This window comes from Bos indicus x Bos taurus, chromosome 25 (genome assembly GCF_003369695.1).
Source record: "Bos indicus x Bos taurus breed Angus x Brahman F1 hybrid chromosome 25, Bos_hybrid_MaternalHap_v2.0, whole genome shotgun sequence".
NCBI classification, from domain to species: Eukaryota; Metazoa; Chordata; class Mammalia; order Artiodactyla; family Bovidae; genus Bos; species Bos indicus x Bos taurus.
Window position 1 is genome coordinate 38901202 of NC_040100.1, and position 272964 is coordinate 39174165.

The window sequence follows — 272964 nt, forward strand, 5'->3', positions numbered from 1 at the left end:
CTGAACCCTGGCTTGGAGAATTTTGAGCATTACTTTACTAGCGTGTGAGATGAGTGCAATTGTGTGGTAGTTTGAGCATTCTTTGGCATTGCCTTTCTTTGGGATTGGAATGAAAACTGACCTTTTCCAGTCCTGTGGCCACTGCTGAGTTTTCCAATAGTGCTGGCATATTGAGTGCAGCACTTTCACAGCATCATCTTTCAGGATTTGAAATAGCTCAACTGGAATTCTGTCACCTCCAATAGCTTTGTTCATAGTGATGCTTCCTAAGGCCCACTTGACTTCACATTCCAGGATGTCTGGCTCTAGGTGAGTGATCACATCATCATGATTATCTGGGTCATGAAGATCTTTTTTGTACAGTTCTGTGTATTCTTGCCAGCTCTTCTTAATATCTTCTGCTTCTGTTAGGTCCATACCATTTCTGTCCTTTATTGAGCCCATCTTTGCATGAAATGTTCCCTTGGTATCTCTAATTTTCTTGAAGAGATCTCTAGTCTTTCCCATTCTGTTGTTTTCCTCTATTTCTTTGCACTGATCGCTGAGGAAGGCTTTCTTATCTCTTCTTGGTATTCTTTGGAACTCTGCCTTCAGATGCTTATATCTTTCCTTTTCTCCTCTGCTTTTCACTTCTCTTCTTTTCACAGCTATTTGTAAGGCCTCCCCAGACAGCCATTTTGCTTTTTTGCATTTCTTTTCCATAGGGATGGTCTTGATCCCTGTCTCCTGTACAATGTCACAAACCTCTGTCCATAGTTAATCAGGCACTCTATCTATCGGATCTAGTCCCTTAAATCTATTTCTCACTTCCACTGTATAATCATAAGGGATTTGATTTAGGTCATACCTGAATGGTCTAGTGGTTTTCCCTACTTTCTTCAATTTAAGTCTGAATTTGGCAATAAGGAGCTCATGAGCTGAGCCACAGTCAGCTCCCGGTATTATTTTTGTTGACTGTAAAGAGCTTCTCCATCTTTGGCTGCAAAGAATATAATCAATCTGATTTCGGTGTTGACCATCTCATGATGTCCATGTGTAGAGTCTTCTCTTGTGTTGTTGGAAGACGGTGTTTGCTATGACCAGTGTGTTCTCTTGGCAAAACTCTATTAGCCTTTGCCCTGCTTCATTCTGTATTCCAAGGCCAAATTTGCCTGTTACTCCAGGTGTTTCTTGACTTCCTACTTTTGCATTCCAGTCCCCTATAATGAAAAGGACATCTTTTTTGGGTGTTAGTTCTAAAAGGTCTTGTAGGTCTTCATAGAACCATTCAACTTCAGCTTCTTCAGGTTATTGGTTGGGGATTAGACTTGGATTACTGTGATATTGAATGGTTTGCCTTGGAAATGAACAGAGATCATTCTGTCATTTTTGAGATTGCATCCAAGTACTGCATTTCAGACTCTTTTGTTGACCATGATGGCTACTCCATTTCTTCTAAGGGATTCCTGCCTGCAGTAGTAGATATAATAGTCATCTGAGTTAAACTCACCCATTCCAGTCCATTTTAGTTCGCTGATTCCTAGAATGTCAACGTTCACTCTTGCCATCTCCTACTTGACCACTTCCAATTTGCCTTGATTCATGGACCTGACATTCCAGGTTCCTATGCAATATTGCTCTTTACAGCATCGGACCTTGCTTCTATCACCAGTCACATCCACAACTGGGTATTGTTTTTGCTGTGGCTCCATCCCTTCATTCTTTCTGGAGTTATTTCTCCACTGATCTCCAGTAGCATATTGGGCAGCTACCAACTTGGGGAATTCCTCTTTCAGTATCCTATCATTTTGCCTTTTCATACTGTTCATGGGGTTCTCAAGGCAAGAATACTGAAGTGGTTTGCCATTCCCTTCTCCAGTGGACCACATTCTGTCAGACCTCTCCAACATGACCCTCCCGTCTTGGGTGGCCCCACAGGGCATGGCTTAGTTTCATTGATTAGACAAGGCTGTGGTCCTAGTGTGATTAGATTGCCTAGTTGTCTGTGAGTATGGTTTCATTGTGTCTGCCCTCTGATGCCCTCTTGCAACACTTACTGTCTTACTTGGGTTTCTCTTACCTTGGACGTGGGGTATCTCCCTGATAAGAGTGGCCAAAGGTCCATATAGTCGAGGCTATGGTCTTCCCAGTGGTCACATGCAGTTGTGCACGCTGGACTGTAAAGAAGGCAGAGCACTAAAGAATTGATGCCTTCAAACTGTGGTGCTGTAGAAGACTCCTAAGAGTCCCTTGGACAGCAAGGAGATCAAACTAGTTAATCTTAAGGGAAATCAACCCTGAATACTCATTGGAAGGACTGATGCCAAAGCTGAAGTTCCAGAATTTTAGTCACTTGATTCGAACAGCCAGCTCATTGGAAAAGTCCCTGAAATTAGGAAAGATTGAGGACAGAAGGAGAAGAGGGCGTGTAAGGATGAGATGGTTGGATGGCATCACCGATGCAATGGACATGAACTTGGGCAAACTTTGGGAGATGGTGAAGGACTGGGAGGACTAGTGTGCTACGATCCGTGGGGTCACAAAGAGTTGGACACAACCTGGCAAATAAACAACACCAACAGGGCCTAGTCCAGTAATAGCTCATTGAATGGCCTATCAACGAAATTCTGACCTGAGAATGAGCATTCCTAGTACCAGGGGACAAACTATTCATGAAATGCCTCCTGAACTTTGGTTGAAGTTGAAATCAAAAGGGAAGGAATTGTAAAATAAAGAATGTTGCCCACCATCCAGTTCTACAGGAATTGAGTCATTAGTCACAATAGTCACTGACCTACAACACACCCTGAAATGGTGAAGATTGGGAGGAGGCACTTTGTGCTCTAGGAACACTGGCAGAAATGGCCCTCAGGTAGATATTTTCAGGAGAAATTTTTATGAACCCAGTTTCTTGTATCTTCCCGTACTTGGAAATGCACTAAAACCATTAACTAAGATATCCGTTCCTCAGGAAGAGCAGTAACTTTCTCCCAAGATGTGTGCTTGGTTGCCTGGGCGTGTGTGCTAAGTCTCTTCAGTTGTGTCTGACCCTTTGTGACCCCATGGACTGCAGCCCATTAGGCTCCTCTGTCCATGGGATTCTCCAGGCAAGAATACTGGAGTGGGTTGCCATGCCCTCCTCCAGGGGATGCCAACCCAGGGATTGAACCTACTTCTCTTATGTCTCCTGCATTGGCAGGTGGGTTCTTTACCACTAGGGCTGTGTAGGAAGCCTGTAACCTGCAACCTTTTCTCAAAATCACACCCTCATCTCTTCACAACAGTTCTCAGAGCTCAGGTTGACTGGAATAAAATTTTCCATTTCTTTCTTAGATTGGCCATTGTTTAATTTTTTTAGTCAATAATCCCTTTTTTTTTAATATATTTAACATTTTTTCTGTTTTATTTTTTCAACTACAAAACATTATCTTTGGGGCTTCTTGGTGATCCAATGGCTAAGACTCCACCCTCCCAATGCAGAGGGCCCAGGTTAGATCCCTAATCAGGGAACTAGATCCTACATGCTAAGACCCTGTGCAGCTAAATAACGTTCTTTAAAAACAAACAAACAAATGTTATCTTTCTACACATTTGTGTTTAGGTGTGTAAATGCATCCAAAAGAGGGAAGGTTTACACACTAGAATGACACAGGGATGGGAAAGCTCATTTGTGCTATGTATCTGTACCATTTAAATTTTTTATGAGAATGAATAATTGAGTCATGCAAAATCAAATTTAAAAGGATGAATCTTGAGACTTCACTGGTAGTCCAGTGATTGAGACTCTGAGCTTCCACTGCAGGGGATGTGGGTTCAATCCCTGGTTGGGGAACCAAGATCCCACATGCAGTGGAGCAACTAAGCCTGCATACGCAACTCCTGAACCTGCATGCCGCAACTAGAGAGTCCTTGCGAAAGATCCTATATGCTGCAACTAAGACCTGACACAGCCAAACAACTATTTTTAAATAGATAAGTAAAAGAATGAATTTTAAGGCTGCCTTCTGTCTGAAACACGCATACATAAAATTGAACTAAATCAAGTGGCAGTGATTGGACGAGGGGTTGCCTCAAGGTTCCAGTGAGATAACGAGGTCCTAAGTCTGTGTCTGACACATAGGAGAACCCCAGAGAAGAGTTCTCACTGTTATCATCATTAGTACATGGGCTGGCTGGACTGATAAGTGCTTTGCAGGAAGTCCCTTGTCGGATATAAGGTCCCACAGGAGGTGCTGAGTCATGGCTGAGCTAATGCCAAGCAGTTGCCAAATCTTTTCCCTTAGGCCTAGGGAACCTCCTGAGGTGGGTAGCTGGGGCTTCAAGAAACAAGAACTTTGTCCAGGCTGCCTGTCTGCCCACCCACTTCGGGACAGCTCCCTAGTACCAGCACCATTGACCAGAAGCCGAGGGCAAAGATGCTCTTCTCTGCCACTCACTATCTGCACTGATTTCCAAGCTTTGGGTTCAATGATGCCAAAGGGCATTGGAGTTACTCAAGTCCCAGTGTGGGAGGCTCCTCTCAAACCCAGTGACCAGGGCTGATCAGCTTCATGGGCTTGTAACTACAGCAGTTATACTGGGTCCCCAGGCTCAGAAGGATCTTGGGCTTGGTTTAGGTTCTGCTACCACAGTCTTGAAATTCTCGGTAATTTCTAAAAAATGGGTCCTGCATCTTCTTTTTGCACTGTGCCTTACACAATATGCATCTGGTTCTGAGACTTTCCTGATGGTACAGTGATTAAGACACACCCTTCCACTGCATGTGAAATGGGTTTGATCCCTGGTCTGGGAAATTAAGATTCCAGATACTGTGGGGTGAAGCTGAAAAAAAAAAAAAAGATTTCTGCAGTTGGTCCCATTGAGGATCTTCTTGTTTGGATTTATTTCCTTAAAGTGGAGACCTCAGAATATCGAGTTTTGTGGCTTAACCCACACAGTTGTGGAATAGAGATGGGAATGAAATAGTAGCTATCTTAGCCTAGGAGTCAGAGAGGGCTTCCTGGAGGAAGTGATGGTTATATGATGCATTATGGAATGAGTAGGAGTTAGCCCTATAAATTGAAGAAAGTAGGGAAAACCACTAGATCATTCAGGTATGACCTAAATCACATCCCTTATGATTATACAGTAGAAGTGAGAAATAGATTTAAGGGACTAGATCTGATAGACTAGTGCCTGATGAACTATGGACAGAGGTTCGTGACACTGTATAGGAGACAGGGATCAAGACCATCCCTATGGAAAAGAAATGCAAAAAAGCAAAATGGCTGTCTGGGGAGGCTTTACAAATAGCTGTGAAAAGAAGAGAAGTGAAAAGCAGAGGAGAAAAGGAAAGATATAAGCATCTGAAGGCAGAGTTCCAAAGAATACCAAGAAGAGATAAGAAAGCCTTCCTCAGCGATCAATGCAAAGAAATAGAGGAAAACAACAGAATGGGAAAGACTAGAGATCTCTTCAAGAAAATCAGAGATACCAAGGGAACATTTTGTACAAAGATGGGCTCGATAAAGGACAGAAATGGTATGGACCTAACAGAAGCAGAAGATATTAAGAAGAGCTGGCAAGAATACATGGAAGAACTGTACAAAAAAGATGTTCACGACCCAGATAATCACAATGGTGTGATCATTCACCTAGAGCCAGACATCCTGGAATGTGAAGTCAAGTGGGCCTTAGAAAGCATCACTACAAACAAAGCTAGAGGAGGTGAAGGAATTCCAGTTGAGCTATTTCAAATCCTGAAAGATGATGCTGTGAAAGTGCTGCACTCAATATGCCAGCACATTTGGAAAACTCAGCAGTGGCCACAGGACTGGAAAAGGTCAGTTTTCATTTCAATTCCAAAGAAAGGCAATGCCAAAGAATGCTCAAATTACCGCACAATTGCACTCATCTCACACGCTAGTAAAGTAATGCTCAAAATTCTCCAAGCCAGGCTTCAGAAATATGTGAACCGTGAACTTCCTGATGTTCAAGCTGGTTTTAGAAAAGGCAGAGGAACCAGAGATCAAATTGCCAACATCCGCTGGATCATGGAAAAAGCAAGAGAGTTCCAGAAAAACATCTATTTCTGCATTATTGACTATGCCAAAGCCTTTGACTGTGTGGATCACAATAAACTGTGGAAAATTCTGAAAGAGATGGGAATACCAGACCACCTGATCTGCCTCTTGAGAAATCTGTATGCAGGTCAGGAAGCAACAGTTAGAACTGGACATGGAACAACAGACTGGTTCCAAATCTGGAAAGGAGTATGTCAGGGCTGTATATATATTGTCACCCTGTTTATTTACCTTATATGCAGAGTACATCATGAGAAATGCTGGACTGGAAGAAACACAAGCTGGAATCAAGATTGCTGGGAGAAATATCAATAACCTCAGATACACAGATGACACCACCCTTATGGCAGAAAGTGAAGAGGAACTAAAAAGCCTCTTGGTGAAAGTAAAAGAGGAGAGTGAAAAAGTTGACTTAAAGCTCAACATTCAGAAAAGGAATATCATGGCATCTGGTCCCATCACTTCATGGGAAATAGATGGGGAAACAGTGTCAGACTTTATTTTTCTGGGCTCCAAAATCACTGCAGATGGTGATTGCAGCCATGAAATTAAAAGACACTTACTCCTTGGAAGTAAAGTTATGACCAACCTAGACAGCATATTTAAAAGCAGAAACATTACTTTGCCAACAAAGGCCCGTCTAGTCAAGGCTATGGTTTTTCCAGTGGTCACATATGGATGTGAGAGTTGGACTGTGAAGAAAGCTGAGCGCCAAAGAATTGATGCTTTCGAACTGTGGTGTTGGAGAAGACTCTTGAGAGTCCCCCTTGGACTGCAAGGAGATCCAACCAGTCCATTCTGAAGGAGATCAGCCCTGGGATTTCTTTGGAAGGACTGATGCTAAAGCTGAAACTCCAGTACTTTGGCCACCTCATGTGAAGAGTTGACTCATTGGAAAAGACTCTGATGCTGGGAGGGATTGGGGGCAGGAGGAGAAGGGGATGACAGAGGATGAGATGGCTGGATGGCATCACTGACTCGATGGACATGAGTTTGAGTGAACTCCGGGAGTTGGTGATGGACAGGGAGGCCTGGCATGCTGTGATTCGTGGGGTCGAAGAGAGTCAGACACGACTGAGTGACTGAACTGAACTGAAGGTGGTGGGAGGTAGGTATACAATCTGAGCTCTGAGAATAACATAATAGCCTGTTGAGGAGGCAATGCAAGGTTTATGCAAGATCAACATTCTATTTAGATGACACCTTCACTTATAGACACAAAGGTGTATTTATTAAAATAAATACATACATCTTACAATACATAATGACCACTATTTTACATATATAAAATACACATTACTTCGTGGGTTATTTCCTCCAATGAATTCGGGAAAATAACACCAGTTTTAGTTTGATTTCCCTGTAACTCCAGTGCCTAGTAAATGTTTAGACAACCAGTCAATCAGCAAATATTTATTCAGTGACTACTTGTGCCAGGTACTATTTTAGGTGCTGGGAAATTCAGCCATGAATGGAGACAAGTGCCTACCATCATGAAACTGACATTCCAGAGCGGTTAGTACACATTTTGGAATTAAGGGAGGGGGGAATAATGCTTTTATCTGAGTCAGCAATACAATTTCAGAAGAGGAGTGAGAGGGTCATTTTTGAGTTTTAGTTGAACAACAAAGAAATATATATATATATATATATATATATATATATATATATATATAATTTGCAGAATTCCCTGGTTGTCCAGTAGTTAGGACTCCTTGCTTCCACTGCAGGGGGACACCTGTTCCATTCTTGGTCGGGGAACTATCCCACATGCCTTGGGGCATGGCCAAAAAAAAAAAAATAGAGAGGAGAGAGAGAGAGATCTTTTCTGTTGAAAAGCATTCAAGCTCAGGCAAGGAGTAGCAGCAACCTCAAGTATGAATCAGGCATACAAGAACTGAGACAGAGCCTTGGGTGTTAAGAGCACTGCTGGAGAGGGTGTGGAGAAAAGGGAACCCTCTTACACTGCTGGTGGGAATGCAAACTAGTACAGCCACTATGGAGAACAGTGTGGAGATTCCTTAAAAAACTGGAAATAGAACTGCCTTATGATCCAGCAATCCCACTGCTGGGCATACACACTGAGGAAACCAGAAGGGAAAGAGACACGTGTACCCCAATGTTCATCGCAGCACTGTTTATAATAGCCAGGACATGGAAGCAACCTAGATGTCCATCAGCAGATGAATGGATAAGAAAGCTGTGGTACATATACACAATGGAGTATTACTCAGCCATTAAAAAGAATACATTTGAACCAGTTCTAATGAGGTGGATGAAACTGGAGCCTATTATACAGAGTGAAGTAAGCCAGAAAGAAAAACACCAATACAGTATACTAACGCATATATATGAAATTTAGAAAGATGCTAACAAAGAGACAGCAAAAGAGACACTGATGTATAGAACAGTCTTATGGACTCTGTTGCAGAGGGAGAGGGTGGGAAAATTTGGGAGAATGGCATTGAAACATGTATAATATCATGTATGAAACGAGTTGCCAGTCCAGGTTCGATGCACGATATTGGATGCTTGGGGCTAGTGCACTGGGACGACCCAGAGGGATGGTAAGGGGAGGGGGGAGGGAGGAGGGTTCAGGATGGGGAACACATGTATACCTGTGGCGGATTCATTTTGATATTTGGCAAAACTAATACAATTTGTAAAGTTTAAAAATAAAATTAAAAAAAAAAGAGTCACGAATATAGATTTGTCTTTGGGCGACACCCATATCTCAAAGATCAGATGTTCATGCAAAATAAAAATTATTTAGTTACTCATTTTTGCTTGGCGCAGCCGTCACCACCAGCATTCGCCTATGCAGTGCATTTCGGTCAGACCTGATTGACGCAAATTCGGTTTACGTAGGCTTCGGGCCGGCGGCTCCAGACCTTCGGCCGAGTTCGCCCGAGTCGGGACGAACCATCTGTGCCTGCGGAGGGGGGTGGCGTGTCCGCTTCGCGCAGTGAGGGCCCGGACGGCGAGGATTCGGAAGCAACCGAGCCTGGGGTCCCTTCATGCAGGGTGTCTGGGAAAGCATGGCTTTGCCAGGTTGCCACTGGAGCTGAGGGCGAGGGTCGGCGCCACATGTAGGGTTGCATCCCCCCTCTGCCGTGGACTCGGCTGCAGCCTCACGGGTCCCCAGTTCCCGGAGCGTTTCACACCTAGGCCTCCACTGGGAGGTACGGCTGGTCTGGAGGGCCCGGGAAAGGGTTGCGGGTAGGACCCGGAGCCAGTCCTAAGGGAAGGGGGTGGCGGAGTCCCTCTATTTCCCGGCCGAACCGCCCCCTGGGGCCTACGCGACGCGCGCGCCCTTTCGCCCACTCTGCGCCTCTCACTGCCCCTAGACTTCTCGGGACCACACCTTCCGCTCCCGCTCACATGGCGGACAAGAAGCTGGTGGTGGTGTTTGGAGCCACAGGTAAGCGAAACCCCAAAAGGAGGCGCTGGACCCCTTACCCAGGACAGCCCGGGGGTCCGGCCGGCCCCGCCCCCCAGCGCTAGGGGCGCCACCCTGCGCAGGCCTCCCATGCAGGTTCCACCCTGCAGGTCTTTCTGATTCTCCGCAGGTGCCCAGGGAGGCTCAGTGGCCCGGACACTCCTGGAAGATGGGACATTTAGGGTCCGAGTGGTGACTCGGGACCCTGGGCAGAGGGCAGCGAAGCAGCTGAGGCTGCAAGGTGCAGAGGTAGTGCAGGGAGACCAGGATGACGAGGCCAGCATGGAGCTGGCCCTGAGCGGGGCTCACGCCACCTTCATTGTGACCAACTACTGGGAGAACTGCAGCGAGGAGCAGGAGGTCAAGCAGGTGAGGCCAGGCCGCTGGGCGTCAGGAGGCCAGGGCAGGAGCCAGGCATCTTCGAAGAGCTCCCAGGTCTCTCTGCTGGCCCTTGCAGGGCAGCTCTGACTTGTCAGAGAGGGGCTGCCCCCTGCCTGTGACGACTGCAGCCTTTCCCCTCTTCCATGCAGCCCTCCTAGACTTTGATAAGGGCAGGAGGTGGCTTCTTCATCCAATGACGTAAGATATCACCATACTGTTCACCCTTTTGAAGTGAACAGTTCAGTGTTTTTTCACACGTTTGTAAAGTTGTGCCGCCATCACCACTACTAATTCCAGAACATTTAATCACCCCCAAAGGAAAACACCATAGCTGGTGGCAGCCCCTCCCCATTCTCCCCTCCCCAGGCCGAGGCAACCCCAATCTGCTTTATGTCATCCAGTGACTTCACATTTTTCTCAACAACTGTGCTGACCCATAATTTTCTTAAAAGGTACACATTTTAATTGTACAGTTTGATGAAATTTGAAGATAAATATACCCATATAACTGACTTCCCGGGTGGCGCTAGTGGTAGAGAACCCACCTGCCAGTGCAGGACACATAAGAGACATGGGTTCAGTCCCTGAGTTAGGAAGATCCTCTGGAGGAGGGCATGGCAACCCACTCCAGTATTCTTGCCTGGAGAATCCCACGGACAGAAGAGACTGGAGGGCTACAGTCTACAGGGTCGCAAAGAGTGGGACCCAGTTGAAGCCACTTAGCACACACACAGCACACATACGCATGGAACTAACGTTCTAATCAAAATATGGTGAGGGACAGGGAAGCCTGGCGTGCTGCAGTTCATGGGGTCGCAAGAGTCCGACACAGCTTGGCGACTGAACAACAACAATCAAAGCATAATACGTCACCGTCATTCCCCAAATCTGCCAGGTCCCTTTTAGATGTTTCACGTTTCTCTTTATTCTCTTTTCCACCCAGCTTCTCTTTGGTCGGTGGCGTTGAGCCCAGGTTGCTGTGGGAGGGATGTGAGACAAACATGCATCTTTTTAAAATCCCCTGGAAGGTGGAGACACTTGCAGCGGGCCTGTCACATAGCAGGCGCTTGGGTGTTTGTAGAAGGTATGACTGGTGCAGCCAGGGTTCCAGGGCTGAGACCCCTGGCCATCGGCTTTCAGTCCTGCCTCGTCCACAGCTCCCACCGCCTTGGCTGTGGGCGTGACTTCCCTGAGCTGGTCTGTGTTTCCTCCCATGGAGAGGGGAGCTTGATTGGACCACTTTGGTCCATAAAGGGAAGCTGGACTGGACCCCTGGTCTCTGTTTTTAACCTTGAGCCTTCAGTTGCTGTCGTACCTGGAAGCCCATCTCAGAGAGTGGACAAAGACAGCTTTTCTGGTTCATGCAGATCCCGTCAACCTGACCGCCTGCACCATGACAAATGACCACAAGCCAGGTGGCTTAAAACAACAGGAATTCATTCTCTCCCAGCTCTGAAGTCCAGGAGTCCAACAGCAAGGTGTTGGCCCTGCCCTGTCTGGAGGCTTGCCTCTTCCAGTCTGGTGGTGGTGGCTCTCCACGTGGTCACGTCACTCTGGGCTCTGCCTCTGTCTTCACGCAGCCTTTCCTCTTCTCCCTGTCTCCTCTTCCATCTCTCATAAGGACAACTTGTCATTGGGTTGAGGGCCCACCAGGGTAATCCAGGATGATCTCAAGTTTTTTAACTTAAAAAATATCTTTGGAGACCCTTTCCCAAACGATGTGACATTCCCAGGTTCTGGCGGATGGGAGGTGGACATATCTCTTGGGAGGCCACCATCCAGCGCCCTACACAGCCTTATGCACCAGGTGGTCTGTCCCCATTTAACCGAGGAGGCAGAGCAGTTAGACCCTTTGTCCTGGAAGGCACAGCCAGGGCGCTGCAGAGCCAGTCCGGATCCCAGGTGGCGTGTTTTGTGTGCTCGACAGCTGAGCCATAGCGCTTCCCGAGGGGACGGCTGGGGCTCTCCAAGGAAGACAACACAGCATGGGGACAAGATGCTGTCTGAGCACAGGCAGAGACGGGAAGCCTCTGTGCGCCCCCTCCCGGGTGGCACACGGTGGACTTCGGCCCAGTACCCTGGAAGGTGGGACAACCTGGATGATCTGGAGAAGGGGTGCTAAGGCTGTTGGCTGGTGGGAGGCTTATAATCCTGGGGTAGAGGATGTGATGCTGTGGGAGCTGCACAGGAAAGGGGGAACCTTATCAGAGGGGTTAGTGGCCTGTGGCTCTTGGCACAGTGGCCTCTGGGGGGAGAGCCAGGGCCACGATGGGGACACACGCCCTTCCTCTGAGCTTTGTGGTTTCTCCTTTCCTGCCCACTCGCCCGCCAGGGAAAGCTGCTGGCTGATCTGGCCAAGCGCCTGGGCCTGCGCTACGTGGTCTACAGTGGCCTGGAGAACATCAAGAAGCTAACGGCGGGGAGACTGACAGTGGGACACTTTGACGGCAAAGGGGAGGTGGAAGAGTATTTCCGGGACATCGGCGTCCCCATGACCAGTGTGCGGCTGCCCTGCTATTTTGAGAACCTCCTTTCCTACTTCCTGCCCCAGAAAGCCCCGGATGGAAGGAGCTACTTGCTGAGTGAGTGTGTTCCCTCGGGCGTCTGCTGGCACCATGCAGAGCCACGGTGGCCCAGAGAGCGGGCTTGTCCTCCGAGGGCTCCAGGTCTGAGCCCCAGCCCTCTCACAATAGACCCATGACCCTGTTGGGCGTCCGTGTCCTGTCCCATGAGACGGGCATGGCCCAGACTTCCCCAGGGAAGATCTGCCCAGTGTGGGGATACTGTGCTGTGTCTTTCGGAGAGCTTTGCAGAAACAAGCGTGGTTCTTGTTTCTGCTTCATCAGTGAGGAGAGGGTTTGGAGGGCTAGGTCCAGTTGTAGATTTCCCAGGGGTAGGAAAGCACTTTCTTCTCAGTGCCTGTCTCCAAATCTCTAAGCAGCTTGGAGGGCACCATGTCCGACCTGTGTCCTGCCGCCGGCGGGGCAGTGCAGGAGGCTCGGCAGGCAGAGCAGGAGGGGTCAGCACCCTCCCCTGGCTCCTCACCTCTGCATGATCCCTGCTCACCCTCCCTGGGCCTGGCACCCCAACACCACCCTTTACAGTTTGCAGAGCCATCGTCGTCACCTGTGTTCCATCACTGAGCTGGAGTTCATCCCCACAGGCTCCTGGGTGGTCTGAATGGGCAGCCGTGGAAACTTTACAGGCAGGGCCTGAGAGCTCTAGGTGCCTCATCTAGACAGAGCTCTGCTTCTCCCTCCTGAAAGCCACACTGCGGCCGGTAGAGTCACTCATTAACACGTTTATCAGCACCCACCCACCATGTTGCTCTGGGCTCGGCCCCGGCCTTGGCCACCCGAGCTTTCTTGCTGGCATTTACATCCTCCGTGGGCGTCCACGTCAGGAACTGGGGTTTGCACCCATTCTTGGGCAGAGCGCCTTTCAAAGCCCCTTGCTCTCCTTCTGCTTGTTCCTGTCCCAGGCCTGACGGGTGGCAGGCCTGGAGTTCTCCCCGGCCGGGCTCCCAGGATTTGAACAGCCTGCCAGTGGCAGAGCTCCGTCATGTCCTGTTTCCTGACTCAGTTCTGCTGCTGACCCTGAGGTGTCTGAGTTAGGCCAGGTGCTGACCTGTGCGCCAACCAGCTGGTGGAGACGGACCCCTCAAGAGACACAGGCCAGCACATCCCTCTCCCCCTCCCAGGCTTGCCCATGGGTGACGTGCCCATAGACGGCATGTCCGTGGCCGACCTGGGTCCCGTGGTGCTCAGCTTGCTAAAGACACCAGAGGAGTACGTCGGCAGGAACATCGGGCTCAGCACCTGCAGGCACACGGTGGAGGAGTACGCCGCCCTGCTCACCAAGCACACTGGCAAGGCGGTGCGCGACGCCAAGGTGAGAGGCCTGGCGGGAATGCGGTAGCCCCATCCGAGGGGCTTTGCGGGTAGCAGGGGAGTGGCATCCTGGGCTGCCCCACGCTCTGAGCATCACAAAGCCAAGTTCATCCTCAGAGAATGCTGACGTTGTGCTGTCCTCAGGAGTGAAGTGTGGCTGCCGAGTGAGATGTCTGGCTCTGGCAGAGGGCCAAGTGGCAAGAAAGGGCTCCAGGAAGAGGGCCCAGCAGGGGCCAAAGCAAGGAGGGAGAGCACGGGGTGTCTTGGACTGCTTGGCGGAGGGGATGGAGGCTGCAGTAGGCCCCATCCGGCCCCTTCCCTCACCTGCCCTGTCCTGTCCAGACCCCTGGGTTTGTTGTTTCTAATCATTTTGAGAGTCTGGGATACTCAGTCATTAAATGACAGAAACCTCCCACAGAGCCCCCCAGACGCAAGCAGAGCAGTAAAGAGGGGAGAGACCAGGGCAGGACACGTTTTGGGCTCACATTTTGCTCCCAGCCCTTAACACCCACCTGTGTATGACCAGAGGCCCAGCCCCTGGCCCCTCTCTGCCTCGGTTTCTTCATCTGTAAAGTGGGTGTACGGAGGGTATCCTGTCCTCAGGCTACTGTGAAGAATGAACGGAATAATGATGTAGACGCTCCCTTGGCACAATGAACGTTCTACAAAACGTGCACTAAAGGGCTGTGTATTACTATCTAAACAACGAAAGCCTGAGGCAGCCATGGAGGGTTTGGGAGCCAAGGAGTTAAGGTTCAGTTTGGTCAAGAAAGGGGAACAACAGCTTTGGTGTTTTGAGCAACAAAGTGACAAAAGCAGAGTCCTGATATGGAAGGGACTGAGATGTCTGCACCTCGTGATCTTGGAAGAACTGGATATAAATTGCCCTGCAACAGTGGTTTTTGAAGTTTCATCTTTTTAGCATCAACAGTCTTCAGATGAATTCAAGGGGACAGAGTAGGGACTGAGGTACTGACGCCCCTCTGCTTGCAGACAAGCCCTGAGGACTACGAGAAGCTTGGCTTCCCTGGTGCCCAGGATCTGGCCAACATGTTCCGTTTCTATGCCCTGAAACCCGACCGCAACATCGAACTGACCCTGAAGCTCAACCCCAAGGCCAGGAGGCTGGACCAGTGGCTAGAGCAGCACAAAGAGGACTTCGCAGGGCTGTGACCCTGCCCACCTCTCAACCCCGTCTCGGGGGGCTGGGGGTGCGGTCACAGTGACCCTCTCTCGTGTTACAAGAAAGTTTATTTTTTAAATAAAGGCCATTGTTCTCACAGATGGCTTCCAAAAGAAAAGCGCTTTGTTTCATGGTTTGGGGTTGGGGTGGCAGATGCTAGGGCACCAAGGCCATGAAAATTCCAATAGGAAGCGTCAAGTGCCCAGCCAAGTGTGGGGGGCCAAGAGCACCCCCTGCCCCCGGCCCTGCAGCCAGGGACGTCTGACACCCCTGTACGCACACTCTTCCACCCCAGAACATCCGGTCATCTCCGTGTTCCTTCTGAGTTTCAGGGTGGGAAGACCAGCCCCTTCTTCCTCTCCCTTCACCTGCCTCCTGGGCCCCTGGGTGCAGCAGCCTCGAGATGTGGTGATCTCAAAACATGCTGGTAAGAAAGAAACCCCTGAAGGGACGTGAGAGAGCTGTGGACCCCAGGGCACGAGAACTTAGCCCTATGGAGAAGAGGTGATGCTGTCCACAGCACAGGCAGGGAGGGGAAACCAGGGACGTGACCACCCAGCCCTGCTCGGTGGGCAGAGCCCCCCAGGCATTTGGACGGCTTCCCTCTCCTGCTCACTATAGAGAAGAGAAGCGAAGGCCCGGAGGACACAGCCGGCGGGGAGACTGGTGTCTCTGTGGGCTTGCAGGACGTCCCCTGCGGTCTCTACCCTGCTCTGGCCTTGGGACCTGCAGAGGCACTGAAAGGATAGCAGGGCTGCCAAATTCATTCGACCTGTTGATTCATAAGCACTTCTTCAACAACTTATCCAGCGTGCTGGACCCTAAATACAGTGTTAACCAGGAAAGTTATGCACCGTGTCTTGAGTCTGGTTTAGCAGGAGAGCCAGATATCAGTGTGCAGGACGACTGCAGACCGACATCAGGCTGCAGAGAGCAGGGGGTGATGAACACTGGAGGGCCCACTTTAGGGGCACAGGGACAGCCTGAGGGAGCAGCCTCCCAGGAGGGTAGGAGGGAGCAGACGTGATGACATGGGCTTCCAAGCCCACCCGTTATCAGCAGGAGAACCCAACAAGTCATCCGTGTCCAGCCCTGTGATGCCCAAGTACCCCAGGCCCTCTGGAGGGGAGACTCACCTGCTGGAACCCTGACTCATGATATCGGGATCCAGGAGTGGCCCTTGGTCGGCACGAAGCCTGGGGAGAGCCCACCACGCCGGCTCCAGGGTGAGCTGCAGGGAGCTGAGGGCAGGCTCCGGCTGGTGCTGGCCGTTTTACCAGGCCTCTTGGGGTGGGTTGCTCACTTGGTGCCCCCTGGCTGGGCTGCTGTGAAGACTACATGGGGGAACTGGGGAGAAGCAGCGTCTAACTCCCCGGGCCCCTTGTGGTCAGGCCTCGCAAGCCTCCAGTGCCTTCCCCTGTCCGCCCTCCTCCCAGCACTTCAGCAAGTGCTCACCTCCCAGCCACAAAGGCCCAGCGGCCTAGGGACACTCTCTTGTGTTTCTAAATGGCTCAGCTCATGCTCCAGCCCCACCTCAGGCTGCAGAGGGGTCGGGAGACAGATCTCAGGAGCCAGCTGTGGGAATGAGCCAAACCCAGTCCAGCCAGGCCTCGAGGGGGACCCGAACCTACAAATGCTGCCCCGCCACCTTCTGACCATCGGAGGGAAGAATGCCTTGGCACAGCCGTGAAGATGTCTCACTGGAAAGAAAATCCACTTTCCCCTTTCCAAGTCTAGACTGCTAGTTTCAAAAAACATGGCTTTGGTTGACTTCTCTAGGAAGAAGACCTGAGCTGCCAAGAGAGACGTGATCGAGCCCTCCACCACCGTACCCTGGGGTCTCAGATCCTGTCCAGCCCACACTGAGTCCACAGCAGGTGCTTGGCAAACTTCTGTTCAACGGAGGAAGAGACTAGAGACTGGCAGGAAGTCGCTGAGCCTCCTTCTTGCCCACCAAGTCTTCCCAGCCTCTTCACCCAATCCAGCAAGTGCCCAACCCCGCCTCCACTACAGCCTGCTCAGCCCAGAACCCTGGGGCAGGGCAGAGTCATGTGCTTGGGGCCCACTCAAGCCACCATAGCCCAGACGAAGACTGCAATACACACAAAATACCTTAATATTCCTCTGAAAACAACGGAGAAAACAAAAGTATCTAGTGATGGCAGTGGTGACGCTCAGGGACCTAAGGAGGCCACACCGCAGGTGTTTTGAGGAGTGGGCTCCCAGAGTAAAAGCGACACGCTGGATCCTAGAACGTTCGTTCAGATCAGCACATCACTGCAGGATAAGCTCCCTGCTCCAGGTTAGGAGGGTCGGTGCCTGTCAGAGCGACACCTGTCCCTCGGTGGGGTTGATGCTGAGGAAAGCCACCTCCAGCCACCCCCAGGAAGGCCAGTAGACGTGGGGTGGCCTGACAGGCAGGTGAGCACCCGCTGCTGGGCCACCTGCAGAGAGCTGTCCAAACTCTTTCAAAGAAGAGATGACCACAATTCAGGTTTTAAATATCTCTTTGCAGTAGATAATCTTATTTACATTGATACAGAATCATTTTACATTCTTAGAGCAGACACTAGCAGATGCTTTATTTTAGTAAATTATGGGGGGGAAACAGAAAGCACACTAATCAGAAGGATTCTCCATTAGCCTGTCTTGCCACAGCGGGGGGATTTGGAAACACAGGGGAACCTGCACGTCCCAGGAGCCAAGGCTGGGAAATGGTGCTTGGTCTGATTGGATGCTGGAGAACCTTCGATTGCCGAGACCACGCTCTCCTCTGAACAAACACTCGTACGGGAAAAGACAATGATTCTCAGCATTGAATAATTTAAACACACGTCTGAAAACAAGTCAGTAGTGAGTGGTGAGACCCAAGGCCCTGATGGCAGCGGGGCAGGGCTGGGGTTGAGAGGCCCTCAGTCAGCCCCAGGCCACGCCAGCTGTGGTCCAGCAGAAGGGCAGGAGCCCCCCTTACGCATGCCTTAGAACAACACAACTCCACTGTCGGGGGGCAGGGCCACCCTGTCCGTCCTGACGGAGATCACAGCCCATGTGATCAAGAGTGGCCTCTGCAGGGACTGTCCTCTAGGCGTCACCCCAGGCCCCAGGCCCCCAGGTTCCAGCTGCTCAGTACCTTTGGGAATTAAAACCAACTCCAGCTGAAGGGTGGGTGACACCAGTGGGGCGTGTGCCCCAGGTTCCCGGAAAGGACAACCTGTCAGGAAAGACTCATTCTGGAACGTCCCGGAGGTTTGCTGAGAGGGAAATCAATCACGTCACAACTTGGTGCAGCTTAAGGCTTCATTTTCAAGCTGTAAGCATGGCCTTTAATTCTTTAACCACATTCAGTTCCAAATTAAGAGTTTCAGCTCTGCAGGAAGTGTCCAGCCGTCTGACTTTGCCAGAGCCTGAAGAGGCCAAGTTACCTACCCACAGACAGGAAACTACCAGCCCTGAGGCCGGCCATGCCTGACTGCCCAGGGTCTGTCCCGTCCGCAGTGACCTTCCATGAAGAGCTGCGTGGTCACGTGAGTTTGCTGTTGCCAAGGCGGTCCGGAGGCCTCTGCAGGCAGGGGCTCAGTGCTGCCGTGGGGAATCCTCCTGCGTCCAAGGTGCCTGGCCACGAGGAGGTGCTGCTGCTCCCTGCCTAGTTCCCAGTGGACCGTTTTCCTGAGCCAAGACACAAACGGGTACAGTTCACTGGCCTCGCAGGAAGGACACGCCCTGCTGGTGAACTTCCGTGGTCCCCAGGAAGGAGCCCCAACATCCGGGACCAGCACAAGTGAAAGGTGAGCCCCGAGACACCGTGCTGAGCAAGCAGGACTCCCGCCCCGCCCCGCCCCGCCCACACTAAAGCTGACACTCCCTAGACGTCCCAGGCAGGACGGGGCGGGGCTGGAGAGATCTGAGTTCTAGGCCTGGCTCTGCTGTGACCTGCCCTCTGTGACTATGGGCAACCTGGTTCCCACCACGGCGGGATGCAGTGCCCCCGGGAGCTGGTGGAAGGAGGGCTGGGGGGCTCCAGGAGTGGTTCAGCCCTGCACTACCGGCTAGCTCCCCTTGGGCTGAGGCTGGGCTCACACCATGCCTGAGATGGGAACCTCTTCACCTCTGGGGGTGGGGGGATGATACTGGCTAAAATGAGGGAAAACAGGGATTCATTAGTTCAGAGGGGCATGAAGGGGAGGAACCTCAGGGATTTTCCTACCTCGGCTGGGATATCAGGAGGTAAACATTCTCTTAAGTTTGGAAAGGAATCCCTCCTTGTCCTCCCCAGCCTCAGGCCTAGCCTTGCCTCCCGCGGAGCTATCCATGGTGCTGCCACCTGGGCATAAACAGCAGAGAGAACTGGGGTCAAGGGTGCAGATCTCCTCGCAGCCCACCCCAGGCCCCGTCTGGCCACCCAGGGCTTGCACTCCAAGAGCCACCAAGCGCCACCCCGAGAGGAGAGGTGGCCGTATCAGGCTGTCCAGGGTTGTCCCATTCATCAGATGACTCAGCACTTAGAGCATCCCAACTGCTCCCCAAGTCACTGGCCCTCGAGAGGAAAACAAGGAACAGAAAAGGACAACAGGCAGCTGTCCCACCTTAAGAACCATAACAGAAAAACAGCCAGTGCCAATGCCTTCCAGGCCAGGCTACATGGCGTCCATACCTCATTCAATCCTTACGATAACCTTACAGGTAAATTCCAGATAAAAGAAACAAAAACCAGAGGCACAAAGGGGTTAGGTGGCATGACTAAGGTCACAGAGCAAATAAACGAGCAGGAGGTCTGAGTTCAGACCCAAGCAGTCAGACACCAAAGCCCAGGCTCTGAAAAGGTGAAGAGCATGTGCCGAGAGCCACCAACCAGCTTCCACACCCGGCCAGTGCACACGGACCATCTCCAGGGCACCCGGGACCCCAGGACATGTGCACTGCTCATCTGGGACGGGGCAGCCAAGGGCCCCGCGTGTCACCGGTCAAACACCTGGCTCCAAATGCCCCAAGATGGGGTGGCCGCCCTTCAGTTTCCAGAGGGGCCGTGAGAGCCCCTCTGCACAAACACGTCACAAGGCAAGAGGACCAAGGGAATTAGTGCACGTCGACGTGCAGGGGGATGTATGTCAAGGACAGTGTGTAGAGGGGACAAAATGCCCATGTCCCCAGGATCTCAGTCTCAGACGTCTTTGTCGGTGAGAGGCCCACAGCTTTGGGCAGCAGGCCTCCGGAAGAGGTGGGGAAGGTAATCCATGGCTCTTTACAAGGTGATGAATAGCCAGGTAACGCTCATTCCACGAATCTGCACCACCTTTTCCTCCACAGGTACAAGCTCCTAGTGTCATAAGCAAGTCTGGCACTTACTTGGGGGTTCAGTGCCTGCTGGCCTCCCCGCTCACACTGTAAGCTGGGCAGGGCAGGGACCCCGTCTCTCTGGTCATCGCTTCTGAGCACATGGCAAATGCTTGGTGACCATCAGTGCGAGAAACAGAAGCCAACAGGACTCCAGGGTGACATCTGAGGACCGGACCCACCCTACAGGCAGAGGTGCGGGGTCTACACGCACAGTCTGACTACCTGAGCTGACTACACGCTCAGAGCCAGCAGAGCGCCTCTTGTTCCACTAAAATGTCTTTTTCCTCATCTTCCTCTTGCCTCCACCCCGCCTAAATAAAGGGGCTCAACAGTCAATGGCGTCAGCTCATCAGAGAAGAGACCGCAGGTGGATCCAAGCTCTGGAAGAGGTTCCTGCACGACAGCTAAATGGACGTACAGGGGTCGTCGCAGGAGTTAACGACGGCCCACAAGCACAAACAACGAGCCATGCTGTCTCTACACCCAAAAGGTCACTTGGTAACCTCAGAGTGCCCCAGGCCCCCGGCTCGCTGCGGTGTTTCTGCTTCTCAGGCTGGGAACAAAGCCAGGGTCAGCCATTATTAAGGTTTTCAGCAGGGGCTACAGAGAACAAAAATAAACAAGCGATACTAAACCCACCAAAAACGTTTAGGTTGTTTTCCTACATAGTGGTAACTTTTCCAAATGCCTTCCCGATACCTTTCCCGTGGTGAAAGCAAAGACACCCAGGAATCAGTCTGCATCTGCAGTGACTATCTCCACGGGCACTTGGGGACTATTAAGCGATACGCTAGCCCAAGAACCACTGATGACTGCAGGCAACTGCTTCCAGTGTAACTTTAACAGCAGAGATTCAGGCTCTACTGAGTAAGCAGGATGCACCTTAGTACAGACGTCGGGAAAGGTCGTTGTGTGCACCGGTGTGTCCTCACACATGGACGGCAAAAGGAACTTTCTTCACAGTAACAAGAGGCTTAACCACACCCAGGCTGCGGACTGACCGACATTGCATTCCAGTGCTAAGATTCTTAAAAGCCATTTAAAGAATTATATCTGGGAGCCAAATTTCCCACTGAATACAATTCTGAAATGACAATGGAAGTGAGTGGAAAAAAAAAATAATTCAGGACACTCATTTCACTTTATGAACTCTTCACAAACACATGCAACACATATGTTAACATTATGATATATTCAGCAAAATTATGTCAATAGAAATTTAAAACAAAGAACTGGCAAAGTGTCTGGCACATAAGAGCCTCCCAATAAATCTCAGCTGAACGCGGGGAGAGGGAATGAGCTAACAGGATAAGAACCATGGACATTACTCAGAAGCCGATTGCAGGATCAACTCCCAATCTGAGCTCTCAGGAAGGGGCTTGATAACAACTGGTGGATAATACCCGACATGCAAACAGTGAACAAGGCCCAGGGTCTCACTCAGAGCTCAGTCAGGAAGACCTTGAGTTCCCCTGGGGGAGGGGCACATGGCTGAAAGCTGGTTGCAGAGCAAATCTCGCATGCTCTGTGACTGTGGGAATGTTTGGGACCCAGGAAAAAAACCTAGAGGTGCATAAGTAGAGTTATGTGGAAGAATCATCCCCACTTCTTTTTAGTCCATGGGATAGTAATAAGAAAATATGAAAAAGTCTATGAACCAAACCACTACAGTAAGTGCTCACTTTATGCCCAGTTGGCCACAGATAGAATCTGTGGCAGCTGTTTTTTCACAGAGGACTTGGTCCCCTGGATTTAGGGGAGCTTGGCCAACTCCAAGCAAAGGCTGTTGCCACTAGGACCCCCAGCCCTGTCCCAGGGCTCCCAGACCAAGACCCCACCCTCAGCTCTGATCACCTGCTCTGACTGTACACTAATCTAATACCATTCAAGTTCCAAGAAGGTGAGAGAAAATTCAGGACCCAGACAAAAACAAAGTGATGCAACCAGGAGCCAACACGTTGGGCAACAGAAGCCAACTCACCCTCAGCATGGCCTGTCCCAGCCCAGGAGGAGGCCCAACCGACAGGGAACAGCGTTTCCTCGGCATAACACCCCATCCCAGCAGAGCACCCCATCCTAGCAGAGCACCCCATCCCAGCAGAGCACCTCATCTGGGCAAAGCACCCCCATCCTGAGGGACGAGGGCTATAGTCACAGTGCCTGTAGCTAAAGCTTCTGCCTGTGGTCAGAGTTGGGGGAACATGGCTACTCACCAATCACCAATATTTAACTGCACTCTATAGATGTTTAAGCTCAGAGTAAACAAGGCATTTTGTTTGTTCACGGCCCTAGACGCTCAGAGTTTAGACCTGCTGCACACAGGCAGATCTGGGGTTGTTAAGCCTGTAGCAGCTGCTGTTTACAGGACACTCTGAAATCCAGGGAAAGCCACCTGGGTGAGGAAGACATGCATCTTCTCCTTTAGTGGCTACAAGCTAGAGCTGGAAGAATCTAGCTGGTGAAAGATCTCATGCAGGAATGAGATGGAAGAATCTAGCTGGTGGAAGATCTCATGCAGGAATGAGCCCAAGGTCACAGGGCAAGTGGCAGAACCAAGGCTAGAACTCAGGAGAGCAGTCCTGAGACACAGAGATGCTCCCTGGAGGGAAGCGTCACAGAACTCACTGACCTCGGCCAGCAGCACGTGCACAGAGGATGAGGGCCAGAGCGGGGGCCAGCTCTCCCCAGAGCGTGGTGGCCCCGCGCCACTCTGCCCCACACTCAGCCCCTCTTACTACTGGGCCCTCTGGAGACTCCAGGAGGATTCCCCAGTGGAAACCCCAACATGTTTCCAAACCATCTGCCCTCCCAGGTACTGAGGGGCTCCCACGGGCCGCAGGGCTGTCTCACCAGTGCTTGTGTTGGTGACGCCGTTCACCGTCCCCTCCACGTCGGTCTCGTCCTCGGCGTAGCTCAGGATCAGGCTCTGCTGCCGGCTTGTCAGTCTCCTGTGGACCGAGCGCAGTCAGTATCCAAGCGGCTCCTCTGGGCAGCTCTTCAAAAGGATGTGGACGTGGCCGGTCCCCATGCAGCATGTGGGAAAGGCAGGACCCTCGACCCAGGCACTGGGCACACCCTGAACCCAAGAGCCCACACCCTTAAAGCTTCTGTAAAGTAAACCTCTTCAACTACCCTGAGTTGTTCTAAACAACTGCCACTGTGGCCATGGTGAACAGTTTACCAGAGGGATGAAAACCTGTTACAAGTGTGTGTGTCAGAAATTATCTAATTAAAGAGAGTGCTGGAAATCCAGCCCACTGAGAGGAGTTGGCAAGCCCTGCTCCAGATGTCTACAGCTCCCCCTAGGACTTTTCTCCTGAAGGCCAGACACGATACCTGCCGCCAGCTGGTTCTAGATCATCTCTCAGATGGAGGGCGACCCGAGAGTGATAATAATAAAACCAACAGCAGCAATAATAGCTAACTGCTCCCTATGGGTTATTCATTTCATCTCCCAGCAACTCAGCGAGGTCGAACTTTTTTATCATGTCCGCTTTCAGAAGGAGCACCTGGGCAGGACAGACTTAGTGGGAGAAGTAACCTGCCTAAGCCTCAGTGCTTACAGCAGAAGTGCCACACAGGCCGGGCGGTCGGGCTCAGCACCTGCCTGGCATGTGAGAAGTCCTTGACCGGCTCCTGCTGGTGCTGGAAGCTGCAGAGAGTGGGTGGACCTCATCACACCAGGAGGCACTTACTTTGGAACTCTGATCTTGATGTGAATGTAGTGGTCTCCATAGCCATAACTGTTAATCCGCGGGATGCCCTTCCCACTCATCCGAATCTTCTGATCTGACTGAGTCCCAGGGGGGATCTATAAAGAAAGGAACCTCAGGTTTTCCTCCACCTCCACCCAAATGAAAACATCTCACGACATGAAGACAATCTTACTCCCGAAAAGAACTCCATTCAGGTTTCTAGATAAAACCCACCAAACACCACACAGAAACTGGCTAGGCTGGGTCCACCCTGAGCAGAGCCTGTGATGGGCTTGGGGGCCAGGAGTCTGGGGTGGCGAGCCCACAGCAGGAGGAAAGGAGCTCAGGGAGCAGGACCTGGGAGGAAGCAGAGCCAACCTGGGGCGCCACTGAAGCTGCTGCCAAGCCCGCCAGGATGGACACGGCCCAGGAGCTGCTTCCCGGCCAAGTCACACCCAAGGCGTGGCCCACACTCCTCCTGCCTTCCGCCAGGTTGTTCCCAGGTTTCAGCCATTTCCCGTTTTAGAAAGAAAAGAGCAGTGAGAATGTGCTTGCACTCTTACCGTCACATTGATGGTCTCGTACAGGCCCTGCGTTCTGGCGGTGCCCCCGAGGATGGCCTGAGCTATGGAGATAAAGAGGTCCGAGTGGATGTCTGCGCCGTCCCTCCGGAACACAGGGCTTTTCTGCACCTACGGCCAAGCACGGGAGGGTTACCAACGCTCAGAGAAGTCCTTCTGGAGAGCAGACCACAGCCGCGGCTCAGCGTGCAGCATCCAGGGAGACAGGGTACTTTCACCAAAGCGCCCACCTCCCCCAGGCTCCGGGAGTTACAGGGCAGCTTCTTCCTTCACTGCAATGCCACAGTGTCCTCTCAGATGAAGCTATTCAAGTCTTGAGGGAAATAAAACTAAATTTTGAAAATTAAAAAAAATATAAAAATCTTACTTTACTAGAGACACAGATTAATACAGTCTACAAAGGAAGAAAGGGTTTACTTTCCAGAGTCTTTTGGTACAAGCTACCTTCAAGTCAGACTAGCAGCACTGGAATGATTCTGATTTTATAAGCACTGTTTTTTTTTATCTCAAAGACATTCTTTGTCTTCCAGTAATTTCTTCTTTTCTTCTCTACTATCAGCTGGGAACAATCTGAATTCTCTATCAAACCTTCTTCATAGACTGGCTTCCAGACTGAGACCTTTCTCTTCAATTTCTCAGTCTTAAAGATTCACCCTTTACATTATTTTTGTCTTTGTTTTAAACTATGAAATATTTCACACATATGTAAATCAGCACAAGTAATTAGCACACGCTGTACACACAACCCTGCTTAGGTCACAGAAGACCAGGACACAGGTGACTTCTCCCCCTCCTGCTCACCCCTCCACAGCAGCTGCTACATTTAGTCTTTATCTTTCCTAGGAGCGTCTGTTTACCTTTTCTACATGTCCCTAAACAATACATGACACCACCTTGCGTGGTTTGAAACTACACAGATGACCTCATTCCTCGGCCTGCAGCCCGCTCACTCCCTGTCCGTAACCGAGAGCTACCAGGGCGTCTCACGCCAACATGTGTGTCTCCAGCTTCTGCTCCTAGGTGCCCACAGTGCAGCCCCCTCGCCATCTCCTCCCGAAGGCAGCAGGCCACTGGCAGTGCTCACAGTTGTAGACGAGGCTGGCACACACCTTGCCTCCGCCTGCCGCACCGCCTCAGGGACATGCCTGGTGGAATCAGTGGCAGAGGTGCCACTTCCTCTGTTACCCTTGCCTCAGAAAACTTTGCCTGCACGTCACATGTAAATCTGTAGCTCTGGCACCTACTGTCCCCATGAACAATTCAATACATCAATAAAAAATAAAAGATGTTTTCTGTATTTTTATGAGTGCTTTGTTGCCAACTTGTAAACACCTTGGGGTAACTTTGTTCTCTCCACATTTAGCACAAAAGCTTGATGTAACACATGTTTGATCACCCTGCTGAGGTGGCCACCACTTGCCTTAGAAACTTGAACAGCCAGGCGTATTCCATGAAGCTCCCATCTCACCCATAAAAAGCCTGGTCTGCACCCTCTCCACGAGAGCAAGGGCCCAAAAGAGGCCGTGCAAACAGAGCACCTACCCTGAATGTGATGAAAATTTCTCGTTTTCCTACAGGCATCCTCACAGTCTGGCCATCCTCAACTCCTGTAAGCAAGAGAACAATTATTTTGGGATGTGTGAAGGCATTTTCTATACTGGATCTATTTACAACCCACCCACTTACTCATTCCTGTTTCCTGTTAACAAGGAACAACACAGTCACCCAATACGGCAACAAGTAAAACAAGTGTCACTTTTCAAAGGTGCGGCATATAGTACTCAATAACCAAATGACACTTATTCAAGTTTACCAGCAGGTCCACCTAGTACCCCAGTGAGTTTAGAGTCTAGTGGGGCACAGCACTAAAGAATCCGCCTGCCAGTGCAGGAGATGCAGGAGAAGCAGGTTCACTCCCTGGGTTGGGAAGGTCCCTTGGAGAAGGAAATGGCAACCCACTGCAGTATTCTTGCCTGGAGAGCCTACGGACAGAGGAGCCTGGCGGGCTACGGTCCCTGCAATGAGTTGGATGACACTGAGCACACCCACAGGGGAGACAGTTATTAGCTGAATAACAACACCACGTATCACTACAAACAGAGATAAGTGCTTAGAAGGAAAAGATCACAGCTCCAAAGGAACATCTAAGGAAATGCTTCCAGAAGGCTCCCCTGGGGATGAGGAAGCTGCAGGCAGCAAGGCAACAAGGGGGAGCCTAAGAAGATAGGAGGCTGAGACCAGGAGGGGCTAGAAGAGGAGGCCAGTGTTTGGCCCCTGAGAATCGCCACAGAGTCTTCAACAGTGTGAGACGTGATCATACCACCCTGTGCAAAGACCACTCCAGGAACAGGATTGGTTTGGGGTGGGGGGTGGGGGTCATAGGCTGGCCCTGGGCGCAGAGAGGGTGGCTTGGCCAGCTGGGCGGGCAGTGGGTACAACGTTGGCCTTGGGACAGAAAGAGGTGGAGGAGCTGCTTCTCGCAGGAGCAGGACAGGCACGCGAGGTGCCGTTTCCCTATGACACGCGCAGATCTTAAGGGTAACTGGTGCAGACGAAAACGCAGGAGACTGTGGTTTCTCCTCGAGTTTCAGCTCCAGAAACAAGGGCAGGTGGCCTCGGCTCCCAGCCCCCGTGCGTGGAGGAGCCCAGACCCACCGGCAGGCACGGGGATCACCACCTTCTTCTTCTGCTTAGCCTGTCCTGCTCCTCTGCACACCACACAGGGAGACGTGATGATGGAGCCCCGGCCACCACACCTCCGACACGTGGAGCGCATCACAAAAGGGCCTGTGTTTATGGTTTCCTACAAAGACAAAAAAAATGGGACCCTTAGATACCAGTGCACCCTGACAGCAAGGCCCTAGGACCACAATGAGCATGAGAAACGTCTCACCGAAGACCCGTATGTGTGGTGTGAGCCTGTGCTACAACACACTGCCTGAGGACAAGCTGCAGGAGCTCAAACTGACCTAGAGCACACTGCCTCCTGAATTCCGAACCAAACCTGATTATATGAGACAGAAAAATGAGACAGTGCCTCTCTACAGAAGGTCCCCAAGCCCCCAGAGCTGAGCAAATCACTTTAAAGAGAACCCTCTCTTCCTTTACAAAAGGGACAGCTGGGAAAGAAAGAGGGAAGTGACAACTGGAAGCAACTCCCACCCAGAGCTGCCCCTGCCTGCCCCAAGGGAGGAGCAGCACAGGCCTCTGTCCCCCACAGCCCCCAATAGCCCCACCTCATCACAGATGCCCATAAGCAAGGAGGCAAGTGGCTCCTCTTGCAGCCACCCTCACCCCAGTCCTCCAGGAGCCTCCTCGGCTCCCAGCCCCTTGCACAAGTGGGGCCTTATGGTCTGTGGCCACTCTCATCAGCTCTTCACTGGACAATGGAACTCAGTTACCATTTTCTTTAACTCAACATCCTTGGGATTTTTTAGGGGGTGAGGGTAAATTATCAACACGCTGTTGTAGCAAATCAGATACAGAGATATATAAAAAAATTAATCTCCCCCTCACCTTGACTCCCAGGGTGACCTGCTCATAAGAGCTCAGTTTTGAGGTGTTCTTCCCATGACTCACTCACTCTCCTTCTCACCATAAAGAAGTTTTTAAGTAAAAATTTTACAAGAGTGTATTGCATTCTCACTCTGCAACATGCCTTTCCCTCTCACCTTCATGATGCATCATGACCAATGGACACAGACCTCAATTTCCATTTTAATATTTTTGTTTCAATGCTAAAGAAAAAATATCTCTGCACATAGACACCCTTCAGTTTTACCGTATTATTTCAATGTTCACCAAAGAAATATGAAAAAAGAAAGTCACAACAATTCAGGACCTTGGAGAAAGGACCTCAGATGTGAGAGGAACTGGGATCAATAAAAAGTATCTGTAACAAGAGGCAGTGACTCCGATGGTAAAATGGTAGCCACAACAATCTTCATCCTCTCCAAGCGCGCCCTCTAGAGGAAAGCAGGCACAATTTTACTTTTTCAGACTAAGCTATAAGATTGTGTACAGGTACTGCGGACTCCCATCAGCGGATTATTTTTTTTTTTTTTTAAAAAAACTTATTTTTATTTATTTATTTGGCTGCTCCCAGTCTTAGTTGCAGCACGTGGGATTTTTAGTGGATGCATGTGGGATCTAGTTCCCTGACCAGGGATCGAACCCAGGCCCCCCGCATTGGGAGCTCTGAGTCGCAATCACTGGACCACCAGGGAAGCCCCCATCAGTGGACTATTATTCAGCCAACAAAGAGAATGTTTAAAAGTACTCAAAGACACGGAAAAATGCCTTCATTATAATAAATGAAAAATAGGAAAAATTTCCCTATGATTCTCAACTGATGAAATCTACATACAAATAGGCGAAAACACATCCAAAGTCAAAAGACAAATACAACTAAAATCAATGACAAACACTGGTGATCCAGTGGTTAGGGCTCTGCTCTCACTGCCAAGGGTTCGGGTTCAATCCCTGATCTGGGAACTAAGATCCTGCAAGCTGTTAAGCTTAGCCAAAAAAACGAAAAGATGAGAACCCAGGCATCCAGCAACAGGGGTCTGGCTGAACAAAAGGGGATGTATCTGTATGGAGGAATACCATGGCCACACGTAGACTATTTCCCAAACACAGTGAGAACTAGAAACAAAACAAAACCACCAAGGTACAGATGGGGCTAACAGTTGTATTCTATCTTTGGTATGAAAACAAGGCACACACAGACATACATGTCTACACAGGCTTGCATCTAGAAAGACAGACAGGATGTTTTTGGAGAGTAGAATTCAATGGGTAAAAGTCAAGAATGAAAGGGAGATTCATCGTACACAGTTTTCAATTTGTACCCACTGAATTTCAATGATTAGCATATACAACCTGTTCAAAAACTAGTTAATATAAGACAAAAATGATATTCCTCATCAACAACTGGCAGGAGACACATCAAAACACTAACAGTTGTGGGATTATCAAGGACTTGTTTCCTTTTTTATGCTTTTCTTCTATGCACTCAAAGACAACTTCTGTGCCCCCTACACACTTGGCGGTGGTTTAGTCACTTGGTAGTATCCAACTCTTGTGACCCCATGGACTGTAGCCTGCCAGGCTCCTCTGTCCATGAGATTCTACAGGCAAGAATACTGGAGCGGGTTGCCATTTCCTTCTCCAGAGGATCTTCCTGACCCAGGAATTGAACCCAGGTCTCCTGCATTGCAGGTAGACAAGGATTTTATTTTAAAGGTGGGCAGTAGAGAATCTCCCAACCCCCTTAAAAAAGAAACCATATAAATGGAATACAAACATAGTCAGTGGAAACCTACCTGCATTTGAAGCAGATAATATAATCACAGTGAAAGGGGAGAAAAAGAAGTGATCTGAGTAAGCTGAGCACAGTACTTTGGCCATATACCCAAATGCCAGTAAAGCAGGATTGCTTTTTGCAGTGGTATGAATGACAGTTCTCAAATTACTTTTTGTATGTTATAGGACTGAGCAAATGAGTAAATATACAGGGTAACTGAGCCAGATTTCTCTTTGTTAGAAATTAATAATCTCTCTTTATTATTTAGTTTCAAATATGGACAGGCAGAAGACTAGACAAGCCTTGCGGTGTTGGGCTGAAAGTGGAACTATCAGTTTGAACTCACTGGTTTGTTAAATGGATGGATCAGTGTACACATATATGTATATATATACTCTATCACATGAAAAACACAGAAAGACAGATAGGTATCGAACATATGTCTATAAGTGCACATGTGTGCATGTGCTAAGTCGCTTCAGTCATGTCTGATTCGGCAACCCTATGGACTGTAGCCTGCCAGGCTCCTCTGTCCATGGGGATTCTCCAGGCAAGAATACTGGAGCAGGTTGCCATGCCCTCCTCCAGGGGATCTTCCTGACCCAGGAATGTGCGCTCACACACACACACATACACACTTATTTCCTGTCTCAGTCAGCTGAGAGGACTTGGAAGCAGTGACACTCCAGATACAATGAGTACACCGAGAGCACAGATCTTGGTTCCTAAATCCTACTAGACAGTTAAAAGGAATCAGGACTCCCTGGAGAAATGGCTGGTTCCAGGATTTGGCTAGGAAAGTGTATGCAAGCTGGGACACAAAGTAAAGAAGTGCTGAAAGAATGATGGGACACACCGAAAGAATACAGGAGCCAGCCAGAAGAGACTTCTACAGGCACAGTCAGGGACAGCTTATGCATCAAAGTAATAGTGATGATGGTTCAGTGAATGAAATAGGAATCCGTGAGTTCATACTGATACAAATGAAAGAATACATAAATGGAGAAGAAAAGAAAGCTCTTCCTTTTAGTAGAATGCCAACTAATAAACGGAGAAAGGGGATTTCTCTAGTGGTCCAGTGGCTAAGACTCTGTGCTCCCAATGGAGGGGCATGGGATCAATCCCTGCCAGGGAACTAGATTCCACATGTTGCAACTAAAACTCAGCACAGCCAAATAAATAAATAAATTAGAAAAAAAAAACAAAAACAAAAACAGAGAAGGGACATTAGAATCAGAAAAATCACCATTTTGCAAGTAACAGTAATAACTGATTTAAGCAAGACTGATTAACGGATGCTGTAAGTACTGGGATAAGTTTGATGGGACAGGACACTTACATAGTGTCAAAGAAGAATGTGAAAGTGAAGTCACTCAGTCATTTCGGACTCTTTGGACTGTAGCCTACCAGGTTCCACCATCCAGGGGATTTTACAGACCCCATGGACTGTAGCCTACCAGGTTCCACCATCCATGGGATTTTCCAGGCAAGAATACTGGAGTGGGTTGCCATTTCCTTCTCCAGGAGATCCTCCCGACCCAGGGACTGAACCCGGGTCTCCCACATGGTAGGCATTGTAGGCAGACGCTTTACCATCTGAGCCACCAGGGAAGATCCATATAGTGTCAAGGTAAGTCACAAATTCCTTGTTAATTTCAAAGGGAAAAATAATAACTTTATAATGAAGAAACCCGGTGGACAGTTCCTTAACTAACTGACTGGGTTCAAATGTAATTATCATCGCTAATGGGACAAACTGACACCTCATGACTCCTGACATGATCCACGCAAAGGGCACTATATGTCTGTGCTGTTTCTGCCAAAAATGCATAATCTGAATCTTATCATGAGGAAATATCAGATGACCCAACTGAGGGACATCCTACAAAGCAGTTAGTCTGCAATCCTAAAAAAGGTCAAGGTCATAAAAGAAAGACTGAGAAATCGTTACTGATTAAAGGAGACTAAAGATATGACAACCAAACATGACGCAAGGTCCTAGACCAGCATCCTGAGTCTGGGGTAAAAAGAACATTATAAGGACAAATGAAAAACTCTGAGTAAGTACAGATAACAATATTGTTTGGACATTAAATTTCCTGATCTTGAGAACATACTGTGGTTACATAAAAGAATGTTCTTGCTCTTAGAAAATATACACTATAAATGACAAACCAAATGGGGCAAAATGTTAACAACTGCTGAGGCTTGGTAAAAGGAATAAGGGAGTGGTTATTCATACTAGTCTTACAAGTGTGAATTACATCTAAAAGTTACCAAAAAGAAAAAGGAAAAAAGATTACACTTCAAGCAAAATTTAAGTTCCCCTCCCCCAATTTTAAATTACCAACATACCCCGAAATGTATTTTCAGAGAAGACAGCAGAATTTCCTTGCTCCTTCTGTACAGAGCTCTCCTGGGACAATGTGGAAGGTTCTAGATCACAGAGTCCCACCCACTAAAGAGCTCTCAAAGCCCCATGTACACTGGCACACAGAGGAGAGGAGAGGTGGGGAAGCACAGGCAGGCGGCAGAGGCAGGAGCCCGGGGAAGGCAGGGCGCACCAGGCTCACCGTGCCAGAGCCACCGCAGTAGTGGAGGTGGGGAAGCACAGGCAGGTGGCAGAGGCAGGAGCCCAGGGGAGGCAGGGCACACCAGGCTCACCGGGCCGGAGCCGCCGCAGTAGTAGAGGTGGGGAAGCACAGGCAGGCGGCAGAGGCAGGAGCCCGGGGGAGGCAGGGTGCACCAGGCTCACCATGCCGGAGCCGCCGCAGTAGTGGCAGTGCTGAACCTTGGTGCCGGGCTCGTTCCCTTTGCCATCACACCGCTCACAGGTGTCAGTGATGTTCACGGTGAACTCCTTGTTGACGCCCTTGGCAGCTTGATTGAACGTCAAGTCCATGATGTACTAGAGAAATCAAGGGACCACTGTTACCGCTCTGAAAGTAAGGGAGAGCGCTGGCTAGGAGTTCACAATTACTGTTTCTTTTAAAGACTCTATTTTTTAAAGCAGTTTTAAGTTGAAAAAACAGTGAGGGAGGTAGAGATTTCTCTCATACCTTTGCCTCCACAGGTGCACAGCCTGCCTACCCTGTCATCAACATCACTCACCAGAATGATACATTTTTTTTTTATCAAGGATGAACCTACATTGACACAGCATGACCATCCAAAGCCCACAGTTTACATTAGGGTTCACTCTTGGTGCTGGATATTCTATGGGTCTGAACAAGTGTATAACAACACACATCCTCCTCATAGAATCATGCAAAGTATTTTCACTGTCCTAAAAATCCTATTCATGGCTCCACCAATTCATCTGTTCCCCTAGTCACTTTTTACTTTCTAACTTGTACTCTGTCAAGTTAAGAACAGATGGGACTCAACTGATTCTGCTCTACTCCTCACGATTTTCAACAGATAATACCTGTTGTGTAAATGAAAATGTGCTTTTCAACAAACTGAAAATGTTCACAGATAATATTTGTACATGGTCCTAACAGTTCAAACGATCCATAGTCATAACTTACATCGTAAAACACTTTCCCCGACCCTTGGGTTCTCTTCTGATAATGCCTGAAACAAGACATAAACACGGAAGAGGCAGGACTGGCAGTGCCTCCCTATGGACTACGCCTCCCAGAATAACGAGACAGGCTTTACATAAAATAATCACTCTAACTACGGACTCTCAGAGCCACGGGCCTGCTCTGATTAAGCAACTAAGAATACAGTAGAACTGAATGTACACATTATTAATGGTTTTTCAAATACTGGAACCACTTCCTACAAAGATGGCTGCCTCCCAATCACTCCATTTAAGCTGCTTTATCTTTTTCTTTGAGAAACAGAAACTGCTAAAAAATCTGTTTGCATCACACTTAGCAGCTGAAATTTGAACAATTCTTCAAAATGAGGGGCTTACCTCCTGAGGCTGATTGAACACACTCTGGAAATCGCCAAAAGAGGAGGATGAGAACTCCCCAAAGATCTTCCTGAAGAGCTCCTCTGGGTCAACCGTGGGACCTCCTTTCCAGTAGCTCTGCCCAGAGCTGCCGGCCCCAGGATCGAAGCCAGCGGAGCCATAGGTGTCATACTGCTTCCTCTTCACTTCATCACTCAGGACCTGCCGAGAAAAGCCCAGCAGTCAGTGCCCCCGAGGCTCCCGGGGCCCAGGGCACGGACACCAAGTACAGACGGTGGTGGCGGCCTATCAACATTAAACGTCCTGATCCTGTCAACTGTACTGAGGCTATGCAAATAGCCTGCCCTTAGAGAACACACAAAGAAGCACTCAGGAACAGAGAGAGAACACATCTGTGACTCACCCTCCAATGGTCGGAGGCAGGGCGGGGGATGCACACGCATGCGTGCACACACACAGACACACATACACAGCTGATATACGACACCCTACATATCCCCAACCCCTTCAGCACGGCCGAGTCTGAGAAGCAGGTCCGCTCTCATTTAACTCTGCACTTGTTCAGCAACTGTTTCACACCCTCTTCGCTCTCAGATGACATTTTACACTCCTCCAGGGCAGTGGTGGTTTCTTCTTTTACAACATCCACCATCCCTACAAGGGGGAAGTCACCAAACAGGCATGGAACTGTTTAATCTGACAAGAAGGTCCCAGACCCAGCTAAAGTCCCAGTGACTGGGACTGGGAAAACAGATTATTGGGTTCTGTTCTTTGTTGAGATTCCTAGTGAGAGCTCACGTGAGCATTTTGGAATTTCGAAGTTTGTTTTTTTTTTCCCCTTCAACAAGGTGATCTGGAGGGGGACATGGCCTTCCCACTGAACCTTCTCACGCATCAGGTTGCCAGTGCAACACGCTCTGACCCACGCACACAGCTGAAAGACAGGGACTGCACACACTGGTGGGCCGTGTTACCTCATAGGCCTCTGCCAGCTGGGAGAACTTCTCCTTGGCTTTGGGATCATCCTTATTCGTGTCTGGGTGATATTTCTTGGCAAGCTAAGGGAGGAAATGGTCAATTAGTATGGACACAAGATGATCACTGAAACTGAACCCCAGACACCAGTCACACCTCACCTCCTTTGTAGCAGTTGTCAGACTTCACAACAGCAATTCTTAAGACAAGATTTAAGACTAAATCATCCCTAACTAGACTTATTATGATGATCATGTCATAGTGTATACGAATGTTGAATCATTATGTTGTACACCTGATACTAATATATCAACTATACCTCAATAAAAACACACTAAAAGCAAAACACACACAGCCAGGACTAAGAACATACACTCCATGAACTGTGCTCAGTTTTCAATTCTGATCAAAAGTTTATTACAAAATGGCAAACTGAGTTTTGGGAAAGGGAAAGAAAGAAAACTATCTCTTCAACTCTGAGATGTGTATATGTTTTTCAACTGCAACAAATCTCTCAACAGAAATAACAACTAATTCTTTAGAACTTGGGGTCCTTTGTGAGAGATGCCAAAGAGTAAATCTGATTAGACTATCATCTATGTAAAAAGAGGGAAATAACTGGATAAATAAGTAGATATATCTGCTGTATAAATTAGTTTTGGAAGAGCAGACACTAAGCTGGAAAGGCTGACTGCTACAGCGGGGAGGGGATGGATGGGAAAGAGAGGTCTTCTCACTGCACGCTCCTCTGTACTATCTGAACTCAGAACAAGGGGAATGCATTACCTATTCAAAACACAGATTTAAATATTAAAAATTCAAACACTATCCTCACTTGGCTGTCCCGCGTACACAGGAGACCTGAGCAGCTCTAACACAAAGGTTTCCTCCTGGCCACGCTGAGCAGTGCTGTGCAACACCTTTGTAGGTGCTGACTGTCTGCTGCAGCTTACTGATGCCTTCCCAGTCTGGGTTTCCCTGGTGTGAGGGCAAGGAGGGCTCAGAGTCCTGAAGCTGAAAGGAACTGTGGGGACGGCCGGCCCCATCTCTGCCCGCAGCTGGCTGCTCACTCTGCACCAGAGACACTGATCCTCACACCAGCATGTGATGGAAGCACGGCAGAGGCTCGGCCGGAAGGGAGCTCTCAAGGCAAGAAAGTAGATCACGGTGGGTCGCAAGGTTGGTTCCAGGCCAAGGTAAGAAATGCCGATGCACTTGTGAGATCAAAGAAAGGCCCTTTGCACTCAGAAAGACCTGCATTTTAGTCTCCTAAATGCCACTGATCGGCTGTGTGGCCTCGGCAGCACATCATAACCTAACCAAGTCTTCTGCCTGGAGGATTAAATGATGTAAACGTGAAAAGTTTTCATCAAGGTCCAACCCCAGCAATTGCTCCGTAAAGCCTACTTTCTAAATTTTCAGTTTCAAATTACACTTTACCCAATTTTTTTATTTTCACACCTAAAAACTTGGATGGTTTCTACTCTCTCTTAAATGAAATCTCTAGTACGTGCTAAGGGCCTCACATGCCCCAATAAGTTGGTCCCAGTCTCCATCTCGCCAATCTTCACCTGCCTTTGCCGCCAGGTACCTGACCTTCCAGCTCAAAAGGAGAGACAAGCTATTTACTCTCCCAAGACGGACAAGCTAATCAAAACCACAGTGAGATATCACTTCACACCTGCTAAGGTGGCTTGGATCAAAAAGACAGGCTCTTTGAGGAAGATGCAGTTGCCTCTGCAGTGGAGCTCGATGCCACCTTCTCCTGCTCCTGACTCACTGCTGTTCGCTCTGGCCGAGGAACAAGGCAGTCAGGAAGCCGCGCCGCACCATGGCCTTTAAAGATACCGGCAAGACTCCCGTGGAGCCAGTGGTGGCCATTCACCAGATTAGGATCACCCTCACCAGCTGCAACGTGAAGTCTCTGGAGAAGGTTGTGTGCTGATCTGATCAGAGGCACGAAGGAAAAGAATCTCTAAGTGAAAGGACCTGTTCGGATGCCTACCAAGACTCTGAGAATAACTACAAGGAAAACTCCTTGCAGTGAAGGTTCTAAGACTTGGGATAGATTCCAGATGAGGATCCACAAGCGACTCATTGACCTGCACAGCCCTTCTGAAATTGTCAAGCAGATCATTTTCATCAGCATTGAGCCAGGAGTCAAGGTGGAAATCACCACTGCCGATGCCTATTACAACCTTTTTAATAAACTGATAATCAGTTGTTTAAAAAAAAAAAAAAGATAAGTATTGGCGAGGATGCAGAAAAATCAGAACCCTCACACACTATGGTGAAAATCCAGAATGGTGCAGCCAGTCTAAAACAGTCTGGCACCAGAAACAAGTCCATACATCAATGGTCAATTAACCTACAACAAAGGAGGCAAGACTATACAATGGAGAAAAGACAGCCTCTTCAATAAGTGGTGCTGGGAAAACTGGACAACTATATATAAAAGAATAAAATTAGAACACTTTCTAACACCATGAGTGATAGTCCCTCCGTCATGTCCGACTCTTTGAAACCTCATCAACTACAGCCCGCCAGGCTCCCCTGTCCGTGGAATTCTCCAGGCAAGAACACTGGAGTGGGTTGCCATTTCCTTCTCCCTCTAACACCATATATAAAAATAAACTCAAAATAGATTAAAGACCTAAATATAAGACTGGATACTATAAAACTCCTAGAGGAAAACATAAGCAGAACACTTTTGACATTAATCACAGCAGTATCATATTGGATCCATATCCCAGAGTAATGGAAATAAGAACAAAATACATTAATGGGACCAAATTATACTTAAAAGGTTTTGCACAGTAAAGGAAGCTAAACAAAATGAAAAGACAACCTACAGAATGGGGGAAAGAGATTAATTTCCAAAATATACAAACAGCTTATATAGCTAGCTCAATATTAGCAAGAAAAAAAAATCCAATAAAAAAAATGGGCAAAAGACCCAAATAAACATTTCTCCAAAGAAGACAAACAGATGGCCAAAGGGCACATGAAAAGATGCTCAACACGGCTAATTATTACAGAAATGCAAATCAAAACTACAGTAAGGGCTTTGGTCTCGGCAGCAGAAGCAAGATGACAAAGGGAACATCATCGTTTGGAAAGCGACGGAGTAAGACGCACAGGCTGTGCCACCGCTGTGGCTCCAAGGCCTACCACCTTCAGAAGTCACTTGTGGCAAGTGTGGCTACCCTGCCAAGCAAAGAGAAAGTATAATTGCAGTGCTAAAGCTAAAAGACCAAATACCACCAGGACTGGTCGAATGAGGCACCTAAAACTTGTATACCCCAGATTCAGGCATGGATTCCGTGACAGAACTGCACCTAAACCCAAGGGAGCAGCTGTTCAGCATCCAGTTCATCTTAAGGATTTCAACGATTAGTCATGCAATAAATGTTCTGGCTTTAAAATAAAAACAACAAAAAAACTATAGTAAGGTATGACACACTGGTCAGCATGGCCATCATCAAAAATTTTACAAATAAATGTTTGAGAGGGTATGAAAAATCAATATCCATCAACTGATGAACAGATAAATAAAATGTAGTATACCCATGCAACAGAATATTTGACCACTAAAAGGAATGAAGTACTACTATCTGTTACAACGTGGAGGAACCTGGTAAATATTATTCTAAAGTTAAAAAAAAAAGTCACAAAAGTCTACATATTACATGATTTCATTTCTATGAAGTGTCCAGAATAGGCAAATCCCTAGAGACAGGAAGTAGGTTAGCGATTTCAAAGGCAGAAGAGAGAGGAGAACGGGGAATAAGGGCTTATGGCGTGAGGTTTCTTTTCGAGGTGCTGAAAGTGTTCTCAAATTGATTGCAGTGCTGCTTATACAACTCTTCGAATAAACTAAAGACCAGTGAGTTCTACCCATTAAAAAAAGAGAAAGAGGGAGAGAGAGAGTGGAGAGAACAGCTACTCAAGCCATAAGCTGTTAGGTTTGGTCTTGATCAGTACTGGTTCACAAATATTAGGCTTAGCCAAAGTTTTTATTTCCCCACCAAAAAAAATTTAAAAAGAAAGAAAAAAAAAAAATCAAGACTCATAGCAAATTTGCACAAAAATAATTTTAAAAACTTCTCTTCTTTCTGGCCACACTGTGCACAGCTTGTGGAATCTCAGATCCCCAAGCAGGGATTGAACCCAGGCCACGGCAGTGAAAGCTTGGAATCCCAACCACCAGACCACCAGGAACTCCAAGTAACTTTTAAAATTTAAATTGTATTTATTAACCTTATTAAACTAATCTTCTTTATTCTGACATTATGGCTTCCCTAGGTTTTATGGTATTAAGGTGCTTTCTTCCATCAAATGATATTAACAGATTGTACCTAATTATTTTTAACATCTATATTAGGCAAAATACAAAAGATAGCATTCCTACATTGGCACCCTTGCTCTTTAGTTTTTTTAAATTTTTATTGTGTTGTGTTTTATTGTGTTGTGTTTTATTGTGTTTATTGATCAGAGCAAAAGTCTGGAAACCACAGATTGAGATAACTCACAGGCCACTTCACCAATCAGTCCAACACATTCTGGGATATGATGATGGGAGTTTCACATTTATTGAGTTAAAAAAATAATAATAATTCTAAATTCATAAACTTGTATTTGAATGCAAAGAATGAGTATCTAAAACTTAAGACCACCACATCTACCGATTCAGAAGACACAGAATAGACTTAAATACAAAAACAGCCATGGAAAAAGATTAAAAGAAAATCTCTGGTTGAGTCTCCATTTCCTGAAGCATTAACCAGCATGGCCACAGGCACTGAGAAACATGGTCTAGCAAAGCCAGCTTTATCAGCCAGCGCACAACCTACATGTATGGGCGCATGCACTGCACGGCTCAAGGTCACCTAGATCCACACCATCGTTTCCACAGTCTCGGCTCTAAAATCTGGCTTCTACACAGACCTGGTAATAGGCTTTCTTGATCTCCTTCTGGCTGGCATTCCGGGGCACTCCTAGTATCTGGTAATAATCTTCTTTAGCCAAATGGGTGCTCGTGTGGAAGGAGGCAGTACAAACAAAAGGGTACCGTTTTACTCCTGAAAAAGAAAAAAGGAAAGAAAATCACTCTGGGAATGTACTCAACAAATGGAAATTGCGAGTAAGCAACCAGCCAGGCCACACCTATGAAGGAGCTGAGGTAGGTCACAGCTTTTGGAGGCTGTTCTCCTCCAAGCCTTCTGGAGACCAAACTCACTGCACCTCAGAAACAGCTAAAGGGACTTCCCTGGTGGTCCAGTGGGTAAGAATCTGCCTGCCAATGCAGGGGACACAGGTTTGATACCTGGTCCAGGAAGATCCCACATGCCGTGGGGCAACTAAGCCCGTGAGCCACAGCTACTGAGCCCACGTGCTCTAGGGTCTGTGCTCCATAACAAGAAGCCACTGCAAGGAGAAGCCTGAGTGCAGCAACAGAGAGCCGGCGCAGCCAAAAACAAAACCAAAAACAGCTAAATCCAGAGTATACGGAAAATACAAAAATCAGAGTGTGGGGTGTGGCTAGTCCTCCTGGACTACACAAGGGCTGCAGCCTCATTACCTCTCCAGAGATGGGGCTGCACCTGGCGATGACTGAAAATCGACTTCACTCTCCTGTTACACAGCTGGCAGAGCACTTGCCACATCCCAGGTGCTGGCAGAGACTCACCTCACTTAAAGCTCAACAGCTCCCCAGGTTCTCTCCCGCCACCATGCGACCCTGAACATCTGCTTACGGGGTGGTTTTCAGAGTGTGGTCCCTGAACTAGCAGCATCATCGGCCTCCTGATGTACATTTTTCAGGTGCCACCCAAACCTGAATCCAAAACTCTGGAGGTAGGGTCCAACAAGCCGTGTCTAACAAGCCCTCCAGGGGACGATTCTGCTGCACACTGTTTGAGAACTGCTGGGCTAAAGAAATGATTGTTGGTCTTCAGCGTCACAGATCTCTTTAGGAGCATGTGATAAAAGCACTGACCCCTCCCCTACAAACAATCAATACATATATACAGACGCACAAGCTTAAACAACCTTGTGCCAGAACCTCTGTTGACCCCAGAGCACACCAGAGCATATGGCAGCCCCGCCTCCACGCCCTGCCTTCCTTTCAGGCCTCTTGCATCAGCAGCAGGGAGGAGGCTGATGGGACACAGCTACTCAACCTCCCTCTACTCTACCGACCTGTCACCAAGTGAAGGTGGGGGAGCCGCTCTACAACCTGCCTCCTAACCCCCAACCCATCCTGTGACAACTGAAGATGGGGAAGGCGGGGCTGGGGTGGTGCAGAACAGGCCAAGTTAAAGCAGAGGGGAGGGCCAAGAAAGAGAACGAGGACCAGGAGGCAGCTCCAGGTTTTTAAGTCAAAGGTTTCCCTGCCAGAGATTCAGCACTCATTCAGCAAACATGCCTGCCAGGCACTGGGCTCCTTGCAAGCAGAAAGCAGCAAATCACGCCAAAGGCCCTGCCCTCTGGGAGCTTGCATTCATTCATGATCTCAACACTGGACTAGGCATTGAGGACACAGACTGAGTGAAAGACTCAAAGCCAGTGCCCTTAAGGAGCTTCCAACCCAGCAGGGGCATGTGGGAAGCAGTGTGAGAAGGGATGTTAGTGCACAGGGACGCAGAGTGAGAACTCACAACAGTATCCCCTAACCAGGGCCTCTCAACCTCCACACTGTTGAAGATGGGAGGATCAGATTCCTTGCTGGGGGGTGGGGGTGCTGTTAAGGGCTGAATTCTGTCCCCCGCCCAAATTTATAGGCTGAAGTCCTAACCCTCAGCACTTCAGAAAGTGACTGTATTTGGAAACGGGGATCTTTAAAGAGGACCCTAACAAAAATCTCGAACTACAGCCTTCAGAACTGTGAAAAAAGTAACCTTTCTCAGCCACTTATTCTCTGGTACTTTCTTATTGCTGCTCTGTGTATTTACTTTTATCCTAACATACCTATGTGCTTATTGGAAGATGTGTTAGCAGGATCCTCAGCTACCTAGTTACCAGGAGCACCTCCCAGTCTCAAACAGGTAACTAAAACTCCAGACACTGCCAGTTGCCCCCTGGAGGGCAGAATCACCCGCAGCTGAAAACCAGCACAACCCAGTCTCAGAAGTTTCAATGAAGGTATTCTAAGGCAGCTGCTGTTAAGCTGCAGAAATTAATTTGGCTAAGGAGGGCCTGAATCCGTCCAGATTTATGCCTGCAGCCCTGGCGTTGTTTGCAATAGCATTCTCATTCGCTTTCAAAAGTTCTCCCTTTGGTTTGGAGGGAGAAAGTCGTTGTGCAACTGCAGGTGCTACGACATGACTAGAGACTCAAGTAAGTGTGTGTGGAGGTGGGGTAGGGTAGAGGGGTGGTTAGAGATATAATGATAGGTGCTGGGAATAAACAGAAGGGCCTCTGAGCATGTTAGTTGTTGCTGTTGTTCAACGGCTAAATCGTGTCTGACTTTTTGTGACCCCGTGGACTGCAGTACACCAGTCTTCCCTATCCTTCACTATCTCTCCAAATTTGCTCAAACTCACATCCATCGAGTCAGTGATGCTAAAGTTTGGATTTTATCCTGAGGACAACAGGGAGCTACTCCAAGTCTTAAACAGAGACTTGATCAGATTTGCATGAAAAAGAACTCTCAAACCATTAACAACAAGGACTGGGAAACTACTTAAAATCTGTGTAGGCACAAAAGACAGCCAAGGGTATTGAGCATATCCAGGAAGGGTGCCAAGATTAAGGATAATCAGACAAGAGAACGAGTAGGAAACGGTCAGTTCAGTCGCTCAGTCATGTCTGACTCTTTGCGACCCCATGGACTGCAGCACACCAGGCCTTCCTGTGCATCACCAACTCCCAGAGTTTCCTCAAACTCATGTCCATTGAGTTGGTGATGTCATCCAACTATCTTATCCTCTGTCATCCCCTTCTCCTCCCGCCTTATCTTTCCCAGCATCAGGGTCTTTTCCAATGAGTCAGCTCTTTGCATCAGGTGGCCAAAGTATTGGAGTTTCAGCATCAGTCCTTCCAATGAATATTCAGGACCAATTTCCTTTAGGATGGACTGGCTGGAATTTCTTGCAGTCCAGGGACTCTCAAGAGTCTTCTCCAACACCACAGTTCAAAAGCATCAATTCTTTGGTGCTCAGCTTTCTTTATAGTCCAACTCTCACATCCATACATGACCACTGGAAAAACCATAGTTTTGACTAGACGGATCTCTGTTGGCACAGTAATGTTTCTGCTTTTTAATATGCTGTCTAGGTTGGTCATAACTTTTCTTCCAAGGAGCAAGCATCTTTTAATTTCATGGCTGCAGTCACCATTGACAGTGATTTTGGAGCCCAAGAAAATAAAGTCTGTCACTGTTTCCACTGTTTCCCCATCTATTTGCCATGAAGTAATGGGACCAGATGCCATGATCTTCGTTTTCTGAATGTTGAGTTTCAAGCCAACTTTTTCACCCTCCTGTTTCACTTTCATCAAGAGGCTCTTTAGTTATTCTTCACATTCTGCCACAAGGGTGGTGTCATCTGCATATCTGATGTTATTGCTATTTCTCCCAGCAATCCTGATTACAGCTAGTGCTTCATCCAGTCCAGCATTTCTCATGACGTACTCTGCATATAAGTTAAATAAGCAGGTGACAATATACAGCCTTGACATACTCCTTTCCAGATTTGGAACCAGTCTGTTGTTCCATGTCCAGTTCTAACTGTTGCTTCCTGACCTGCATACAGATCTCTCAGGAGGCAGGTCAGGTGGTCTGGTATTCCCATCTCTTTTAAGAATTTTCCAGTTTGCTGTGATCCACACAGTCAAAGGCTTTGGCATAGTCAATAAAGCAGATGTTTCTCTGGAACTCTCTCACTTTTTCAATGATCCAACGGATGTTGGCAATTTGACCCCTGGTTCCTCTGCCTTTTCTAAATCCAGCTTGAACATCTGGAAGTTCATGGTTCACATACTGTCGAAGCCTGGCTTGGAGAATTTTGAGCATTACTTTGCTAGTGTGTGAGATGAGTGCAATTGTGTGGTAGTTTGAGCATTCTTTGGCATTGCCCTTCTTAGAGATTGGAATGAAAACTGACCTTTCCGGTCCTATGGCCACTGCGGAGTTTTCCACATTTGCTGGCATATTGAGTGCAGCACTTTCACAGCATCATCTTTTAGGACTTGAAATAGCCCAACTGGAATTCCATCACCTACACTAGCTTTGTTCGTAGTGATGCTTCCTAAGGCCCACTTGACTTCACATTCCAGGATGTCTGGCTCTAGGTGAGTGATCACACCATCATGATTATCTGGGTCATGAAGATCTTTTTTGTATAGTTACGTGTATTCTTGCCACCTCTTCTTAGTATCTTCTGCTTCTATTAGGTCCATACAATTTCTGTCCTTTATTAAGCCCATCTTTGCATGAAATGTTCCCTTGGTATCTCTAATTTTCTTGAAGAAATCTCTAGTCTTTCCCATTCTACTGTTTTCCTCTATTTCTTTGCATTGATCACTGAAGAAGGCTTTCTTAAATATCTCCTTGCTATTCTTTGGAACTCTGCATTCAAATGGATGTATCTTCCCTTTACTCCTTTGCCTTTCACTTCTCTTCTTTTCACAGCTATTTGTAAGGCCTCCTCAGACAACCATTTTGTCTTCTTGCATTTCTTTTTCTTGGGGATGGTCTTGATCCCTGCCTCCTGTACAACGTCATGGACCTCCGTCCATAGTTCTTCAGGCACTCTATCAGATCTGATCCCTTGAATCTATTTCTTATTTCCATTGTATAGTCATAAGGGATTTGACTTAGGTCATACCTGAAAGGTCTAATGGTTTTCTCTACTTTCTTCAATTTAAGTCTGAATTTGGCAATGAGTTCATGATCTGAGCCACACTCAGCTCCTGGTCTTGTTTTTGCTGACTGTATAGAGCCTCTCCAACTTTGGCTGCAAAGAATATAATCAATCTGATTTCGGTGTTGACCATCTGGTGATGTCCATGTGTTGAGTCATCTCTCGTGTGGTTGGAAGAGGGTGTCTGCTATGACCAGTCCGTTCTCTTGGCAAAACTCCACTAGCCTTTGCCCTGCTTCATTCTGTACTCCAAGGCCAAATTTGCCCGTTACTCCAGGTATTTCTTGACTTCCTACTTTTGCATTCTAGTCCTCTATAATGAAAAGGACATCTTTTTTGGGGTGTTAGTTCTAGAAGGTCTTGTAGGTCTTCATAGAACTGTTCAACTTCAGCTTCTTCAGCATTACTGGTTGGGGCATAGACTTGGATTACTGTGATACTGAATGGTTTTCCTTGGAAACAAACAGAGATCATTCTATTGTTTTTGAGATTGCATCCAAGTACTGCATTTCAGACTCTTTTTTTTGACCGTGATGGCTACTCCATTTCTTCTAAGGGATTCTTGCCCACAGTAGTAGATATAATGGTCATCTGAGTTAAATTCACTATTTCAGTTCATTTTAGTTTGCTGACTCCTAAAATATTGATGTTCCATCTCCTGTTTGACCATTTCCAATTCGCCTTGATTTATGGAGAAGGCAATGGCAACCCACTCCAGTACTCTTGCCTGGAGAATCCCAGGGATGGAGGAGCCTGGTGGGCTGCGGTCTATGGGGTCACACAGAGTCAGACACAACTGAATCGACTTAGCAGCAGCAGCAGCAGCAGCAGCGTGGACCTAACATTCCGGGTTCCTATGCAACATTGCTCTTTACAGCATTGGACTTTACTTCCATCACCAGTCACAACCACAACTGGTGTTGCTTTGGCTCCATCTCATTCTTTCTGAAGTTAGTTCTCCACTGATCTCCAGTAGCATATTGGGCACCTACTGACCTGGGGAGTTCATCTTTCAGTGTCCTACCTTTTTGCCTTTTCATACTGTTCATGGGGTTCTTAAGGCAAGAATACTGGTTTGCCATTACAAATCAGAAGCAGGAAGCAGATCCATATTTTCTGGATCCCCATCCCCCGACTCACCCTAGATTTCCTAAAATATGAAAAGCAGACAGTGAGGGAGCAGCAGGTACCACTTTCTTTGGTCATATTTGAGAAAAAACAGCAGAGCTAGTGTCTGAGCGCTTCGCTTCACTGCAGGGGTGAGGGGTTACCTTGACCCACCCTGCCTCTTCCCCCCATCCCCCTTTAATCCAGAAGGCAGAGGTCGGTAGTGGCAAAGGTTCTGGAAGCTGCAGGTTCAACATCATGAGGAGACCACTTGGGCTTGGGTTAAGAACAGGAAGACAGTAATGTGTAAAACTGAATATAAAGACAAGTCACACTGAACTAGAAGTTTGATGGCTTCTGACACCATCCCCAAAGCATCAAAGATTAGCAATGATACAGCAAGAGTTCACTTAATAGATACATTCCCCACCACCCAAGATATGACCAATAAATGTCTGGACAATTTCAGAACAAGCCAGAACAGGATAAGCCTCCAAAGTCATTCCAAGAATAGCCAACCTTCCACTCTGGGAGAAGGTGTGAGGAAACTACCTTCCACTCTGGGAGAACAAGTCAGATATAAAGTGTTGTTTTAACATCATCTAATTGTACTACTGGATTTGCGATGAGATCGCAGACCAACGTTTGGGAGCTGAGTTGATGCCCTAAGATGTGATAGGTAACAGAGCACCATGAAGGACACTACCTCTCACACATGTTCAACACCTGATACAAAACATGCCCACTGTGGGCACTGGGCTCACTTGAGGAAAAGGACAGCTGACCGCATAGCTCCTCAGTAATGACCCCATGCCAGGCTCCCATTTAGTGCTTGTCTGTCTCCTTTCACACATACACAATCACCAAAAAATGTTCTCCAAATGTGTACATATGTGATATGAACAAATTTACCTTCACAGATATCTAAGGAATTATATTTCAGCATAAAGATGCAGGCAAATGCTATTCACAACAACCCTGATATTAGAAACTGTTGGCAAAACCTAAAAATGACCACTTTTGCTCATACTGAGAAATACAGCATGACATCACTTCCAAATCCTGAGGAAACCAGGGCAGACTACTGTGAGGAAATATAGGTAGCAGGAACAGAATAAACAAATGGGATCACCTGACCAAAATCACATCCCATCTCTTTGTTCTCTGCTGTATCTCCAGTACCTAGAACAGAACCTGGCATATGACAAGTCCTCAATAAATACCTGTAAACTAAAATATTTTCAATTAAGGAATGAGCAGCACAAAAGGATTCAAATAATCCACCCAGGTTTCTCTCTGTCTCTCTCTCACACACACACACACACAACTGGAACCAGTGTTCACTGTACAAGGCAATCACAATTACTGATACATAATGACTGGCTTTTATGTAAGCATTATAAAACTGGATCTTATTAGGACATTATCTTAAGTAAATTACCTTGTCAGGCCCCTTTAATTAATCATCTCTGTAAGTTTATAGATAAATAGCATTTGCACAAATTCTAGGGGACACAAACATCAAGCACAATTCAGGCACATAATTAGTGGTTCAGTTTCCTCCTTCCTTATCTCACTATAAAGGACATTGCCCAAACACACAGCATAAGAAACCACCATGGCTAAGCTAAAAAGCTTAATATATGCTAATTCAAGATCACCCCCATCAATTACAGAAGCAGCAGGCAAGGAGCAATCCCTTTCTAGTTTTGTGACATTCTAAGGTTAACATCTAAGACTCGGTTTCTTAACCTATAAAACAGAGTAACAGTAGGAATTCCCTGGCAGTCCAGTGGTTAGGAGTTCTCACTTTCACTGCAGGGGCCCAGCTCCACTCCTGGTTGGGGGACTAATATCCCACAAGACCACCAGCTTGGCCAAATAATAGTAAGTGTTTACCTCATGGAAGCAATCCATGCCTCATACATAGAAAGTGCTTAGTAAATATTAGTTTGCATTTTTATTGTAATAAGCAACACACTGTGCTCAGTCCCTAAAGTGTCCGACTCTTCCCGACTCCAAGGACTGTAGCCCGCAAGGCTCTGCCCATGGAATTTCCCAGGTACCAATAATGGAGTGGGGTGCCATTTCCTTCTCCATGGGATCTCCCCGACCCAGGGATAGAACCTGCATCTTCTGCACTGGCAGGCCAGATTCTCTTCCGCACTGAGCCACCAGGGAAGCCCAATAACCAACATAAAGACCTCTAAAAAACAGTGTGCCCTTCGATCTACACCATGTGGCAGAAGAGACTAAGCTCTGAAAGAACAATTCTAGGTTCGAGACAACTCTCCTTATCTAACTTTATGACCTTGGGCGGGTCAACTCTGCTAGAACCTCAGTTTCCCATTCTTTAAAATGGGGATGATTATCCCCACCTTGTAGGGCTGTTACCATCAAGAGAGACCAGGTACACAGTGCCCACGGAGCCAAAGAGCCGGTGCTCACCGAATGGCAGTTACCTCTGCCCCGCCGCTACAGGCTAGGAAGTAGAGGGATGAGAAAGGAATTGGGCAGGGGAGCACTAGATGGCGGGAAAGAGGCCTCCAGAAATATTGCCAGAGAGGTGAAGGTTCACGGCCTCGGAGCGTTTCGTCCCCTCCGCTCGAGGCTCCACGCAGCTCTTCCTCCTTCGCCGCTTCTGAGCAGCCATTTGGGCCTCTCTGCCTCCTGCCGGCCCACCTCCCCAAAGCGGTTCCGCAAGTAGGTCAGAAGACACACTCCATCCCGCTACCCTCGTGGCTGGAGCGAAGAGAGTCACTCCTTTACAGGCCTTGGGCGCTAGAGCCTACCCTCACCTGTGAAGCTGACACCGGGTCTCAATGTCAGCAGCGCCCCGGGACCGCGACCTCCCAGGGAAGGCGGGAAGGCGGTGACGCTCAAATTGCGGCCCAGCGACGCCCCCACCACGCCCCCCATGGGCGGCCGGGCCCCTCTCCCCGCTGCAGCCGGCAGCCGCGGGGTCCCCACAGCCACCAGCAACCAGCGTGTGGAGTGCCGCGCCGCCATCTTGGCCCGGGGACACTGCGCCTGCGCCACCCGGCTCAAGGCGGCCTCACGAGGACGACGCACGCGCGCGGAGCCGGCGCTCCCGGGGGCGGGGCCTGCTGCGGGCACTCTAGCGGGGAGGGGGAGGGAAAAAAAAAAAAACTACTAGCGTTGCGCGTGCGCTTCCGCACCCAGTGCGCTTTCTCGGTTGCCGACGCCGAAAAGGTATTTACTCTAAAACGTGCTAATTGGTAACTTGGCTTAAGAAGACCCTTCATTCTGTGCTGGACGATCAATACTTCACCTTATCTGTGTAAAGACGTGGTTGAATGTAGCCGAATGTAACGGGTCTGAGGGGCCTGGCCGGGGCGCGTGGCCGGGGCGGGGGGGGGGGGGGGGGGGGGGGGGGGGGGGGGGGGCAACCGGACTACAAGTCCCGGCGTGCAATGCGGCCTTACATCCCACAGATCCCAGCATGCCGTGCGGCTTCCTTTTTCTTGACCCTGAGTCTCAGGTTTTCTAGCTGAGGCTTATTCACTCGTGTGCGCAAGCGGTTACCTTGGTTAACCTATTTCCCAGAGCCAGGCTCCACGCTCACTCTTCCTCTGGCTGATTCACCACGAAAAGGACAGATAGCTCGGCTTTCTGCTAAGCGTTATTTGTCTTCTCCAAACCTGTAGTAAACTTGCCGATCGCGGACTGTGAGCCGAGCTACCCAAAAACGAGTTTAATAAACGTTGTGGGTACCTACACGGTGCCACGCGCGTTCTAGAACGTCGAGGATACAGTGATGACTGACACACCATCCCTGCTTTGGAGGAGCACACAGTGAGGCGAGAGGCATCTTAACCACTGAGATAACGTGGTCGGTGCTATCGAAGGTATAAACAGTGTTACAGGCACACAGGCGAGGGGGTTTCTCCGACAGATTGGTGTCAGGGAAGGCATCTAAGAGGCAACATTTGAGTTGGACTTTGGTGAAAACTGCGCCAGGTTGGAGTGGAGGGGAAGAGTGTTCTAAGTAGCAAGAACTTCAAAAGCAGATGCGAAAGTACTTGCCCTGTACGCGCTAGGTAAACTTGGGATATATGACTGGAGATGAGTCTAGAAAGAAGAACCTGGCCTGGTTAGTCCTGCAGAGGGGTTTCCGCTTTCACACTCCCACCACCACCACCCCTAACAATAGAAAGGAACCTGAGGACTCCTGGATGGATCTAAGGTGATGTGTGCTCCTTGCCCCTCTCCCATTACACATGATTTTTGTGTATGTGGTTATTAATCTGGGGAAATATCCATAGCTTTCATCAGTCAAATTCTCCACAGGCTCTAAGATTGAAAGAAGGTTAAAAACCACTGGTCCAGTGAAGAACGGTTAGGAGGCTGCTGTAAACTGCAAGGAATACTTGAGAGTTTGGGCTAGGGAATTCAGAGAACTGAGGTGAGCAAGGGATATCATAGAGAAACAGGAAAAGATTGACATGGGATGGGAAGTGGGTATAAGTTTGTTTGATATATTCAACAAATATTTAAATGTCTCCAGCATAGTGCTTTTGGGCTTCCCTGGTGGCCCAGGTGATAAAGAATGCGTCTGCAATTGGGGAGACCTGGGTTCAATCCCTTGGTTGGGACGATCCCCTGGAGAATGGTGCGGCAACCCATTCTAGTATTCTCGTCTGGAGAATTCCCATGGGCAGAGAAGCCTGGCAGGCTACAGTCCTTGGGGTTGCAAAGAGTCAGACACGACTGAGCGACTAAGCACAGCACAGCATAGTGCTTTAAGAGTGTGGGCTCTGGAGTCAGACTGCCTGGGACCGAATCCCAGCTCTGCCAGTTAACAGTTGTGTATCCTTGACAATTTACTTTACCTCTCTGTGCCCGTTTCCTTTTTCTTAAAATGGGCATAGTAGTACCAGGGCGTAGTGATACCTCAAGGGATCATCTGAGGAGAGAGTGAGATAATCCGTGTGAAGCCTTCATACTGTATTTGGCATGTAGTAGGTGCTCAGTATGTGCTGAGGCTCTGTGCTAAGCACTGGGACACCAGAGAAAACGCTGATAGTTACTTGCCCACAGGGATTCCAAAACCTAAGGGGAGGCGGGAGGGTGCTGGTTGAGAGAAGTACAGCTTTGAGGAATAAAAGTTGAGAACAAGAGCCAAAGAGATTTTCATTTACCACCTCAGAGTAAGTTAGGAATGAGGGCTCACTAGTATGGAAACTTTGTCAGCCTTGTAACCCTCATTTTTTGGTATTTTAGTCCCCCTCCTCCATCTATTTCCCCGTAGTGATTAACAGCGAAGATCCTCCATACAGAAAGTGGGTACGTATTCTTGTTTTAGTGGGTAGTTGGAAGGCTATTTGTCAGAGAGCCTATATCTCCTCTTATGAAGCAGAGAGCCCCAGGGTAGTGGAGTGGGTGAGGGTGGATACTAAAGGAGGGAAGAAAGGCCCTCAACACAACACAGAAAGCCTCTGGCAAAATTCCCTGGTGAGGGGACTTCCCTGTGGTCCAGTGGTTAAGACTCCACCTTCCAATGCAGGGGACATGGGTTCAATCCCTGGTCGGGAACTAAGATCCCAGACGCCACGGGGCAGCTATACCCGCATGCCTCAACTAGGGGCAACTATACCTGCATGCCTCAACTAGAGGCACAGCTGGAAAAAAAAAAAAAAGACTCCCTGGAGAGAATAGCCTAGGCCTGCTCCTGGTTTCTCTCACTGCTGATCACCATAGAAAAATAGGAGATGATACAATTACTAAATGTGAGTATGGTACAAAGCTTGGGAAGTCTCCACAGAAGTGGTCCTTGGTTTGTGCTTCCTGAATCAGCCTGAGTCATGGTTGTTTGGAGACAATGAATATGCTCTTTTTATGTTCTTTAAGCAGTGGTCATGCCAAACTAAAAATCCTGGGAAAGGAGCGGTTTGGGGGAAAAAGATAATGAAGTGGTTTTTGTTTTTTTTTTTCTTTTGGCTACGCTGGGTCTTCACTGCAGTGCTTGGGTTTTGTTGGTGCAGAGCACAGGCGTTAGGCACGTGAGCTCAGTGGTTTTGGCTTGCTGGCTGTAGGGTGTGCGGGCTTCAGTAGTTGCGGCACAAGGGCTCATTAGTTGTGGCTCTTGGGCCCTGGAGCATACAGGCTTCAGTAGTTGTGATGCACTGGCTTAGTGGCTCCGCAGCAGGTGGAATCTTCCCGGACCAGGGATCAAACCCCTGTCTCCTGCATTGGCAGGCAGGTTCCCATCCCCTGTGCCACCAGCAAAGTCTGATAATGAATTATCTTTATTTGGACGTAACCACCTTGAGATATCTACGGGACCAACTTCAGGCAATCTCTTTCCGGTTCACAAAGAACTTCCTCATGTTTTCCCTCCTGATACAATCACAGCCCTCTAGGTTAAGTAGGGCAGAGGCTAGCCCCATTTTTACGAATGGACCCTCTCCCCAGCGTCCTGCAAAACACCACCAAGCTAAGCCCTGAAAAGTGGAAAGACTTCTCCAACGACACACAGCTTGTGGGTCAGTGAACCAAGATCTTCTAACAGTCAAACCAGAGCTCTTTCCTTTAAACCATGTGCCTTCATAGATTATGATCAATAGTTCCCAGTCATACAGCTCTGGATGGCTTACAGAGCACTTCCTCATGCAGAATTTCATTTGCTTTTCACAGCGAAAGGAAGCAGGGCTAATATTTACTACCACCCTCACCTACAGACTATTTCAGTGCCATACAAGTCTTTCAGCTGTGATGAAACGCAAACAGATCCTCCCCAGGCTTGTGATTAAAAAACTGGGATGAGCACACAGGACACAGCTACCCACACTGTCGGGCAGAATATGTCCTGGGTCTGCTTCCTCCACCACCTCCCCCCAACTCCCGCTGCCCCCCTTTCCAGTCTAAAGCCAAAAACTTGAGCTTTAAGGAGAAACAAACGTTTTGCAAGAGGCAGACAAGTTGCGCAAGCCTCTCCCCATCTTCACTTCTCATTTTACTATCCCACTGGGCCCTCTCCGGCTCCCCCAAGTTGAGGAGGTCTGTGAGCGCTAGCAGGGAATTGAAGCATGGTCCACCAGGACATGCCGGACTGAAGGCCAAGGGAGACCAGAGGGTCTGCCCTATGATTTCCAGTGGACACTGGCCACCTGAGGTACAAGGGACCTCCCAAGTCCTTGGCTCTGTGATGGAGTGGCTGGTCCTTCTCCACTGTGAGTGAGGAGCCCTTCCAGGGAGGGCAGAAGGGCCTAAGCCTTCAAGGGCAATACAAGCCAGCTCACCGTTTCTCTAGTAGTGTTTTCTTTCCTCCCCAAGAGTGTGTGTGTGTTAGTTGCTCTGTCATGTCTGACTTTATGATCCCGTGGACTGTAGCCCGCCAGGTTCCTCTGTCCGTGAGGATTCTCCAGGCAAGCATACTGGAATGGGGTACCAATCCCTTCTCCAGGGTATCTTCCAGACCCAGAAATTGAACCCAGGTCTCCTGCATTGCAGGCAGATTCTTTAACCATCTAAGCTACCAGGGGAGCCCAAGAGAGTCTGGGACAATTCCAAGGAAGTGTGGAGTGTCGGGCCCAGATGTTCCCAGGCCTGACCTCTGCAATGGGTGCTGTTCCCTGCAGCAGGAGATGAACTGTGTCCTTGCCTGGCTCACCCAGGTACTTCCAATGGGACTTTCGTGGTAATGATTTCCTTAAAAGCCCTTTAAACCACAAGTGACTCCAGCTCCCAGCTGAATACCCTTCTGCCCAAACTAGGCTTAAACTTCAGCAGTGTTTTACAAACCTGAAAAATGAAAGGAACTTTTTTTTTTTTAATACTTATTTAATTTGGCTCTGTGGGGTCTTAGCTGCAGCACCAGGGATCTTCTTCATGTCACGGAGCTTCTTTCGTTGTGGCTCATGGACTCTCTAGTTGTGACCTGTGGGCTTAGTTGTCCCGTGGTATGTGGGATCTTCGTTCCCCAACCAGGATTGATCCCATGTCCCCCTGCATTGCAAGGTGGATTTTTATTTATCATTTTCTTTTAATTATAGGGGGGTGGTTCCCTATGCCGTGTAGCCCGCCGTGCTCCTCTCTCAATGGAACTCTCCAGGCAAGAATACTGGAGTGGGTTGCCATTCCCTTCTCCAGGGGATCTTCTCAACCAAGAGATTGAACCTGGGTCTCCCACATTGTGGCCACATTCTTTATGGTCTGAGCCACCAGGGAAGCCCTGCAAGGTGGATTTTTAACCATTGGACCACCAGGGAAGTCCCTGAAAGGAACTCTTAAATGGAATAAAAAGGTGAGGTGGGGGGGATCACAGATGCTGAGAACTCTGGATCCCCCAGTGATTAGCAGACTCCAAAGTGCAAAACATCACCTTAGAACATGACAGACTTTTCTATGGAAATGTCCTTTAGTTGTGAATTATCACCACAAAAGTTAAAGTGTGTGTTTCTATTAAAATATTCGGGGACTTCCCTGGTGGTCCAGTGGTTAAGACTGTGGGCTTCCATTGCAGGGGGCATGGTTTCGATCCCTGGTCATGGAACTAAGATTCCCCCATGCTGCATGGTGTGGCCAAAAATAAATATACATAACTTGCAAAAAATCAGAACAAATCACTAGATGTAGTAAGACTCCTGAACCCCAAGACTACGTGGGTACACCTCCATAAACAAGAAAATAACAACACAAGCTGCACTGTCATGTTTTTCTCCATTTTTGAAATGTATTTTCTTGCTTAATAGTTCTTTTCCTGTGTTGACATAACTACACATGCCTTTCTATGCCAGCTCCTGAAATGAACATGGCTTATGCATAAAAAAATGTTTTCAATGTATATTTTAATAAACAGTCATTTCAGGGGCAGATAACTAGATCTAAATAATTTGCTGTTGGCACTGCAGCTGGCCTCATCTCTCCCTCTCTCGCAAAAATTCTACTTTACGGAAACCATTGACCTTGCTGAAGATTAAGGGAACACCATGTCAGATACTTCTTTTCTTTAGCATCATAGTATAAAATAAAGATGCATCCTAAGGCTCTTTAATGCTTTTGTGTGTGTGTGTGGTTTATTTTTGCTTGTCCCTTTTCTTTCTGCTGAAGTCTCTTCCTGTGGTTACATGAAGCACTTCTGATTTTTCCAGAATGAGGACTTCACTACAACTGGACTCCCAAATTCTTGTTCATTATTACTCTTGGAAATAGGACCTGTGAAATCGACATCATCTTGCCATGCACCTAGCTAACCAGACATCCTCCCTTTGTTGAAATTTGATCCATATTTTGATAGACTGCCTTTGAGGGTGGAGAGGTGTCTTCCAGTGTCCTTATAAGCAAACAGAGAGGTTGGGATTCTAGGATTGCAGAGACAAAGCTAGTAATTCTAGCCCTAGGGGGCTAGAAAGAATCCTGCAGGCTGTGAGTTGAGTTTTGCAATCCATGAAGAAATGTATTCTGCTCAAGTCTGCAGCAGTCTTCCAGGTCTGAACTCTCTACTAGAATCACTCTCTCCAGCCAGAATGGACCTGGCTACATGTGGGATGGTCACTCTCTGGGCCTTGATGATGTCCCTCTGGCCCTTCCCTCTCCCCTGCTATGGCACTCAAGTTGGTCACTATGGCAATCGAAAAGTTGACATTCTTCTAGTTTTTTTCCACCAGCCCCTAGTTTGTAGCAAGAGTTACATGACCCAGCACAGCCAGGGTCAGAACTTTAACCCCTAGAGGTAACAAATGGACATGATTAGTCACTCTGCTGTGTCTGACTCTTTGCCACCCCATGGACTGCAGCACACCAAGGTTCCCTGTCCTTTACTATTTCCTGAAGTTGCTCAAACTCATATCCATTGAGTCGGTGATGCCATCCAACCATCTCATCCTCTTTTGCCCTCTTCTCCTCCTGTCCTCAATCTCTCCCAGCATCAGGGTCTTTTCCAGTGAGTTGGCTCTTTGCATCAGGTGGCCAGAGTATTGGAGTGTCAGCTTCAGCATCAGTCCTTCCAATGAATATTCAGGATTGATTTCCTTTAGGATTGACTGGTTAGATCTCCTTGCTGTCCAGTGGGCTCTCAAGAGTCTTCCCTAGCATCACAGTTTGAAAGCATCAAATGGACATTCCATGGGCTAAATTTGGTCTGCAGATATGGGGACCTTACACCAAAGGAAATAAGCCAGTCACAGAAGGATAAATGGTGTAGTATTCACTTAGATTTGGTATCTAAAGTAGTCAAATTCATAGAAACAGGAAGCAGAATGATGGTTACTAGGGGCTGGGGAGAAGGGGAAATGGGGAGCTGTTGTCTAATGGCTATAGTTCCAGTGTTGCATGAAAAAGTTTAACACTCCTGAACTGTATAGGTAAAAATGTTATATTTTTTTTTTGCCACAATTTTTTATAAAAAGCACAAGCGATGTCTGCAATAATTGAACACCACAACCAACCAACTGAAGATTGCACTAATGGTTCCTTTTGCAAAGCTGCTGGAATTCCACTGTCTGAAGAGTATGTCGTGGGAAAGCTACACTTCAGTGGCTGCCAGCCTGCTCAAAATTCAAAATCCCAGCTCAGTCAACTTAACCTGACAGTCTATGGAGATCAAAGTTCCCTCGTAACTCAGTAATGGCCTCTGAGTGGTCACAGTTTACCTGTGAGAACTGAAAAAAAGAACTTGCATTTTAGGGATCCATGCATGCTCGTCGCCAGGCCGAGCTTTCAGAATGACCCTCTAGGCATTCTGCCTCAGCTGAAGCTGTTGTCTGCAGCCGGCTGCGGAAAGCGAGTTTTCACAGCAGCTGGCCACTGCGACTGATCATTCGTCTTCCTCAGATCAAAGTCCCCTTTCCAGACACGCCTGAGCAGGTGTTCTGTCTGGTATCAAGCAGAAAGCCTATTCTGGAATTACAGAGTCAATTTTCAAAGCGAAGAGAAAGGCTTGTGGAATGAATGACCCCAGGTTTGTTCGGTAACTAAACAAGAAGCGCTGGTTGGGCAAATTGGCCATTCAAGGGATTCTCCATAGCTCTTATCTACTGCCGTTTCAGCTTATCTGTAATTGATTGATTGCCTACCAGGAGTCTTGGCCCACAGCGCCCAAGGCCTGCTGCCAAGACTTGCCCTTATAAGGGACGCTGAAGGCTCCATTACCCCCTCCTACGGAGCCCACCTGACCTAAGCAGGGTGGGTGAGAAGCGGAGCCTTTAGGTCCCACCGGCAGGGATTTGCATCAGATACGGGCTCTCCTCTGCTGCCATTCATTATCCCTGTGACTCGGTGCCAGCGGCGCCTGAGAGCGTTCCCTGTCTCCGAAATGGAGCTAGTTCATTTCTGCTTTCCCTCCTCCCGGAGAAGGGCGTGCCCCGAACCCTGGAAAGCCTCCCGGGGACAAACCCTGCCCACGAAATCGCAGCCGTGGTCCAGGGTCCTGCACGCCCAACCCGGCCGGGGGCGGACAGCTCGCCGCACGTGACCTCTCGGTCCGCGACTCCAACCCTCCGGCATTGGGGCGTGGCCTCGAGGGGCGGTCGAGCGGCGATTGGCCGGGAGGTGGGGCCTGCGCCGTGCGCTCGGAGGGAGAGGGGGATGGGGGTGTGGCCCGACAGGCCGGAGAGGGCTGCGATTGGCTTGGGGGAGTGGCCACGGGCGGCAGGCGGCGGGTGGGGCCGGAGGCGGCGGGAGTCCCGGCTGCGAGCCGTGCACCTGAGAGCCGACGCCCGTGTCCCCGAAGCTGCACCCGCCGCTGTCCCCGCCGCCATGAACCGCTTCAAGGTGTCCAAGTTCCGGCACACGGAGGCTCGGCAGCCCCGCCGCGAGGTAAGCCCGGCTTCCGTAGCCCCTTGCCCGGCGGCAACCCTTCCCCCGCCCCTGGCCCAGCGCGGGGACCCCCCCACCCCGAGCCCGCCTGCCCCAGGGGCGCCCCCTTAAGGCCCGGGTCAGGCGTCCAGGCCGCCCTGTGGCCGCGCGGCGGTCAGAGCCTGGAGCTCCTGGGACACTGGGCTCTCGTTGATCACCGAGGTCCTGCCTCGCAACGGGACCCCCGAGGCGGCGCCGCCCGCCTGGTGGGGCCGAGGCCTGAGGCCTACGAGGCTGCCTGCCTTCCCGGCTTCCGGTCGGCCTCGCCTGGGAGCCACAGCGCCTCCTCCCCGCCTCCTCGATCGCCCCTGCCCGGGGCTGGGGTGCGAGAGAGATGCTCCTCTCTGTCCTGGCCTTGGAGAGTCCGGGTGTGTCACTGGAGAGGGGGAACTCCTCGACCAGAGACGCGCGCCTCCCTTGGGTTTCCGCCGGCATTTCCTCTCGCGGCTGGCTTGAGCTCTTCCCCTACTCAGGGTGATGCTGCCAAAGCCTGGGTGGGGCGTGGGAAGCCAAAGCAGGTGGAGGCCAGAGAAAGAGCTGAATCAGGTGGCGGGGGCGTCCCCAGGGCCCCCCGGAAAGGCAGAAGGCCTGATGAGGGATGTGCTTCAGAGTCGATGCCAGCCCCGGTCTGCAGTGAAACATTATTTGGAAGGCCTGGGAGTGTCTTCCAATAATGAAGAGGAGAAACTGACCTCTGGTGACCCCATCAGAGGCCATCTCACCTCAGGACAACCTGAAGCAGAAGCCTGGTTCTGATCTTAAGGACAGTGTTTCCGGGGCACGTCCCACGTGCCGTGTGCAGCTGCTGGAACCACAGTGGTGAACACAACAGCAATTTCCTCCCTCTCTGGTGCTTACAGGCTCAGGAGAGAAACAGACAGCAAGCATGCAGGCAGGCAAGGGCAGTGCAAGTTTTAATAAGTGCACTGGAGAACACACACGGTGGCGCTGGGATTAAGATGGAGATGGACCTAGAGGTGGAATTAACCTCAGTAGGGTAGTCCAGGACGTCAGCTGGGAGGAGGTGACATTTAAGCTAAGGCAGGAAGGGTGAGAAGCAGCTGGGCACTCGGGAAGAGTGGGGTGAGAAGGAGCCAGGTGGAGGAAGGAAAGTGGGGCAGGGTGGTTGGAGGGCAGTGAGAGGGAAGCATGATGTCAGATTAGTGCAGAGTGGGCCTGCAGAGCCCGAGAGCCCCAGGAAGAAGCTGGGTTTTCTTTTGAGTGCAGTGGGAGCCATCGAAGGGTTGAAGGGGTGGTGGCGGAGAGGTTCTCACATTTGCACTTAAGACCGTCGCTCGGTGTAGTCAGTATGCTTGGAGAGTCTAGAGTGGACTTGAGGGACTCAGGTGGACTTGTTCCTGGTGGACTTCAATCCAGAAAGGCAAGCAGGCAGGTGTGGAACTAGAGATAGCAGAGAGAGCTTAACACGGTTTACATGTTAGGGAGATGGGAAGACAGGTGGTCTGTTCTCTTTGTCAGAACTATTGTATTTCCTGTCACTGTATTTGTACAGTAAACACGAGTCCAGAGGGAAGAATAATAGTGGATGATAACATCCTACCCCAGCAGGTGAACATTGAAATAGAAACTAGGGTGGTGGAGGTGGTTTCCGGGACACTGTCAGTGGGTGGGCTGGGACATGTGGGTGCTCGATGATCGTCAGGGATCCTGTGAGGTGCTGATAGAAGAAACATTGGGACCTTGCTGAGCTCAGTCTTAGAAAAAGAGTTGCTCTGTTCTTCTCCTGGGGGTGTTAACATTATTGTCTATTCGTGGGGGTGCATCGTTCACCTGACTATAGGACTTCGTGGAAAGGCCTTGACTGTCCCCTTTCTGAGCTTGTGTATTTTCTCCCTCCGGGGCTTGGAGGAGACTCGTACTTGGTGGAGACCTTCAGTAATGCCATTGAGGAAGTTGAGTCCGTCTATCTTAGATGCTCACTTCTCCTTTCTCTTCTCTCTCCCTTTTAACAGAGTCAGTCCCCACCCCCAGCCAACACACACACTGCCCAGTTAGCCCCTTAACTTCGTTCAGCCTGAGCTTCCTTCTGACATTTTCCTGCCCCTTATTAGAGAACTTACTTAATACTCAAAATTGACCCCCTTATGACAGGTTGTTGTTTCAAGGACATTTTTTGTATTTTCTAAGGGACTGTGCGTGGGGACAGGGTTTGATCCAAAAGCTGCATCTCTAATGGTGCAGCTTTAAGGTAGAGTCTCCCTCCAGTATGCCCTACTCCCTGCTTTAGGCAGAGCCCTAGCCAACCCTTTTTTTCTGTTGTTCTCTATTTTCAGGCCTGGATCGGTGACATTCGAGCAGGCACTGCCCCCTCATGTGGGAACCATATCAAAGCCAGCTGCAGCTTAATTGCATTCAACTCTGACCATCCAGGTAGGGAGGTGAACGTGGATGTGGAGACTCAGACGTTGTCACCCTACCAAGGGCAGAAGGACAGCCTCATTGTAGGCCAGAGGCTTGGAGGGACCTCTCGGGGTTCAGAAGTCAGCACCATGAAGGGCCTTAGACGCCTGCAAAGCGGTCAATGTGCAGTAAGCAGATGGACTTCAGTTGGGTGTTTGACAGCACACGTTATATAAACGTGTTGGCTGTGGTCTGGGGTGGGGGTGGGGGCTGTTGCTTTTGTTTCCAGCAGTCCCAATATGCAGCCCACTCCTCATGTCGGGGCAGCTGAGATCAATAGGGAGGTAAAAGCTCTCTGTGTTAGTTGGGACTCTGAAGGTTGCTAGTGATGACTCAGACCTCAAATTGACTTAAGCAAGAAACGGATAAAACAGATACAATTTGGTTTATATAACTAAATTTCAGGGGGTTCAGGCAAAGCTGTATCTCACTGTATCCTGTCCCTCAGCTCTGCTGCTCTTGGGTGACGGCTTCTTTCTCAAGTAGAATTGGGAAGGTGGCAGCTGGTGGCCCCGAGCCGACTACTAAGGCCAAACAGCGCCGTAAAGAGACAACTGTGTCTTTGCATAGTCGATGTCACAGAAGAGTCTTGTGTGGGGCAGGAACCGAACCCGGGCCAACCACTCCATCCAGAAGGACGTGGTCTTACTGTTGGTGGAGGCTCCGGGAAGGTCCGAGGCCAAGCTTTTGGGTCTCGTGTCCTCTGGGAGCCCTGGGCAGTAGATCCCCCATTAGGCCTGAAGTCAGAGCTCCTGTGTTTGTTTGATAGGTGTACTGGGCATCGTGCCTCTGGAAAGCCAGGGAGAGGACAAGAGACAGGTGACCCACCTGGGCTGCCATTCAGGTGAGTAGAGACTGGACCCAGGAAGCCTGCAACTCACCCCTCCTGCCCTAGGGCCAGGGATTCCTGCTCACCTGTTCCTGCACCCCCGTGGTTGGCTGGGCCCCTCCTGTCATCCTCTCTGTGGGAGAGCTGTTGCTGGTTGAGAACTCCAGCCTGGGCAGAGAGGAGGGAAGCTGGTGCTCCAGGTGGTCAGGCTGGAAGGAGGAGGGGTATGCACTGGCCTGTGGTCCAGGCTGATGATGGCTCCCTGTCACCGTGGAAGACTCAAGCCCGTGTGGTTCTTAGCCCTGTGTGCTCGTCTAGAGCCCAGCAGATCACCTCTCACAGCAGGCATCCTCCCAGTCAGGCAGGCTGCTGAGGGCCCTCCAAGGAGGGGGCGGGTTGGGCTGCAGAGCCAGAGATGGGCCCTCACAAAGAGAGCTTTTGTCCACCCCTGCAGCTGCTCTGGGGGCGCCCAGCAGTCCGCCTGGCAGTCTGCCCGCATCGAGGGAACAGTTTGGTCTTCTCAGGCTGCAGCAGCGCCTCTTCTTTCCCCGTCCAGCTGCAGTGGCCACGGGCCCAGACCCTCTGGCCTGTGTTCCTGGCCGCCTGTTGGGTGGCCTGGGGTGAGAGAAGGGCGCTGATCCTTCATCCCCAGTCTGGGTGTGCAGCTCAGTGTCTCGGTCCTGATGCAGAGGGTGGCGGTTAATAAGATGATGGTAGTGAAGAATGATGGAGCTTTCCGTGGGCACTCAGTGCTGTCTTCATTTTCTTACCCCATCCTTGTTTAAAACTTAAAACTTTGTCAAGGTATTGTTTACACACTTATAAACATTGCTTGTTTTATATGACGCATTTGATGACTTTTGTTAAAGTAACAAGGTCGGGTATCCCACCATTGAGTTTTAGAGCATTTCCATTATCCTGGAAAGACCCCCCTCATGTCCCTTGGCAGTTAATGTGTTTGCCTCGGGCGCTGAAGCCTCAGGCATTCATGGACCTTTCTGCCTCTGCAGGAGGGGCTGTGAGCTACTGTGTGGCCAGAACTGGCCCGCTGCCTGTCTTTGTAAATAGTTTTATTGGAACACGGCCACGCCTCTTCATTGACTTACGGTCTGTGGCTGCTTTTCCCAACAACTGCAGAGCTAAGGAGATGGGTACCGTATGTCCCTCGAAGTCTGAAATGTTTTCTGTCCCGGCCTTCACAGAAAACGTTGGTTGATTTCTGCTCTGTGGACTGGCCTTCTCTGGATGTTTCACATAAATGGATTCACGTTATATGTAGCCTTTCAAATCTGGTCTGTTTCATTCGGCGTTATGTCTTTGCGATCCATCTAATGTGGCCCATAGACGAGTTCTGCTTTCTCATACTTTTCTGAAGTAGGTTTCTATTTTTATTTTTTATCTGACTGCGCCATACAGTTTGCAGAATCTTAGTTCCCCGACCAGGGATTGAACCTGGAACCATGGCAATGAAAACACCAGGTCCTAACCACTGGACCACCAGTGAATTCCCAAGAAGTAGGTTTTTAAATAACCGATTTTTCAGCTAAGAAAACCAAGGCTCAAAGGGATTATTAGGAACTTAGCGATTTTGGCATTGCTGCTGGCAGAGCCAGAGCCAGAACCCAGATATTTTAGGTACACTGCTGTTGGCTTTGTGACTCTTCTTCACAGGGAAGCAGCCCCAAGTTGGAGCTGCATGTAGGGTGGTGAGGGCCCTGTTACTGGAAGCCGGACTGGGCTTTGTTGGTGGATCATAGCATCTCTGTGGCTCCAGCTTTTCAGCACCTCTGCCCAAGGGAGCAGCCTTGCCTGGAAACTGCTCCTGGGGGCGCTTCACTCCAGCTCCTCAGAATCTACCCTCGGGGCACAGGCACTCCTCTCCCCTTTGGGTGCTGGTTGAGGGTAGGGGGGGACTGCAGTGACAGGGGTTTTGGCTGTTTCTCTGACTTTGGGGTGCCCTGCCTTCTGGGACACCTTCTGCCTCTCAGCTCTCAGGTGGCGCTTTGGTCCGGGGAGCAGAAGGCTGGGCAGTATCTGGAGACCGTTTCTGCAGGACTGGGCTGGGAAGCAGTGGCCAGCAGCCTGCTCTGATGTGGGAAAGGCCGCAAGCTGTTGTGTTGAGGTTGTAGGTTCTGAAGCTGGGCTGACTGCCTGACCCTCAGCCTGGCCCCTTCTTAGCTGTGCAGCTCTGGGCAAGTTACTTAACCTCTCTGTCCTCGTGTTTTCATCCTCCACTTGGGGATGAGGTCACACTGCCATCCTGAGGGTCGTTGTGAGGATTTGGTGAGATGGTGAGGATTTGGTGAGATGTAGGACCATGGTCAGGCCACGGTCCTACAGCCTAGCACAGCTGGGTGCCCAGATTGACTGCTGCTCATTCCCTTGGGGAGGCCAGAGTCTACACCCAGCCTGGGCCCTGCCCCGTCCTGTCAGGAGCCCACAGGGTTGGGTGGCAGGGATTCTGTGATCAGGAGTCCAGATTGGGGTTGTCCCAGAAGTGCCTGTCCCTGTCCACCCCTTCTCTTCCTTGTCTCCAGGGTCCGCTGGCCTGGGACGACAGTGTATCTGCTTGGCCCTGCCAGGGAGGCTGACAGGAGGGTGGTCGCTGTGCTCCTTGCCTTGGTGACTCGGGCCTGGCTGTCCTGCTCACATCTCAACCAGCTCTACCCCGCTGAAGCCCCCAGTCTCACTTCCCTTCTGGGCTCTGGCTCATTCCGTGTGCTCCATCCCCCCTCCTCATCCCCCTAGAGCTCAGCAGTTCAGGTTTTTTCAGTTGCAAGGATCTGAGACCAACTCCAGCTTTCATAAGCCACAGAGGGGTTTATTGGGAGACTCTTGGGAAGCTTCCAGAACTGAAGGAGCAACTGGACACACAGGCCTTGGGAGGGTCCTGCTCAGAGCTGACCGCTGCCTCCCGGCTGGCTGCTCTCCACCCGGGCCAGTCCCTAAGGTGCCCTGCCATTCGGCCTCCTGTTCCCGGTCTTGTTCCCTTCAGAGAGAAGCTGGCACCTGGGCTTGGGGCGAGTGAGCTCCTAGCACCCCAGCCCCCTCCTGCCCGGTGCCCTGACCTGTGCCACCCTCAGTGTTCTCCCGGGCCCACTGTGCCCCTCCAGGAAGCCCCCCTCCATGCTCAGCCCTCTTCTGGCTGCATCCGCAGAGAAGTGCATGTCCCTGTGGAGGTGGGGAGGGTCCATGAGCGCTGAGTGGCCTGTGGTCTGTCCTGTTTGTGATTCCCTTGGGGGCTGACACTTGTGTCCGTTCACCTGAACTGGGCTCTGGATTTCGGGCGAATGCAGGTGCCTGGTGACGTGGGGAGCTTCCTACCCATCCTACCAGTCTCCTGCTGCTGGGCCCTTGGCCACTGGGGGCAACAGGGCTCTGGGCCTGTGTCTGGCAGGTGGGTACTGTGGCGTTCGCCCACCATCTCTAGAGTGCACTCCCCTTGAGGATTTCCAGCCTGCCATCGTGTGGGCAGAGGGGTCAGCCCGGAGGCCCTGGGCTGTGGTTCGGCCTTGGGAGAGGGCACAGTGGATTGGAACAGGACATTCGTCCTCGTCTGGCCATGTCAGCTGTTTCTCTCCCACAGACCTGGTCACGGACTTGGACTTCTCCCCCTTCGATGACTTCCTCCTGGCCACGGCCTCAGCCGACAGGACGGTGAGTAGAGCGGCTGGAAGACCTGTTTGAGGCCTTATGAGGCCCAGGGCCCTGCTGGTTCCCAGTCCAACCCCTCCTGCTAAGTCCCGCCCCCGCCCAACATCAGCTTTCGTGTGCCTCCGGGAACTTGCTCTGAGCCAGGGCCGTGACCCATGCCCTGCTGCTCGGCTCCTGCAGACAGGAGGGCCCAGGTGGTGGGAGGCCTGAAGGGAACAGAGCAGAGCACCTGGCTCCCCCACTCCCACATCTTCCCCTCGGCCCCTGAGCCCTCCCCCTCCCTTACCCTGGGGTGGGGGCACCCAGGACAAGGCTGGATGGAGGCAGCGAGACCCCCTCCTGCCCCACGCCAGCCCTGGGCTTAGAGACTCACTCTTTTCTGCAGGTGAAACTGTGGCGACTGCCGTTGTCTGGCCAGGCACTGCCCTCGGGGCCCGGGCTGCTGCTGGGCCCCGAGGACGCCCAGGTGGAGGTGCTGCAGTTCCACCCCACCGCCGACGGCGTCCTGCTGAGCGCGGCGGGCAGGGCCGTGAAGGTCTGGGACGCCACCAAGCAGCAGCCCCTCACAGGTAGGGCCACCGCAACGGCCCCTCCCCGGGCAGCCCCGTCTGGCAGCATTTTCTGTATGTTTGCAATTTTGGTAACGTGAGTTTCAAGACATGTGTTGGGTTTCACACGTGTGTGATATATATGTATATGTAGCTACGTGTATATGTGTGTGTATGTATCTGTGTATTTGTTCACCTGTGTACGTATATATAATTTACAAGACTTGTTAACAAGCACCCTGACCCTCCCCACTTTCCATAGACGTCTGTTTTCACCTCATTTGGCTGTTTTTTCTGCTCTTTCTTTCATATGTCTAAATAACTTCCTTATACTGTTATTTCTTGAATTGTGTGTCATTTCAGTTTTGAAAGCCGACTGCTAATTTCTCCTGTAGGAGATAAGAATTTTGCTGTCTCCACTACTTGCCCCTCCCCCCTACAGAGCTGCTTCTTCATTTCCCCCAGTGTAGTGTCCTGGTTCATTGGACTGCTACAACAGAATCCCACAGACTGGGATTATAACTGGGTTGTAAACAACATTGATTTCTCAGTTTCGGAGTCTGCAGGTCTGAGATCCAGGCACTGGAGAGGACCTGGTTCCTGGTTCGCAGGTGGCCGTCTCTTCACACGGAGGCAGGAGTGAGGGAGCTCTCGGGGGTCTCTCTTCTAAGAGCACTGAGCCCTTTCATGAGTGTGACCTCATCATCTCCCAGAGGCCCTGCTTCCAGATTCCATCCCAGTGGGAGTTAGGTTTCAACCTGTGAATTTGGGGGCACACCAACATTTAGACCACGAATAAGTAGCGACAGCTGTGGGTCAGATTCTTTAATGTTTGAGTGGTTTTGACCCATCAGCATGACCCACCACGGAGCCTAGGCGTTTTCTGTGACAGCATCACCAAATCCTTTCTGTGGAGTCCTCCTGGACAAGCTCATCCCCTTTTTAGGGGAAAGACGTGAAGCTCAGAGAACTGAAGGACAGACTTGCCCTGCAGGGCTGTGCAGACTGTCCAGGGTTGTGCAGGGTCACCATGGTGGTGTCCCCTCCTCTGGGGCAGGGACAAAGGGCCAACAGCATAATGGGGTGTCTGAGGGACCTGCCTTCTGACAGCATCAGTTCCTGAGAAGTCACTCAGTGTTCACCATGGAGCTGTCTTGTGCCCCAAGGGACCTGAAATTCAAGGTGCTCCTCGCCCCCAGCATGCTCCTGGTGCAGTTGAGACCAGCCCGACCTTGCAGTGGAGGTGAAGGCCGCCAGGCGGTGTGTCATCAGGGAGTCACCGCAGCTGTAACTTCCATCTCAGGTCCTTCTCGTCTGCCCAGCACTGTGCCGATGGCTTCACACAGGGGGCTGTTGCCATTCCCGTGTAGTAGCTATGGTTAAATAACGTGACTGAGGCCGCAGTGCAAGCGGGTGACAGGGCTAGGATTAACTTGGGGATAGACCTTGGCATGGTAGTTACCTTGGGCTGCAGAAAGAGTTACCCCCAAACCCAGAGGCTTAAGAGAACTGAAAACATTTATCAGCGCCAGGGATTTGGGAGCAGCTTAGCTGGGTGGCTCTGGCTCAGGGTTTCTCATGAGGTCAGGGGTCCCACTGTCAGCCGGGGCTGCCGTCACCTGAAGGCTGGACTGGGCCAGGAGGATCCGTGTTTTAGGTGGTTCACTCTCGCGGTGCAGGCTATGGGTAGGAGGCCTCAGTTCTCCCCTGTCGGCCTCCCCGTGGGCTGCTTGATCACCCTCACCACATGGCAGCTGCTTCTCCAGGGGACAGTCCCAGAGAAGCAGCAAGGAGGAGGCCACGGTGCGGTTTATGCTGCAGCTTTGGGAGATGCATGCCCTCTGCAAAAAGCCAGTCACCAAGTCCTGCTCACACTCAAGAGGAAAGGACTTGGGCTGCACATTTTGTTCATGTATATTTTACATTTGTTTGGCTGCACCAGGGCTTAGTTGTGGCATGTGGGATCTAGTTCCTTGACCAGGGATCGAACCCAGGCCCCCTGCATTAGGAGTGCCCAGTTTTAGTCACTGGACCACCATGGAAGTCGCTGGGCTGCACATTTTGAAAGGAGAAGGTGTTAGTTTCCTAGGGTTGCCATAATAGAATACCACAAATTGAGGAACCTAAACATAACATTTATTATCTCGCAACTCTGGAGACCAGAGTCTGGAATCAAAGTGTTGGTAAGGTTAATTCCTTCTGAGGCTGCACAGGAGACTCTGGACCAGGTTCCCTGCCCAGTGCTCCCATGGCTCCCATGCTCCGCGGCTTCTAGTGCTCCCATGGCTCCCGTGCTCCATGGCTTCTGGTGCTCCCATGGCCCCAGGCTCCATGGCTTCTGGTGCTCCCATGGCCCCAGGCTCCATGGCTTCCGGTGCCCCGTGGCTCCCAGGCTCTGTGGCTTCTGGCGCTCCTGTAGCTCCTGAGCTTCTCAGCTTCCAGTGCTCCCATGGCTCCCGTGCTCTGTGGCTTCTGGTGCCCTGTGGCTCCCGGGCTCTGTGGCTTCTGGTACTCCCGTGGCTCCTGAGCTTCACAGCTTCCGGTGCTCCCACGGCTCCCGTGCTCCGTGGCTTCCGGTGCTCCCATGGTCCCTGTGCTCCGTGGCCTGTGGATGGCCGTCTTCCTCTGTTCACGTCTTCTCTCTGTGCATGTTTGTCTCTCGGTCTGATTTCACAAGGGCACCATTCATACTGGATCAGAGTCCGTCCTAGCATTATCAGCTTAACTTGATCATCTGCGAAGACCCTATTCCCAAATAAAGTCGCATTCATCGGTGCTGAGGATTGGGACTTTCACATCTTTTGGGGGGAGACACGATTCAGCCTGTAACTGGAGGGGTGTCAAAGAATTTGTGGACACATTTTAAAACTGTCATGCTATTCGGGGAGAGAGTGAGGAGGGCCCAAGCAGGTGCCCAGGGCAGGGGTGTGTGTGACACTTCCATGGGCTGTGTGGCCCACTGCAAGGGAATGGGGAGGCATGTTGGTGGCGGAGTGAGCGAGGTGACCCAGGATCAGGGAGCTGGCTGGGGATGTGGCCTGAGAAGGGTGGGGCTGAATGAAGCCTCACCCTCAACCTGGAGGCCCTGCTGCCCTGGCTCCTGCACAGAAGGCACCCTCCCAGCGGCTGCCCCTTCCCCAGAGATACCCCCAAGCCAGGCCCACCTGCACCCGCTTCCCTGAGACCTTCACTGCCCGGGACAGAGTCGGGGGGACCCTGGACCCCTCCTGACCTTGGCTGCTTCTCTGCAGAGCTGGCGACCCACGGGGACCTGGTGCAGGGTGCCGCCTGGAGCCGGGACGGAGCCCTGCTGGGCACGACATGCAAGGTAAGGGTGGGCGGTGAGACGCGAGAATGTGCCTGCCAGGGCCTGAGGCATGCCCGGCTCTGCCAGGGCCGTCACGTCGCAGAGCCTAGGACCCCAGCAGTACCTGTGAGGCTCCGCGGTACTTGGGGGTCAGCAGAGAACTCAAGCCAGGATGGCTGTTCCTCTCTGCTACCCTCACTCCTCGGGCTCATACTTGTCTCTCGAAGCCCCCGACCCACTAAGGAAAGCCCTGCACTGGCCCTTGGGGGCTCCCGTCATCACCCTCAGCCAGCGCCTCCTGGCTGCTGGCTACTTTGTGACCGTGGCGGAGGGTTGTGTCAGGCAGCATCCACAGCGGGGCACTGTGCCTGCCCCCCTCCCCCAGGCAGTCAGCAGGCCTCAGGATCCTCTGTGACATCAGGTCCTGTGCTGGTGGGGGCGGCCGATGTAGGTCCGGGGATCATAGATGAAAAGACAGTCGTGACCCCTGACGGTGACCCAGGCTGTTTAAAGAGGGATCAGAGGTGCTTTGAGTGGTTGGAGAGGCCAGGGAGGCCTGGCCTCCGACTGGGGGCTGGGAGGGGAGGGCTCCTGGTGCGGGGCCGGGGGAGCAGGCTGTGGCGGAGGGCAGAACCGTGAGCACACCGTCACGCTTGTCACTGTAGAAGCAGCTGGAAAGCAGCGGAGTGTTTAAAGCCAGACAGGGTGGGGTGTGAGGGGAGCAGGTCTGCACCGTGAGGCTCCCCGGCCACAGTGTGGACAGGGGAAGGAAGGAGGGGTGTCCAAAGCAGAGGTGGAACGACCTTCGAGGGAGGGAAGGAGGAGCCTTCTGGGCGGGGGGCGATGCAGGCAAGACAGAATACCCGTGAGGGCTGGGAGGGTCACGAGGCTGGCTCCCCGGTTGCAGGCTGGAGGAGGGCCTGCCCCCAAGACTGGGGTTGGAGGCCCCTGGGACGTCCCAGTGATGTCCGTTGAGTCCAGGGACTGGGCTTTGGGCAGCGGTCTGAGCTGAAGGTGGGGGCCTGTGTTCATGTGGCACCCGCAGAGGGACTGGAGCCCCGAGTGGGAGGGAAGGGGTGAGAGGAGGGAGAGGGAGCGAGGAGGGACAGAACCCCCGAGGAGACAGGGAGCCCCTGGTTGGGGGAGGACGCATCCGGGGCGGAGTCTGCATGGAAGCAGCTGACAGCGTACCCGGGACTCGAGTCTTGCAGGAGCCTGTGGGGTGTCTTCTGCCTGAAGCCGCCCGTGAAGGAAGGAGCCTACACAGGCTCTTATGGGAAGTGTGGCTCAGGCTTCCCAGGGACAGAGGTCGGGGCTACCCAGCTGAGGAGGGGACAGGTGTCCCAGGCAGAGGGACTGACCTAGACACAGTCCTCACAGACACCGAAAGAGACAGGGAGGGAGGAGACATGGAGACAGGGAGGGAAGGGGATTGTCACCAAGTGTTTCCTTTGGATCACCCAAGTACAGTATTTTGCTGTCACTTCAGTCGTGTCTGACTCTTTATGACCCCATGGACTGTAGGCCGCCAGGATCCTCTGTCCATGGGATTCTGCAGGCAACAATGCTGGAGTGGGTTGCCATTCCCTTCTCCAGGGGATCTTCCTGACCCAGGCAGGGATCAAACCTGCATTGGCAGGCAGGTTCTTTACCACTAGCACCACCCGGGAAGCCCAAGTATAGTGTTGGGTTGACCGAAACGTTATATCTGGGTTTTTCCATAGCATCTGTTCTCTTTTTTTTTTCCCCTTAATATTTATTTATTTATTTGGCTGGGCTGGGTCTTAGTTGTGGCATGTGGGATTTTTAGTTGGGGGCTGTGGAATCTAGTTCCCTGACCAGGGATCGAACCCAGGCCCCCTGCCTTGGGAGTGCAGTCTTAGCCACCGGACCACCAGCAAAGTCCCTCTGTACATAGTATCCACATTACTCTACCCTGTACTTTTTTTTGTCCAGCATAATAATCATTTTTTCTTTCAGCTTATCAAAAATTTAAGGCATGTCACAGGAAACATTTTATCGCATAGATTCAGTTTGCTTAGTGGAGCGCCTGCTCTCAGAAGTGTGGATCGCTTCTACTTGGCCCCACCGTGTTACAGGACTATAACATTTGGATGTATCTCTATAAAGGGTTGTTTCCCTGTGTTCTGTGACTTCCTTAGCTTGGAGCAGGGGCAGACTTTTTCTGTGAAGAGCCTGGTGGTAGAGACTCCAGGTTCTGCAGGCCAGACTGTCTCCCTCAGTGCCGCCTGGTAATAACGCGGCAGCCGTGGACAGTACATGTGTGACGTGACAGCTGCAGCCTCGTGGCCAGTCCAGCCTGTGGCCTCTGCCCCACGTCCCCTCGGCTCCAGGCCCCCACCCCAGCCCCAGGCAGGATGTCTGGGGAGCAGGTGTCCAGGGGCTGGACATGGGTCATTTCCTGTGGAGCAGCCAGAGGTGCCAGCCCTCCCCGGAGCTCATGGCCCAGCTGGGCCTGGTGTGAACCGGACCGCAGTGTGGTTGGAGCCCCCAGAGGGGTCACAAATGAGGCTGCAGAGGGATTAATCGGGAGGCAGGTGTGTCTCCCGGGGGTCCTGCCGTGTTCAGAGGCCGCCAGTGAAGGCGTGCGGCCACGGGGAGGGGAGGGTGGGCTGAGGGCAAGTGAGGATGTGTTTTGAAAGGCATTAGGCACCCTGGCTGGGGGCCTAGCATACGGGGTGACCTGATCAGATGGCGCTGTGGGGGTGGGATGATGGCGAGGAGCACGGCGGCCTGCGAGAGGGCAGGACAGTGAGGAGTGACTCCCTTGGGAGGGACTGCCAGAGCCCAGGAGAACCTAGAGAACCCCAGGCGGAATGAGAGCCTCCGGTCTGGGGCTTGTGTATGGAGGGCTTGGGGCTGCATGGGAACTGTCCCTATTGAGACAAGGGGCTCACACTGTCCCCACGCTGACCGTGTGTGTGGCTGTGGGTGGCGATGCGGGAGGGGTGACCGCTGTGGGCCCTCAGCATCCAGGGCTGAAGGCTCTCACTACCCAGCCTGCGGCCAGGCTACCCCCGAGGTACCACCCCCAGGGGCTCCCAAGCTCCAGACTGGCCTCCTGCTTTGCCAGGGTGGAGGTAGGGGGGTGTTGTCCAGCCCCTTCTCCCCAGCGGTCTGAGCTCCATTTAGCATCAAAATTGGGTGCGAACTGGGGCAAGTGGAGAGAGAAGATCCATCTAGTCATAGAGCCCCACTTCCCCATCGGGTCCCAAGGCGGTGACTCAGATCCTTGCCTACTTGGTGTCTTCATGGGGAGGATTGGTGGGGCCATCCAGCTCCGAGTCTGGTGGAACTCTGGCCCTCTGCACCCGGAGCCCAAAGGCGCAGGGACAAGAAGCAGAGATTGCCCAAGGGCATCGCTGGGGTGGTGCCCGGTGGAGGCCCCCCCGCCCCCTCAGTTGCTCTGCCTGTGGTTGCTCAGTCCAGCTCTGCGGGCTGGACCCCGCAAGCCCCTTCCTGCTCTCCTCCCAGCTGCTGCCACTGTGGGAAAGAAAAAGTGGCCGCTAGGGGGCACACTGCCCCCACAGATGGTGGACGTGTCCAGCTAGGCCCCCTCGGCAGGGTGGGCTGAGCCCGTGAGCCCAGTGCTGTGCTGACCCCGCTGCCCAGCCCTGCAGCCCCCATCAGCGCTGCGCCAGCCCCCAGTGCCCTGTCTGAACCCTGGTCTGGACCTGACACTGGGATTCTAAACTCCATGGCCCAGCTCCCCAGGTGCCTCTGACCTCTGAGAATTGCTGCTGTCACACCCAGCCCACCCTGGCTTTTCCCAGGTCATGGAGCACGTGAGTGGTGGAGCTGGAGTCCTAACCCTGGCCCTTTGGTTGCCACGGTGGGGGGAGTGCCCTTTGCTGCCAGGAGGCCTTCTCTCTTGCCTGTCACCTCGAGATCCAGTCCCTGCCACTGCTTGACCCGCCCTCCGTCTGGCTCCTGCTGCTGTCTCTGTCCTCAACCTCCGGTGGTTCTTTCCTGGCCCCCGCTGTCTTTTCTGAGTCTATTGCTGTCTCTCTCTGTGTCTCTGTTTTTCCCTATTCTCTCTGTCTCTCACTGTTCTTTCTGCCTCTGTCCTGTGTCCCTCACTGGCCCCATCTGTCTGATCTCTGTCTCTAAGCAAACTCGTCCCGAACCTGAGATTGTGGAGTGGACAGTGCCTCAGGGTTAATCCCTGGACTGTGCCTGGTGCCCACCTGGCACATAGCAAGGGCTCAGTAAACTACAGCCGCAAGGCCGTGCTGGGCGAGACCCAAGAACCCTGGGACCCTGCCGGGTGTCAGGAAGACGTGGCTTTCAAGGACTTTCCAGGCTGGACCCCTGCCTTGTCCATCTGTGTGCTTGCCCAGTCCCCCTCATTTATGCCATGCCCTCCCCACATGACTTTGTCTTCCCTACACATCATGTGCCAGCAGACTCCCGTCTCCTCATGTTCGATCATGCTCTGTCCTCTTCCTTGAATGCCTTTCCCTTTCCAGCCCAAGCTCCACTTGTCCTTTGGGCTCAAGTCAGGTCTGGTTCCTCCCTAGAGTTACCTGTGACCACCTCTGAGTGGCAGACACCAGCACTGTCTGCATCCCAGGCACCCGGGAGGGACCAGGCAGTCAGGGCCGGGAGTCGTATATCCCCTTCCATCCCCGCTCCATCTTGCATCAGTGAGGTACTGTTGTTACAGTTAAACCAGTGTTGCTACAGTAACTAAAGCCCACAGTTTACATTAGGGTTCACTCCACGTACTTCCTGTGGGTTCCCACAAGTGCACGACATCATGTGTCCCTCATCACAGCATCACACAGGATAGTTCTGCTCCTCTAAGAAAGTGGCCCGTGCTTAACCCGTTCAGGCCTGCCTGCCTCTTCCCAGACCCCCAGCAACCACTGATCTTGGATGTTGAGTGTCACATAGGTGGAATCATGGAATGTGTAGCCTTTCCAGATTGAATTCTTTCATTTACTTAGTAATACGCATTTATGTATGGGTCTTCCCTACCTTTTTGTGGACTGATAGCTATTTTATAAATTTTGGCGTAAAAACATATAAAGTTTACTACTGTAACCATTCTAAGTGTACAGTTATCATATTAAGTATTTTACATTGTTCTGAAGTTGGAACTCTGCACCCATTGAACAACTTCTCTTTGCCCCCTTTTCCAGGCCCTTGTAATCATTTTACTTTCCACACCTAGGAATTTGACTACTTTAAACACCTCATATAAGTAGAATCATACACTGTTTGTCTTCCTGTAACTGACTGACTTTATTTAGCATAATGTCCCTCAGTAGTGTTAGTCGCTGTCGTGTCTGACTCTTTGTGACCCCATGGACTGTAAGAATACTGGAGTGGGTTGCCATTTCCTTCTCCAGGGGATCTTCCTGACCCAGGGATTGAACCCAGGTCTCCTGCATTGCAGATAGATTCTTACTCTGAGCCACCAGGGAAGCCCGTAATGTCCTTAAGCTTCCTCTGTATTATAGCATGTGACGTAATTTCCTTTTTCATTCTGAATAATGTTTCACTGAATGCGTTTTGTTTATCCATTCATCAGTCAGTGGACCCTTGGATTGCCTCTGGATCTTGGATTTTGTGAATAATGCTGCTATGAACATGGGTGTGCAAGTATTTCTTTGTGACCTTGTTCCCAGTTCTTTTGGGTTTATACACAGAAGTGGAATTGCTGGATCATATGGTAATTCTATTTTTAATTTTTTGAGGAACTGCTTGACTGTTTTCCGTATCATCTGTACCGTTTTATATTCCCACAAACAGCGCATAAGGGTTCCAACTTTCCACATCCTCACCAACACTTGTTATATTCTGTTTTTTTTTTTTTTTTTAATTAATTCATTTATTTTTGGTCACACCCAATGGCATGTGGAACTGGCCCAACTAGGAGTCAAACCCATGCTCCCTGTATCGGAAGGGTAGAGTCTTAAACTCCCGACCACAAGGGAAGTCCTATTCTGGGGTTTTTTGACAGCAGCCATTCCGTTGATGTGAGATGCAAAATCTTAACCATGATTTTAATTTCTGTTTCTCTGGGGATTAATCGTTCAACATCTTTTCACATGCTTGTTGGCCATTTGTGTATCTTTGAAGAAATGTCTATTGAAGTCCTGTGCCCATTTTTAATTGGATTATTTGGGTTTTTTTTGTTGTTGTATGAGTTCTTTATATTGTCAAACGCAAGGTCACCGAGGTTTTCTCATATGCTGTTTTCTAGAGGTTTTCTAATAAAGGTTTGCGTGTTAACGTTTAAGTCTATGACCCAGTCTTAGTTGATGTCTGTGAATGACGTAAAGTCCGTGCCTAGATTGACACCCAGTCCCACACCTGTGCCTGTGGACACCCAGTTCCAGTGCCATTTGTTGCAAAGACTGTCTTTTTGCTCCTGTGTTGAAGACCAGCTGGCTGTGGCTAAGGGGGTCTCTCTCTGTGCTATGTTCTGTTCCGTTGGTCTGTTTGTCTGTCTTGTGTGGACCCACACTGTCCTGACTCCCAGAGCTCTAGGATATACTCCAGAGCAGCCATCCTCCACCATTGTTCTCCTCCTTTTCTGCTGTGTCGACATTCTGAGTCTCTTCCCTGTCCACATAAAGTTCAGAATCAGTGGGTTGATATTCACAAAGTAACTTGTCAGGATTTTCATTGGGATCGTATTGAATCTGTGTGTCAAGTTGGGAAGAACTGATATCTTGACAATACTGAGTGTTCCTGACTGTGAACACGGATTAGCTCTCTGTTTAATTCTGTGATTTCTTTCATCAGAGTTTGATAGTGTTCCTTGTGTACATCTTATACATATTTTGTTAGATGTGTAGCTAAATATTTCTGGGTTTTTTTGGGGGGGGTGCTGATACAAGCAGTATTGTTTTTCATTTCGAATTCCAATTGTTCATTGCTGGTTGATTGTTGTTTGAAGTAAGAAAATATGAACTATGCTGATTGAAACAAAGGGGAGCCATGCTAAGATGTAAAAAGGAAAAGCTGACCGCCCCTCACCTGCCTCAGCCCTGGTTCCCAGTGTTAACACACGTCCCGTGCCTGTCAAGACCTTTCTCCTTACTCAGCACTCTTGCAAAACATACAGGAATGTGGTCAGGCAAATGGAGGTTTTGTTTATTTTTAACCACAGTAGAATGACACCACCACGAATTACTGGGCATCTTCCCTTTTGCATTTAACAATTCATCACGGCCAAGCCTGTAAACAGTCAGTGGATATAGATTCTGTCCCCCTCCCCCAGTTCTTTATGCATGTGTGTTTGTGTACACGTTCACACACACACACACGCAGAGAGATTGTTCCACAGAAATAAAGCTGTTTAAAGCATGGGCATTTTATTTTGTTTTTTTTTTTTTTTTCTTTTTCTATCTGTTCCCATCCCCACCCTTGGGTATTCTGAACCAGTAACTGCATGCTGAGTGGACAGATGTGTAAGCTTGCCGTCCTGGTTAGACGCCAGGTTCAGTGTAGAAGTGATGTTGTCCCATGAGCCCCTCTAGCCTGGACAGTCCCAGACACGGGTGGCAGCTGGGAACCTCGAGTTGGGTTCTGGGCTTTGGTTTCTCTGTCTGTGACAGGGTCGTGGAATAGCACAGCTTCGCAAGGTGGTTAGAAGATGGGGTGAGGTCATATGCATAGGAGGTGCTCGGGGGTGAGGTCGTATGCATAGGAGGTGCTCGGGGGTGAGGTCGTATGCATAGGAGGTGCTCGGGGGTGAGGTCGTATGCATAGGAGGTGCTCGGGGGTGAGGTCGTATGCATAGGAGGTGCTGGGGGTGAGGTCGTATGCATAGGAGGTGCTCGGGGGTGAGGTCGTATGCATAGGAGGTGCTCGGGAAATGTGAACCCTTGTCACTGGGTTCTCTGTCTGGCAAGGGGGCCTGCCCCTTGCTGTGAGGAGGAGGAACCCGGGCTGGAGAGGGGTTGTCTGCTGGGTAATGCCTCACCCTGTGTACTACGGGAGGACCATCAGAGCCTGGGGTTGGGGGAGGCTGGCCTACCTGCCCCCAGAGACCCTCCCTGCCCTAACTGTGCTGTTTTCTCTTCTCGGCTTTTCCAGGACAAGCAGCTGCGTATCTTCGACCCCAGAGCAAAGCCCGAGGCCGCCCAGGTGAGTCGTGTGGGCAGCAGGGCTGGGTTGAGGCTGCAGCAGTGTGGGCAGGGCAGCCGGCCTCTGGCACACAGGTTCTGCCATGCCCATGCCCTGGCCCTGGCCCGGCGGGCACATGAGGGTCACCTGGGTGGTGGTTCCTGCTGCTCAGGCTGTTTCTGGGAAGCGTGTTGGACCTTGGGAAGGGAAGGTCCAGCTTTGACCACAGGGTGGGGCGCAGCCAGGCTGCCCACAGGCCTTCCGTGGAGCCATCCTGTGGCTTCAGGAAGCTAATTTGAGAGGCCAAGTTCCTCTTCTTTGAGACCCTCATCCCCACCCAGCTTTCCTGGTACTGTCAGCGGAGGTTGGCCACAGAGGAGCAAAGAGACCCAGCCCCTGCTCTCTGCACCCCTCCAGGTCCCGGGCCCTGAGTGTGTTTGGTCCAGTGTCCCAGCCAGTGCTGGGGGGCCTGCCCAACCCATAGGCTGTGGGCCCTGAGCATGTTTGGTCTGTGTCTGGCTGTGCACAGGTGCGTGTGGCCCCTCAAGTTCCAAGAGGGAGGCCGGGCTGCGGGTTCATGCTGCAGGCACCGAGCCACTGGGGACTTGTTCAGTCATTCGAGGGCAGCCCGCTGCCAAGCACGGAATGTTCTGCAGTGAATAACACAGGGCAGTTGCTGGGGGCTTCTCTTGTGGGAGTGCTTTGACGCTTCCCTGGGGAGCTGGCTCGGGGCAGAGGCTGGGGTGATGCTGCGGACAGCCTGGGGCAGGACAGGCTGGCCCAGGAGCCCGAGCGAGGGGCCTGTCACCTGTATTGGGGGAGCCGTTGGGGTTATAAGGCAGCAGTGAGGTGGATGGGTTTACATTTTTCAAAGTTTTTCTAGAAGCTGAGGTGCTATCTTTCCCAAGGAAGGTGCAGTGCAGTTCAGGGTCCTGGCACCAGCTGGTGGGAAGAGCTCCCCAGCGAGGCCCCAGGCCCAGCACAGATGCCTCAGATCCGTATCTAGGGCCTGTTCCCCGCCCGAGGTCAAGGCTGAACCACCAGTCTAACTCCAAGCAGCAGTAGCCAGGGGGCTGTATTCCCTGAAACACACACACACAACACACAGACACACACACACACATCCACCAGTCTAAACCCAAGCAGCAGTAGCCAGGGGGTACATGCCCCCGACCCAGTACGCACACACACACACACACACACACACACACACAGTTCCCCAAGGCGCACACGCACACATACCCCTTCACACAGCCAGCTGCAGCTCTTTGCCTAGGACAGGGCGGTCAGCTCCACCTCCAACTGGACAGCCACCTAAAGGAGGCCCCGTCCTGGCAGGTAAGCCAGGCCCAGCAGAAGTGGCTTTGGCCCCACCCTGGCCGTGCTTCCACCCACAAGGCTGGCCCCTAGTCCTTTGGCCTCATCGCCCTGTGACCAGTGGGCCAGCCGTTTGAGCCTCAGGGCAGCCTGAGCAGCTAGCCTCCCTGCAGCTTTCTGCGGCACACCTCCAGTGTTTGCCCGAAGAGAAGGACCCGGCTCGGCTCGAGGAGAGAGACAGGACACTGTCCGCTCAGCTTTCTCCAGTCACCCTCTCCTCGCCAGGGTCTGTGCAGGCCCCGGCGCAGGGCACCTCCATCCCAGCCCCAGCCAGGCAGCGCCCCTGGCCCATCCCCCAGCTGAGCGCTTTCCTCCCCTCCGTCCCCCCCAGTGAGGGGGAGGCGGCAACCGGCACTGAGGTGGAGATGCAGTGGCCGCCGTCCAAGGGCTGCAAGTTCAGTGAGGCGGGGGGAGCCCCCCTGAAGGGGGTTTCTGGGCCGAGGAGACCTGGGAAGAGCGTGGGTGGCTGCCACCCCCTCGCCGCTCCTGAGCCGGTGCCTGTGCTCGGCCCCTCAGCCTGCGGGCGTGGGGGCAGCGGGGCCTGGAATGCCGCCCTCTGCCCAGCCCTGCCCCCCGCTTCCGCCGGGGCATCTGGCCCGCACCTGGCTTCCATTAGGAAAACCGCTGCTGGCGGCCGGGTTGGCGTGAGCCGAGGGGCCAGCTTGGGGGAGAAGCCTTCTGGGAGCACCTCCTCCCGGGACCCTCCTCGCCCACCAGAGTGGGCACTGCCCTCCCTCCGGCCTCTGCCCCTCCTGCCCCCCGGGCCATCCCTGTGGGCTGGGACCTGGGGGCTCCTCCCCCTACTGTCTTTTCTGGGCCTGGCCCCTGGCAACCGGAGCTTGGAGCAGGAGATGCTTGGGCGGCTCCCTCCTGCTCACGCCCCCTGCTTTGTGTTTTGGGTCCATTGATGACGGATTACTGTGTCCCAGGCCCTTGGTGTGCACAACCTCCTTCCACTCTCCTGAACATCCTGTCAAGTCAGCCCTTTGGTCACTTTTGTCCCCAGGGTTACAACAGCTCACGGCAGAGGCAGGTTCGGTCCATCTGACTCTGGAGCCCCGGGGCTTCAGAGCCCCTTCACTGTGCCAGGGCCCCAGGGGCTGGGGAGAGGGGGTGGCTGAGGCCCTGAAGCCACGGCCATGCCAGGGAAGGTAGCTGCTGTGGTGAGGGGGTGCCCAGGGATGGGGAGGCTTGGGCTGGCCGGTCTGGGCAGGAGCAACCAGAGGACCCCTGGTACAGACAGAGGCAGGTCTGGGGGCTGGCATCGTGACTGAGGAGGGGCACGGGTGGGTGATGGGGGGGTCTTACCACTGGAGGAGGTCCCCTCACCCCAGACCAGCTCAGGGCTGCTCCTCCAGCCGCCCTGCCCCTCACAGGAAGCGTTGCCGTGGCGACAGAGAGGGGGTTTGGCGGCACTGCAGCAGCTGGAATGCCGGGTATGCGCCGGAGCTGGGCAGGCACTGCCTGGCCGCAGCCCTCCTGTTCTCTCCTTGGGGCCAGGTGTGGGGGAGACATGGACGGAGGAGGGGGGACTCCTCCGACTGCAGGACACCCAGCCATCTGTGAGAGGGGAACCCCAGGGCCTGGCCCGCAGGCTTGGCTCACCGTCAGGGGCTCCGTGTGACGAGGCTGGGTCCATGCTGCCGCCTGCCCTCTGCCCCAGGAGTAGGAGAACCTGGGGATCCCTAGGGGAGGCTCCTCCTCCCAAGTCCCGCTGAGGTCAGCAGAGAGCTTGCCAGGTTTGAAAACGAAAGTCACTTCAGACCTCTGGGACAGAGGCCTCTCCTAGTTGCTGGGGCTTCTCGTGGTCCCTGGGCAGACTGAGTTGAGTGTACCCACAGCAGGCGCGCTGGGCCCAGGCTAAGCTCCGACCTGGCCTCTGCTTCCTGAGTGCTGTGCTCTCTGAGGCCCGAGGCGGGGATAGAGAGCCGCGGGGCGAGCTGGATGGGCCTGTCCACACCGCCCTGCCTGTCGCCGCCTGCTTCCCCAGGGTGACAGCTGGACACCCGAGCTGCCTGGTGGGGGTAGCCGGCTTGCCGGGCAGCTCCTGGTCTGGGTGCTGTTGCCTTTGGTCGAGCCTGTCCCCTCGCCGGTCCTCCGTCAGCTCCGTCTACTGAGAACAGGAAAGGTGGTGGGCGGGCGACTGCCCTGCTGGGTCACTGGGGGCAGATGGCTTCCCCTCTCTGTGCCTTTGGTTTCTCCAGGCCTGGAATAGGAAGGTGGGAGACACAGGCCAAGGAACGTTCTGTCCAAACCTGTGCCTCTAGAGGGAAAGGCTCCCCCACTGCCCACAACCTCTGCAGACCCTGGGTGCCACCGCCTCCCCTGAGACCCCCTCCCCTGAGACCCCCGTGCCGGCCTCCTGAGTCTCCGAGGCCCCATCCTTCGCAGATGCCGGTCCCCACACTGGCTCGCGCCCGTCGATCTTTCACGTCTTTCAAACCCTAGCCCTTTCCTCAACTGTACTTCGTGTGCCCCATGACCATGCTTCTGAAAGCGCACATTGCCGTGTGCTGGACTCACCCCCAAACACTTCTGCAGTAGCAAGTCCGTTACGGTGCTCAGGTCAGAAAACTGACCTGACGCAGTCAGGTGAGACACCCCCATCACCCACCCGCGCCTCCTCCGTCACGATGCGCCTGTCAGGCACACGCTGTTGGCAGCAGGGCTTTCCCCTAGCCAGTCTGACCCGAAGCTTGTGCCCTAACCTGCTGACGTCGTTGCTTCTCTTTGGTTCACGTGGGCCCTTCAGCCTGCGTGTTCCGAGTGTGGGGACCCTTTTCTGTTTCACTGTGTCCCCAGTGCCCAGTGTCACGTGCAGCTTGGATATTCACATTACAAAAGAGCAGATGAGTGTGCAGTCCTGCCTCACCCAGGACGTGACCGTCCATCTGAGAAGTGTCCAGCCCCACCGCCAGCACCCAGCGCGGTGCCTGGCCAGGGAGAGGGCTGTGGAATGAACGAAGGGTGTGTGAAAGCTGTGCGAGCCGTCTGGCACTCCTTACACGGGATGTTTGCACACTGATGAGAGGGCGAGAGAGCCCAAGTGACGCTGATGACTGACCCTGGGTGCCGGTTCCGGAACTGACCCTCGCCCCGACCCCTCAGCCCATCTTGCGTGAAGCGAGGGATGTCGGGCCCCAGTTCTCAGGCTCCAGCCTGACTTCCTGTGCCGACTCCAGCCGGGTGGGAAGGGAGCAGTGAGAAAAGCTACTCGAACGACACGGAGCCATTTCCGACGGGCTCCCACGCCGGGGTCGGCCTCCGCAGGCTGAGGAGGGGGCGCTGGGCCAGCTCTCCTCAGCCGCCTCCCTCCCTCATTCATTCCCAAGGAGATCGTGGGAAGCCTGGAGGAAGCTGGCCACGGTTTGGGGTGAGCTATTTTTGGTAACAGGGTCTTTCGTCTCAGGCTCCAGGGGCCAGGGTGACTGGGAGGGAGCTGTTTGCATTTCCTCTGGCCCCCTTGGCTCCCCCCCCACCGCCTGGGCCCCAGGGACAGGGCCGCCCGCGGTGTGAACTCGCCTCCCCTCCCTGGGCCCGGGAAGCCTTCCTACTGGCAGCCCCAGCACCACAGGAGGGCCGTGCTCTGCCCCCTCCAGTGACTGTTCCCTGCGCTGGGCACCAGGCCCTCTCCCCGGCCCCCTGGCAGTGTCAGGAGGCAGCAGTAATTCTCGTAATCCCCCGATTTGCACGCCGCTTTGTGGCAGGCCTGTTCCTATCACATGTGGTCTCAGTTGATCCTCGCGACAGCTCTGGGAAGCAGGCGGCTTGGGCCATGAGCCGGGAAAATGAAGTTCTAGGAGGGCACTGGGTCCCAGAGCCTGAGGACGGTGACCGGCAGAGGTCGGTGACCAGCAACCAAGCGCCCCCTCTGGGTCACCCACAGGGGCAGGGATGTGCCACCATCCCGAGCCCCATGGCCGCGTCAAGAGGGCCCTTGGCAGTGCACAGAGCAGCCGGACAGAGACTAAGCCCAAGCTTGGTGGCCAGGTCGGCCCTCTGGGTGCAGAGCTGGCCCCAGCTGGCCGCTCCTGCCCTCCAAGGGGCCCTCGGGCGAGTGGACCCCTGAGGAGGGCCCTGGAACTCAGTGCCATCTTTCTTCTCCCAGAGCACACCAGCCCATGAGAACAGCAGGGACGGCCGGCTGGTGTGGACGGGCACCCAGGAGTACCTTGTGTCCACTGGCTTCAACCAGGTAGGGCTCCTCGTGGCCAAACTGGACATACACACCACGAGGGCGGGACAAGCCCCTCTGGAAGGCAGGGGCCGCAGCCGGCTCCAGGCCTGTCCATATACGGCCCTGCCCCGTGTGCAGCTGGGTCTCAGAGCCCCAGGGGACCGACGGCCGCTGAGAACTGGCAGATTCCATTTGCAATAGCTAAGCCTGACCCTGGGAACTGTGGTGGACACCCCCAGGGACCAGAGTCCACGGAGGGCCCCGCCCCCTTGTCACCTATGGGTTCTTAAAGGGGCAGGACATGAAAATCCAAATCCTCCCTCCCTGGCATGCCTCACCACCTCCCCGCCCCCAACTCTCGTGACTGCCCTCCAAGCTCTGCTCTGGGGCAAGTGCCCCCGTGCCAGCCCGTGTCCTTGGCCCCGGGGTTCCTGCACGGGCCCTTCTGAGCCCCTCTCTGCCCCTCCTTGCAGATGCGAGAGCGTGAAGTCAAGCTCTGGGACACCCGGCTCTTCTCCGCTGCCCTCACCTCGCTCACCCTGGACACCTCTCCCAGGTAGGAGTGGCCGGAGCGTCGGGTCGGCTGGCGGTTGTCGAGGGCCCTGTGATGTGTATAAATGCGCGCCGCTGGTCAGGGGCAGGCTTCTGCACGGGGGCTTGTGCCAGTGTGTTTTGGCCTTTGGGAAGAAGACTGTGATTTGGCAGGTGGGGGACAAGGTACGTGGGGATGCGCTTGATTTTCTGTGAGTGCTCTGGTGGGGCTGAGGACTGGGACACCGAGGCTCCGATCGAGAGGTGGACGTGGGGTGACGTGGGGTAACGTGGGGTCTGGAGGCAGGCCTTGGACCCGCAGGCTCAGTGAGACCCCAGCCCAGGCCCCAGGCTGTCACTGGTAGTCCTGGCCGGGTCGAGGGTGCAGGCAGTCACTTCATCCTCCCACCCTCCTGAAGGTGCATACAGGAGGGTTCACAGTGGCATCCACGGGGTCCTGGCCAAGCCAGCTCGGTGCCGAGACTGCCCGGGCCTGAGGAGGCCGGCTCGGGATCAGGTACAGGGGGCTGGGGGAGGAGGAGGCGGAACCTGGTCCCCGAGCTCTGACTCGGGGTGGCTTGCTGAACCCCCTGCCCAGGCAGGGACCCGCAGAGGTCAGAGCCAGGACAGGGCCTTGGTCCTTGGATGTCCATCCAGCCCCTTCCTCTCCCATTTTACACCTGGGGAAACTGAGTCACAGGTGGCGCGGCACTCCGCCCAAGCTCCAGGAGCAGGGCGGACCGTGAGGGGGCAGGCTGAGTGCCCAAGGAGCTCCTGCCAGGGTGGCCCCGCTGAGAGCCCCAGGGAAGGGGAAACGGTTGCGGGGCAGAGACCCTCCACTCACGTCCTCTCTCACGACACAGGGAGAGGACGGGGAGCTGGAAAGCCCTGTTTTGCAGATGAGGGGGGTGAGGGTGAGTGAGGCCCCCCCACCTTCCTTTTAAGTGCACAGTGGGCATGAGGCCTCTGCCTGCTCTTGGCCATGGGGATCCCAGGGGGTACTACCAGGACCTCCTCCCTGCACGAGAGGACTTAGGGCTCTCAGGCCTCCTGGCTTCGTGTCCAGCAGCCCCTCCCCCAGCCCTGATGCTGCACTGGTATCTCATCCCCCAGGCCTCCCCAGGCCAGACACCCCCTTCTCTGTGGGCCCCCCAGCAGAGGGAGGGGACTGGCCCAGCCTGGACAAGGGAGTCCGTGCTAACCATCAAGGGCTCATCACCCCACCACTTCCTGCCTTCTAGACTCTGCCCCTGATCTCTGCTGGTTACCCACCCCCACCCCGTAGGAGCGGCCCCCGCCCAGCCCCAGCGTGGCCCCTGGGGGAGTTAACGATGCCCAGACCCCATGGTGCCACTGGCCAAGGCTGACCCTGTAATTATAGCAGTTAAGAATAGCCTCGCAGGGCCAGCGAGGCCTGGAATTTCTCAAATCACTCCCAGATGGGCGGCCAGGCCAGTGTCCCGCCCCTTTCATCCCCCAGTCCTGGCCGCTGCCCCACTGGGCCCACGCCCTTGGCAGAGGAGCTGGGACTCTCCAGCTCTCTGCAAAGCTGGTGGACGCCAAGGCTGCATGCCAGCCTCCAGGCCGGCCTGAGAGCTGGTGGGCCCCCTACCCCCAGGCTCCCCAGAAGCCAGAACCCCACAGGGACCCCCTGGGACATCGGGGGCTACTGACTGGGCTGAAGGTGGGAATCGTGCAGGGTGTCAGCTGCGGGCATCACCTAGGCCTCCACCACACCCGCTCGTTTTCTTTATCTTACAGATTTTCCACCTTCATTTGGGTAGAACAGTAAGAGCCACAGGAGGCCAGGGAGGGGTCAGGCACATGCCCCTGCCTGCCCCCCTCCCAGGGAGGACCCAGGGCCCCACCCTCCCAGGGGTCTCTGTCTCTGCTCCCACCTGTGCCCTTCCCCGGGGGCGGCAGGTCCTATCCCTAAGGCTGGGCCCAGGCAGACGGCCACCCCACACTTCCTGTGCAGGGTGGAGGCGGGGGTTACCGTTGGGGCTGACCTAGCAGCTCACACTCCGGCCCTGGAGAGGCAGAAACACCACCTGTCCCGGGTGCCCTGCCCCTAGGCTGGGTGAACAGTCAGCAGTTACCGGCCCCGGCTGAAGACTAATGGAGGTTTTTCTCCAGATGTTACCAGTGCATAAAAGCTGAAGCCAGAGAAATCAATTCTCTGTTGAGGTCACCCCGGGAGCCAGCATAAGGGTGGAGGCTGGGAGCATGCTCTGGCCAGAGGCACCCACCCCACATCCCAGCGTGTTCCCTGGAGGCCCGGAGCTTCTGCGGCCCCTCCCAGCTCCTGGAGGCAGGAGGCTGACCGCCCCTTGAGGGCCAGGAAGCAGGTGTCGGCTCTGCGGTGGGCAGCCCGGGAGCCCCTCCTTAGAAGGATTGAAGGGCACGCATAGCCCCGGGGTCTCGAGGACCCGGTCGGGGGCTGGTGTTTCCCCACCCAGGGTCACCCTGGGTCGCGGCTGCCTCCTGGCTGCGTACCCTACTCGGTCCCCAGTCCCCCCTTCCTTTCCCAGCCCCTCCTCTGATGGGAGGCCCAAAAACCTTTTCTCGGGGGGCTGGCATGAGTGCCCCGCCTGCCTCCTGCAGGCCCTGCCACCCACCCCCCTTGCCTCCCCACTCGCCAGGTTTAGCTTTGCAGCGAAAACATTCCCTCAGCAGCCACTGCGCTGAGCAGCACCCCACAGGCCCACAATGGCCCCTTTGACGGGGCCGCCAGAGGGGAGGGCCGGCCTCGCCAGAGCCGTTCCGCTAATGGGACCCAGGCCTACAGGAAACCCACCTGGGCCGCCGCCGCCGCCGCCACCTCAGGGGGAGGGCCCCACCCCAGTCCCTCTGCCCACCGCGGCCCCCCGCCTGCCTCCGCCTTGCTCACGCCAGAACCCTCTGCAGCCGATAATTGAATCCAGAGCCTCGCGTGGCCGGCGCTGACATCAACGCCCAGAGCCACAGGGCCTGCTCCGCAGGCCTGGCCGGGCCGCCTCCTTCCCGCCAGGGTGAGCCGAGGGGCCAGGGGGCCACAACCTGTGTAGGGCGGTGGGCAGGGGCCTGGGGGAAGCTCGCGCGGGCCTCTGCAGGACCTCCGTGGCCCCAGGGCCACCTCCCTTCTCGCCAGAGGGTGACCGGAAAAGGTGGCGGCGTGTGTCTGTGTCTGTGTTGGTTCCTCTCCCCAAGCTCCTAGTGCCTGGTCCAGCCAGGGCTGTGCACAGCCTCCCTGGTCCTGCCCCGCCTCGGCCGGTGGCTTCCAGGAAAACATTCAAAGTCCAGGGTTTCTGGGAAACCTGGGTACCCCCCCAGTGCAGAGAGTAGAGGGGAGTCTCGGGTCAGCAGACCTCCTGCCTGTGGGTGCCGCCCCTCGCAGCCCTGGCTGGGACCCCACCTGCTTGCCCACGGGGTTCCTGCCACTCAGGACCTCGCTCTCTCCACCACGGCCTCGTCTCTGTGGCTGGAGCAGAAAGCTGGGCTGGGGTCTCCCTGCCTGAGCCCACGTGGAGGGGCCAGGGGGCCATAGGCAGGGCTGACCCCACCTGGTCCAGGGCCGTCGTGGGCCTGGGGGACATAGCTCAAGGCACCCCTCCCCAGAGGAGGGCAGGCGGTGCACTGCTGGTCACACCAGTCCCTGAGGAGGGACCCCTGGGGGTCTGTGTCTGCTGCGAGCCTCTCCCAGGAGCCTGGCAGCTCCTGCTGGGAGAAAACTGGGCCTGGGGAGGGGAAGGCTGCCTTCAGCGTTCCCCTGCCCCGAGGCTGAAGTGGCCCCTCTCCCTTCCCTGCTCCCACCTGGTCCCGTCTCCCTGGGAGGCTAGACAGGGCACCTCAGATGAGCTGGACAGCCCAGGGCATGCCGACTGGGGCCCTGCACCTGCTGGGAAGCGGGGTCCCGGCTCCCAGCTCCCCGCTTTAGGCCGACCCTACAAGCCCTCACCCCGCCTCCGCGCAGGTACCCTGGGGCCGTGCCGAGAAACACACGTGCTGCTTCTTTTCATCTTTTATTTTTCTTACAAAAGGCCTTCATATCATCATTTGTCTTTAAAAAAAAACCAAAGTCCTTGTCTCTGAGTTTGAAAAACATTTTCCCAGAATAAATGGGAAAAGATCTTTATAAATACATTAAAAAAAAAAACAAAAGTGAAACTTGTTCCTAAAGCATCTTTCTTTCCAGTTTCTTTTGCTCCTTCGCTCTCCAGGGCCGAGGCAGGATCACCCGCCCCCATCCCCAGTCCCATTCTCCCTCTGCTCTCTTTTCCGGGGGCTTTCTTCACGGGCCCCCAGAGTCTCCTTGGGGTGTGGGGCTTGGCAGCCCCAGGCCTGTGTTACCAGCACACAGCCGGGCCGGCCCCACCCCAGGGGCTGCACATTGCAGAGGACGAGGTGACACCATTCTCCGGACACTCGGGCAGGGGGACCCTTAGAGGGTCATCCCCTGGGTTCCAGGTCTCACAGAAGAGGAGACCAAGGTCCAGAGACGGACGGGATGTGCTGTGGTCACCCAGCCCGGGTCCTGACGTGTCCTCATGGTCTGGATCTGAGAGGCTCCTTGATGTGGCAGCAGGAACCAGACCCCCTGGCTGGTCCCAGCGGGGCCGAGGGCCCGGCCCTGGCGGTCCGTCCCTCCCAGGCTTAGATGTAGGGCTTGGCTGGGAGGGGCCCCTGTGGGCCAGGCCCCGAGTAGCCCATGAGCGGCACCTCACACTCCAGCCCGCCAGTTGGGGCCTCCCCACCACCCTCCAATGCCTTGGGGTCTGGCTCCAGGGGGGCCTTGACCCCCTCCAGCTCCAGGGGGCCAGCCCCGGGTCCCACTTGCCCTTTGCCCTGCACCACAGCTGCAGCGGCCCGCCCCCGTCGCACACAGAAGGCTGCCCCGACGGCAGCCAGCACGGCCAGGAGCACAGCGGCCAGGGCGGGCGCGATCAGGAGCGGCAGGTTGCCCTCGCGGGCCTGGGTGACCGGGGCATGGTTGGAACGGACGGCCGGTGGTGTGCGGGCCTCCCCGCAGGCCTCCTCGCCCTCAGGCACCCTCCCAGCCCCCAGGGCCCGGACGCAGATGGAGTAGGTGGCGTTGGGCCGCAGCTGGGTGACAGTGTACTCGGCGAGCGAGGCGGGCAGCCGCAGCGTCACCGGCCGCTTGTCAGGGCCCGAGAGGTTGCGATAGGTGAGGCGGAGGCTCTTCAGCTGCACGGCGCTGCCCTGCTGGAAGCGCTGGAGCCCCACCCGCAGGGACGTGGGGCTGGCGGGCTCAATGCCCAGGGGCAGGGGCCGCGGTGTGGCCGGGGCGGGGCTGGGCCTGGGTCCTGGCCTCACCCGGCCCTCGCAGTACAGCCCCGTGAAGCCCTGAGGACACAGGCACTCCAGGTGGCCCCGCGCCCCCAGGTGGCAGGTGCCCCCATTGAGGCAGATGGACGCCGGGCAGTCCCGGGGCGGGGGCACAGGCCCCGCAGTGGGGGGCGCGGGAGGTGGCTGGCTCGGGGCCTCAGTGGCCAGCTCCGTGGGGCGGAGCTGGGTGGGAGCCAGGCTGGAAGGCGGGAGCGTGGGCTCCTGCACAGGGGCTCTCGTGGTGGGTGCTGTGGCCGTGGTGGTGGTGGCCGGGCAGCCAAAGTCTGAGTAGTCGAGGTCCAGGAGCAGCCGGCCGGCATTCTTGGGCGGGAAGTGGCAGCGCGTCTCCTCAGGGCTGGCCAGGGTCAGGCGGCTCTCCCGGACCCAGGGGCCGAACCAGCTGAGGGGGCACACGCAGTTGAAGGGGTTGCGGGCAGCCTCCAGGAGCCTCAGGCGGGGGAAGAGGGTGGAGAGCTCGTGCGGCAGGGCCTGCAGGCTCAGGTTGCTCAGGTCCAGCTCCTGCAGGGCCGCCAGGCCGGCCAGGTCCTCCAGCCACAGCTGGGCGATGCGGGTGTTGCCAGCCAGCCGCAGGCGTGTCAGGCCCCGTAGGCCCCGGACGGCAGGGGGCACGCGCTCCAGCTGGTTGTCGGCCACGTCCAGGTTGTGGAGGTTGCGCAGGCGGCCAAAGAGCCCCTCATCCAGGTGGCGCAGCCCCAGGCCGGCCAGCCGCAGTGTCTCCACGTTGGCAGTGTCCAGGACACCGGGCTCCAGGGCCGAGAGGCCGTTGTGGCTGAGGTCCAGCAGCAGCAGGCGGGGCAGGCGCAGCGGGGGCAGTGCCCGCAACTCGTTATCCTGCAGCTTGAGCTCCAGGAGGCGGTCGAACACATCAAAGGCACCAGGCTGGATGTGGCGGATGCGGTTCTTGCCCAGGTAGAGGCGCTCAAGGCGGCGCAGGCCGCGGAAGGTCTCGTTGGTGATTTCCCGGAGCCTGTTGGCAGTCAGGTCCAGGTTGCTGAGGTTGGCCAGTGGCTGGAAGACCCCCCCAGGCAGGCTGGCGATCTGGTTTTGCGACAGGTCCAGGAGCTGCAGCCCCGGCAGGCCAGCAAAGCTGCCCGCGTCAAGCGTGGTGATGCCGTTCTCAAAGACGTACAGGCCCACGGTGTCGGGCGGCACGTCCAGAGGCACGGTGGTCCCCCGGCGGGCGGTGCAGAAGACGGTCCGTGGCTGGTTGCACTGGCAGCCAGATGGGCAGCCTTGCACCCCAGGCCCCAGGGCCGGCAGAAGCAGCAGCAGCGGCAGCAGCAGGCGCAGGGGGGCCCTGGAGTGCATCTCTGGTCCCTGGGAGCAGAGAGGGAAGCGGGAGACCGTGAGTCAGGGGCCACAGGGGACAGCCACTCCAGGAAGGGTCAGGAGGGGAATTCCCAGCCCCCGTCCTCTCCCCACCCTCAGACCCGACAGCACACAGGAGCTGTGAGTCAGGTCCCCTGAGCCGGGGCCGGGCTCCTGGCGCTGCCCCGTCACTCCCTTGCTATGTGACTCTGAGTGGTCACGTGGCCTCATCATGGTATCAGTTGCCATTTCCTGCGCTGACACCAGGGTTCGGTGGGCTGACTGACGCACACAGAGGGGGCCCAGCCCCCAAACGCTCAGAGACCACGAACAGCTGCCCCCCTTCCCCTTAGCTCCAGCCCTCCAGCCTCTCTGCGGCTCAGAGAGAATACGTGTTGGTCAAAAAGCATCAGGCCCTGTGCCCTCCCCCGAAACACCCCCCCAACAAAAATCTCTGCGGAGGCAGACGGGAAAGGAGGGAGAATGCAGGTCCTGGAGCGGCAGCCCCTCCCGCAGCATCCGGGAGAGACGGGCGGGCAGGCGGCCGAGCGCGTAAGTAGAGAAGCTGGCTGCCCCCGGCCGCCGCCGCCACGCTCCGTGTCCTGCAAGTGAGGAGAGACCACAGCAGGAAGACCTCATGTGGAAACTATGGGATCGGTGTTTTTCCACTTGCGAAGTCAGACCTGCCCAGGACGCAGCCAGCAGGAGAGTTCCTGGGGAGGGGGAGGCAGGGAACCTCGGCCTCCAGGCCCCCCATCTCTGAGCCGTGATGACAGAACTAAAGGTGGGGGGCTCTGGCCTCCCTGGAGTGGCCCAGGGTGCAGGCTGGGGGATAAGGTTTGCGTGGTGTCCCCAGAGAGAACACCAAGCCTGGAGATGCTCCAGAGTGGATCCCCCGCCATTTCTCAGGATGCACTCTGGGCCAAGTGTGGCACGGGAGCAGCAGCCGCCGTCCCCACGCACCAGCGGCACCGAGCGTCGCCCAGCAGCTCCTCCAGGTGGGAGCTGTTCTCCGTGATCCCAGATGACAGAAGAGGGGCTCCTGGAGGCACAGGCACTTGCTGCCTTCACGCCGCCAGGAAATCTGAGCTGGAGCCCAGCTCCTTAACCACGTCCAGGTGCGGCTGGGCCTGCCCTCCTGACGCGGGGCCCAGTCCTGCCCTTGGGGTAGCTCTCCTAGCGGCTCCAGCTGCCACTCGTAGCCGGAACTGCCTGAGACAGGATGGGGCCACAGCATGGGCCCCCTTCATTTAGGCTTCTGCGGGGAGCCGGGGGCCACCCTAGCAGCAGTCCCCCCGCCCTGTGGGCCCCTAGACCCCCTGAGAGGCCGGCACACGTCCCCTCCAGGTGTCTCCAGCTCACACAAGGGCCTTTTGTGCTGAGGCTCAGCCTCCCCTCCCGCACACTGGCCAGCCTTCCAGCCACGCAGGTAACAGGGCCCCCCCGGCCGGCATGCTGCCCACTGCCATGCATCAGGCTGCCTTCTCTGGGGTCGTGGGATCCTGGACCTGAGTCCAGGAGGGGCAGGTTGTCCCCCAGAGGCCGCGATGGTGTCGGGCCAGCTCTGGGTAAAAGCCCGTAACCAGGTTGGGCCTGCCTAGAGCCGCCCACCTGCGGGGTCCCCTCTGCCCCTCGGTCGTTAACGCTGATGACCACCCTCCGGAGGCCTGACCCTGGCCTGTGCCCTGGTCTGTGCTCTCTAGGTCCTGCAGTCCTCTCCCAGAGGGGTGGCCGCGTCGGCTTTTGCTTCCCCGCATCCCAGAGAGTATCTCTGCTGAGTGAACTGGGGGAAGCTCGGCCAGAACCCAGAGGCCCGGCGCGCCGGGGCCCCGCTGGCGCCGTCCCCAGGGGGCTCTGGGCCGCACCCAGCCTCCTCCCCCGCCTGGGCCCGCTCCACCCGTACTGACTCAGAGGGGCGGGTACGGCCTGGCCACCAGATGTGCTGGGAGCGACCCCCGCCCCCTCACCCGCGTCTGGGGTGAGCCACCTCCCCTTGAAGTCGCCCTCCTGGCAGGGGGCAAGCAGGGTCAGGACGGGAGTAGGCAGGCTCGGGGACAGGGGGCTCCCTACCCACAGCCAGCCCGGCCACCCCTACAGCTTCAGCTCCCCCTGGGCCTTACACAAGGTCACAGCTAAAAGCCCCACACTCCAGTCTGGCAGCCCTGGGTCAGGGGCATTCGAGGTGTGAGGTCACAAACAGCAGGCTCCTCTCAGCACCCCAGTTTCCCCGTCTGTCCACCCGGGCATTTCAGAAAGGACACCTCCCAGGGCTGGGGTGCTTGGCACCGAGAGGCCAGGCACAGTCTCTGGGGGCCTGAGATGCATATTGGGTGTGTTTCCCGTTCTGCATTGAGGAGAGGTCCGGCATAGACTCAGCTTCCCTCTATAGTCTGCTGGCCCTTTAATCATTGAAGTCCTCCTGGGCGGGGGGAGGCAGGGATGCTGGGGGTCTGTCTGGCCGAGCTGGCGGAGGGTAGGGGGTGGCATTCTCTGCTGGGGAGACCCCACAGGCAGCAGCCACCCTGCCTCCCAGCCCTGAGGTGCAGGGCTTAGTGTTTTCACCTGAACCCCACTTCCCCCATCCAGAGAGCAGCTGGCACTGAGGCTTGGGAAGGTGACATCTCAGGGCAGTCAGCTCTGGGGGCTCTGCCACCAGGAACCAATGAGAGGGCCCCAGAGGGTAAAGGCTGACCATGGAGGGGCGGTGGTGGGGCAGCCTAAGGCCAGTTCCGCCCCTACACACGTTCTGAGCTCCCTCCTCACCTGTGGACTGTGTCTCCCCAGCCCTGCTTCACCTGGACTTGGCTCTGAGCACCCGGGGTTGTGGTTCCATGTCCTCCTGTTTGTTTGAAATGGGGAAGTTCCTTTAACAAGTTCTGGGAGCGATTCCGCCTGTCTGGGCGCGTGCTGGTGTGTGTGTGTGTGCGTTGGGGGCGGGAGCGTCTCCCCGGGGTCACGGCTGCCCTGGCCCTTGCAATTTCAGCAGCTCTGAAGGACCAGGGGCCTGGGCTTTGATATCTGATCTGCTGACTCCAACAGGGCGGTGGGACCTCGCCCTCTGCAGAGGGTGTGTGGGGGTGCTGGCGACAGCCCTGGGGTTGGGGGCAGAGTGTCCAGGGCCTGCCCACTCCTCATGGACTTGCCTTGGCCTGGCCCCACTACGGGGCCCACCAGGGGACCGAGCCGGGGTGGGGCTTTGGGGTCCAACTGCCTGTACTGGCCGCCTGGCCCCAGCCCTTCGCCTCAGTTCCCATCTGTAAAGCAGGGGGTGTGGGGTGGGTACAGCCCCTGTGTCTCAGGGCTGTTTAGTTTGTATTTGGAGAACATTCTGAGTGGTTTCTAAATAAGTGGGTCGGTAAACATTACCTACTGAGGGTGTCACCCGTGAAACCTCTGCACGCGTGGGGTGGGGGAGCCATGATGCATACATTTCAGCACAGACAAGGCTCCTGTGGGCCCAGGGTGGGGCCTCCACACACGGGCTGCCCACCGTGCTTGGGCATGGAAAAGTGGGAGAAGCTGGAGCAAGCAGGCTGGGGCGGTGCTGGGGGCGTCTTTCGTTCTACAGAGGGGTGGGGGGAAGTGAGCTGTCCTTTGGCTGGCACTTCAGCATGTGATGGGGGGTGGGGAGCAGGAGGAGGGACTCTGTGAGTAAGAATGTGGTCATCTCAGCTCTCAGGGACCCAGAGTGTCCCCACCCACCCCTTAGCATGGGACACACCTGCGGGCACCTACTCACACAACAGGCCCTGGGTCAGGCAGGACTGGCGAGTGGGCGGACCCAGGCTCCAGACCTGAGGCTGGAGCATCTTCCGTGCCTATTCAGTGGGCAGGGGTGGGTACAGGCAGACAGCAGTGGGCACACGCCCTTCCTGCACCCGACGCTTCAGAGTGGGTACCCAGGGTCTGGGCTGTGGCTCTGACCCCGCAGCTCCCAACGCCGGCCGGCCGGGCCTGGCAGTAGCCCAGCCCGGGAGTCTGCCAACCCCCCAGGCAGGCGAGACTGTGCCGGCAGCCAGGACGGCTGGCTCCGGTTTCGCTGACGTGTCTGAGGAGGCTCCAGGTCCGGGTTGGGTCCACCCGCCTCCCCATCCCTAGCGGGCAGCAGCCCCTGGCCCAGCAGGCAGGGGTCTCGATCCTGGGCCCTGGTGGATGGGGCCAAGGGGACTGAGCCTCAGGTTCCCCAGAGATAGCCCTTGGGGTGAGGGTGGGGGGGTCCTCGCCCTGCCCTGTGATTAAGCCAGTGGGGGGGTGGGCCCACCACTCTTGGTGTTACCACCTCCAGCCGGTTCTATTCTTGCTGTGGATAGGGCCCGACACACCACACCACGACTTCATCCGGGTGCTTTCCCTTCCTTTCCCTTCCATCTCCCACCTGTAGGGCTTCTCAATTCCAGCTGCATATTGAAAATCACCAGGAAGCTTTAGAAAAGTTCTAGTGCTCAGACCCAGCCCTCCCACAGGCAATTTAGTAAGATTTTCTGGGGTGAACACCGGGCAGAGTTGTGTTTCAGAGAAGCTCTTTGGGTGGGTGGGTCTCCTTGCCTAGCCTGGCCTGGCCTCACAGATCCTCGGGCAGAGGGTCGCCGAGGCAGGCAGTCTGTATGGCAGCCTGTCTCCCTGTCCCCGGAAGCCTTGATCCCTGAGCTGGCAGCACTGGAAGAGCCGGGCCGGGCCCCCTCCCCGCCCCACTCCACGGCAGGAGCTGCTGGCTCTGGGTGGGTGCCGTCTGGGGCACTGTGGGTGACTTGGCAGCCACCGGACCTGTCAGCCCAGGGGAGGGAAACCAGTGACTAAGGCCAGTTGCCAGCTCCAGGGAGCCCTCGGGGCAGCAGGACGCGCCTTCTTGGTCAGTGCAGGTGCCACCCTGCAGGACACCTGCGGCCCAACTCAGAATGGGCTGGTCCAGATGCCACCATCGGCACGTGCCAGTATGATGCCACCGGGGCTGGGCTCAGAGACGGGGCCTCCTCACCGCCCTGTCACCACCCAGGGCCAAGACACCCATCAGGTAGGGCCCTAACCCTGCAATTAACCCTGAATTTGCCAGGGGAAGACAGACCTTAGTCACCAAGGGAGGCCACCAGCCCCAAGTGAGCTGGGCCCAGGCTGTGTGCAGCCTAGACGGGGTGTGAGAAGGAGGTAGAAGCCCCTCCCCCAGAGGGACGCTTGCTCTTCTGATGCCCTCATGCCTGGGGCTCTTGGTCACCCTGCCGCAGAGGTGGCCCTCTGCAGGGTCTGTGAGCTGATCGGTGGGCAGGTGGCGTCGGTCGAGGGGCGGGCCACGACCCTGCCTCTCACCTCTCACTGCTGCCCATGTGGGCCCCAGGGCCACCGCAGCCTCTTCTCAGCGCAGGCCAGCTCCCTCCTTCCTTCTTAATTAAATCTCTCAGGCAGCCTCCAAGGAATGTCAGAGCCTTATTGCGTTCCCCGGGAGGAGACTGGTGGGGGCTGTCTCCCACCTTAGGAAAAAACTGGCCCCTCGCCTGCCCCCACTTCCAGTCCTAAGGTGGCCTGGTGCCTGTGTGGGGTACCCGCTCCAGCCTCCTCATACCCGGGGAGGCTGGAATGAGGAAACGCGGGGGAGGCCCACGGGCCTGGCCGGCCAGGCGGCCCAGCCAGCTGAGAGAAAGCAGTCCGGCTGCCTCTGGAATGTGGAAACCGATAAAAGGAAGGAGGCCGAGCCCCCGCCCCCCCTCAGGGCACCCCTGCCTGCCCCTAAACACAGCCGTGCTCCGGTCACGCGCGCGCGCAGACACATGCCCACACCAGACACACACCCACTGGGCTGTGCTTTGAGACACACATACACACACGCCCTCCCCCTTCTCCAAGAACTCTCAAATTCCACAGCAGTGAGGGGAGCTGGTTTTCTTGGCAGTGCAGAGCCTTGGGCTCCCTGGCCCAGGGAGGGGACTTGAGGGGGGCTCCAGGAGGGATCATTAACCCCGTAAAGTGGCACTGCTGTCCCTCCCATGAGCTCAGGGCCTGCCAGTGTCAGGGTTGCTTCTGTGGGCAGAGGGCTCACCCAGCCTTCCCTCCGGTCACTTAGAAGAACTGGCTGGCTGGCCTGCTGAGGTGGGAGCTGCCTCCAGGGCCCAGCTGAGACCCTGCCCCCCTGATCTCAGGAGCTGCCTGGCCCAGGGGTGGCGTCCACTTAAAAGTCCCCACAAGGACTCAGCTCTCTTTACCTGGGACTTGACCTAGCTCCCCAACCAGTGGAGGTGGTCAGGACCCCTCTCCTGCCCAGGGCATCTCCCTGGGGACATCTGCCTGGGGCAAGCACAGGTGTGGGCACTGTCTGAGGGACTTTATCATGTCGAACCCCTCCTCCTCCACGTCCAGGGTCTGGAGAACGTGGTGCCATACCAGCTATTGCCCTGGGCCACCCACCCAAGCTGACTCTCTGGACCCTCAGGTCCCAGTCTGCAGCTGCAGGAGGCCAGAGGAGGTAGGGACAGTCAGTGCCCGGGCCCCCAGCCTGGCACGCGTGTGCTCATCCTCCCTGGACCGGGGGGTGGAGGGGCAGATAATGGTCTGGAGGGAATCCAGCTGGGCTGCTCATTACCAGAGCCCTCTTCCTGCCTCTGACACTCTGTTTACAGAAGCTCTGGGGGCTGATTCCCTTGGGAGAAGACCGCAAACTCAGGAGACTGCTCTCCCATCCCCCTGCGCCTGCCTGCCTCAGCCCTCTTGGGCCTTGCCAACAGCTGGGCCCGTACTGGACATCATGGCCCGCTGAACCTGCTGACCCCACTCGGAGGTCACCTGCCCAGCCACCCCTCTGTGTCCCCAATGCCCAAAGTCTAGCCTAGTGGGATGGGACCTCGAGATTTAGCTGAGTCCCCCCCCGCCCCCGGCCCTGGAGGCTCTTGGCCTGGAGAGGGGGGGCTCTGGGTCTTGGTGCCACACTCCGTCCGGAGCCTCACCTGCCCTTGGTGCAGAAGTTGAGCAGAGTGACCCTCAGGGCCACTTCCTCCTTCCCACCTTTCACACTCCACCCCTCAACCCCAACGGGAGGGGTAGTCAGCGACCCTGGTGTGGTAATCGTTAACGAATGAGGGTGAGGCAGAATGCTTGGCACCAATCAGCTGGCCTGCCAGTGACCACAGGGGACCTCGCAGCCTTCAGGCCCCAGGGCTGCCAGCCCAGGGACACAATAGATTAGGCTGGTTCCAGGCCACTGGGTTCTCAGCCTGAGCAAAGCCCCTTCCCTGGAAGAGGCAGAGATGGGCCAGCCTAATACCTGGAGTACGACCCCGGCCGGCCAGGTAAGGTCCATACCCGGCTCCAATGGGGCTGCATGCCTGTGGCCCCCATGCTCTGCCCTGAGTGACAGGGGCCCTCAGCGCCGAGCCCAGGCCGTGGATCTGCACAGGGGGGCGGGGATCGGGGTTGGGGGTTATCTGTGACCAGAACCAGACTGTGTCACTCCAGGAGGTAGAAGTAACCTAAGACTGTCCTAGCCAGCCCCTCAAAGGGGTTTGATTCATAAAACTGGTCATGCCGGAGGGCCCAGCCGTGGGAGGAGGAAGCGAGGGAGGGGGTGTTTATTTCGTCTGCTCGCAGCCCCGCAGGCCGGTGAGCCGCGTACGCGCGCGCGCGCGCCCGCGCCCTCACCCCGGGCTGTGGAGCTGTCGGCGCCCGAGGACTACCAGATAGGGGGACGGGCTGGGGCGCACGGCGAGTTGGCCCAGGTGATCTTGCAAGGACTTGGGGGCCCGCGTGCCCGCCCTGGGTGCGTGTGCGCGCAGCGGACGGGGGTGGTGGTGGGGGGAGGCGGTGGCGGGAGGTCCGCGCGCGTGATCGGCGCGTGTGCACAGCCCGCCCGGGGCGCCCTGCGTTCCCACCCCGCAGCCCCCAAGCCCAGCAAACACTCACCGGGCGGCGGCGGCGGCGGGAGCCGGGCGGGACGTGCCGCGGCCTCAGTGCTTCCCAGCCCGGCTACCGGGGTCCCGAATCGCGAGATCCTGAGGCAGTCGGCGTCCGTCTCTCCCTGCCCCGGGCTCGGGCTGCGGAGTCGCCTGGCCCGAGGCGGGTCCCGCCTTAAGAGCCGGGGGGCGGGGCCGCCGCTGCCGGGGGCGGGGCCGCCCCCCAATTGGCCGGGGCGGAGCCGGCGGAGACCCGCCTCCTCTCCTGGCCGAAAGGGTCTTCAGGCCCGGCAGGCTGGTCCTCACCCGGCCGCCCTCCCGACCAGGCGACCGGGAGAGAGTCATAGGAGTCCCGCGGTCCAGCCCGGTCCAGTTTGCAAACCCCTGTGTTTTGTGGAAAAAAAAAAAAAAAAGAGCGAATATCGACTGAGACCAAGCGTTCCAAACCTAGATGGGGTAGGACACACCAGGCAGGTGATTTAAACTCAAGGAATGCCCCCCAACCTGCCCAGAGCCTCTCGAGACCTAGGGAGGGCAGCCCCGATGACCTGTCCCAGCCTGCCAGAACTTGCGATTTTTCAGGGAAAACTGGAAATCTGCATTTTTAGGTGAAATCTCTTTAAGTGTGCTGTTGTTGGTTGCTAATCCCAATTTCAAGAACTTCTGGGAGGCCACACACACACAGCCCTTCTCCGAGCCTCATAGGCACAACCTTGATATGCCAAATCTGAGTCCTGGGGTCCTTTTGCCCGACCTTTGCTCTGGACCGCTTTCCCTGTGTCTTAGATGGAGGGGCTGAGACACAGGAAGGGAATGTGACACACCAGCCACAGATACTGGCAGCGTAAAGGCCAGATGTGCTGGGGGATGCCGGATTGAAGCGCCAGGTTGGGCCTCACTGTCAGTAGGTGGGGCCTGAGTGCCGCTGACAGTGGCCCTTTGATGGGGCAGAAGGGGAGGGTGCCAGGGGCTGGACTAGTCCAGAAAAATCCCCTGCCTTGGAGGCTTCCAGGAAAACACTCTGCTCTGCCCTCCCCCCCACCCCACCCCCTCGGCACTTGTGGTCAGAATTGTGCCTTGGAGCCTTTGGGGACCAGCTCAGCTCCTGACTTGCAGCCAGGCTCCAGGACACCCACCACCCCATCCAGCCCAGCCTGCAGCCAGCGCCTTTGGCTGGGCCAGCTCAAATCTCGGGGGGCCTGATGGCTTATCCCAGCAGACGGCCACACCAGTTCGGGAGGGGGGGCGGTTTGAGTGGCTTTTGAAGAACTTGATGGCCCCCAGAAGGCAGGACGGCCTCCGTGTCTAGTCTCTAGCAGGGCTAAGCGGGATTCAGCCACAACAGTGACCTCCCAGACTTTCCTTGTCAGCTCTGCTCCTCCTCAGGACCTCTCCCCCCACAGGGCCGCCTTCCAGGATGGACAGAGGTCTGCACCCCTCGTTTTTGTTGTTTTATATGGATGTGGGGTGTGCCTTGCAAACCCCTGAATGTCCGCTCCTAGGTCAGTGTGCAGGCCCTCAAGTGTATTTCATTTGACTCACACGGGACTTTTTCAAAGTTGGAAGCTACTGGCAACGCTGAAAAGTCCAATGCTTTCACATTAGAATGGAACTTCCCGACTTGCCTTGAGCGGAAACTGTCAGCTGAGGCTGGGTGGCTGCTGCTCCCTGTGACCAAGGCCCAGACTCACAGGTCACCCCCGTCCCCACTGTGCCCAGTCACCCCAGCCCAGACTGCTGCACTCCCCCCGCTCCCTTCAGGGTTTGAGTCTGCGGTCGGTACCGTGTGGCTCTGCTCAGACTGTCCCTATGCCTCTGCCCTTGGGCCCTGTGTCCCCCCTAAGGCTCTCAGGGAAGTCCAGCCCGACGCTCCTAAAGGAACAGGACTAGCTGACAGGTCCGGGGCATCTCGCCTCTGTGACCTGTTCTTGCTGGTAATGAGATACCCCCTGCTTAAAGCATCCAGACCCCGCCCTGATCCCAAGCCTAGGCTCACACTGGCCATGCTCCCGTCCACCCAGAAATTGAAGGAGGTTCCAGGAGACACCACCCCCCAGTTTCTCTATCCTGTCCTCTTTTGGTGTCAAGGCACTACCCTGTCTTAGGCCCTCGTTCTAAGGGAGCAAGGGAGTGGGGGTGGGGGTCAGGGCTTGATTCGGGCAGACCCCAGTGGCCAGCCTGGGTGATAAGAACAGAACCAAGGGAGCTGGACTGCTTTGGACCAGTGGCAGTGCCCGGATGTCTAGGTGGTGGGTCTGAGTAGAGTGATGGGCTAGCGGAGAGAACTAGGGGAGGGTTCTTAAAGCTGCTTTTCCTGGCAGGCTCCCTGCAGTCCTTCCTGTGTTATTTGCAGCAGCGTTGGGAAAGCTGGTGGGATTATCAAAGGCTGACCCCTCCCGACTCAATGGACGTTGGAGCAAGTTCCGGGAGATGGTGAAGGACAGGGAAGCCTGGAGTGCTGCAGTCCATGGGGTCACAAAGACTGGGACACGACTTTGCGAGTGAACAACAAGCCCTCCCCCACAGGACCCACTTGACACCACCCTTGTTCTCCCATCTTCTGGGACCTGGGCTCAGAGGTCGGGGGCAGATCCAGGCTTTAGACTTTCCATGGCTTTGAGTCCAGAGCAGACCCCCAGACCCAGGTCAAACCCATTCCTAGTGGCAGGCCCAGATGCCAGCCCTTCCCCCAGTGCCATGGCAGCAGGAGAGATGCCCTCGCCAGCTTTCATGCCCTCTGGCCCCGTGCCAGGCTGGGGCTTGGTTCTGCATTCCAGATCCAGACCTGGCTTGGCTGTCTTTACAAGGCCTGGGGTCAGGCCCGTGCCAGCTGTTGGCCAACCCTCGGGGCCGGGTGCCATGACCCCGTTTCATGGCCTGTGCGACAGCAGAGGCAGGATGCTCCTGCCTGGCGGAGCTGCTCAGGTAGCTCCGCCCGAGGTGAGGAAGACTGGCCTGACCTGTCAGAGAAGCCAGCCCTGCCCTCCATGACTTCCTGCCCCCGCGCCCCTAGCACCTGAGTCAGTGGGCCAGCCAGCCAGGGCCGACGGGGCCGGGGTGGGGGGGTGGGGTGCCAGGTCACGCCTCTACAGGAGGTTCGTTTAGAGCACCAGTGAGCCACCGATGCCAGGGTGGAACCGGCAAGCCGCTCCCCCATTTCTCGCCATGACAGCAGCAGGATGGCAAGACTCCCTGCCCAGCCCACTTGCTCTCAGACTCTTGTTTTCATTCCTCCTGCCCGTCTCTACACTGTGATCTCTGCTCTGCACAAATCTAATCCTACCTTTCTCGAGATGTGTCATTTGCTCTTTGTTGCTCACCTGATGGGAGGAGGCTGAACTCCCTTCCTGATGCCCCAGGCCTTGCTCTGGGTGGCCTCTGCCACCCTACCCTTGGCCTCAGACCCTCCCTCACTGCCCAGGCCACCAGCCAGGTTGTCCTACTTCCTGTTCCTCAAACAAGGCCGTGCACCTGCCTGCCACAGGGCCTTCGCACGTGCGAAGTTCCCTTCCTGCCTGCTCCCTCCTTAACCTTTGGGTCATACGAAACACCCCCTCCTCTGTAGCCAGCCAGAGTCAGGCCCTTGTGCCCTCTTGCCATGTGTCCTCAGAAAACCCTTCCTTCATGTGTTTGCCTGTGGAATTGTATCTGCCTATCACCCAGGCTGTGAGCTTTTGAGGACAGAGGTGGGGGCCTGTTACACTCACCTTTGGTCACAGCTGACAGCCCAGCTAAGGTCTGGGCACCAACCAGCTCAACCAGGAATGAATGACGTGAGTGAAAGTCCAGTTAGAGCCGCCAAAGGGACCTGCCTCTGCCCCCACTGGAGCTGGTGTTAGGGCCAGAGACGTCGGAGATCACACGACCACTTTGTTCCCCTGCTCCCCCTCCCCCCTAACAGCGGGCAGTGGTCAGATCAGGCCAGGAATGGCAGTTCTGAGCCCAGTTCACCCTGCAGAGCCCGAGGTAATTAGAGGCTGTGTCGCTCACAGGTGACCGGCCCCAGGCGCTCAAGGAAGCTGTTGGAGACACCCAGGGCCCCACCCAGCTTCCCAGTCCTCCCTGGCTCCCTTCCAGTGAGGGCGGGGGCGGGTGGGCAGCTGGCTGGCAGGGGACCGGGTAGGCTGGGCCCTTTGTTGCCTGGGTGAGGGCCGAAGGCAGCTGCCACAGCTGGGCGACCTCTGACCGCTGGGACCACCACGAGGGCGGCGGGGTTGCATCTGAGGATGAGTGTGTCCGTGTCGAGGTGGGGGCCCGGGCCCGGGGGTCCCCAGGGATGTGACACCAGACCAGGAGCAGGAAACAGATGAAGCCGCCTGTCCGAGTGCTCCTGGGTGTCTCCCCGCCTTCCTCCCCCCAACTCAGGGCCTGGAAGGCAGCACTCACAGGGCTGGTGGGCTGCCGGGGGCCCTGCAGGGCCCAGGGGAGAAAGGGGAGTAAACCCCTGGGCGGTGACAGGCCATTGGCCGAGAGCGGCAGGGACGCCAGGGGCTTCCAGCCTGGCCCCTCTGACCCCAGCCTCTGCCCTGCCCCAGGGCCCACCTGGGGAATGGGGGGATGGAGAGCACAGAGGCCGGGAAGCAGGGCAGGAAGGAGCCCTTGCCCTCGGCCCCTGGCTCAGGCTCGAGCACAGGGGCTCAGAAGTGCTGCTGAGGCGGGTGCTGGGCCTCTACGAGGCCATCGAGGCCCAGGAGCCGGGTGACCAAGGCTACAGCCCCAAGCCCTAGTGCGGTCCGGGCTGTGCTGGGTAGGGATGGAGGGATGGAGGCAGTCCTCGGTTCCAACCACCCCCCACCTTCCCTGGACTGGTGTCTAGGCTGTTGGAGTGAGACTACAGACAAAACCTACATTGGGGGTTGGTGGGGGGTGGGGTGGTTTCCTGGCACTACTGAGCTTGGGAGGAGATCAGGGCTGAGGTACAGAAACGGGGGGGAGCAGCTCCCTTGTGCCAGGGCCTGGCACAGTCCTGGGAGGAAGCAGCTGGGCAGATGGAAATGGTGTTAGTCACTCAGTAGGGTCCGACTCCGTGACCCCGTGGACTGCAACACACCAGGCTCATCTGCCCATGGGCTTCTCCAGCCAAGAATACTGAAGTGGGTTGCCATTTCCTTCCTACCCAGGGGTCGAACTCTGGTCTCCTGCCTTACAGATGGGTTCTTTACTGAGCCACTAGGGAAGCCCTGGGCAGATGGACCCCAGAAAAGAAAGGCTGGGAAGCGGGGGCATGTCGGGAGCACGGGGAGAGTGGGTGGGTGGAGGGTCCCCGGACACCAGCGTGGACACCACTGCACCCCTCTGGGCCACGGTTGAGTTTGGCCTGAGCCCCTGTGTAGTGCTGTGACACTCAGCCCTGCTGCCGCCCCTTGGTCATGGGGACTTGGCTGCATCCCCACAACCTGCTGTCTCCCTCCCCCAGGTCTCTGGTGCCCCTGCTGGACCCAGACTCGGGGCTGCTGGTCCTGGCAGGAAAGGTGAGGAGAACCCACCCACGTCAGGCCAGAGCTGGTCCTGACTGGCAAAGTAGAGATGTAGGATGCTCACCACCCCCACACAGAGGGGGAGCTGGGACAGTGCTGCCTGGGCTCCAGCCTCTGCCAGGGGCTGCGGGCACACAGTCAGGGTCACAGCCTAGAGTGTGAGCTGCCCGAGGACGAGGCTGGGAATGGAGCAGACGAATACCCAGCAGGCACTTGTGATACTGATCGCCGGGGGGTGGCACCCCGGCTTGGCTTGGCGCTTAGTAGGCGTCTGCCATGGTGGTGCTGTGACTCAGTCCTCAGGGAGGGATGGGGCGGCCAGAGTGGAGCCAGGCAGCCCGGACCGCCAGCACGGTCAGCATGGCACGTGGGTGGGCTTCGTTACAGGGAGAGAACCAGCTCTACTGCTATGAGGCGGCCCCCCAGCAGCCAGCACTGAGCCCGGGTAAGCTCTGCTTGCCTCCCCCACCCTGCACCATCACCCCCTTCCCCGGCCTGCCCTGACAGTCCTCCGCCCGCCATGTCCCCACCAGTGACCCAGTGCCTCCTGGAGAGTGCGCTGCGGGGGGCAGCCCTCGTGCCCCGGCGGGCGCTGGCCGTCATGGGCTGCGAGGTGCTGCGAGTCCTGCAGCTGAGCGACACGGCCATCGTGCCCATCAGCTACCACGTACCCCGCAAGGTGAGGGGTCCTGCGGGAGGGGCTGGGAGGGCCTGGGGTGGGGGACCTCGAGCTCACCAGCCTGCCCCTGTCTGCCGCCAGACCGTGGAGTTCCACGAAGACCTGTTCCCGGACACCGCAGGCTGTGTGCCCGCCTCTGACCCCCATGCCTGGTGGGCGGGGAGCGACCAGCAGGTAAGGCCGGGGCCTGGCTGACAGCCCCTCCAGCCGTGACTGGCATTCAGCGGCCCAGTGTCCCCCCACTCCCTGGGGCCCCGCCTCTTCTGCCTCCACTGTGGACCTCTCCCCACAGGTGCAGAGGGTCAGCCTGCACCCCGCCCGCCGGGCCCACCCCAGCTTCACTTCCTGCCTGGCACCCCCTGCAGAGCTCACCCCTGCCACGGCCCAGCCCGCGGGGACGCCTGTAGGTGACGCAGACCCCAGCGTGAGTATCAGCAGGGGGCAGGGGGCAGGGGTCCAGGCGGGCCGCAGCGTGTGGCCTGCCCCACAGGTGTGAGAAACTCGAGAAGCAGAAGTGAAGAACCCCAGCGTTTTCAAAATCGTGCAAAACGCCTAGGAAGTGAGACTTTCACACACACAAAAAAAATCTAAATTTCTAGCCTCTCTTGAACAATCCTGACCACTCCGGGCCCGCTTTTCCACAAAGTCAGGAGCTGGCAGCTGCCACCCGCTGCCCCGTGCGCTAAAGCTCGGCTCACCCCCGTGTTACCCCCTGCCCCACCAGTGATTGCGTCCCCAACCCCACATCCTGCAGTGGGGATTCCCGCCCACCCCAGTGTCCCAGGGTGATGACCCCAGACCCTGGCCGACCACCCACCCACAGGGGGCCCGCTGGCTGACCGGATGCTTCTCCCCTAGGAGGGCTTCTCCTCCACACCCAGCTCTCTGACCTCGCCCTCCACGCCCTCCAGCCTGGGGCCCTCGCTCACCAGCACCAGCGGCATCAGCACCAGCCCCAGCCAGCGGTCCCTGCAGAGCCTGCTGGGTGAGCGTGAGCCCCTAGCACGGGCGCCCTGGGCTATCCCCCACCCCAGCCACCCTCCTCTGCACCCCAGTCCTGATTCCCTTCCAGTACCAGTTACTTCCTTGTGGGGTGAAGTGAGTCTCGATGGCCTGTACTTTCTGAGATCTGGGCAGTTGTGTTGGCCAGACCAGCAGAGGCTGGGGTCCTTTGCCGAGGGGAGCAGGAGGCCCAGATTCAGGGCTCGCCCAGGCGCCCCTGCAGGACTTCCCAGGGTGGGCAGGCCGGGGACCCTCACCTCACGTGGCTCCATGTCCCTGCTGCCCCCTGCACCCAGGCCCCAGTTCCAAGTTCCGGCACGCTCAGGGCAGCGTCCTGCACCGAGACAGCCACATCACCAACCTCAAGGGGCTCAACCTCACGACGCCCGGCGAGAGCGACGGCTTCTGCGCCAACCAGCTGCGTGTGGCTGTGCCCCTGCTCAGCAGCGGGGGGCAGGTGGCCGTGCTGGAGGTGAGGGCCAGCCCCACCACTCAGTCCCCATGTCCCCCTGCAGGATGCTGAAGGCGTTGAGTGCCCACGCCAGCTCACCTTCTCTAGGCTCAAACCGTGTGCCAGGCACCCCGCCCAGTATCCCATGCTGGGGGTGCCATTCTTATCCTCGTCTTACAGATGAGAGTGATGAGGCACAGAGAAGATAAGTGACCCATGGGGTCACATGCCGTGTAAGTGTGGAGCTGGGAATCAAACCCAGGCCCCCTGAGCCCCGAGCCTGAGCTCCTCCCACCACTCCAGCCGCCCCCTCACTTCCTGGGGGCCTCACGGTCTGCACTTGGGGCTCAGAGCACAAGGTGGCTGAGCAGAGAGCTTGGGCATCACCCTGGGGGGTCGTCGGCTGCAGACAGTAAGGCCCAGACGTGCCACTTGCCCTGCAGCCACTGGGACTGGGCTCTCCTGCCTGTTACTGATGGGCCTCGGGGTGGGGGCACCTCCCACAGCTGCGGAAGCCTGGCCGTCTGCCCGACACTGCACTGCCCACGCTGCAGAATGGGGTGGCTGTGACCGATCTGGCCTGGGACCCCTTTGACCCCCACCGCCTCGCCGTGGGTAAAGAGGCTGGGCTGGGTGCTGGGCTTGAGGGAGGGTCCCGGGGCCCCAGATGGGCTCAAGGGAAGCCTGGGGGCCTTGGGCCAGCAGTGACGAGCCTGCTCACCCCGCAGCCGGGGAGGACGCCAGGATCCGGCTGTGGCGGGTGCCCCCTGATGGCCTGCAGGAGGTGCTCACTATGCCTGAGGCTGTACTCACAGGTGAGGGGGGCCTGGGTGGGGGCTGGGGGGTGGGTAGAGGCTCCCGGGGGGCTCAGTGTCACCCCACACCTCAACCCCAGGCCACACGGAGAAGATCTATTCTCTGCGCTTCCACCCTCTGGCGGCCGACGTACTGGCCTCCTCCTCCTACGACCTCACTGTTCGGATTTGGGACCTCAAGGTTGGAGCCGAGCGGCTGAGGCTACAGGGCCACCGGGATCAGGTAGGATAGTTCTGGAGGGCAGGTGCCCAGCCATGGGGCAAGAGGCTGCTTCTCAACCTTTCCACCTGCCCCCAGATCTTTGGCCTGGCCTGGAGCCCCGATGGGCAGCAGCTGGCCACTGTCTGCAAAGACGGGCGCTTGCGGATCTACGAGCCCCGGGGTAGCCCTGAGCCCCTGCAGGTGAGCAGGATGGGCTGGGGGCAGCCCTCAGACCCCGTGGGGGTCCCGGCTGGGCCTCATATGCTGTATCCTAACAGGAAGGCCCAGGGCCCGAGGGGGCCCGTGGAGCCCGCGTTGTGTGGGTGTGTGACGGTCACTATCTCTTGGTGTCAGGCTTTGACAGGTGAGGACTCTGGGATCACCATTCCCATCCCCAGACCTCAGCATCCACCGTGCCCCGTCCCCAAGATACACATACACCTGTTAGGTGTGCAGAAGCTGTCCCCACCCTCACTTACTGGATGGATAGTTGGGTGGATGGATGGATGGATGGATGGATGGATGGATGGATGGATAGATGGATGGGTGAATGGATGGTTGGGAGGATGAATAGATGGTTGGGTGGATGGATGGATAGATGGGTGGTTGGGTGGATAGATAGATGGATGGTTGGATGGATAGGTAGGTCAGTGGATGGATGGTGGGGTAGATAGATGGTTGGGTGGATGGATGAATGGATGGGTGGGTGGGTGGGTGGGTGGATGGATGGATGGATGGGTAGGTGGATGGATGGATGGTTGAGTGGATGGATGGGTAGATGGATAGATGGATGGGTAGATGGATAGATGGATGGTTGGATGGATGGTGGGGTGGATGGATGGGTGAATGGACGTGTGGATGAGAGGGAGAGAGATGGGGAGGAATCAACTGGGGGCCCAGAAGGATGAGATCTGTCCCAGGTGCGAGGAGCCCATTCCTGGTGGGGACCACAAAACAGAAACAAGCCTCCTGGAGAGGTCCAGGGGAGGGGCATTTTGTGCTCTGGGGGGAGGATCGGCGGGTGGGGGCCCTCCTAAGAGAGGTATCTCTGACCTGGGTCACAAAGGAACCGGTAACCACAGATCCGGAGGAGAGGGCAGTGGACTCTGGCTGGAACGGCCCAGAGGGTGTCAGCCTGGCTGGAGCAAGGGCCCTAGAGCAGGATGTTGGGGAAAAAAGCCCAGACATGCTGTGGAGTCCTTATCATGCCTGCCCCAGGCCCCTCCTGCTCTGAGGACCTGCTTCTGTTCTCTTGCAGCCGAAGCGAGCGCCAGCTCCTCCTGTACTCAGCCAAGGCCCTGGCTGGTGGCCCCTCCGCAGTGCTCGGGCTGGACGTGGCTCCCTCAACCCTGCTGCCCAGCTATGACCCAGACACCGGCCTGGTGCTGCTCACCGGCAAGGTGGGCCGGGGCGCACAGGCAGGGGCTTTGGGCAGGTATGGGGGGAAAGGCACCTGAAGCTAGCCGCTTCACTGCTGCCATACCCCTAGGGCGATACCCGTGTGTTCCTGTACGAGCTGCTCCCCGAGGCCCCCTTCTTCCTGGAGTGCAACAGCTTCACATCGCCCGATCCCCACAAGGTGAGCCGGCGCGCGGACTCCGGGTCGTCCCCAGGTAGGACCGCGGGCTCTCCGCCCCCTAGTGGCCTTGTGGGCAAACTGCACAGGCCCATGGGACCCGCGGGTCGCCGGGCACCGGCTGGCAGGGTGTGCCCGGCAGCCTCAGGACCTGGTTGTTAAACTCACCCATTACTGAAAATTAAACTACGTAAAGTTAAGTTTTATGAACCCACAAATAAGTTGCATTAAAGACCAAGGCAGGGACTTCCCTGGTAGTCAGGTGGTTAAAGCTCGGTGCTCCCAACGCAGAGAGCACAAGTTCAATCCCTGGTCAGGGGACTAAGATCTCACATGCCAAGACAATAAAAATTTTAAAAAAAATAAAAAAATAAAAAAAAATAAAGACCAAGGCAATAGATACTTAATTTATCACTTTGCAGTTATTTTATTTGACTTCACTGTTATTTGTGCTGTTGAGGTTACTTAATCTGTGGGCCCTTGTCTGCCAGGGATCTACCACGAGCTGTTACAGCACTTCTCTTCCTGTATCTGCATTCCCCCAGTCACATTGTCGGCGTGAAGTTGGCCAGGCGGGCAGTTTTTACACCATAGAACTAGGCAAATGCTACAAACCAGGACATTGTTCCTCCCAAGAGCTAGTTTTTAAACATTACACCACCATCCAGGGCTAGGCCTTCTCCTGGAGGTCCTAAGTGAGGGGTACTGGGGGTCCGGGTGTCAGCGAACTCTGGACTCTAGCGTCAGCTGTGGCTCAGCTGGTAATCAATCTGCCTGCAGTGTGGGAGACCTGGGTTCAATCCCTGGGTTGGAAAGATCCCCTGGAGACGGAAAGGCTACCCACTCCAGTATTCTGGACTGGAGAATTCCATGAACTCTACAGTCCATGGGGTCGCAAAGAGTCGGACACGACTGAGTGACTTTCTCACACTCCCCTGCCACCCCAGGGATTCATCCTCCTGCCTAAGACAGAGTGTGACGTGCGGGAGGTGGAGTTCGCCCGATGCCTGCGACTTCGCCAGACCTCCCTGGAGCCTGTCGCCTTCCGGCTGCCCCGAGTCAGGGTGAGTTGGGGATGCAGCATGGTAACGCCCAGCCCTCCCCGGCCCCTGTTAGGGGCTTTGGGGCCTGGCTGGTCTTGTCACCAGACTGCCCCACCCACTGCTCTGTGGGGCATCTGCGCGCCTTACTCTGCTGACATTCTGAGCCCCGTAGAAACCTCAGATTGGGGTCCTGGGTCTCGCCATGCCCGCCTGCCCAGTGGAGGCCTGTGTGCTCTGGGCCTCTGCTCAGTGCCTCAGAGCATCCCCTTCCTCCGTCGCTGCAGAAAGAATTCTTCCAGGACGACGTGTTCCCCGACACCACCGTGAGCTGGGAGCCGGCACTCAGTGCTGAGGCCTGGCTGGGAGGTGCTAATGGGACGCCTCGGCTTCTCAGCCTGCAGCCCCCCGGCATGACCCCAGGTAGGAAGAGGGCCTGGGCGATGGGGGAGGGGAGGACGAAGGGAAGCAGGTGGGGGTTGGAGAAAGGGGCAGAAGGTCCAAGTCTGACCCTCCACCCCTGCTGGCACTCAGGAAGCTCTAGCGTTCCTGGGGACAGGTGGTTATACTTTGGACTTGGTCTCTGAGCCCCTAGAGGGTAGGGCCCAGGGTCTGTGTTTCTGTCAGAAGCCCCCCACCCCACATATGCATGAGCACATGCACACAGCCTGGTGCCGAGGGCAGGCCACGTGAACCGAGGGTTGAGTAGCTGTAAGTGCCACCTCTGGATTCTGTGCCACGGAATCCTACGGGCTGGAACCCAGGGGTTGAACCAGGAAGCCTGGTCCCAAGGGGCCTCTCTCCTGCCTGATGCTTGTCCTTGGTCCCGCCCCAGTGAGCCAGGCCCCCCGTGAAGCCCCTGCCCGGCGGGCCCCCTCCTCAGTCTACCTGGAGGAGAAGTCAGACCAGCAGAAGAAAGAAGAGGTAGGCAGGGAGAGGGCTGGCTGCAGGGGGGGAAGAGGTCCTGGCTGCACATGGCGCAGCCTTTCAGCTCTCTAGTCCAACCCCGAGTGGGCCAGGAGCTGGTGTCGCCCATCTGTTAGTTGGACAGCTTGATGGGGAGGTCTTCCAAAATTCTGAAACTGACCGTCGTAGCGGGGTGGGGCTCAGGAAGCCAGGGAAGGGCAGGGAGAGGCCCTACCCTGGCCTGGCCTGGCCCGGCCCAACCCAACCAGACCCAAGTGCACTTGGGACCTCCGTATGCAGAGACCATCATTCACTTCCCACCTCCACCCCATCCCCAGCTGCTGAGTGCCATGGTGGCGAAGCTGGGGAACCGGGAGGACCCGCTCCCACAGGACTCCTTCGAAGGCGTGGACGAGGACGAGTGGGTGAGTGGACCGGTTGGGGGCCAGCATCCTCTCCCATCCCTCCCCGACTCACGCCTGCAGCCTGCTCGCCCACCCCCGCCTCCCGGGCCCTCCCAACTCCACCCTGCTTCTTGGTTCATTTCCCCAGGACTAGCCTGCGCACCAGCCTGCACACCAGCCGCCTCTAGCCTCGCCCTCCACTGCCGCCTCCAGGAAAGCCTGGTGCCCCCGCGCACCTCACGTCTCTCCCTCAAACTGGAAGCCACCTCCTGGCCCTGGCACACCTCATTCCAGAAGCCCCATCTGTCAGTTGACTCAAACTTCCTTTGAGTGTTGGGCATTTCCACAGCCTCTGGGCCCTGCTGCAGTCTCCATGGATTGTCCGCATCTCTGCTCTTTCTGGGACTGGGCGCTTCTCCTCACTGCCTGCTAGCATGCGGAGCCAGGGGCATAGGGGTGGGGTGGAGTGAGGGCTCAGGGGCATGTCCCTGGGCAGGCGCTAGGCTCCCTGTCCCCCCTTCCTCTGACCTGGGCTGGTCCCAGCTTGGGCTGGCTTCGCTCAGCACCTTCAGTTATCACATGCCATCCCATCTTGCCTGCTGCCCCAGTTCCGGTCAAGGGTCTAGGGGGCTGGCCCCCACCTGGCCATTTGGAGCAGCTCCAGCCTCAGGGGCCTGGGATCAGTCACCCTGCTCCCCAAACTTGAAGCCAGGAGAAATGGGTGTCACAGAGCTAATAGCCCAATTAAAGGGGGTGTGAGCCCCGCAGGGACTGGCCTGCACGTGTCCTGGATGTTTTCAACAATTAAACTTTTCTAAGCTGGCCACCCTGGTGCCACTGTGGTCTCTGAGCCGGCTGGAAGGGGGAGGGGACAGCGGTAAGGGTGACGGTAGTCTGGCCCTGGGCTCCACCTGGTCCCAGGCCTCATTCTGCTCCTGCTGGGAGTTCATTCATTCATCTGATACACGGGTACCTGGCCAGGTTCTCTCTGGATGGCAGCTCCGGTCATGAACCGGAGAGACAAGGCTTTTCAAGGCACTTGGCACAGTTTTAGTAGGCAGAGGGGAGCCAGACTATGCTCGAGTTTGCAGATAGACAGTGTGCAGAGAACTGTGAAGTAGATAAACTTCATGAAAGGGAGCCCCTGGGATGCAGGGGGAGACCGTGGTCAGGGTCTGAGAAGTGATGAAGCTAAGAGATAAGACCTAAGGGTCACAGAGCCCTGGAGAGAGCCCTGAGAAGAACGTTTCAGATGAAAGGAAGGGCGCTGAGAAAAGACTGCATTTGGAGACACAGAGGAAAAGAAAGAAGGGTGGTGGTCCAGAACACGGTAGGAGGCAGCCGGACTCTTGTTCATTCAACAGGGAATGAAGGACTTCCCTGCTGGCCCAGTGGTTAGAAATCCATCTGTCAATGCAGGGGACATGGGTTCCATCCCTGGTTGAGAAGATTCCACGTGCCGTGGAGCAACTAAGCCCATGCATCACAACTGCTGAGCCCACGCTCCAGAGCCCATGCTCTGCAGCAGGAGAGTAGCTCTGCTCACCCAAACTAGAGAAAACCTGCGTGCGGCACGAAAGACCCAGTACAGTCGAAAATAAAATTTTTTTTAAAAAGCCACTCTTCCAGGTGTTGATGTCCAAGAGTAGAGAAAAGGAGAAAAGAGGTCTTGCCCACCAGGAATCCACATTCTAGTGGGAGGGAACAGATAAATGGTATAATTTGATAGAATGTGATAGGAGTTTCAGGGAAAAAAAAAAATAGGGATCAAGAACGGAGGTTTAAACCAGACACATGCGTGCATGTTGAGTCGCTTCAGTCGTGTCCAACTCTTTGCAACCCTATAGACTGTAGCCCACCAGACTCCTCTGTCCATGGGATTCTCCAGGTAAGAATACTAGAGCAGGTTACTATTTCCTTCTCCAGAGGATATTCCCACCCAGGGATCAAAGCCACCTTGCTTACATCTCCTGCATTGGCAGGTGGGTCCTTTACCACTAGCACCACCTGGGAAACCCATATAGTATGATTCCATTTCTGTAAAACACCCAGAAGAGACCTTCATAGACAGAGGAGGCAGTGAGTGGTTACCAGGGACTAGGGGAGGGGGAAATAGGTAGTGACTGCTCATGAGTGTGGAGTTTTAAGCAGGGAATGAAAATGTTCTGGAACTAGTGGAGATGGTTGCAAACTGTGAGTATACTAAAAAGCATTGAATTGTGAATTTCGAAGGGGCGAATTGTGTGGGATGTGAATTATCTCCCAATAAAGCTGGTAGTAGAAAAACAAAGAGGAACTTTCACTCCACCGTTTACACTGCCAAGGCCATGGGTTCAATCCCTGGTGGGGAACTAAGGTCCCCTAGGCTGTGTGATGCAACCGAAAATTTTTGAAAAAGCAAAGGAATGGAGTACAAGTTGCAGCCCTCGTAGGGGGTCAAGGTGGCCTCGCTGAGAAGGTGACATTGGAACAGACTTGGAGGAGTGAGAAGAGCCCTCCTTCCTAGACAGAAGGAACCTGGAATGAAACCAATTTTTCTTTTTTTTTAACTACTATTTTTTTTTATAATTTATTAATTTATTTATTTGGCTGTGTTGGGTCTTAGTTGCAGCACGTGGGATCTTTGTTGTCATGAGGGTTCAGCAGTTGTTGCCTGGGCCTAGTTGCCCCTGTGGCATGTGGGATCTTAGGTCCTGGACTGGGGGATCAAACCCGTGTCCACTGTGCTGCAAGGTGGATTCCTAACCATTGGACCACCAGGGATGTCCCTGAAGCCTTTTTTGAAGTTTTCCTGTCTTAAATATTGGTGAGAATTTAGCATCTTACTCCTTATCACGTTTGTGAAATGTATGTTTATTCTATGTCTTTAAGTCCCAAATACTTTGGCAAAATGTAGGGAAGAAGTATCTGCCCCTCCGCCCCGGATAGAACAGGCGTTATTCTTTGTTCCTAGAACCCCAGGGTAGTCACGGGGCCTACGGTGTCCGGTGTCCTGTGTCCTAAGCCTCAGGAGGTTTCCCCAGCGTCTGAGGCTGAGGCAGGCCCCGCCCACGGCCCCACCTACAGGCCTTAGGTCTCCGCCCACAGACCTTAGGTCTCCGCCTACGCCCCGCGCGCCTATGGAGCAACGCGCATGCCCGGCGCATGCGCTCTTCTCAGGCTCCCTTGACCTTTGACCTGCCGGCCGCCCTTGAGCCGGGGCCGCGGGGCCAGGAAGTCGGACCCCCGAACCTGAGTGGTCGCCATGGTGAGCCCGGAGGAGGGGGCAAGAGGCCGTTTCGAGTCCGGGGGCGGGGGCCGGGTCTAGGAGCTCCGGCCGGGCTGCGGGCGCCGCTCGCCCCGCTGCATGCCCGGGGGGAAGCCGGGACTAGGCGGGGGTCGCCACCGGGCGCCCTGCTGCGGGCGCTGGCGACCTCGGGGCCCGAGGAAGAGCCATCTGTCTGGAGAGCGCGGCGGGCCAGGGAATACCAAGCAGATGCGGTCGCCGCGTGCACCAGCCTTGTGTAGGGGTCCTTGCTCGATTCCCGAGCTAGTTGATGGTGTTGCCCCATTATTCCCATTTGAAAGCTGGTTAATCGGGCTCCGGGACTTTTCACGAGCAAGTGGCAGAAGTGGGACTTGACCCTGCGACACCGATAATTGAGCGTATCTGCGGTATCATCCCGAGCCAGCCCACAGATCTGGGCCACCCTAGCAGAGTCAGGTCACCTGGGGACCTTTAACAGTGCAGAGTCCTGAGATCTGTCCCCTGTTAGAGAATTGCTCCCCAAGTTATTGAGGCAGTGGGTTTGAGGAAGCACTTATTAATTGATCGTGAGAGATTTCTAGTGCCAGGCCCGGAGCCCTGGGGCTTATGTAGATTCTCATTTAATTCTTAAGCATATGCCCTCATTGTCCCCGTCTTCCAGGTAAACAACCTGGAGCTCAGAGAGTCTGACTTCTCCAGGGTCTCTCGTCCTGGTTTTAACTGATACTACACACTTAGTGGTTGTTCTTGTCTTGTAATAGTCACTGCCATTTTCTGAGGACCACTCCCCACTACCCCCCCAACTGGGTCCCTCACAGATGTTCCTGCACGTGACTCAGTCAGCCTTGAGGGACCGAGTAAAACGTGGCCCCCAAGGAGTTTGTACCTTAAAAGAGAAAGCCAGCGAATCCATAAAATAGGACAATATATTAATGGGAAAAGAAAGACAGTGCAGGATGGGTTGGTAGAAATGGGGGGAGCCTGGGAAGGTTTCACTCCAGGAAATGGGGGTGATGTGAGTTTTGTCTTTATTTTTGGTGGTGGCACGTGGGATCTCAGTTCCCTGACCAGGGATTGAACCTGTAACCCCCTGCATTGGAAGCATGGTGTCTTAACCACTGGACAACCAGCTGTGTCCAAGCCAAATCTTGAAGGATGTTGGGGTTTGACAATATTGGCATAGGAAGGAGGGTATTCAGTGGGTTAGTAGGTATGGAGTTTGTTGGGGGTAGGATAATGAAAATGCTATGTGCAGCTCAGTGAATATCCTAAAAAGTGCTGAACTGTGCACTTGAGAACAGTGACCCGAGGTGTATGAATTCAGAGTTACCGAGACTGTGGAGTAAGGAAGTAGGGGAACTGATCTTGGAGTCAGGGAGTAAAGGGCGTGGCTGTAGTGTGTGGGGTGGAGAGTGGTCAGGGAAGATAAAACCAGAAAAGTCCTTTGTAACCAGATGGAGCTGGGGAGTGGACTGTATTGGCTGCAGCAGCAACAGAAGTGGGGAATTGTGTGTGTGTGTGTGTCTGTTGTGGGAAGGCCAGAGCCCTCCTTCAGCAGAGGGAGGCATTGGGAAGCCCTGTCAAGGGTCGCATTCATTCAAATATGTATTGGGCACCCACTGGTGCCCACCATAGCCCAGACCCTGGATGTGCCCTGGAAGATGTGATGGTCTTGGTCCTGACCTCCTCCTGCCTGGTTGTGATGCCCGCAGCTGTTTGCAGGCGCCCTGGGCAAAGACAGCCTCCTTTCTATCCCGGTGTGTCCTTGACAAGAGGGTGGGTCCATGCTGGCTCGGCTCACCAGCCCAAGGAACTGTGCCGTGAAGGGAGCTTTGCACATCAGTCTGTCCGGGTCCAGGTTCCCTTCTTGATGCACTTGACGTGGGACAAAGCATGTTCCCAAGTGCTCCCCCGCCCCCAACGCCACCTGCGGTCCTTTGCCAGCTGCAGGGCTCTGGTCCCACATTGGGCTGTGTTGTTCCCCAGACAGGGCAGTGCAGGCGTGTGGTGATGCAGGCTCTCAAGTGTGGCAGCAGGAGGGGAGGTCCGAGGCCTGATGGGAGTTCCTGGCCAAGGGAACCCTCGGAACCACTGGCAGGCCTGTTAGCCTCTCTGTCCCTCAGGCAGGACCAGCTGTCCATCTCAGAGCCTCCTGCCCCACGTGGGAGAGGCTTCAGGCAAGCCGGAGTGGGGGGAAGCCAGGTGAGACTCTCCCACCGGAAGCGCATCCTCCTGGGCCTTTTCACCTCAGCACTTGCAGCCTCGCCCCCCCCTCTGACCACTGGCGAGTCTTCACAGAGCTTTGCCTTCTGGTGTGAAATATGGGGCTTGTGAAATCCAAACTCACCTCTCCTTTGGCCCGGAACCACACCCACCTCGCCCATCAGGGAGGCCCAGCAAGGCCAATTCTGGAATCCGGGTTCCGTTGGAATCTGACAAGCCCGTCTTGAGCCTCTGAGTTGGGTCCTGCCCTTTTGTTCGGTTGCGCTCCCTGCCGACCCTACGTGAAGTGGGCAGCCTGGGGACACCACAGCTGAGAGCACAGGCTGTGGGTTTTCTGCCCATCTTCTCCTGGGTGCCAGCTATATGTCCTCAGGTTGGTCACTAAACTCTGTGTTTGCGTGTCTCAAGCTGTCGGGATCAGATGGCACAATAAAATGTGTCCGTCACAGCGCTCGACACCCTGGCTAAGTTCTTGTTGGACACCAACACTTGGAGGTGCCACGTGATCTGTGGTGACCTGCAGCAAGCATTCGCCAGAATCCTTCATGCACATGTGTGTACCATTTCACACACGTGCTGTCTGTTATCCCTAGTCATAGTAAGGTCTGTAGGTTTCCCGTCTCAGCCACCGTACTCGTCTCGCCTCCCAAGTCCCCCAGGCTCTTGGCTGCTCCCAGTCATCCCTTATACTCTCTTAGTCTGGGCTTCCCCCGGTCCCTCTGCCTGAAAAAGCCCCCGTGTAACCATCATGATCCTACTTGCCCGGGAGAAGTGCCCTCACCCCCCAGAGTCCCCACGTCCTTCCTGAGGGCTCCCCTCCCTCCGTTGACCGTGTACACCTCTGGTCCTGCTTGATGCCCCACGGAGGCAGTGGGGGGATTCCCGCAGGGCTGGGTCCTGTGTGTCTGATGCCCTGGTGCTGACTCAGGCGGGGTTTGAGTGAAGCGGTGAGCCAGTGGAGGAACGGGGGCCTAGGGTGGAGGGCATTTTGCTCTCTTGTGTTGAATGGAATGGACTTGAATAACGTGGGGAGAATCAGAATGGCCCTGCATCTCACCACCAGCAGATGAAGGCTGGACCCGCCAAGCTCAGATGCAGAGCTGGCGGTGAGTCCGGGACCAACCCCAAGTTCTGGCTCCCAGGCCACGTTGCCTTCACTCCTGTCCGCCTTGTCCGAAGGCTGAGAGAGAGCCCCATCTCCCTCTGGGGGACTCTTTCGGGTACCTGCCCCCCAAAACTCAAGACTGCTCTCCTGTGAGCCTCCGATGCCTCCCAGAGCAGAATCTTGTATCAGGCGCTGGGAGGAAGTGGCCTGTGGCCGCCACGCTGGGGTCCCTCGCCTCAGCCTTCCAACAGCCTTGCCACTTGGCCAGCACCTCCAGGACTCATCTCCAGGGCCCTGAGAATGCAGTCCACTTACCAGGTGCCTTCTTTGCCCACAGGCCAAGTACCTGGCCCAGATCATTGTGATGGGCGCGCAGGTGGTGGGCAGGGCCTTTGCCCGGGCCCTGCGGCAGGAGTTTGCAGGTAAGCTTGGGTTCCTTCTCCCTGTGCTGGGAGATCCTGCTTGGGTCAGATTTTCCCTGTAGCTGTGGGCCCCTTCCTCACGCTAGGCCACCTGTGAATGCAAGGACCCCTTGTGGGCTGGGTTCTGGCAGCTTGGGTAGCCTGGGACACTTCTCGGGGGCAGTGCTTGATCTTGGGACATTCCCAGAGAAGGGAGACCTGATTGACACGATCATCCGGCCAGAAGTGGGCACACTGGCCGGCCTGCCTGCCTGTTTTTGCAAACAAAGTTTTATTGGAACAGTCAGCCAGCATCCAGTAATTGCAACACAGACTAATTGACCTGCAGAATCTAAAACATATTCACTGACGCTTTAAGGAAAAGTGTACTGGCTCCTGAAGCGAGAGGTCACCCAAGGCAGCCTGCTTCAGTGGCCTCGGTGACCACAGGGCAGCCGGGTCTCATCTGGGCTGCCACCCCTGCCCGCAGCCTCACTCTGCTCCCCTAGCAGCCTAAGCTCCCCGACTTGCTGCGTGCCCGGGGTGAGAGGGTGGGGAAGACGAGGGACAGGGTCATCTCCTGGTCTAGGCTGGAGACCTGATGCCGGGTTTGACCAGCCCCTGCCCCGTCCTCTGGTGGGGAAAACCTGTCCTCACTTGCCTACCCACCCCTGGCCCCCCAAAATCCCCTCCTGGAGGACATGCCCCCTGGCCCTGCTCATCTCCCGCACCCCCTGGCGGGGATGAGCTGCTCCCCAGGGCAGCCCTGGGCCGCTGGGAGCTGGGCACTCACCCACGTATTCACACAGCCAGCCGAGCAGCGGCGGACGCCCGGGGACGCGCAGGACACCAGTCTGCGGCCGCCTCCAACCTCTCAGGCCTCAGCCTCCAGGAGGCACAGCAGATTCTCAACGTCTCCAAGCTGAGCCCCGAGGAGATCCAGAAGGTAAGGCCCCCCCCCGGCCGGCTCGGAGATAAGCCGCCCATAAATGGGGAGAGGGTGGCAGGCTGCCAGCTGGTCGGGGGAGGGGAGGGGGCAGGAGTTGGGGCCCTGAGCATGGCCGGCTGGGACTCGAGGAGGCTGCCGTCGTTTGTCGGTGTGCAGGCCGCAGAGGCGGAGGCACAGGCCTTGTCTCATGGGCGCCTGTCCGCTTCTCCGCCCCTTAGTGGCTCCCAGCGTTGGAGCGCTCTGAGGGGCGAGCCCTTTCGCTTTCCTTCTTTGTCATCTCCTAGCTTCCCCCGCTTCTGTAACCAGGGACTCACCGTCTCCCCTCCTCTGCAGAACTACGAACACCTATTCAAGGTGAACGATAAATCCGTGGGTGGCTCCTTCTACCTGCAGTCAAAGGTGAGCGCGGGCAGGGTGGGCCGGGGCATCCCTCACTCCTGGGCGGTTCAGAGCTTGGCAGGAGAAGGGTGCCCAGGGCTCAGGGGGCCCCCTGAACTGCCTGGGCCCTGTGTCACCCTGGATGGTGGCCCCCAGCAGCCATGGCCTCGAAGAGCCCGGACTGCTAGCTGGCGGGGTGCTGGAACCAGCTCCCTGACCTGCCCACAGCCCTCCAGGAAGCCAAAGCAGGACCTGGGAAGGGAGGGGGCGCCCAGCCTAACTGTTTGTGATCCCCTCCCCAGGTGGTCCGAGCGAAGGAGCGTCTTGAGGAGGAACTCAGAATCCAGGCCCAGGAGGACAGGGAGAGACAGCAGCCGCCCAAAACGTGACCGCTTGGTTCCTCCCACCCACCCGCCCGCCTCTAATTTATAGCTCAGTAATAAATGTCTTTTCCGCATTTCTTGAGTATGCATGTCCAGATTCCAGAGGCAGGCCGCTCTTCCTGCCAGCTGTGGGGCTGTGCACGGAGGGGAGGCGGTGGTGTTCACCCGCCCATGGTCTGGCCTCTGACACCCAGCGGGGCCAAGGCAGGCAAGGGTTGCTGGTCGTGCCGCACCAGACAGAGGAGCCACTCCCGCGCCGCCCTCAGGTCAGCCCTGCCCGCCCCTCTGTGGACGGGGCCCCGGCTCTGCCACAGGCCTCCCTTTGCTGAGCTGGGTTGGGCGGTAGCCCCTCAGTAATGTGGGGAGTCAGCTCCAGGATACAGCGGAAGAAGAGGAACCTTTCCAGCCTGACGGCCCTGAGGAGGCCAGGGAGCCCGGCCCCTCCCAGAGGCAAGGTGCTCGTGGCGGGTGCAGCTGAACCCACGACGTGTGGTCCAGAACCTTCCATCTCAGCACCGCGTGTCCCATCCAGCTCCCAGCAGCAGACGGAGAGCTTGTGGCGCCCACAGGGTTGGGAGGAAGCCCCGGAACAGGGCCTTGGCCTGGGTGGGGGACCCCAGAGCCAGGCATGGGCGGCAGGAGGTGGTCTCCTGTGCATGGCCAGCTCCTGGCACATCTAAGACAAAGCATGTTTGTAACGCACTTTTATTTCATTTCTTTATAAACTTCCTCTCACATGGAGGAATATATTGTTATAGTCATTAGCTTATCTCTCTTTTCTTTTTTAAACTCTATGCTAACAGCAATGGAGCCAAGAGGAGGAAAAACAAGCTACGATAGAAAGGCACTTAGAACCTGTTAGAATACTGATATCCTGGAATGTGCAACAACAGACCGACAACAACGACACGTACACCGGCCCCCTCGGGCCTGGTCTATCACCGAGTCACATGCTGAGCTAATGTCGCCTTCCTATGCCCTGTTCCTCTGCTCCTGGGGCTTGAGTCCAACCCCTCGCCCCAAAGGGGACTTAAGGCCTGGGGCCCTTGTAGGGGTGAGGGGCCTGGGTCCGGGGTGGGGCGCGAGGGAAGGAGACCAGCTCCCTCCTGCTCTGCTTGTGGCCCCTTCAAGGGGTAGAGCCAGCGCTGCGGGCCCGTCAGCGGGCCGGGTCAGGGTAACCCCTCTGGGATAGAAGGGCGGTCCAGGAAAGGGCGGGTGAGCAGAGAAGCAGCAGGGAGACCCCAGAACTGCACGGGAGCCAAGGGTCCCCCTGCAGTCCCACAGCTCCCCTGTCCTGCAGCTGGGACGTGGAGGGTGCAGCCCAGGGCAAGGCCAAGGCCAGGACCCCCCAGACTGAAGCTGGGCCCCTGACAGGAGGGAGCACGAGGGCCCAGGGTGGGGCACGAGACGAGCTGCTGCCCCTTCAGGGCCTGGTAGGGAGAGCCCGGCCCCTGGGCTGGTCAGCAGCATGGGCTGCAGGGGCATGTGGAGACCCTGCACCCTGAGGTCCCCTGGTCCCTGGAGGGCAGGAGCTCAGTTCAGAGAAGCCAAAGGAAGCCGGCCACAGGGCCAGCTCTCCCCTCTGGCTTCCCCTGCCCCCGCGGCCTCCGTGGCTGCCTCGCTGCCCCTCATCCCTTGTCAAGCCCAGGTCCTTCATCCATCCGTCCGGGGCCACTGGGACGCTCCCATGCCCAGCACCGGCCTAGAGCCCCCTCCCCTGCACCAGCTCTGCCTTGGCGCCCAAAGAACAGAAGCTGTGTCTCGGCCTGGGGTTGTCCCTAGCCAGCCTCCACGCTCTAACTGCCCTGCAGGCCTCCCCCGTCCCCGGGTGCAGGGTCCCAGGCCAGGCCCAGCCCCGTCTGTTCCCTGAGCTGGGCACCTCTCCCGACTCAGGGCTCCCTGAAAGCAGAGGGACGCGGGGGCAGATGAGTGGCCAGCCAGCCCAGAGCAGGGACCTCCACCTCGGGCAGCGTGCTGGCCACCGCAGACGGCAGGCAGTGGGGGGCAGCTGGTCGAGCGGGCCTCCCTCCCTCAGCCGGGAGGCACCTTGTCATGGGGGGAGGTGGCTTCTTGCTGTGGCTTAGCCGCGGCCTGCGTCTGTCTTGCTCTCCCTCTGGAGGGTGGACCAGAGGGAGAGGGGTCAGGAGCCTCCAGAGCAGGGGCCCGATGAGTAAGCAGGATGGGGTGGGACCTCGATCCCAAGGGGCTCCTCCCAGCTCACCACTGAAGGGGATGGGAGGGCCGAAGTCACCCCCAGCCCCACCCCCACTGCTGGGTGAGGGCTGGCAAGTGGGCAAGGGAGAAAGGGTGACCTGCCCAGCTGGCCACGGGATGAGGGAGACAACCAGAGTGGGTGGGGGCCGGGCAGGCGTGGGCTGGAGGTGAGCCAGGCCTCAGCTCCCAGGGGCATGCTCTCCCCCGGCCGGCAGACCCGGTTACCCCGCTCAGGAGCCCGGGTGCCCGCCATGCCCTTCTAGCACCATCCTTGCTGCCCAGGGGCGCCCCCGGGGCAGGAGGACATTATTGCTATTTCGCAGAAGAGTTTCCGTTCGTCGTCAGGGGCAGGCAGGCAGGCAGGCAGAGCTGGGAGCTGCCGGCTGGGCTGCAGGTGGTCAGCGTCCACCGAGCGGGTTCAGTTCACCACGGCTGGTTTGAGCAGTACGGAGCCTGGCGGGATGACCACCCAGCCAGGGGCGAGCGCCTCTGGGCTGCTGGCGGCAGAGTTGACACCCGTGGACAGGTCCAGCACGGTGCCCGGCAGCAAGGGCAGGCCGTCGGGGCTCGGCCGGGAGCGGCTGCCCTCAGTCCTCTCGAGGGGGGTCTTGCGGCCTTCTGAGCTCAGGGCCCTGGCCGGCATGGCCCCACGCCCCTTCTCCCCCTCAGCCTTGCCGCCAGCGGAGCCAGCGAGGAGGGAGACCACGGGCAGGCCCAGTCCGCCGGCCCCAAAGGGCGAGGGCAGCAGCGGGTTCTTGGCCAGGTTGAGGGGCAAGACGGGGCCGGGCAGCCCAGGGCCCATGCCCCCCGCACCCCCGGCGCCCCCGCCGTTGCCACAGGCCAGGGCGCTGAGGTCCAGGGGGCCGGGGGCCAGGGGCAGGGGCAGACCGGGCAAGCCAGGGCCGCCAAAGAGGGCGGCGGGGTTGGGGATGATGATCTGCGCCCCGCTGACGTAGGGGCTGCCGTCGGGGGCGGGCAGCGGGGGCTTGGGGGGCGGGCGGAGCTGCAGGAGCTCGTGCTGCTCGTGGGACACAAAGTGGCCGTGGGCCTTGATGTGCTTGCGCAGCGAGCTGGGGTCCGTGTAGCGCTTGTGGCAGCCGGGCATCTTGCAGTAGTAGGGTTTGTCCACGTAGTGGGTGCGCGTGTGCTTGAAGCGGTCGCTGGAGTTGGAGTAGCGCTTGTTGCAGCCCTCGTAGGGGCACACGTACGGCTTCTCGCCTGCGGGGCGGGGCGGGGCGGGGCCTGCGTGAGGGGCTTCCGCCGGCCCAGGCCAGCCCCGCCCACCCACTCAACTCCGACAGAGACCTGTTTGATTTGGGGCGGCCGTGTCCCCAGCACCTACACGAGCTCTGACTCCAGTGGCCTGGCTGTATGTACCCTCGGCCTTGGGCCTATGCTTCAGGCAGTGATGACAGCGACCCCTTTCACAAGTAATGACACACAGACCCTGGTGTGTGTCTGGTGGTGCCTAGCTCACAGTGAGCGCACAGGGGTGCCCTTGACCCTGACTTAGCAGTGGCTCCAGGCTTACACCAGGGCTTCCCTGGTGGCTCAGACAGAAAAGAATCCGCCTGCAATGCAGGAGACTGGGGGTTCAATCCCTGGGTGAGGAAGATCCCTCAGTGAAGGGCATGGCAACCCACTCCAGTATTCTTGTCTGGAAAATCCCATGGACAGAGGAGGCTGGTGGGCTACAGTCCCACAGTCCCCATGGGGGTCCCAGAGTTGGCCACGACTGAGTGACTAACACTTTCACTTCATTTTAACCAGTGGCTCCAGATTTACTAAAGGGCTGTCCCCGCCGACCAGGGCTGGCCAGAACCCCACAAGGCTGTGAGCTTTTAAAAGTGCCTCGAGTATGAAATATACACCAGAGGGACTTCCCTGGTGGTCCAGTGGTTAAGAACCAACCTTGCAATGCAGGGGACATGGTTTCGATCCCTGGTTGGGGAACTAAGATTCCCACATGTCTCAGAGCAACTAAGCCTGCGTGCCATGGCTACAAAGTCTGTGCGCCGGCAACGAACGATCTCTCACGATGTAACTAAGACCCGAGGTAGTCAAATAAATAAATAAAACACATCCTGGAGTCCGCAGACTTTGTGGGAAAAGAAGAATTTCAGTGTCCCGTTGATGTTTTAATATTAAAATGATTGCATTTTGAATATACTGGGCTCAAGAAAATGTATCATTGTATTAATAACTCATCTCACCATGTATTTCTTTGTACTTTTTTTTTTTTTGCAGTGAGGGTGATTAGGAAATTTAAAATTAGGCATGTGGCTCTGCTGGCCAGTGCTGGCCCTACTGTGCGTGCCAGGGTCCATGAGGGGTGAGCGGACCAGCCACAGTCAGAGGGGGAACGAGTCGACAATCACACGAACACAGTGCTGAGCGCGACACAGGAAGACACGTCTGTGCCCCGAGAGCAGGTGGGGCGGGTCTCCCCCCCACAGGACAGGCCCACCCCCCACAGCATGTGGTGCTCAGGAAGGGATGGCCACACAGTGGGGTGCGCGCCCATCCCCTGGCTGCCAGGGGTCCTCACCTGTGTGTGACCGGTTGTGGATCTTCAGGTTCTCCAGGCGGGAGAAGCTCTTGCTGCAGGTGGGGCAGCGGTGTGGCTTCTCGTTGGTGTGAGTGCGAATGTGGATAAGCATCTTGTACCTGCTCCGAGGGGGGAGGCGGGGGGGAAGGGGGGTGGGGAGCACGGCTCAGCCGCTGGACACTCAGGCCCCCTTCCCGCCCCCTCGCCCCCCCTCACCTGGCGTTGAAGCCGCGGCCGTGGCGGGCGCAGCCCTCCCAGTGGCAGCAGTAGCCCGCGTCCTTCTCAGGCTTCACGTGGTAGTCGTTGACGTGGTCTACCAGGTCTTGGAGGAGCTCGAAGGGCTGGTTACACTGCGAGGCCAGGAGCGTGCTGAGCCCGCGAGGGGGCCGCCCGCCCCAGACCCTGCCCCGCCCGGCTCCCCGCTCACCTTGGCCCAGCGACACACCAGCTGCTTGGGCAGGGGCAGCTCTGGCGAGAGGCACTTGTCCTTGGGAGGGGTGAGGAAGGAGGAAGCAGGCAGATGCAGGGCCCCCCCAGAGCCCAGCGGCAGGAAGAACTGGAAGGAGCTGGGGACACCGTCCAGGTAGCGCAGAGGCTGGAGGTCCTGGGGGAAGCAGGGGGCAGAGTGGGTCAGCAGCTGCCCACCTGGCCCATCTCCCTCTGTCCAGGAGCTGAGCGGTGCCCCACACAGGACATGTCCCAACCCCAACCTCTGGTACCTGTGCACAGGACCTCTGTGGAGAGTCCATGCAGATGTAAGTTTAGAGAAGGTCAGGCTGCCTGGGGACCCTAAACCCAGTGAACAGTGTCTCCACAAGAGAAAGAGGGAGATTTGGAGACACACACAGAGGGGAGGAGGCCATGTGATGACAGGCAGAGAGACTGGAGTGACGTGGCCACAAGGCAAGGGGCCAGAAGCGGCCAGGAAAGAGCCCTCCAGAGCCTCGAGAGGGCACACAGCCCCATCAGCACGGTGATTCTGGACTTCAGGTTCCAGAATACACTTCTGCCACTTTAAACCACACAGTTTGTCGTCCTTTGTAACAGTGGCCCCAGGAGGTAAGTGCACCATCTTGAGAACGCGTGTCTCCCCCTTACCGGGCCGGCGGGCGCTGTGGGCAGGTCCCCGTTGCCCTGGCGCTCCGGGGACAGCGAGCTGCTGCCGTTGGGGGAATCCAGCCCAGACGGTGGCGACAAGCTGAGGTCCACCAGGGGGGCTGCCGAAAAGCGTCCCTCCACCTTCTCGGGGAACTTGGGGTTCAGCAGGAAGCCTAGGGCAAAGGCAGGATTTGGGGGTACTGGAGCCAGGAGTCCCGCGGGCCAGGCCCTCCCGCCCATGACTCCTCTGCTGTGACTCGGAGCAGACGCTAGCCATGGCGCCCCCATCCCCGGCCACCCCGGAACCCAGGAATTGAAGCCTCCACAGCCAACAGGTGTGGCGTCTGCCAAGGTGGGAGCCTGGCCATTGGTTAAGACAGGAAGTACCCATTCTTCAGATGGGGGTGGGCTGGCACACAGGGTAAGTAACCGAACAGGAACTTGAATCCAGGGCCCATGGCTCCCGTCACAATGTCAGGTTAAGGACTTTACTCACTTTCCCCCCAAGTCCCTTTCTGCTTCAGTGCCCACTTCTGTAACATCAAAGGTTTGGGCTGGGTGGCCCAGCTCAGATATGGTAGATCCAGTTTTCAGGGTCCACATTCAGAAATGGAGCAGAAGACCTGGGCCTCAGGTAACCCCCCCACCCAGAGAAGCACCTGCTGGGCTTGATCCCCCGTCTGCCTGGCTGGCCGATCACACTGCCTCAGAGCGCAGACACAGGGCCACAAGGCCTTCTGTTACTACCTGTGCATTCCCTGCTGCCCCTTAAAGCTCCCCCAAATCCAGCCAGAGGCCTCAGTCTGAATACTAGCTCTGCCGAGCCAGCTTCAGGAGCTGGGCTAGTCAGTCGCCTCCTCCCAGGGACAGTGATGAACATGCAGAGATGAACTGCTGGGAGGGTGGGTAGACAGTGTCAGGGGAGGGGCACCCTAAGTGATGCTGTGAGGGGCTGCGACTGCGTCCAGGTGAGCCCATCGGGGGACGTTTTTCCTATCGCCAGGGCTCCGAGATCGCTGCTCTGCCCCAGGCATGCAGTACCTGACGGTGGGGAGCCCGGGGAGCCGGGCGTGGGGCTGTCGTCCGCAAGACCAAGCTCCCTGTGCAGGGCTCGGTGCCGGGCTGCGCTCAGCGTCCTCTCCCGCTTCTCTCTCGCCGCCCGGAGCTTGGTGATGCTCAGCTTCAGGTCGAGCGGCTCGTCCAAGGAGTGCATGGTGGTGGGGGCCGGGGGGTGGGGGCGGCGGCAGCGGCAGGCAGCGAAGGGCTCCGGAGCTGGTATTCAGGCAGGAACCTGAGAGCAAGCAGGAGCTGTGCTGTGACACTGGGACCCCAGACTCATCCTCAGGCTGCCCCCACTAAAGCCCAAAGGAGCAGAGAGGCAGTGTGTGCAGGGCAGTGTGAAGGCTGTCTCCTGGGCACAGAGACCCTCTCGGTGGCCCCAGACAGCAGGTATATCAGAGAGAGCCAACCACTGACCCGGATCTAACGCATTCATCTCCCGCAAGGCTTTCTGGGAAGCAAAGCTCACAGGGTCCAAGCCTGCCACAAACCGAGCCTTAGCGACGGCCTCAAGCTGCAGAGCTAGGCAGTAGCACAGCCTTCAGATCCAAGGCCAGATCTTCTCCCTGGAACTGGCCAGGCAAGTCCCAAAGGTCATTTCTGACTGGGTGGGAGGTCATGCCTGGGACACATGCCTGATTTGAGCCAGAAGACCCAGAACCAGGCCAGAAGGGCATTGAGTGTCTTCCCAGATAGCCCTCAAAGGGCCTAGCTACTGACCAATGAGCCAACCCCTCTAGGCAGCCCCCAAAACTCCAAGGGAATGAGGCCCAGAGCCCGTCCCAGGCAAGCCTTGCAAAGCACGGCCTGCTTCCAAGGGTTGGGCGGACAGACGGGTGGCCTTGCGTTCCAGGACGGAGGGCCCCACCGGCTGGGGAGCCAGAGGCTCTGGGCCACCACCAGGGGGCAGCTGGGGACTACGGCCCAGCCAATACCAGCGTAGGGGAAAGTGATCAGCTGTCTAGTGGTTAGTAAAACACATACATGCATAATTTTTTAAATAGAGATGATACTCTTATTTTGAGTGGTACATTTTCACCACTTCCTTAGAATTTCTCAACGGCATAACATTCTTCACATGTAAAAAAACCCAAGAGCAAGATCAACTATTCATTCCAAATTCAAACATCATTTTTCACGGCAGCAAACTTCACATGCTGGGAAACGCTGTTTCCTTGTGTTTGTTCATTGAGATGATTGCATCCTGACAATCTATCTGCCAAAGAAGATAATCCCTGCCGTTCACCGACTCCAGCTCTTCACAATTTTATACAGAACATCCCCAAGACCACCACGTGGTAAAAAGACTTTGTATATTTCACTAGTGTGTGTGCTTGCTGAGCTGCCTGGAGCTTTCCATGGAGGGTGGGGACCCATGTTCCCAGTCATCTTCTCCAGGACAAGCCGCCTTGCCCCAGCTCCAAGCCTCCTCTCATCCATCTCCCAGACAAGATCCTGAGTGCACACAGGTCACAAAGTCCTCACTTAGGGCCCTCTGCTTCTGAGGACACATCCCAAGACCCCAGTACATGGCGAAACGACGCTGGAGTCTCTGAGCCTGGGGAGGGGGCTGCATTGTCATGGTACTGATGGTTGCACTTGGCCATGGGACCGAAATCTGTGACTTGACTTGTTCCTACATCAGGTGGGAGCTGGCAGATCCGTCTGGATGAACCCGCACGCAGGGCATGCATAGGTCGGGAGTTCTCAGTGACGCCGGGGGCTGGGACCACACTGCCACCTTGTCCCCTTAGGAGCTCCAGCCCTAGACAGGCAGGTGGGTGGGTGAGAGTGATAAATGGACCTGGGCCCCCTCCACTCTCCCTCTGTCTGGGCAGGGAGCTGCCCTCTGCCTGACCCACCCCGCAGTGATGTCTGTCTGTCTGTGTGTCTGCCTGTCCCTCCACCTGTTTATTTTTAGACACAGGCCCAGTCCAACCTCCCTGAAGCTCCTCTGTGCTGGGAGCCTGGAAGGGGAGGAAGGAAGTAAATATTTATGCTGATTAAGAATTCAGGAGCCAGGAAGGGCTGGTGGCCTGGTCCTTCAGCTGGCCTAGGGCCACAGGCCTCCCCACAGCCTGTCCCCCGCCCCCTACCCGATCTCTTGGAGGAGACCACAAGGGCAGGATGGTTTGGGAACTGGGAATTCAGACTGACATTGACTTAACAGCAACACTGCTCAAGTAACGTCCTTTGGCACCTGCCTACTGCACCCCACCCCACCCCAGGTCCCCGCCAGAGGGGAATCAGGGAGGAACCATGGGTCACCTGGTTTGGAGACTTGCAGGAGACACTGCCTCAGCTCAGAAAGAGGGAGGACCCCAAAAGGAGCTAGTCTCCCAGGGTGAAGCTGGGACTCCAGCACCTCCTCAATCAGCAGACCCAGTCCCCAGAGACCCCACCCTAAGCCCCCTACTTCCTGCCACTGGTCCTGCCCTGGGAACAGGGGTTCATTCTGATGGAGCCAGAGTAAAGCCAGGAGACCAAAACTGGTCACTCCTAGAAAAGAAGGAAGGATCAGCCACCAAAACCCACAGCTCCCAGCACTCCCCCACCCCAGGCTGTCCCCATCCATCCAAGGGTAAGACGCCTGTGACCCTCCTTCCTGCTTTGACTGTGGTCAACCTGGAAGTGTCCCCTTTCACTCCCCACAGGCAGGGAGGTGGCCAGTTCTGGGCTCGGGCTCTGCTCTTTGTTCCCGGGTTGGATGAAGAGGGGCAGGCGAGAGCCAGTGTCACTTCTCTGGGGCCTCAGAGGCCCTGAGCCGGACGCACCCGCGCCAGAACCCCGGGACTGGCGCGGCAATCACCCCCCTGGAGGCCGGCTAGCCAGCCATCACTGGATTGATTTTCGGGGGTGGGCGGGTGGACATTCGGTGTTTGTTTTCGGGATAAGGACAGGGACCCGCCTCGCCGAGAGCAGAGGCAAGTTTCTTAGGCAGCGCGGAGCCCAGAGAGGGCCGGTGCCCAGCGGGTGCCGGGCGGAGCCTGGCTGCAGAAGCCCCGGCCCAGTTTCCCGCTAGTCGCGAGGTGACCCCACGAGCGCCCTGCTACCGCGGGGTTGTGCGATTCCCCGATCGCAGGAGGGGGCGGTTAGGGAGGCGGCGCCGAGGTGGCCGCGCGGCCGGGCGCCGCTGCTCCAGCTGCGAAAGTAACTAATTAGGGCGGAGGGAGCGGGAGCGCGCGGGGACCACCGGAGAGGCGGGGGCGGGGCGGGGTCACCCCGAGGGTGGGCCGCGCTGGCCCTCAGGGGGCCGGCCCCCGCCCCACCGCGCCCGCCCGCCTGGCGCAGACAATGGCCGCTATTGTGCGCCCGCCCGCCGCGCGCAGACGGCCCCCAGCTGCAGCTCCCGCAGCGGCCGGCCGGCCCTACCTGGCGGCTCTGCCGGCCCCCGGCGGAGGGGCGGGGCGAGCGCGCGGCGGGGCCGGCCCCCGGGGAAACTGAGACCCGGAGGAGGCCCCGCCTCCGCCAGGTCCCGCGGCGAGGGGCGGAGCGCGGACCCTAAAGGGGGTCGGTGGGCGGTGTCTTCATGTACTACGTTCCCACCATGTGCCGGGAGCCATCTGTGCGCCCCGAACCCTCTAAAGCCGCTTCTGCTGAGCACAGATGAGGAAACTGAGGCTCAAGGTCACCAGGCTAATAGGAGGCGCTGGCAGGAATCTGTCCTGGAGAAAGCCCCTCGTCACTGTTTGGGAGAGGCCCGCTGGCTGGCCCTGAGCCGGGAGAAGTGCGGGTGTGGATGGAGGCGTCGAGCTCGGTACACCTCACTGAGAGGCACTCGGGGTCTCCTTGGCAAAAATAGAGGACAGGGCCCACTGTAAGATGGCCCCCCACCGTCCCACCCACCCCACAGCTGCGACGAGCCAGGTGAGTGGAAGCCAAGATAGCAGTGTTGTCAGGCAACAAAAGGCACACCCCTTATTCCCAGGTGATGGGGGTGTAAGGTGTGGGGGCGTAGTCCTGACTCTGCCCTTTGGTCAGCCATGACCTGTCCAGCCTAGGACTTGGGGACAAGGGCCCAGGAGGCACTTCTCAAAAGTCCACGTGGCTTTCTTGCTATGGCATGAAAGCAGAAGCAAGTCCCTGGCTTCCCCTGTGCCCATCAGCTCCCACCTGCTCAGAGGATGCCCCTTGCGTCTGGTACAGGGACCAAAACCATCAGTACACGGGTCCTGTGGGGGGAAGCTGAGGGCCGGGAAGGGACACCGCTTGCCCACATTGCACAGTGGGTGGCAAGCCTGGGACTGGAAGCCGAGGACGAATATCACCACCATCCACCAGCTGTTGATAGTCGGGCAATGTACCAGCACCTGTTTAAGTCAGGTGCTGTTTCATCCCCATTTTACAGATGCAAAAACTGAAGCTCAGGGAAATGAAGTGAACTGTCCCAGGTCACACAGCTCGTCTCTGGCAGAGCTGAGTTTCAAGCCCAGGTGAACCCAGAAGCCATGTTCACCCATCGGTACCCCTGGGGCCCCTGGATGTGGGAAGGGGCAGGCAAAGGGGCTCTGGCTTCCCACCCCTGCCCTGCCCAGGGGTTTGTGGGAGCTGCGTGTCAAACCCCGGAGGGGCAGCAGGCAGTGAGTGGGCGCTGGAGGGGCCGACTGTTGGGGGGCCCACAGGGAGGCTTGGAGAGCTGAGGGCAGATGTGCTGCCAAAGCAAAGGGCCGCACAGCCCCGCATTCCTGGGAACCGCTGCTGCACCCTGCTCCAGCCAAGGGCTCCGCCCTCCTCAGGCGCCCAGCGGCGGGAGCCAGAGACAGGCGCAGGCCTCATCTCCTCCGACCCGCTTCCTGAGCAGGCTGCAGAGCAGGGCTCCAGTATGGGTCAGACCACCCAGTCTCCAATTTGGCTCTGCCACGTCCTGCCCACACGAGTCAGGGCAAGTCACCTCCCAGTCTGGGTCTCATTGTCCTTATCTCTAAATTAAGATGATGATAATACTGCAGGGAATGGCACCCCACTCCATTGTTCCTGCCTGGGAAATCCCATGGACAGAGGAGCCTTGTGTGCTACATACAGTCCATGGGGGTTGCAAAGAGTCGAACATGACTGAGCGACTAAACACACACACAATAGTGTAAGATGCCCCCCTCCTTTGGATTTTGGGGAGAAATCAATATGATGATGCCCATCCAATGATTACTCTAGTGTTTCCCCCTGTTATATAGTGTTCAGCACCTAGAACAGTGCCGGGTGCATAGTAGGTGTGTAATTAAACTTGTAAATAAAGTGTCACCAGCACTTGAGTCCCCCAAGTCTTTGGCCAGTTGGGGGGCTGTGAGGACAGAGGGGGCCGGCCCTCCTGCTGTACCCACAGACCTAGAGCCTCGACCTCACCTGGGACCACCCCTGCTTCAGCTGAGGACACAACCAAACAAGCTTGCGCCCTGGAGAGGGAGGGCTGCAGGCCCTGCTGGCCCACAGGGTGGCCCCAGCTGGCCCCAGACTGCTTCCAGAACCTGACTGCATCAAAGAGAGAGCGCTGGGAGGTCCCGGACAGTCTCTGAGCAGCCTGGAAGAAACAGGCCTCCTCCCAGGACCCAGGGAGGGGCTTATCCTGAGGGCTTGCCCCTGCACGTCCCAGGAGAGGGCCCAGTGTGGGGCGGACATTACTTCCTGGAAGTGTGGGGTTTCGCCTTTCCCGGGAACCTCCAGATGGGAAAGCAGACCCTGCCCTCACCCCAAGATGGGCGCTCAGCCAGCACACAGATTGGAGGGGGGACAGCTTCTCCAGGTCCCCTGGAGGCTAGACCCTGCCCAGGTGGGAACCAACGGCCCCCAGGTGACACAGCCAGGGCCAAGCTCTCTGCTCAGCCATAAACGGGAAAGCTCCCAGCTGGGCAGCACCTGAGCAAGGGTGCAGGCTGGCAGCCCCAACTTGGGAGCGTACCCAGAGTCAGCTGGAGCAGGGCATAGCAACCCACTCCAGTATTCCTACCTGGAGGATTCCATGGACAGAGGAGCCTGGCAGGTTACTGTCCATGGGGTCCCAGAGTCAGACACACACACACCCTTGCATGCCCCTGTGGTTCTTGCTAGTGGCTTATGGACCCTAGGGACCCAGAGTCTGGATATCAGGTCCCAGTCTCCCAGCCACCCCTCTGCAACTTGGTTTCCTCATCAGGAACACAGGCACCATGGATAAGGTGCCAGCTCACGGGGCAAGCTTGCCTGGCACCTGGCACACAGGCGGTGCCAGCAACTGGTAGCCCTGAGGATTCTTGTTCCCAACCCCGGGCTGGGGGGGGGGGCCCACACAGTCACTCCAGGGTCACCCCGATGGGTCAGGCAGCACAGCTGCTGGAAGGCCAGCAGCTGGCTCACCCACGCCCCCCCAGCTCCAGCTCCCTAGGATCCACACTTCCCTCCCCAGCGCCAGCAGGGTGACTCCAGGATGGGGTGGGGGGTGCAGCTCAGACACACACACCCGTCCAGCTGCAGGGCCCAGCCTGGCACAGAGGCCTCCCCTGCCCGGTGGCTCCAGACCCATCAAGGCGGGCCCCCGCCCCCTGCTGCCTGCCCGCCTGCAGCCACCTTTGCACAACTATGTCTGGTATTTTCCTGTCTGCCCAGCTTGGGGGGAGGTGGTGCGTGGGGCTGTGAGCACTGCCCGCACCTGGGCCTGGGCCAGAGGGGAGCCCGCCAAGCAGCCCCTACGCCCAGGGCTGGGGCCGGGGAGGAGGGGTGGGGGCGGGTGGAGAGGGAAGGGCTGGGCCCTGGGCCGCCCAGATCCCAGGGAGGGGCCAGCAGCAGGGGAGCCAGACGGAGACACACACCCGGAGGCAAGGCTCAGGCACGGCCCTGGACCCTGCCAGGCAGCACCGCTCACAGTAGGCAGGCAGCGCTGGGCGCTCGGCCAGTGCTCTCGAGGGCCTGTAGAGGCGTTCGCCAGCATCCCACAGGACATGGATGGGCACCCCCAGACATAGAGGCACACGCATATGTGTCACACCTGTGCACGCGGGACACGGCAGGTAACCAGCATCAGGGTCCTGGACCCAGGACTCTGGGGCTTGTGGGCGGGAGCAGGGGTGAGGTCCAGTCCCCACTGAGGAGGAAACACTGTGCTTCCCACACCGACCCTGGCTGCAGGACGAGCCCAGGAGTGCCTCCCGTGTCCTGGGAAGGCCCACCCTCCCCCCTCAACAGCCCCAGGATAGGGATCAGGCCCACTGGGAACAGCACCCGCCAACTCACAGGGCAGGAGGCAGTCAGCAGGTTCTGGACTTCGGCCCTTCCCTGCGCCTCATTTACCAACTACTCAGTTATGCATTCCAACACCAGGCCCTCCGCTCGGTCCTGGGGGCCCACAAATGAATGAGAATGAAGGTCACCCAGCCTGCACAGATGCGAACAGTGTCAGGAGTGGGCTGCTAAGATCCACGTCGGCCACATGGACAGGGGGGGACAGGCTGGGGGCCTCAGGCATGCGGCAGGCCAGGAATGGCCAGCGTGCCTCCTGTGCACCATCTTTGTCCATCCTCAGGACCCTGGGAGTTAGGTGCTGTCCTCTCCACTTTCCAGATGGGGAGACCAAGGCTCAGAGTGGTTCCACTATCTGCCAAAATCACAGAGCTTATCAATAGCACAACTGGGATTTACCTCCAGGCTCCAAAGCCCACAGTCTGCACCCAACACAGCAGAGGCCTGGAGGTGTGGCCCCAACTGACCCACAGCAAGTCTCCCTGTCATTCAGCAAAGGAGGAAGCCCAAGAGAAAGGCCAGGCCAGTGGCCAGTGACCTGGAGGGCACAGGGGAGCCACAGAGTACTCTATACAGAAGACTGCTGTCTTCCTTTCCAGCCCATCTTCTGTCCCCAGACTCTCCCCTTCAGCACCTCCTTTCTCAGGATTCCCTGCCTCTTGCCAGCCTGATGCTCCCCCCTCGGGTGCTAGCTCCTACCCCACAACCTTCCACACTTCCATATTCCTCCTCCAGCTGTTACCCTCCTCTGACCTCCAGAAAGTCTCCCCAGATTCACCCTCTCTGATCTTTGCCTTCTGCAGCCACACGTGGGCTGTTCTTCCAGGTGCCTCAGAGTTAAGCAAGGGGCCTGCCTCTGTCCCCACAATGCTGAGGGTAGCCTCCCTGGCCTGCAGTGCCTTGTGATGCCTGGCACAGGTGCCCTGGTCCAAGTCCTCACTAACGCCACTCCTTCAACCAGAGGGAACTGGGCAGCAGTTGAAGTGCTGCTGGGGACTCAGACCCAGAGAACCAGGCCTGCTCCTAATTTGACGTGGACAGGGCTCTGGGCTCCTGTTCCCCCATCAGTGAAAGGCGGGGGCCGGCCGAGAGTAGGACCAGAGCTTGAACTTCCAAACCATCCCTCCAAGGGCACCATCATATCTGCCCTTCACTTTTCTCGAACACCTGGTACTGAGAGTTTGCTGAGGGGATGAACCCACTGGTGGCACCTACCAGCCGGGTGAGGTGTGGAAGGGCTTAAGGCCCAAAGAGGGAAGTGGCTTACCCACAGAGGTTTGGGGCGAGGGACCCAGGAGCAGATCTGGGTGGTGAGGGTAAGGCGTAACCCTGGTGGGTTAAGATGACCAGAAGGGTCCAGTTCCCCAGCTTCATCTCCTGCCACCGCCCCCCTATCCCCCTAGCCTTGGCACAGAGCCTCCCCAGAACAGCTGGCTTAGACCAGGCCCAGCAGGGGCTCCAGCATGAACTCTGGACTCCACCCCCTGCGCCCTCTTCCCAGCCACCCTGCCCCGCCCCTGCTCCCACTCTGGGCAGGAAAGCAAGTCCAGAAGCCAGGGGCTGTCTCTAAACCCAAAGGAAACACCCACTGGGTGGGGCCGTACCAGGCCTGGCCTGTTTCAGGCTCTTGGGGCCCAGGGCCCACAGAATCACTCAGGGTATCCACTAGGTGTCCTGAACTGGGGATTTAGGGGCTCAGCCTGGAGGAGGAGATAGCCAGCAGCACTGGAGTGGGGAGCACTTTGGAGCAGGCCGGACAATGAGGGGCCCCACAGCCTTGTGACAAGAGGGACATCACAGCTCTGGGTCAGTCAGCTTAGGAGTGTGGTGATAGGGGTTGGGTCAGGGGTGGGGGGTCCTGGACACAGGAAGGAGTGGCCCTGGGGAGAAATGGCTCAGGCAGGCTGGGACTTGCCAGGCAGACCCAGGTGGACTGTGGGGGGAAGGGAGAGAGGCTTCCTCTGGACACAGCTGCCCCCACACTGTGCAGGGGACCGGGGGGCAGCAGAGAAGCAGGAGGGGCTCTGGACTGAACTGCCATTTCAGGGGCCAGAGCCACGCAGTCCAAGGCTCTGGCTCCCCTCTGGCCCTCCCCGACCCCAAGTGACCTTGGGCCAGGCCCTCAAATCTCGAAGCCTCAGTGTCTGCCTCCCACCTCCTTGCTGCCAGAGTCCCAGTGGAATGCTAGCCTGTGACCCTCAGTCAGCCAGGCAGGAACGTCTTCCTGGAGGCTCCCAGGGCTGAGTCAGGCAGCTCAGCAGTCTCCTGGGGCCTCCGCAGGTTCCCACCCGCCCTTGGCCGAGACTGGAGGAGGGGGGCCGGGGGCCGGGGGCCGGGGGCCGGGCCTGAGCCCTTCTGCAGACAGCCATCTGCTGGGACTGGAGTTCCGTGGACACAGGCAGGTCACACGCCAGGCCCGCCCTGTGCAGGGGACTACCTGGCTGTCTAGCAGGAAGACAAAGGACCTTGGGAAGCTCCAGCCAACCACCCCCACCCCCACCAGTTATGTCCCTGGAAGAGTCTCAGCTCCCGCCGCCCATCCCCCACCAGGGGCACGTGGAGCAGATGGAAGCCCTCCCCCATTGGAATCACCTCCCATCTCTGTACCCGGGAGGCCCCTCCCCGCCTGGCTACCAGTTAACCAGACCCTCCATCCATCGGGGGCGGGGGGGTGGGGGGCAGAGAGCCAGAGCTCCCTGCCCCTCAAGGTGCCCAGAGCCAGGGCCTCTACTCGGCCCAGCCTGAGGAAACTTGAAGAGACATGTCCCAGGCAGAAGGTAGGTCAGACCCCAGGGAGGGGGGCTGCCCAGAGCTCCCTGGGAGGGGTCCCACAGCCCCAGAGCTGGAATGGGAAAGAGGACCAGGGTCCCCTGCAGCCCTGGGCTGGGCCTCGGCTCCCCCATGGAGAAGTCTGGAGCTGAGGCCAGGAGGATCAGTGCCAGGGAAAGGATGGAGGCGTGGGGCCCGGTGCACACAGCTGCTAGGGCCAGCTCGGGCTCCTCTCTTGTGCCAGGCTGGGAAAGTGGCCACCAGACCCCACCGCCACCCTCCAGAGCCATGGCAGACCCAGGAACTCAGGCCCAGATGCCCATCAGCCCTCCTCCATCCTGTGCCTCTGTTTCCACCAAATAGGGCTCAGTGGGTCTCTCTCAAGAAGCTCACGTAGCAACTTCAGGTGATGGGTGTCAACGCCTGCGATGGCCACCGGCAGGCATCCTGCGGATTTTCTCAGGAGCTGTCAGAGGCATCCCCCAGCTGCTGCTCCATCCTCTGACCCACTTCACCTCCCCACCCTCACCTCACCCCACCCCCCCGCCCCCGGGACCTTACCCTGGCATTTTTACTAGTTGGAGAGACAGCAGGGGTTTGTAGGGCCAAGTTGGAGCCTGGAGACAAATCTGGGTCTGTATCAGACTGTGCCATTACATAAGACACCCCCCGACCCAAGTAGTCCTTTCCTGTCTAGGTGTCAGGGTCACCCCAACCATGGCTGATGAGCAAAGCACGAGTGTCCTGGTTGAAAGTGCAGGTCCCTGCCCCCAGAGAGGGGCTGAGGCAGCCACCTGGGAAACCTCGGGGGCAGCTGTGTCTGAAGGTCCTTGCAAAAGCTGTGATCTCTCCCACCCAGGGCTGGCCCTGGTATTCTCAGAGAGCTCAGCCCCCAGACTCATGTCTGGGCTGTGGCCCATCTCTAGGACCCTTTCACAAGCCCAGAGAGGGGAGGCAATTTGGGCTGGGGGAGATCAGCATCTTTTGGCTGGCCCCAGAGATCCCCCTCACCAGCCATGGAAACCTCCCACCACTGAAAAGGGTGCTTATTGAGATGAAGGGAGGACCAGCCAGCATCTTCCAGGGGTCACCCCTCTGGCCTCACTGTGAAATGTAAAATAACAATAACCCCAACAGAGGAAGACCCAGCCCCATTGCGCCCAGCTCAGGGCCTCTCCACTGCAATCCGAATTTCCCACTTGGGTAAGGGGCCTCCTCAGCACCGCCTGGGACATGGAACCTGGGGAGGCGTAGGGCACTGGAGACAGCCCCCACCACCAGCGTGCCTCTCAGCGCCGGGGTGCGGGGGCCCACCCCATACGCCTCCCAGAGAGCTCAGCTGCACGCCCCAGTCCCACATCTGGTCCCCCGGCCACAGCTGTCGCCACCCTCGCCCATCTTGGGATTGCCCCAAACTCTGCCTGGCACCCGTCCCCGCCCTCTCGCCCAAGTGGGAAACTCGGATGCCTGGCGAGCCGAGCCGGGGTAGATGGAAACGCACATGGGAAAATGTTGTCAGGAAAAACACATTCTTCCTTCTGTACCACAGCTCAGACCCTGGGAGGATTAGGTGGTCGATGACACTCCCACCGCCTGGGCCAAGGCCAGGCCAGGAAAGGAGGGAAGAGGGATCCACAGGGTGGGGCTGAGAGGGGTCCAGGCCCTCTGACATGCCCCAGGGAGGGGCCCTGGCAGAGCTCTGTCTTCCCCAGGCCAGGGTGCACCGTGTAGTCCTGTCACCCTCCGTGGGCGGGTGCTCCCAGCAAGGCGGGGAGCCCAGGCAAGAGAAGACATCTCTGTGGCTACCCATTTGCAGTTGGGCTTTTCAGAAACAACAAAAGCCTTGGGGGGGCGGGGGGGGGGGGGCGGGACTCAGTTCACACGATTGTTTAAAATGAGGTTTCTGGATGTCTGTGGCATTCAGTTATTCATCCTGGCTCCACCCACAGATAATTGAGAGTTGGCTTTTGTTGGCCTTAGCCCCCCTCTCAGCACCCCCCTACCCCCAGGTCTTCTCGTGGACTCTGCAGTTCTGGAAGATCACCTTGTACAACCCTTTGGTTTTACAGATGAGGAAACTGAGACCCAGAAAGGGGAAGAGCCTGGCTTGGCCAAGGACCCTTGGGAGTTGGTGGCGCAGCCAGAAGTCAAATCCAGGATGTCAGACGCCCAGGCCAGGGGCTTTTCCCAATCACCCTCCAGGCTGTGGCCCAGTTCCAGCAAATCCCCCAAAGCCACTGACCCCAAAAGCAGTGGTGCCTGGAACTGGGGTGACTCACTGTCTGGCTTCCTGGGGCACTACCTCCCCACCAGTGAGGGAGAGACTGGCAGGTGTCCCTGTGTAGAGAGCCAGGAGCAGGAAGAGGACGCCCCCCCCCCCCCCAGAGGTCCTACACCAGGGTCACTTAGGGGCCAAAGAGCCCCAGCTGGAGGGATTTAACATCAAAGGTCAAAGGTCACAGACAGGGAAGGGCGGGCAGGCATAGGGGTCAGAGGGTCAGCGCTAATGGCAGCTCCGGAAAGAAGGGGGAGGGGAAGTAGCTAAGGAAAACAGGGCTGCTCCCAAGGGGTCCTCAACTCCCATAAACGGTGCCCAAGCCCCTGGCACTGTCTCCAGCTCAGATGACTGCAGAAGGGGCCAAGCCAAGCTGGGCTGGAGCTCAGAAAGGGATGTCCCCAGGAGGGGGTCCCCAGGTGCAGCCCTTCCCCCAGTGCAGGCCAGAGCCAGCTGGGAGGCCCAGCCTGGGCCCAGAGGGGAGAAGGAGCAAAGGGGAGGCTCAGAGGTCGTGGAGAGGATGTGTGAGTGGGGCTGGAACAGATGTGGCGGGTGGGCACACTGAATCCCCTTCCCCGAGCTTCTTCCAAAGCTGCCCGTGAAGCCCCACTCTCCCTCCTGGATGCCAGAACCAGGCATGCTGGATCTTCACATGGCCGCCTCCAAGGACCACAGCTCAGGCCCTCTCCCTGGCCTAGACCAAGAACCATGGGAGCCCAGGCCTTGGCCAGGTCCCCAGCTGGCCTGGCTGCCCCCTCAGTGTCAAGCGCTCCCTCCAGAGCCAAGATCCTGGGCTGTGATGGCTGGGGGCCCAGGGCTCCTCCCAGGATCCCTTCCCGCTTCCCAGGCCCCAGGGTAGGGCTGGGCAGCTCCCTGCAACCATCCCTGCCCAGGGTGGCCAGCCAGGCAGGCCCTCCTGGACAGGCCTACGGACGGCAAGCTGCCCTGCTGTGGCCTGAGTACCCGGCTGGGCAGGGCAGTGTGCCAAGGCCTCCAGGTGCCAGCCTGGATTCCAGCCCCATCCCAGGGGGCCTGCGGGGAAGCAGGGCGCAGGCATCTCCCTCCTTCGGGATGCACCTGCCTCGCCCCCTCCTCCCGCCCCCTCCGGACCCTCCCTCAGGTGGGCTGGAAACCCCTGCCCTCCCTACTCAGCCCGGCCCTCCTGCGAGCACGCGGACAGCAGGGGGGAACAAGTGCTGGACAGGACGCCAGCTCCCAGTCCTGACCCCCGGCCCGAGGGAGGCCGGGGCGAGTCAGGGGCAGCAGGGGGAGGCTTCCCTGGACCCGGGAGGAGACACCTCTCAACTCCCGTCCTAGGAACAGCCCCGCCGTGGGAAGGGGCGGCTGCCCGGCTGCCCCAGACAACTTCGTGCCCGGCCTTGGGGTGGGGGGGGCCCTCTCACCCCGCAGCGCGCCCCCCGTCGCGGCGGCCCAACTTCCCTGCCGAAGTTTGCTCCCTCCTGGGGCCCGGCCGCGGCTCTGCCCAGCCTCCGGACGGACGGAGGTAAGGAGGGAGGAGAGAGCAACAGAGGGACGCGGCCGGGGGAGCCGGCGAGGGAGGGAGCGCGCGAGCCAGCGAGCGAGGGAGCGAGCGCTGGGGCCCCGGCTAGGGCTCACAATGGCCCGGGGCGAGGCGCGGACTCGCAGGGGAGGCGACCCCCGGGTCCCGCAGCCCCCGCCGACAGGCCGGCCCCTCCCGCCGGTCCCCTTCCCCACCGCGCGATGCCCGGGGGGGGCGGGGGGGCGCTTCTTACCTCGGCGGCGGGGGGCGGTCGGGCTCCCGGCTGCGGGCTCCGGCGGTCGGGGGCGGCGGGGGAGCGAGCGGGGGAGGGGGCCGGGCGGGCGGGGGCCGGGGCGCGAGGCTCACGGGGCGCGGGCTCCCCTGGCACGGCCGCCCGGCGCCCGGCCGCTCCGCCACATCTGCAGCTCCGGCAGGGAAGGTGGCCGCGGCGGCCGGGCCGTGCGGGGATGTCTTAGAGAGGGAGGGAGGAGGGAGCCGGGAGGAGGGACCGGCGGGCCGCGGAGGAGGGGGAGGAGGAGGGGCGCGGGGGGCGGCCTCCCCCCCGCCTCCCTCCCCCGCTGCTTCCCTCCCAGCAAACCCCTCTCGCCGCCGCGGCCCCAGGCCCGGGGCGCCAGCTGCCAGGCGGGGCGTGCGCGTCGGGGGGAGGGGGCGGCCGGGAGCCGGCGCTGAGCCGGGGGAGGGGCGGAGGGGAAGAAGGGAGGGTGGCGCGGCCCCGGGGAGCGGGAACCGGGAGGGAGGGGGCGCCGGGCCGCGGCAGGGCCGCGCGCGGGTCCTCTTCTGCCCCATCCTCGGGTCCCCCCCCCGCGGCCCCGCCCCCGGCCCGAGGGCAGCGCTAGGACACGGCCTGGGCGGGGGGGGCGGGCGGGCGGGGTGGTTGGCGGGGAGGGACGTCCCGCCCTCGGGGAAGCCCGGAGAGGGGGCGGCGCGCGGAGGAGGACCGGCGGGAGGGCGTGTGGGCCCAGAGGAAAAGACCCGAAGACCGGGAAGATGGAGGAGGTCGCGGCGGCCGAGGGGGCGGGGGCCCCTCGTCTGCCTCCCGCGGGGTCACCTTGGCCAGGCCCCCAGCGGCCCGGGGCTGCGGGGAGGGCGGCGGCAGTGCCTCTCCGCGGGCCCTGATTTCTCCGCCCAGCCCAGTTCCAGGAACGCGCGGGCAGCGCCCGCCGGGCAGCGGCTCGAGCTCCGGATTTGGGGCGGCGCAAGCGAGGGTTCGAGGCTGGTCTCAGCCCCTCCTTCCCGTCCGACGTCGGGCTGCTGGTCCTCGCCTTGTCCTCGGCCTCAGTTTCCCTCTCGGTGGAATAGGGAGGAGTCCCCACCGCGGTCTTGGTGCCAGCAGTTGGGGACAACCTACATCGTCAGCGCGAGCGCCTGCGAGGGTCGTTGATCGCTCCTGGACCCTCAGCGCCCAGCGCGATGCGGGCGATTAGGAAGTGCAAGGAGTGAGAAATCAGCTGCAGCAGGCTAAGCTGATTTCCAACCTCCTGAGATTGAATCCCAGACTCGAATTCTTTAAGTGTGTTTTGTTTGGGTCAACCCGGAGACCCCGCCCAATTATCTTCTTGCTGTCTGGTGGCAAATCTTGGTTCAAAAACAAACCCTCCTGGTGTTGGCCTGCGCTGCCAGTTGGCCTTGAGGAGTCCGGGAGAGGAAAACCATGCACTCTAAGCGAGGCGTCTTGATTCTGGGTGTAATTTTGCCTTCATTCTTGCGCTTGGTGCCCGGCCTGAACCTGAGAGGAGCAGATCTTCATCACTCAGCGACCTCAGTGCCTGGCCCCATGCTCCCGCACATAGATATGTTTCTCGGATGGACACAGAGCAGTTGCTCATTCCATCTTAAGTGGTCAGGTAGGTATAGTAGTGCTCACGACTGTTGGGTGAATGGGCACATAATTGGTGCTGTGAGCTGTTATGTGGGCAGGTAGTAAATGCTCATTACATTTCCAGCAAACGGATACATAATAGGTTGCATAAATGGACAAGTAATAGGTACTCATGACTGTTGCATGAACAGACAAGAGGCTATTGGGTGATACATGAAAGGCCAGTAGGCCCGCACCATTTGGAGGTGACCTCCCCTGTCCCCACCCCACCCCAGTTTCCCTGTGTGAATAATGTGGAGTGAGGCCGGGTTAAACATTAGCCGGCAGATGGTCCCGAGGGAAGGCCAGCTTCGGGACCTAGCACCTCCTAGGAGGGGGCTGTTAAGGGCCGACGCTCTGGGTTCTGGGTCCGCTGACCAGCCAGGGCGTGGGGAGGGGCAGGGGCCGAGGGCCGCAGAGCGCCCCCTTCCGGCCTCCCGGATTTGGCCCTCGGGGGCCCTGCAGCCTGGGGCCTCACTTCGTTCCAATTGGCCCTGCAGGCTCCAGCTGCGAGGGAATGCAGGTGGATGGTAATAAAAGGTACACAAGGGGCTAGTTTTAAATCTTAAAACTGCTTATGGAATGCTTACAGGATGCCAGCGACAGTGGGGACAGATAGTGAACAATCCCAGCCATCCTTGCCCTTCGAGATCTCACAGTTCAGCTGCAACTGATTCAAGTGAAATCCACAGGTCTCCACACTATGAGGGGACCTGACCACAAGAAACCTTAACCCGTGAGGACTTTCTCATTTGTTTTTCTGCTCCCCTGTGTTTTCATGGACAAGCACGTTGCTCCCAGTGAGAACTCTGACTTAGGATTCCCACATTTGGATGGTAAATAATAGTATCTCCTTTCTGAGGTTGTTATGGAAATTAAATGAGGTATATTCTCAATACACATTAGCAATCACTACTAGGAATCAAGAGGCTTCCCAGATGGCATTAGTGGTAAAGGACTTGCCTACCAATGCAGGAGACATAAGAGACACAGGTTTGATCCCTGGGTCAGGAAGATCCGTGGGAGGAGAGGGTGAGGGAACAGCAACCCACTCCAGTATTCATGCCTGGAGAATCCCATGGACAGAGCCCTGGCAGGCTACAATCTATAGGGTCACAGAAGTCAGACACGACCGAAGCAACTTGGCACATATGTACACCCACAGCAGGTAGCATTAAGCCTGACCCGCTGCTTTTCAATTCCAGGACCCAGTTGGTGTCCCCTTAGCTGCAAACAAACCCTTAAATTTGGCACCTGCAAACCCAACAAGAATGAGGAACTCTATATATAATTTTGGTGGAGTCGACCCAACCAGAAACCCTCAATTCTCAGCCAGACCAGTTCTTTCTCTGAATGAGATGCTTTACTTTCATTATATTCACAATAACCCTGAGGGTGGGTCCTATGATTATTCCCATTTTGCAGAGAAAGAAACTGAGGCAGAGATTAAGTGACATGGCCAAGGTCTTAGAAGATAGAAAGAGGCATAGACCAAGTTGTGGTCTCAATCAATCTGAGTCCAAAGCATTTGTTATAATTGCTGCCTCCCTGGGGCATCAGCTAAGTGGTGGGATGGAGTGTGGGACATTTCAGAGGGCCAGTCTCAGAGAGGGTTTTTCATGGTATGCTTTTCTAGGAGGCAGCATTTGTTATGGTAGTCAGGCCAAGTGTGGCTTCTTCCTTCTAAGTGCAAGATGGGTGAACAGGGATGTCTTCTTTCCCTAGTAAGACACTAGATTTCCTCCTTCCAGGAGCCCTTACTCTGAGTACCCATCCTTTGCCACCTGCTCCCCTCCCATGTGTTATGTACTGTCTCTTCTGTTAGAGCATAAATTCCCCAGGAAGTAGAAGAGGGGACAGTATCTGCTTTGTCACCCCCCCCTACAGGGTCCTGCCCAGGGCCTGGCATCATCATAAATACTGCTGTTAGAGACTGAAGGTTTGTGTCCTCCTCTGTATTCATATACTGAAGCCCTACCCCCAACCCTGAGGTGATAATATTTGCACATGGGGCCCTTAGAAGGTAATTAGGTTTAAATAAGTTCATGCAGTCCCCATGATGTGATCGGTGCCCTTATAAGAAGAGGAAGAAAGTTGGAGCTCTCTCTTTCCCTCCCTTTCTTCCTCTCATGTGAGGACACAGCAAGAAGGTGGCTGTCTACAAGCAAGGATACGAGCCCTCACCAGGAACTGAGTCTGTGAGCACTTTGATCATGGACTTCCAGCCTTCAGAAGTGTGAGAAATAATGGTTGGTTAAGCCACCCAGCCTGTGTATTTTGTTATAACCACTGGAACTAAGATAATCGCTGAATATATTTGGGGGCTGAATATTGTCCCTTATCCTTCATCAATGAACATTTTTTTCCCCCATGCTGCGTGGCTTGCAAGATCTTAATTCCCCAACCAGGAATCAAACCGAAGCCGCCCCACCCCGACCCCCGCCCCGGCAGTGAAATCACCAGGCCCTAACCACTGGACCACCAGGGAATTCCCAATAAACATTTATTGAACATCTCCTAGGTTCCCGTTCATTCAACAGATGCCTATTAAACTGTTATCACATGTTCATTCAACAACATTTATTGAGGGTATGCTGCGTGCTGGGCTAGCAAACTCATCCAGGTTTCCAAGGGGATCGCTCAGTCTAGGGTGGGCTCCTTACCCAGTACCCAGAGGGGACGTGGCTCACTCATTCACACACATGTACCTGCCCACTTAGTACATGGCTCTTTGGTTAACACATGATGAGTTTCAGTCCAGCAGAAACTCAGCTGTATAAATATGGTTCTTCTCTTTCCAGAGCCTTTAATCTATTCAAGGGACTGGAATTGAATAATACAAGACAACATGTGAGCCTGAATGTTTCAGATGTAGGAGAGGTAATAGGAACCAGGATAGATGAATGGTACCTATCAAACCCCAAACTCTAGCCCTAAACCTCAGCCAAGTCATCAACTCTCTCCTAATTTCCCTCTCTGGGAAACCATGATCCTCATGCCTGCTATGGGGCTATATGAGGCTCTACTAAGAGGGAACACAAAGGGCTGGAAGGGAGAAACAGCGCAGCAAATAGTAGCTGCGCTATTATTATTAATGAAGCCTGCAACCCACTGTGAGTGGGGCCCAGGCACAAGGATGGAGCTGTGGCAAGAAGTGAGATCAGGGTGACTTATTAACCTTCAGCAGTCAGCCTGGAGAGCTCTCTCCCCGTTGGTGCTGGCTTGCCATGGCTGCAAGGCTGGGGCTAACTATGGGTGGGGTGTTTATTCTGGGAATCAGCCCTGACTGTTCCTCACTTTCAGCTCCAGAGAGAAAGAAGGGCTTTGAGTCAGAACTGAGGGCCCTGCTGGGCCCAGCATGTATGACCCAGCCCACCTGCCAGCAGGGCCCCTGACTGAGAACACCCGGGAGGCACAGCCCCCAGGACCAGCAGGGTCTTTTGGGTTTGACACACACTATCCCACTGGAGACACACCTGACCCCTAGAGGGCCTGAAGCACTCAGCTTTTGGAGTTTTGGAGGCTGAGCTCTAGACGTCAGCCTGGAGTGAGGTTCCTGGGCAGGGAGAGACAGACACTGGAGGTGGGGGTGTCCATGCTGGCTTTTCCGCCTCTATAAGTGCCCCCAGCTCCTTCATCAGGGCTCTATGGACATTCACCTGTTCAGTCGCACAAACCTGACACATCAGGGCTCATCCACCACCAAGGGTGATTTGGGGCTTCCCTGGTAGCTTAGTTGGTAAAGAATCTGCCTGCGCTGCAGGAGACTCCAGGTTCAATACCTGGGTCGGGAAGATCCCCTGGAGAAGGAAATGGCAACCCGCTCCAGTATGCTTGCCTGGAAAATCCTAGGGACAGAAGAATCTTGCAGGTTACAGTCCATGGGGTCGCAAGAGTCAGACACGACTTGGCGACTAAACCACCACCATACTGCACTGAATGTTCTGCCTTCACCATCTTGGGATTATTAATAATTTTGAACAGACCCAGTGCATTTTCATTTTTGCACTGGATCGGGTCCATTGTGCAGCCTGTCCTGCCCCCCTGCTTTGTTTTTTCCCCCAGTCTTCCCCAAGTGAAGGAGGTTTTCAGATCCACTCCTCAGCCACGCCCAGCCAGCCTGGAGTGCCTTAAGTAATAAGCCCATTTCTTGAAAGGGGCGGGGGTGAGCACCTGCCACTTCAGCCTAACGGTACCAACCTTTCCGGAAAAAAGCCTAAGGAGTGCGGCTGTGTGGTGGTGGGTAAATCACTCAACTTTCTGATCTTCTGATTATTGAGACAGTGTTTTATTTAGCTGAGTTGGACTACTGGGAGGATTAAAGAGGTAGTTCATATAACACGCAGTGCTTGGTGGAGTAAGCGTTCAACCCATTAGAACTATTATCAATACCGTTTCTAAAAAGGAGGATTCTTACAGGCGCTAACTTGGAGAGAGGGAGGGAGGGAGGGTAGGGTCAGCCCCATCCCTACGGACCTGCCCCGGGAAGGAGGAGCCGCCCCTCCCCCGACCCCGCCCCGCTGTCTTCCGAGGGAGGAGACCCCACCGTGGTAGGGACGAGGGGGCGGAGGAGCGGGAGCGACACATTTTTGAGTCGTGACCAAGTGGAAACTCCCTCCCAGAGGCGGAAGCCGGGGGCGCCCCAATGGGGCCGGAGCCTCCGCCGAGGCGGGATCCGCGGCCTGGGGGCGGGGCGGGGCGCCGCGGGGTGGGGATGGGGGACCCGGGACCCGCCCCTCGCCTCATGAATATAAACGAGCCGGCGGAGGAGAGCGGAAGTGCGAGGCAGCCCTGTCCCTGCTGGCCCCGCCTTCGCCGCGGGCCCGCGGCCGGAGGGGCGTGGTCTTGCCGCAGACGCCCCGCCCCTCCCGCCCTGCACGCGGGGCCTGCTTCCGGCCGGCGCGCCCCGGACGTGACCTCGCGGGGGCGCGCGCCGGAGCCGCCCTGGGGGAGGTACCCGCGCCCCTAGCGCAGGTAGGGTCGCCTTTTGTCTCCGGCGCCGGCCCCCGGGGCCTGGGTTTCCACCACCCGCCCGGCCCGAGGCCCCAGTGCTCGCTGCTCCTCTAGCTCAGACCCGGCCTGGCGGCCCCCAGGGCGCGATCTGGTCCCTGAGTCAGGCTCGCAGTCGCGCCCGCAACCCGGGAGGCGCGACAGGAACCCATTCACTCCAGCGCGGGCTCCCCGGGTACAGAAGGCTGCAAAAGCCCTGCACCTCACGGGGCTTGTGCTCCAGAGCGAGAGAGGCCGGCGGGTGCATCAGTAGAACGTCCAGTATGTCGGATGAGTGTCAGGGTGAGAACAAAGCACGGGATGGGCACCACCCAGGCCGCTGGGGGGGCCCTGGAGAAGGTGACTTTTGAGCGAAGACCCGGAGGAAGCGAGGAAACAGGCCGGTGCCTGGGGGTGTCGGGGGCAGCCGGCCATTGAGGCTGGTGTGGCTGGAATGGAGACAGGCAGAAGGAAAGGATGGAATCATGATAATAATGGCTCAGTGTTGAGCAGGTGTCCTGCAAAGTGTTAGGTGCTCTATGTATATTATTTTTTTTAAGCCTCAGGACAGCCCGGCCCTGGGCGCTAGCATTATCTGAGAGGAAATCAGTCTCAGGCAGGCTAAATAACTTGCCCAAGGTCACACAGCATTGGAGCCCAAGGAGACTGGTGTCATTGCCCGATACACCCAGGAGACCCAGAATAGGGTGACCTTAACCCAGTCAGGTTCTTATGCTGTACCTCAATTTCCTCCCAAAGTGCTGGAGGGAGAGGGTGTGACTGACTCCCCAAAGGGAAGGACGGGCAGGCAGGGCCCTTTAGCTAACAATCTTCCCCAAAGCCAGTCTGCTGTAATTCATACCCAGCCCTGAAATCCAGCCTGAAATCTACACAGAAGGAGGATGTAGCAGGAGTCTTCGAGGATGTCCGCCTACCCAGGAAAGGCTTTTATTGCCTGGGAGGCATTTGTCATCCCTCCAGGCTCTGGAGCAGGTACAAGTGGGCTTGGGAAGGGAGGACAGAAGGCCCAGAGGCTGGAAGAGGCTGCTTGGAGGCAGGGGGAGGCAGGGGAGAGCCCTGTGAGCCTCAGTGCTCCAGAGCAGTAACAAAGGCGGAGTCAACCAGACAGGCAGGCTCTGTGTGCGTGCAACCAGCAAGTGCAGAACAAGCAGAATCCCCCAAACATCCCTGCGAGCCTGGAGAGGTTAACACACACACACACACACGCGAGCCTGGAGAGGTTAACACACACACACACACAACGAAACCCACCCGTGTCTGCACCTGCAGCACATTCTTTGGCCACTGCTCAGACCATAGGGCGGAGAAGGCAATGGCATCCCACTCCAGTACTCTTGCTTGGAAAATCCCATGGACGGAGGAGCCTAGAAGGCTGCAGTCCATGGGGTCGCTGAAGGTCGGACACGTCTGAGCGACTTAGCTTTCACTTTTCACTTCCATGCATTGGAGAAGGAAATGGCAACCCACTCCAGTGTTCTTGCCTGGAGAATCCCAGGGATGGCGGAGCCTGGTGGGCTGCCGTCTGTGGGGTCGCACAAAGTCGGACACGACTGAAGAGACTTAGCAGCAGCAGCAGCAGCAGACCAGAGGGAAAGGGCCTCAGTGCTTCCTATCTGGGCTTGGCTAGCCACGCTGACCGCTCTCTGCTGTGGGAAGGGGCAATCTCCTGTGAAGATTTGCTTATGCCTCTGATCCTGAGTTTCTAACAGGGCAAGGGGGGTGAGTCTTCAGCTTTGCCCCTCCTCTAGCCTGGCACAGACTCCAGCCTCGGCCTCTGGGCCATGGTGTGAAATGTGGCACTGGGAGGATTCGGCATGTGCCCCATTCCTGTGTGTTGGAGCACAGTCCTGGTGGTGCAGGAGCACAGTCCTGGTGGTGCAGGACCACAGTGGAACTTACCATCAGGCCCATTTGGTAGATGCTCAGAGAGGTTAAGTGGTTGGCCTGAGCGTGCACAGCTGTCAAGGAGCAGAGGGGACTTCCTTAGTGGTCTAGTGGCCAAGACTCCTGGCTCCCAGTCCAGGGCCCCAGGTTTGATCCTGGTCAGGGAACTAGATGCCACATGCTGCAACTAAGAGTTCAAATACCACAACCAAAGATCTCGCATGCTGCAATGAAGATTGAAGGTCCCGTGTACCCCAACTAAGACCCAATGTAGCCAAATAATTTTGTTTTTTTAAAGGACCAGAGGTGGGATCCTAGTCCAAATCATTTGACTCCAGAGCCCTGCCCCTCAGGGAGCTGATTCACCCTGTAGAGGAGATATATTTCGTGTTTGGCCTGGAGACACCCTCCCACCCCCGCCGCCTGCCCCCCCCCACACACACATATACTCTGTGGAGTTGTAGGGATGGCAGAGGGGACAATGACCAAAGGGGATGGAGACACTTGCTGCTCTTCTTTCTTCTCAGCCACACAGTCAGATAGGTCAGTCCCTTCTCAGGGTGGGAGTGCTGCAGGTGGGGCCAGAGGCACCCTGGGGGCACCCGCCAGGCAGAGGGCTTCCCCAGGAGAATGACTCATCCTACCTGGGCTCCTGGAACCTTCCGTACACCCTGGCCTTGAACTGAGGGGGCAGCTGGAGCTCTGGCCGCTGACCAGGTAGGCTGAGAGTGTGGGAATGTCCAGGTGGAGGGGGAGAGGTCTGAGGTGTCACATTTGAGTCCTGCAAGTCACAGGGATGAACCTGGAGAGAATGCCCACGCGAGCTGAGAGCTGGTCCCCTCAGATCAGTCTCTGTGTTGTCTGTCGCCTACTGAGCTGGAGAGCTTCTGAGCCTTACAGCCCCAGTGGTTCTCAAACTGAGAGACTTACTGAGGGCGGGGCCCAGGGATACACATTTCTAACAAGCTCCCAAGCAGTTAAGATGCATGTGGTCCTCTGAAACCTGGAAAACCACTGTCCTGGACCTCCCAGCCAGGCAGCCATGAGAAACCCCTTCTGGAGCCTTCTAGCAGATCCAGAGCCTGCTGTGTGTGTTAATGTTTTCCACGACTGGATTTAAGTGCATTCCACTCTCCGTTGGGGGTGCTGTCATCAGCTGAGCTTCTTCCCTGTTTAAAATAAATGATGGCGTCTCAAGTGATAGCTCTGCTTTGATCCATCCCCGGCCGTTTCCCCCAAAGAGCAGGCTACCCCATCACCCGATTACCGCTGAGCCGCTTACCGCCGGGCTGTCTGAGCCTTCCCCCTGGGCAGACCTCCTCCCAGCTGTCCTTCCCTAAGCCCTCCGGGGTCTGCACTGCCTGCCTGCCTGTGGGCCCCTAAAACTGGGTATTCCCTAGGATTCCCTCCTTGGTCCTTTTCTGTCTGATGCCTTTCCTCAGGTAAAGAGGCAAAAGTGAGGGGGAGGGATTTCCCTGGCTGTTCAGTGGCTAAGACTCTGTGCTCCCAGTTAAAGGGGTCTGGGTTCAGTCCCTGGTTGGGGAACTAGGTCCCATGTGCTGTGACTAAAGGATCCTATATGCCCTAAGGAAGATTTCTCTTGCTGCAACTAAGACCCAGCGCAGCCAAATAAATAAATGGATTTTTCTTAAAGTGAGAGAGGAACCCCATCTCTATTCAGGAGAGTCCCCCCAATACTACCCAGCTTCTGAGGTATATCAGCCCGACGTTTTCAGGGGCGAGCTTGATATCTCCCCTCGGCTAACCCCATGGAGCTCTTCGATACAGGCTCTGACTTGAGGGGAGTCTGGCCACACCTGTCACTCTGAGGGGGGTCCACCCACCGTGGATTCCTCGATCCTCCTTCCAAGCTGTACCCCTGACAGGAAAGAGTGCCCATCCCAGTAGCCAGGCTTCCTGCTGGAAACTTCTGACTTATTTCTGCTTTCCCTGTTAAAAGTCATAGTGCCCTCTCACCTTCCAGACCCCTGAGTGCACACACACCTCCACCCACCACACGGGTGTCTGTCCTGGTGTCCCAGGCTAGGGGTCTCTTTGTATTAATACCTTTTCTTTTATTCCCGCCCCCCACCCCCCATCACACATCTCTTAAGTCCCTTCATCTGGCCACTGCAGTTAGGGGCCTTTGAACTCCCCAGTGGCCCCCTCACTTTCTGAGAGCTTGACTCAGCCCAGGGGTGTCAGCTGAACTGGACTACTTGGAGGCTGCCTGGCTTTTCCCCATCTGTGTCAGGGGCCACGTGGCACTGAGTCAGTGCCCCTGCCTGGAGTCCGGGTCTTCGTTCAGATCCTGGCTTTGCCCTTCCTGGCCTTTAGCCTGGACAGATTTCTTGAGCCCCCCAAATCCCCATTTCCTTGTCTATAATGGCAAAGCAGGTATTAATAACAACAGTCTTATCTCACAAAGCACTTGTGAGGGTTGATGATATGTGACCTGGTGTCTAGAATTCCTTGGCACATTTAATTTAATTTAAACACTGCTTGGTGCATTTAATCCTCAAAACCATGCTGTCAGAGACTTCGTTGCTAGTCCAGTGGTTAACAGTCTGCCTGCCAATGCAGGAGACTCAGGTTTAATCCTTGGTCTGGGAAGATCCCACGTGCTGCAGGGCAACTAAGCCCATGCGCCACAACTGCTGAGCCCGAGTGCACCTGGAACCTGTGCTCTGCAATGAGAGAAGCCGCCGCAGTGAGACACCCACACGCGGCAGCTGGAGAGTAGCCAAGCCTGTGCTGCAGCAAAGCCCCATGCAACCAAAAATAAAAAAATAAATCTTAAAAAAAAATGCTGTCAGGTAGAAAGTCACTGTCAGGCCCAATTTGTAGATGGCGAGGGAGGCTCAAAGAAGCCAGGAAGTTGGGCACGCAGCTGTAAAGCAGCAGAGGTGGGCTTCAGTGGAAACCAGTTCACCCCAGAGCCTTAGCTTCTAACCGCCAATCCTGACTCTGGGTTCTCTTTCTTCACCTCCTGTTCATTCATTCACCCATTCGGCAGTTATTTATGGTGTGCGTACTATCCAGGGCCGTGGCGTGAAGGAACAGGTGAAACCCCACTCTGTGCAGAGAGGAAGGCCTCAGTTCCTGCAGGAACTCCTGGAGGCAATTGCCCAGGCTCCTCTTGCACACTCGCTTCCTTGGAGGCACAGACCAGGATGCCTGTCTCTCCTCTCCACTGCTCCTCATACCTGAAGGTCTGCAGGCGCTGGACTGGATTAGGGTTTGACCCTTGTGAAGGAGAAGGAGGATCACAGCAGGACCTGTTGTAGGGCTTGGAAACACTGGAATCCTCAGGGAGTGGGACAGTGCAGTCACGAATGGGGATGCAGCTCAGTACCCCATTGGGGTACCACTTCACCCAGCAGATGGCGGTCACAAAAAAGGAGGGGCAACAGCAAGTGGTGAGGAAGAGAGGGAGGAATTGGAATGTTCTCCCACTGCTAGTGGGCACGTTGGGCGTATCAGGTGGTGGGGCCACTGGCAGTTCCTCAGGATAGAGTCACATTTGACCTGGCGACTTCACTCCCAGGTGTGCCCCCAAGAGAAAACACATGTCCACGAAAAACCTGTACACACATGTTCACAGCAGCGTTATTCACAACAGTCAAAAGGTAGAAACAGCCCGAAGGTCCATCAGTGGATGAATGGAGAAACCAACTGGAATATTACTCAGCCAGGAAAAAGACTGAAGTACTGACACAGGCTACCATGTGGATGAATGATATCACTTCTTTCAGCAAAAGAAGCCAGACACAAAAGACCACATACTGTATGATTCCTTTGCTCTGAAATGTTCAGAATAGGCCAATCCATAGAGAGTTAATAGGTGAGTGGTTGCCAGAGGCTTGGGGCAGGGGCTAGGGTGGCATGGGTAAGTGGTAAGCAGGGCAGGGTTTCTTTGAGGGTGATGAAAATATTCTAAAATGGATTGTGGTGAGGGTTGTACCACATTGAAATACTGAAGAATCACTGAATTGTATACATTAAAATGGTAAGTTATATACTATGTGACTTATATTGCAATAAAGCTTTTATTAAAAAAAAAAAAAATACTAGCCAGGAGCCTTCGCTGGGGGGACAGTGGTTAACACTGCGTTTCCAGTGCCGGGGACTCAAGTTTGCTCCCTGGTTGGGAAACTAAGATCCCACATGCCACACAACATGGTCAAAAAGAAATCAGAATAATTAGCCAGACTTCCCTGCATCAATGCTGACAGAAGGCATGAACACAAGAACTCAAAAACTTTCTGAGGAATCGAGAGACATTCTTTGGGGTTGCTTTGCTGTAGTTCTCGGGACACAGAGAAGTGACTGTAGATAAGGTTTCCGTTCATCCTTCAGACCTCAGCTTACACGTGACTCCCAAGAGAGACCCGCCCTTTGTTACTTGTCCTCTGTCTCAGCCTCTTCTTTCTTTCTTTAAGAGTTCTTCCTGCACTTGGAATTGTTGTCTGTGGAGCTGATTCTGACTCTTGCTGGGTCTGGTTCCGGCCAGTCAGGGGCTTGCTTCTTGCTTGCCCCATAGTAGGTGCTCAGTAAATTCCTGCAGCGTGAATGAACAGCAAGTACTGATAACAGCCGGGGCGCCGGGCTGGGGTCCACACTCCCTGCAGGGGAGAGAGCCAGCAGGGCGGGTCGGGGTGCCTCCCAGCCCCAGTGGCTTGCTTTTTCTCTGTTCCAGTTCCAGGAGAATGTCTCTGGAAAGGAAGCCCAAAGCCCGGTTTGGCTGGGAAGAGGCGGGCAGGGAGGGGAGCAGGGGCCGGGCGGGCCTGGGGAGGAAGTCTGCAGCCCTAGGCTGCCGAGGGCGCGGCGTCTGTGTTCGCACCTTTGGAATGTGGCTGATTCACTCTGGGGGGAGGCAGGCAGCCACTGCTGCCGCCGGCCGCCGCCACCGACTCGGATCCGACATCTGGAGGCTGGATTCCAGGAGGAGAGATGGAGTCTTGCAGGCAGATGTCAGCTTTGAAGGTCAAAGTGAGCAAGGGAGCCAAGGAGGAAGAGGCTGCCAGGGTCCCACGCTTCCCCACCCAGGATTCTGGGAGAGAGGTGAGGCCCCGTCCCCAGCCTTGTCCCAGCCCTTCAGCCACCAGAGCCCCTAAGGGAGCAGGACAGCCTGGGGCCCTCCTTCAAAGACCAGTTGCTTAAGAGCTGATGTAACTGCAAAGGCTGAGGGCCTAGCTCGTCCCTGCTGTCAGTGGCCTTGGGACACGGGCTTGCATCTCCCGGCCCAGTGTCTGGTGTGGCTTCACTCAGGCCGTCGCTCCCCAAGGCCTGCGAACTCCCAGCTTGCCTCTCCCTGGGGCTCCAGCGAGACCCTCAGCTTGCCCCTCGTTGGCTCAGCTGGGCCCAGCTCATGTTGGACACTTGGATGGGACAAGTCCGGGTCAGGAGCTCACTCCAGTGCATGGCTGACACCCCGAGAGCCACACAAAGAAGGTGGGATTTGGGGGTGGTCCCCCAAAGGAGCCAGTGCCAGAGGATGGGCAGAAGCCACTCTGTGAGCTGCCTCCACAGGACTGGCATCTGGCACTTCTGCCAGGCAGTGCACTCGGCCTTATGACCCTCACCTACTGGGGTGTCCCACTGGCTAGATTCCCTAAGCTCTCAAAAGCTCATTTTCTTCATCTATGAAATCTCATGGGATTCTTTTTGGGATTGACTGAGACCATGCCTGCAGATCCTCTGGCACCTGTCTGGCCCGGAGAAGACACAGAGCTAAGTGACCTTGGTGCCTTTCTCTGTCCTGAATCTAGGTGCTCTGTGATCTGCCCTGTGGGCTGAAAGAATGGTGTGTGCATGTGTGTGTGTATGTGGGAGTGAGCATGCAGGCTCCTTTCTCTTCTCCAAGGAATTTTGTACTGTCTGGCTTCTCCCTGGGTTAGGGACTACAGCGGGCAGAGGGTGGAGGCAGGAGGGACAGGAAAGGGCTGGGGGGAAAAGTGGGTGGGCATCACCTGCAGGCCTGCAGGTTCAGGCCTGCCCCTGGGAGTCTCTTCCCTGTGCCCTCAGCTCCACCAGGGCTGGAGGAGGGGCCCAGGATCACTCCTGGGAATGACGGTCTGTCCCTCCCTGTGCAGCATAAGCCTGCCTGGTCATTTGACCGGGGTGGGGTGTGTGTGTGTGTGTGTGTGTGTGTGTGTGTGTGTGTGAAGGGAGGGACCCAGGCTCACCCGTCTCCTATCCTGTCTCTCCTGGAACCCGGGGACCTGGGGGAGGGGGTGGCTCAGAAGGGGAACCCAGGCCCGCGGCTCCTCAGGAGAGGAAACCCGGTGCCCAGAGTGGTCGGAACCTCTTGGAGGCTTCAAGAGAAACCTGGAGGTTCTGGGAGGGTGGAGGGCCGGCCTCCTGTAAGCTTTTTGCAGCTATTTGTGAAGTGCAGCCCCTCCCAGAATCTGCTGGGGCACAGGACGTGCTCCACGGAGCGTGCCCCCACCCCACCCCACCCTGGGTTCAGCACCCTCCACTCCTGCCAGCCCTGCCTCCCAGCATCCCTCTGGGACACAACACATCTGGGCGTCTGCTCATCCCCACCAAACCACCCACATCCTCCGACTTAAGGACTTGAGTCCAAATGCTACCTCTTCAGATCCCTGCCAGCCTCCCGCACTCACGGTTATTCTCCTCTGGACATGGTGGGCTTGGCACTCCTGTGTGGAGCTTATCACCACATCAGCCCCCTCGGCGATGGGGGGCTCCTGCATCCATCCCTTGTCCACATCCTACGTGCCCTGAGCCTGACTCTAGGACAGGTGTCCCAGACTGCTGGGACCACGCTGCCTGGCTCTCTTCTCTAAGATTTTTCAACATGTTCATCTGTCTCTTTCATTAGACGACAGACTCTCTGAAGTTGAAGGACATAGTAACGAAAGCTACGTTTTCTGAGCTCTTACTAAGTGCTTTTTAAAAACTGAGGTATAATTCACATACCTTAAAAGTCACCCCTTTAAGATGGACAATCCAGGACTTCCCTGGTGGCACAGTGGATAAAGAATCCACCTGCTAATGCAGGGGACACAGATTCGATCCCTGGTCCAGGAAGATTCCACATGCCATGGAGCAACTGGGCCGCAACTACTGAAGCCCTCGTTCCCTAAGAGCCAGCAAGTTGCAGCTACTGAACCCGTGTGTACCTAGAGCCTGTGCTCCGCAATAAGAGAAGCCACTGTGATGAGAAGCCCGCACGCTGCAATTAGAGAGTAGCCCACCCCCTGCAACTACAGAAAAGCCTGCACAGCAACAAAACCCAGCACAGCTGAAATAAATAAATAAAGCAGTTTGTACACATAAAAAATAAAATTTACAATCCAGTGGATTTTAATGTATTCACAGAGTTGTGCATCCGTCTCCAGCATCTAATTCCAGAACATTTTTATCATCCCCCCAAAGGAAGCCCAGCAGATTCATCAACTGTAAGATGTGTACCATTCGTGTGGGGATTGATCATGGGGGAGGCTTTGCACATGTTGGGGCAGGGAGTAAGTGGAAAGTCTCTGAATCTTTGCTCAATACTGCTGTGAACTTAAAACTAGTTTTTTGGTTTGTTTGTTTTTTTTTTTTTTATTGATTTTGGGAATTTTCTGGTGGTCCGGTGATTGGGGCTCTGTGCTTTCACTGCACAGAGCCTGGGGTCGGTCTCTGGTTTGGGAACTAAAATCCTGCTAGCTGCATGGCACAACCCGCCCCTACATTGATTTAAAACAAAACAGAACCCTGAATGCATTAGCAGTCACTCCCCATTCCTCTCCTTCCCCACCCCCAACCACTGGCAATCATTAGTCTGCTTTCTGACTCTACAGATTTGCCTGTTTTGGACATTTCATATAAGCAGAGTCCTATAATATGTGGTCCTTTGTATCTAGCTTCTTTCACTGAGCACCGTGTTTTCAAGGTTCATCCACCTCATTCCTTTTTTATGGGTGAATAATATTCCACTGTCTGAATGGATCAGCATCAGTTTATCCATCTGTCCATCAGAGGACATTCAGGTTGTTTCCACTTTTCGTGAATAATGCTGCTAGGAACATGCATGTACACATTTTTGTAAAGATGAGGTTTTTCCAGTCTAAGTGTTTTTTTGACAAACACCTCATTTAATCCTCAAAGCAGCCCTGTTTCAGTGCTGACACGATCCCCCTCCGGCAGGTGAGGAAGCTGAGGCTCAGAGAGGTGAGCCAAGGTCACGTCACGGCTGGAAGCCATGGAGCCAGGACCCTCCTGCCTCCTGGTCAACAGACCCCGGTGTTTCTGCCTGTATTTAGCAGAGCTTTGCCCACTGTTACTGCACAGTAGATGTTGCTGACTCTTCAAACAAGGACCATGCACACCTGAAGTCCCAGAAGTCCTCTGTGATCTGTCAAGGTGAGTGGGTCACCTGCTCAGTGGTGATCCAGCGGCTCCAAGGGATGTGCGTTAGGGGTTACAAGAGGTCCCTGTGGCCATAGCATCATCATCCATGGATCCAGGCTGGACCAGACCCGGCCCTGCTCCCTCCAGATGCCATTTGCACCACCTCGGGGAGTACAAGCCCCAAACATTGCTGCCCTTTTCATTCACCTGCAGCCTCTTTCCTGGGGTTCCCGGGCTGCCTTACATCTCTTGCTTTCTTGGATTTGGCATGCAGCCCTGGGTCACCTTCTGGTGGGCTTTGTTCCTTTCTCCTTCCCAGGAGTGTGGCATGGTGGGTAACTGCTGTCAGATATCCCAGGTTTGAGTCAGCTTTGCCACTCCGGCTGTGTGGCTTCGGGCACGTTCCTGAGCTTCTCTGAGCTTCCATCTGCTCATCTGTGATGGGGGTCACAATAATAGACCCGCCGAAAGTCTGTGGGACTGACTAAGGGCAGGGAGATGAGCAGCTCGCGTTGTCCCCAGCACCTCGCACAGGCCTGGGAAGAACTCGAGGTCGGTCCTCAGGGCAGAGGCAGGCTGGCAGTGGGCCGGGGAGGGGGCAGGGAGCTTCATGTATCTCCCATGACTCAGTCCTGTTCAAGGAGTGGGGAGTCAAGGCCAGGCCTCTGAGGTCGGGCGCCTGGGGACCTCCTGTCCTCCTCCTCCCTACTCTGCCCTCGGCCTGCTCCCCACCCAGCGCTTCCGGCAGTGCCGGGCAGGGCCTCACGCATTCTCCGCTGGCCGCCTGGGCACGCCCTCCAGCCTTCCCCAGATCCGCAGCCCGGATCTGCAGCCCCGTGGCCCAAGGGCTCGGACGCTGGCCCACCGTGGACCACCTTGAGTGGGTGCCACAGCCCACAGCCTAAGGCAGAGGGGCGGTGATGAAGAGAGGGGATGGGGGCGGAGGGAGGGTCTTTTCTGGCCGCTGGAGCGGAGCTGCAGCTCCTGCCAGGGAAACCCTCTCTCCTCTCTGCTGCCAAGCCTTTCCCAGCCCTGCCCCTCTCCCCTCTGCTTCTCAAATTTCAGCTTCTGCATTACTGGCATCACAGCCTGCCGCTGTGGTCACTGCACCAGACAGACGTTAACCCCCAGTGTGCTGGTGGGAGCAGTGCGGCTGCACGTGGGCGTGTGGTCCGGAGAGGCCGAGGGAGGAGACCGCCACCGGGAAACCTTCCTTCACTCCAGCCAGCTTCCCCTCCAGGGAGCTTGCTCGCCCTCTTTCTCCCTGTCCACCCAGACTTGAAGCCAAAGCCCTCCCTGACCCTTTGAGTTGCTCCTTCCCTTGGCTGTCTGGCCCTGACTCTCATCCACAGCACGTGGGTTCTTTATCACCGTGAACCTGGCCTTGTTTCAGCAGATGGGGTTCTCGCCCTACACATCCTTCAGCTGCCCTCTTGCACCTGGCCTTACCTGGGCAGGGCTGGACCCCTGGGACCAGGTGAGTGAGTTCTCAGCCTGATGGCTATTCTGGGGATGATCACAGCCAGGTCGCTGAGAGGAGCCTGAAGGGAGCCAGGCACTGGTACAGACTGGCCAGGTGACCCTGGCAAGTCCCCGGGGAATAACAGGATTGGGGGTCCATAGTGAGGATGAAATGGGGGATGCAGGTAAAGCCGCCAGAGCAGCAGGTGTCAGGCACACGTGCGGCCCAGACTTCTCGTGCCCATATACACAGGGGCCTCCTGGCAGGCTGAGCCCCCCTCCCCAGGGAGAGCTCCTCCTGTTTCCCATCAGCTTCCCCTCGAAGCCCACCCAGGTCTGCTTTCTCATCAGAGCAGACATCCGTCCCTCCCCTGGCCCGTCCCGTCCCATCCTCAGATGGGGCTGGACGTCCTGCCCTCTCTCCCCATCCCTGTCTCCTTCAGAGGAAAGCCTGCAGCCCAGAGGGAGACTGGACAGCCTCTTGAGCTCAGCAGCACCCCTCTAGCCCTCCTCCCTGATTCTCCTGCTTCCTGCTTTCCTTTTGAACCCCAAATGCTCCCTCCCGGTTTCCTGTGGCGCCTCTGCTGACCCTTTGTCCCCTCCGGCCACAGTTCCCTTGGTGCCTCGACCGACTTAGCCTCCTTTATATTGACCGGAGGCCCAGAGGCCCCGTCCTCCCCTCCGCCTGCACCCCTGGTCCCCTTTACTGCTGTGCTGAGACCCAGGCTCCTGGTGGGATTTTTGTAACTGCTCTGACGGCTTACAACCAACTGAGGAAGTGGTCAGCCAACCATTGCTGTCTAAAATGGAAAGTCCAGCCAGGATGGCCATTCACTGAGTTTTTATAATGGGGATGCACCCAATCAAAGCAGACAACCTGGCTCCTCCTAGTCGACATGTTGCAAAGCAGCAGAGGAACATTTCCCAGGGTTGGGGAGTGGGGGAGCCTGGACAGGGCGAGCTGCTGGAGGAAGAGAAGAGAAGCCAGGAGGCTCCCCACCATGGGCTGCAGTGTCGGGCCTGGAAACACGGAGTGCGAGGGTGGGACCAGAGAGAGGGGACAGGGGACATGTCACAGGTGGGCTCCAGCCCCCTTGTCAAGGGCTCACTTGTGAGCAAAGTGAATCAGATCAGCCTGTTAGAAGGAAGCGGGCATCTGGAGATCGGGGTCTGGTGGCCGGGGGTTTGAGGCCCTGGGGGTGTGGGAAGCTGGGTGGTCAGAGCTTCCACCCTGGTATGTGTAGTTGGGTTTCCCAGATGTACTCAGGGTGAGCCTGGACAAAAAACATTGTGTGTGCTGGTCGCCCCCTAGTGGTTGGGGGACCCCCGTCTTGTTGGCCCAGGACTCTCCCTGTGGTTAGGGTAGGAAAGGGCATTGGCCGGTATTGCGGTTTGCTCCAAACCCCAACAGAGGCGTCTGACCCCCATTCTGCCTTCCTGGGAGCATTTAGGATCATCTCCCAGGCAAGGGCTTTATGCTTCTATGGGGTCTAATCCGTGCTCCCATAGCTGGTATCTACACCCCTCAACCCCAAGAAGGCCGGGATTCCCCGTGTGCACGTGAGCATGCTGGGGCCTGAAACATCAGCCGGAGCCCGAAAGGCCATCTTGTCCATCCACCTGCTGCTTCTCTCACGTTTGTGTAGAGGATAAAGCTTCAGATTAGGGTTGGGGCCCCCGTTTCTGCTTCAGGCTCCATCTCCAATTCTCTGTACTTCCTGAGGGAAGTTCCTTAACTTTCTCTGTACCTCCTTCATGGTCTCCCCTCTGTGGCAGCAGAATTCTTCTATGACCCCCCCAATGACTTTTGTTCTCGTGAACTCCCTACATTGGGTGTGGGTGGAACCTGTGACCCTGGCATCACTCCCGTAATTAGGTTATAAGTTGCCTAAGAGATAGGTTATCCAAGTGGGCCTGACCTAATCACTCAAAGCCATTTAAAAAAAAAAGATTTTCTCCAGCTGCTTGTGGAGGAGGAGATTAGAGAGATTCAAAGCCAGAGAGGGAATTGATGTGTGGGACCCTCTCTGTTCCTCAGATGGAGGGACCACAGGATAAGGGCTTGAGGATGGTGTACAGGAGCCGACAGCCCACGACGACGGGACCTCAGTCCTACAGCCGCAGGAACTGAATCCTGCTGACAACCAGTGAGTTTGGAAAACCATCCAAGGCCCTGATGAGATTGCAGCCCTGCCAATGCCTCAGTTTCACTCGGCAGGACTTTGAGCTGAGAGCCCAGCCATGCCACGTCTGGCAATGATAAATGGTACTGTTCGTGTCCGACTCTGCAACCCTGTAGACAGCAGCCCACCAGGCTCCCCTGTCCCTGGGATTCTCCAGGCGAGAACACTGGAGTGGGTTGCCATTTCCTTCTCCAGTGCATGAAAGCGAAAAGTGAAAGTGAAGTTGCTCAGTCATGTCAGACTCTTCGTGGCCCCATGGACTGCAGCCTACCAGGCTCCTCCATCCATGGGATTTTCCAGGCAAGAGTACTGGAGTGGGGTACCATCGCCTTCTCCATTTCAAGCCAATACATTGATGGAAATCTTATGTGGCAACAGGGAATAAGTCCATCATCGTTCCAAAGAGGAGAACAGTATTCTAGATGCAAATGTAGGATAAAAGTTTAAAACTGAGAAAAACCCGTCCCCTGCTCCTCGGGCGCTCTGTAAAGTGGAAACCTGCCACAGCCTCTGTGCTGATGGTCCCCCCTCCTGCCCTCCTGGCTGCAGTTTAAATCCATGGTCTTAGGGCTCACGTCTCTCGCCTGAGCTTACAACCAGCCTCAGAGGAGGGCAAGTGTGTTCTGGAAAGGGTAGCACTGATGGCACCTTGAGGGCAGTCACATCCCACTGTGGCTGAAGAAAGATGCTCTGGAACCCTTTGCTTTAGGAGATCCCTGAGGTTTCTGGGGCTCCTGGGACTTCTGGAAATCTTCAGGGTCAACAAAGCTATTTTTTTAAAGAAATACAGCTGTTTAATTTAATAGCTTTATTATATATAATTCACCCATCTAAAGTGTAAAATTAAGTGGGTTTTTTTGAATACAACCAGTTTTGTAACCATCACCACAATCGATTGAGAAGATTTTATCACTCCCCCCAAAGAAACTCTGTACCCTAGCACCCACCCTCCATTTCCCCCTGACTCCCCCTCATTCCCTTCAGTTCAGTTCAGTTCAGTTCAGTCGCTCAGTCGTGTCTGACTCTTTTCGACCCCATGGACTGCAGCACGCCAGGCCTCCCTGTCCATCACCAACTCCCAGAGTTTACTCAAATTCATGTTTGAGTCGGCGATGACATCCAACCATCTCATCCTCTGTCATACCCTTCTCCTCCTGCCTTCAATCTTTCCCAGCATCAGGGTCTTTTCAAATGAGTCAGTTCTTCACATCAGGTGGCCAAAGTTTTGGAGTTTCAGCTTCAACATCAGTCTTTCCTATGGATATTCAGGACTGATTTCCTTCAGGATGGACTGGTTGGATCTCCTTGCAGTCCAAGGGACTCTCAAGAGTCTTCCCCAACACCACAGTTCAAAAGCATCAATTCTTTGGCACTCAGCTTTCTTTATAGTCCAACTCTCACATCCATACATGACCACTGGAAAAACCATAGCCTTGACTATATAGACCTTTGTTGGCAAAGTAATGTCTCTGCCTCATTCCCTGGCAACCACTAATCCACTTTCTACCTCTGTGGATTTGCCTATTCCAGACACTTCATAGAAATGAAATCCTACGATATGCAGCCTTTTATGTCTGGCTTCTCTCACTGGTCGTCACGTTGTCAAAGTTCATCCACCTTGTGCCATGTATCAGTACTTCATCCCTTTACATGCTGAGCAACTCTTCACTGGGTGAATAGACCATGGCTTCTGTATCCAGTCATCAAAAGAGCCTGTTGCTCATCACTCTTCCTACCTGGAATCTGGGAGTGGGGCTGGGGGATAGGCAGCAAAGGGGAATGGGGGGAAGTGGGCTGATTGGGCTTGGGTTTGACAACATAGAGGAAGGAGGGCAGGGGTTCTGCGGTGTCCTAGCCACACTGTGGCCCCTGGTTCTTTCCCCTAGGCTGAGTCAGTCCGGTCCCCTCTCCTGTTCTCCAAAGCATTGTCTGCCCCAGGGTCTCCAGCCCCAGAGTCCTGCTGCAGGTGGGCCGGCTGTCTGTCAGCTCTGTAATCTGCATTTCTGATCTTCTGCATTTCTAACACCAATTGTCCACTGGCAGTTATTTGATGACAGTCTTCACAGAGACTTCCCTTTTAAAGGGCAAACTGTCTGCAGGCCAGTTTTCACATCAGATCCTACCTGTGAGTGTCTTTACTATAAAGCGGGTGAGCACCATGATCAACAGAAAAGAAACTTGCAACATGCTTGCTTCCTTTCACTGTGACAAGTTTTTTTTTTTTTTTTGGCTGTGCCACAAAGCATATGGGGTCTTAGTTCCCCAATCAGGGATTGAGTCCGTACCCCCTGCATTGAAAGTGCAGAGTTTTAACCACTGAACTGCCAGGGAAGTCTCATTACCATGACAAGTTTGAGCAGGGGAAGGGGAAAGCTGGGCCCCTCCTCTGTCCCTCCCCTGTTCTCCCTGGCCAGCTACCTCTGGCCACTGTCACCCATGGCAACCCAGTGATACCAGGAAATACCGCTTATTAATGCTATGACAAGCCAGGTGTGCCAGTGACTTCTTGTGACAGTCAGCCTGCAAGCTAGGTACTATAGGGCTTCTGTTTTACAGACCAGGAAGCTGATTCAGGTTAAGGAACTTGACTGCGGTCACCCTGATAACACCAGGAGCTGGGGTTGGGGCAGAACCTCCTGGATTCTGAGTCACACTGCATGGCCTCAAGTGCTTTCTGGAAACCCTGTGGTCCAAAGAGTGAGGAGTGTGTGTAGACAGAGATGAGGTCTGAAGACTATGGCCCCGGGATATCTCAGATGCTAAGCAGAAAAGAGCTTCAAGAAGGTCATTTAGGGACTTCCCTGGTGGTTCAATAGTTAGGATTCCTTGCTTCCATTGCAGGGGGCCCGGGTTCAATCCCTGAACAGGAACTGAAAAAAAAAAAAAAAGTCAGATACAGTGAAGACAGGAAACAGAGCTCCTTGGAGTCACCAGTGAGAGCAGTTTTCATGGAGTCCTGGCTTCGGATGGAGTGAGCAGGATGAGAAAGTGGGCATAGACAGCCACTTTAGGGAGCTTTGCAGTCAAGAGTGTAGCTGGAAGGGGATGTATGATTGTCTCATTTTTTTTTTTTCCTTTTTGGCCAAGTTATGGGGCTGATGGGATCTTAGTTCCCTGATCAGGGATTGAACCCAGCCCCATGGCAGTGAAAGCATGGAGTCTTAACCACTGGACCACCAGGGACTCCACCGTTTTTAAATGGGAATAAAAATGGTTTGTTCTCCACATGGGAATGAGCCAGTAGCAGGCAGGAGGGAAGGATGCAGGAGTGGGGGACAGTTGCTGGAGAGAATACACGTTGGAGGGGTTCTCCAGGCACCAACAGAACATGGACCCACATCTAGGTGCTGGCTGGTTAGCAGATTTCAGGTACCAGGGGGGAGGCAGAGAAGCCTTGGGAAGGGAGGGAGGAGGGACCAGGGCCATACGAGGGGATGGCCAGCTATGCAAAGGAGCCACTTGAGCATCTTGGTCCAGCATTTAAAAGTAAGATGGTGAGATTTCCTTTTCCCAGCGCTGTTCAGATCCAGGGGTGGGGGCAGGGGCAGGACAGGTGGAGGGCTGGACTCAGAAGCGAGCATGCATGCAAGATGATTAGATTGCTGGGCTGTGAAACCTAAACTGGAGAAGGAGCAAAGGGAGAAGACAAGGGGCTTGCGGTAGCCCCCTCCCCTCACCTATGGAGTCAAGCAAACTATAGCCCACTAGTCAAATCCAGACCACTGACCTTTTTAATTTTTTTGGTTAACTTTTTAAAAAACTGTGGTAAAATGCATATAACATAAAATTTACCATTTTAAAATTTTTGTGTGTTCACCTGAATGGTAACTTTGCTGTTTTAAAGTGCACGATTCAGTCCCATTAATTACATTTATGATATTGCGCAAACACCACCACTATTTCCAAAAGTTTCCATCACCCGAAACAGAAACTCCATACCCATTATTAAGCAATAACTCCTCATCTCCCCTCCCCCTCCCCCGCCCTTGGTAACCTCTAATCTACTTTCTGTCTCAATGTGTTTGCATATTGTAGATCATTCATAGAAGTGGAGTCATACGATGTGTGACTTTTTGTATCTGACTTAGCATCGTGTTTTCAAGGTTCAGCCAGGCTGTAGCATATATCAGAACTTCATTCCTTTTTAAGGCTGAATAATATGCAGTTGTTTGAATAGATCAGTTTGTTTATCCATTGATCCATTGATGGTTTTCACCTTTTGGCTGTTGTGAATAATGCTTCTGTGAATACTGGTATATGATCATGTGTTTGAGTCCCTGGTTTCATTTTTTGGGGGATGTGTAACTAGGAGTGAAATTGATGGAGCATACTGTAACCTCTGCCAGGTTTTGTATGAACTGAGATTGTACAGTAGACGGAAAAATGACCTCCCCAAGATGTTCATGTCCTAATCTGTGGAACCTGTGAATAAGTTACCTTCTATGGCAAAAGGGACTTTGAAGATATAGTTAAGTTAAGGATCTTGAGATGGGGAAATTATTCCTGATTATCTGCTTGGGCCCAAGGTCATCAATAAGGGAGTGGTGGTGGTGGGGGGGGGCAGTCAGAGTTGCATAAGGAGATGTGATGACTGAAGAAGTTGGAGTGATGCATTCTGAAGATAGAAGGGGCTGGGAGCCAAGAAGGGGTGGGCAACCGCGAGAAGCTGGAAAAGTAAGGAAATGGATTCCCCTTCCTACCCTAGAGCCTTCAGAAGGAATGCAGCCCTGCTGACACCTTGGTTTTAGCCAAATACAACCCATTTGGATGTCTGACCTCCAGAAAGTGTATGTATATGTGTGTATATATATATATATATATTTTTTTTTTTTTAATTGGCTGCACCATGTAGCTTGTGGGATCTCAGTTCCCCTGACCAGGAACCCGGGATTGAACTTGGGCCATGGCCATGAATGTGCAGATTCTAACCACTGGACCAGCAGGTAATTCCCTTGTGCTGTTTTAAGTCACTAAGTTTGTGGTAATTTGTTATAGTAGCAATAGGAAGCTTATACAAATATTAAAAAAAAATTTTTTTTTGTTGAAGTGTAGTTGATTTACAGCGTTGTATTAATTTTTGCTGTACAGCGAAGTGATTGAGTTTTTAATATATATATATATTTATATTCTTTTCCATTATGGTTTATCGCAGGATATTGAATACTGTGCTATACACTAGAACCTTGTTGTTTATCCGTCCTATATATAATAGTTTTCATCTGTTAATCCCGAACTCCCACTCCATTCCTCCTCCCTGTTTGGCAACCGTGAGTCTGTTCTGTTTGTCTGTGTTTCTGTTTCTTAGATATGGTCATTTGTGTCATATTTTAGATTCCACGTGCAAATAACTTTTACATTCCCTTTAAAGAAAGTTTGCTGATGCCTAATTTAGAGTAAGAAGGGGAGGGGGAAGGTCCAAGGATCAAAGTGATTTTGCGGAACAGCCTCTGAGAACTCCAGAGGGCACAGTGGCCCGAATTTAGGAGTCGGGAAGGAAGTAAGAAAGGGTCAGAGGTAGGGGGGTCTACAGAGCCTCCTGGGAATGAAAAATAGCCTGGAGGAACTTCTTTGGTGGCCCAGTGGTAAAGAATTCGCCTTTCAATGCAAGGGACACAGGTTTGACCCTTGGTTAGGCAACTAAGCCGAGGTACCACGACTAGAGAAGCCCACTGGCTGCGACAAAGACCCAACACACCCAAAAAGAAAAAAACCAGCCCGGAGTTTGGGGACTTCTCATGCTACTGTCATGAAGGAGGTGACGGGACAAGAGTTGGGTGGGTGGTGAGGGCAGTGGTATTTCAGGTGTTGGTCCAGCTGAGCCAGGGGTGTGGGTTTGTGCCAGGGGGTGTGGTTTTGTGCATTGGAGACAAGACAGGGCCCTAGAAGAGAAGGTGCCTTTGGCAGAAATGGGGAGGCCAGTTGGAGTGACAGTGTGCCCAGGGAACCAGGCTCCGGCTGGGTCAAGGGATTTCTGAAGAAGACAGAGCAAGGGGTGGACGCACTTCCCCCAGCTCTCCTTCATTCATTCATCAGGCATTGTGGACGCTGCGCAGTGTACACAGTTAAGTGGCCCTGTATCCTCTACTGTCTCCGATGTCATCCTTCCTGCTCCTGCAATGAAGCCTCCCAGGGACCCCCGATGTTACCCAACAGCTGACTTGAAGGATTGCAAAACATTCAGGCAAAACTGCCAGGCCTCTATAAGGGGCTCCGAATATCTAAAAACAACAACATTTCCTAATCATAACAGTAATCTTTGTTATTACGAGGGTTTCAATTGGGAGGCGCGATCTGGGCGGGAACCTGGAAGGCGGATGGGATTGGGAAAGGCGGTGGGCAGGAGAAAGGACATTCCAAGGCAGGCGCGGTCTTCCTGAGCCAGGGGCCAACCTCCAGGAGCCGGGGGAGGGGACGCGGGAAGCGGGGGACGGAAGCTCGCCGGCCAGGAGTCCTTTCCTCCTCAGTCCCAGGCCTTCACCCTTGGTAAAGAGCGCACCCTGCCGGGGGAGCGAGTCTCGCCCTAGCTTCGCCACGAATGGGCAGCTGCAGCCTTCCGCCTGCCCAGGCCAAGCTTCGGCGGGCCTCTCGCTGTCCAGCCTCCCAGCGGAGGGCTAAAGAGAAGCGGACAGGAGGCGACCCGCAGCAGCCACCGGACCTTCGGGCCGCGCCGGCAGCTGGCCTCCGGGTCTGCTGCTGTCCTGGCCCGCCTCCACCCTTCCCTCCCCGCCCGGGCCCCTGCTGCCTAAGGCAGCCCCAGGATCTGAGGCGCCCGGCGCTCCCCCACCCCCACCCCTTTGCCCTCCCCTCTCCGGCTCCGGGATTCCCAGGTTCCGGCGGCCAGGCCGAGCGGCCAGCGGCGGGCAGCTGGGCAGGGAGGGAGTGAGGGAGGGAGCCGTTCGGCCTCTGAAGTCGGCCCCAAGTTACATGTGGGAAGCGGTGGCTGTGACGCAAGTTTCCAGGGGGCCCTGGGCTTGGAGGGAGAGCGCCAGAGCGGCTCCTCTTGGAGCAGTTGCAACCGTAAAAAAGAAAAAAAAAAAAAAAAAGCCCCGAGCAGCACCCAGGCCGCCTTCGGCTTCGCCGGGCCCAGCAGCGCGCTCCCGCCCCGCGAGGGTCTTCGAGGGCGCAGACCCTGTACCGGGCAGTCCCCGTCGGACCCCGGGCGCACAAGCTGGGCTCCCTAGCTGTGGCTGGCCGTTTCTTTCTTTCTTTTTTTTTTTTTTGCTACGCTTGCCAACCTGTCAGCTGATGGACCTCATCACCCATAGTGGCGCATGTAGCTCGGCCGCAGCTCGCTCCATTCACGCCGCGCCCCCAAGGCCGCCCGCGGCCCCCGCACCCGGAGCTGGAGTGGGGGGTGGCCCGCAGACCGGGGCCACCACCCGCCCCCGGGGGCCCGCGCCCCTCTCGCCCCGGCCTCGCGCCGCCCGGGGGGCGCTGCAAATAGTCCTTTGTTTACATGCAATTCCTTACTCCGCGGAAGGAGGCCGGGGGAGTGCTGAGTTTTCACCAGCTGTTTCCCGCCTTGAAACAGACATCTGATCAGCTGCAAACACACACACACACACAGACACACACACACACACATACACACGCCCGGGGAGGCAGGCCGGAGAGACCTCCCTCCCGCCCCTCCCGCCCGCCTCCCTCCCCTCGCCGCCGCCGCAGCCAGCATCTGGGACCGGCCGATTCTGCACCTCCGTCCGGCGCTGCCCTTTGATTCGGATTTCCATCTTGCATTCTCCGGCGGACCGCGGGACCTGGCTCGTGCAAAGGAGGGGGGCCGATCGCTATGGAGTATTTCATGATGCCCACTCAGAAGGTGCCCTCTTTGCAACATTTCAGGAAAACAGAGAAAGAAGTGATAGGAGGGCTCTGTAGGTGTGTACTCCTCCTCCCCCTCACCCCCTTCCCACGATTGCAGCCCCCGGCCAGTCCGCCCGGGCGGGCGCGCGTGTGCGCACGCATGGCCCGCGCCGCGGACCCTCTCGCCTTTCTTATCCGCCGAGGCGGCTGCAGCCCCGCGCGCCAGGCTTGGGCCGTCTGGGGACCTTCCTCCCTCGGAACGTGGGGGCCCCGAGCGGCTCCGGTCACTTTTGTCCGCTGCAGGCGGGCGAGTCGCGACGTTTGTAAATTGCAAACAGACCCACGTGGTTCTGCAGCAGTCCCGGCCATGCTTGGTGCTGGTGGCTTCCCCCCCGCGCTTCCTCCTCCCCCCTCCCGCGGCGGCTTCCTTCCTCTCCCTCCTTCATCGCTCTCTCTGGGCCCCCCCACTCCAAGGGAGACTGGGGGGCCCGTGTCGCGCGTGGGGCCAAGGGGCTACAATGCAGCCATGCCGCGGCTCCGGGCGCGGGGAGGGGGGTGCGGGGAGCCGGGTGGTTGTGAGTGTTTGCTGGGACCGGGGCTGCAGCGGGGTCGGGGGGCGTGCTGGAGAGGGGGTGAGGGAGTGGGCGGGACCCGGGAGGCCAGCGCGGCCCGCCGGGAGCGCCGCGGACCCGGGCACGTTGGCGGCCGCTTGCTAGCTCGCCGCCCGCGCCCGGGCGCTGTTTACTAGCGAGGCCTGGACGTGACTCTGCAGCCCTCTTGGAGTAGGCGGACCTCCGCGCGCAGCCTCGCGGGAGCTGTAGTTCTCCGTGCCGCGTCGGTGCGGCATTGTGGGAGTTGTAGGCGCGCCCAGGCCATGCTTTACCCGCACAAAGCTCGGCCCCCGCGGGCGGGATGGGCGAGGCAGGCCGGGTAGGGGGCTTTTTGGGGAGTGGGCACCGTAGGCCACCCCTAGTCTCGCCGGATCTCTGCCCGCCGCATGTAGGCCTCGGCTGCAAACTTTCGTGTCTCACGCCCCTCCCCCCAGTCATAAACCGAAAGCATCCAGTTGCCCAGCAGGCTGGGTGGGTGGGTGGTCCAAGATCCGTAGCCGTCCCCAGGACCTGCTCCCTAAATTTGGCCCGGGTTGCTCCGGGATCTATCCTTTGCAGAAGACTAATGGGTTAGGGGAATCGCCCTGGACACTTGTTAAAATGCACACGCCCGCAATTCCGATCGCTAGAAGGGCCTGTGTATCAGCATACTGAACACTGCGGGACGGCGATACCGCGTGGGTTGTTCTCTGCGGGTCCAAGTTTGGGACCTGTGGCTCCTTTCCTCCCGTGCGGCTTTCGGAGAGAAATGGCTCCCCAGGGCTGGGGCCACGTGCTCTGCCGCCCCGGGCAGGCAAGGCGGGGATTGAGGGAGGAGGAGTCGCAGGCGGTGTGGCCAAGGCTGGTGGACACCGCGGGCTGCAGAAACCAGGCTAGGGGGAGGTTGCTGCACACGTATACATCGTTCCCGCCCCCTCTCCCCTCACAGGGCTCCTGCCTTAACTACTCTCAAGTTCAAGGTGGTAGGCAGTCAGCAGTCCTGAGTGTTGGCCCTTCCCCAAGGTCCGTCCACCTGGAGGACTTAGCTGTAATAAGCGAAAAGAAAAAGAAAACAATTCTGGAGCTTGTAATACGTTGTAGGGTGTCGTTTTGCAAGACTTCTCTAATCAAACTGTTAACAATCTTCCTCTGTTAGTTAAGTGGCTTTATGATTTCTGTGTGGGTGGAGGACACAGGTTTGGGAAGGAACAGGTAGGGCAAGTGGTGGGGCTGGGACTTGAACTCTGATCCCTGCTCTTACCCTGAACTGCTGGTTGCTCCGGGAAGGGAAGGCTGGGCAGTGAGGAGGTGGGTTGAGCTGCCGCAGATGCTGGAGCGGACATCCTGGGCCCGACCTCAGGCAGGCGTGGCAACATAGGACCCTCTGGCCACAAAGCCTGAGCCTTGGCTGAGTCCTCTCTGGGCCCCCTAGGACTCCAGCTTGACCTGTTTCTGTTCCAAGCCCCGCTTCTGAGAAATCCAGCAGTTCCTTAGGAACCAAGTGCTCCAGGCTTGGGCACAGGGACTGCTTGGCTTGCCCAGCTGTGAGGCAGTTGTCAGCCTATGTGCTGGGTGTGGAGTTGGGGCCTCTGGGTTTATTCATTTTCAGACGGAGCTGCCGGATGAGGTAGGATTGAGTGTGGGTTGGGCAGGACCTTCTGGCCGGATATACTGGCTTCTCAGGCTGGTGGACTTTGCTCCATCCCTCGTTGACTAGCAGGGCTCCCTGCTTCTCTTCTCCTTCTCCCAGACCTGCCTGCCGGAGTGAACCGTACCAGACCGTGGGCGGGGGTGGGGGTGGGATGGAATGGGCGTACCTGACAGCGGCACCCTCACACACTGTGTGGTTTTGGACCCGTTGCCTAACTGCTCTCAGCGTCTGTAAAATGAAGCACCTGTGAAGCTTGGCTATGCGTGTGGAAAGTGCCTGGTAGCTATTAAGTGGCGCTCGGATTCTTAGAATCAGGAGCATGGTGGTCTTAAAGAGTTTAGCTGCCCGCTGCCAGGGAGAAAGAGGCCAGCTCCCCTCAGAGGGAGCTACAGAACAATTAGGGGCTTTGGAGTGTGTGTTGGGTCCCTGGTCTGGTATTTACGAGACACTTACTTTGTGCTGGGTGGTGCTAGTGGTAAAGGCTCCACCTGCCAGTGCAGGAGACACAAGAGACACAGGTTCAATCCCTGGGTGGGGAAGATCCCATGGAGGAGGCATGGCAACCCACTCTAGTATCCTTGCCTGGAGAATCCCATGGACAGAGGAGCCTGGTGGGCTACAGTCCATGGGGTCGCAAAGAGTCGGACATGGCTGAGTGACTAAGCATACACACACCATGTGCTGGGATTGAAGACACCTCAATGAACTAGAACTTGCCCCTCTCCTAAAAGATGGAAGTCTCATGGTGCTACAGAGTCTTGTCAGTTTCCTTAGATGCATGAATTCTGGAGTCTGGGGTACAGACTCTGGAAAAGCAAAGCATCTTGATACCCCCGATCTCTCTCTTATTTATTTACTTTTCTGTTTACCTGTCTGCGCTGGGTCTTAGTTGTGGCATGCAGGATCTTCAATCTTCATTGCAGCATGAGGGATCTGTAGTTGTGGCATGAGAACATTGAGCTGCAGCATGTGGAATCTAGTTCCCTGACCAGGGATCAAACCCAGGCCCGCCTGCACTGGGAGCTCAGAGTCTTAGCCACTGGACCACCAGAGAAGTCCTCCTCCTCCATCTCTTTTAAACTTCACTATGACCCTGTGAAGTGAGGCAGTATGTGCCCATTTTTTGAATGGGGAAACTGAGGCTTCAAGAGACAAAGTGCCTAAGCTTGGGATTCCACAGCTAGTAAGTGGCAGGACTGGAGTTTCCACTAGAACCCAATACAGGCCTCCCTCTGACAGGCTGAAGGAACTGGGGGGAGGGGGTGTTTCTGATGGGGACAGTCCAGACATGGTTTGTTCTGGAACCGTAGGCAGGGCGTATGGATAGAAGCAACGGGCATGGGCCAGGGCCTCAGGCTGCTTCAGTAGCTGCTGCAGGAGAAGGATGGGGGCCTTGGGCATCCTTGGTGAGAGGGTCATCTTCCTCCTGTCCTCCTTTTTGGGGTATAGGAAAAACTCCAAGTGGGCTTTCCCACCTCTGACTGTGTAGACATTGAGTGGTAGGTTTGTGAATGACTTTGGGGCAGCGTGAAACGAGAGCTCTCAATGGCTAATTTGAGGCTGGAGCTGGGTGGGTATTGGGGGGTGGGTGTGGGGAATGGGATACCCATTTGCACTTGGGCTGGGCAGAAGGGAAGGGTATAGGTTGGGATCTAGACTTGAAGAGCCTGCTTCCTGCCCTTGAGCCTCTGGTTGGGATGCCAGGGTTATTCTGTGGGGAGGGAGGGAGGGGTTGTTGTGGGGGTACCCTGAGAGTGGGAGCGGCAGCTCTGGTCTTGGCACTGAAGGCTCTGCCACCAGCTGCCCAACCCCAGGAGACCGGCTGGTTGAGGGCTGTCAAGGAGGGAGAGGAGAGAGAGACAGTGTCTGTGGACCAGGCCTCACCGCTGACCTGGGGATTCTGAAGTTGATGTGAAAGAGTGGAAGGACCTTACAATTACTATAAATCCGGTGTACTTCTGCAAAACTCAGAAAGATATGTAAGGAACTTCCAGGCATTTGCAGAAAAACCCACTTTATCTAGTACAGTAGCAGCTGGAAATGCTAATTAGCCATCCTTTATAGGAACCCCTGGCAGGCCAGCAGTCAGAACCCCTGGTTAGTCGTGATTCCACTCATCAGAACTTTGGGTTAGTCTGCATTCTATTAAAGAAACTTCCAGGACTATTTAGGTGAGTTGGTCTTGGTGGCAGCCCAAATCCCTATGAGGAACTGTGGCTTTGGGGTGAAGTCTGTTTTCTGAGCTTAAGTCTGCACAAGCTTAACCAGCAGCTGGTTCCTGAACCAGGAGGCAGGGCTGAGGGACTTGGTGCTGAAGGGGACAGCATGGACCATTCGGAAGAGCCAGGCCCCCTTCCCTCTGGGGAGGTTTGGGGCTTTCAGGCCTGGGGTCCTGTGGTCTCCTTTGGTGTCACCCCACCTTGTGGGCATCCTGGGGAGAAGGGAGGGGCCAGAGGTTGGCTCCCCAGGGCTGAGGTTTCCTGAGCAGATGAGTGGGCTGGTGGGGTGCAGGCGGGGTAGGGGGTGGGTTGTTGGGTTCTGGCTTCAGGCTGGAGAGTTGGTGAGTCTCGGCTGGGAGGCAGGGGGGCTACAGGGCTGTAGGTGAGCCCTCAGTAAAGGGTGCCGCCCGCAGGCAGGGGAGGAGAGCATGCATTTTGGCTCCTGCAAGTGCCTGTCGTATCCTGCTGTGGCTGCCGGACCTTGGTTGAGCATACCAGTTCCCCTCCCAGAACCCTGGATTCCTCATTGCAGCTCAGCCACTAGGTGTCCATGGGGGTCAAGGAAAAATACAAAAAAGTCCTGTGAATGGCAGTAAGAGCTGACCCGTTGACAGTGCACACCTGTGCGCAGCCTCTCTACGCGGTGACCATCACCTGTCTGTCAGGGCATCTGTGGTGCTGGGATCGGGGTTCAAGTCCCAGCTTCAGCACGCACCAAAGCTGTTCCCTTCCCAAGCCTCAGTGTCTTCATCTCATCAGGCCACTTGACTCAGAGCATGATTGAGATGGTTCAGTGAGATAATTGCAGCGAAGTGAGTCTTTAGCACATTATGTTAAGAACTTAAGACTTTTTACTTTTTAAAAAAAAAAGACTTTTTACTTTTTTAATTTTTTTGGCCACACCAAGTGGCTTGCAGGATCTTAGTTCCCCAACCAGGGGTGGGTTAAACCCGGGCCCCCAGCAGTGAAAGCACCAGTCCTAATTCTCAAGACTTTAAAGAAAACAGTAACTCTGTGGCTAGGCTCTACAGGTGGGCCTTCTGGAAGGAAGGGCCAGCACTCAGAGTGGCCCAGGGGTGCAGGTGGGGCTCCTTTTTGACCCTATAATGCTCTGGTCAGCTCTGGTCTTTGGGCATCACCAGGAGGGAACCCAGGGAATGGGTAAGTGGGGGCGTCTCTCCCTGTATCTCTCCGGGTGGGGGAATAGGAAACTCCCAGATGGATGTCAGTCACCGGGTTCATTGGCTTCCTGGGGACATCTCTCCCCATCTCTTTAATCCACCTGCTGCAGAGGGTATGCAGGGCGCTGGCAGGCCTGGGGGCCCAGACTCAGCTCTGATCTCCCTTCTCCCGCCACCGGCAAAGGGCAGGCAAGCCACTGTGCATCAGGTCTCTGACCTTCATTTTCTCTTTTTCTCCATCACCCCCACTGTGTGGGTGCATGCTAAGTCACTTCAGTCATGTCCTACTCTTTGCAACCCTATGGACTATATAGTCCGGCAGGCTCCTCTGTCCTTGGGATTCTCCAGGCATGATCCTGGAGTGGGTTGCCATTTCCTCCTGCAGGGGATCTTCCCCACCCAGGGATCGAACCCCCGTCTCTTATGTCTCCTGCATTGGCAGGTGGGTTCTTTACCACTAGCACCACCCGGGAAGCTTCCCACTGTCAGGTCAGGGAAACTGAGAGAAGTGAGGTGCCCCTGGCCCGGAAATGGGGGAGCCAGGTGCCCGGCTAACCAGGAAACCACATCCCTCCCATTCTGAGCCCTCAGTCTCATTTGTAAATGGGGGGTCATGGGCCCCCTTTTCCAGTGCTGTGAGGGAACTGTATCTTGGCGGTGGGGTTGGGGGGCTCCCAGGGAGACGCTGGGGCTGCTGGTGGAGGACAGGGCTGGTCTGTGGACCCCTGGCAGCAGCTGATGTGAAGCTTGCTCCCAGCTCACCCCTAGCCGACCACCCTCACGTGGGGACAGGAGGCAGAGACCCAGGAAGGGGCAAGGGCAAGTTCAGGGGGTTGCTCAGGGGAATGAGAAGGGACAGGTGGGGTGGGTGGGGGCCAGGAAGACCTTAGTCTCCAGCTGCAGGAGACGCGCTCCCCTCCTCGGTTTCCCAACAAACTCCTTTTTTCCTGGGGGTGGTCAGAGGGGCCAGGGCACCTGCCTCTGAGCGCAGGCTGCTCCGCCATCGACGGAACAAAGCTGCTCAGAACCGTCTCCCCGCGTTTCCCCAGATCTGGGGGTGTGAGCTGTCTTGGCCCGGGCCTGGACCAGGTCACCCCAGGAGGGCCCCTCAGGAGGAAGCTGGGGCTGTGGCTTTGGGTGGGGCCGGTGGCCTCTTCTGGGAGCCTGGCATCTGGAAGCCATCAGGCCGGGGTGGGGAAGTTGCAGGAGAGGGCCGGGGAGGGGAGCTTCCCTCTTCCAGGCCACACACAGGCCCACCCCTCGGGAGCAGTGGCGTTGGGCCCACAGCCCCGCTGCTGGCTCTGTCTCCCGCCAACGCCTCTCAGCCTGCAGCCTCGTCCCCTTCCACTGGCTGCCTCTCCTGCGACATGCGAACACATACTATGCAATAACATCGCTTGCTGTGTGCTGGGAGTCTCGCTTCTCTGGCCCAGGGTGGGCCTGCCTTTCAGGGTGGGTGGGCTTGGGGACAAACTGTCGGTAGCGGGTGCTGGCTGGGTCCTCTTCCTGGAGCGACTGGTACTCGGCTTGTCTTGGCAGTCTTAGCACAGTGTCTTGGGCTGGGCTGGGGTCTTACGTAGCAGCGTATGTGGCTGTGGAGATGGGAAGGGAGGAGGGACATCTTCCTCCATCGTCAAGCCTGCGACCTTGAAGGAGGGGGCCCTGGGGGCACAGCAAGGAGCTCAGAGGTGTCCCAAGAGCAGGTGTCTCTGATTATCACCTGAGGCCACCCACATCCAATCACAGGGATTCTTAGCCATGTGGGTTTCCCGGTCCCACACAGGCCTGTGGGCCAGACAATGGGGTCAAGACTTGGGGTCCACACACTGACGTTGACAGCCAGAACATGCTACTCCATCAGCTCCCTGGTCTGCTGGGGGGTGTAGGCATCAGACAGAGCCGGTATATTCTGTAGGGGAAGCTTGCCTGTTACACTTGGGCCCTCTGGAGATGAAGACAGGGTCCCACTGGGAACCAGGCATGGAGGGCACCCAGCCTGAGCCCGTCCCTGTTCTCCCGTAGCCTGGCCAACATTCCACTGACCCCTGAGACTCAGCGGGACCAGGAGCGGCGGATTCGGCGGGAGATCGCCAACAGCAACGAGCGGAGGCGCATGCAGAGCATCAACGCAGGCTTCCAGTCCCTCAAGACCCTCATCCCCCACACAGATGGAGAGAAGCTCAGCAAGGTGAGCGAGTGCCAGGAGGACTTCCTGGAGGAGGAGGAGGGCTGGAGGGGGAGACTCGGGAGATACCAATAGTTGGGGTCCCTGACTCATCCCTCCTGCCCTCAGGCAGCCATTCTCCAGCAGACGGCAGAGTACATCTTCTCCCTGGAGCAGGAGAAGACCCGGCTCCTGCAGCAGAACACACAGCTCAAGCGCTTTATCCAGGTAGCACTCTGCCCTCCTCTAGGTGCCCTCTCCCTGGCGTGGGCATGTCCGGGCCCAACCACTGGCTTGGGACTGTGATGTGGCTGTGGGTCCCTTATTTCCTACTGACCTGCCTACTTCTGGCACTTGCCTTCCTGCCCAGGGTCCTGACTTAGCCATGGGCAAGTGCAGTGCAGTGGGGCGGGCTCTAGAAGCAACCGAGTGACTTTGGGAAAGCAGGTCCCTTCTGCCTCCCTTTCCAGCCTTCGCTTGGTGGATTTGCACAGGAGGGCTCCCTCGTGCATGTCCACCTGGGTTTGACAGCTTTGGGGGGCTGCGATGGAGCTCCGCACTGCCCTGGTGGTGGTGGTGGTGATGTATGCAGTGTCACCGCACACTCATCAGCCCCTGGGGGGTCCTCAGGAGCTGAGCGGCTCGTCCCCCAAGCGGCGGCGGGCGGAGGACAAAGACGAGGGCATTGGCTCGCCGGACATCTGGGAGGACGAGAAGGCAGAGGATCTGCGGCGGGAGATGATCGAGCTGCGGCAGCAACTGGACAAGGAGCGCTCAGTGCGCATGATGCTGGAGGAGCAGGTGAGGCGGGCGGGGTGAGGCAGACGAGGCTATGCTGTTGGTTCGGAGCTCCTGCTTTGTGCCTGCCGGGGCTGGGAGTCGGGTGTCTGGTGGGGTGATCAGTGGGGAGCAAACCAGACAGGTTCCTGCCCTGCGGGGGGGTGGTCCCTGTCCGCGCCTGGGGAGATGAGTCAGAGGCACTCACACTGTAAACACGCATCCGTGGTAAAGGCCACAGTGGTCAGTGGGCATCAGCGAGGGGGGATCTGGGCTGGTTCCACCCCACAGTTTCCTTGTGAGGGTGGGAGGAGCAGAGAGGGGAGAAGGGTGCTCCAGGCAGAGGGAACTACATGGGCAAAGGCCTGGGGCTGAAGGTAGGCAGGGAGGGAGCACAGCCTGAGGGAGGGAGAGGAGTCAGCTTGGGCCCTGCGGCTATGGTGCAGGACTTTGGTCTCCATCCTGAATATGTTTCGAAGGGCCCCGCCCCTGAGCCCTACTGCTCCACCCCCAGGTCCGCTCCCTGGAGGCCCACATGTACCCGGAAAAGCTCAAGGTGATCGCACAGCAGGTGCAGCTGCAGCAGCAGCAGGAGCAGGTCCGGCTGCTGCACCAGGAGAAGCTGGAGCGGGAACAGCAGCACCTGCGGACCCAGGTGAGCGGGAGGGGCCTGCAGGGGCCACCCACACCTGGGCCGGGGCTCTCAGACCCAACGTCAGTGCCACCAGGCGTCCAGCAGGGCTGACCCAGGGCCTCAGTCGAAGTAGTGTAGACATTCCTGGCTCCCAGGTGTCTTGCATACATGATTACGTTGACTCCTTATAGCAGCGCTTTGAGGCCTGAGCTGTTATTACTCCTGTTTTACTGATGAGGAATTGGAGGCACAGAAAGGTTCACTAACACACCCAAGATTTCTCAGTGAAGTGGGGCCGGGATTTGAACCCTGGCCATCTAGATTCAGTCTGAACTCCCAACCACCACTGTATTTATTAAATGTGAATTGCTGGCATGGCTCTGGAGAGGGAAGGCCCGTGCAGTCTCAGATGGTCAGAAGTCCCTCCCCAGGCCACCTTGCCTTCATTTCTTAAAATAAGAGGGGTGGGAGGGGTCATGATTTGGGCATCCCCGAGCTGTGAGTGAAGGAGGTTGATGGGCTGCTGGGGTGTTTGGTGGAGGCTCCCCAGGTGGTGGGCGGAGGGAGATGGTTTGGAGGACTGTCCCGCACCCTCTGTAATGGACAGAAGGGAAGGGGCTTCTCCTAGAACCTTTGCAGAGAGACTGAGGGCCCCTTGTCTCCCAGCTCCTGCCCACTCCGGCCCCCACCCACCACCCCACGGTGATAGTGCCGGCGCCGGCACCCCCTCCCTCCCACCACATCAACGTCGTCACCATGGGCCCCTCCTCGGTCATCAACTCTGTTTCAACATCCCGGCAAAATCTGGACACCATCGTGCAGGTACCTGGCCCTGGGGAGAGGGCAGTACTTGGGGGCGGCCCCCTGGGAACAGGCCCTTTGGGGGGAGATTAGAAAGTGGGGGAGTGGAGGGGATAGAGACAGGGATATTGAGCATTGAGTAGGGGGAGGAGGTCTGGAAGCCAGATGGGTCTCCATCTCTGCATCCTGGGTGAGGGGCAGAGAGGGAGGGACCGGATGGCCGGGAAGACCCCATTCCTTCCCTCGTGGGGGTTTGCTGGGGCTGTCCTTTGTTCCTGGAGCCTCCTGCTTTCAGAGTTCTTGCATCTGTCTCTCGGGTTTTGGGATGAGGGTGGAGGTGGAGGAGGAAGAAACAAGATGCTCAACTCTGAAGGTTGAGCCTGAAGTCCCTGCTATGCCCAGCCTCATGCAGAGATCCCCTTTGGGAGGCCCAATAACATTACAAAGAAAGAAACAACCCAAAGGCCCAAACGGAAAAAAAAAGTTCATTGAAGTCCCAGGAACTTGAGTTGCACCCGGCAAACTGAATAATAAAATTAATAACAGAGACCTTTGATAAAGCCAACAGGCAGGCTTTTGAAATACATAAATGAGGGAGAGAGGCTTATGACTTCAGGCAGGCTTGCACTGTCCCTCTTCCAAGCCAGATTCAGCTCAGGAGAGAGCTTCTAAAGTTTGTTTTCCCCCTGACTCTGAACGAGCTGCCCCTTTTGCCAGGCTTCCTTCTGGTCCTTTCTGGGGGGTGTGTGGGTGGTAGGGGAGACACTGCTGGAGATGCTGGCGGTCCACATGGCCCCCGCATCCTCACAGCAGCCTCCCCCACTCAATCCCAGGCGATCCAGCACATCGAGGGCACCCAGGGCCAGGAGGAGGAGCAGCGGCGAGCCGTCATCGTGAAGCCGGTCCGCGGCTGCCCCGAGGCCCACGCCTCGGACACCGCCTCCGATTCGGAGGCCTCAGACAGCGACGCCATGGACCAGGGCCGGGAGGAGCTGGCAGGGAACGGGGGGCTTCCCTGACCAGCCCCCCAGCCCTCCTCTCCCTTCTGGGGGCTGGAGGGGGCGGGGCAGCAACTGGGAGAGAGACGAGGGTGAATGAGTGAGAAATTTTTACAAAATTTACGGCGTCATTTGGGTCTCTTTTATGACCTCTTTTTTCAATACTGTAAATCGTCCTTTGAGTGAAGCCGCCCTACCCGAAGTCCGGGGCTGGGGCGGCAGGAGCGCCTGGCAGCACCCGGGCACCTGGGGCTGGGCCTCGGCCCCGGAGGCTGGGGAAGCGGACGTGGAGGTGACTGGCCTCTCTCCGCCAAAAAGCATTTTTTCAATGAAACATGTTTTTAAGAACAGGGAAGAAAATCAAACAAAACCCCAAGGTATTTTTGCCCTCTCCGGAGCCAGCCCGAGACCGTCAGTTTTTAATTACCCCTTCCCTCCTCTTTTTTTGGTGTTCTTTCTCCTTTAAGCACTTACATGGGTTGGGGGTCTGGCTGGGTCGGGGCTCTGGGGGTCCGGGGGTCTCCATTGCTTCTCGGTTGGGGTTTGCTGCTGCCCTTCTCCCCTCCCCTCCCTCACTACCCGGCTCCCCACCTCTCCCTCCAGGTTTCCCATCTTGCACCCCAAAAAAGTCTGTCTCTCTCTTTGTTTTGTTTGTTGTTGGTTCTTTTTTGGTTTTGGTTTTTTTTTTTTTTTTTTTTACAATTTTGAGGTCTTTGTGTTCAAGGAGAAACTATTATATTTTGTTAAAAAAGTGGGGGGGGAAAAAACCAAGAGGCCACTGTGCCTTTATAAAGAAACAAAATAAAGTTTGTACTTTGTTTTTTAGATTCTCTGTCTCCTGAGTGTGTGCTGTCCTGAGGGGCTGGTGAAAGCTCCCTGGGGGTACTGTTTGGGCCTGCTGGAAGGGGACTGGATGTGGATGAGCGTGATTACTCCCCCAACTTATAATTGTGGTGTTATTATGAGAAATGAGGGTCCTGAGATTCCCTGGCTTTACTCTGGGGATTCTGCAAAGATGGGAGATGGTGTTGGGATTGAGGTGAGCAGTTCCCAATTTCTCCTGGGTGGGAGAGAATGAACAGCTAAGCCAATAGTTCCTATCTGCTAGAGAAAGGACACAGGATGTTCAGGGCTCCCGATTGACTGCCACTTCCCTGGCTTGTGTAACGTCTCTGAACCACAGGATCCTCATCTACAGAAGGGAAGGGAGCACTGCAGTAAGGTGCAGTGTTTAAAAGCTCAGGTCCTGGAGTTGGTCTGGTGTTGATCAGTTTCACCTCGGCCACATCTCTTGATCTTTGAGACTCAGTTTTCTCTTCTGAAAGTTGGGAATCATAAGGGCTCAAGGTTAAATTTCTTAATCTTGTATGACCAGAGATGGCTTAATAACATCTCGCTCTTGACCTGCTTTTCCTCAGGTATGTGACAGGTACGTGGGGACTGAGGTCAGAGCAGAATAGCAGATTCACACCTCACCCCACATTGAATGCTTCTAGACATGAATTTGTTGGATAGAAAGGAGGGCAGGGGCCTGTATTTTTTTTTAACTTTTAATACTTTTTTTTTTAAGTGAAATTAACAGAATTTAAAATTAAGCATTTAAAAGTGAACAGTTCAATGACATTTTGTTGTTGTTCAGTCACTAAGTCATGTCTGCCTCCTTGCGATCCCATGAACTGCAGCACTCCAGGCCTCACTGTCCTTCACTGTCTCCTGGAGTTTGCTCCAGCTCATGTCCATTGAGTCAGTGAGGCCATCCAACCATCCCATCCTCTGTTACCCTCTTCTCCTTCTGCCATCAATCTTTCCCAGCATTAGGGTCTTTTCAGTGAGTCAGCATTTACTACATTACTATTCTGTGCACTCATCACCTCTATCTAGTTCCAAAACATTTCTCGTTTTAAAATGATCCATTAATCAATCTCTCCCCATTCCTCTCTTCTCTGATCCCCTGACAACCACCAATCTACTTTTTGTTTTTTAGTATTTAAAGAAATTAAAGTGTAATTTATCTTAGGTAAAAATTCACTTTTTTGATTTTGGTTGTGGGAGTTTTGACAAATGTATATAGTTGTGTTACCATCACCATAATCAAAATAGAAATGAGTTTCTTCATCCCCATGTTTCCTCCTGTCCTTTTTTTTTTTTCCCCCTGTCCTTTTGTGATCCATCCAGCTCCTGGCAACCAAGGCTCTTTCCTATGATTCCTATGTAGTTTTGTCTTATCCAAAATGTCATACTATAAATATATTCATTTATAGTATATGACATTACAAATTTAGCTTTTTGAATCTGGATTCTTTCACTTAGCATTATCACTGTAGGTTTCTCTCTTTTGGGGGGTGTATCTAGGTGTATTTACATAAATTAAACGCGTGTTTGAGGGAAGGGGCTTAGTTAGGATCTGGGCGGGAACACCGCTTCCCAAGACCAGCAGAGCGACCCCTTTTAGCCAGGTGCAAGACGGGTCCTACGGGTTGCAGGCAGCGCCTAAAAGGGTCAATAGAGGGCACTGTGGAACCAGGATGTCTGGCAAGCAAGGGCAGAGGCTCCGCCTCCTTCCGGTGTCTGCGGGACTACTCAGTTCCTATAGGCCAGAGGCGGGGCTCGGGGGCGGAGTCAAGGGAATACCCAAGACCTGTCCTTGGGAGCCCAGCGACCGTAGGCGGTCTCACCAGCAGGCGGCGGGAATCGGGGGCGCGGCCGCGGCCCCGCCCCTTCCCGGACTCGCCCCGCCCCGCCCCGCCCCTCGGTGCGCATGCTCCTTGGTGCCTCAGGCCATCTCGCGCGCTCCCGATAGCACGCTTCTCTGGCTCTGGCCCGACCCCGCCCCGCGCCCTCCCACGCACGCTCCGCACGCAGACGCGGCAAACGTGCGTTTCCCGCGTGTCCTCCGCACGGAGGCGCTCGCAGGCTTTCTGCTGTGCCGCAGGGGCGTGTGGTGGCTCCTTCGCTGCAGAAGTTTGGAGCCCCGGCCGTTCCAGTGACTTAACGATGTCGCAGTCAGAAAAGGAACAAATGACCTTAGTGTTAATAACTTGTTTCCTTTTAACCCACAATGTTTGAGATGTTATTTCCTCAGAGGTAGTGAATGTAAGAAACTGAAACCATTCACCTCAAACTGGGACTTGAACCCGTGTGCGGAAACTTGGACCCTGCCAAAGCCCAGCTTGGAACTTAAACCCAAATGGCTGGGACTCGAAGGTGGCCAAAACTCACTGTCTTGGGAGATCATACATCTGGTTTCAGGACCGAATGAAGCTCAAGCTCTTGATGTCTCATCACAGAAAAAATTCAGTGAGAGACAGAGTGGTAGGTAAGAAGTAGATTTATTTAGAGAGAAACGCTCCACAGTATGTGGGCCATTTCAGAAGGAAGGAGCAGTTTCAGGAGAAACTCATGCCATAGAGTGGACCATGGAAGAACCCAAGTGCAGCCTCGAAATGTGGTAGTTAGCTCTTAAGGACTGGGTAATTCATAGGCTAATGAGTGAGACAGTTATTCCAACGATTTTGGGAAAGAGGTGGAGATTTCCAGGAATTGGACCACCACCCACTTTTTGGTCTTTGATGTTCTTGGAACTGTCTTGGAGCCTCTGGTGCGTCACTTAGCTTGCTGAGCTGTTACTGAGGATGAAGGTCTAGTTGAAGTTGACCTGTCTGCCATCTTGGACCCATTTGGTTCTAATCAGTTTACCTCATGTCCTTGGGTTTCATCATTCTTTAAAAGGTTGTGCCCTACCCTCTTCCCTCTTGTTTACAAACTACACATGAAATAGCTTATTCTTCCTGCTGAATCTGGGAGCCCTGTGTGCAATACTTTGGCCACCTAATGTGAAGAACTGACTCATTTGAAAAGACCCTGATGCTGGGAAAGATTGAAGGGGACGACAGAGGGTGAGATGGTTGGATGGCATCACTGACTCAACGGACATGAATTTGAGTAAATTCTGGGAGTTGATGGACAGGGAGGCCTGGCATGCTGCAGTCCATGGGGTTGTGAAGAGTCGGACACGACTGAGCAACTGAACTGAACTGTGTGCATCTTGCTCTGGCCACACATTTGTGGGGAAGGCCGTGGATCCGGGCACTTGGGAGCCAGGCCTAGGGTTCAGAAAGGGCATGGTGTCCAAAGGGCACAGCAGACACTGGCCTGGGAGGAGGAAGAAGTGGAGATAATGTAGGAACCGGATTGTAGAGGACTTTCAGGTCATGCTACTTGACCTGAAAAGAAGAAGCTTGGGGAAAAAAAAAAAGAAGCTTGGACTGTATTTTTTGTGAAGGGAAGGAGTCTAGGAGAGACATGACCAATGCGAAGTTCAACAAAACCTTTCTTATAAACTTTTGTATTGAAGTACTATATTACGTATACTTAGAGGGCTTGTAATGAAGCGTTTAGCTCCGTGAATTTTCACAGACTAAATGTACACCCATATAGCCATCATCTTACCAAGCCTTCAAGTGGTTTGTTTCTTAAACAAACAAAAAATTGTTGGAAGTAGTTACAGAAATGTACAGGAGGCCACCTGCACCGTGCCTCCCCCAGTGCTAACATCTTGCCTACCTAATGTACCCCATGGAAACCAGGTGAGTGTTGTTGGTGCAGGCCACAGGACTTATTCAGAGTTTACAGTTTTGCATGGGTTCACTTACATACGTGTGTGTACAGTTGCTCTGTACCATTTTGCAACAGCGATTTTGAGAACTGGAGTTGCTCTGCATCCTCACCAGTACTTGATATTATATTGTCAGATCACTATATTTTTCAGGGTTTTTTTCCAACCAACTTGGTAGGTGTAGAGTAGAATCTCACTGCAGTTCTATTTTTTATATTTTTGGCCACATCTTGGGGCATGTGGCATCTTAGCTCCTTGACCAGGGATTGATCCCTTGCCCCTTGCAGGGGAAGCATGGATTCTTAATCACTAGACCGTCAGGGAAGTCCCTAGTTTTGCTTATTTTATATTGTCATACAAATCGTACAGTATATATACTCTTTTTGTCTGGCTTCTCAATATAATTCTCTGAGATTCATGTTTGATTTTGTGTATATTAGCAGTTTGTTCTTTTTTATTTCTAAGAATACTGCATTGTATGAATATACCACAATTTGTTTAGCCAGGCATTTAACAATGGACACTTAGGGTGTTTCTAACTTACGACCATTGTGAATATATTCTAGTAGAGACTGTCCCCCAAATAGATTGTGCCAGCCTATGGATTCTGTCACCAGAGTGACGGTGAAGAGGCATCGTAAACCTGTGCCATGGACCCTCTTTTGTGGTGGTTTCTTTGGGAGGGGACTAGGCATTCTTGGTTCCTACTGGCCTCCCCCACCCTATTTTAAGGTCTTCGTTAGGGATTAAATCTTCTGGGAAATGTATGTCTGCTCTGATCTCAAGGATCGTGACACTGCACCATGTCCTCTTTGTGAAGATCCTCAGAAGAAATTCCTGTCGAGTCTCAGCAGCAGAAATAATTTCACTTCTCCGGAACAGTTGGTTTGTTCTTATTTTAAGGATACTGAGTTGGCAGGTGATCAAGTTACACACACGTGAGGGTTTACGTATGCACTGCCGCTTGCTTTTGTATCAGCCTTACACATGGCTCCATTTCGTGTGCCTGTCTTTGTGTGGTTTTCATCTCCTGTTACTTCCCATTCTTGTTTTCTTGGTGTACTTTATGGATATTTGGGAGCCATTTGTATGCTTTTCTGGCACAGGGTGGGTTATGATAAACGCTGCTTGTGCCCTGATTTGGGGGTGTCTGGCAGCAGAACATTTGCCCCCCCGAGTTCTGTGAGATGTTGAAGGGCTATCTAGCAGAAAGAGGGAGGGGACTCCCTGTGACCTTGGCCTCCTTAGCGGTTGGTTAACTGGCCTCAGACCAGTACATAAAGCCCGTGCAAATCCTCCAGCCACCTCTTGGGGCTGGCTGGCCAAGTTGTCCTTAGCCCCAGATTTGTCTCTGGCTCTCCCCTGCCTGCCCCTGCCCCTCCTGGACCCATTCCACAATCCCTTCTTCATCCAGCTGCCTCTCTGTGCTCTCCTGCAGGCTGCCATCCTTGTCGCCTTTGTCTTTTCCCCTCCATCTGGAGTTCCGCATACCCTCCCTTGCCCTGCAAGTCCTGGGCTGGGGCGTGGGGTCAGTGGCGTCCCCTGCCTTGGTCCCCTCTCTCCTCTTGTCCTGCTGAGTTGCAGGTTTTGGTGTTGATTGACGCGAGCGCGTGCTGGCTGAGAGGAGGAGGGTAAGACTGGGGGCTGGGGGGCAGGATGGGCCCTGAATCCGGCAGCCGTAGGAAGGAATGAGCTCCCCGAACCGGCTGTCCCCCTCACCACACCCCTGGTGTTGAAAAGAAGCTAGGAGTGACAGCTGCAGGGTTTCCTGAATTAGGGGGCCCAGGTCACAGGTTCCCGCGGGTGCGGCCTGTCTCCATGGCAGCCTCAGGATCAAGTTCAAGAGGAAACCGCACAGTGATTGGAGAAGCCTGCGTGCGAGTGCTGCACACATTCCAGAGATTAGTCGTCCCTCTCACGTCGCCTCTCGCCTATCTGAGGCAGATAGAGAGGATGCTCTGAAAACAGGGAAAGAGAATTGACAGCAGCCTGTTCCTTTGTAGGGAGAAGGAATTGTCTGGAGTGGACAGGCACTGAGAATTAGTGGGGTCTGCTTGTTTGAGATCAGGGGAGCGGCGGTCTCCATTCTCCGGGGGACCTCATGGTGCGTGTCCCTGGCTTCCTGCGAGGAGGGGGGATGGCAGTGGGGAGGAGGTCTGAAGCACGTGGCTGGCTGTGGGCCTCACCTGGCATGCAGAACAGCAGAGTCAGTACTCTGTGGTAGTGCTCTCTGACACTGGAGGTATTCAAGCAGGGGTCTCTGTGAGGGTTATTGGAGGGAGGATGGTGGGAATTTGGGTCCTTCCAAGGAAGACAGTCTCTAACTCCTGAGGTAAATGGGAAGGTCCTCTTGATGAGGGCTACTCTAGAAGAAATGAAATCTGCTGACACCTTGATCTTGGACTTCCAGCCGCCAGAACCGTGAGAAAATAAACTGTCGTTTAAGCCCCCAGTCTGTGCTATTTTGTTACGGCAATCCTAGCAAAGTAACATGCTGTCCTTTGTGACTTTTGTTTCACTTTGCATAGCATTTTCAAGGTTTAGCCACTTGTTGTAGCATACCTTAGTGTTTCTTCTTTTTTTTTAAATGACTGAATAATATCCCATTGTATAGCTGGACCACATTCAGTTTATTCATTCATCTGCTGATGGATACTTGGGCTTTTTTCACCTTTTGGCTGTGGTGAGTTATTGGCTGGGTGTTCAAGGACCTGTTTGACTGCAAACAGGACATCTTTAAATCAGATGAAGTCAACCCTTTAAACGGAGCTGGGCTCACCCTCCCTGTCTTCCTGGCTTGGGTTCCTGTGGTTTCTCTGACCCTCTGTCTGTTTCCCACATCCTCGCCCTGCCCTCCACCCCCTTCCCTGACGTGCTAACTCCTTTCCCCCCACCATGGATGCTGTTCACTTGGTTGATGGGAGAAGCACCAGGTTTGTGAGGCGGGCAGATCTGGGCTCAAGCCCAGCAGCTCTGTTCCTAGTAGGTGACCCTGAACAAGTCCCTTCAGCCCAGAGCCTTGGGCTCCTCTGTGAGGTGGTGACGTTCGCCTCCCATCCTTCGAAGACCCTGGTGGAGTGGGCGCCTCCTTGGTTCAGATGTCCTTTTCTCTCCCGTGACTGAATGAGGCCCCCTCCCTCACAAGGAGCACCATCCCCCAGCTCCCCAGCCATGAATACGGGTTGGAAGACTTAATGTTGATGTGTCAGTTGGGGTCTCCTGAGAAACAGCCAATGGGATCTGTGTTTACAGAGGGGGCCAGAAAATCAGAAATCCAAGGGGGAGGCAGCAGCTGGAAGTCAGGTATGTGGACATCACAGTCTGGAGGCAGAACTCCCTCCCCAACGCAGGACCTCAGTCTTGCCGCTTAAAGCCATCAACAGATTGGGTTAGACCCACCCACATTAGAGAGGGTGATCTGCTTGACTCAGGCTGGGGTTTAATTATTTTTAAATTATTTATTTATTTTTGGCTGTGTTAGGTGTTCATTGCTGTGTGCAGGCTTTCTCTAGTTGCAGTGAGTGGGGGAAACTCTCTAGTTGCAGTGAGCGGGCTTCTCATTGAAGTGGCTTCTCTAGTTGCGGAACACAGGCTCTAGGGCATGCAGGCTCAGTAGCTGTGGGGCAGGGGCTTAGTTGCCCCTTGGCGTGTGGAATGTTCCCCAGACTGGGGATTGAACCCATGTCCCCTGCCTTGACAGGCGGATTCTTAACCATTGGACCACCAGGGAAGTGGGAGGTCCAAATGTTAAGCGTATCTGAAAAACACTTGCACAGCAATATTTACACTGTTGTTTGACCAGCAACTGGGTGTCATGACCCAGTCAGGTTGACACACAAAATAACCCGTTGCAACTGATACCTCATCAGTTCTCTTCAAACTGATCTACAGATTCATCATAATTCAATTAAACTCCAAGAAGACTTTTAAAAAAACAATTGATAGGCTGATCCCCAAATTCATGTAGAACAGTTAAAATGACTTTAAAAAAGAATATCAAAGTTGGAAGATTCATACTACCTATTTTCAAGATTTATTAGGAAGCCACGGTGATCAAAATAGTGAGATATTCAGTTCAGTTCAGTTCAGTTCAATCGCTCAGTCGTGTCCAACTCCCTGTGACCCCATGAATCACAGCACGCCAGGCTTCCCTGTCTATCACCAACTCCTGGAGTTCACTCAAACTCATGTCCATCGAGTCGGTGATGCCATCCAGCCATCTCATCCTCTGTCGTCCCCTTCTCCTCCTGCCCCCAATCCCTCCCAGCATCAGGGTCTTTTCCAATGAGTCAGCTCTTCACATTAGGTGGCCAAAGTATTGGAGTTTCAGCTTCAGCATCATCCCTTCCAAAGAAATCCCAGAGCTGATCTCCTTTAGGATGGACTGGTTGGATCTCCTTGGAGTCCAAGGGACTCTCAAGAGTCTTCTCCAATACCACAGTTCAAAAGCATCAATTCTTTGGTGCTCAGCTTTCTTCACAGTCCAACTCTCACATCCATACATGACCACTGGAAAAACCATAGCCTTGACTAGACGGACCTTTGTTGGCAAAGTAATATCTCTGCTTTTCAATATGCTATCTAGGTTGGTCATAACTTTCCTTCCAAGGAGTAAGCGTCTTTTAATTTCATGGCTGCAATCACCATCTGCACTGATTTTGGAGCCCCAAGAAATAAAGTCTGACTCTGTTTCCACTGTTTCCCCATCTATTTCCCATGAAGTGATGGGACCAGATGCCACGATCTTAGTTTTCTGAATGTTGAGCTTTAAGCCAACTTTTTCACTCTCCTCTATCACTTTCATCAAGAGGCTTTTTAGTTCCTCTTCACTTTCTGCCATAAGAGTGGTGTCATCTGCATATCTGAGGTTATTGATATTTCTCCTGGTAATCTTGATTAGTGAAGGGACAGACACATACGGAATGTGATATATGTGACATATGGAATGGAACAGGACATAGTCCGGAAATAGATTCTCACATATATGGTCAATTAAGTTGTTTGGCATATGAGATCCTAGTTCCCTTACCAGCGATAGAACTTGTGCCCCTCGAAATGGAAGTGTGGGGGAAAAAAAGAAATGAAAGTGTAGAGTTCTAACTACTGGGCCACCAAGGTGTCCACATATATAGTCAGTTGATTTTTTAAAAAAGATGCAAAGGCAATTCAGGATCGATAAGACAGTAAAGAATCTGCCTGCAGTATGGGAGACCTGAGTTTGATCCCTGGGTTGGGAAGATTCCCTGGAGAAGTGAATGCCAACCTACTCCCATTCTTGCCTGGAGAATCCCATGGACAGAGGAGCTTGGTGGGCTACAGTCCATGAGGTTGCAAAGAGTTGGACACGAGTAAGCACTAACACTTTCACACTGCAGGAGAGTCCTTTTAACAAACAATGCTGGAACAACTGGATATCCATTTGTTAAAATCTAAAATTTGGTTCAGTCTTGCAACATATTTTTAAAAAAAAACACAGAAAATAGATTATAGATCTAAATGTAAAATCTGAAACTACTTCTGGAGAAAACAGGAAAAAATCTTTATGGCCTTGGGTTAGGCAAAGAGTTCTTAAGTATGACACCAAAGGTATAATTCTTAAAATAATACATTGATCAATTGGACTTTATAAAAATTAAGCATTTCCGCTCTTTGAAATACACATATAAATGAGAAGATAAGCCGCAGACTGGATAGGGAATATTTACTAATGGTATATCTGATAAAGGATTGTCTCCAGAAGACAAAAAATGGGGAAATATTTGAATAGGCACTTTATCAAAGATGCACCAAAGAAGTGGATGACAGATACATACACAGGAACATGCTTAATATCATTAGTTGTTAGGAAGGTGCAAATTAGAACTACAATGTGATATCACTACACACCTGTAAGAATCACTAAAATTTGAAAAACAGGCCATACTAAATGTTGGTAAGGATGTGGAGTAACTGGTGTTGGGATTATAAAACGGTATGGTCATCTTAGAAAAAAGTTAAGGCTAAGAGGAGTGAATTAAGAGTTTGAGATGAATATATACACACTATTATATATAAAATAGATAACCACCAAGGACCTACTGTACAGCACAGAGAACTGTGCTCAATATCTTGTAATAACATATAATGGAAAAGAATAAAAAAAATTTTTTTTTGCCATGCTGTGCAGCATGTGGGATCTTAGCTCCCTGACTGGGGATTGAACCCGTGACCCCTGAGGTAGAAGCCTAGAGTCTTAACCACTGGACTGCCAGCAAAGCCCAACTCCTAGGTATTTACCCAAGAGAAATGAAAGTGTATGTCGTAATGAATTGTATATAGATGTTTATAGCAGCTTTAAAAACCTAAAGTCTCTCAACAGGTGATAGATAACAAATTGGGATCTATCCAGGCCATGAAATACAGCTCAGAATCAAAAGGAGTCAACTATTCATATGTGCTACAATGTGAAAATGTCTCAGTATCATTATACTATGTGAAAGAAGCCAGATAAAAAAGAACGCAGATGGGATGATTCCATTTATATCAAAATCTAGGAAATGCAAACTAATGTATAGTGGCAGGAAGCAGACCAGTGGTTGCCTGGGAAGGGGTAGGCATGCATGCATGCTAAGTCGCTTCATTCACGTCCAACTCTTTGCGACCCAGTGTTCTGTAGCCCGCTAGGATCCTCTGTCCTGTAGGATTCTTCAGGCAAGAATACTGGCGTGGGTTTCTGTGCCCTCCTCCAGGGGATCTTCCCGACCCAGGGATTGAAACTGTGTCCCTTACGTCTCCTGCACTGGCAGGCGTGTTCTTTACCGCCAGTGTCACCTGGGAAGCCCTGGGAAGGGGTAGGAGAGGGTAAGAGGGAGGGACTGTAATGAACATGAAGACAGTTCGAGCATGGGGAATCCGTTTGTCATTTTGATTGTGGTTGTGTACGTGTGTGAAGATATATCGAATTGTACACTTTGAATACGTTGTTTGCATGTGGCCATTGTGTCTCATAAAACCGTTTTAAATGGAAAGTGTGTGAAAGATGCCAACCAGACTTTTGTCCTGTCCCCCATGGCCAACGGCCACCCCCACAGGGACGCCGTCCCCAGCAGGGCCAGCCGACGCCACCCCTTCTAGAGCTGGCTTTCAGGGGGCCGTCAAGTGCCCCCAGGAAGAGTGCATCAAGTAGCATGTTGCGGAAGCGCTGCTGGACAGGGACCGGTCCGTCCAGGCTCTGCCCGACCGCACAGCCTCCGATGTACCTTTTCCCTCCCGTCAGCATTCTGTCTCTTCCAGGGGAGAGGGAAGCCAAGGCTCCTCATCATCGACCTCAAAGGTCAGATGTCGCGGGCTTTCCTCAACTGACCATCAAGGCTCTACCCTCCTGACCTTTGGAGAGGGGCTCAGATGTGTGTCAGTGGCTGTCGTCTAATAGGCCCTTGGTCCACAAAGCCAAGGCGTGTGAAAGGCACTGCTCACACGGACTTCAGCTCACATGACTGCAGGTGCTGAGAAGACTCGATCCCTGACTCCCATACCAGACCCAAAAGGACACCCCACTTTTTCTCTGCTGTACACCCCTCACCCCTGCCCACCCTGCGACCCCTGTCACGTGACCCTGGGGCTGTCGTGGGAGAGGAGTCAGCCGGGCCCTGCCTTCCCCGTGGCAGCTGGTGCTGCAGGCGCAGAGCAGCCTCCGCGGCCTCCGGGGTCCGCGCCGCTGGCCCATCACGTCCGCCCAGTTGCCCTGGTGACTGTGTGACCCTGCCACCCGCCCCCGCCGCCGCCCGCCCTATAAATAGAGGCCCGGAGCAGCTGGGCTCTCTTGGCAGTCACCATGAGGGCGCTGGTCCTGCTCTGCTGCTTTGTGGCCTCACTCCTGCTCCCAGGACAAGCAGGTACGACCCCCAGCCGGTTGGCCGGACCAGCCTGTGACCCCACATGCCCCCGAGGTTTTCTGTTTACTGTGGGGTGGGAGGCTCGGGCGGTGGACGGAGGACGAGGCCTCCATGACTCCTGGAGGCTGATGGCAGCCCTTTGGCTCCCGGCTGGTCTCACTGAGAACGCACTGAGTGCGGAGACCTGAGAGCAGTCAGGGGGCTCGTGGGGAGGAGGCCAGGTAGCGGAAGCCATGACCTGAGAGGTGCAGGCAGGTGCAGGGCCTGAGCAGGGGGCTGGGGAGAAGGGCCGGCTGGTAGATGGTAGGGGAAGAAGACCCCAAGAGTCAAGACTAGAGGCTCCTAGGCGGACAGAGGACCCCGGTCTTGGAGGTGGAGGGAACCCCTGGAGGTCACTGAGTTGATCCTCCCACCTGGTGGAGATGGAGGGGTGCCTGGCTTTGCATGGGTGAGGGTGGGTAGGGGGGCACGGCTTGGAAACGATGGGACAGAGAGGGGCTCAGTTTGGGGCGGGACTGGAGCAAAGAGCTGGAAACCAAATTGGGCAGTTCAGAGGAGGGCCGGGACCCAGTCTGGAGTGGAGCTGGCTTGGCCGGGGGCTTCACTGGAAGGGGGCTGGGGCCTGCGTGCCGTGGTTTTCCTGTGACATCTCAGCACTTTGTGTGGCAGAGGCGGTGGCTCCGGTTACAGCATGGGGGTTATTTATAGGTGTGGAGGGGGTACCAGAGCATTTTGCCACCTCTGTTCCCAAGACTCTTGGGGCTAAATGCCCCTCCAAGTTGCTTTAGGGGTGCCCTGGGGACCCCCCAGGAGTCCAGGAGTCCCGCTTTGCCTTTTCATGACGACTGTAGGCTTCATTTGCGCTGGTGACCGTGGGGCCCTGGGGGTTCTCTTTCTTGAGCTCTTAGACCCAGACTGGGGAGCCCGTGGCAGGCAGGAGCAGAAGCCCTTCCCTCGAGGGCTGGAGACCGAGGCGGGGGGCTCCGGTCTCGTGTGTGCCACTGGGCCCTGCCCTTGTCTGCCCTTGAGTTTAATTTGGGCTCCGTGGGGCTGCAGTGGCTGGGGTGGCAAGGATTCCAAGCGGCTGTCAGGCGGCTAAGTATGGAAACAGCCGTGTAATCGGAGCCCGAGCCCGGGAGCCACTGCCGACCTCTCCCCTGCACCGCCCAGCCCCAGCTGCCAGCTCCGCAGCTTCCACGCCGGCGCCCCAGGAACTTTTAGCCTTTTAGGGACATCCTTTATCTTTCCTCCCACCAAGGGAACTGGACATCTGGAATGTCCCACAGGCCCTGTTGGGGGACCTTGCCATTGGGAAAGGAGGCAGGCAGGTGCTTTCTGCAAAGATCCTTTCTTTGCAGTCCTTTCCTTCCTGGACTCTGCAGTGAGCACCCCCACCGGCCCCGGCCTGGCCACTCGTGTGTGGGGTCCCCGCCCTCCTCCCCACTGCTCATGGTTTGTGCTGTGTGTTCTTTACAGTGGTGGGCTTCCTAACCCCCAATTGCAGATTGTAAACCCCAGATGGCTTCCTCCTATGATCCGGGGTAGGGGATTCCATGAATGGCTTCCCCCACCCCATAGTGACAATCCTTTCTACCCGTTGACTTGCCTGTAGAATATGCTACTAGTAAATGCCGCCATGCCCACAGACACAGCTTTGCTCCTGAACTTCCCACCTCTGTGCCGAATCCTCATTTCCAGCCGCGTGTTGCTCACCCGTCCCTGGGGGGACCCTGCAGAGCCACCCTTCCTTCTTGTTTGCCGTCCTTGCTCCCGTGGTCCTCTGCACCAGGGTGATGGGCTCCACAGCCTCCCTGACCACCAGTCCGCCCCAGTCCTTTGTAACTACCAGCGTCCTCCTCTTTGTCTTGGGGACCTGGCCTGGGGTCAAGCCTGCTCGAGGACAGAGGAAAACAGCCCCAAGAGGGTTTACTCAGTCTGCTCATGGTCCAGGTGAGGGAGCAAAATCCAGAGGAAAGAACCGTGGTCAAGGTCAGACAGCGAGTCCGTGGCAGGCACGCCGGGCCAGGGCCGGTCTCAGCCCACCCGGGAGTTCCTGGCCTCCTTTGGCCCTTCTCTCTGCAGCCCTTCTTGGACACCCCAGTCCTCCTTGGACACCCCAGTTTCTCTGCCTGTGGGTGTGGGGCCACGCATGGCTGCCTTGGGATGTAGGGCAAGACCAATGCCTTTGAATTTTGACTCACCAGAGAGCATGTTGGAATGGGGGTGCTGGGAAAACATTTCTTCGGGCTTAAATGGCTGGTGTTTGTTAGGCTGAATTCAGGACAGCCTTGCCTCCTGTTACCTGTTTGAGGCAAAGATTGAGGGACGACAGGGGGTCTGAGTCTGTTCCTCTGCTTCCTCCAGCCCAGCCCTGGTTTGCAAACTCACCCCATCTGCTCTGGCCTTACTCTGCCATCCCAATGGCAAGAGGTTGGTGCGTGCTGGGGCTCCCAAGGCCCTCCAAGAGTAATGGGGGTCTCTTAGGAACCCCTTCGTGACATTTCCTCTCCCACCCAGAAGGAAGTGGTTTTCACAGCCCCTCAGCAGGGTAGCCCAGGTGCCATGATCCAACTGTGGCGGAGGGCTCGGAGAGAAGGTCATGAGCTGGGGGATCCTGGGGAGGGAGTAGACCCCAGAAGCCTTTCCAGCATGTCCCCCCTCCACTGCAAGCTGTGTCCCCAGCGAGGTCCCCAGCTCCTGGCTTGGTGCTGCCAGATGAGCCATGAGGAGCAGGTGGTCCACTTCCCACATCGGGTGCATGAGGTGCTAGTCTGGTTCTGCTCAGTGGATGCAGCCCCCAGATGTGGGCACTGAGCCTGCTGGCCTGTGGATCCGAGGTTTGGGAAATGCGGGCTTTGCCTCCCATGTGGGTGTGGCAGTGAAGCTCACACAGCTAGCTCAAAGGCCAGAGCTGGAATCCTGGACCAGAGAGGGGTCCGGTGAGGCTGGTTGCATCCATCTGGCCTTTGGGCGCTCGCTCAGGTGTGGTGGCCAGGAAGGAGCCTGATCCCTGTGGACTCAGGAGAAAGACGACCGTTCCTCCGTTGATATGGCCTGAGGGATCAAGATAGGGCATAGATACAATGCCTTCTGGCCTGGAAGGAGGGGTGTGGCTGGAAGAGGGGCGCGTGGATGGGGTCTGCCACTATGGGGTGCACCCCTCTACTCCAAATCCAATTTAAAGCCAGACTCACCGTCCCTTTTGTTTAAATACTGCTCAAGGATGCAAAGCGCTTTCACTCAGACACCTTCCCTAATTCATCCCGGATCTAGTGTGTACCTGCTGGTTCTCAGGTGTGGGGCCAAGGGAACGCAGATAGGCATTCTGTCCTTGGCACGCTTACAGTCTGGGGCTGGGGGAGATAGGGCGTCCCCCTTGTGGCTGTGCACACACAAAGAAGACACGCGTGTCCTCAGGGAGATCCATGTAAATGAGGTGGGATGGACGGAAGTGGATCTGAGTGGATCAGGAAACGTCTTCCAGGTGAGGGAGTGTCTGAGATGAGCCTTGAGAAGCACAGGGTTCAGAAGAGAATGCTGAGGAAAAGCAGGGATGAGCACATTCATGCAGCAGGGAAGGTGGGGCTCAGGTGAGACCCAGGAGGGTCATGGGGAGGAAGGGTGAGGTGGGGTTTGTGGGGAGTCTGGGAGGCTGGGTTGGGGCCAGAGTGTGAGGGGTGCTGGGCTGAGGAGGGGGCTTTGCTCTGTGGGTGGCAGGTAACCACGGGGTGGGGGGGAGTGGTTTCGAAAAGTGCGTCTGGCAGTTGTTTGTAGGGAGGAGTAGACCGAGCTGGGATGATGTGTACTCTGGCAAGGGAGAGAGATGGACTGGAGGGCAGGCCCCACAGATGCCGGGGAATAATCTGCGGGACTCCTTGGCCCAGCGAGCTGGGCAGGAAGGAGCCCCCAAGGGTTTCGTGTAGGCCACAGCAGGCAGCATCTTGCCAGAAAAATAAGAAAAGACTAGGATCGTAAAAGAACTGATTTTAAAAGGTCATCTGAAATCATCATGAATTCTGGATCCTGGGGGAATGCCTGGACGCAGATGGTTAGCTTAGGAGGAAGGTCGGGTCTGGGGATCCAGAAATGAGGCTCGTTTGGGTAAAGATGAGGGCGAGGCTGTGAGATCCCTGAGGACACTGCTGCAGAGAGAGAAAAAGAAGAGAGTCCAGGACCAGTCCCTGGGGAGTAGGAAGAGGAAGAAGATAAATGGATTTCAGGAAGATGGGATGAGATCCAGGCAGAGGCATGACCTGGCAGCAGAGGACAGGGTGCTTCCTGCAGAGGCTGTGAGTCCTGCGGAGAGGCCAGGGAAGGTGAGGCCTTGGCTTGGACACCAGGAAGCTGCGAACGGGTCACTCAGTGAGGACGCGGAGGCATGTTCACCGGGAGAGACTTTCAACATTAAGTCTACGAGAGCTAGAGGATGGTGAGAGGAGGTAGGGTGGCTGAGTCTGCAGAGAAGGCAGTGTGTTCCTGGGCCGACAGGGAGGATGCAGAGGAGCGGGAAGGGCTGATGATCGTGGGGCATAGGGTGGATGTCAGAGTTTGAGAGCGAGGTGGACAGGTCCGAGGGGGTTTGAGGGGGGATCTCAGAGGGATCCCCTGTACACTCGAGTTCACTGAGCAGTGTCTGTGCCCACCAGGGAGCTCAACGAGGAAGTGAGGATCCTGGTCTACAACAGGATTGCTACAGAGCAGGGAGAAGGCCATGGAGGGGAAGAACCAGCCAGAGCTGACCAAGAACCCCTTGAGGTAGAAAAGGAGGCCGGTTGTCCTGAGATGCGTGGGATCGAACAGCAGGGTCCAGACCAGAACCTGGTCTCCAGTCCAGCTGAGATGAGGCCAGGAGGTGACCAGTGAATCAGCATTTTCATCATAGCAAACGCTGGTCTCTCGCTGTTGGTGAACCAGCCTTCTCGAGCCTTCAGATGCTGCAGAGAAGGGGGCAAAACCCGACCCCAAGCTCTGTCCCAAGGTGTTCATTCCGCAGACATGCACCGACCTGCTCCCAGGAAGCGCTGTGTTCGGCTCTGCAGGGACCATTACTTTGGTGGAAGCTGGCGCAGGGCATGGTGCAGGGCACAGGGCCCAGAGGTAGCCAGGCTCAGGTTTCCTCTGGGTGTTTTCCAGGTGGCTGCAAGGCCTCCCTCCGCAGCTCCCTGGCCCATCGGCAAGACTCATTTCAGGCTGAGGGAATTTAGGATCTGCTCCGGGTGGCCAGGGCCCTCAGAAACCCCCGCACCTTCCTCACCTGCCTTCTCAAGGGCCTTCTAGACTCAGACACATGGCTTCAGGCGCCTGCCTCTGCCCTGTCTGTTTCCTTCTCTCCTTGGAGGTTCCCTTCTCTCCCCAGACACTGGCCTTGCTTTGTCCCCATGAGACGTGCCCTGAAACTCATTCCAGCAAGGGCTAATGGCTCAACACTTAAACTGTCACTTTCCCAAGTCACTTTTTGTTTGAAAGGAGTCAGAAGATTTTAGCTCAACAAATGCATCTCTAACATGGAATTTCTCATTGCTTTGGTGGGCAAGGTCTTACCCTAAGTCCCTAGTCACGGTGTTGAGGCAATAGATAGTCCCCAATCCTGAGCTGTAGAGCAGGGCTTCCTCTACCTGACCCTGAAGGAAGGAGACAGGGAGTGGACTGGAGCCACGGTGGCCACAGCTGTAGGACTTGCTCTGTGGTTAAAAAACTCACCCGCTGCTCACCCCCAGCCTTGCTGTCGTCAGCAGGAGGTAAAGGGGGTGGCGTAATTCGGCAATGGGATGGGTCAGTTTTCATCTGCACTGAGTTTCTGGAGACATTCGTTTCCTGGTCTGTGTTACCTGGGATGTATCTTTCTCGGGGCTCAGGGACATCCCATCCCATTTGGTTTCAGCCTTATCCCTCTCCAGCCACGAAGACGGATTTGTTCAGGGTCAAGGTCCCAGGCACCCCTCTGGTGTGGGCAGATGCCTGCCCCTGTCACTTCCTTGTCCCCTCAGAGACCTCCAGGTCAGCCTTTCCTGAGCCGCCAGTCCTCAGGGTGAGGGGCTGGGGCGGTGGAGTCTGCTCTTAAAATGCCTGAGCTGTCAGGTCCGCCGTTCACACCCCTGGCAGGGCCTAGAGCATCTGCCTCTTCCACCCTCCTGCTCTTCCCTGCCGGTGTGCAGGGAAGGCTGGTATCATTGTTTAGTCGCTGAGTCGTGTCCAACTCTTTGCAACCCCAGGGACTGTGGCCTACCAGTCTCCTCTGTCCGGTTCCTCTGTCCTTGGGATCTCCCAGGCAAGCGTACTGGAGTGAGTTGCCATTTCCTCCTCTAGGAGATCTTCCAGACTCAGGGATTGAACCCATGTCTCCTGGGTCTCCTGCACTGGCCGGCAGATTCTTTACTGCTGAGCTGCCTGGGAAGCCTGAGGCTGGTGGTGGGTGTGCCCAGTTCTGAAGCCCATGAGACCGTGGGGCTGGCGGGCAGCTCCTGCCTGGTGCCATCCCAGGAGCCTGTGCTTTCTGGGACCACATCGTCAGGACCATAGGAAGGCACAGTCGCTGTTGCTCTGTCCAGTTCCCAAGCCGCGACCCAGAAGGATTTCGGGTGGGACATTGGCCCAGTGGGGCAGGCTCCACATGTTCATGGCATGTTAAGTGATGAGAAGAGGCTTTTCTCCTCTGGCCCTTAGGGTCCTTGTCTTCCACAACCTTGAGGGCCCTTGACCTCTAGTCCTCTGTCAGCCAGAGTGCCCAAGGGCAAAGGACGAGTGCAGACTGTGTGGCCAACCCTGGGGAGGAGGGTTCAGCACAGCTCCCTAAAAAAACAGGCAATGCAGCCCTGCCTTGGGAATCAGGATGGACACGTGACTCGGGGTGATGGGCAGTGTGTGATTATCAAGAGGCATGAGGGTACAATGTGGAAGCAGGGTACAGCAGGAAGAGGGAAGGAAGGGCGGGGCTGGGTAATCACACAGGGTGGGTTCTCAAGGAGCGAGGCAGGACCGATTAGGCAATCAGGGTCCCTCTCCGAAAGGCCCAGCTCTCTAGCCCTGAGGCCAAGCCATGCCCACTGTGACGTCCGGGCTGGCCGCACTGTGCTGGCAGGAACCGGTTATGCCCCTGCCCTGAGGTGCTGCCTTCTATTTGGGGAGATGACACGCACTGAAAAAAAGATGTAACTAACACTCTGGGCAGCTCTGTTTGGAGTTCAGAGGAGGGCTGGAGGTCTGGCCTCACGGAAGAGCAGGGTTTTGCACTGGGTCAGCTCCAAGAGGACGGGGCTGAGCATTTGTTTAACTTGCTCACCGCTCCATCGCTGATGCGTAGCACAGCGCTTGGCTCACTGGAGGTGTTTAGCAATGTCTGATGAATGATGAAAGGTGACTCTTGTAGGCAGAGACGGGGCAGGGTGGGGGAGCATCTGGAGCTGGGGATCAGAGCCGGGAGCGGGAAAGCTCGGACCGTGGTGCTGGCAGAAACGGGATGAGAAGAGCTCTGGCTCGAACGTGGGGCTCCCGTTGAGGGAGACCAGACCACCCTGATGGGCTGGAGCCCGCTGGAAAGGGCCGTGAATGCTGAGCCAAGCCGCTGTCTCCCTAAGCCCTCAGCATGCTCTAGCCCCTCCCCTTCCAGTAAGCTCCTCCCCTTCCCTTCCCTCTCTCATATTTTTGGATGCTTCTAGAGCAGGGACTGCATTCTGAGCTCCAACAGGTGCAGGCAAAGTCTGGCCTGGAGTTTGGGGCCTGTGGGAAGTGGGTTGCACCAGGAGCCCCGCCCAGAACCAGGCCAGGGGGAGCCCTGGGGTGTTGGAGCCCCTGCCCTCCCTCCTTCCCTGCTCCAGGCCACTGGCAAACCTGCGGCCCCTGGTTCTCCTCCAAGTGGCCATTCAGTTAGGACCTCGGCCAGCGCAGTTGCCTCCCATAGAGTTTTCCCTAGATGGCAACAGGTTAACACAAAGCCATTGCCTTGATCTCTAGGTCCCCAAAGTGCCTCTGATTCTATGGGTGCCCGCCCTGTATACCCGCACCGCACCCCCCAGAGACACTTCCAGCCATTGCTGGTTATTTGCTTTTCCCCGAACTTCCTCCTATGCTTTATTAATCAAGGGTCAGGCAATAAAAGACCATTTATTTCTCTAGCTTATCCCAGGAGGTTGAAGACACCAGGAACATTCCCTGGGACCTAGGAAGGGGTCTGGAAACATCAGGGAGGGGTCACAGCTCTCGCAGTGGCCTGGGGGAGCCCAACCCGGCCTCAGGCTCCCAGAATATGAAGCCTGGGTCCCAGGGGTCCCAGGAACAGAAGGCCGGCGGCGAATCCACCTCTTTCTCCTGTTTCTTCCTGCCTCAGTTTTGTTTCGGAGTAGGTAGTTAGGCCGGTGTCCTCTCCACCCAGACCTCCCTCCCCTGAGGCTGCCCATGAGGGTACCCGGGGGCGGGGGCAGCATGCACTCTGAGACTCGAGGACAGAGCAAGCCTTGGCATCATCACAGTTCACCAGCGAGCCCCTTACCACCTCGGCACCTGTTGGCTCTGCCTGTAGAGTGGAATAATACTCGCCCTATTTACAGCATGGGGTTGTTTTGCGACTAAAATAAGAAAGTGGCTATCGGATGCTTAGGATGGTTTTCGATCTCAGATACTTTTTAAGGTTAGAAGGGCTGTGACAGCGATTACAGGCTCTCACTGCGGACAGTATTCCTGTAGTTTGAGCCTCTGGTTTCCTCGAATATCGTGAAACGCGAGCGACTCTGAAGATCTCATCATCAGCACAGCTGCCCCTTCTCGGCGCTGCAGATATCCTCGGATTCTGTCCTCAAGGAGCTTACAGACCGGGAGGGCAAGCTGTCCCTGTTGGTGATAGGAGCAGGGAGCCATATAAGGCAGGTGTAATCGGGGCTAAAAATAAATGGCCAGAGCTTGCAGAGTAAGTGGGAGCAGGGACGGGGCCCCAGCGCTGGGGAGCACGACCAGCATAGCCTCAGAGGGGCTGGGAGGCTTTCGTAGGGCCGGCTCAGGTGTTGGTTCCTGTATTATTTTCCTGGGCTGCTGTAACAAATGACCTCAAACTAAGTGACTTCAAACAAGAGAGAATTTGTTTTAATTGAAGGATAATTGTTTTGCAGTACTGTGCTGGTTTCTGCCATACATCAACATGAATCAGCCACAGGTACCCATATGCCCCCTCCCTCCTGAGCCTCCCTCCCACCTCCCACGTCATCCCAGCCCTCCAGGTTGCGACAGAGTCCCGGTTAGAGTTTCCTGAGTCATACTACAAATTCCCACCGGCTATCCATTTCATACATGTGCATATGTGCATGTGTGCGCTAAGTTGCTTCAGTCGTGTCCAACTCTTTGTGACCCTATGGACTGTAGCCCGCCAGGCTCCTCTGTCCATGAGATTCTCCAGGCAAGAATACTGGAATGGGTTGCCATGCCCTCCTCTAGGGGATCTTCCCGGCCCAGGGATCGAACCCGCGTCTCCTGCGTCTCCTGCATTGCAGGTGGATCCTTTACTGCTGCTACCGGAGAAGCCCCTCCACACATAGTAGTGTACATCAAAAAACAGAAATTCATTTTCTCCCAGTCAGCAGGCTGGAAGTCCAAAGTCGAGGGGTGGGCAGGGCGCGCTCCCCCAGAGGCTCCAGGCAAGATTCCTTCCTGCCTCTTCCAGCTTCTGGCGGGTCCAGCAGGCCTAGGCCTTCCTTGGCTACTGGGTGCGTCTCTCTGATCTCTGCCTGTGTCCTCACATGATCTCTTCTTTGTGTGTCTCCTCCCCCTCTTATAAGGACAGAAGTCTTGGACTCAGGGTCCACTCTAATCCCATATGAACTTATCTTGATTAATCACCTCTTCATAGACCTTATTTCCAAATAATGTCATATCCTGAGATTCTAGATGGAACACTCTGTCTTTTTGATATTTATTTATTTATTAGTAGCTGCACCAGGTCTTACTGGGTCACACAGGGTCTTCAGTCTTCATTGCAGCACTCAGGATCTTTGATTGGGGCATGGGAACTCTTAATTGCATCATTCAGGATCTTCTTGTTTCCTGACCAGGGATTGAACCCAGGCCCTCTTGCATTGGGAGCACAGAGTCTTACCCACTGGACCACCAGACGTTCCCTCGTTGCTGGCTCTGAGCAGTTCTCGTCTGTCTCCCAGGTTGTCACACCTGTTTCCTTGGTCCCCTCTCCGGCCCCACGGCCCACACAGTTGTCCCCAAAGGCTAATATGGAGCTCTGCGAACACTCCCAGGGTGACTGTGTCGAATGAATGGATGGACAGCTGGCCGGGGATAGGGAATTTTAGGAATTTTAGTGTCTCGCCTAGTGGTGGTCCTGGGGAGGATCGTGGGGAAGATTTTCCAGCTCCCTGTGGTCGGTCACGTGTGCCCAGGTACAGAGTGAGTTGGAATTGGCACATCTGGAGGGCAGGGGTCTGGTTCCTGGTGGCCCGTCGTGTGATGGAGAGAGGCAGCGAGAACTGAGAACCAGCAGACTCCCCCGGGAGTGCCTGCACCCAGCTCTGCAGTGTCTCCTGCGGGGGAGTGGCCAGAGAGGAGCAGGATGGGGGGCCCTCCTAATACTCAGCAGGCATCACATGCAGAAGGAACATCTGGGTGACCCTCCACCGCCATCTGTGAGGGGGTCACTTCTCAGCCTCCTATGCTCCCCTCGCCGGAAAGAGCCCCCAGCTGCAATGTATCTGGGGCTCCTCAGGGTGGAGTTAGGGGTCCCCAACCCAGAGACTGGGGTGTCAGCCAGCTCTGGAAGCTGGTGGCTGTAGCTCTGTGGTTTGTCCTGGGTCTGGAGGGATGAAGAGGTGGGGGGCAAGTCTCCAGGGTCCCCTCCCCTTTCCAGAAATGCTCACCAGTGAATCCAGTTTATACCCAAATGCCCTACCCCTACCCCAGGAGCTGCTGCAATGAGCTCCTGGGGTCCACATCCCTGTCTGGTGCTGAGACTCCGCTACCAGGACGAAATTTCTCTCTCCCTGCCTGCCACTCCCTCCAATTACCTGCTCTGTCTTTGAGGAGAGGATCTTTATATTCAGGAATCCACATTGGCAGCCACTCCTAGGACCCTTTGATCACAAAATAATAGGCCAGTTAAGTGCCTCCGCCCATGGGTGCTTCTCTGGTTCTGAATCCTGGTTCTGAATTCCTCTCTTCTGGAACTTTGAACTTTCTGATTTGTGGAAAGGCCTTACATTTTGTCACCATTCACCTATCCTCTCCTCCCATCCACCCATCCATGCATGCATGCATCCATCCATTCATCTGTCTGTCCATCCATCCATCCATCCAGTGGCTGTTCTAGATGCCAGGACATACAATCTCTGATAGACAGGCAGTCAGATAAGCAAGTTATCTAGTCTCTTAGACATTTATAGGTACAGTGGAGAAAGAGAGACTAGGATGGAAAGAGGGGGACCGAGGGTTGGGAGGCAGCCTCAGCAGGGTGGCCAGGGAGACCTCACGGAGAAGGTGACAAGGAGCCAGGACTCAGGGGAGGATGGGAGATAGCCAGGCAGTGAGGGGAGCGTTCCCCAGCTGAAAACACAGCATAGGGAGGCAAGCGGGGGCCTGGCACTCCCAGAAGAGCAAAACAAAGAGACAGAAATGGGTGATGGGGAACAGGGCTCAGAGGGTGTGTGCAGAGGAGGGCATGGGGCTCAGGCAGGGGCTGTTCCATAATCCAGGTGAGAGATGACAGTGCCTGCCTGCCTGGGTCCTGGGCTGGCAGTGCTGCTGGGTGGGTGGGGCAGGGGGTCAGGGCTGGTGGGAGGGAAACAGTTAGATTGAGAGATTTTGAAGGTAGACCACAGGTTCAACTAAAGTTTTGGATAAAGAAAAGAATTGTAGATGCTTTATTTTTTAAACAGCTTTCTTGAGATATAATAATTCACGTGTAATACAATTTGCCCAATTAAGTGCACAATTCAATAGTTTTTAATGTATTCACAGAAATGGGCAACCATCAGCGTCATTTTAGAAGGGCTGTTGGCTGGGAGCAGAACAAGGGGCAGGCCTGGTCCACACTTTGCACCCAGTAGGTTCCTGGGAAGATGGGTATAGGTTGACTGCCAAGGTCAAGGCCCAAGGACAGTGGTTCTCAGATTCTAGCATGTGTGAGAATCACCTGGGTGCTCGTTAAAAAAGCAGACTCTGGACTTCACTGCTAGTCCCGTTGTCGAGACTTCACTCTTGCTATGCAGGGTGTGTTGGTTTGATCCCTGGTCAGGGAACTAGATTCCGCAAGCCACCACTAAGGATTCACATGCTGCAACAAAAGATCCCTTATGCTGCAGTTAACACCTGGTGTAGTCAAAAAAAAAAAAAGGCTGTCACATTGGCTGACAGGCGCTGTGGGGACACAGAGCAGAAGCCCCTCAGTACCAAGTCTAGGGATGTGTCCCAGGGGTTCGGCCTCGAAGCTGAGGTCTGAAGCGGGAGCTGGAATTAGCCAGGCAGCACTGGGGAGCTGGGAGAGAGGAACCGACTGGTGTTGGGGAGGCTGACCCGAAATCCTGCAGCCAGATCTGTGGGAAGCAGAAAGTGTTCTGGGTGCGCGGTAGCCTGGCTGTCAGCAGACCCATCACAGGTTAGGTCGTGTCTCCCAAAAAGATATGCCGAAATCCTAACCTCAGCATCTCAGAGGGCGGCCACTTTTGGAAATAGGCTTGTTGCAGATGTAGTAAGCTCGTGTGACTGGTGTCCTGAGAGGAAGAGGAGGAGAGACAAAGAATGGAGGCAGGGGGAACAGGCCATGATTGACACAGGGCAAGGTGGGCGAGACTGGAGATGCCCATTGATGAGCCAAGGGCTGTTGAGAGCCGTCCAAGCTGGAGGGCAGAAAGGCACCACTCCTAGAACCTTGGGGAAACAGGGCCCCTTGATATTGGACTTCTGGCCCCAGAACCATGAGGGGATACGTTTCTGTTCCTTTAAGCCACCAGGTTGCAGGACTTTGTTACAGTAGCTTCAGGAAAGGAATACAAGACCAGGTTCAGGTTTTGTGCAGGGACTTGGGAGTCTTGTCCGGCGGGGGTGGGCGGCCCCCTGGGCAGGTGGCCTGCTGGAGCCTCAAGTGCAGTCTGGTGGAGTCTGGCTGGCAGCAATGACCAGGAAGGGTCACCCTGGGGACAGTGTGTGCGGAATGTCCACTCGCTCTTGCCCCGCCCTCTGTCCTGCCCTTGGCCTTAACCTTCCCCTCCCAGGGGAGACCCGAGAACTAAGGAATCGGTGACTGGCCCTGGCCCTCTGCATGGCCACCAGGTACCAGAGGAAGAAGACGTTCCTGCACGATCAGAGCCCCGTCTGGAGTTTTAGTGTTTGAAGAGACGAGGAGTACCTGGGTCCTCGGTGACACTGGGTTCACATGAGAAGGAAGCTGCTCTCAGGTTTAACTGCCTTCATGATTCCTCCCCGGAGTGGGGAGGTCCTGAGAGGGAGCCAGACCCTGGCTTCCTGGGAAAGTGTGGCCCACGTGTCCGAGGCTACAAACGGGAAACGAGTCTACTTCCAGAGGAGATGTGGATTTCCAGACCGTTCCACCAGAGAGCAGCCTGGGTGTTCCAGACATCTTTGTCTATGGAGTCCAAGCTCTGGAGCTATGAGTGAGGGTAACAGATGGTTGCCTGCTCTGTTAACCATCCATTACCAGTTGATCAATGCTCTGGAGGCTTTGGGGGTTGGTGCAGTTCAAGGAGCAGCGGGTGGGAGGTGGTCTTCTGCCCTTCCTCTGTGACCCCAGGTCTTCTCCAAGTATGTGTCCAGATTTGTGCTCAGGGGCCCAGCCTGATATCAGCGCCCTCCCCTGGCCCTTTCTGGGAGGCTGCACTTTATAGGGGAATGGATGGGTGATCCCAGGAACACCGGGCCCCAGGGATGGGGTGATTCTTGGGTGTAAGGGGTTAGAAATATCAGGTTGACAGGGACACCATTACCATTTGGAGCCTCCCTGAAAGGCCAGAGCTAGAAGCCTAGGAGCCATCCCTTTACATCTGGCTTTGCCCCAAGGGGCTTGGCAACATACGGGCAGGTTCTTTTCGGTCTCTGGGCCTCAGTCTCCTCATCTGTGAAATGAGAAAGCTGGGTTAGAGAATTCCTAAGTTTCCTTTTAGTTCAACAAGGCTGTAATAGGAAAACCACCCTAAGGCTGAACAACGAGACGAGCTCGGGGGCCATGAACCTAAAGATTCAGAGGTAGAACCTGCCAGTCTCGAATTTGGGGAAGCCCTTTGGGAGAGAAGGCAGAGGATCTGGCATCATGGCTGTGGGCAGCGGCTCTGCTGGAAGGGTCCACAGGGTGGAGTATCCCCTGTGTTGCTGCTGCCCCAGCTTCTCCTATTGGCTTGACCTTCCTCTGCAGTCTCCTCCGAGTGGACCTAGGCCTGGGGGGCCCCTGAGGGTGGGATCTGCTAAGGATGATGCCTCACTCCCGAGCAGGCGGGAGAGGGCCTGGGGCTGCTGAGGGGGCAGGGCTGCTGGCGGCGCCCAGGCCAAGGGCCGGCTGGCCGTGGTTGGGCCGGGCAGAGCAGTGTACAAGGCACCTGCCCCGAGCTGCCAAGTGCCGCTGAGCGGGAGCTGGAGCCGCCCTCAATCAGCTCAGGTGCAGCCAGAGCTGTGTCTCGAGGCCCGAATTGCTCCTGAAGGGCTTGATGCTCCCTGTGCTCACTGGTCAGAGGGATGGTGTCAAGGCTGCTTGGGCCCCCAAAGTGGCCTGTCTCCCACTGTGCTGCCATTTCCCAGAGCGGGGAAAGGCCTTCACCTGTCCTCATGCCGATGTGACCCCTCACGCACCTTTGCGTTGGGGTGAAACGCAGGGCCACCTCGGAGTGACAGGAGGGGCCTGGGAGGCAGAGGACAGAGGGGGAGCTGTGCATGGTCGTGGAAGTTTCTGAGTGAGTCAGGGCTGCGTGGAAGTGGGAGTCAGTGACCGCAGGAGTTAGCCTGGGGCTCGGCAGGATAAAGTCCAGGCACAGGCGTGCCAGTAGCTCAGCCTTGTTCCTGTCCCAGGCCAGCGGGAACCGCAGAGAGCAGGGACACCCACAGCTCCTCTCTGAGCTGCTTCCGGCTGGAAAAGGGGGAGAAGGACCCGGGGCAGAAAGACCTCACCTGGCCCATGGATGAACCACTTAGAAATGAGGTTGAGAGGAGTAGGGTGCAAGTGAGCCAGGGTGGCTCTCATCCGAAGCCAGTTCTGTTTTGCCCTATCCAGTGAACTTGGGATTCAACCTGGCATCTTTGCTCATCTAGGAAATTATTATTATTATACTTGACATTTGTAGAATGCTTTTTTTTTTTTTTGGTTCTGTACCAACTTTCGGGCTTTTAATTCCCTGAACCTGGGCCCACGGCAGTGAAAGTGCCAAGTCCTAACCACTGGGCTGCTGAAGAATTCCCCGTAGAGTGTTTTAAACATCACCTGATGTTTAAAATACTCCGAAGAGGTTGGCAGAGCAGGTATCGTTCCCTGCTGCATTTTATGGGGGGAAGGAGCTGGGTGCAAGTCAGTGAGGGGCAGCCTATATACTAACCGCATGGGTGGTGAGGAAGATGTCAAGGAGCAGAGCCCAGCTCTCCTGGCTTCTGACTGAGTCCAGAAGGATCAGTCTGGCTCTGGGTCTCGTGGCAAAGGAAAGCCCTGAGATGAGGGCATGGCCCAGGAAGGTGTCAGATCAAGTTCCTTAGCTCAAGAACCAAGCTGACTTCCCCCTACTTCCCCGGCCTGGGGAGGAGGTGGGTCTGTGCCCTTGCTCCCCAACCTGCCAAGCCCACGACGACGGCTCTGAGCTGAACCCAAGGCGTCCATCTGACAGGGGCCTCCGGGAGCCACTCTCCTCTAGCCCCCGGCAGGTCACCTCTTGTCCGGTGCCCCAGAGTTAGACCCTCAGTCCTCCCAGAGGTGGTCCTCACGCTCCCAGGAAGGTTGTTTCTTTGGGTGGGGAGGTGGAGGTGGGGGAGGCTACCTGCCTACCTCAGCCCGTCTCAGAATCCAGCCTGTGTCCCTACTCCCTGCCTTTCCCCCCGACCCAGCTAGGCCCCTCTGAACGGAGGAAGCATTGCCAACGATTCCTTCGAGGATCTGTGCTCCCTTGAGGCAGGGAAAGCCGTGTGCTCCATGGAGTGTCCAGTCAGTCCCCCAGGGCTTAAGGCTTAATGTCCTACTTCTTCCAAAGGTACTTGCCTTTTGAAAGTGAGTGCTTACCCTTATCCATGAATCCTCTGGGCATCAGTGTATACACCACAGCTGTGGAATCCTGGGCAAATTTCCCAGTGTACCTCCTGAACTGAGAATTCCTGGGAATTAGGGGTGGGGAATGGGGATGGAGTTATTCTGTCAGTCTCTGGACTTTATGGGTTAAGAACAATTGTGTTAAAGTCTTGAGCATGGTTTTCAAAGCAAGGAAGAAGAGGGCAGGCTGAGAAGTTGCTGTCCTTCTGAGGTTGACTCACCCCCTCTCATTCCGAGGTTGGTGGAGAGCAACCAGGCACAGGAACAGCGCATGAGACTTGGAGTTGGTACAGAGATGGGTCCCAGAACCAGCCCGCTGCTGACTAGCCTAACTAGTCCTGTGGTCTTGGGATAATCATTTATCAGAGTTCTAGGATCCTGACCAGTGAAATCAAACCAGTTGGTCTGTGCGGAGGTCCCCTCTGACCCCCTATCCCATGGTTCCCACTGGCCGCTGCCCTTGTCATCCTGCCCCATGCCCTGGGTGAATCATTTTGGGGCTAGAGTCCAGCCTGGGACAAGCTGTCCTGGTGGGATTAGCCTTGACTTTAGGAGCTTGGCCAGGAAGCCAAAGAACCTTCTGAGAACGGCTGCCTGCCGGGGCCCCTTGAGGAGGGTGTCCACAGAATGGTGAGGGAGAGGGCCTTAGGGTCCCCGGGGGGAAGTGGGCACTTCCCTCCTAAGTTCCTTTCCAGTATCAGCATCTGTAAACCATCTGAAGTCTCATTTGTGAAGCGAAGGAACAAGGGGCCTTGAGTGGCGAATATTTACTCCATAAAATAAGGTCGAGAAAAAATGTGATGCCAGAGGGGCCGCTGCCGTCTGCTCAGTCCAGGAGCGTGCAGGGACGCAGAAGTGTCAGCCTGCCGTCGTGAACGTGAACTCCGAAGTGCTCTCTGCTGTACCTGAGGCACCGCCGGTGAGACACCCAAGTGTCTGGGCAGAGGAAAGCCTAGTGAAAGACAGGGGACTCCCTGGGCACCCTGACCAGTATTCTTGGCTCCTGGGGGCAGACGTGTCTGGAGGTAGAAGTGGAAAGGAATTGTGCCCCCGGGGACTTTTTTTTTTTTTTTTTTTTTTACCACATGTGCATTCTGGGGTATGAGTAATGGTATATCTTACCTGTGATGATCTCTTTTCTCCTGAGGTCCAGTCCCAACCTCAGGACAGATTGTCTGACACTTGGGGGTGGCCCGGAGCAGAGCTTCTCACATGCAGGTGTTCGTTAGAATCACCTTGTGAAACACCCGGATTCACACTGACCCAACCCTGGACACGGGGCATCTTTGTCAGGAAAGCCCTGCAGGGCTTGGGTACCACTTGCCACAGGCAAGAGATCTCGGGTGTTGTTTCTTGGTGAGAATGCTAGCCCATCCCTGGATGGCCTGTCAAGCCCACGCTGGACTTTCCTGTGTCTGCTTCCTCCTTTCCAGAGAAGTGAATAATCAGTTAATAATCCTTGCTTTCCCTGCTTCAGAGGACCACTGGGGGGTGAAGAAGAACACAGAGCTATTTGAGGGGAAGCCTGAAATTCAGTGTGAAGGTCAGATGGCCTCTAGCTCCCTGCTGGGCGCATGTTGATCAGCAAAGTGAAAAGATGCTGTTGGGGAGGCTTCTTGGGCTGTTAGAGGAAATGAGCAAGAGGAGGAATTCTCAGGAAAAAGGCAGCGGAGGCAGAATAGTGGTTGTCACACCCTCCTTAGGCAGTAGGGCAAACAGACCCAAGGAGAGCTGGCTGGGCAGGAAGTACCAAGGGGGTGGCTGAACCCTAGCTCCTTCATCTCCCCTCACCCCCTAGACCCTTCCATGGAACCCTAGCACCCCATGGGACATGGTCTGTGGGATCAGAAAGAACTCTAGACTGAGGGCCATGACCTTGGGCTCTGTCCCAACCCTACCCCTCACCTTGAGCAAGTCTCTAAACCTCCCCGGCCAGAGCTTCCTCCTCTGTAATGGACTCACCAAGGCCCCGGGCAATTCCACAGTAATCTGAGTCCCTGTGAAAGCATTTGGGAACAGTTAGGAGCTGGAAAAAAAATCTGGTGTTTGGCAGTGGAGAGAGGAACTGAGCCTGGGGCCCCCACTGAGGCTATGGGCAGGGGAGCAGCTGAGCAGCTGACTCCTGCAGAGAAAGGCTGATGACAAAGAGGGTGTCAGGAGAGAAAACGGAGCCAGTTTATGCTGTGCCCTGCCCCGGGGCACCTGTCGGGCTCAGGGGCCTTCCTTGATCTCCAGGGTTGAGCCAGGGGCTTGCTATTTGCATACGCTGACGTTAGCACCCAGGCTTGCCTGGGGCCTGGGTGGCTACCTTGGCAGCAGCACATACAGTGTGGTACTGCATGTTCTGGGAGAGCCTGAGACCCATCTTACCAGGCTCTCAACCTGGCCAGGGTGTCCTGGGTCCTCTGCGCCCCCCACCCCTCCTCCGGGGCCACTGGGGGGGCTTCCACAAGAATTTGAGGAAGTCAGGGTGGGTGGTTTGATGTCACAGAATTGAACTAAGTTTAACCAGAGGCTCTTTAAGCCTCTGAGCTGCTTCCAGGAGGAGAGATTGGACCCAATGGCACAGCTGCTTCCTGGGCTTTGAGCTCTAGAGACCCAATGGCACAGCTTGTTTCATTGAGAGACTTTCTCTCAGAGAAGTTATTTTTAGCCTGGGAAGGAAGATCATGGGGATGAAGTCATCACCCTCGCTCTTTGTCACTGGAAGGGCAGGCGAAGCTTGGCCCTAAGTCATAAAAACCAGGGAAGAGTATGGATGTAAATAAGTAAACACACATGCACACACCTGAGTTCCTGTCTAGGGCCCAGGTGTGGAAATACACAGCAGTGCAAAGGTCATGTGTATCCCGAGAGTCTGCGCTCCTTATCTCCCTTCAGATGACGTAGCCCTCCCACCTCCACTGGGCCAGAGGATGTTCTGAGAATAGCAGAAATGCTGCAGGTAGTCAGACCCAGAGTCCCTTCAGCCTGGTATCATCACCACCATCAACACTATCACATCACCATCACTATCACTGTCACCATTACTTTGGCCACTTGATGAGAAGAGCAGACTCAATGGAAAAGACCCTGATGCTGGGGAAGACTGAGGGCAGGAGGAGAAGGGGATGACAGAGGATGAGATGGATGGATGCCATCACCGACTCGATGGACATGAATTTGAGCAAACTCAGGGAGACAGTGAAGGACAGGGAAGCCTGGCATGCTGCAGTCCATGGGGTCACAAAGAGTCAGGCACGACTTAGCAACTGAATGACAACAGTCACCATTATCATCCTCAGTACCACCACCATCATGACCATCCCCATCACCATTATCATCATCACCACCAGCATCACCATTACTAGCAACATCGCCATCATCACCATCTTCATTATCATCACCACCAGCATCAACAGCATTAACAGCAGAGGGTGACGGGGCCTGTTGAAAGAGGCTGGACTCCCCAGAGGAGAAGCCCTGATCACTGCTATTCCAAGGTCATTTGCTAAGCCCTGGTGACCCATCTAATTTGGAAGCCTCCAGTGGGCACATGAGTGGAGAGAGGCCAGGAGCAGAAGCCTTGGGGTCAGGGTTATTTGGCTGGGTAGCATTTCCCTTCTGCAGAGGATCTTTCCAACCCAGGGATCAAACTCAGGTCTCCCACATTGCAGGCAGATTCTTTACCAGCTGAGCCACAAGGGAAGCCCAAGAATACTGGAGTGGGTAGCCTATCCATTCTCCAGCCAATCTTCCCGACCCAGGAATTGAACCAGCGTCTCCTGCATTGCAGGCAGATTCTTTACCAACTGAGTTATGAGGGAAGCCCCTGAGTAGAATCACCCCCGCTAATTTTTTGGAGGGGGTTACAGTCCTGATGCTGGGGCTACACCCTGGACTAATTAATTCAATGAGAACCTTCAAGGAGGGGGAGAGGAGTGGGATCAAGAACCAGGTGTTTCCACATACAGACAGTGGCGAGAACCACGGGTTTAGAGGCAGTTTTATAGGCTCAGGTTGACTAGTAATCCTGAGTCAGTGGTTCTGGGCTGGGGCCTGAGAGTTGGCATCTCTACTGATTCTCCCACCTGCTGATGCTGCAGGTGCCTGGACCACAGGCTGAGGAGTGTTGGGAGGGGTGCGGGGTGGGGTAGGGGGCGGGGGAGAACCCCCCGCTGCAGGATCAGAGAATCTCCTTTGCAGTTCCGAAGTTAAATGGCCTCAGCCGGTTGCTAGCTGTGTGATGTTGGGGGCAAGACATTCAGTGCCTCTGATTCCAGTCCTCTCATCTGTAAAATAGGGGTGAGTAAGACTTGTTTCACAGAAGCAAGCAAATAGAGTAAGATCAAGTTCATGTTTTATACATCCAGTGCTCAAGCACTGCCTGGCACCCTGAATAATTGTCCAAATGTATCTCATATGATATCTATATATCTATCTTACTGCTCAAAGGCCTGTCTATCTCTTGATGCTAAGTCGCTTCAGTCGTGTCCGACTCTCTGCAATCCCATAGACGGCAGCCCACCAGGCTCCCCCATCCCTGGGATTCTCCAGGCAAGAACACTGGAGTGGGTTGCCATTTCCTTCTCCAATGCATGAAAGTGAAAAGTGAGAGTGAAGTCACTCAGTCGTGTCGGACCCTTTGTGACCCCATGGACTGAAGCCCACCAGGCTCCTCTGTCCTCTGTCCTCTGGGATCCTCCAGGCAAGAGTATTGGAATGGGTTGCCATTGCCTTCTCCATGTCAATCTCTTGGGTTAAACCAAATTCCTGCCATAGATTTTTATTTCCCCAGAGGTTGGGGGCAGGGCAGATAGAGATTCAGGCAGAAGAATGAGGACTTACAGGTATTCAGGTGGTAATGAAAGAAAATTTTAATGCGTTAGCTCCCCAACTAAGGGACCAGGAATTCTGAATGTACCCAAATCTCCCCATGGACCTCTTCACAGCACTTTGTGGGGTTGAGGGTGGGGGGTGGGTCAGGCAGGTTCTCAGCCTACAATCCAGGAGCCAGAGCAGGTGCATCCAGGGAGGGCAGAGGTACCAGTCAGAAGGGACTCCCATGTGCTCCCCTCAACATAGCATGGCATGGAAGGCCTGGACAAGGAGTGGGCAGTTCTAGGTTCCACTTGCCCACTAGCCACCTGGTGTTTTGGGCAAATCAAACACTCTCTCTAGACCTTCAGCTCTGAAATCTGGTTGATAGTAATAACGGAGGTGAAAGGGGTCACAAACGTGAGTGGAGGGAGTATTACATCAACATATGGGCTCCTTTATAATGAAAGGCACCCAAACTTCCCATCCTTCTGAATTTGATAGCAGACTGTGTCTGTGGGGATTAATGAGAAACTATTTGTGCCTGGCCCTTAAGAGGCTTCCCCAACTTTCAGGGAACAAGGGGGTGGGTACTCCCAAGAAGTGGCTTTTCTTTGTGGGAGGCAGAGCCGAGCTGGCACTGAGGCAGGATGCTCCTTCCTCAGAAAGAGTCCTGTGAAACGAGGGAGACCCAGGAGCATCTCAGCGACCCTGAGGCAGGGCCCCCACTTTGCCCTCATCCCCATGTGCCTGCAATGTCCGGCTCTGCAGGGCTCCTCCTTAAACACGTCCCCACCTGGGTGGGAGGGCTCGGAAGTACTAGACCCCACCCTCTGTTCTGACCCCACTGTCCAAATGCATCACACTCATCCCTTGACAGAGGCTCCTGGCACATTCTGGGACCCTACCTGCCCTCTGCTTTGCCCTCCCAGTGCCCCTGGCTCTCCCCTTAAAGCCCTCGGCCCTTAGAAGGGGATCCCCTCGGAAGGGGTTGGTGAAGGCCATCGAGAAGCCCAGGCCTGCCCCCATGGGTATCTCCTCCTGCCACACGTCCCCTCTAATCTAAGGTAGAGAGGCCAGAAGATGCTTGCCCTTAAGAGGACAGAGTTGGATGTGTGACTTAATAAGGTTGGGAGCCATAAGTAATCCCCCGAGTGCTGTGCCCCGTAACCCAAGAGGACCTGGCCCGCAGGCACCTGTTTTCACTCCTTTGCGGATAGCAGTATAAAAAGCACGCTGCTTAATGACTCTAGGAACTGACCAGGGGTGGCAGTTCCCATCGGCCCTGTCTTGGAAAGATCTGCCGGGCGAGCCAGGCTGCACGTGCCCGCCCGCACGGTTGAGGAAGGACTGGAAGGGCGGCGCCCAGCTTCCATCCCCCCGGGATGCCGGGGCGGGGCTGGGGCGGGTCAGCTGGTCGCTCAGAGCCCAGGCTCGGGTCAGGAGGGGGCACGCCCGCTCTGCCGGCCACTCGGGGCGGTTCCGAAGACGAGGGAGGGAGGAGCCCCACCGTCCCCGCAGGTCCGCACCGCTCTGCCTCTGGGAGACAGGCTGAGTTTTTAGAGTTGTGAGAAGCAAAGCGCGTGCCAACCCCTTGACACTGACCCCTCGTGTTCTGATCATCTAGAACTGCAAGTTTCCGCTTCGGGTGGCACGGAAGATGTTGGCAATTTGTTGGAGAATCATTTCTCTGCCGGAGACGCAAGTCTAGAGGAGAAAGAAAGGGCGCTTCGGGCAGAGGCGGCCCCTGGAGAGACGCGCCCGCTCCTTCACCCCCCAGAAGGCGGGGAGGATGGGAGCTCGGAGAAGACAGCGGCCGACGGCCTGAGCTCTGATCCCGATCCCGATCCCGAAGCCAGCCTCTCCAACGCCTCGGCCTCCGAGTCTGCTGCCCCCGGGGAACCTGCGGGGCCCGGGGCGGAAGATGCGGGCCCGCCGGGAGCAGCGAGCGCCCTTCCCCCAGGAAGGGAGGGGGAGCCCGGGGAGGAGGAAGGGGCGCGGGAGCTCAGCTCCGGAGAGGGCCCAGGACAGGAGGCGGAGGGACCGGCTGGGAGCGGCGAGGTCCCCGAGGAAGCTGCGGAGGCGCTAGGGGAAGCAGCGGCGGGGTCCCCAGAGCCTGAGAACTCAGAGGACTCTCCCAGCCAGGAGGTCGAGACAGGAGGGGAGGGCAGCCCAGGGCCCGGTCTGGAGCCAGAAGTGACTGATGGAGCCGCGGATGTGGACGCAGAAGCCGCGCAGAGGACGGAGGACCAGGCGGAACCCAGCTTCATCTCGGCCGCGGCCGCGGAAGACGCTGCCGCTCGCGAAGAGGAGGGGGGCTCCCGGGAGCACCCGAACGAGGCCTCCTCTGAAGAAGAGGGGGGTGAAGAATCCGAAGAGGAGAGTGGCGACGAAGAGGACAGCGGCGACGGGGCTAGTTCGGAAGAAGCCGGGGGCGCCTCGGAGGAGGAGGAAGCCGAGAAAGAAGCTGGGGAAGGAGCCCACGCGGCAGCGGGAAGCGCGAGCCCCGGGGAGGAGGGGTCCCCGGAGGAATCGCCCGAGGGTGCCGACGCGCAGGAGCCCAAGGAGGAGGGGCCACAGGGTAGGGGGGCGTCCCGAGGCTGCCCACCTCCCCCCGCCCGGCACCTCGACGGTGGGGGCTGCTTCGGGCATTTTGGCGGCTGCAGTCCTCCCGGAGGTTTTGTATGTAGAGGCAGACAGGGACCCGCAGGGCGGGCGGGAGAGCCTCTAGCCAACCGCGGGGGTCGTGGGGCATAGGCCCCATGGGGGTTCCCGGCCCTCTGGGTGCCTCCAGGCTGTTCCTTAATCACTTATCCCCACTTCAGAGAGATCCACTGAGAGCCTGCACCTTGGAGGGCCCAGAGGAACCTGGTTACATCTGAGTTAGGCCATCAGAAACTTATCCGTTAGAGTCCCTCCTTTAACACAGACCAGTGCTTAAACCCCAAGGACAAGGGACACAGGGGCAGGATTTGAGGCCGAAGGCAGGCTGGTGAGTGTGAGGGGCATTGGGGGACCACGTTGGTCGGCTAGCTCCTGGGACCTCCACTTGAAGACTAGGTCATGTCAGGATCCTTAAACACTGGGCTGGCTGAGACACTAACGTCCAGCAGATGTCTGTCCGGCAGATGTCTGTTCTGCAGATGAGTGGCTGCAGCAGCCACTCTCCAGGCTAGGGGACAGGGTGGGGGGATGGAAGTGGGCAGGACCTAAGCTATTGGGCAGCATTAGAGGCGTGTCCAGCACTGGCCTCATCCACTGAGTACGCTGACCTGGACCCGGAATTGGCTTAGGTAGGATGGAGGCACTGGAGTCAGTCTTCAGTTTCCAATGCAGGTTTCCTTGCAAGAACTTCATTTCCACACTGGTAGGGTATTTGCAATGGGGGACCCTTCCCCTTAGCTCCCAGATCTGGGTCTGATGGCAGAAAGGATCACCCTGTCAAGACACATTGATTATTCTCTGCTCCCATCCCTCCTGGAACTGGTCTCCCCTTGTTCCCACAGGCCAGGTCCATCCTCCTTCCATCACCTAAAATTCTTTGTGCAATTAGCCCAGGATTAAAAAAAAAATGGCTGTGATGTTAAGAGGCCTGGGAATGTGAGCACCCCTCCCTGGGAGCCTCAGGTGGTCACGGGCACCTCTGGCTGGGTCAGAAGCAACAGTGTACCCCCACTCCCTCCCCCCTCTCCCTACTCCCCCTCCGCTCCCCAAGACTGCCTGTAGCGGCTCTTCCTGATGAAATGCTCACTTGACCAAGCCAGTGGTCCACCTAGAAACTGAAAGGCAGTCTCCTATAAACTACTCCTTCTCCTGTCCTGGATCTCAGCTCACAGGCACCCCTCAGGAAATTTTCCAACTTTCCCTAAGATGTCATAGGCACACGTCTTAGGCCCTCCCAGCTTTCGGACTCTTTCCTCCCAAAGCCACATCGATGCCTGTAATTGTATTGCTTTTCAGGTTACTTCTCCCCCTCTCCCTGCAGACTGTGGAAAACTCCACGTGGGCAGAGCTGGGTCGGTTTGGGGCACCACAGCATTCACAGTGCAATGCTCCATGCTTGGCGCGTGTATAGTAGGTGCTCAGTCAACATTTGCTGAACACCTAGAATCGTGGAGCTTCACAGATGTTGAGTTTGGATTTTCAAAGTCCCTCCTAGAGACAGAACTCCGTGCAGTTGAACCTGGACCGGCTCCAGTCAGCACTTGCTTGCGATCCTGCCCCACTCTGCCCACTCCCCAGCTTGCCTGACTGGAGGGACCCCAGAGCCAATGGCTCCTTGCTCTACCCTAACCCCCGATTTCTGCGTCTTTCCCCAGAAGAGGCGGAGGATGTGAGTGAGGAAGCCCCGCTGAGGGATCGCTCCCACATCGAGAAAACTCTGATGCTGAATGAGGACAAGCCAGCTGATGACTTCTCTGGTAACCAGAGGCAGGAGCTGGGTGGGGCCGGGTGGGGCTGGGAGAACCCCAGGACCAGTGGCCAGGCAGAGCCTCTGAGTCTGTAGCTGACGCTGGCAGACACGCCAGGGGAGGAGGAGAGCCCTGGAGTTGAAGGGAGAGGAGCGCTTTCTCTTCATGGAGGAGGCTTTGTGAGCTGGAGGGCTCTGGGTTGGCGGGGAGGAGGAAAGGCAATCTGAACAGAGGGGCTGATTGGGGAAGTACATGGCAGAGCTGCGACCTGGGGACTGTTGTTGTTCAATTGCTCAGTCATGTCCCACTCTTGGGGACCCCACGGACTGCAGCATGCCAGGGTCCCCTGTCCCTCACTGACTTCTGGAGTTTGCTCAAGCTCGCGTTGATTGAGTCGGCGATGCCATCCAACCATCTCACCCTCTGTCACCCCCTTCTCCTCCTGCCCTCACTCTTTCCCAGCATCAGGGTCATTTTGACAGTGCCAGCATCCGAGTCGTGGCTGGGGGAAGGTTGTTCATCACACTGGCTTCAATTTTTACAGTTTATAAAGCCCTTTCGTGTTTGGTATTCCATTTCACCCTCATAATAACCCAAGGCTGTCGGCAGGGCTTTCTGTCTCCTAGTCGATGAGCCAGTGAGAGCTCAGGGTGAGGCTGGGGTCTGCTCTGGCAACAGCAGGAGATGGGCCACTGACCGGCAGCTGGAGAGCCTGACCCTCGCGCTCCGAGTTTGTCCCTCTCTGCACTTCACCCCGGGAGCCGCTTCTCCCTGGAGCCACATTCTTCCCAAGAAGACACTTGGGATGTCTGAATCCTCCCAGGGGCACCAGGGATGCAGTGGAGGGTGCAGGGCTGGGGTGGCCATGCCTGCTTGCCTCTGATCCTAAGGCAGGTAGCGGTAGGGGGCAGAGAGAAGGAGCTGGAGTTTCCAGCACCTCGAGGTAGCTGCAGGCCGAGGTGGTGCTGTGAACTGTTGAGGGGAAGGACCAGAGGGCTAAGTTAAAAAACAAAAATGCTGTGGTGACTTTCAGGGGTGTGTGTAGGGGGAATGCCTTCTAGACAGTGCCACAGCTGCTAAGCCCCTGCCTGACCCTTAACCCTTCACCCTTCTCTGCCCCCAGTGGTGCTGCAGCGGCTTCGAAAGATCTACCACTCGTCCATCAAGCCCCTGGAGCAGTCTTACAAATACAACGAGCTTCGGCAGCACGAGATCACAGGTACCGGCCACATCTCTCCCCTGAGCCCTCGAGGCGGGGAGGGGCGGAGACCTCAGTGACCAGGGCCAGCCTTTCGCTGCAGGTGTGCCCCTTGATCTACACAGGGATTTACGTTTCCTCTGTGAGATCCATGAGTGCAGTTTGGGTTTCCAAAAGATGCCAACTTCCCTGACTGCTGTGCTCCAGCCCCCACGGGGCTCTTCATTCACTTACGGATCGCGTCTTCTGTCTCCTGTACACTTCCCATGGGTTTGGATTCTTTTAAAAATTGATTTTCAAAATAATTTTTTAAAAATAAGATAAACTGGCAACCAAAAAAATTTCTGTGCAAAATAGTATAAGTTGAAAAAAAAAAGTCCCTGTCTTGATTTCCAGGCTCTCTGACTCCACCCTCAGAGACGCACGTGGCTAAGGTTTCTCATCAGGGCTTCCAGACAGCACTCTGCTTCCATGCTCAAGGGTGTCCTCCCTTTGTTTGACAAAGATGGGATCACAGCACACAATTGCTCTTTCTGGTCTTTGTGAATCCACCACCTTAGATAGCGTACCCTGTTGATGAACCACTGGGCGTTTGCCTCGTTCCCTTTTTAGTGTTACAGACACTACTATAGTTGTTCCATATTTCACACAAGTTCATTTGTAGGATATGTTTTTTTAAAAAAATGCTGGAATTCAGCATTTTGATAGTTGTCGCCCAGTTGCCTTAGGTTGTCCTCTGTGTACCACAGCAACAGGATAGAGTTCTTGTTGCCTCACAGCAAGGCCATTTTAAAGTGTGGCTTGTCTTGGAAACCTGTTGACAATGACATCTAATTGCTATTATTGTTCTAGTTGTTGTTTTTTAAAGGGGCAGCAGAAAAATTCCTCCTTCACCTTTGGTCACCTTTCTTTTTTAAAAATTTAATTTAAAATGTTTTATTGGAATATAGTTGCTTTACAATGGTGTGTTAGTTTCTATTGTACGGCAAAGTGAATCAGCTCTATGTATACATAGATCCCCTCTTTTTTGGATTGCTTTCCCATTTAGGTCACCACAGAGCACTGAGTAGAGGTCTCTATACTATGCAGTAGGTCCTCATTAGTTATCTATTTTAAAATAGTTCACAGGCTTCCCAGGTGGCACAGTGGTAAAGAATCCGCCTGCCTATGTAGGGGATGCAGGAGATATGGGTTTGATTCCTGGGTCAGAAAGATTCCCTGGAGGAGAAAATGGTAGCCCATTCCAGTATTCTTGCCTGGAGAATCCCATGGACAGAGGAGCCTGGTGGGCTAGTCCATGGGGTCACAGAGTTGGACAGGACTGAGGAACTGTGCATACATGCACACACGCGCTCTTCAACAGTGTATATGCCAATCTCAGTCTCCCAATATGACCCAGCCTAAGGCGGGAATCTAATTTGCGTTTGAACGGGGAGTGAAATTGCACGTCCCTTCCTGTGTTAGTTGGCTGTTTCTGCATGTCTCCTGTGTTGTTCTGATGGCTGTGCAGGGAAGGAGTATTGTAGGGCCTCCCTCATTCCTGCTTTACAGAAGGCGGACCAGAGGCTCAGAGAGATGCTGGGCTGCCCAGGCCACATGGCTGGAATTAGGAGCGGTAGCTTCTTGTCTCCTCCTTGTTTCACCATTCCCTTGCAGGCTTCTCAGAATGTGCACGCCAGGCAGGTGGCCCGTGGGCATGGCACTCAGCAGAGAGGGCGTCCCCGGGGCCTGATCTCTCTGTCCAGGCGCCCCTCCTCTCCTCTCTTCTCTGGCCAGTGTCTGGGCTCCTCCGAGCCCAGGGTCATCCTCCTGTGACCTCCCTCCTGGGTGCCACACCTGTAGCCTCCTGCGTGTGCCAGTGCCGCCCCCTGCTGCAGGGAGCGGAAACAGCAGCTGGGAAAACTGGAAAGGTGGTCTCGCAGGGGAGCTGGAAGGCCAGGTTACCCTTAGTGGGGCCTGGTCCAGGGAAAAAGAGGCTCCTTGTAGGATCTCTGTGGCTGTGACTGGGGATTCCTGCCACCCCACCCCCCACCCTCCTGTTCCTTCCTGCTCCCCAGCCAGGGGTTGTTCAGTCATTAAATCATGTCTGACTCTTTTTGACTCCATGGACTGCTGCACGCCAGGCTTCCTTGTCCTTCACCATCTCCCAGAGTTTGCTCAAACTCATGTCCATTGAGTTGGTGATGCCACCCAACCATCTTATCCTCACCCATCCCGTCTCCTCCTGCCCTCAATCTTTCCCAGCATCAGGCTCTTTTCCAATGAGTCGGCTCTTTGCCTCAGGTGGCCAGAGTACTGGAGGGACCTTCAGCTTCAACATCAGTTCTTCCAGTGAATATTCATCATTGATTTCCTTTAGGATTGACTGGTTTGATCTCACAACGAACTTTGGGAAATTCTTAAAGAGATGGGAATCCCAGTCGTGGTCTCACACACGCATTCAAATATCGGAAAGGATGCATAGCCTAAGCAGCTTGAGGACATGGAGGGGAGACTTTTCTCTGTATACCTTTTTATACTTCTGATTTTTGAATCAATAAATGAAATCAATTAAAAATTTTAAAAATAACTGAAAGAGAGAGAAAAAAGGAAAAAAAAAACAACCCACCACAGTGCCTCCTGTGTTGAGGCCTTGCCTGCCAGGCTCAGCAGGGCTAAGATGTCTGGACAACTTTAGGTACTAAGCTGTGCAGGGCTGGGGACTTGCCTGGTGGTCCAGTGGTTAAGACTCCATGATTCCAATGCAGCAGGTGTGGGTTTGAGCCCTGATCTGGAAACTAAGATCCCACATGCCTTGCTGCAGGGACAAAAAAAAAAAAAAGCTGTGCATGGCCGACTCTATGTGCCCTAAGGGCTGGAAGTCTGCAACAGGAGATTGTGAATCTCCCACGCGGAAAGCCTCTCACTGTCCCCTCCCCATCCCTGGGTTTTGAAAGCACTGGAAAATTCTGTGTTTTCTTCTCAGGGACCTGCACTGGAGAGGCCCAGGCAGGGTGTTCTTCCCAACATGAGACAAGAACCCGAGAATTGCCGAGTCAGTGCTTGGTGGACACTGGCAAACGTGTCTTGGACTTTGGAGGCTGACATTTGAGACTGGCCCTGTGGACCGGCTTAGGCTGAGCCTGAGGAGGGGTGTTGGGAGGTGCAGCTAAGCAGAGGGAGGCAGGGGGCCGTCAGTGCCTGGTCCAGACCATCCCAGGGTGTATAAACCTCTTCCATGACTGTTTTTCTGTAACCAATCCAGGTAGCAGCATTTTAGCCTCTCCTCGGTGGCGGCTCTCTCCTGCCCCTCTTATGAATGGTGTGCTCCCAGATCTGAGCCTGGAGGTCTCCCCCAGTGTGAGCTCTGGGTCACTGTTTGTTGACCTCAGTGGATCCCTCCCTCTCGGGGGCTGGTGTGCTGTGGGTCTGTGCATGGTCCAAATGCTGGTGTGCCACAGTCCAAATGCTGTCTCCTCGTGGGCGCTAACTGGGTCATCACACTAACACAGAACAAGGCGTGCTCCAGACCATACCATGCTCTGAGGTCCAGGGTAGAAACCCACAGCTCCTGATCAACTGTCTGGGGCACAACGTGAAGAACCCTGTCCCTCCACAGTGAGGAGCTTTGAGTTCATGTCCATGTCTTGTCCCTGCTGCCCACAGATGGGGAGATCACGTCCAAGCCAATGGTCTTGTTCCTGGGACCATGGAGCGTTGGCAAATCCACCATGATCAACTACCTCCTTGGCCTGGAAAACACTCGCTACCAGCTCTACACAGGTAACAGCATGACTTTCTTGTGTGCCTGTTGGTGTTTCAGTGTCACATGTAAAAAGCATTGGGAAAAAAAGGAAACATTGAGGGGCTGTAGTGTACGGCACAAAGTGCCAGGAAAGAGATCCTGTGCCCACCAAACTTAAGCTGTAATGCCATGGGGGAAAACTTGGAGATAATGAGGTATCTATGATTCAATATACAAAGATTTAAAGGGGTTACATTTGTTTAAAAAAATATATATATATATATATGTAAAATCAGAAGTAAGTTAAAAGGGTATTTGACTACACAGGAAATTTTATTTTTTTTAAATTATGGTATAGCATTAATACAGGGTTTCCCTGGTGGCTCAGTGGTAAAGAATCTGCCTGCCAGTGCAGGAGATTCAGGTTCAATCCCTGGTCCAGAAAAAGCCTTTGGAGAAGGAAACGGCAAGCCACTCCAGTTTTCTTGCCTGGAGAACCCCGTGGACAGAGGATCCTGGTCAGCTACAGTCCATGGGGTTGCAGAGTTGGACATGACTTAGTGACTGAACAGCAACAAATGTATGGCGTAAGTGAAAGTGAAACTCAGTTGTATCTGACTCTTTGTGACGCCATGGACTAAACAGTCCATGGAATTCTCCAGGCCAGAATAATGCAGTGGGCAGCCCCTCCCTTCTCCAGGGGATCTTCCCAACCCGGAAATTGAACCCAGGTCTCCCGCATTGCAGGCAAATTCTTTACCAGCTGAGCCACAGGGAAGCCCAAGAATACTGGAGTGGGTAGCCTATTCCCTCTCCAGCAGATCTTCCCAACCCAGGAATTGAACCGGGGTCTCCTGCATTGCAGGCAGATTCTTTACCAACTGAGCTATCAGAGAAGCCCAGTGTATGGCACAGGAAGTATAGAAAACAACACTAGTAACTTTGGATGGTGACAGATGGTAACTGGACTTACTGTAGAGATCATTTCTTAATGTACGAAAATATTGAATCACACTGTTGTATACCTGAATCTACATGATGTTGTAAATCATTTATACTTCAATTTAAAAATTAGAATCTGACAGATTAAAAAAGAAAATGAAAATATTCATATACATCTTCAATATAGTAATAAAAATTATGTGCAGGAAACCAGCAGTTATACCCATGTTCACAGCAGCATTATTTGCTACGGCTGAGAGGTAGAAACAACCCAAATGTCCATCAATTGATGATGGATAAAAGACATGTGTTCATTTCATCTGTATAAGGGAGTATTATTCAGCCTTGAAAAGGAATTAATTTCTGATACATGCCACAACATGGCTGAATCTTGAAGACATTATGCTAAGTGAAATAAGCTAGACATAAAATGACAAATATCATATGATTTCACTTATATGAGGTCCCTAGAGTCATCAAATTCATAGAGACAGAAAGTGCAGGAGAGGGAATTCCCTGGTGGTCAAGTGGTTAGGACTCAGCACTTTTCCTGCTGGGGAACTAAGATCCTGAAAGCCAGGTGCCATGGCCAAAAAGTAAAAATAAATAAACACTAACTTCCATTCCTCCACTCTCCACTCCCAGTAATCTCTCCTGTGCCTCCTTTTGTATTGCTGTGATGTGACATGACTGTGTTCTTTCTAACCCGTGTGTGCAGGTGCCGAGCCCACCACCTCAGAGTTCACGGTCCTCATGCACGGGCCCAAGCTGAAGACCATCGAGGGTATTGTCATGGCTGCTGACAGCGCCCGGTCCTTCTCGCCCCTCGAGAAGTTTGGCCAGAATTTCCTGGAGAAGCTGATAGGCATTGAGGTTCCCCACAAACTTCTGGAGCGGGTAACATTTGTGGATACACCAGGCATCATTGAGAACCGCAAGCAGCAAGAAAGAGGTAATTCAACACTCATTTCTGAACAGCATGAGCACTGTCTTATGAAACTGTTTAAGGCAGAGGAGGAGACCAGCATTGTCCAAGACTTTGGGATGCATTCTTTGCTTCCAGCCCTTTCTTTGTCATCACTGTGGTGCCTCCTAGGTGTGAGTACCTCATCCTTTTACTTCCCTGAGGAATGGTCTGGTTTGGAGGCCGTCAGCATCTTCCCAGGGGGAGGGCTGGCCTTCTTGCCAGGAGCTCCTTGAGGTCCCTGCTGTGTCTTTGGGATGCACAAGCTGTCCAGGTGATCAAGGGCCTGGACTGGTTGGATCCCCTGCACTTGACCTCTGGCTAACATGGGTCTGGGTTAAACTTGACCTTCAACTCGTCCTGGTCCCAATATCTGCTTTGCCAGACCTGCTTCAACACAATCCTGTCTTAGACTTTCCAAAGCCCTGCTTGCCTTCAGGTGGCAGGGGAGTGCCATTGAGTGTCACCATGACGCAGCACCATCTGCAGAGATGAGTCATAACGGGGCATTTGTCAGAATATATGAACAGATGGTGAATCTCAGTTTATGGTTATAACTCTCATTTTGTTATAACCAAATCCTGTTTTATAGCTAATAATAATATTATTGCTAATAATTACAGTAATAAACTAACCTTTATTGCACTCTTCTAACGCACTGGATAATTTCCATGTGTTATTGGTTGATCATTGTAGAAACATTTCAAGACAGGTATCCCTACTCTTCCCATTTTGGAAATAAAGGAATTAGGATGTATTGAGCACCTACCCTGTGACTGGATAGCAGTTTTAGTTCAGTGCTTTCCTGTGTTTCTAGCAACATCATGATCTTTATATCACTTTAGGTGGTATTGTTCTTCTTGTCATTTTTCAACGAAAATGGTAAGGCTTAGAAGCATATAATTTTCAGTTGGTCAGTGATGGAGCCCAAATTCTAGTCCGGGTCTCGATGGTAGGTCCACATTTATTTCCCCTAAGTGATGCACCCTCTCTTTTATTCCTTCTAATTCCCTGACTTATTTCCTTTAACATTTTTGCCACTGCCCCAGATCTTTTCAAGCAGTGGGAAAATCTCCATTTGGCAGAAATGTTTTGTTTTCCTGGAGCCTTGAATTCCACTGTGGATTAAAACAAGGATCAGGCCGTTTTCTTTTTTGGTCGTACCATGCAGCTTGCAGGATCTTAGTTCCCCAATCAGGGATTGAACCTGAGGCCTCAGCAGTGAAATTGTGGAGTCCTAACCACTGGACCGCTAGGACATTTCCCCAGGCTATTCTTGACTGAGGGTTGACAAGGAGCAGGAGACGTGTAATGAATTCTTTAAGTCTTCAGAAATCCAGAAAATCCCTGACGTTCTCAGTCCCTTCAAAGCCACAGAATGGTCTGGTTCCAGAAGGAGGGGCAGGGGGCCTGGGGGTGGATGAGGTCTTCCCAGCCTGACTTCTCGTACCCTCTCCCCAAGGCTACCCCTTCAACGATGTGTGCCAGTGGTTCATTGACAGAGCGGACCTCATCTTCGTCGTCTTCGACCCCACCAAGCTGGACGTGGGTCTGGAGCTGGAGATGCTCTTCCGCCAGTTGAAGGGGCGCGAGTCCCAGATAAGGATCATCCTGAACAAGGCCGACAACCTGGCCACGCAGATGCTCATGAGGGTCTATGGGGCCCTCTTCTGGAGCCTGGCCCCACTCATCAACGTCACAGAACCTCCGCGGGTGTACGTCAGCTCCTTCTGGCCCTACGACTACAAGCCCGACACCCACCGGGACCTGTTTCTCAGGGAAGAGATCTCCCTCCTGGAGGACCTGAACCAGGTGATCGAGAACAGGCTGGAGAACAAGATCGCCTTCATCCGCCAGCACGCCATCCGGGTCCGCATTCACGCCCTCCTGGTGGACCGCTACCTGCAGACGTACAAGGAGAAGATGACCTTCTTCAGTGACGGGGAGCTGGTCTTTAAGGACATCGTGGAAGACCCTGATAAATTCTATATCTTCAAGACCATCCTGGCCAAGACCAACGTCAGCAAGTTTGACCTTCCCCACCGCGAGGCCTACAAGGACTTCTTTGGGATCAACCCCATCTCCAGTTTCAAGCTCCTGTCCCAGCAGTGCTCCTACATGGGAGGCTGTTTTCTGGATAAGATCGAGCGGGCCATCACCCAGGAGCTCCCCAGCCTCCTGGGCAGCCTCGGGCTGGGGAAGAACCCAGGTGCTCTCAACTGTGACAAGACAGGGTGTGGCGAGACCCCAAAGAACCGTTATAAGAAACCCTAGGTGGCCGCGTTGCCATTCTCGGGCTCCCGTCGTCGTCGGTGAATGAGCTTGTGTCCTGACTGTCCGAGAAGTCCTGGTTTATTAACCCTTTGAGCCACACTGGCAGGAACCGTTGTGCATTGGAGACGGGAGTTAATTGAGGCCAGTGGTGGGGGAAGGGGTGGGTTGAGGGGGGGAGTGGAAACTGTGAATTAGGGCCTGCTTGTCTTGTTGCTTCAAGTAGGGGCCTGACTGAGACATGTCAGGCCATACCTGCTTTTCCTGGGTCCCCTCTCTGCAGTGGGGTGGAGGGGGTGCAGAGAGCAGCTAAACTCTAGTGTAAACTGAATTAATAAGCGTCACACAGGCTAAAAGCAGCTGAAGTTCCTTTTTCCCGGATCAGCTGAGAGGCTAGAGGAGACTTGAGTTCTGCAGGGCTGTCTGCTCCGTGCACGCAGCTGCCTTCCACACAGTCTTCTGTCTGTCCCCAGCCCTTGTCTGCCTCCTGAGCTTGGGTTGGCTTCACAGGAGACAATTGTCTGAATCAACCTGGGTGTTGAGCCTACCCCTGGGCCCTCTCCCTTGTTTCTGCAAGGGGCAGGGAACGGTTTGGGATACCAGGACGCTGAGCGAGAACAAGCGCTCCCCAGGCCAGTTCTCTGGCACCTTCTAAGCCAGCCGGAAGCTTGGTCCCTTTCTCGGCCCCAGGAGGAGGGTGACTATTCCATGTGTTCCGGTCATTTCCTTGTTGGAAGTGACTTCAGTGAGAGTCCCGGCAGGGCTCAGAGGGTTAATTGGTTTGCAGTGTGTCTTTGTCTATTGCATGTCTTGGAAAACTCAGACCCCAAAGGCTTTGGGTTTCAGAGGGGACAGTGGAGAGCTTGCTCCTGCTGTTGCCACAGCTTCTCCGTGGAGACACTTGGCACAGGAGTTGTTCCTTCCTGGTTCTCATCACACAGCTTTTCCTTTCGCTTCTCCATTCCCTGATGCGACAACACTCGAATCTCGGCGTAATTCCTGGGGAGTCAGAAGCAGTACCAGCCACTCGGTGCCACTGGCAACCCAGGCCTGACTGTCAGTTTCCACCTGAACTTGATGCTGATGCCCACCGAGCGCATAGCAGGGGCGCCTGGCCTTCCAGTACCAAAGAGTGTGAATGTGTGTGTGTTATGTTGTCCAAGAGAGATTAGGGAGATGACAGATGCCCGAGGGCACAGAGGGGGAGTGAGCGGTGAGAGTCCTGCCTGCCTGGCGTGCCCCCTCAGAGGGCAGGAGCAGACGGAGGGATGGGGCATGGAGGGGACAAGCCTTTTGATGGAGGATGGGTGGGTGATGAGTCTAAGTCTAGGGGACCCGGCCTGGCTGCCCCTTCCCCCCCCAACCCGGAGCCTCCTTCTGCCTGTCCTGGGAGTGAGCTGTCTTGGGGGACTTCTCCAAGAGGCCCCGCCAGCACCAGAGAGTCCCCCAGACCCAAGGGAAAGCCAAGACAAAGGCAGAGGGAGAAGTGGCCTGAGGGTCAGGCAGAGGAGGCAAACGGGCACACTGGTGGCCATGTTAGGCTCACACAGAGATCTGCAGTCTGGAATTCCTTGAGTTTCTTGGAATTATCAGCAGTCTGGCACGTGCTGCCTCAGAGGCTGCTTCTTCTGGCTCCTTTGAAGGATCTAGAACCTCCCACAAGAAGACCAGAGGCCCCACCACCTCCAGGACATGTTTCTAAGGACAGAGTCAACCAGAGAAGACAAGTCTGCAGGGGCATCCGAGGAACCTGGTGACCAGCACCCGGGGAGCTGCTTCCTTCTCGTTCAAAACCAGCCCTGGCCTCATCTCTCCATCCTTTACGCTTTCAAGGGGCTGCTCTCCCACCTTGCTCCTTAATGCTCCTTCGTCCCCTCAGCTACTTTGGGCATTTCTGTTTTCCCAGCACAGAAGGGGAAGAAAAAGTGCAGAACTGGGCATCGTCGTAGCTGCTGAGGTCAGCACTGCTTTAGGAGCAGCAGCAGGAATGAGATGAAGACATTCATACGGTATTTATATTTCTGGGGGTGCGTGTGACATCATCAGTGATCTTTCCCCCCTTTTCTCCATTCGGCTTCCTTTTCTTACTCTTTCTGTTCCTCTGTTCACCCTTTGACTTTCCTTCTGTCTAACTTCCCGCAGGCTTGTCTACCAGCCAGGGCTTTGAGCGCTATTTGGTGCCCTGCTCTGTGGAGGTGGATTTCAAGCAGAATTCTGACTCTTTGGGTGGGGGTGGGGGATCGTGGGGAACTGGGTGGGGAGTCAGGAATCCCCTAGGAGGAGTATCTGTGAACGTTTGTGCCTGAACAGTTGCTGTTTCTCTCCAAAGCAGAATCTTTCTAATGCTCTTTCTGTTCAGAGTTCATCAGGGAGAAACTCTCAATAAAGTTCCCATCTCTCTTTAACACCTTGTACTGTCTCGATGCCTCCAACCTGTGTAATCTCTCTCTTTTTAAAAATTTTTAAAGAATTTTGGCTGTACCCTGTGGCATGTGAGTTATTAGTTCCCTGATTAGGGATCGAATGCACACCCTCTGCATTGGAAGGCAAACTCTTAACCACTGGTCCATCCCCAGTGTAAACTCTTTCTTCCTTTTATCCAGTAGAAGGGATTCCCAGGTGGCCTAGTGGTAAAGAAGCTGCCTGCCAATGCAGGAGACATAAGGGAACTGGGCTGGATCTTAGGGTCAGGAAGATCCCTTGGAGAAGGGCACGGCAATCCACTCCAGTATTCTAGCCTGGAGAATCCCCATGGATGGAGGAGTCTGGTGGGCTACAGTCCATGGGGTTGCAGAGTGGGACACGACAGAAGCAACTTTGCAAGCATGCATGCACATACTGATTTTAAGGAAGACAAATCTTTTTTAAGAGCATTTTTTGGTTCATAGCAAAACTGAGAGGAAGGCAGAGGTTTCCCACATGCCCCCTCCCCACAAGGCTTGCCCATTATCTACGCCCCCCTCGACAGTACATTTGTTACAGCTGACCATCCTCATTGACACATCATAGTCACCCAGCTCTTAATCTGCTTAGGGGGCAAGCAAATGGGCACTGAAGTCCCTTTTATAAGGATTAGCCAGAGCAACTTCACGGTCACGTTTAGGAAAAAGTACTGAATAAATTTGGAGTAACCATGGAACTGTACTGATATCCAAGGTGGAGCTAAGACCGTCTTTAAGTCTGCAGTCAGGATGATAGGGAAATCAGAAGGGTGAAATACAGAAAGCAAAATCAAGGATCATTCTAAACACAGCCTGATGACATGAGAGACACCGTGAATGGAGGGGGTGTCTACAGCTGTGTGTGTGCCTCCCCTGAATATTTGGGGGTTACAGGTAGCTGTATGTATAAGAGACACGCAAACACTTGTGTGTAGTCTATGTGTGGGTGTAGTGGCTCAGCAGATGCACGTGTGGGTGTAGCGGCTCAGCAGATGCACATGTGGGTCTGGGGTGGTGAAGTAATTATATGAACAGTGTGAGGATTCAGATCACGGGAGCATGTGTACAGGCAGATGTGTGTGGGGGGTGAACTGGGTGCCCAACCCAGGGTGGAGAACCAGGAATCTGGCCCAAGGAGGACATCGCAACTGTCTTCAAGCTTTACATGTGTATCCCAAAGTCTGAGCCTCGAGACAACATTTCAAGCGAACTTCTCTTTCCCTCTCTCTTTCTTTTTAAAGCCAATTCCTCTTTCTGTGACATAAGCTCAAGCTCTCCTAATCCAGAGAAACTTGAATTTTTCTTTAGAAGACCATAAAAGCAATAAAAAAGAGGCCTAAGAGAAACAGAAAAACGAGAGTAGAGCAATGCAGCAAAGGAGGATTGAACAGGTTCTGAAGGAATCCCTTGCGCCAACTTCTTATCTGAAGCATACAAAAATGACACACATAAATGAACATATTCTGTGTCTGCCTACACTGTGGAGACTTTCTCTGGTTTACCGTAATGTCAGTGGGGAAGAGAAGCAACTTCTAGAACACTCGTTGTGCCAGGAACCGGGCTATAGACCTACAGACATTACCACTCTTAAGGTTACCTTAAGATCATGCCTTAATTTTAACAGCTGTGTGCCATGCCACATTGAGTGCTTTATGTGCTTTATTTCTTTTCCTTTTTTCCCCTTTTCTTTTTTTTTGGGGGGGGGGCTGCATTGTGTGGCTTGAGGGATCTTGGTTCCCCAACCCAAGCCACAGCAGTAAAAGCACTGAGTCCTAAGCACTGGACCACCAGGGAAATCCCTGCTTCATTTCATGTAATCTTCAAAATAACCCCACAGGGAAGGAGCCATCCGGCACAGACAAGAGCACAGCTTCTGGTGTCAGCGCTTGGGATCCATCCTGGGCTCCACCACGTACTAACTGAGCACCTGGTGGCAAATGTCTTAACTTTGTGCTTCAGTTTCCTTACCCATAAAATGGAGATGTTAATAGTTCTTCTCTCATGGGGTTGTTGAGAGGATTAAATGACTTAATGTAACATGCTTGAAATAGTACAGAGCCCACAGAAAGTATTCAGTACATGTTATTACTATTATTAATCATACTTTACTGAGGAGGAGACTGATGGTCAGAGTGATTGGGATGATGGCATGTGTATTTGGGAGGGCTGGAATTCTTCTGAAGTCTGATTCACCCTACAGCTCATGCTAGGTTACTTGCCCAGGGGTCACATTTGGTGACATTGTTCTTTCTGATCCCTCTCCCTCCTCTTCATAAACTGTCTAAAATGTTTGGTCAGTACCTTGAAGCTTGTAAGTAACAAAACCTATCATTAGAAAGATTATTGAGGATTATTTCCTGAACAACAGCAAAATATTATAAGAAAAAAAATCATACCCTTAATTCCATTTCAGTTGGATCTCTACCATGATCATCTTGTAAAGTATTAATAGATTGGGTAGGTATATTTACTGACCTTAAATTCAAATCCAGCCTGGGGAAACTGCATATCCAGAGAAGTTAGGTCCAAATTCACCCCATTAAAACCTGACAAACCAAACTAAAAGGCAATTTTCTATCCATCCCGCTATTCTTTCGACTATATGCTATCATACTGACTTGTGCTAATCTGGAGCCTAGGCCAAATTGTGATAGTACATTTTTCTGATACAATGAAGAGTGATTTTGTATTTGTGAAGACTGCAAAAAAAAAAAAAAAAATTTGTTGGTTCTATTTCCATTTTCTCCAAACTTCTGGATTTTTCTCCCACCACAACTTCAAAAGCCTTGGAATTCTCACATATTTATTCAGGCATATTCTTTCCCCTGGGGGAGCCAACAGCCAATTAGGGAAAGAGTCATGGAACCTGAGTGACCACAGAAGTCCTCTGGGATGAAGTGACCACATTTTCTAAATCATGGGGACACATGGTCTGGCAGAGGATTTTTTTTTTCCATTTGAAAATGTAATCATTTGAAAAGTCTGACCAATGCATATTGACTGTGAAATTTATTTCAGCACTGAATAGATTCCCTTTGTTGAGAATCTGTTTACATCATATCAGGACTCCTGAGAATACTGAGACAGCCAGGGGGTTATCGAGCTTGGGAAGGGAATTCTAGGTACATGTTGAGGGATGGGTGGGATTGGAAGGTCAGAGACCAGGAGGTTGGATCCTGCTGGGAGATCAAAGGCCCAGACTCAGAAAGGAAGACATCTGTGTGTCCAGTGAGGAATCAAGGTGAGATGAGGTGATTTAGGGGAAACCAGCACTTTGCTGACTAAGGTCCGTATAGTCAAAGTGACGGTTTTCAGGACTCATGTGCGGATATGAGAGTTGGCTGAGCGCTGAAGAACTGATACTTTCAAATTGTGGTGCTGGAGAAGATTCTTGAGAGTCCCTTGGACAGCAAGGAGATCAAAACAAATCCTAAAGGAAATCAACCTTGAATATTCATTGGAAGGACTGATGCGGAAGCTGAAGCTCCAATACTTTGGCCACCTGATGCGAAGAGCTGACTCACTGGAAAAGACCATGATGCTGGGAAAGATGAAGGGCAGGACAAGAACGGGGGCTACAGAGGATGACATGGCTAGACAGCATCACCGACTCTATGGACATGAGTTTGAGCAAACTCTGGGAGATAGTGAAGGACAGGGAAGCCTGGTGTGCTGCAGTCCATGGGGTCCCAGAGTTGGCCTTCACTTATCAACAACAACAAGGCAATCAAATGGAAGCCCAAGGAACCAGGGTTTGAGGTCACTCCATTTCTGAATATTGAAGGCCATGAAGAAGAAGGAAGTTGCTTCCTGCAGGCAGCAAATGGGCACCGCCTGGAGAGGTGAGCACTTAGCATCCAGGAGCCTGCTTTGGCTACCCAGTATCCCTTGGGCAATGCCCCTTTCCTCCAGTGACTCATGGCCTGATGGGTAGGGGATACTGGGTCTCTGTCCTCCCTGTCCCTGCCCCACTCCTAGGAGCTGAGAACCAGGTGCTGGAGCCTGGTAAGGAGGCCGCAGGAAGAGGCTCACCCCATCAGTCCTGCCCTACTCAGGAACCCCCGTGGGGCCCTGTACCCCTACTAGCGCCTACACCCAAATCTGTGTCCCTTCTCTGGCCCCCTGTGACGTTTTGGTCACTCCAGCCCAGTTGACCAGGGCCAGCGGACAAGAGGACAGGAAGGCCTGTGTGACGGGGCAGGACGAGGACATGACGTGCTACTGGCCCCGGGGTCTCAGATCATCCAGTGAGGTGGGCTCCTGGTGGGGTCGGGGGCCACTTTTGGTGCGGAAACGGGTCTCCCGGACCAGCGACCTGCACGTCTGGGGACCTCAGGGTCTGAGGCCCGAATCCTCACACCGGTCAGGTGCGGTCCGAGGTCAGCGTCACGACTGGAGGGCCTCAGCCTTGGCCGGTTCATTCCCCCGTTCCCTTTCCCCAGCCTCCCCCGCTCCCCGCCACCTTGCAGGTGAAACCAGCGCCTGGGCAGAGCAATTCTGGACCGGGGTCATGAGGATAGGGGAACGGGTGCCTGGTGGAACTTGGTCTGGTCCCTCAAGCCCGGCTCCTAACGCGTAAATGACTATCCCCGAGAGGCTCGTCACCCCGACTCTGAGGGTTAGGGAGGGCGGCCGCGGCACCGGGACCCGTCAGAGCCTCGCCTGTGAGATCCCGACCCTCGCAAAGCGCCTCCGCTCGTGCCCGCGGCCCTGCCCCGCCTCCTGCGGGGCCGCGCGCTCCCGAGACACGCGCCCGGGACCGCGCATGCGCAGGCGCCCGGCGGCGCTTCCTGGGAACTCCGGCTCGGCGGAACCCGGGCAGCGGTGACTCAGCGCCTGAGGCGAGGAGGGCAGCGGGGTTCCCTCCCCGCGAAGCCGAAGAGCTTCACTTCTCGGCCCTCGCCGCCCCCAAAGTTGAGGCCGCCCCGGGGCCGGGCTACGGTGCAAGCTCGCCGCCTCAGCCGGCTCCGTGCGCTGCCCGATCGTTGGAAGCCCTGAGGAGCTCGGAAGTTTTTCATTTGGGGCGGGGAAAGGTCTTGAACTTGCTCAGAGTTGTGGGGTGAAGCCACAGCTTTCTGGAGGCATTTGGGGAACGTGAAGAACGTCAGAGACAAATTGGTGCTGGCAGCTACTGTGTTGTGGTTTTTCACCTGCGGTCAGTCCTCAGGTAAAACAGGAACTGATAATTTTAGGAGTTTGTCGCACCTCCCTCACCCCTCCAGAAACTCAGAAAAGCTGGAGTCCACGCTGCCCTCTCCTCTTGTCTTTAGGACAGAAACCAGCCTTATCTGGCTCACTTTACCCTCCTGGATGACCGTGGGTGGGAAAGCACTTAGAACAAATGAAACTTCAGATTCCGGGGCGGCGAGCGGGGAGGAGGAGTTGTGGGGATAGGCATGGAAAGTGAAGTTATTAGAACATATTTCTTGTGCCTCGTGGATTCCTCTGGGTCACTAATTTTAGGAGCTAAAAGGACTTCAGAGACTCTGTAATAAGCACCTAAGTGGTCCTTAGCTTCTACTTGAAACGTGACCTGCCACAGGGGTCTCCCAACAGGGTGATGGTTTAGATTCCTCTGTCTTAGATGCCAACTGTAAGATGCCCCCCTACCCTGCTGCAGCCCCAGGGAGTGGGGCATCAACTGACCAGGCTTTCCTGCTTGGATCCCTGGGCCGTTAGAACTTGGGAAGGGGCCTTGGTGGCTAAAGCAGGGTTGGTGGCTGGCTATTGAAAGATAAGGAAATTTATTTTAATTCCCTGAGTTTTCTTGGCAATTGCTTTGGCGGTGGGGGAGATCCTCTGGGCATCTGGTAATCTGGTGGCCTGAGAGAACAAGGACACAGAATGTCCTTAAAAGGAGTGAGGCAATTTCTGGGGAAGGATGCGATGGTGTAGGCCTGGCAACCTCACCTGCCCTCTGACTGAGGCAGCTCTCCTTTGTATGCATCCCTGTCCTGGGCTTAAGTTACAGAACCCCCTGTGTGTGTTTGTATGTGTGTGTGTGGTGGGGTGGGGTTGTAGGACAAAAGAGCTGTTCTTTTTACAGATGTAGAAGCTAAGGCCTTGGAAAGGAGAGCCTGGCTCAGGGTCACAGAGCCAGCGAGGAGGAGACATGAGACTCAAATCGAGGTCTCTTGATCCCCAGGCCTGTTCCTATGTTCTGCACCTTGGATTTCAGGGGTCCCCGAAAACAGATGGCACATATCAGCTGGGTAATTTGACACAAGGTATAGGGAAACAGCTATGGAGTGTGAAATATTCTGGGGCTAGTCACAGTGGGATTGTAACCACCTCTGCGCCCAGAGGTAAGGAGGCTGTGTGGAAGGTCATTTTCCTAGAGCTGAGACTTTGTGTCAAGGGGCTCAGGAAGGGACCTGGGGAAATAAAAGCCTTGTCTTCAATTTCTCCCTCCCTTAATCTCGCTCCCCGTGGACCAAACCCAGTGAGAAGTCAAGGGGCAAGAGAGTCTTGACTAGTCCATTCTAGGGCACTGCACAGAGTGGAAAAGGGTGTAGAGTGTATCTGGGAGGTGGGAGGGGCAAATGAAAGATAGCCAGCATAACATGCAATCCTGCTTTTATCAGTATAACAATAGTTTGCATTTCTGGAGCACTTATTCTATGCCAAGTCTGTTCACTGTCTCATTGCATCATCCTGTGAGCCCATTTTCTCCATCTGACAGATAAGGAAACTGACTAGTGAATCAGCAAGAGGAATGGAGGTGTGGACAACTGAGCTGACGTTTGCCTCTCTGGGATCTTGTGTATGATAGTTCCTCTGTGGATGTTTGTGGGGTGAAAGAATGAAAGAGGAGCATATAAGAAGCCGGATTCTTTGGAGAATTGCCCTGGAGATCCATAACTGTGCCTCGTTTCTGCAGTACAGGGGGATGCCTGTCAGTGTCTCCCCTGCCGCTTGGTGATAAGCCAGATTATTCAGGTTAAAAGAGTAGGTATATAGATCTGAAAAAACAAAAAAACCTTGTACATTTTGCCTTTCCTGTAGAGGATAGTGTTGGAGTTAAAAGCATTTCTTTTTCTGCAGCCATCTTTCCCTGTCCCCTGATTTCTGGTTCCCCCCCCAGTCTGGGCAGGAGCCCAGGTGCTGCCTCTCATCCCTGCTTAACTCCTACACTCCACCCACAAGCTCGATTCTGCTAATTGCATCGCTGTGCCACTCCTGGAACACAGTGTTGTTGGGGGACAAACCAAAGACCAATGTGATGGGGAGTATTTTTCCAGCACCCGTAAAGTGGCCTGCCGTGGAGCAGAACCTCAACTCAGAAGCTTTGGGTTCTTTCCTCCAGGCACCTCTTCCTTCACCACCACCACCACCCACTTCAGAATCCTCTTTTATTGGCCTCTTCCTTCCTCAAGGGTCCCCCAAAGTCTTTCATTTGTTGTTCATCGTCCCAGCACCTCAGATGTGGAGATGGAACCTGACATTCAGTGATCACGTGCCATGTGCCTGATGCTGCCAGATGCTCCTAGCCACGATCGCATTTCATTTCTTCGTGATCCACTCAGTAGAAAGTACCAGGGAGGGACCTTGCAGAAAAGCAAGATTCTAGTTAGGTAACATGTTCAAGATCACACAGCTCTTTTTTTAATTTTTTTTATTGTGGTAAAAGTCACATAAAACACTGTTTTAACCATATTTAACTGTACAATTCAATGACATAAGTATATTCACATTGTTGTGCAGCTCTTACCATCAGCCCTCTCCCGAAGTTTTCACCTTCCTAAACTGAAACTCTGTCCCCATTAAACACTAACTCTCCATCCCCCACTGCCGCCCCTGGGCATGGCATCTACCAGTGTACTTTCTGACTCTGAATTTGACTATTCAATGTATCTTGTACAAGTGAAATAAGCAGTAGTTGTCTGCATCTACTGTATATTGGAATACATTTTAAAGGTTAACTTAGTATGTTCTACAAGCATGTTATACCTTCTTTTTTCTCACCCCATGTGCTATACAATAGGTTCTCATTAGTTATACAAAAGACCCTGATGCTGGGAAAGATTGAGGGCAAGAGGAGAAGTGGGTGACAGAGGATGAGATGATTGGATGGCATCACTGACTCAAAGGACACGAATTTGAGCAAACTCTGGGAGATAGTGAAGGACAGGGAAGCCTGGCGTGCTGCAGTCCCTGAGGTTGCAAAGAGTCAGACACGACTTAGGGACTGAACAATAATACATAGGAGGGGGTTTCCCAGGTGGCGCTAGTGGTTAAGAACTCACCTGCCAATGCAGGAACATAGGTGCTGGTTCGATCTTTAAGTGGGGAGGATGCCCTGGAGGAGGGCACAGCAACCCACTCCAGTATCCTTGCCTGGAGAATCTCCATGGACAGAGGATCCTGGCAGGCTACAGTCCATGGGCAGGGGGGCGGGCGGGGGTGTCACAAAAGACACAGCTGAAGCGGCTGATTACGCACACATGCACAGTAAGACCATACAGCTGTTAAGGCAGAGGAACTTGGGAGCTACAGTCCATAGAGTTGCAAAGAGTCAGACACAACTGAAGCGACTTAGCTCACATGTATGCATGGTCCATGGATCCTCCCCTAGTCCTGTGCTGCTGATGTCTCTTCCATGTGGAGGGCATTCCAACTTCTGAGTGGCAAGTTCCCTGTTCTCTAGAGCCCAGCTCAGGCACCACTCCTTTCAAACTCACCTCCAGATTCCCAAACTCACCTTGGTGAGCCTCCCCTGGAAGACATCACATTACTCCTGTCTGTGCATGAATGTGAAGATGCAACTTACTTTCTTTGCTGGGGACGGATTATATTGCAGTAGGATTTGAATTTTCAGTTCCTAATAGAGGACCTTATATGCAGTAAGCCAGCAGTGAATGAGTGCATCTGGGGAGCTCTTTTTCCTCCTTTAAAAAATTAAAAAAAAATTTTGGCCATGCGGGGCATGTGAAATCTTAGTTCTTCAACCCAAACCCCCTGCATTGGAAGCACAGAGTCTTAACCACTGGACTGCCAGGGAAGTCCACATCTGGGGAGCTTTGTGTGGTGAAAAGAGTTAAGTGAAGCTTCATCTCTCAACTTTACATGCTCACTTTGCTCGAAACAAGATTCAGCTGTAAAACAAACATCCTGGTTGCATTTGAGGGATGAGTGGTGGAGGATGTTTTTCTCAAGGATCTTAATTCTCCAACCAGGGATCGAACCCGTGCCCTGTGCGGTGTAAGTTACGCAAACTGAAAGTTGCTCAGTCATGTCTGACTCTTTGCGACCTCATAGACTATACAGTCCATGGAATTCTTCAGGCCAGAATACTGGAGTGGGTAGCCTTTCCCTTCTCCAGGGGATCTGCCCAACCCAGGGATCGAACCCAGGTCTCCCACATTGCAGGCGGATTCTTTACCAGTTGAGCCACAAGGGAAGCTGTATAAATGCAGATTCTTAACCATTAGACTGCCAGGGAAGTCCCTTAGGGAAGCTTTGAATTAATTTGGGGAAATGAAGACACACCAATGAGGGCAGGCAGTGGAGGGCAGGCAGTGGAGAACAGGCTGCTTAGGTGAAAGGCCGTCCACATCTGTCTCTCCAGATGGATGGTGATCTGTGTCCCTTGACCTTCATCAGGGGCTGCAGCTTTTCTGAGCCCATCCCTGGCATTCCCTGAGTCCCTATAGGTTGGGTCCTTTGGATAGAGGCCATTACTCCTGCTTTCATCACCAGGGGTTGGGGGACCTTGGCCACAATGGCAACCGTCCCTCCTTGGTTCAGAGTCGGCTCAGAGCACCCATTTCCTGTATCACCAAAGACAGGCAGATGCTGGGGCCCTTGAGCAGAGAACGAGCGTGGGCTGCCATGACTCGCCTGCTCTACCACCGCCTCCAGCTCGATTCAGAGCCCCTCAGCAGCACGACAGTTCCCCAGGATGGGCACGGAGGCTGTCCTTACAGATGGCAGCTTGCGTTCCTGCTTCTGCCAATGTCTGTTGCTGCCCCAGAGTTTCTAAGTCCAGATCAGTGAGGAGCATCCAACTGGATGGGCATGGAAAACGGAAGAGGCAGCCTAGGAGGAGACCCCTGATCTGGATATCCGACAACCTAGATTTTTAACTGGGTTCTGCCAGGAGCTCACTGTGTGTTTATAAAGGAAAGGGGTTCATTCTTTATAAATGAACACTTTTTTTGATCATTTACTACAGATACATCAGGAATACACCTTCAGACACGGAAGTGCATGCAGAACACCAGCTGAGACCAGACAGGAGTACCTATTCAGCAGAAAAGAATATATAGAACCATGCAAAACTCAGTAGGATGACGGAACTAGGGGGAAAAACAGGAGTGTTAGTAGGATGCTGGCTAGCAACTGGTGTGCTAGCAACCAGGGCTGTGAGAAGTCAAAACCCATCCCCACCGCTATGGTCTGAGTCTCCATAAATCAGTACAAATCAGGGTCAGAAAGGCTATGCAGACGCATATATATATATATATATATATATATATATATGTTTTTCCCAACTTTATTTTTTAAATTAATTAATTATGGCTGCACTGGGTCTTCATTGCTGCATGCAAGCTTTCTCTAGTTGTGATATGAGAGCTTCTTATTGTGGTGTCTTCTCTTATTGTGGGGCATGAATTATAGGGTACGTGGGCTTCAGTAGTTGTGGTTCCAGGGCTCTAAAACATGGGCTCGTAGTTGTGGTGCATAGGCTTAGTTGCCCTGCTGCATGGGGGATCTCCCCAGACCAGGGGTTGAATCTGTGTCCCCTGCATTGGCAAATGGATTCTTAACCATTGGACAACCAGGGAAGTCTGCAGAGGTATTTTTGGAACATAGAAGATCAACTAACTCATCCTTCCTTGGAAAAGTGAGGGGGGATTTAACTGAGGAGGTAGCACCTGGGCTGGACCTTGACATTTCAATTCTCCTGGCAGATGGGAGTAAATTTATTGCGTCTTTGGAGAATGTTGTGCAGTGTGTTGTCAGTGGAATGAGGTCAGTGGGATGTGGAAAGGCGTAGAGTAAAGACAGAATATTGTATGTGAAGGTCTACCTGGGTCAGGAAGATCTCCTGGAGGAGGGCATGGCAACCCACTCCAGTATTCTTGCCTGGAGAATCCCATGGACAGAGGAGCCTGGTGGGCTACAGTTCATGGGGTCGCAAAGAGTCGAACACAACTGAAGCGACTTAGCATTACCCGTGTTTAACAGAGAGGGGCCGTTTTAGGCCATATGGATTTTGGACTCTAACCTGAAGGTTGGGGAGCAACTTGAATGGGCTGTTGCAGAAAGACCACAACTTGGAGGATGGATTGGAAGCATCAAAGATGAAGATTGATGCTGAGTGGAAGTGGCTTCTTCTCTGACAGGAAGGAATTTTTGAGGACCTCAACTGTGGGATCAGAGAAGGGGGTCAGACTAAATAATCCCTAAACCACCTAGGACTTTGGTCTCTTTTGCCCCTTTTGCACCCCACTCTGTTCCTATTTGGTCTCCTTGATGGACCATCTCCCTGGGAGGATGGAGTAGCTCATGATCCTTCTCCCTGTCAGGGGGACTTGTTTGAATTTTGACCCTATCTGATGTCCCTGTTTGTCATTCTTGTCTACCCAGCACTTCGGAGGAGACCACCTCATAGGAAGCTGTATTCTGCTTTGGGGTCCTTTCCACCCCCACCCCCACTGGGCCCCGATTCAGCTCTCCTCTCTGGCCTCGAACCCTGGGGCCCCTAGACTGGCAGTGGCAACCCTACCATCCTTCCCGTTACTCTTCCCAAGAGGAAGGAGAAGACCCCATGTCTCCTTGGAAGATGTTGACAAGCAGGAACTGGAAAAACAGATTAGGGGAAACTTGGGACCTTGGTCTGAGAGAGCAGAAGGTGAAATACTGGAAATGCAGGGCTGTCCCACAATGATCCAAGCCCCTTGATTTAAATATAGCTCAGTTCTATAAAAGGCAAACCTAAAACCAGAAGTACATGTCTACTCTTAATCCCTTCACTGTTGTCCCAGATGAGGGATGCTGTCCTCATCTTTTAAACTGTCATCCTGTGATTCTCGGGCCTGTAGACTTCAGCAGGGGCTTCCCTGGTGGCTCAGATGGTAAAGAAGTCACCTGCCAATGCAGGAAAAACAGGTTTGATCCCTGGGTCAGGAAGAGCCCCTGGAGAAGGAAACAGTAACCCACTCCAGTATTCTTGCCTGGGAAATCCCATGGACAGAGGAGCCTGGTAGGCTACAGTCTATGTGGTCACAAAAGAGGACACGACTGAGCAACTAAACAGCAAGATATCCACACAGAGATTTTGAGTACCTACTTGCTCTGTGCCCAGCTTCACGATGGCAGGGATAGGATACAGACACCCCGTGGCCATGTTCACAAGGAATCAGGAGACTGGTGTTTTAATCTAGCTGGGAAAGCAAACCAGACATAGAGAACAGAAAAGTTGAGTGGTTAAGAGGGCAGTTAAGATCAGGTGGGACATGACACAGACACCTTAGGACCTGAGGAGGAGCAGGTGGTCTGGGTCTCTTGGCTTCCCTCAAGCTGGGGCAAGATCCAGCCCAGATCTAGCTGGAGGCCTGACTGAGCTGGATGGCCCCTAACCTCAGGGTGACATGGGGGCTGAGCAGACTTCACGCTGTTCTCGCATGGGGCTCCATCCCTGTTTCCCAAATGTTCACTCTCTTTCTGCTATAACTATGTCTTACCTGAAATCTTTAGTATCTTCATGGAAAAAAGTTGCCTAGTGGGCTTTCCTGGTGGTCCAGTGGTTAAGAATCTGTCTTGCAATGCAAAGGACACCAGTTCGATCCCGAGTGCACATGCTGCAGAGCAGTTAAGCCTCCTGCGCCACAACTACTGAAGCCCACTCGCCTACAGCCTGAGCACCACAATGAAGAGTAACCCCTACTCGCAGCAACTAGAGAAAGCTGGAGTGCGGCAACAAAGACCCAGCATAGCCAAAAAAAAAAAGTCTTAAAAGTAGTCTAGTAACATAAATTGCTTCTGCATCAGTTCCACAAACAAAACAAGGACCTAAAACATCCAAACTGTTCACAGACAAAGCCCTGTTGGAAAGCAAGCTTGTGATTGAAGTGCCATCTTTGGCAGGATCAGAGCTGAGCCAGGAACTTATAAGAGACTGGTGAACATTAGCTTGGTTACTAATGCTGCAAGCAGGAAAGTGCTGTTTCTTCTGCAGTGAAGGACTTGATGATTTCTCAGGTACGTCTGTGGAGTCATTCCAGTGTTAGAGGGATCCATCTTCAGGCCAAGTAAATAGATGATCTGAGTTGGATGGGTGAAGATGGACTTCCCATATCTCAGCTTCCTGAGCCTTCAGTAGAGACATGGGCATTGTACTTGTCTAACATCCCAGATACTCAATATCCCACCTTGGTCACTAGTAGCTACAACATACTGCTGGTTGGGATGTCTATCGATAAACACAGTGGAGTGGCACTCTGTCACCAGTCAGTGACCCACACCCGCCTGCTTCTCCACTGTGAGTCCAGATTCTCCACTCACCCGTCAAGGTCCAGCCCAAAGGCTGCTTTCTTTTTAGGAATACACTTTTCTTCCACCAGTCAGAATTGTCCCTGATTCTCCATAGCCCTTTGCTTATAACTCTGTTGTGACATTTATTCCATCTTGTTATGCATTCATGAATGTCATGTATCTTGTCAGGTATTTGTGTTTTCTTCATTTCCACTAGACTGTGAGCATCTCGTTAGCAGGGAATATGTCTGGTTCATTTCTCTAACATCAGGGACTAGTCTAGAGTGAAGCCCTGTTCAGAAACAGCTGTTAAATGGACAAACAGCAGCTTGACAGATAATATTCTCCCTGGTTTATCAGTTACATAAAATCAGTTGTGTAAAAGTAATCCTAAAACCAAAGGAGATAAGTGAAGGACAGGGAAGCCTGGCATGCTGCAGTCCATGGGGTCGCAGAGTCGGGCCTGTCTTAGCGGCTGAACAATAGCAACAATCCTAAAACCAGAAGGGGGAGGTGCCTGCTTCTGGGGCAACTTCCGGCAGAGGAACAGTGAAATGAAAGGTGTCCCAGTGGTTAGGATGCGATGCTTCCACTTAGTCCTTGATTTGGAACTAAGATCCTGCAAGCCATGTGGCATAGCCAAAAATACAAATAAAAAATAAAGGTCACTATAAGTTGGACTTGTATGGACACACAAGAGAAGGGTGTCCAATTGTCTCTTGGTCCTGACTCTCAAGACCAAAGGGACAGAAGTAGGGTATGTGTGCTAAGAATGCCCTCGCTTAGGTTATGGAAAGAGTTTGAGAATCAGAAGAGTTAGGGGTTGATTCTGAGCCAGCCTTTTTACAATCAATCAGTGTGTTCGTCGCTCAGTCGTGTCTGAGGATTCTTTACCGTCTGAGCCACCATTATACTTGCTTTATTAACCTAGTGGGATTGTTCTTTGAACCAAATGAGATAAGAAATATGTGAGTTCCTTGAAAGCTCTCAAGTTTTGGAGAGTTTTGATAGTTACTGGACTATCAGGCATCCTTGTGTCTTCCTCTTACTCTTGATCCTTACTTTTCTTTCATTCTTTCAATAACAAAATTCTCAAAAGAGCAGCCACTAAGGCCAGCTGAGAAGAGCTCAGCTAGTCTCCCTTTGAGTTCCCATTTAGGCCCAAAGACTAGAGACAAGATGGTAGAAAGGGAAGAAACATGGATTTTTGGCTTCTAAACTAGGTGACCTTGGGTGAATCACCTCAACTCTTGGGGCCTTGGTTTCCTCATCTGTGAAGTGGAGATGGTTTGTTGGTAAAGAATCCACCTGCAATGCAGGAGACACAGGTTCAATCCCTGGGTCGGGAAGATCCCCTGGAGAAAGAAATGGTAACCCACTGCAGTACTCTTGCCTGAAAAACCCCATGAACAAAGGAGTCTGGTGGGCTACAGTCAATGGGGTTGAAAAAGGACTTCAGTTCAGTTCAGTCGCTCAGTCGTGTCCGACTCTTTGCCATCCCATGAATTGCATCACGCCAGGTCTCCCTGTCCATCACCAACTCCTGGAGTTCACTCAAACTCATGTCCATGGAGTCGGTGATGCCATCCAGCCATCTCATCCTCTGTCGTCCCCTTCTCCTCCTACCCCCAATCCCCCCAGGCATCAGGGTCTTTTCCAATGAGTCAACTCTTCGCATGAGGTGGCCAAAGTACTGGAGTTTCAGCTTTAGCATCAGTCCTTCCAAAGAACACCCAGGACTGATCTCCTGTAGGATGGACTGGTTGGATCTCCTTGCAGTCCAAGGGACTCTCAAGAGTCTTCTCCAACACCACAGTTCAAAAGCATCAATTCTTTGGTGCTCAGCTTTATTCACAGTGCAACTCTCACATCCATACATGACCATTGGAAAAACCATAGCCTTGACTAGATGGACCTTTGTTGGCAAAGTAATGTCTCTGCTTTTGAATATGCTATCTAGGTTGGTCGTAACTTTCCTTCCAAGGAGTAAGAGTCTTTTAATTTCATGGCTGCAATCACCATCTGCACTGATTTTGGAGCCCCCCAAAATAAAGTCTGACACTGTTTCCACTGTTTCTCCATCTATTTCCCATGAAGTGATGGGACTGGATGCCATGATCTTCGTTTTCTGAATGTTGAGCTTTAAGCCAACTTTTTCACTCTCCTCTTTCACTTTCATCAAGAGGCTTTTTAGTTCCTCTTCACTTTCTGCCATAGGGTGGTGTCATCTGCATATCTGAGGTTATTGATATTTCTCCTGGCAATCTTGATTCCAACTTGTGCTTCTTCCAGCCCAGCGTTTCTCATAATGTACTCTGCATATAAGTTAAATAAGCAGGGTGACAGTATACAGCCTTGACGTATTCCTTTTCCTATTTGGAATCAGTCTGTTGTTCCATGTCCAGTTCTAACTGTTGCTTCCTGATCTGCATATAGGTTTCTCAAGAGGCAGGTCAGGTGGTCTGGTATTCCCATCTCTTTCAGAATTTTCCACAGTTTATTGTGATCCACACAGCCAAAGGCTTTGGCATAGTCAATAAAGCAGAAATAGATGATTTTTCTGGAACTCTCTTGCTTTTTTGATGATCCAGCAGATGTTGGCAATTTGATCTCTGGTTCCTCTGCCTTTTCTTTTTTTTTTCATTCATGAGACACCCTCAGACATTTTATTACGGGCTTAGAAAGGGTCCTACAGGATCTTCCTCTGTGTTCCCAAGGGTTATGGCCCCAGGAATAGATCAGATCTGGACGTAGGACAAGGTGACATCACCGTGGATCTCCACCAAGTCCACCCTCTGGAAGGCTGAGAGGCTATGGGAGAAGTCGAAGAGGTGCTGGCCATTGGCATACACCTTGAAGCGATCTGCACCACAACGAACGGACAGATCAAAGAACTGTCCAGGACCGAATGGGTTGTAGGGGACCTTCCTCTCCTCAGATCCCCAAGAGCCATTCAGAAAGCTGTTCCGAACCACAGCGCCCTCGGTCATGAGGGGGTTAATGTGCAGAGCCACGTCCCCAGAGGATCCCACCTTGAAGTTGATGACAAAGCTCTTGGCTGTGGGGGGTATGTAGCCCTTGATAATGATGGTTCTTCGAGCTATGAGCCCCCCCTTGCAGTCTCCCATTAAATGGCACAGGTGGGTTGAAGGCTGGGGGTCCCTCCATGGTAGGCAGTCTGCTTTGTTGTTGATAGTACTGTCCGGGACTTGGGTACGCCTTAGCAGGCATGGGCATCTGGTTTGAGGGGGGCTGGCCTCCAATGAAGTTAATTGATTGAAGCATCAGGTCGCCATCCACATGCAGGTGGGTGACCATCTGCAGCAGGATCCGGTGCTTAAACTCATGGAAGGGAGTCCCATTCACCACCACCTTGAAGTGCTCCATCATGACCATGAACACCAGCTCGAAGGCCGCACCCTTGCGGAAGGGCATGCTCATTTTCCTCTCCTCGTTGCCCCACGAGCCGTTCTGCTTCGAGTTCAAGACCACCTTATCCCAGCCATCAAAGCGGGGATTGAAGTGGAAAGCGACGTCTGCCCCTTGGCCCTGCCCCACCTCGAAGTTCACGAAGAACCTCTTCATGTGCTCGCTAGCCACTCCTTGCATGTAAATGGACATTCCAACTCTGAGACCTCCTGGGATGGGGTTGTGGTAGGGCAGTGTCGGGTTGTAGGTGGGCTGGTAGCCTGGTGCAGGGACAAAGGCCATCTTTAGAGGCTAGGCTGGTGACTTCTCCTGTGAGAAAAGCTGCAGGAGTCATGTATGGTGGCAGCTAGCAGGTGGTGGGTGGCTCTTTTTTTTTTTTTTGGTGGGTGGCTCTTATAGCTGAGGATAAGGGTGTGGCTGGCAGGGCAGGGTCCATGGTGGGGTCTGTCTTCTGCACATCCCAGGCTCCCTTCTCTTACCAGCCTCCCCTCTGCCTTTTCTAAAACCAGCTTGCACATCTGAAAGTTCATGGTTCACATATTGCTGAAGCCTGGCTTGGAGAATTTTGAGCATTAGTTTACTAGTGTGTGAGATGAGTGCAATTGTGCAGTAGTTTGAGCATTCTTTGGCATTGCCTTTCTTTCTTTGACCTTTTCCAGTCCTGTGGCCACTGCTGAGTTTTCCAAATTTGCTGGCATATTGAGTGCAGCACTTTCACAGCATCATCTTTCAGGATTTGAAATAGCTCAACTGGAATTCCATCACCTCCACTAGCTTTGTTCATAGTGATGCTTTCTAAGGCCCACTTGACTTCACATTCCAGGATGTCTGGCTCTAGGTGAGTGATCACACCATCGTGATTATCTTGGTCATGAACATCTTCTTTGTACAGTTCTTCTGTGTATTGGGGAACAGTACCCACTCTAGGATTCTGGCCTAGAGAATTCCATGGACTGTATAGTCCATGGGATCGCAGTGAGTCGGACATGACTGAGTGACTTTCACTTCACTTCTGTGTATTCTTGCCACCTCTTCTTAATATCTTCTGCTTCTGTTAGGTCCATACCATTTCTGTCCTTTATTGAGCCCATCTTTACATGAAATGTTCCCTTGGTATCTCTAATTTTCTTGAAGAGATCTCTAGTCTTTCCCATTATGTTGTTTTCCTCTATTTCTTTGCATTGATCGCTGAGGAAGGCTTTCTTATCTCCTCTTGCTATTCTTTGGAACTCTGCATTCAGATGCTTATATCTTTCCTTTTCTCCTTTGCTTTTCACTTCTCTTCTTTTCACAGCTATTTGTAAGGCCTGCCCAGACAGCCATTTTGCTTTTTTGCATTTCTTTTCCATGGGGATGGTCTTGATCCCTGTCTCCTGTACAATGTCATGAACCTCCGTCCATAGTTCATCAGGCACTCTATCTATTAGATCTAGTCCCTTAAATCTATTTCTCACTTCCACTGTATAATCATTAGGGATTTGATTTAGGTCATACCTGAATGGTCTAGTGGTTTTCCCTACTTTCTTCAATTTAAGTCTAAATTTGGCAATAACGAGTTCATGACCACAGTTAGCTCCCCGTCTTGTTTATGCTGACTGTATAGAGCTTCTCCATCTTTGGCTGTAAAGAACATAATCTGATTTCGGTGTTGACCATCTGCTGATGTCCATGTGTAGAGTCTTCTCTTGTGTTGTTGGAAGAGGGTGTTTGCTATGACCAGTGTGTTCTCTTGGCAAAACTCTATTAGCCTTTGCCCCGCTTCATTCCGTACTCCAAGGCCAAATTTGCCTGTTACCCCAGGTGTTTCTTGACTTCCTAGTTTTGCATTCCAGTCCCCTATAATGAAAAAGACATCTTTTTTGGGTGTTCTAAAAGGTCTTGTAGGTCTTCATAGAACTGTTCAGCTTCTTCAGCATTACTGGTTGGGGCATAGACTTGGATTACTATAATTTTGAATGGTTTGCATTGGAAATGAACAGAGATCATTCTGTCATTTTTGAGATTGCATCCAAGTACTGCATTTCGGATTCTTGTTGACCATGATGGCTACTCCATTTCTTCTAAGGGATTCCTGCCCACAGTAGTAGATATAACGGTCATCTGAGTTAAATTGACTCATTCCAGTCCATTTTAGTTCGCTGATTCCTAGAATGTCGACATTCACTCTTGCCATCTTCTGTTTGACCACTTCCAATTTGCCTTGATTCATGGACCTAACATTCCAGGTTCCTATGCAATATTGCTCTTTACAGCATCGGACCTTGCTTCTATCACCAGTCACATCCACACCTGGGTATTGTTTTTGCTTTGGCTCCATCCCTTAATTCTTTCTGGAGTTATTTCTCCACTGATCTCTAGTAGCATATTGGGCACCTACTGACCTGGGGAGTTCCTCTTTCAGTATCCTATCATTTTGCCTTTTCATACTGTTCATGGGGTTCTCAAGGCAAGAATACTGAAGTGGTTTGCCATTCCCTTCTCCAGTGGACCACATTCTGTCAGACCTCTCCACCATGACCTGCCAATCTTGGGTGGCCCCACATGGCATGGCTTAGTTTCATTGAGTTAGACTGTGGTCTAACTCAAGGCTGTGGTCTGTGTGATTAGATTGACTAGTTTTCTGTGATTATGGTTTTAGTGTGTCTGCCCTCTGATGCCTCTCGCAACACCTACCGTCTTACTTGGGTTTCTCTTACCTTGGACGGTGGCTGAGAGGAGCAACCCCACGTCCAAGGAGTGGTGGTTGCGCGGGCGCAGGAGGGCCAAGAGGAGCTACTCCACGTTCAAGGTAAGGAGGGGTGGCCCTGAGGAGATACCCCTTGTCCAAGGTAAGGAGCAGCAGCTGTGCTTCGCTGGAGCAGCCATGAAGAGATACCCCACCTCCAAGGTAAGAGAAAAAGTACTTAGTGACTAAAGAAAAAATGTAGAGATAATAATCTTTACCCCACCCACTTCCTAGGGCTCCTGGGAGGGTCAGATGAGACAATGAACATGACAGTGCCTCGTAAACTGTAAGTAAAAGTGAAAGTAAAGTTGCTCAGTTGTGTCCGACTCTTTGTGACACTATGGACTGTAGCCCACCAGGCTCCTCCTCCGTCCACGGGATTTTCCAGGCAAGAATACTGGAGTGGGTTGCCATTTTCTTCTCCAGGGGATCTTTCTGACCCAGGGATCGAACTCAGGTCTCCCACACTGCAGGCAGACTCTTTACCATTTGAGCCACCAGGGAATCCCAAAGGTGTGTTCAAATGCCATGGACTTACTTTTTAATCTGTGCTTGAGGGCTCTGGATGAAATTTGCCAAGATTGTCGCACAGTTATTTAGCCAGTGACATCACTGCCTGTGATGGGAGTCGAGGGTGGGGCACAGAAGGCGGGCCAGAATCCCAGGGGTGGGTGCAGAAGGGACCCCACCCACTGCCTCCCCAGAGCAGACTTGGGTTTGCCCCCACTCATTTTAACAACCTGAAAAAATTCAATCTCCTAGTCTCCAAACTGTCAAAGACTGACACAACCTCTGTGCTCAGGGGAGGCCTGGATTCAAGTTCGAGGGTTGGAGCCACTCTGATCTGATTCTCTGTCTCCAGGGTCTTTGATCGGTGTCTGGACATGGTGGGTATCTGGAATAAATCTGTTGTTGAACGAAATACAGGTAGTATGTTGTGTGAGCTCTCATCCTCTTTAGTCTCACTTCCTTTGTTTGCACATTCCAGGTGTAAGTAAACATTCAAATAAAAAAACACAACTGATTGTGATTGAGAGCAGTGGTGGCCCACTCGTGCTTGAAAATGTGACTGGCCAGTGTTAATGAAAGGTCAGGCTGCAGAGATGGGTATCCCCATCTTGCATGTGGTGCATGCCCGCTTGGTTGTGTCTGAATCTTTGCAACCCCATGGACTGCGGCCTGCCAGGATCCTCTGTTCATGGGATTTCCCAGGCAAGCATCCTGGAGCAGGCTGCCATTTCCTCCTCCAGGGATCTTCCTGACCTAGGGATCAACTCTCATCTCCTGTGTCTCCTGGCATTTCGTTAACCCCAGGACGCTGTGAGACCAGAGTCTCCTGGGAGGGGCTCTCTGGGTCCCTGTGGCTGGCTGGGTTTCGGGTTCCTTCATTGGCCCTGCTGGTCACAGGAGCTGAAAGAAAATGTCTTAAACCAAAAATATTTCTGAGTGTTTATTGTGTGCTTGGCCCTGTCCCGGGTGCTTTGGGGAATATGGAAAAGGTCCGATTGTGGCTTCTCTGTTGGAAGCATTCAGCCTAAAGTTGAGAAGATGTGGTGGCTTCAGGGGAGGCTCCCCACCGGTGGGCAGTGTGTGCCCAGGGCCAGGGACGTGGTGGGCCAGTGGGCAGAGCAGCAGGTCCTCAAAAACTCGAGGAGGTGGAAGTATGTGAAGAAGCCAAAGTCAGTCACTGAAATTCATTTCTCCCCCACCAAATATCTTCTTTCTTTTTCTGTCCCCAATTAGGAGACTGTATGGTTTTCTGTTTCTGCCTAACAAATAGCCACAAACGTAGCAACTTAAAATAGTGCCTAAAGGGGCTTCCCTGGTGGTCCAGTGGTTAAAAATCCACCTTCCAATGCAGGGGGCAGGGGTTCCATCCCTGGTAGGGGAGCTAAGATCCCAACATCCGAAGGGCAGCTAAGTCCGAGTGCCACAACTAGAGAAGCCCACACACCACAGGGGAGATCCAGTGCAGCCAAGATATACATGGGAACCTCATATAAGTGGAATCACACCATATATTTGTCTTTCTGTGAGTGGCTTGTTTTACTGAGATAATGTCCTCAAGGTTTATCCATGTTGTACTGTGTGTCAGAATTTCCTTTCTTTTCAAGGTGAATAGTATTCCATTGTATGTCTGTGCCACACTTTGCTTATTCACTCATCTGTCAATGGACACTTGTGTGGCCTCCACCTCTTGGCTGTTGTGAACAGTGCTGCTATGGACGTGGGTGTGCAGATATCTCTCCAAGACCCTACTTTGAATTTTTTGAGGGTATATCCAGAAGTGAAATTTCTGGATAATGTGGTAATTGATAATTCTATTTTTAAGTGTTTGAGGAACTGCCATATTGTTTTTCCATAGTGACTGTGCCATTTTACATTCCCACCAACAATGCACAGGAGTTCCAATTTCTCTACATCCTCATCAACATTTATTTTCTGTTTTTTGTTTTCATAGTAATTTTTATTTATTTATTTACTTGGCTGTGCCAGGTCTTAGATGGAGCACACGGGATCTTTGATCTTTGTTGCTGCTTGTGAACTCTTAGTTTCAGCATGTGGAATCTAGTTTCGTGACCAGCAATCACACCTGGGGTCCCTGCTTTGGGAGCTCAGAGTCTCAGCCACTGACCCCCAGGGAAGACCCTATTTTCTTTTCCTTTTTTTTTTTTTTGATAGTAGCCATCCTAAAGGTTCAGGGCATAGACTTGGATTACTGTGATATTGAATGGTCTGTGCCCAGACCAGTAATGCTGAAGAAGCTGAAGTTGAATGGTTCTATGAAGACTTACAAGACCTTCTAGAACTAACAAAAAAGATGTCCTTTTCATCATAGGGGACTGGAATGCAAAACTAGGAAGTCAAGAAACACATAGAGTCACAGGCAAATTTGGCTTTGGAGTACAGAATGAAGCAGGGCAAAGGCTTATAGAGTTGTGCCAAGAGAATGCACTGGTCATAGCAGTAACACAAGAGAAGACTCTTCCATGTAACACAAGAGAAGACTCTACACATGGACATCACCAGATGTCAATACTGAAATCAGATTGATTATATTCTTTGCAGCCAAAGATGGAGAAACTCCATACAGTCAGCAAAAACAAGACCGGGAGCTGACTGTGGCTCAGATCATGAACTCTTTGTAGCCAAATTCAGACTTAAATTGAAGAAAGTAGGGAAAACTACTATACCATTCAGTTCAGTTCAGTTCAGTCGCTCAGTCGTGTCCGACTCTTTGTGACCCCATGAACCACAGCACGCCAGGCCTCCCTGTCCATCATCCACTCCCGGAGTCTACCCAAACTCATGTCCATTGAGTCGGTGATGCCATCCAACTATCTCATCCTCTGTCGTCCCCTTCTCTTCCTGCCCTCAATCTTTCCCAGCATCAGGGTCTTATCAAATGAGTCATATCTTCGAATCAGGTGGCCAAAGTATTGGAGTTTCAGCTTCAACATCAGTCCTTCCAATGAATATTCAGGACTGATCTCCTTTAGGGTGGACTGGTTGGATCTCCTTGCCGTCCAAGGGATTCTCAAGAGTCTTCTCCAGCACCACAGTTCAAAACTGTGGAACTCTCTTGCTTTTTCGATGATCCAGCGGATGTTGGCAGTTTGATCTCTGGTTCCTCTGTCTTTTCTAAAACCAGCTTGAACATCTGGAAGTTCATGGTTCACGTATTGGTGAAGCCTGGCTTGGAGAATTTTGAGCATTACTTTGCTAGCATGCGAGATGAGTGCAATTGTGCAGTAGTTTGAGCATTCTTTGACATTGCCTTTCTTAGAGATTGGAATGAAAACTGACCTTTTCCAGTCCTGCGGCCACTGCTGAGTTTTCCAAATTTGCTGGCATATTGAGTGCAGCACTTTCACAGCATCATCTTTTAGGATTTGAAATAGCTCAACTGGAATTCCATCACTTCCACTAGCTTTGTTCATAGTGATACTTCCTAAGGCCCACTTGACTTCACATTCCAGGATGTCTGGCTCTAGGTGAGTGATCACACCATCATGATTATCTGGGTCATGAAGATCTTTTTTATACAGTTCTGTGTATTCTTGCCACCTCTTCTTAATATCTTTTGCTTCTGTTAGGTCCATACCATTTCTGTCCTTTATCGAGCCCATCTTTGCATGAAATGTTCCCTTGGTATCTCTAATTTTCATGAAGAGATCTCTAGTCTTTCCCATTCTATTGCTTTCCTCTATTTCTTTGCACTGATCACTGAGGAAGGCTTTCTTATCTCTTCTTGCTATTCTTTGGAACTCTGCATTCAAATAGGTATATCTTTCTTTTTCTCTTTTGCTTTTGGCTTCTCTTCTTTTCACAGCTATTTGTAAGGCCTTCTCAGACAGCCATTTTGCTTTTTTGCATTTCTTTTTCTTGGGGATGATCTTGCTCCCTGTCTCCTGTACAATGTCATGAACCTCCGTCCATAGTTCATCAGGCACTCTGTCTATCAGATCTAGTCCCTTAAATCTATTTCTCACTTCCACTGTATAATCATTAGGGATTTGATTTAGGTCATACCTGAACCAGAGATCAAATTGCCAACATCTGTGGATCATTGAAAAAGCAAGAGAGTTCCAGAAAAACATCCATTTCTGCTTTATTGACTATGCCAAAGCCTTTGGCTGTGTGGATCACAATAAACTGTGGAAAATTCTGAAAGAGATGGGAATACCAGACCACCTGACCTGCCTCTTGAGAAGCCTGTATGCAGGTCAGGAAGCAACAGTCAGAATTGGACATGAAACAACAGACTGGTTCCAAATAAGAAAGGAGTATGTCAAGGCTGCTTATTGTCACCCTGCTTATATAACTCATATGCAGAGTACATTATGAGAAACACTGGTCTGGATGAAGCACAAGCTGGAATCAAGATAGCTGGGAGAAATATCAATAACCTCAGATATGCAGATGACACCACCCTTATGGCAGAAAGTGAAGAAGAACTAAAGAGCCTCTTGATGAAAGTGGAAGAGGAGAGTGAAAAAGTTGGCTTAAAGTCCCTTGGACTGCAAGGAGATCCAACCAGTCCATCCTAAAAGAGATCAGTCCTGGGTGTTCATTGGAAGGACTGATGCTAAAGCTGAAACTCCAGTACTTTGTCCACCTGATTGGAAGAGATGACTCATTTGAAAAGACCCTGATGCTGGGAAATACTGAGGGCAGGCAGAGAAGGGGATGACAGAGGATGAGATAGTTGGATGGCATCACTGACTCAATGGACATGAGTTTGGGTAGACCTCAGGAGTTGGTGTTGGACAGGGAGGCCTGGTGTGCTGTGGTTCATGGGGTCTCAAAGAGTCAGACACGACTGAGCGACTGAACTGAACTGATTCTTAAGGGTGTGAGGTAATATCTCATCGTGGTTTTTATTTGCATTTCCCCATGATCAGTGATTTTTAAGCATCTTTTCTTTGTTGGCCATTTTTATGAGTCATAAGATCGGAAGACATCACTGCCATCTGTTGTATGCCATCTCCTAACTGTAGGAAAAGTACCTTATGGAGCAAAATTCAGTCTTTTAAATCTACAGAGAGGGAAAGTGTATTAGTGGTTGCCTGTGGCTAGGAAATAGGGAGGGGCAGGATGGGGAGTGACTAGCGATGAGTATGGGGTTTCTTTTTAGGGTGATGAAATATTCTAAAATTAGTGGTGATGGTTTCACAACTCTGTGAACTTACTAAAACCATGGAATTAAGCAATTTAAATTGATGAATCTTGTGCATACATAGCATATCTCAATAAAGCTGTTTTTAAAATGCTGCCTTTTTAAAGTAGAACTAAAACAGTAACTTCCCTGGTGGCTCAGAGGTTAAAGCATCTGCCTGCAATGCAGGAGACCCCGGTTCGATTCCTGGGTCAGGAAGATCCCCTGGAGAGGGAAATGGCAACCCACTCTAGTATTCTTGCCCGGAGGGAGGAGCCTGGTGGGCTCTAGTCCACGGGGTTGCAAAGAGTAGGACATGACTGAGCTTACTTCACTTCAAAACAGTAACAGTGAGTGGGGAGGATGTGGGAAGGTTGGAGTGTGAGTTCGGGGTTAGCGGACAGAAACTATTATGGATCAACAACAAGGTCCTCCTGTATAGCACAGGGAACTATATTCAATTTCCTATGATAAACCACAATGGAAATGAATATAAAAAAGAATGTATGTGTATGTGTAACTGAATCACTTTGCTTTTCAGCAGAATTTAACACAACATTGAAAATCAACTATACTTCAATTTAAAGGGAAAAAAAAGAAGTGATAATAACAAATGTCACTACTTCATTAGTCAACTCTATTGAGTAGAGGAGAATGTTACACATTTTGGGTGAATATACATTCCAAACCAGAATTTCAGGCACCCTCTCCCTTCCTCCATTGTCCCAAATCAATTCCTCTTCCTTAGGTTGGATTCTGTCTTCCTTAGGTTCTTCTAACCAAGAAAACTTCTTTTTTTAAAAGGCCATGCTGTACAGCATGTGGGATCTTAGTTCCCCAACCAGGGATTGAACCCATGGCCCCTGCATTGGAAGCATGGAGTCTTAATCACTGGACCACCAGGGAAGTCCCAATAATCCAGGAAACGTCTTCATTTCTTCAGCAGAGGCAGGTCTGCATATTTGGCAGAAAGTTAGGGAGGAGTCTTGATGAAAGTGAAAGAAGAGAGTGAAAAAGTTGGCTTAAAGCTCAACATTCAGAAAACTAAGATCATGGCATCTGGTCCCATCACTTCATGGGAAATAGATGGGTAAACAGTGGAAACAGTGTCAGACTTTATTTTTTGGGGCTCCAAAATCAGTGCAGATGGTGATTGCAGCCATGAAATTAAAAGATGCTTACTCCTTGAAAGGAAAGTTATGCCCAACCTAGATAGCATATTAAAAAGCAGAGATATTACTTTGCCAACAAAGGTCCATCTAGTCAAGGCTATGGTTTTTCCAGTGGTCATGTATGGATGTGAAAGTTGGACTGTGAAGAAAGCTGAGCACTGAAGAATTGATGCTTTTGAACTGTGGTGTTGGAGAAGACTCTTGAGAGTCCCTTGGACTGCAAGGAGGTCCAACCAGTCCATCCTAAAGGAGATCAGTCCTGGGTGTTCATTGGACGGACTGATGTTGAAGCTGAAACTCCAGTACTTTGGCCACCTCATGTGAAGAGTTGACTCATTGGAAAAGACTCTGATGCTGGGAGGGATTGGGGGAAGGAGGAGACGGGGATGACAGAGGATGAGATGGCTGGATAGCATCACCAACTCGATGGACATGAGTTTGAATGAACTCCAGGAGCTGGTGATAGACAGGGAGGCCTGGTGTGCTGCGATTCATGGGATCACAAAGAGTCAGACACAACTGAGCGACTGCACTAGGGAGGAGTCAGCCAGCCTGAGGTATCTCTGGGTCTCACCCCCACCCCTGAAAATGTCATGGTTGGGGGGAAAAGGACTCTTGCAATTTCCACATCTTCAGGGTCCTGAATGCATACTGCTGGTTTGTCTCATTTGTCCTGCAAGTCTAACTAGAGCAAGGCTTTGAGGGGAGGAGTCACAGTCTGGGTGATTGGAGAAGTCACCTGAAGTGCAGCCCTGGGCGTGTCACCGTGGCTCGAGGTCAGCCCCCAGGCCCACTAAGACCCTGGCTTTCTCAGGCTGAGCACCTCTGGGCTGCAGGTGTACCAAGAGCTTTGCAAGCTCATCTCTGCATGTATCCAACTCTGCCCAGGTATTCGTTGGTAAATGTGGAGGGTGCCCCCTTTGCAAACTGCCTTCCTGACCCAGAAAGAAAGGGAAGGGACTAAAAACTAGCTGGAGGAAAATGACAAAGAGCTGAAGGGAGGCAGGTGCTAGAAATAAATTCTGATGGAGTCTGGGGTAGGGAGAGGGTCGCTGAGCCTCTCTCTTGCAGCAGTGATGCTCCAGTTGGTCTTGGACATCAGCAGGGAAGCCTGTCATGTCTCCTCCCACCATGCAGTTCAGAATGAGGAAGCGGTCCTGTGAGAGGAAACGCCTGGCCCAGGGTGGTCAGTTCCCAGCTGAGCCAGGGCCCCCCGCTCCGGGTTCCCCTCAGACCCCACACTGCTGATCTAGCCCACCCAACAGCCTCGGGTGTCCTGGGAGCTCACTGCTAAGGAAGAGCTTCTCTAGAAGCCTGTCCACCCTCGTCCGCCCCGGGAGGCGCACGTGCGCCCCTCCCCGCGCTTTCTTTGGAGCGGGCTCCACTCCCGGTTTGCCTTCTGCCTTCTCTGCGGCAGCCCCCTCAGCCCCCACGCCTGGACCATCTGGAAGTGCCGCTCCACTGCCTAGGATCCCGGCACCTTTGTGCCCACCCCCTCCGCGGTGTTCTGCCACCCGCCCGCGGGCCCACACCAACGCGGATTTACCAAGTACAGAGAGTTCTCCTCGTACTTGTTTCTGATGGCTTAGGGGGAATAAAATGTTGCTTCTCAGACTTCAGCGTCTTAGCCCTTTAAGGAGTGACAGTAAAAACAATTATTTGCAAAATCTGCCCCTTGGTGTTTATTATAGCTCCCCCTCATGTGCACCTCTTCTGATTTGCATCCAGGACAAGGTCTGTGGCTTCAAGGGGTCAGATGCCCAGGCCAGCAAGGGCTATTCTGTCCCCTCAGCCTCACAGGCTTCTGAGCTGCAGTGGCCCAGGTCGTGTTCTCTGGAGTCTGACCTGCATGGCTCCAGCTCTCTTTCTCTTTCCTTCCCCGTTTTCCTCCCCGTTTCTGCCTGCTTGTGGGATCTTTGTTCCCTAACCAGGGATTGAACCTGTGCCCTCTGTAATCCAAGCTGCAGAGTCCTAACCACAACCCTCCAGGGAATTCCCTTTATTTTCTCCTCCATCCTGATCTCCTTCCCTTCTTCTCTTCTTTGTCTTCTTTTCACCTCCAGACTTTCTCACCCTCGTGACAAGCGTCATCCTGTTACCACCCGAGTGCAGTGCTGTCTCAATGATGTTGCTTTTTTTTTTTAAGAAAAAAAGTTTTTATTGGAATATAATTGCTTTACAATGTTGCGTTAGTTTCTGCTGTACAGAGAAGTGAATCAATCACATGCATTCATATATACCCTTCCTCTTGACCCTCCCTTCCCCTAGCCCATCCATTTAGGTTGTCACAGAGCATGGAGCTGAGTTCCCTGTGCTTTACTAATCTGCCAGTTTATCCCGATCTCCTCTTCTGTACCTGTGTCCACATGTATCTGTTCTCTATAGCCGCACCTCTATTCCTGCCTTGGAAATAAGTTTATTTGTACCATTTTTTCTAGATTCCACATATATGCACTAATATATGGTATGGACGTGGCTGTTTTCTGCATATTGATATGATAGTGTGGTCTGTCTAGAACTTCATATAATTGAGTTCGTATATCCTCTCTTTCACCATCATGTTTTTGAGATTTGTTCATGTTGTGACTGTAGATTGTGGCTTTTTTTTTTTTTTTTTATCCTGAGTAGTATGACTTTGCTGTGGTTTTTTTTATAGATGAACATCTGGGACATTTCCAAGTTTGGACACTACAGATGAAACTGCTATGGATATTCTTGTAGAAGTCTTCTTTTGGACACATGTTTACCTCTTTCTTAAGGAAATACCTAGAAATGGAATTGCTAAGTCTATGGTTTTATTTTTCATTTTATAAGAAACTGAAAGACTTTTTTTCCAAAGCGATTTTACCACTTACACTCCTGTCAACAACACTTGAGAGTTTTGGTTGCTCCATATCTTCACTGACAGGCTTCCTGGTGGCTCAGCTGGTAAAGAATCCACCTGCAATGAGGGAGACCTGGGTTCGATCCCTGGGTTGGAAAGATCCCCTGGAGAAGGGAAAAGCTACCCACTCCAGTATTCTGGTCTGGAGAATTCCATGGACTGTATAGTCCACGGGGTTATAAAGAGTCAGACACAACTAAGCGACTTTCACTTTCACTTATCCTCACTGACATTTGGTGCTGTCAGTCTGTTTAATTGTAGTAATTTGGGTTGGTGTGTTGGAAATTTAACATTTTTATTAATTCTAGTTTACTAATATTTTTGGTGGCTAATGTTTTTTGTGTTTTTCCTAAGAAATATTTGCCTATTCCAAGGTCGTAAAAATATTCTCTTGTTTTCTTTTAGATGCTGTATGGTTTCAGTTTTTCATTTAGGTCTAGGATTTATTTATTTTTAAAAATTGTTTTATTTATGTTTATGTTGGATCTTCATTATTAGGCGTGGGCTCTCTCTAGCTCCAGTGAGCAGGGGTTGCTCTTCGTTTTGGTTAATGGATTGCTCATTGTGGTGGCTTCTCTTGTTGCAGAGCATGGGCTCTAGAGTCCAAGCTCAATAGTTGTGGGACACAGGCTTAGTTGCTCTACAGCATGTGGGATTTTCCTGGATCAGAGATTGAACCGGTGTCTCTTGCATTGGCAGGTGGATTCTTTACCACTGAACCATTAGGGAAGCCTTAAGCCTAATTTTTTGGTGTAATGTAATGAGTTGTTTCTTTTTTTTCCCTTTTGGGTAGACAATTATTCTAGCCCACTTGTTAAAAAGATTTTTCTTTCTCCATTGAATTATCTTGGTACTTTTGCCGAAAGTCAATTGGTCATATATATGTAGGTCTATATCTGGACTCTGTTTTCTGTTACATCGATCTGTTTGTATATCCTAATTCTAATACTGTCTTGATTACTGTTGTTTATAGTAAGTCTTAAAATCGGCTACTGTAAGTCCTCCAACTTTGTTAAGGTTATTTTGGCTGTTCTAGGTCCTTTCTGTTTCCACTTAAATTTTAGAATCTGTTTGTCACCTTCTAAAAAAAATGCCTTTTAGAATTTTGATTGGATTTATATAGAATCTATTGATCGATTTGGGGAGAACTGACATCTCAGCAATATTGTCTACTCAAGCACTTCACAGAAGGTACCCTTCTTTCAGCATCAGCTCAGAGCCAACTTTTCTTTCATCTTGACTCAACTATCATTAATTAGACTGCCTGAGCCTCCTTCACTTCAGCCAGCAGCCCTGCCCATGCTTAAGCTGTCGATGCTGTAGGCATTGGCCTCTTTCTCGTGTAAGGTCTTGTAGGAGACTTGTCCTTTCCAGATGTCCTCTTTAGAGGGACTCTGAACCCCTTTCATGGTCTCTGTGTGGGAGAGAAGATAACACCCTTTCCTTGCGATTTCTGCAGGTCCCACCTTTAAAGTGTCTCATGCCCAGGGTCTTAAGTGGGGGAGAGCATGGGGGTGAGAGGTGAGGAACACACCACTCCCCATCATGGGATATGAGACATCACAGGCTTAAGAAAGGAGCTTTGAGTCTGAACAAGCCTGAATTTGCTTTCCCATTCCAACGCTAATTAGCTGTGTGACCTTTGGTAGTTTATGCACTCATCTGAGCCTCAGTTTCTGCAGCTGTAAACAGAAGGTGATGGCCTCTCTTGTACTGGTGATGGGATTGTTGAGTGGGGTGCTGTGTGTGGACACAGCTGGCGTGGGACTTGCTCTGAGCAGGGGCCCAGTGAATGTTGTCTCCTTCACCCTATTTCCTACCGCTGCCTGGAATTTGATCTTCATTCTGTCTTCATTCCAAGGCCTTCTTGGAACCACCCAGCAGGAATACCAACGGTCGTGGTGCCGAAGGAGTCGTCTTACTGCATGGGAAGTCTTGGCACCCTTTGGAACTTACAGAAAGATCCACGGACAGACAAAGTGGCCACTTATTGCTGCTCCAGAGCATGACCCAAGGAGTGGGTAGTGGACTCCCTCTGTTACTTGTTACTCAGTCCACAGTCTACAGGCTGAAGTGTAGAAAGCCATTGTCAAGGGTGGAGAGGAAGGCCATCTTCAAGGGTGAAGGTTGGCTGTCTCTCCTTCAGTAGCACACTGGACCCTTTAAACCTGATTTCATTGGCTGACTTCTTGGAGCAGAGACTCCATCATTTACCTTTGTTAATCAGGAGCATTGAGAATGGGCCCTGATTGCAGCAAGAAGTCATCAACATTTGAGCGGCCTTTAAAAATTATATGATTCTGACACATGCTACAACATGGATGAACCTTGAGGTCATGGATGCTAAGTGAAATAAACTAGACACCAAAAGACAAATATAGTATGATTCTACCTATATGAGGTACCTAGAATAGTCATATTCATAGAGACAGATTGTAGAATGGTGGTTGCCAAGGGCTGGAGGAAGAGGGTACGAGGGGCTGTTGAATGAATACAGTGTCAGTTGGGGAAGATGAAATTGTTCTGGAGATGGACGGTGGTGATGGTTACACAATGATGTGACTGCACTTAACACCACTGAGCTGTGCACTTAAAAATGATCGAAATGGTACATTTTATTGTATATATTTTAGAGGGTAAAAAATTTATGTGTGCATGTAATCTGATCAGTGTCCTAAGTTTTCAAAACTGTGGAGGAGCCTGGCTGGCTGCAGTCCATGGGGTGGCAAAAAGTCGAATACAACAGAGCAACTAAGCACAGCACATGATCATAATACTGTGAGCTAACATTTGGCAGATGAAAACATTGCTGCTTTTGCTCGATTATTCAACCAATATTCCCTCAGCTGCCGGCTCTACCTGAGCTCCTTAACCGAAGCTTGAGGATTCAGAGATCCAGTCCAGGCTTACTCTTCCAGACCTGAATTCTGAGGGTGAACACTCGGCTCATGAACCCCTGATGCCATGAGCAAAGCTTGTGCTCTGGTGGAGACCAAGGAAGAACTGACCAGTTCCTCCTGGTGTTTGAGACAGTGATCTGGCTTTAGTCTGTTGTGTAAGGAGGGTCTCGGGAGGGCAGGGATGCTGTGCCAGTGGGGGCCAGCCCTGGGCGCAGGCATGGGGTCCTGACGTTGTCTGGTGAGTTCGGGAGACAGTGGGGAGCCTGATGGAGCTCAGGTAGGGTGCTCAGTGCCCGGTGAGTTTTCAAATCTGGTGCCAGCTTCACCTCAGTCTCCTGTCAGCTGGTGACCTCAGCTGAATTAACTAAGCCTCTGTAAAAGCTCAGTTTTCTCATCAGTAAAACACTTCTGCCCAGTTCGACAGCATTAAATGAGAAAGTGTGTGTCGAGCATTTAACTGAGCTCTCCCTGTGTCATCTGTGTGTCTGTCATCTACAGACCTCTGTCTATACACACATGCATGCTGGATGGGTCAGGGTGGGAGAACTTGGAGGCCTGGAAACAAGCCCTGATTATTTATAGGTTTCACTTCTCTGTTTTTCAGCCAGGGTGTCTTGGCTCCGGGGAGTGGTGAGAACATCTGGGTGTGGCTGGTGCCCTAGGTCTCCCCAGCCTAGCCTCTTTCGAATGTGGCTGGGAGTGTGGGACCCAGGGCGGAGGATCTGGGTGGAGCCTGGGGTGTCAGCGAGGGTGGGTGGGGAGGCTGTGAGAGCCCAAAGCTGACTCTTTTGTTGCTTCCTGTGTTGGGGTCCAGGTCAGAAGTCCAGTCCCTTGGGATGAACCAGTTTGCTTTGTTGCCATGGAGACGGCACTGTCTTAGCCCAGACCCATCCCTCCCACTTCCTGGAGAGATAGTTTGGGAGGCAGTGGGTCCTTTTCGTCCATGGAAGATGTTGTATAGCACACATTCATGGGTGGCAAGCGTGGATGACTTGGGTGTGATAGAGCCCAAGGACAGAAAGGGAAGGGAAGGGAAGGGACATGACGAGGCTTCATTGGCCACTGATAACTCCGCTTGAGTCCATTTCTCAGATCTTGTGTAGTCATCAGTTATGACTGTCGGAAGGCTGAGTGCTCAGTGCTCAGGCACTCAGGGACTCTATGCAACCCCACGGACTGTAGCCCTCCAGGCTCCTCTGTCCATGGGATTCTCCAGGCAAGAAAACTGGAATGGGTTGCCATGCCCTCCTCCAGGGGATCTTTCCAACCCAGGGATTCAACCCAAGTCTCCCGCATTCTAGGTGGATTCTATACCACCTGAGCCACCAGGGAAGCCCATTCCCAGGCAGTCCACTAATAATTATAATAACTAACCCTTATTGAGCACCTACTGTATACCAGGAACCGCACATTTTATACCCATCTTTATGGGCTTTGTTCGGATGGGAAAAAATTACGTCTCTATTTTTATTAACTCCTAATGGATATTCAGCATTTCCTTCAATTATGAGTATAGACGGCGGACCACAGTATTGTCAGTTTGCTTTCTGGTTTGTAATATTTTTTAAGTTTCACGTTATAAGCCTGTACTGCTTCTGTCGTGTTCATTTACTTTTTTTTTTAAGGCTTTTATTTACTTATTTTTTATTTTTGGTGTGCTGGGTCCTCACTGCTTTGAGAGGGCTTTCTCTGGTTTTGGCGAGCAGGGGCCACTCCTCGCTGTGGTGTGCGGGCTTCTCATTGTGAAGGTTTCTCTTGTGGAGCACAGGCTCTAGGGCGCACGGCCTTCAGCAGCAGTGGAGCGTGGACCCCGCAGTTGCAGCTCCCAGGCTCTAGAGCACAGGCTTAGTAGCTGTGACTCATAGGCTTAGTTGCTCCACAGCACGTGAAATCTTCCTGGACCAGGGACCAAACCCATGTCTTCTGCATTGGCAGGTGGATTCTTATCCACTCCATCATCAGGGAAGTCCTTCATTTACTTTTTAAAAATAATTGTTCATTTATTTGGCTGCGCTGGATCTTAGTTGCAGCATGGGGGATCTAGTTCCCCGATCAGGGATCGAAACTGGACCCTCTGCACTGGGAACAGAGTCTCAACCACTGGACCACCAGGGAAGTCCCTTTCATTTACTTTTAACAGAAGTATTCTCCAAAGGATCTTTTCCAATGCAAACAATTTGATAACTTTTATTGTTTTATAACAATAACACTATAGTTTTCGTCACCTATGAATGTATGTATCTGATACCCTATTTTAACTGTCTGAGGCAGGTAGTCTTTTCCCTGACTTAAAGATGAGGAGACTTAGGAACTCCCCTGGTGGTGCAGTGGCTGCGACTCTGCTCCCAATGCAGGGGGCCTGGGTTCGATGCCTGGTGGGTAAACTAGATCCCACATGTCTCAACTAAAGATCCCACTTGCCGAAGTGGAGATGGAAGATCCTTTGTGCCACAAGGAAGACAGGGAGCAGCCATACAAACAATAAAACAAATAAATAAACATTAAAAAAAAAGGTGAGACTTAGACTTAAAGATCTTAGGTCACTTGTCCAAGAGTGACAAGTGTCCACTGTCAGGAGCAGAGCTGAGACTAACAAGAATAATGCTGCGTTTTTCCCAGTCTATTTTCATCATTGTATACACAGCATTTTCTCATTTACTTTTTCCTCTTGGGTCACATAAAACTCTGTGAGCGGGACAAGGCAGAGCTTATCCTCATTTTACAGAAGAGGAATTTGAGATTCAGAGAGGTAAATAACGACTTGCCCAAGGGCTCATGTGGCAGTTTTCAGAGCTGAGATTTCATCTCAGCTCTGGTGGGGTCTGCTGGCTGGGTCTAGCCAAAGTGGGGTCCATTCACTGAGGGAGACAGGCACACAGAAAGAAAAGGGACAGCCTGACGTCATGTGCTTCAGCTTCGCATAGGCCCAGCTTTGGGGGGTTGTCCTACGTCCCTGTCCCAGGGGTGGGAAGGTGTGTTCGGGACTCCAAGGTATTGGACCAACCCCTTGTCTTGGAATAAACTGCGCACACAGAGGTGGGCTGCCTGGCTTTTCTCTACCAACTAGTTTCCCTCCTTCTGTGTGTGCATTTTCTAGCCCTGCTTCCAGCCAAGGACCAGCTGCCTGAATGGGAGTTTTCTAGACTGAAAGGTGAGACTTTCTCTCCTTGAACACAGATAACAGAGGGGTGGACACTTTTTGACAACCCAAACTGATCACCTGGTAAAGAAAGGGGAGAGAACTAAGGTCCAAGTGACTTTTCTGTTGGCATTGACCAATATAGTTTTTTAAAAAACTAGCCAAAAAACAAAAAAACAAAAACCCTAGCTGGTTCATTTTCTTAAAACAATATATTTATTTGGCTGTGCTCTGTCTTAAGTTGCCACACGTGGGCTCTTCGTTGCCACATGTGGTATGTTTAGTTGTGTCATGCAAACTCTTACTTGAGGCATGTGGGATCTTGTTCCCTCACCAAGGATCCAACTTGGGCCTCTTGCATTGGGAGTGCAGAGTTTCAGCCACCGGACCATCAGGGAAGTCTTGTAGCTCACTCATCTTCTAACAGTCTGTGTATGTAATGATGAACATGGCTCTAAGCTGCTACCTCGGTTCCTGGATTATGAGTTTTTGAGAAAAGTGCCCATTGATGTATATAGCACAGCAGACATGAAAGGCTCTGGCCACACCCAATAGATGAGCACAATGGACAGCAGCATTTGGCTATAAATAGAATCATTTAAATGTAAAAGTGTGATATTTTGATGTTGTGTTAAGGAAGTGTTGATAATCACACAGTGAGTGGATTGGTATCGTGATGCATTCTCCACCACCCGCTATAACTCAGTTCAAAATATGGAAGCACATGATAGGGACTCAGTAAAACTTTCCCTGAATAACCCTGGGAGTCAAGCTGATCTGAGGAATTGCTCACTGGGCTTTTTGACACGACGATCAGACAAAGAATTTAAAAGTGTCCTGGGTATTCTGTGGTTATTCCAAGACTCACAATAATCTTTCAGAATAAACCATTGTCAAAGCAGTGTTGCCAATGAGAAGAAAGCCCAAAATTACATCTGCTTTCACCAAGGAAACCTCACATGGTGGTAATCACTTCTTTCTACTCTTACTAGTGGTCTGACATATGAATGGGATTTGCTCCTGACTTGAGCAAGCAGGCTGCCTGCTGGGTGCCAGTTAACTTCTGATCAATGCAAATCAAGGGGCTGCCTGGGGAGTCCATTATACCCGCACTTAATGCCATGTGGCTGGCAGATCACTGCTGGGTGTAAATATTGAGATAGAGAGTTTTTAAGTGTCTGCAGCCCTTCACTTTCATGGGAACAGTGGAAGCAACCAGGGTCGAGCCCCCCCGCCCCTTTTACAGAAATGTCTTCTCTATCACCAGAGCTTCTCTGGTGGTTCAGATGATAAAGAATCTGCCTGCAATGCAGGATATTGGAGTTCGATCCCTGGGTCGGGAAGATCTCCTGGAGAAGGGAATGGCAAACTACTCCATGGGAGAATCCCATGGACAGAGGAGCCTGGTGGGCTACAATCCATAGGGTTGCAAAGAGTTACATGGTTAGCTCCTCCCATCAGTTGCTCAGGCTGATAGCCTTGAAGTTAGCTTGACATCTTTTTCTTTCATATTCCTGATCAGATCCACGAGCATGTCCTGTTGGCTATACTTTAAGAATGTATGTAGAATCTCACCACTTTTTTTTTTTTTTTCTGAAGATTTTTGGATGTGGACCATTTTTTCTTAAAGTCTTTATTGAATTTGTTGCAATATTTTTTTATGTTTTGGTTTTTTGGCCACCTGGCGTGTAGAATCTTAGCTCCCTGACCAGGGATAGAACCTGCATCCCCAGCATTGGGAGGCGAAGTTTTAACCACTGGACCACCAGGGAAGTCCTGAACCTTACCACTTTTAACTCTGTCCACTGCTACTATACTGGGCTGAACGACTGTCATTTCACACCTGGGCCATTGAAATAGCCTTTTAGTTGGGTTTCCTGCCTCTGCCCTTTCTTATAATCCACACCCAACACATGAGTAGAGGGATCCTTTTGTAAAAATGTAAGACGAATTACATAACTCCTCTCAATTCTTTACAGAATTCTCCAGATCTCCATCCTGCTCAGAGAACAAACTCAAGTCATTATGGTGGCTTGTAATCCCCGTGACCTTTCTGAGTTCACCTCCTGGGACTGTCTCCCTGGCTAACTCCCCTGGGCCTCCTTTCTGTTCCTAGGACCCACCAGACGGGCTCCCATCTCCAGCAATTCCTACCGCTGATTCGTCCTTCTGTCTAGGACACTGCTTCCCAGAAAGCCCCACAATTCACTCCTTACATTCAAATCTTTACCCAAACATGCCTCTCTCGGTGAGACCTACCCTGGTCACCCTGTTAAAAAATTGCAACAATCCTGTAATTTCTTGACCAGCACCCCTTATGTGTAATCTCAGGGTTGCCTTCCCCACAGATGAGGAACCCAGTTGTGTTCCTTGAGCTAGTCCAACTCACAGCCCGGCCAGCCCACTTCCACTTTTATTTTTCTCCATAGCACACTCACCACCTTTTAGAAGACTACAAAATTTTCTTTATTTGTTTTGCTCATTGTCTGGCTTTTCCCCACCTGTGACTTAAATATACATTCCATAAGGTTAGGAATTTTGTCTCTTTCCCCCCACTATTAAGTTGCCAGCATCTACAACAGTGTGTGGCACAGAGTAGGTGCTGACTACAGATTTGTGAATGGCTGACTGACAGGCTTGTTTCTTCCTTTTCAATCTTATACCTTTTGTTTTTCTAAGTGCTTTATTACACAGGCTGGAATACACTGAATAAAGTTGAAAAGAAGCAGAGAAAGATTTTTGTCCTTTCTGACAAAAATCTTGTTTAACATGTTACTTTGAACATTTTACTGTTATATATTAGGTTTGCTATAGATTTTTTTGTTGTAGGTACTTTTTATTGGGTTAAGGAAGTTTCTTTCCATTCCTAGTTTGCTGAAAGTTTAAAAAAATACATTGACATTTAAAAAGCTTTTGCACAACAAACAGAACTGTAAGCAAAATGAAAAGACAATCTAAGGAATGGGAGAAAATATTTGCAAACAATAAGCGATTAATTTCCAAAGTACGGTACATTGAATTAATGTGGTACATACAAACAATGCAATGTTATTCGGCCCTAAAAAGGAATGAAATTCTGACTTGTGCTACAGCATAGGTGTACCTTGAAGACATTATACCAAGTGAAATAAGCCAGACACGAAAGGAGAAAAAAACTCTTGAATGATTCTTCTTAGGTGGGGCACCTAGAACAGTCATATTCATTGAGACAGAAAGTAGAATAGAGGTTCCCAGGGACTGGGGACAGGAAGGAAACTGGGGCTTAGTGTTTAATGGGGACAGAGTTTTACTCTGGGAAGAGGAGCAAATTCTGGAGCTGGAGGGTGGTCATGGTTGCACAATAATATGAATGTACTCAATGTCATCGAATTGTATTCTGAAAAGTGGTTAAAACGGTTAAGTTTTGTGTTTTTTTTCTTACTGGAATAAAAAAATATTTCTTGTTAGATGTTTGGAGCAGGAGCATTTTTCGCAGTGTCACTGGGCCTCCATGTAGAAACAAAATTCGGGCCCTGACATTCTAAACCATTGTGCTTGGTGACCTGCTCTGTGCTTGTCCTCTCTCGGCGTTTATACTGTTGGGAGAAAGAATGGTGCAAGCACATGATATTACAGCAGTTATTAGAAAGAGCAGGCAGAGCGTCCATTCCCAGCAGAATGCCTTTGAACGTTTATTTTTGGCTGCACTGGGTCTTGGCTGCGTGGGCTTTCCCTAGTTTCAGAAAGCGGGGTGTACTCTCTAGTGGCGGTGCACGGGCTTCTCATCGGGGTGGTTTCTCTTGTTGTGGAGCACAGACTCTAGAGTGCTCGGGCTTCAGTGGTTGCTGCACGAGGGCTCAGTAATTGCAGCTCCCAGGCTCTAGAGCTAAGGCTCAACAGTGGCACACGGGCTTAGTTGCTCCAAGGCATGTGGGATCTTCCAGGACCAGGGATCCAACCTGTGTCCCCTGCATTGGCAGGTGGACTCTTAACCGCTGGACCACCAGGGAAGTCCAGCCAGCCACAGGAACCCTTTTAATAAAGAACAGAGGAACTTCTGGCACTGACGGACCCCACTTTGCCACCATACCATTTTCTCTCATGAATGGGCCGTGAGGTCTGTCCAGCTGCCCTGTGTAACCAGGGTCGGCTTTTAGTGCATCTGGTGGGGATGGTGTCTCTGCCCCAGGCTGTGAGCAGGGCTCTGGTGAAACCAGCTCCCACTGCTGGCCTTTTGGAGCCTCTGTCGACAGGAGGCTGTTCTCTCACGCCAGCCCCTACCTTCGGAATCGCCTGAGCTTCAACAACGTGCAGAGAGTCCCTTCTTGGATGCCGATCTCATGCCTGGCAGCTGCGCCCAGATTCCAAAGAGAGCCTCCCAGACTTGCCTCCCAAGCTGTTCTGCCTCTTCCTGACTTTGAGCCCTGATGCCCTCAGGCAGGGATGTGTCTGCATCTATAGGTGACATCATTGGTCCCATCATCTATATGGTGACATCATTGGACGGGAGAGGTAGGCTCCTTTCTCTTCCCAAGCACTTTTCTGCAGCCGCCCTGGCTCCACCCATGAAAGCAGATCTATATGGGGTGGGGAGGTGTCTGCTGATGGGCTCTGTGTGTGGCTGCTTCGGCCAGGGCTGCTGCCACACCCACACACCTCCCCTCAGCACGCCCCCACCCTGGCTGTCCCGCTTAATTGCCTCACGCCCCCTCTGCCCTGCCCAGCTGGCCTGCTCAACCTCCTGGGCACAGACCACCTGCTCAGGCCTCTCTCTGGGACATTTGTCCTTAAAGCTCCTGGGCCCTGGTTCTGCTGATCCCACTGGCAGAGTTCCCCAGAGAAATGGAACCAACAGAATCATGCATATAGCAGATGGATGAATAGATGGGTAGGTAGATAGGTAAGGTAAATGGACAGATCCAGATCTATCCATCCTTCCTTGTGCTTGTGCTCAGTCACATATCTGTGTATCTAGGTCCATCCACCCTTCAGTCCATCTAACTATTTCTCCACCTGTCCATCCATCCACAGATATTTATTCTAAGGAATTGGCTCACATGATTTTGAGGGCTGGCAAACCTGAAGTTTGCAGGGCAGGCAGCAGGCTGGAGACCCAGGGGAGAGTGGACACTGAGTCCAAACAGACATCTTTAAATCAAATGCAGTCAGCCCTCTAAAGCAGAGCTGGCCTCACCCTCCCTGTCTTCCTGGTTTGGGTTCCTGTGGTTTCTCTAACCCTCTATCTGTTCCCCACATCCCTGCCCTGCCCTCCACCCCCTTCCCTGACATGCTAAATCCTCTCCTCCCCCCATGGATGCCGTTCACTTGGTTGATGGGAGAAGCCCTGCAGTTGGTGAGGCAGGCAGATCTGGGCTCAAGCCCAGCAGCTCTGTTCCTAGCTGGTGGCCATGAACAAGTCCCTCAGCCCAGAGCTTCAGGCTCCTCTGTGAGGTGGTGACATTCGCCTCCCATCCCTTGAAGCCCCTGGTGGAGCAGGCACCTCCTTGGCTAGGACGTCCTTTTCTCTCCTGTGATGGAGCGAGGCCTCCTCCTGCACAAGGAGGCTTCCCAGTCCCCTGGCCACGCACACGGGTTGGAAGACTCAGTGTTGGTATGTCAGTTGGGGTCTTGTGAGAAACAGGCAGTGGAATGTGTGTTTACAGAGGGAGGTGGTGGGCACTGGAAAGTTGGAAATCCATGGGGGAGGCAGCAACTGGAAAGTCAGATAGGTGGACATTGCAGTCTGAAGGCAGAATTCCCTCCCCTTCACGGGACCTTGGTCTCTTCTCTGAAGGCTGGCAACTGATTGGGTGAGGCCCACCCACATTAGGGAAGGTGGTCTGCCTGACTCAGAGGCTATGAATTTAAATGTTACTAAGCATGTCTGAGAAATGCCTGCACAGCAACATCTAGAGTGATGTCTGACCAATAACTGAGCGCTATGACCTAGACAGGTCGACACATGAAAGTAACCCTCACGCCCTCCTGCAAGGCTGATCTCTGATGGTGCTGGTGCGAACTGGCTGACATACCAGTTGTTGCATAAAGTGCTTTCTTTGGCTTGTATGATTTAATCCTCATAGTAACTGTATGAAGTATGTTCTATTTTGAGCCTCAGTTTATAGAGCAGGGCCTTCAGGTTCCTAGAGGTTAAGTAACTAGCCCAGGGTTGCACAGCAAACTGTGGGGCTGGGGTTTGAAGTCAGGCAGTCCCACTGCAGAGCCCACTGCTTTGGCCTCACACCATCCTGCTGCCTCTCCCAGAATCCTCAAGAGACTCGGGCCTCTTCCCTCAGCCCCACTGGGACTTGCAGGTCCTCAAGGAATATCCCTTCCTCCCCCATGCCTTCCCCCATTCCCCTACTTGTTGGGAGCAGGCAGCAGGTTTCTGAAGTACTAAAGTTCAGAACTGCCTGTGGCCAGGCCTCTCTGACTCCACTTTGAGCCAGGGAGGGAGCAGACCTACCAGCTCTCTGTCTTAGCAGCCGGGGCACCCCTGCATGGCCACCGTTTCTGGTGGGGCAGAGGCCAGACCACAGTCCTGCAAATGGCACTGTGACCACAGGCTCAGCTGATAAAGTGTCAGAAGGAAGACCAGCTCTGAGCCACTGAGTCGAGTAAGGTTGGCCCCTCTTCCCCGCAGGGCCCTGTAGCTGGAGCACAGGCAATAACAGGACTTCCGCCTTCTCGGAATACTTGAGCAGCCCAGGAATGAGGTTTTATTCTGTCCTGGCAAGGCTGCCTGGGCCTTGGGAACTAGCATTCTGTCCCTGACCTCCCTGAATCTCAGGAAACTGTGATCTCTGCTCCGTGTAGCCCTATACTGGGTTTGCTTGCTGCCCTGGGCACCAGCCTCTTGCTAATGACTCTTCATAGAGTCATTTCATGAACCCAAGATGTTTGTATTATGATTCACATGGTGTTTATCTGTGTCTTGATGCGTTTATACCTCATATCTTTATGCCTTCGTGTAACTCAAGTAAAGAGGAAAAGATGGTTTCTAAGCTTTTAATGTTTCCAGGATTTAAAATGTACTTAAAGAAACTTGCTTGTTATTGTTTAGTCCCTAAGTTGTGTCCAGCTCTTTTGTGACCCCATGAATTGTACTTTGCCAGGCTCCTTCCTCCATGGGATTGTCCAGGCAAGAATACTGGAGTGTATTGTCTTTTCCTTCTCCAGGGGATCTTCCCAACCCAGGGATCAAACCCACGTCTCCTTTGTTTCCTGCACTGCAGGTGGAGTCTTTACCAGCTCAGCCACGGGGGAAGATGGGTACCATTATACACCCAGGACCTAACACATAATGCCAGGCACATTGTCCCCAATCTCAAGCGTTTATGGAATGACTCAAGACCTAACCTGGAAATTGAGGATGCTCTAGCAATTTATAGGTTTCAACAGCAGGGAATGTTGCCTAATGGCTTCCAGAAGACAAACAAAAGAGAAGGTGGGTATGACCATTTCCTGTGTCTAAAAACCCGACATGACTGATTTACAATGTCAAAGTCACCAGCAACAGTGTGTGGACTGAAATGATTTGCAGCGAGGAGGAAAAGCGCAGATAGGCCAACTTTCAGATTGTTGAAGGAAATCAGAAATGGGGAGCATGGGATAGCACTGCATGGGGCGCGGTAGTGCACAGTTAGCACTGTCTCCCAGGGCTTCCTGTCCAGCTAAGTCGGTCAACAGAGGAGGCAGCGGGGTGGTTAAAGGGGGCTACCTGGAAGCTCACAGAGAGTGCTGCCTGGCTGCTCAGAGCTTCTTGGCCACAGGACTCTGATTTTCAATCTGAACTCTGTCCCTAGCCCATTGTCTGACTTTGAGCATGTTACTTTCCAGCTCCCAGTTTCACATCTCTAAAATAGGGACAATAATATCTACCTCAGAGGGTTGTGGTGAGGACCAAAAAGGTCACAAGTGAAAGCATCCAGTGGTTTCTGGTACTTACGCCACATTCGCTCAATGTAAGTTTCCTACGCTTATTTCACTGACTGCTCTTCTGAACTTCAATTTTTTTCATCTGCAAAAAATGGAATATGTGAGAGTGCCTGGCACATCACTGAAGCTCAATAAAGGTTTTATTTGTAATTTTTTATGACTTTTATTTTTGAAACAATTTTGAAGTTGCAAAAAGTACTAGAGTTTTTCTATACCTTACACCCAATCTTCCCCTAATGTTACCATGGTACCTAATCAAATTAGTGGCTTCCCTGGTGGCTTAGCAGTTAAGAATCCTCCTGCAGTGCAGGAGACTCAGAAGACCCAGGATTGGGAAGATCCCCCGGAGGAGGACGTGGCAACCCACTCCAGTATTCTTGCCCAGAGAGTTCCATGGACAGATGAGCCTGGTGGGCTACAGTCCATAGGATTGCAAAGAGTTGGAAGCGACTGAGCACACACACATGCGATCATATTAGTACAATGATCCAAACCAGGAAATCAACATCTCACAACTCAATGCCATTAACCAAACTACAGACCTTATTCAAGTTTCCCTAAGACGGCATTTTCTATTCTGGATTCCAAATCAGGATCCTACATCCCATTGAGTTGTTGTATCCCTTAGTTTTCTGTGACTTGTGACAGTGTATTTTGGTGTTTGCTGATGTCAACATCTTTCTGTGTGTGCTGGTCAATAACTTGGGAGAAACACTTCTCAGGTGGGGTTTGTCTGATGTTTTCTCATGATTAGATGGTTACTCACTCTTCGCAGAAATACCACAGCAAAGTTACTGTGTTACTTTTTGTTTTTCTTTTTCCTTTATTGTGATAAAATACACATAAGATAAAATCTACCGTTTGAACCATTTCAAAGTGTACAATTCAGTGGCATTGAGTACTTTCACAGTATTGTGTGACTGCCACCTCCATGTAGTTCCGGAACATTCTCATCACCACCAATCCCCAACAATCACTAATCTGCTTTCTGTCTCTTTGGATTTGCTATTCTGGACATCTCATACACTGGAATTGTACAATATGAAGTCTTTACTGATGGGCTTTTTTCACTTAGCATCATGTTTTCAAGATTTACCCAGGTTACAGCAGTGAATCAGCCCACCACCCCCTTTTCACGGCCAAATAATATTCCACCATGCAGACAAACGGCATTTTACTTTATTTTCTAATTTAGCAGTGAAACCTGGTGAGGCAAAGTGGTCGCAGACCCTGGTGACTGGCAGGAGGTACTGTGAGGTGTGTGGATGACAAAGTCAGGACTGGTGCCCTGGGAAGCAGAGGGCTGTATTTCACCTTGCAGACAGCACTCACCAGGTCACTTTTGCTTTGAAAACTTCCTCTGTGGAAACGGAAAAACAGTTGTCCAGGAGGAGGGGAAGACGACCCAAGGACGGGAAGGGAAACCCTCCCTGGGGCTGCAGAAGCTGCGTCTCAGTGGCACCAGCTTTCCAGGGTCAACCACGGCCTCCTTGAGGCTCTGTCTGGCCAGCAGAGGCTGGGGCTCGGACTGCACCGCGATGGTCGCCACAAACACGCTCAGGTCTCGAGTCTCGGGTGACACTTGCTCATGGCTTATGAAGAAAGGGAAGCCTCCCTTTAGGCACAGGCAATAGTCGCAAACTTCCATTTATAAACAAGGTGTGTTGAGCGGGAGGGCAAACATTTCC

General features: G+C 53.9%; 8 protein-coding genes, 1 long non-coding RNA gene and 3 pseudogenes across 16 annotated transcripts; 8 read left to right on the forward strand and 4 right to left on the reverse strand.

Annotated features, from left to right (window-relative positions):
- Nucleotides 1–9130: 9130 nt before the first annotated feature.
- Nucleotides 9131–15052, forward strand: NMRAL1 (NmrA like redox sensor 1). 2 transcript variants are annotated; one of them, XM_027528203.1, is made up of 6 exons: nt 9131–9223; nt 9389–9462; nt 9611–9849; nt 12194–12443; nt 13562–13752; nt 14745–15052. In XM_027528203.1, the coding sequence occupies exons 2-6, from the start codon at nt 9423–9425 to the stop codon at nt 14922–14924; spliced, it is 900 nt and encodes a 299-aa protein (XP_027384004.1). In that variant the 5' UTR covers nt 9131–9223; nt 9389–9422; the 3' UTR covers nt 14925–15052. The 2 variants fall into 2 exon arrangements, with proteins under 2 accessions (XP_027384004.1, XP_027384005.1); XM_027528204.1 differs by having other exon boundaries at nt 9183–9260.
- Nucleotides 15053–17423: 2371 nt separating this feature from the next.
- Nucleotides 17424–48751, reverse strand: DNAJA3 (DnaJ heat shock protein family (Hsp40) member A3). Of its 2 annotated transcripts, XM_027528201.1 has the most exons (12): nt 48521–48746; nt 39700–39833; nt 34752–34835; nt 33778–33978; nt 32608–32760; nt 27200–27347; nt 26087–26151; nt 24527–24655; nt 23964–24079; nt 23119–23216; nt 19139–19255; nt 17424–18600 (listed from the first exon to the last, which is right to left on the reverse strand). In XM_027528201.1, exons 1-11 carry the CDS (start codon nt 48729–48731, stop codon nt 19152–19154), a joined length of 1443 nt encoding a protein of 480 aa, XP_027384002.1. In that variant the 5' UTR covers nt 48732–48746; the 3' UTR covers nt 17424–18600; nt 19139–19151. The 2 variants fall into 2 exon arrangements, with proteins under 2 accessions (XP_027384002.1, XP_027384003.1); XM_027528202.1 differs by lacking the exon at nt 19139–19255 and having other exon boundaries at nt 48521–48751.
- Nucleotides 34848–37025, forward strand: LOC113883963 (annotated as a pseudogene).
- LOC113883964 lies at nt 37764–38826 on the forward strand (annotated as a pseudogene).
- Nucleotides 48752–57326: 8575 nt separating the features above from the next.
- LOC113883894 (coronin-7) lies at nt 57327–110389 on the forward strand. 2 transcript variants are annotated; one of them, XM_027528037.1, is made up of 28 exons: nt 57327–57500; nt 59834–59930; nt 60730–60804; nt 64376–64446; nt 64829–65012; nt 68243–68319; nt 76372–76422; nt 81887–81973; nt 82429–82511; nt 102428–102482; nt 102876–102933; nt 103022–103167; nt 103249–103341; nt 103460–103591; nt 104026–104152; nt 104466–104641; nt 105127–105235; nt 105349–105435; nt 105516–105658; nt 105734–105838; nt 105916–106001; nt 106896–107037; nt 107127–107216; nt 108161–108277; nt 108541–108676; nt 109089–109177; nt 109498–109584; nt 109712–110389. In XM_027528037.1, the coding sequence occupies exons 1-28, from the start codon at nt 57441–57443 to the stop codon at nt 109715–109717; spliced, it is 2769 nt and encodes a 922-aa protein (XP_027383838.1). In that variant the 5' UTR covers nt 57327–57440; the 3' UTR covers nt 109718–110389. The 2 variants fall into 2 exon arrangements, with proteins under 2 accessions (XP_027383838.1, XP_027383840.1); XM_027528039.1 differs by having other exon boundaries at nt 57331–57500; nt 103460–103570.
- VASN (vasorin) lies at nt 86472–97179 on the reverse strand. Its single transcript, XM_027528040.1, has 2 exons — nt 97022–97179; nt 86472–89149 (listed from the first exon to the last, which is right to left on the reverse strand). Exon 2 carries the CDS (start codon nt 89138–89140, stop codon nt 87119–87121), a length of 2022 nt encoding a protein of 673 aa, XP_027383841.1. The 5' UTR covers nt 89141–89149; nt 97022–97179; the 3' UTR covers nt 86472–87118.
- A 2313-nt stretch (nt 110390–112702) lies between the features above and the next one.
- On the forward strand, nt 112703–119033 carry PAM16 (presequence translocase associated motor 16). Its single transcript, XM_027528042.1, has 5 exons — nt 112703–112810; nt 116476–116560; nt 117349–117485; nt 117822–117887; nt 118169–119033. Exons 1-5 carry the CDS (start codon nt 112808–112810, stop codon nt 118253–118255), a joined length of 378 nt encoding a protein of 125 aa, XP_027383843.1. The 5' UTR covers nt 112703–112807; the 3' UTR covers nt 118256–119033.
- On the reverse strand, nt 118939–139224 carry GLIS2 (GLIS family zinc finger 2). Its single transcript, XM_027528041.1, has 7 exons — nt 139173–139224; nt 125151–125400; nt 124110–124282; nt 123439–123615; nt 123228–123361; nt 123012–123130; nt 118939–121681 (listed from the first exon to the last, which is right to left on the reverse strand). Exons 2-7 carry the CDS (start codon nt 125320–125322, stop codon nt 120882–120884), a joined length of 1575 nt encoding a protein of 524 aa, XP_027383842.1. The 5' UTR covers nt 125323–125400; nt 139173–139224; the 3' UTR covers nt 118939–120881.
- An 11143-nt stretch (nt 139225–150367) lies between these two features.
- Nucleotides 150368–160503, forward strand: LOC113883731. Of its 2 annotated transcripts, XR_003508726.1 has the most exons (5): nt 150368–152756; nt 155040–155119; nt 155853–156068; nt 157122–157533; nt 159556–160503. It is a non-coding gene; the product is annotated as an uncharacterized LOC113883731 (long non-coding RNA). The 2 variants fall into 2 exon arrangements; XR_003508725.1 differs by having other exon boundaries at nt 155040–156068; nt 157453–157533.
- Nucleotides 160504–167120: 6617 nt separating this feature from the next.
- TFAP4 (transcription factor AP-4) lies at nt 167121–179345 on the forward strand. 2 transcript variants are annotated; one of them, XM_027527574.1, is made up of 7 exons: nt 167121–167519; nt 175167–175332; nt 175438–175536; nt 175939–176109; nt 176600–176740; nt 177386–177541; nt 178354–179345. In XM_027527574.1, the coding sequence occupies exons 2-7, from the start codon at nt 175258–175260 to the stop codon at nt 178537–178539; spliced, it is 828 nt and encodes a 275-aa protein (XP_027383375.1). In that variant the 5' UTR covers nt 167121–167519; nt 175167–175257; the 3' UTR covers nt 178540–179345. The 2 variants fall into 2 exon arrangements, with proteins under 2 accessions (XP_027383375.1, XP_027383374.1); XM_027527573.1 differs by having other exon boundaries at nt 167123–167578.
- An 11387-nt stretch (nt 179346–190732) lies between these two features.
- On the forward strand, nt 190733–227941 carry SRL (sarcalumenin). Of its 2 annotated transcripts, XM_027527302.1 has the most exons (7): nt 190911–191007; nt 213648–214601; nt 216340–216441; nt 217556–217651; nt 221276–221392; nt 223015–223248; nt 224723–227941. In XM_027527302.1, the coding sequence occupies exons 1-7, from the start codon at nt 190947–190949 to the stop codon at nt 225532–225534; spliced, it is 2376 nt and encodes a 791-aa protein (XP_027383103.1). In that variant the 5' UTR covers nt 190911–190946; the 3' UTR covers nt 225535–227941. The 2 variants fall into 2 exon arrangements, with proteins under 2 accessions (XP_027383104.1, XP_027383103.1); XM_027527303.1 differs by lacking the exon at nt 213648–214601 and having other exon boundaries at nt 190733–191007.
- A 16157-nt stretch (nt 227942–244098) lies between these two features.
- Nucleotides 244099–245218, reverse strand: LOC113883724 (annotated as a pseudogene). The gene has a single exon (XR_003508719.1). The product of XR_003508719.1 is annotated as a galectin-4 pseudogene (transcript).
- Between the last annotated feature and the right edge of the window lie 27746 nt (nt 245219–272964).

Coding starts and splice junctions, on each gene's coding strand:
- NMRAL1 (XM_027528203.1), top strand. CDS start 9,423: ATGGCGGACAAGAAGCTGGTGGTGGTGTTTGGAGCCACAG. Junction 9,463..9,610: donor GGTGGTGTTTGGAGCCACAG/GTAAGCGAAACC, acceptor GATTCTCCGCAG/GTGCCCAGGGAGGCTCAGTG. Junction 13,753..14,744: donor AGGCGGTGCGCGACGCCAAG/GTGAGAGGCCTG, acceptor CTCTGCTTGCAG/ACAAGCCCTGAGGACTACGA.
- DNAJA3 (XM_027528201.1), bottom strand. CDS start 48,731: ATGGCGGCGCGGCACTCCACACGCTGGTTGCTGGTGGCTGTGGGGACC. Junction 32,761..33,777: donor TGTTCAATCAGCCTCAGGAG/GTAAGCCCCTCA, acceptor TGATTTCTCTAG/TACATCATGGACTTGACGTT. Junction 27,348..32,607: donor ACTGCGGCGGCTCCGGCATG/GTGAGCCTGGTG, acceptor TTGTCTTTGTAG/GAAACCATAAACACAGGCCC.
- LOC113883894 (XM_027528037.1), top strand. CDS start 57,441: ATGAACCGCTTCAAGGTGTCCAAGTTCCGGCACACGGAGGCTCGGCAG. Junction 103,342..103,459: donor GGGCGGGGAGCGACCAGCAG/GTAAGGCCGGGG, acceptor CTCTCCCCACAG/GTGCAGAGGGTCAGCCTGCA. Junction 105,236..105,348: donor CCCCCACCGCCTCGCCGTGG/GTAAAGAGGCTG, acceptor CTCACCCCGCAG/CCGGGGAGGACGCCAGGATC.
- VASN (XM_027528040.1), bottom strand. CDS start 89,140: ATGCACTCCAGGGCCCCCCTGCGCCTGCTGCTGCCGCTGCTGCTGCTT.
- PAM16 (XM_027528042.1), top strand. Junction 116,561..117,348: donor CCTGCGGCAGGAGTTTGCAG/GTAAGCTTGGGT, acceptor GTATTCACACAG/CCAGCCGAGCAGCGGCGGAC. Junction 117,888..118,168: donor CCTTCTACCTGCAGTCAAAG/GTGAGCGCGGGC, acceptor TCCCCTCCCCAG/GTGGTCCGAGCGAAGGAGCG.
- GLIS2 (XM_027528041.1), bottom strand. CDS start 125,322: ATGCACTCCTTGGACGAGCCGCTCGACCTGAAGCTGAGCATCACCAAG. Junction 124,283..125,150: donor CCCGGGCTCCCCACCGTCAG/GTACTGCATGCC, acceptor CCTTTGCCCTAG/GCTTCCTGCTGAACCCCAAG. Junction 123,131..123,227: donor GGCCGCGGCTTCAACGCCAG/GTGAGGGGGGGC, acceptor CCCTCGGAGCAG/GTACAAGATGCTTATCCACA.
- TFAP4 (XM_027527573.1), top strand. CDS start 167,490: ATGGAGTATTTCATGATGCCCACTCAGAAGGTGCCCTCTTTGCAACAT. Junction 175,333..175,437: donor ATGGAGAGAAGCTCAGCAAG/GTGAGCGAGTGC, acceptor TCCTGCCCTCAG/GCAGCCATTCTCCAGCAGAC. Junction 176,741..177,385: donor AGCAGCACCTGCGGACCCAG/GTGAGCGGGAGG, acceptor CTTGTCTCCCAG/CTCCTGCCCACTCCGGCCCC.
- SRL (XM_027527302.1), top strand. CDS start 190,947: ATGAGGGCGCTGGTCCTGCTCTGCTGCTTTGTGGCCTCACTCCTGCTC. Junction 191,008..213,647: donor CCTGCTCCCAGGACAAGCAG/GTACGACCCCCA, acceptor CTGATCATCTAG/AACTGCAAGTTTCCGCTTCG. Junction 221,393..223,014: donor TCGCTACCAGCTCTACACAG/GTAACAGCATGA, acceptor CCGTGTGTGCAG/GTGCCGAGCCCACCACCTCA.